The sequence below is a fragment of the Coptis chinensis genome, chromosome 1 (assembly GCF_015680905.1).
Source record: "Coptis chinensis isolate HL-2020 chromosome 1, ASM1568090v1, whole genome shotgun sequence".
Classification (NCBI taxonomy): Eukaryota; Viridiplantae; Streptophyta; class Magnoliopsida; order Ranunculales; family Ranunculaceae; genus Coptis; species Coptis chinensis.
The window spans coordinates 34,907,380-35,195,737 of NC_141456.1; the positions used below are offsets into that span (position 1 = coordinate 34,907,380).

The 288,358-nt window shown below is 38.3% G+C and overlaps 12 protein-coding genes, 4 long non-coding RNA genes, 1 other non-coding gene and 5 pseudogenes across 24 annotated transcripts; 14 read left to right on the top strand and 8 right to left on the bottom strand.

The window, feature by feature from the left end:
- The first annotated feature begins 993 nt into the window (after positions 1-993).
- Positions 994-2,950, top strand: LOC147523663 (tryptophan aminotransferase-related protein 2-like; annotated as a pseudogene). The gene is made up of 4 exons (XR_015196739.1): positions 994-1,137; positions 1,468-1,771; positions 1,856-2,135; positions 2,276-2,950. The product of XR_015196739.1 is annotated as a tryptophan aminotransferase-related protein 2-like (transcript).
- Positions 2,951-20,265: 17,315 nt separating this feature from the next.
- On the top strand, positions 20,266-22,222 carry LOC147523664 (tryptophan aminotransferase-related protein 2-like). The gene is given in 5 exon segments (XM_086562580.1): positions 20,266-20,404; positions 20,735-20,780; positions 20,783-21,040; positions 21,125-21,405; positions 21,546-22,222. Coding segments are annotated over 5 exon segments (1,164 nt in total). The 5' UTR covers positions 20,266-20,297; the 3' UTR covers positions 22,018-22,222.
- Positions 22,223-39,992: 17,770 nt separating this feature from the next.
- Positions 39,993-56,487, top strand: LOC147523665 (uncharacterized). The gene is made up of 3 exons (XR_015197049.1): positions 39,993-40,019; positions 56,213-56,280; positions 56,426-56,487. It is a non-coding gene; the product is annotated as an uncharacterized LOC147523665 (long non-coding RNA).
- A 9,230-nt stretch (positions 56,488-65,717) lies between these two features.
- Positions 65,718-66,573, top strand: LOC147523666 (uncharacterized). Its single transcript, XR_015196741.1, has 3 exons — positions 65,718-65,786; positions 65,854-66,061; positions 66,512-66,573. It is a non-coding gene; the product is annotated as an uncharacterized LOC147523666 (long non-coding RNA).
- A 7,715-nt stretch (positions 66,574-74,288) lies between these two features.
- On the top strand, positions 74,289-79,228 carry LOC147523667 (uncharacterized). Its single transcript, XM_086571884.1, has 7 exons — positions 74,289-75,197; positions 76,137-76,439; positions 76,796-77,149; positions 77,267-77,471; positions 77,642-77,749; positions 77,964-78,014; positions 79,080-79,228. The coding sequence occupies exons 1-7, from the start codon at positions 74,289-74,291 to the stop codon at positions 79,226-79,228; spliced, it is 2,079 nt and encodes a 692-aa protein (XP_086428010.1).
- A 139-nt stretch (positions 79,229-79,367) lies between these two features.
- On the bottom strand, positions 79,368-79,679 carry LOC147523668 (phosphoinositide phospholipase C 6 pseudogene; annotated as a pseudogene).
- Positions 79,680-80,383: 704 nt separating this feature from the next.
- LOC147523669 (tryptophan aminotransferase-related protein 2 pseudogene) lies at positions 80,384-80,872 on the top strand (annotated as a pseudogene).
- A 2,461-nt stretch (positions 80,873-83,333) lies between these two features.
- LOC147523670 (tryptophan aminotransferase-related protein 2-like) lies at positions 83,334-84,300 on the top strand. Its single transcript, XM_086571909.1, has 4 exons — positions 83,334-83,337; positions 83,466-83,749; positions 83,833-84,096; positions 84,208-84,300. Exons 1-4 carry the CDS (start codon positions 83,334-83,336, stop codon positions 84,298-84,300), a joined length of 645 nt encoding a protein of 214 aa, XP_086428035.1.
- Positions 84,301-85,342: 1,042 nt separating this feature from the next.
- Positions 85,343-90,965, bottom strand: LOC147523671 (AP-1 complex subunit mu-2). The gene is made up of 11 exons (XM_086599358.1): positions 90,733-90,965; positions 90,510-90,656; positions 90,369-90,431; positions 90,119-90,295; positions 89,932-90,035; positions 88,798-88,905; positions 88,582-88,678; positions 87,757-87,854; positions 87,480-87,621; positions 87,231-87,353; positions 85,343-85,874 (listed from the first exon to the last, which is right to left on the bottom strand). The coding sequence occupies exons 1-11, from the start codon at positions 90,859-90,861 to the stop codon at positions 85,776-85,778; spliced, it is 1,287 nt and encodes a 428-aa protein (XP_086455484.1). The 5' UTR covers positions 90,862-90,965; the 3' UTR covers positions 85,343-85,775.
- Positions 90,966-97,432: 6,467 nt separating this feature from the next.
- Positions 97,433-99,805, bottom strand: LOC147523672 (LOB domain-containing protein 25-like). Of its 2 annotated transcripts, none has more exons than XM_086599339.1 (2): positions 99,147-99,805; positions 97,433-98,300 (listed from the first exon to the last, which is right to left on the bottom strand). In XM_086599339.1, the coding sequence occupies exon 2, from the start codon at positions 98,288-98,290 to the stop codon at positions 97,724-97,726; it is 567 nt and encodes a 188-aa protein (XP_086455465.1). In that variant the 5' UTR covers positions 98,291-98,300; positions 99,147-99,805; the 3' UTR covers positions 97,433-97,723. The 2 variants fall into 2 exon arrangements, with proteins under 2 accessions (XP_086455465.1, XP_086455463.1); XM_086599337.1 differs by having other exon boundaries at positions 99,206-99,798.
- Positions 99,806-105,381: 5,576 nt separating this feature from the next.
- Positions 105,382-112,430, bottom strand: LOC147523673 (uncharacterized; annotated as a pseudogene). Its single transcript, XR_015201687.1, has 6 exons — positions 112,425-112,430; positions 111,259-111,656; positions 111,005-111,139; positions 110,780-110,931; positions 110,156-110,229; positions 105,382-105,530 (listed from the first exon to the last, which is right to left on the bottom strand). The product of XR_015201687.1 is annotated as an uncharacterized LOC147523673 (transcript).
- Positions 112,431-115,242: 2,812 nt separating this feature from the next.
- On the top strand, positions 115,243-122,569 carry MKK3 (mitogen-activated protein kinase kinase 3). 3 transcript variants are annotated; one of them, XM_086599344.1, is made up of 10 exons: positions 115,243-115,664; positions 115,728-115,985; positions 116,766-116,984; positions 117,073-117,210; positions 117,662-117,829; positions 118,911-119,024; positions 119,660-119,767; positions 120,444-120,535; positions 120,779-121,501; positions 122,326-122,569. In XM_086599344.1, the coding sequence occupies exons 1-9, from the start codon at positions 115,554-115,556 to the stop codon at positions 121,137-121,139; spliced, it is 1,569 nt and encodes a 522-aa protein (XP_086455470.1). In that variant the 5' UTR covers positions 115,243-115,553; the 3' UTR covers positions 121,140-121,501; positions 122,326-122,569. The 3 variants fall into 3 exon arrangements, with proteins under 3 accessions (XP_086455470.1, XP_086455473.1, XP_086455467.1); XM_086599341.1 differs by lacking the exon at positions 122,326-122,569 and adding an exon at positions 121,613-121,974 and having other exon boundaries at positions 115,418-115,664; XM_086599347.1 differs by lacking the exon at positions 115,728-115,985.
- A 252-nt stretch (positions 122,570-122,821) lies between these two features.
- On the bottom strand, positions 122,822-123,018 carry LOC147523675 (U2 spliceosomal RNA). Its single transcript, XR_015206448.1, has one exon. It is a non-coding gene; the product is annotated as a U2 spliceosomal RNA (small nuclear RNA).
- Positions 123,019-138,019: 15,001 nt separating this feature from the next.
- Positions 138,020-142,024, bottom strand: LOC147523676 (poor homologous synapsis 1). 2 transcript variants are annotated; one of them, XM_086599351.1, is made up of 8 exons: positions 141,668-142,024; positions 140,518-140,637; positions 139,595-139,660; positions 139,360-139,463; positions 139,044-139,246; positions 138,919-138,965; positions 138,704-138,731; positions 138,020-138,281 (listed from the first exon to the last, which is right to left on the bottom strand). In XM_086599351.1, exons 1-8 carry the CDS (start codon positions 141,962-141,964, stop codon positions 138,223-138,225), a joined length of 924 nt encoding a protein of 307 aa, XP_086455477.1. In that variant the 5' UTR covers positions 141,965-142,024; the 3' UTR covers positions 138,020-138,222. The 2 variants fall into 2 exon arrangements, with proteins under 2 accessions (XP_086455477.1, XP_086455480.1); XM_086599354.1 differs by lacking the exon at positions 138,020-138,281 and having other exon boundaries at positions 138,712-138,814.
- Positions 142,025-143,676: 1,652 nt separating this feature from the next.
- LOC147523677 (uncharacterized) lies at positions 143,677-144,594 on the bottom strand. The gene has a single exon (XM_086571919.1). It carries the CDS (start codon positions 144,592-144,594, stop codon positions 143,677-143,679), a length of 918 nt encoding a protein of 305 aa, XP_086428045.1.
- Positions 144,595-157,826: 13,232 nt separating this feature from the next.
- LOC147523678 (uncharacterized) lies at positions 157,827-160,209 on the top strand. The gene is made up of 3 exons (XM_086571940.1): positions 157,827-157,853; positions 157,953-159,130; positions 159,288-160,209. Exons 1-3 carry the CDS (start codon positions 157,827-157,829, stop codon positions 160,207-160,209), a joined length of 2,127 nt encoding a protein of 708 aa, XP_086428066.1.
- A 1,907-nt stretch (positions 160,210-162,116) lies between these two features.
- On the top strand, positions 162,117-176,730 carry LOC147523679 (multiple organellar RNA editing factor 5, chloroplastic/mitochondrial-like). 2 transcript variants are annotated; one of them, XR_015196742.1, is made up of 6 exons: positions 162,117-162,738; positions 162,813-162,910; positions 162,983-163,048; positions 164,285-164,374; positions 164,469-164,529; positions 176,657-176,730. XR_015196742.1 is itself a non-coding variant. In XM_086562587.1 (5 exons), the coding sequence occupies exons 1-4, from the start codon at positions 162,790-162,792 to the stop codon at positions 164,501-164,503; spliced, it is 312 nt and encodes a 103-aa protein (XP_086418713.1). In that variant the 5' UTR covers positions 162,759-162,789; the 3' UTR covers positions 164,504-164,529; positions 176,657-176,730. The 2 variants fall into 2 exon arrangements, 1 of the variants encoding a protein (XP_086418713.1); XM_086562587.1 differs by lacking the exon at positions 162,117-162,738 and having other exon boundaries at positions 162,759-162,910.
- Positions 176,731-197,698: 20,968 nt separating this feature from the next.
- Positions 197,699-200,935, top strand: LOC147523680 (uncharacterized). The gene is made up of 5 exons (XR_015196744.1): positions 197,699-198,080; positions 200,125-200,184; positions 200,300-200,383; positions 200,506-200,571; positions 200,667-200,935. It is a non-coding gene; the product is annotated as an uncharacterized LOC147523680 (long non-coding RNA).
- A 6,727-nt stretch (positions 200,936-207,662) lies between these two features.
- Positions 207,663-208,442, top strand: LOC147523681 (uncharacterized). Its single transcript, XR_015196745.1, has 3 exons — positions 207,663-207,924; positions 208,009-208,143; positions 208,267-208,442. It is a non-coding gene; the product is annotated as an uncharacterized LOC147523681 (long non-coding RNA).
- A 51,962-nt stretch (positions 208,443-260,404) lies between these two features.
- On the bottom strand, positions 260,405-263,149 carry LOC147523682 (uncharacterized). Its single transcript, XM_086571962.1, has 7 exons — positions 263,037-263,149; positions 262,412-262,992; positions 262,229-262,332; positions 262,016-262,121; positions 261,647-261,918; positions 261,083-261,388; positions 260,405-261,000 (listed from the first exon to the last, which is right to left on the bottom strand). The coding sequence occupies exons 1-7, from the start codon at positions 263,147-263,149 to the stop codon at positions 260,599-260,601; spliced, it is 1,884 nt and encodes a 627-aa protein (XP_086428088.1). The 3' UTR covers positions 260,405-260,598.
- Positions 263,150-266,264: 3,115 nt separating this feature from the next.
- Positions 266,265-267,770, top strand: LOC147523683 (uncharacterized; annotated as a pseudogene).
- Positions 267,771-283,934: 16,164 nt separating this feature from the next.
- Positions 283,935-284,679, top strand: LOC147523684 (protein NDH-DEPENDENT CYCLIC ELECTRON FLOW 5-like). Its single transcript, XM_086571981.1, has 2 exons — positions 283,935-284,255; positions 284,368-284,679. The coding sequence occupies exons 1-2, from the start codon at positions 283,935-283,937 to the stop codon at positions 284,677-284,679; spliced, it is 633 nt and encodes a 210-aa protein (XP_086428107.1).
- Positions 284,680-288,358: the final 3,679 nt, after the last annotated feature.

A 288,358-nucleotide genomic window follows, 5' to 3' on the forward strand; every position in this document is an offset into this window, starting at 1 on the left:
TCCCAAGATAGAGCGGATTTCCTTCATAGAAAGCTAGCACTTCAATTCTATAGACTCAAATAAACCTGACATAGTATTTGACTAAAAGCGAGGGAGAAGAGAAAGATCGAACTCGTGTGATGCGGTGTATTTTTCTCTCCAAATTCATCCACTATTTATAGGTGAGTGGTGCCTTTTCGAAACAACACAAATGACTCTTGGGAAAAAGTAAGCAACTCTTTGAAAAGTCACATGTTTGAAAGGACACACCATTTCGGCATATAGACCTTTTTTGAACCGGTGCCTATTTGAAAGGTTGCACCTTTTCGGCATGATGACCGCTTGTTTGAAACCGGTGCACATTTCGAAAAGTCGCACCTTTTCTCGCATAATGCACTGTTTCAAACAAATGCATCATTTTGAAAAGGTTTTTCTCACATTACGTCTTGTTTGAAAAACCCATTTCATCTTAAGTGGGGTAACTTGGGGAGACAAACTACTCATTCATATTTAAATGGATTTGAGCAAATCATTTTTCTAACACTACTTGCCACAATGAAAACTATGTAACAGTCGATTAAAATTTGAGATTACCGGTGCCATCCAGTTTCACCCATCGGCGATATCTTGGACAAAGCATGTTTTTGTTCCCATGAAATGAAATCGTACAAATATGATAGTCCCTTCCTTCATCAATTCGATACCTATTCTGTCTGATTCAACTTTTTATTATCTTATTTTTTTTGGGTGGAAATAACAAGCATTTGAAGTATATGTCACCAATTAATCGAAATTAATCAATTTCTGTCCTAAAACGTGCTAGAAATTTTCTTAAATTACCTTTCCAAAATAAGGTTGTCAATAATGAGGTACCTAAACTTAACCAAAAGAACTTAGATTAGGAATTATCCAATTCATTTCTTCTAAAACTATGAATCTAACCAACATTGTTTTCTCTGTTTTGTCTATATATACGAGACACCATCCAAGCATTGTTGTGCAGTGCAACAACAGTTGAATTCTAAAGTTGTAAGTGAGCAAGAAAACAAAGATGTGTGGTTTAAAGCAAGAACATGCCAGTCAACGTTCTTCTTCTTTGGAAGCAAAAGAGAATGTCACAAAGAAACACTCTTCCGATTCTGTTATCAATCTTGACCAGTAGGTGAATTGAAGATACATCTTTTTCATGGTTTCTATCTATTGGTTCTCTGTTATGCGTATCCATGTGCCATGCATAATGTTGATCTATATTACATACACTTTTGATACCATGTCACAAATTTATTTATTTTGATTTTTTTATTTCTTGTATGGAAATTGAGATTTAAAGGGAAAACAATGTTGCTTTTTTGAAGTATGATTATGACTATACATATATACTCGATTAACATACTGAATAGGCCCATACTAGAACTTTTTTTTCTTTATTTCTTTTTGTTTTTTGGATGTTGATTAACATAGTGGAATTGGCCTGGGCTAAATTTACAGTGGAGATCCAACAATGTTCGAAGAGTACTGGCAAAAGATGGGAGACAAGTGCACCATCACGATCAGCGGGTATCAATCTTTAAGCTATTTCTCTGATGTCAAAAACTTCTGCTGGTTTCTAGAGCCAGAGTTTGCTGAAGAGATCAAAAGGTTGCACAAATTGGTTGGCAATGCAGTTACTGATGATCGCTATCTAATTGTGGGAACCGGTTCAACTCAACTTTTTCAAGCGGCACTTTATGCTCACTCATCCCCTGATGCCCATAAGCCCATCAATGTGGTGTCTGCTGTCCCATACTACTCAGTAAGTCTCATTGATTTTAGCCATCGATGAAAAACTTCGCCTAATATCTGTACTGATCGATGGTGCTTTCCTGGTTGATTATAGTGTTATCCAACAGTGGCTGATTACTTGAAATCGGGCCTATATAAATGGGCTGGTGATGCTTCGACATATGATAAGGACGAGCCATACATTGAGGTTGTGACTTCACCAAACAATCCTGATGGCCGTCTTAGAGAACCTGTTGTAAATCGCAGTGACGGATTCGTGGTCCATGATTTGGCGTACTACTGGCCGCAGTACACGGCAATCACTTCACCAACTGATCATGACCTGATGCTTTTACAGTCTCCAAAAGCACCGGTCATGCAGGATCTCGAATAGGGTAAGCACGCCTCATGTACCTAATCAAAATAAAAGTACACAAGGTGTAGTTTATAAATTCAGTGCATACTTGATAGCTTAAAATTTGGTTGGCGACTTGTTCTATTTTCAGGTGGGCTAATGTTGTTTGTTCTATTTCAGGTGGGCTATTGTCAAGGACAAAAATGTGGCTGAAAAGATGAGAAAGTATATTGAAATCAGTACTATTGGAGTGTCTAAGGAATCTCAGCTGCGAGCAGCAAAAATTCTTAGAGCTGTGTCAGATAGTTGCCAAGATTTGTCGGATGAGAGTTTTTCAACTATGGACGCCGTCGCATGACTGAAAGATGGGAGCGCCTTACATCAGTCATCAAACTGAATGGCCTATTTAGCCTTCCAGAGTACTCAACCGAAATTTGTAACTTCTCAGGAGTGCCTACTAAGACACATCCTGCTTTTGCTTGGTTGCAATCCAAAGGAATGATTGAAGACTCTGAAAACTTTCTCAAGGGCCATAAGATCCTTACAAAGGAGTGGAAAACATTGTGGTGTGAGCACCAAATATGTTAGGGTCAGCATGCTGGACCGAGAGGGTACATTTGATCTTCTTTTAGAGAGGCTCTCAAATCTCTAATCAATAGGATCTGGAGATGAATAGTTATCTAGGGAACACACTAGACAGTTGTCTAGCTTGCTAGAAATTTAACTTAGTGTTACTATATATTGCAATCTCCACACAAAGGTTATTTCACTGTGTGCTCTGTGATGGGGCATTGATTAAATTATTCCATAGTACTGATCATTGTTTTTCAATGATAATGAATAACTATCAATTCATCTGTCTGGCTATTTTTATGCATTTGTAGCTTACGAACATGATATTTGTGCAATAGGGTAAGCCCATTATTTCCAATTTGATGAAGAGTTTTGCTTTGGGCATTTTCATCAGCAAAGAGTTTTGATAATCACCACCATTTGCTAAGAGCGATTGGAAAGAAATTAAAGGACACATACAGGGTGATAATATAGAAATAGTAAAGCAAAAATTATATAGGTTCCACGACATCGATCAACAGAATAGCTTGTTGTCAGTTAGTCTAATGTCGAAGAGCAAGTCCAATGGGGGCTATATGGGCTGCTAAAGGCAGATATAGCACCCCAACCACAAAAATGTCATTCTAATGGGGCTGCTAAAAGAGTCTTAAATTTGGAATGAGTCAAAAACCCAGCCAAAGTTAAAACCTTTGCTAGCAGCTGTTCTAATAAGTTCGGGAGACGGACATCATAGTTTCTGCCGTTCGTGTGTTAAATTTTGATGGACGGCAGAAACTATGATGTCCGTCCAAAAAAAATTTAACTTAAATTACAAAATAATAGACGGACGGCAGAAACTATGCCATCCGTATCATTTAGTACTTCGAAACAGAAAACGCGATTGGATTGGTTTTTTGATTTTGGAGTGCCAAATTTGGCTGGGCAAAGCTAAAAGGCCTATGTGGCACCTTTTAGCAGCCCAATTTAGCAGCTCTCCATTGGTCTTGCTCTAATACAAACAATAGTTAGATGTGACTGATCTAATGACCAAAAGTTTTGAGTCAACAGTTTTAGATATACGCTACAATGGATCCTTGCTACGGTCGCCCACAGACCTATTCTAGGTCAAAATCAAGACAGATACAAGCACCAGAGTTGATATTAAAACCAAAGCCCATATTATGTTTGGTTGTGTGATTGCAGGAAACAAGATGCTTCCGTACTTTATGACAACATCACTCTGACGGACTAATATACACAGCCAATATATATTATACATGTGTCCAGCACAATTCATCAACGAATTATACCAATACCTCAGCCAGGTCAATTATACTAAAGTCTCTCATATCAAGACCTCAGCTAGGTCGATTGTACCAAGACCTCAACCAGGTCGTTCATATTAAGACCTCAGCCAGGTTGTTTATACCAAGACCTCAGCCAGGTCTTGTAACGCTCAAAGATGGAAAGGCAGTCGTTACAATAATTCTGTAATAGCAGTCATGCACTTTATTGCATCCGCATTTAAGCTTATTCAAGAGCCACATTGACCAAAGGTCACAAGCTATAAATTAGGTGGGGGATCACCTCCATTCTCCATCTTCTCCACTCTCCAAGAGCAGTGGCGGAGCTAGGGGGACCAGGATACACCCTGGCGCACCCTCACTTTCTCAAAAAAAAATAAAAAACTATTCATCCTATTTTCTTGTAACTAAAACCCAAGCAAATAGGAAAAGAGAAAAACCAAAAAGGAAACCAAACCCACCCAAAAACAGTTACCCACTATTGGCTATTAAATCGTTGAGTATTCACCAAGTAATCGGCGCCGAGTAATCGGTGAGTACTCGCTGCTTAGCCGACTCGACTAACAATTTAATCCCCGATCACAATCGGGCTAGAAAACTCCTCGAGTACTCAGCCGATTAGCCGAGTAATTGTGTTCACGATTTCTACTATATCAATGTTAAACATTGAACTTCGACATTTTGCCGATTCGACCAACTCTCGATTCTCAGTAAAGTTCTACACTTTAATCATATTTATTTCGGTTGATTGAGTGTTTTAATTGTTTATTGATTGATTGGGTTCTTAATTGGTTTCATTATGTTGGTATTTCATAGTTAAATATATTTAATAAGTATTTGTAAAGAAATATAGTGTTATTAAAAATCGCGATTAATGCCGATTAATCCCCAACCGATTACATGACCTACTCGCTACTAAACTCTTCAAACGAGTAGCGACCGAAATAAATTCAATCCAACACTCTTATTCTTCGACGAGTACCTTTAGCGTTGGACTGACCAAATCTAAAGACACAAGATAATGACGATTAATTCGACTTTCCATGTTCTTTAATTATTTGAAATGTGTCGCGTCACTGCAAGGCAAAGCGAACACATGGATCACATCCTTGTTCATTCTCAATATTTTTTTGTTAAATACATGTTGATCCAATTCGACCTGGATTCCTCCAAATCGAAAAAATCACATGGAGACTCTATCTCAAAACCAACCTTATCTCATATAACAACATTAAACAAAGAATTCTCATCATATTTGAAAACCAAGAAATACCAAGCACAAAATAGTTACACTCTAAAAAGCATCCCACCTTTTTTTTTTATTTTTTTTTTTTTTTTTTTTTACATTTATTGCTACCGCTTTATATGAATTTTGATATTTATCTTATACTTGTTTTGTGATTGTGTTTGAAATATTAGTTTAAAAAAAACGAGTTTTTTTTTTTTTTTTTTTTGTATGTGTGGTTGTCTGGGTGGCTCACCCTCACTTAATTTCCTGGCTCCGCCACTGTCCAAGAGTATTATTTCTTCTCCACGATGAATCTCCATTTCCTATTCAAAGTACTGATCAAGAGGAACTATGTCAGACTTGATTCCAGTTCACTGGAGAACTGGATACGTAGGCAGCTCGTACGTAATGCGAGCTCAGTCAAATCAACACTAAACCTCCATCTCCCCCAATTCCCTTGAATTGTAAGGTCATAACTAAAATACACATTTACATTAGCGCCATCTTGGATTGATTTACTTGGAAATTCAACTAATCAAATTTTAGTTTTTTTGATCAAACTTTCTAAGTTCAATTTCCAAGTTCACGAAGCGTGGTAATCAAAGCGAAATACTACCAAATTTCACTCAACTCGAGCATCAATCAGAGTGGAAATCGATTAGGAATAATCTCTCAAATCGTTGAAAGGTAGCCTCAAAAGTCAAAACAGCAACGAACTTGTAGTTTTCAAATTGGATAAGTACACCAACCTTCATCTTTAGTCAATGGTTCCTTGTCATATCAACCTTTGTCTGTGTGTCAATTCTTTTGCTGGTTTTACCACCACAGTTTATTTTGAAAGCAGATCTCCCATAACCTGCGAACAAAGAGATTTTGTTGCACTCTGTATCTTACTTTCGTTGTTTAGTCTTCATTTATGAGTTTGAACTATTCAATGCATGCAATCTGAAAGACAAGCACTGTAGGGGAGCAATATCCCCACTAAGGAACATTGCAGACGAAACACAAGCGACCTCAACGCATCGACCTCCAAGACCGATCTGCGAGCGACTCCTTAGAAGTAGGTGTGTACATTGCAGGAGAAGGCACGAATTCCTCAACGCATCGACCTCCAAGACCGATCTCGCGGCGACTCCTTACAAGTAGGTGGTGGTGCGAACAAAGATACCTCAGTCATTTAACACTTTGCCGAGAGGCGAGCTACGCCCACCGATGTAATCATTGCCAAAATCTTATTTGTATTCCCACCACCGGAAATAGGGACTACCGCGCCAACTCCCAATCGGTATGACTTACACCAAAACCACTCCCAAAGACTCATTCACGATCTCTACCCTACATTTGTACACAAAGGGTACACGTTAATTCGAAGGATCTCCACTCCCAAAATCCTATAAATACCACCTCTTTGGAACTACGCCGACCTGATTCTTCTCTCCCCAAGAAAAGGAAAACGAGGGAGATCGTGGCGGTTAAGCTTCACAAATGACCTCGGTCCCATCCAAAGTCCAAACCCATCTCGTCCTCCTCCATCAGAATCGAGAAAGCTAAAACGCCCTTTACATTGGCGCCGTCGTGGTTCCGATTCGAGAGCCACTTTAGATCGGTTCATCCATCTCTAACTCTCCGACCCACGAAGCATGGTTAGCATAGAAGATCAAGTTCTAACCTTGCCCACCGCTTAGGAATAACGAATGAGAGCATTTCCTTGCTCGGGGAAGAAAATGCTACGTTACGCTCAAAGTGGATAATTACCGCAGAACAACAAGTCGGCAACGGAGCCGAACACAAAGATCAATGGCGTTAATCGCCAGCTTTTAACGAAGTTATCCCAAAGGATTGGCCGGACCTCTGCGAAGAAGGACTCGACACGATCGCGTGCACAAGATGCTTAAGGCGTATCGCGGCGATCTCCGTTCACCGCGGAGGTCCTCGGTAAATCCTCTCCACACGACTTTATCCACCCACGCTTTCCATGTATCGGCAAAGACATGCCCCGGTCGAATGACGTGGCTCGCTATATTCGAGTTTGGCACTCTACATACTCACCCGAAGTTTGATTATCTCCATCTGCAGATTATTTCCAGCCAGCCTCAAGGATGGCTCTCTAGATTGTTCTTTTCAATCGAGTCCGATTCTATAAACACTTTCAACAACACTGATTTGTTCGCCAAACAAGACGCCCACAACAAAGCGGAAGAAGGCGATCTTGATTCTCTGTTTCAATTATCATTCAAGGAGGGCTAAACTATTCGTGAATTCCTAGGACGGTTCAAGTCCGAATCAGCGTGCATGGAAAGTGGCTTGAAAGAATCTTTAAGCCACAATCGCCCTTTTCCAATGCTTGCCGAAAGTGCTTAAACAAATGACCTAGCTAGGTCGTTGATGAAGGAACGCCAGAGACACCGCGAGCTCTATGCTCAAAATTGGACAAGTACATCAAGTTGCAAGAAACTTTAAAACTCCATGGTTTAGCGAGCCACGAGGTCGCCGAAGTCTCGGATCGTTCCCCACGGGGCAAGAAGCGCCAGTCGCTGTTTGCTTGGCGGCTTCGTGCGCGATCGGATAACAGCCGAGAATTCAACGTCCGGACCGTTCCCCAATCACATCTTTGGATAAGATTAGGCGCGCCTCATTTTTCCGGCCAACCATCAGGCAGCCCGCAGATCGACTGGCAAGCCTTTTTGTGCATTTCATAAAGCAAAGTGCCATGAAACTGATGCATGCTGGGGGCTCAAGCATTATCTCCAAGACCTGGTGGAAGCTGGTTATATCAAACACTACATTAGCATTCCTGATGGCGACCTGCGTCACAAGTTGCTGGCTCGTCGTGTACGTAGTCGATCTCCACCTCACCATCACGCCAAAGGATACAGGCTCGTCCTCACGGTGGGGCGCCTCCGCGGATCGTTCGCCACGAGAAGGCAACACTCGTCCGATCGTGACAATGCTCGCCATTATTCATGTGATTACCTTTCCGGACGATTCTCGTGACCTCTTCCCCGAAAAAAGACGCCGGGTTGGCGCGCTTCGTGAAGTCTATCATTTTACTTCATTGTGGCAGCTCCGCCTCGTGGTTCAGTCGCAGTCATGGCGATATCACTTTCCGCGAGAGGCCGACTTAAGCAAAGTCCGCCTTCCGCATAATGACGCATTGGTCGTTCATGTCAAAATCAGCGACCGGATAACAAATGGCGTCTGACGACCGGCAGTTCTGTGACATCTTATTTTACCACACCATGCAAGAGATGAACCTCCCCAAGTCCGTTCTCGTTTAACCCAATTGCCCCCTTTACGGGTTCAATGGCTCCAGAGCCGACCCTATTGGTGACATTATCTTACCGGTGATCGGTGGGCTCTCGAGGAGGATAAGATTACCTCGCAATACTTCGGTTCTCGTTCTCGACAACAAGTCGCCATACAATGCCATCCTCGGACGACGCCGGATTCATCGGATCGCCGAGCCCGTGCCGTCCACACACATCAAGTTCTCCGTTTCCCGGGACCTCGAGGCATGATGGAGCTTAGAAGCAATCAACTTGAAGCGTACCATTGTAACCCGAGGTCAATCAACCGAATCGACGACCGCCGTGAATTGCTTCCACCATCTCAGATCCTCCGGGCTACATTAATGGCACGACTTAGTTAAGCGAAGTCAACCAGAACCGCCAAGCGAACGGGGGGCTCTTACAAAGCGAAGTTCTCTCGATGCCGATACCTGCACTTTTCGCTCCCGAGAGTCCTCAATGCACCCGAAGACCTTAAGCTTTGACCCAACGACGGTTAGCCGTCGATTAAAGTTTCAGAGATCGTCTCAGCCCATGCCGCCCGCCCGCACGGTTGCCAATAGCAGCCGCACCATCAATGTGTTCGCGGCCGGGTCCACTCCCGGTTAGTGGCTACCCTCGGCAGCGTTCACAGCCGAATTCGCTCCACCATCAGCGACCGGTCGGATCGTCCCCGCGCCAGCCGCCGCTTCTGCGGAAGTGAGTAAGCCAAGTAGTGCTTCGCCACCGGTTGTAAAACCCCATGGCGAGAAAAAAGAAAAAGTGAATCTTAGCACGTAAGACGACCGAAGTTTGTATATGTAGGGGCTAACCTCGACCCCCACTTTCGATCCCAACTTGTAAATTTCTTATCAATGAATAGAGATGTTTTGCTTGGTCGTATATCGATGTGCGAATCGATCCTAACCTCGCTTGCCACAAATTAAACGCGTGAACCCCAATGCTAGACCAAGTCCGACAACGACCTGCGTCGACTATCCTGCGCTTTCAAAAAGCCATCAATGACTAGGTCGAAAAACTTCGAGCAAGTTCGGTTTCATCGAGAAAGGTAGACTACCCGAGTGGATTACCAATATTAACGCCCGTCCCAAAAAGAATGGCCGCGGTTAAACATCGTCGATTTCACAAATGTCAATCAGGCACGCCTAAAAGATAGCTTTCCCTTTTCGCGTTGACCAACCCCGTCGACCAAACTTGTGGTCATGAACTCCTCTCCTTTATGGATCGCGTCTGATGGGTACAACCAAATCCCACTCGCCGAGGAAGATCAAGAAGACTTAGTTCATTCACGGGCAAAGGGATCTATTATTCGCGTCCTCCCGTTCGGTCTAAAAAAGAGTTTGGGCGACATACCACGCGCTGGTCGCGGATATGTTCCAAGACATGTTAGAAGCGACACCATGGAGGTCTACATTGGCGACATGGTGGTCAACAAAAAGGTGATCACCTCCCCCCTTTCGAACAAAGCGTTCTCGGAGGACTACGCCCGTGCGGGCATGAAGTTGAACCGAAAAATGCCTCTTTGGGGCCCTCCGGCAAGTTTTAGGGTGTCGGTCCAGTGGCGGATCGAAACAAATCCTGACCCGGATCGGCGTTCTTAGATATGCCGATCCACGCTAAAAGCAGTCGAGAAATTGATTGCCGGGAATGGTGGCGGCTCGGCGGTTCATATCAAAGGGCCTCGGATAAGTGTAGACCGTTCTGCGGCTCCTCAAAAAAGGCGTTTTTCATGGAAGCGATCAATGCCATCATGCATTAAGCTACTCTCAAAAAAGTATCTCCGCCGCCTCCGTCTTAGCGAAACTGATATATGGAGAACCTTGGGGCTCTATCGGCCCGTCTCGATTTAGCCGTCATTTCATTCTCTTTAAAGGGAGAACAATTCAGAGAAGCCGATCTACTTCCGGAAGTAAGACCTCCACGCCATCCGAAAGGAATTATTCCTTCTGGAGCGAGCCATTACTTGCTTTGTTGTATTCCGCCGCGGAAGTTGGGGCCGTACTTTCAAACCCATCAAATCAAAGTTCTTACCGACCTTCCATTGGAAGAAAGTCCTTCACAAACAAGACTACTTTCGAATGGCGAATTTGGGCGAAGAACTTCGGAGAACACCACATAGAGTTAAGTCCCCGCTTCTCGAAGGTCGAGTCGTCGCCCGATTTCCCTGATTTCCGGTCGAGGACCCCAGTGGGAACAAAACCGAGCTCCGGACACAAAGCGGGGAGTCAAATCGCCTTGGTCTCTCTTTGTAGATGGATTCGAGTAATCTTTCGATTAAGCGGCATCGAATCGGGTCTTAGTTTCCCCAGCGAATATGATTGAAGAAATTCGATCGCATTGATTTTGCAACTTCTATCACTAGGTAATTGTGGTCTCGATAAATCAAAACCATTATATCATCATGATTCTGTATTTCATTTCTATTCTCCCCAAGTGAAGAATCAGTGATCTCCGATAAAAAATGTCGGTTCATAGAAAATGGCATCCATTGAGACAAAAAAATTTTTAGAAGATGGATGATAACACTTATAACACCTTTCGAAAGTTGAGCCATACCCAACAAAGACACACTTCAACGCACGGATCAAGTTTGGGCTTTTTTTTTTCGATTTAAGTGAACATACACTACACACCCGAAGATAAAGTGGTGCTAAATGAACAATGGGTGGGAAGCGTACAAAGATCAAAAAGCACATCTAAGGGTCTTCAAATCGACAACACTAGAAGGTGCACGATTCATCAAGTAAACGGTAAAGGTCAAAGCTTTGCCCCATAAGTGAGATGGGACATGACCACTAATTAATAAAGACCAAGTGACCTCTAAAATATGTCTATTTTTTCGTTCAAGAACCCCATTTTGCTTTTGGAATAAGAGCAAGAGGTTTGATGTAATAATACTTAATGCATAAAGCCAGGTCAATTCCTTTTTGAAATACTCACCCCATTATCGAAGGCGAGCAACCTTTATATTCCAAACTGTGTGAGCACCATCCATGGAAAAGGAGTAAAACGTACATACATCATTTTTATGTTTCAAAAAAATATACCCGAGTCATCATCTGCGTAGTCATCGACAAAAAAGTAATAAAACAATTTCATCCGTTATATAAATGCGATGTGGGGCGTGACCCCAAACATCTAAATGAACTAAAGAAAAGGAGCATCAGCTCTATTATCACTTGGAGAAAATAGTACCATGGCTTTTACGCCATTACACCTGGTTCACAAGCAAAATCGGAAGACTACAACCATTAAATAAAGATGGAAATAATCTCCTAAGATAACCAAATGAGGGAAGTCCTAGTCGCCTATGCCAAAGCCAAATCTAAGCCTTTATTTTTATTAACCTTATTGTCACCATAACATGAGCTTGGACTCCTTGATTGGACCATTGAAAACCATCCTCCGTGATAGTACAATCCTCCACTTTGTTTACCACCGCCAATCCTCTCCATGGTAAGGGTGTTCAAAAATACAAATGAGTAGGAAAGAACAATGCAACATAATTAAGAAATTTGGTTAATTGGCAAACGAGAGAAGGTTACAGTTTATTGATAGAACAAATAAAAAATCATGGATAGATAAAGAATGGATGAGGCAAAGCTGCCAACACTAACAACCGGAGATGACACACCATTAGCATTAGTAATGACCCATTTGGAACAACTAGAGAAGAAATGGTTAAATTTATAGCGATCACAAGTCATATAATCAGTAGCACCCGTGTCAATTATCCAATCACTATTTCCAGTAAAAGCAATAAGAGCAGAGTTAGATATACCTGACTGGGCAACAAATTCGACAGCAGTGACTAAGTGACTCTTCGAGTTGGAAGACATGACAAATGAATCGTTATTGGAATGCACAACAACGAATCATTATTGATAGGTAAGTCTGTCATTATGATATAGAACATAAATAATGAACTAGATCAATAGACAAGAACGATAAGGAAGAAGAGGGTAATAAATACAATCTGATATAGTGTAACAGATTGTATTATATGACCAGAAAAAAAAATCAAAACACAAAAAAAAAAAAAAAACTCTGATTCTTATAGTAATGGGGTATGAAAAGGAAATCGGAGTTGGCTCTTGATATCATGTCAAAGATGTTTTACTGAATATTTCTGATAATCTTATTGATATAAAACAGTAGGTATATATACAAGAATACAGAAGATCTCCTAGATCCACATATCTAGGAGAATATAATACTCTTACTAAGATTATAAGATACTTGCTAATCCTAACTAAGATAACAAATATTTCAATAGTTCCAACCTATTACCAAAAAACACGTATCAAGTCCTTGTCTAGACAGTTTTTGTTCACCAGACAAGATTAAAAAAAGGACAAGGTAAAATGTTTGTTTACAACACATCCTTAGTCAAATGAAGTTATTTTGTCAACATTGCTAGGCAATTCTAGTTAATGTTGTAATCAGAAACAACATTATTACATTGGTAGATGTAAGGCGGGGATCGATCGGGTTCGGTCGATATGGCTATATTCAACCCGAACTTCGACATATCCCAAATTTAATATCCAACCCTCGATTGAATCCAACTAACCCGATCGATAACACTAAAAATTCAAAAAAAAACCCAAAAATATATCCAACCCTAACCCAAACCCGACGACTGAATAAGTAAACAGATATAAAATTGACCCGAACTCAAACTATTCGGGTTCGGGTAGGGTCAAATTTGGGGCAAACCCGACCCAATTCCCTGCCCTAGGTAGATGCGAAGCGTAGCAGATGATCGAACTTATGGGTGCTCTTTAGTTTTTATAGCTCTACTACAAGAAATGTGCTGGTTATGCATTAGGGAAGACCACCATGGCTCACAAGTGGGACTATTGTAACCTATTATAAATTTGATTAAGTTCCTTTTTGAGTTGTAAGAGCATGTTTAGGAGAGAAACAAAAAAAACACCAAATTTTTTAACCAAACCAAACACCAAACGAAAAAAACACCAACCAACTTCAGGAGAAACATCAAATATTCGACATCAAATGACGTGATTTTGGATAAATCGCATATATAGCCCACACAGCTTTCTCAAAACCGCGCCACTGAAGCCCATCTTAAAAGCCCAAACCCACGCGGTTTTCTAGAAACTGCGCGATGTGTCTCACATCAACTTTCTTTTTTTTCTCTGTTCAAATCTCTCACGTGGTTTTGCGAAAATCGCGTGATTGAAGCCCACACTCTAGCCCAAGCCCACGTGGTGTTCAAAAAAACGCGCCACAAGGGAGATTTGATACAGCACCAAAGCTGAAACCAAATTTTGGCCGATTTGGTGTTTGGTTTGGTGTTTTTTTTTCGTATTTTCATCAACATGTGTCTCTCCTGAAGATGAAAAAACACCAAATTATTGGAAATTTGGTAAAATTTGGTGTTTGATACTAGGATAGTATCTCACGTAAAGATGCTCTAAAACCACTGGATTCTAAGGCCTGTAATATTGAGCTTAGACAAAAAGAAGAGTAAACATGTTACTGCCCTTCTTATACAACATTGTATGTTCTTCATTCTAATAAATTCCTTGCTTACCTAGCAAAAAGAACAACCAAGTCTCCAATCTAGGACAATAACTAAAAATAAATTAAAAGATCACAAAGATAGGTATCAAAGAAAAATCTAAACCCGAAGTTGCATAAAGAGTTTTGTTGTTCAAACTTCAAACACACGACAATCAAATAGATAACTATGAAATGGTAAGTCATGGAGTTGAAACTATGTTAATTGACTATTTTCTTGCCAAATATAGTTAACAATTTACAAAATTTGCCTAATTGTAGACCGTTCATTTTCACCATTTTTTATATTATATTTGGCAAGTTTAGAAATTTTTTATTTTTTTGATTATTTGTGACAATGTTTAAAATAGTTAGAAAATCATATCTACAAAAAATTAGTCTAATCCAAAACTTAGAAATGCCCTAAGGGCATCTCCAATGGAGGGTGTAAATTGTTTAAAGTGTAAAATTTACACTCTAAATATAAAAAACATGTTTCCAATGGGGGGTGTAAATCCCAGGTGTTAAGCTAATAGTTAATAAAGGTGGTGGGAAATTCCCCATCCGGCTATTAGTTAATAAACATTTCGGGCGTCACTTGAAGTAATGACCCAATTAAAAAGAAATTCGGACGTCACCTAAACTCACGTCTGTTTTATTTTTTTTAGAATTGTAACGTTTGCAACGGGTAAAGACTGTCATTTATTGGTTGGGCCAGTTTTAATAAACTACGGACATTACTCAAAGTGGCGTGCATTTTATTTCTTTTTTAGTTAAACCACTTGCGACGGACTTTGACCGTCATTTTTTCTCAATTTTTTAATTTTACACACTCTTAAACTTTGTTGCATTGGATACCATTTTGGATGTTGAAACCATTAATGTGAAAGAGGGGTCATAAAATCTTAGTGATACCTATGTGGCACTTATGTAGAGGTGTATATATATACTCTCCATTGGAGATGCCCTGACGATTTTGAGTTTGTTTACATAGATAAGATGTCCCTAGAACCCCTCCTACTGTAAATTAGCGTGAGTTTGTTCATGGGCTTTGTAATGCTGGGCCTATGTTTCTAAAACGGGCCTCCATGAAGGTACTTCGGCCCAAAACATTTACAACTTCTGGGCTAGGTAACATGGTCACACGTTGACTCGTAGTAGCAGGACATTTGGAGCATGTGAGGTGGACATGGTTAACCTGATATGTCTCCTTTGCAGGGAATCACAACTGATTCAAACTGTTAGTTGCAGTTTCTGTTTGTGGGTTACATGTATTAACCTTAAATTCGTGTATTTGTTTATCAAACATTGACCATATATATATATTGTTGTCATGTGAGTTGTGATTCAGTTTAGGATAATATTGTAATTTGATTTTAGAGATGTGATCGTATTTTAAGAGTAATGATGTGCAAAAAGGAAGTACGGTTTTATATTTATGTGCTCTAAAATGAATTTCTACTTCGATGTAGTGTTTGTGTCCATCAAAAGCTAGCGTCATACTTTTCCAGTTACTAGTACGTTGAAAAAAATTTGTACTAACCAAATGGATACTTACCATGTATTAATCCAAGAAAAGTTTATAACATCATTTTCTTGAATTCCTATATGATCTATTGCTACTTCATCTATGCGAGATAATTCAATCCATTGCAATTGTATATGTCACTATTCAACTATATAGAAGTATACAATGGTGCTTTCGAAGTCAAATTCATCATGTACATATATATGATAATAACTAACTAGTAAACTAGCTACCTTATCAATTGGATTATTTGTTATATATTAATCATTGAAACCATCATGGCCTTGTCGTTTATTTGTCTTTCTATTCTATTTGATCATCTTAGTTTACTAATGGATTGTTATGTGGAAACAGAAGTCCATCATGAGCAAGCACGTGCTTGCATGAGATTGAGTGATCATAGTAATTTTAGCCCCAACATACGCACTTACTCGCTTCAACTAGGGAAAATGAGATTACAGACTAGCTTATTGGACTAAGCCTAATGCTTATACCTTATCAAAAAACAAAACCAAAAACCAAAAAACAAAAATCGTAATGCTTATGGCTCCAGAACACATACTGAAACAGAGCGTGTTCTATCTTTGGTATTAAGTTATAGCACCAACGCACGATACCAAAAGGTCACACTAAGAAATAGGTTTTGCCTAATAAATCACGATTTCAGTATTTTATCCTAATTATTGTAGGAGACAGACTCGTAGTGTTTTATTTTTACTTAATGATTGTGAGAAAACAATGAAGGCTTGACGAAATACCGCAAATTGTATGCATTTCAGTCTGTTCAACAATTAAAGAACCAAAAGTGGAAAGAAGGAATATGTCATAATGAAAACTATGTATCGATTTGGCGGATTATTCTAACCGATCTGCGACCATAATTTGATCTGAGTGCTACTTGTTAGGAATATACAACTTAATTGTATTTACTCTTTTACCAATTACCAAACTATACAAACCTTTTTGTCTTGTAAGTGTCTTGTACTTCTTAATTAAATCCGAGCCTAGTGTAGATACACTATGTCCTTAAGACAGATTTTCCCCTCACGGTGCTTGAAGGTTGATGGGAAACTATCTCTCAAGATAGAACGGATTTCCTTCTATAGAAAGCTAGCACTTCAATTCTATGACTCGTGAACACAACATAGTATTTGACTAAGAACGAGGGAGAAGAGAAAGATCGAACTCGCAGGTGATCCGGTGTATTTTTCTCTCCAAATTCATCCACTATTTATAGGTGAGTGGTGCCTTTTCAAACAACACAAAGTGACTCTTGGGAAAAAGTAAGCAACTCTTTGAAAAGTCACATGTTTCGAAGGACACACCATTTCGGCATATAGCATCAAGCTTTCAACCGGTGCCTATTTCGAAAGGTTTGCACCTTTTCGGCATGATACACCGTTTCAAACCGGTGCATTTCGAAAAGGTCGCGACCTTTTCGCATAATGCACTCGCTTTCAAACAAATGCATCATTTTGAAAAGGTTTTTCTCACATTACTTAATTTTTTCAGAAAAACCCATTTCATCTTAAGTGGGGTAACTTGGGAGACAAACTACTCATTCATATTTAAATGGATTTGAGCAAATCATTTTTCTAACAATCCCCCACATGAATGAAAATTTGGCTTCTTCTATCATAAACATCCGATTTACGTTTCTTTTACAAATGAAAAGATACCGCGACGTCAAGTAGCATGGGAGGCCTTGAACTTGCCTTTTAGTGAAAAGACGATCGGATTTAATTGGACGATCAAGAGACTTCAATTAATGTCCTTGAACTGTCGGCCGTTTGTATAAACCTAGACAATCATCTTCACGCAGATACGCCTCCTCGAATCTTGTTGGTTCTCACGCTTTGTGTTCATTTTGGCCTTGAACACTTCTTGGTTTCGGATAGTGCTTTTGAGACATTTGTCTTTAAAATTCTCGAAGCGGCCCCACTTCGCACTAACATAGGTGATTTTTATAAAGAATATCCCGCAATACTCCACTTGATAACATAATTTTCCAAGATATAGTAAATCATTAAAAGCTTGACTTATCCCGGTTCTCGCCAGGATATGCACCGCCTTATATAGGAATGGGTTAGAGTATAATATTACTCCCTAGTGCTAACTTCGAAGTCACAAACATAATTCAGTTGGCCCATTGAACCTAGATCTTGGGATCTCCAAATCCAACTAGGTTGGTTTTTCCATTATGATGACTCTTGGTTGATTATCTCAAAAGCTTTAAGCCCATTCCCTTGATAATCTTTCTACTTGCTCTCTTGTTAAACCTTTTGTAAAGCGGATCCATAATGTTATCTTTTGACCTTACATAGTTGATTGAGATAACTCAATTTGAGAGCAATTGTCTAACGGTATTATGTCTCTACGGCGATATGTCGAGACTTCCCGTTATACATGCTACTGCGTGCTCTACCAATAGCAGATTGGTCATCACGGTGTATACACATAATCTTGCACGAGTTTAGCCCGGTTGGAATATCCTCTAAGAAATTTCGAAGCCACTCTTCTTCTCTCGACCTTGTCCAATGCTATGAATTCTCGATTCCATAGTGGACCTTATATGCACGTTTGCTTTGAGGATTTCTAAGAAATTTATGCATCTCTCCTAGAGTAAAACACCACATTTGATGTCTTTTGAGTAATGCTTCAACAAATTTCCAATTTTGAATTAATTAATTCAAGGAGATTCATAATTCCCCATATTTTCCCAATTTCTCATGACAAAGTCAATAAATTGGAAAACCATTTAGATATATGTTTAGCAAGTGAGGTGTCTTGTTAAAGAATGTCACATATCATTCATATAGTGTCGAAACACTTCTAAGACCTCAATTTTGCTTACAAGTATGCTTACAGAACAATATCTTAAACAATCTTCTTTATTGGCACTCTTTGGCGCAATAGTAAAACGCATACATCTTACAAATAATACAATATTTTTAGAACCCTTTTAGCACCAGCCATTCCTAACATCTGGAATGAAGCAAGGATTCTCGGAATCTTGGATCATAATTCCCCCCAAGTGTGGCATTACCACCACCTTGTTTGCTTTCAAGAAGTCCATTCCAAGAATGACTTGAAAATGGTCTAAGTGAGCTACCATCGTCTACCTTTCCTCGCCCGGTTATTGCATCTTAATGTCAACTTCCAAAGCGAAGTCTTTTCACCGGGTTCGGCTTCTTGGTTCAAGCCTCTCATAGAGCCCGTACATTCTGCTAGTTTCAATCCAATAGCCTGCGTATACATACTCGAGATTAACGTATGAGTTGAACCGATATCTACCATTGCTAGTATACACCCGTAGTTATTGAGTTCCACTTCTACGAACATAAGGTCGCGTCATCGGGGACCAAAATGTTCATACCATTCAACGAACTAGTAGGTCTAACAAATGAAATAGGAACGGCATGAATAGGAGAACTCGGTGGTGTTGTCATTTCTATTCTAAAATATAAGCACACCTTTATTTTCCTTAAACCAAAAAAGAAAAGAAAACAAAACAAATTACGTTGGTAAAGAAGAAGAAGAAAAGGAAATGGCCTCTTAAGTTGTTAGGAATATACAACTTAATTGTACTTACTCTTTACCAATTACCAAACTATACAAACCTTTTGTCTTGTAAGTGTCTTGTACTTCTTAATTAAATCCGAGCCTAGTGTAGATACACACTATGTCCTTAAGACAAATTTTCCCCTCACGGTGCTTGAAGGTTGATGGGAAACTATCTCCCAAGATAGAACGGATTTCCTTCTATAGAAAGCTAGCACTTCAATTCTATAGACTCGTGAACACAACATAGTATTTGACTAAAAGCGAGGGGAGAAGAGAAAGAAAGATCGAACTACGTGTGATCCGGTGTATTTTCTCTCCAAATTCATCCACTATTTATAGGTGAGTGGTGCCTTTTTCAAACAACACAAATGACTCTTTTAAAAAAAGTAAGCAACTCTTTGAAAAGTCACATGTTTGAAAGGACACACCATTTCGAGATATAGCAACTTGTTTCGAACCGGTGCCTATTTCGAAGGTTGCACCTTTTTCGCATGATGCACTTGTTTCAAACCAAGTCTTGGCGTTCGAAAAGGTCGCACCTTTTCGGCATAATGCTGTTTTTCAAACAAATCGCATCATTTTGAAAAGGTTTTTCTCACATTACGTACTGTTTCAAGAAAAAACCCATTTCATCTTAAGTGGGGTAACTTGGGAGACAAACTACTCATTCATATTTAAATGGATTTGAGCAAATCATTTTTCTAACACTACTTGCCACAATGAAAACTATGTAACAGTCGATTAAAATTTGAGATTACCGGTGCCATCCAGTTTCACCCATCGGCGATATCTTGGACAAAGCATGTTTTGTTCCCATGAAATGAAATCGTACAAATATGATAGTCCCTTCCTTCATCAATTCGATACCTATTCTGTCTGATTCAACTTTTTATTATCTTATTTTTTTGGGTGGAAATAACAAGCATTTGAAGTATATGTCACCAATTAATCGAAATTAATCAATTTCTGTCCTAAAACGTGCTAGAAATTTTCTTAAATTACCTTTCCAAAATAAGGTTGTCAATAATGAGGTACCTAAACTTAACCAAAAGAACTTAGATTAGGAATTATCCAATTCATTTCTTCTAAAACTATGAATCTAACCAACATTGTTTTCTCTGTTTTGTCTATATATACGAGACACCATCCAAGCATTGTTGTGCAGTGCAACAACAGTTGAATTCTAAAGTTGTAAGTGAGCAAGAAAACAAAGATGTGTGGTTTAAAGCAAGAACATGCCAGTCAACGTTCTTCTTCTTTGGAAGCAAAAGAGAATGTCACAAAGAAACACTCTTCCGATTCTGTTATCAATCTTGACCAGTAGGTGAATTGAAGATACATCTTTTTCATGGTTTCTATCTATTGGTTCTCTGTTATGCGTATCCATGTGCCATGCATAATGTTGATCTATATTACATACACTTTTGATACCATGTCACAAATTTATTTATTTTGATTTTTTTATTTCTTGTATGGAAATTGAGATTTAAAGGGAAAACAATGTTGCTTTTTTGAAGTATGATTATGACTATACATATATACTCGATTAACATACTGAATAGGCCCATACTAGAACTTTTTTTTCTTTATTTCTTTTTGTTTTTTGGATGTTGATTAACATAGTGGAATTGGCCTGGGCTAAATTTACAGTGGAGATCCAACAATGTTCGAAGAGTACTGGCAAAAGATGGGAGACAAAAGTGCACCATCACGATCAGCGGGTATCAATCTTTAAGCTATTTCTCTGATGTCAAAAACTTCTGCTGGTTTCTAGAGCCAGAGTTTGCTGAAGAGATCAAAAGGTTGCACAAATTGGTTGGCAATGCAGTTACTGATGATCGCTATCTAATTGTGGGAACCGGTTCAACTCAACTTTTTCAAGCGGCACTTTATGCTCACTCATCCCCTGATGCCCATAAGCCCATCAATGTGGTGTCTGCTGTCCCATACTACTCAGTAAGTCTCATTGATTTTAGCCATCGATGAAAAACTTCGCCTAATATCTGTACTGATCGATGGTGCTTTCCTGGTTGATTATAGTGTTATCCAACAGTGGCTGATTACTTGAAATCGGGCCTATATAAATGGGCTGGTGATGCTTCGACATATGATAAGGACGAGCCATACATTGAGGTTGTGACTTCACCAAACAATCCTGATGGCCGTCTTAGAGAACCTGTTGTAAATCGCAGTGACGGATTCGTGGTCCATGATTTGGCGTACTACTGGCCGCAGTACACGGCAATCACTTCACCAGCTGATCATGACCTGATGCTTTTTACAGTCTCCAAAAGCACCGGTCATGCAGGATCTCGAATAGGGTAAGCACGCCTCATGTACCTAATCAAAATAAAAGTACACAAGGTGTAGTTTATAAATTCAGTGCATACTTGATAGCTTAAAATTTGGTTGGCGACTTGTTCTATTTTCAGGTGGGCTAATGTTGTTTGTTCTATTTCAGGTGGGCTATTGTCAAGGACAAAAATGTGGCTGAAAAGATGAGAAAGTATATTGAAATCAGTACTATTGGAGTGTCTAAGGAATCTCAGCTGCGAGCAGCAAAAATTCTTAGAGCTGTGTCAGATAGTTGCCAAGATTTGTCGGATGAGAGTTTTTTCAACTATGGACGCCGTCGCATGACTGAAAGATGGGAGCGCCTTACATCAGTCATCAAACTGAATGGCCTATTTAGCCTTCCAGAGTACTCAACCGAAATTTGTAACTTCTCAGGAGTGCCTACTAAGACACATCCTGCTTTTGCTTGGTTGCAATCCAAAGGAATGATTGAAGACTCTGAAAACTTTCTCAAGGGCCATAAGATCCTTACAAGGAGTGGAAAACATTGTGGTGTGAGCACCAAATATGTTAGGGTCAGCATGCTGGACCGAGAGGGTACATTTGATCTTCTTTTAGAGAGGCTCTCAAATCTCTAATCAATAGGATCTGGAGATGAATAGTTATCTAGGGAACACACTAGACAGTTGTCTAGCTTGCTAGAAATTTAACTTAGTGTTACTATATATTGCAATCTCCACACAAAGGTTATTTCACTGTGTGCTCTGTGATGGGGCATTGATTAAATTATTCCATAGTACTGATCATTGTTTTTCAATGATAATGAATAACTATCAATTCATCTGTCTGGCTATTTTTATGCATTTGTAGCTTACGAACATGATATTTGTGCAATAGGGTAAGCCCATTATTTCCAATTTGATGAAGAGTTTTGCTTTGGGCATTTTCATCAGCAAAGAGTTTTGATAATCACCACCATTTGCTAAGAGCGATTGGAAAGAAATTAAAGGACACATACAGGGTGATAATATAGAAATAGTAAAGCAAAAATTATATAGGTTCCACGACATCGATCAACAGAATAGCTTGTTGTCAGTTAGTCTAATGTCGAAGAGCAAGTCCAATGGGGGCTATATGGGCTGCTAAAGGCAGATATAGCACCCCAACCACAAAAATGTCATTCTAATGGGGCTGCTAAAAGAGTCTTAAATTTGGAATGAGTCAAAAACCCAGCCAAAGTTAAAACCTTTGCTAGCAGCTGTTCTAATAAGTTCGGGAGACGGACATCATAGTTTCTGCCGTTCGTGTGTTAAATTTTGATGGACGGCAGAAACTATGATGTCCGTCCAAAAAAAATTTAACTTAAATTACAAAATAATAGACGGACGGCAGAAACTATGCCATCCGTATCATTTAGTACTTCGAAACAGAAAACGCGATTGGATTGGTTTTTTGATTTTGGAGTGCCAAATTTGGCTGGGCAAAGCTAATAGGCCTATGTGGCACCTTTTAGCAGCCCAATTTAGCAGCTCTCCATTGGTTTTGCTCTAATACAAACAATAGTTAGATGTGACTGATCTAATGACCAAAAGTCTTGAGTCAACAGTTTTAGATATACGCTACAATGGATCCTTGCTACGGTCGCCCACAGACCTATTCTAGGTCAAAATCAAGACAGATACAAGCACCAGAGTTGATATTAAAACCAAAGCCCATATTATGTTTGGTTGTGTGATTGCAGGAAACAAGATGCTTCCGTACTTTATGACAACATCACTCTGACGGACTAATATACACAGCCAATATATATTATACATGTGTCCAGCACAATTCATCAACGAATTATACCAATACCTCAGCCAGGTCAATTATACTAAAGTCTCTCATATCAAGACCTCAGCTAGGTCGATTGTACCAAGACCTCAACCAGGTCGTTCATATTAAGACCTCAGCCAGGTTGTTTATACCAAGACCTCAGCCAGGTCTTGTAACGCTCAAAGATGGAAAGGCAAATATTACAATAATTTCAGAATAGCAGTCATGCACTTTATTGCATCCGCATTTTAAGCTTATTCAAGAGCCACATTGACCAAAGGTCACAAGCTATAAATTAGGTGGGGATCACCTCCATTCTCCATCTTCTCCACTCTCCAAGAGCAAGCGAGCTAGGGGACCGGGATACACCCGGCGACTTCCCTCACTTTCTCAAAAAAAAAAAAAACTATTCATCCTATTTTCTTGTAACTAAAACCCAAGCAAATAGGAAAAGAGAAAAACCAAAAAGGAAACCAAACCCACCCAAAAACAGTTACCCACTATTGGCTATTAAATCGTTGAGTATTCACCAAGTAATCGGCGCCGAGTAATCGGTGAGTACTCGCTGCTTAGCCGACTCGACTAACAATTTAATCCCCGATCACAATCGGGCTAGAAAACTCCTCGAGTACTCAGCCGATTAGCCGAGTAATTGTGTTCACGATTTCTACTATATCAATGTTAAACATTGAACTCGACATTTTGCCGATTCGACCAACTCTCGATTCTGTAAAGTTCTACACTTTAATCATATTTATTTCAGTTGATTGAGTGTTTTAATTGTTTATTGATTGATTGGGTTCTTAATTGGTTTCATTATGTTGGTATTTCATAGTTAAATATATTTAATAAGTATTTGTAAAGAAATATAGTGTTATTAAAAATCGCCCGATTAATGCCGATTAATCCCCAACCGATTACATGACCTACTCGCTACTCGCTCTTCAAACGAGTAGCGACCGAGTAAATTCAATCCAACACTCTTATTCTTACGAGTACCTTTAGCGTTGGACTGACCAGCTCTAAAGACACAAGATAATGACGATTCTGGTCGACTTTCCATGTTCTTTAATTATTTGAAATGTGTCGTCACTGCAAGGCAAACGAACACATGGATCACATCCTTGTTCATTCTCAATATTTTTTGTTAAATACATGTTGATCCAATTCCAGAACTGGATTCCTCCAAATCGAAAAAATCACATGGAGACTCTATCTCAAAACCAACCTTATCTCATATAACAACATTAAACAAAGAATTCTCATCATATTTGAAAACCAAGAAATACCAAGCACATAAATAGTTACACTCTACGAAAGCATCCCACCTTTTTTTTTTTTTTTTTTTTTTATATAATACATTTATTGCTACCGTTTTATATGAATTTTGATATTTATCTTATACTTGTTTTGTGATTGTGTTTGAAATATTAGTTTAAAAAAAACGAGTTTTTTTTTTTTTTTTTTTTGTATGTGTGGTTGTCTGGGTGGCTCACCCTCACTTAATTTCCTGGCTCCGCCACTGTCCAAGAGTATTATTTCTTCTCCACGATGAATCTCCATTTCCTATTCAAAGTACTGATCAAGAGGAACTATGTCAGACTTGATTCCAGTTCAACTGAGAACTGATCGTGAGGCGCTTCGTGCACGTAATCTTGAGCTCGACCAAATCAACACTAAACCTCCATCTCCCCCAATTCCCTTGAATTGTAAGGTCATAACTAAAATACACATTTACATTAACGCCATCTTGGATTGATTTACTTGGAAATTCAACTAATCAAATTTTAGTTTTTTTTATCAAACTTTCTAAGTTCAATTTCCAAGTTCACGAAGCGTGGTAATCAAAGCGAAATACTACCAAATTTCACTCAACTCGAGCATCAATCGAGTGGAAATCGATTAGGAATAATCTCTCAAATCGTTGAAAGGTAGCCTCAAAAGTCAAAACAAAGAACGAACTTGTAGTTTTCAAATTGGATAAGTACACCAACCTTCATCTTTAGTCAATGGTTCCTTGTCATATCAACCTTTGTGCAGTGTCAATTCTTTTGGTTTGGTTTTACCACCACGCGTTTATTTTGAAAGCGGATCTCCCATAACCTGCTTAACAAAGAGATTTTGTTGCACTCAGATCTTACTTTCGTTGTTTAGTCTTCATTTATGAGTTTGAACTATTCAATGCATGCAATCGAAAAGACAAGCATCGTAGGGGGAGCAATATCCCCACTAAGGAACATTGCAGACGAAACACAAACCTGGCGACCTCAACGATCGACCTCCAAGACCGATCTGCGGCGACTCCTTAGAAAGTAGGTGTGTACATTGCGGGACGGCTAATAAAGCGACCTCAACGCATCGACCTCCAAGACCGATCTGCGAGCGACTCCTTACAAGTAGGTGGTAATTTAACAAAGATACCTCAATCATTTAACACTTTGCCGAGACGAACAGCCACCGGATGTAATCATTGCCAAAATCTTATTTGTATTCCCCACCACCGGAAATAGGGACTACCGCGCCAACTCCCAATCGAGTATGACTTACACCAAAACCACTCCAAAGACTCATTCACGATCTCTACCCTACATTTGTACACAAAGGGTACACGTGTGCGAAGGATCTCCACTCCCAAAATCCTATAAATACCACCCTCTTTGGAACTTCGCGTCGGACTGATTCTTCTCTCCCCAAGAAAAGGAAAAACGAGAGGAGATCGTGGGCGGTTAAATCCACAAATGAACCTCGGTCCCATCCAAAGTCCAAACCCATCTCGTCCTCCTCTCATGAATCGGAAAGCTAAAACGCCTCCTTTACATTGGCGCCGTCGTGGTTCCGATTCATCGAGAGCCACTTTAGATCGGGCTTCATCCATCTCTAACTCTCCGACCCACGAAGCATGGTTAGCATAGAAGATCAAGTTCGTAACCTTGCCCACCGGTTAGGAATAACGAATGAGAGCATTTCCTTGCTCGGGGAAGAAAATGCTACGTTACGTGCTCAGGTGGATAATTACCAGCAACAACAAGTCGGCAACGGAGCCGAACACAGCATCAATGACGTTAATCAGCAGCTTAACGAGTTATCCCAAAGGATTGGCCAGACCTCTGCGAAGAAGGACTCGACCGCATCGCGTGCACAAGATGCTTAAGGCGTATCGCAAGATCTCCGTTCACCGCAGAGGTCCTCAGTAAATCCTCTCCACACGACTTTATCCAGCCACGCTTTCCCATGTACGACGGCAGCACATGCCCTGGTCAGCACGTGGCTCGCTATATTCAGAGTTTGGCACTCTACAGCTCACCCGAGTTTGATTATCTCCACTGCAGATTATTTCCAGCCAGCCTCAAGGATGGCGCTCTAGATTGGTTCTTTTCACTGGAGTCTGATTCTATAAACACTTTCGAACAGCTCACTGATTTGTTCGCCAGCCAGTACGTCCACAACAGGCGGAAGAAGGCAGATCTTGATTCTCTGTTTCAATTATCATTCAAGGAGGGCGAAACTATTCGTGAATTCCTAGGACGGTTCAAGGCCGAACTGCTGTGCATGGAAAGTGGCTTGAAAGAATCTTTTCGCCACATCGCCTTTTCCAATGCTTGCCGAAGTCGCGAAACAAATGACCTAGCTAGGTCGTTGATGAAGGAACGCCAGAGACACCGGCCCGAGCTCTATGCTCGCGTGGACAAGTACATCAAGTTGCAAGAAACTTTAAAACTCCATGGTTTAGCGAGAGCCACGAGGTCGCCGTCTCGGATCGTTCCCCACGGGGCAAAGAAGCGGCCCCTCGCCCGGCGCTTTCGTGCACGCGATCGGATAACAGCCGAGAATTCACCGTTCCCCGATCACATCTTGGATAAGATTAAGCGCCCTCATTTTTCCGACCAACCATCGCAGCCAGCGGTCGACTGGCAAGCCTTTTTGTGCATTTCATAAAGCAAAGTGCCATGAAACTGATGCATGCTGGGGGCTCAAGCATTATCTCCAAGACCTGGTGGAAGCTGGTTATATCAAACACTACATTAGCATTCCTGATGGCGACCTGCGTCACAAGTTGCTGGCTCGTCGGGTACGTAGTCGATCTCCACCTCACCATCACCGCCAAGGGGTACAGGCTCGTCCTCACAGTAGAGGACGCTCCCGTGATCGTTCTCGTCACGAGAGAAGGCAACACTCGTCCGATCGTGACAATGCTCGCACTATTCATGTGATTACCTTTCCGGACGATTCTGTGACCTCTTCCCGAGAGAAAAGACGTCGGGTTGGCGCTCTTCAGGAAGTCTATCATTTTACTTCACAGGCAGCTCACGCCCCGCGTGGTTCAGGTCGCAGCGCAGGCGATATCACTTTCACAGAGGCCGACTTAAGCAAAGTCGCCTTCCCTTAATAATGACGCATTGGTCGTTCATGTCAAAATCAGCGACTGGACAGTCAAGCGCGTCCTGATCGACCCTGGCAGTTCCTGTGACATCTTATTTTACCACACCATGCAAGAGATGAACCTCCCCAAGTCCGTTCTCGTCGACCCAATCGCCCCCCTTTACGGGTTCAATGGCTCCAGAGCCGACCCCATTGGTGACATTATCTTACCAAGATCGGTGGGCTCGAGGGATAAGATTACCCGCAATACTTTCGGTTAAGCGTTCTCGACGACAAATTAAGCCATACAATGCCATCCTCGGACGACCGGATTCATCGGATCTGGCCGTCATCCGTCCACTTTACATCAAGTTCTCCGTTTCCCGGACCTCGAGGCATGATGGAGCTTAAAGCAATCAACTTGAAGGCGTACCATTGTAACCGAGGTCAATCAACGACGATCGACCGCTCGTGAATTGCTTCCCACCATACAGGATCCCTCCAGCTACACAATGGCACGCGACTTAGTCGCAGAAGTCCAACCCCGAACTGCCAAGCAGCACGCTGGGGGCTCTTACAAGCAGAAGTTCTCTCCAATGCCGATACCTGCACTCGCTCCCCGAGTCCTCAATGCACCGGCGAAGACCTCTAGCTTTGACCCAAATGACGGTGGCCCGTCGATTAAAGTTTCGAGATCGTCTCGCCCCATGCAGCGCCGCCACCCGGTTACCAATAGCGGCCGCGCACCATCAATGTGTTTGCAGCGTCCCACTCCCCGGTTAAGTGGCTACCCACGGCAGCGTTAAACAATTCGCTCCACCATCAGCGACCAGTCAGATCGTCCCACCAGCAGTTCCGCCCTTCTCTGGAAGTGAGTCGCCAAGTAGTGCTTCGCCACCAGTTGTAAAACCCCCAGTGGCAGAAAAAGAAAAAGTGAATCTTGGCACAGAAGACGACCCGAAGTTTGTATATGTAGGGGCTAACCTCGACCCCACACTTAGATCCCAACTTGTAAATTTCTTATCAATGAATAGAGATGTTTTTGCTTGGTCGTATATCGATGTGCCCGGAATCGATCCTAACCTCGCTTGCCACAAATTAAACGTGAACCCCAATGCTAGACCCGGTCCGACAACGACCTGTCGACTATCCTGCGCTTTCAAAAGCCATCAATGACTAGGTCGAAAAACTCAAGCAAGTCGGTTTCATCGAAAGGTAGACTACCCGAGTGGATTGCCAATATTGTCGCCGTCCCCAAAAAGAATGGCACGGTTAAACTTATCGTCGATTTCACAAATGTCAATCGGCCACGCTAAAGATAGCTTTCCGCACCTCGCGATTGACCAACCGGTCGACCAAACTGTGGTCATGAACTCCTCTCCTTTATGGATGCGTCACGATTGGGTACAACCAAATCCCACTCGCCGAGGAAGATCAAGAGAAGACTTCGTTCATTACGAGAAGGGATCTATTGTTACAACGCCCTCCCGATTCGGTCTAAAGAACGCTGGAGGCGACATACCAACGCCTGGTCACGGATATGTTCCAAGACATGTTAAGCGACACCATGGAGGTCTACATTGGCGACATGGTGGTCAAAAAAAAAGCTGGTGATCACCTCACCCACCTAGAACAAAGTTCTCGGACTTCCAGCCCGTGCGGGCATGAAGTTGAACCCGAAAAATGCCTCTTTGGGGCCTCCTCCGGCAAGTTTTTAGGGTATCAGGTGTCGCAGCGAGGGATCGAGGCAAATCCTGACCAGATCCGAGCGTTCTTAGATATGCCCGATCCACGCACAAAGAAAATCTGATACGTAAATTGTTTCGGGGAATGGTCGGCTCCAACCGGTTCATATCAAGGGCCTCAGATAAGTGTAGACCGTTCCTGCAGCTCCTCAAAAAAGGCGAGCCGTTTTCATGGAGCGATCAATGCCATCATGCATTCGCTACTCTCAAAGAGTATCTCACCACGCCTCCCGTCTTAGCCAAACCAATATATGGAGAGACACTGGGGCTCTATCTGGCCATCTCCGATTTCGCCATCAGCTCAGTTCTCTTTAAAGAGGAGAACAATTCAGAGAAGCCGATCTACTTCACGAGTAAGACACTCACGCCATCCGAAAGGAATTATTCCTTCCTGGAACGAGCCGTACTTGCTTTGTTGTATTCCGCACGGAAGTTCAGGCCGTACTTTCAAGCACATCAAATCAAAGTTCTTACCGACCTTCCATTGAAGAAAGTCCTTCACAAAGAAAACAAGACTACTCGAATGGCAATTTGGGCCGAAGAACTCGGAGAACACCACATAGAGTTCGTCCCCCGCACTTCTCAGAAAGGTCAGGTCGTCGCCGATTTCCTAGCAGATTTCCCAGTCGAGGACCCCAACTGGGAACAAGAAACCGAGCTCCCAGACACAAAAACGGGAGTCAAATCGCCTTGGTCTCTCTTTGTAGATGGTTCGAGTAATCTCGGTGGAAGCGGCATCGGAGTCGTCTTAGTTTCCCCCGACGGAAATATGATTGAAAAGTCAGTCCGCATTGATTTTGCAACTTCCAACAATGAAGCCCGAGTACGGCGCTAATTTAGGGGACTAAGGATGGCGCCTGCGGCTACTTCGGGTCGAAAGAGCTCCAAGTCTTTAGTGACTCGCAGAATCGGTCGTTCGCCCGCCAGTTGCAAAAGTACACTACCCACGAAGGTAACCTTTCCAAGTATCTTCGTGTCGTTCATCGGTTATTGCCTTCTTTTAGCGGTACACATACATCATTTCTTGCGTGAGGAGAACCGCCATGCTTGACGGTTTAGCTTATTTGGCTACCCGGACCCGAGTTGCGTTCCCGACAAGTTCTCATAGAAGTCGCCGACCGACCTGCATATCAAATCGACCACACCTTGATGATAAGCGACCTATTTCCTCTCTCCGCCCGGTCGGTTAGCCAAACATGGATGCACCCATCATCGATTATATCCAAAGATGGCACGCCCCACGAGAAGCGTGCCAAGGCCAAAGCAGTCTCTTATCAAGCTCGGCGTTATTGTTTACTCCAAAACAAGCTATTCAGGAAATCCGCTGGTGGCCCACACTTACGATGCATTACCCCAGAACAGGGTCAATTGATTTTTGCCGAAATCCACGAAGGCGAATGTGGAAATCACGCCGGCGGCCGCTCATTAGCTCATAAAGCCATCTCTCAAGGATATTTTTGGCCCCGGATGCAGATCGATGCTAAAGCATACGTCCTCAAATGTCTCAAATGCCAAACGTTTGGCCACAATATCATCCAACCTGCTCGCGAACTGATCAGCATAGCAAGCCCGTGGCCATTTCACATGTGGGGCATGGACATCATGGGACCATTCATTCCACAGAAGAGTACTGGCTTCCGCTTTGTCCTAGCTGCAACCGACTACTTCACCAAGTGGGTCGAGGCCATTCCTCTGCTGCCAAAAGAGTCCCATGTCCAAACTTCATCTGGACTCACATTATCACCAGATTTGGTTTACCACATACACTAGTAATGGACAATGGGCCTCAATTCAAAGGCCGAACAGTTAAAGAGTTCCTAGCCAAGTGGAAGATCATTCATGCGTTCTCTACTCCGCAGTACGCTCAGAGTAACGGCCAAGCAGAAGCCAGTAACAAAGCAATCTTGGAAAATTTGAAGAAAAAGATTGAAAAGAATAAGAGCCAATGGCCAAACCAGTTGGAAAACATTCTATGGGCTCACCGCACCACAGCTCGCTCCAGTACCGGCGAGTCGCCATTCTCCTTATGTTATGGCACAGAAGCCGTAATTCCCACCGAGCTGACCATCACTACCACTCGATCAGAACTTGTTGAATCAGGGCATAACGACTCCGTGTTATCCCGAGACGTCGACCTGTTGGAAGAAAAGCGAGACTTAGCTGCCGTCAGAGTCGCATCTTACCAGCAAACTCTGAAGAACTCCTACAATAAGCGAGTTCATCCTAGGTCTTTTTCAACACGGAGACCTAGTGCTCAAAAAGACGGGGACGATTCCAAGTTAGCACCCACATGGGAAGGCCCCTACATGCGTGGAACGCCGGTCGGCAATGGAGCATACTGGATAAGAACCCAAGAAGGGAAGATGTTGCCTCGACCTTGGAATACTTATCTACTGAAAATTTTTTATCAGTAACGCCATTCATGTTGTAAATCTTTTGTTCACATTAATGTAAGACAAGTTTTTTGCCTGATACTATCTACTCCATTTAATTGTATTGGTACAGCTCACAGGCTACTTAGCCTCTCCAATTCTTGTAACGTCGAGGACCTATATTTCTAGGATCGACTAAAGCGAGAACGCTCTCAGCGAGCATGACAGCTCTCAAGGAGCTCACAGGCTACTTAGCCTCTCCAATTCTTGTAACGTCGAGGACCTATATTTCTAGGATCGACTAAAGCGAACGCCTCGGCGGTGGCGATTCTCTCGAGGAGCTCTCACGGGCTACTTAGCCTCTCCAATTCTTGTAACGCGTCGAGGACCTATATTTCTAGGATCGACTAAAGCGAACGCTCTCACCGAAAGCGGGGGCGACTCCGGGGAGCTCACAAGCTACTTAGCCTCTCCAATTCTTGTAACGCGTCGAGGACCTATATTTCTAGGATCGACTAAAGCGAACGCCTCGGCGAGCGCATACTCGGGGAGCTCACGGCTACTTAGCCTCTCCAATTCTTGTAACGCGTCGAGGACCTATATTTCTAGGATCGACTAAAGCGAGAACGCTCTCAGCGAGCAGACAGCTCTCAGGAGCTCACAGGCTACTTAGCCTCTCCAATTCTTGTAACGTCGAGGACCTATATTTCTAGGATCGACTAAAGCGAGAACGCTCTCAGCGAGCAGACAGCTCTCAGGAGCTCACAAGCTACTTAGCCTCTCCAATTCTTGTAACGTCGAGGACCTATATTTCTAGGATCGACTAAAACGAGAACGCTCTCCACGAGCAAACACTCAGCTATCGCAAGCTACATGCATCATACACAGAACACATAACATGCAATAACAATATTCGATCAAGCATTGCAATAGATATGCCCACCGATCTGCTGGGATTACCCAGAAAATCCAGATCGGCGTCTCATACAAAATAAACAAAGTATAGAACTGGCTTTCGCGGAAACCCGATCTTCGAACAAAAGGCGAATCTTTCGGGCAAGCCTGAAAACACAGCTCTATTGTTTGCTCTCGTATAAGAGAGAGAAATGTAGACTACACTCACAACTTAAGACTGACAGAGTCAGATGACGATCACCTTATCAATTCTCAGTAATGACATGCTTGTCTTCCGGGGCTGCGCTAGTCGAAGCAGTATGCCGAGCTGACCTCAGCACCACACGCATTTCAGGCTTTTCTTCCTCGCCAGCAAATCGTTTTCCTCGGTCATGTCATACTTTTTCGTCCAGGCGGCATAAACGTCAGAGCTTCATATCGCCTTCTTCTTTTCGCCACCACCTTCGACATTTCTTCGCATAAGCGATCCACAACCGCCAATTCCCTTTCCAAAATTCGGTCACATCCGTCACCAAGATAAATCGGCGATCCGTTACGCTTCGGTACTTGGTGGACATCACTTCTAGTTTCTTCTTGTCCACCCCCACGCAGCTTTCGATCAACCCGGCTCCGCGTGCGGGTTCCCCACTAGTCTCGAACGCCGCGCCGCGGCATCTTTCAACTTATCATACCGCAAGAAACTGCATGAACACGCGTTAGACCACCGGACTCCATCGAAAGTCGATTCCGGTATTTTTAAGCTATCGAACTCACCAAACAAGCGGCCATATCCATCGTCCCCGTGGTGTCCCCATGTCCTCGTCTTCAACCTCTCGCTTTATCACCATCTAGCACAATCCCTTTCCGAACGCTTAGTCGCTATGGGGCCGTGGGAAGCTTCATCCGGCGTTTCACCATCGCTTCTTCCCGTCTTCCCGGTAGTAGTAGAATTAAACGCCCCCCACATCCTTACATGGCGGGGCGAACTCTCACTGTAAATCGGGCGACCTTGCCCCAACTTCGTCGCGCTCGGCCCGAGCGACCCGATGGTTTAAGCCCACTTTCGGCGTGGCGACTTGAATACAATGCCGCCCGGCAGGCGACTACCTCTCCTCGATCGTTTATGACCCTTCGCGTTTCTCCCCTCTGCAACCTTTCTCTTCCCCGATCGCCATGAACATGAGGCTCAAACTCCATTTCCTCCATTGATAGTGGGGCGTTTCTCTCACAAACGCGCCACGACATCTAGCCATCCTAACCTAGCAAAAAGTTCGGCGGCTTCGGTTAACGCTTACTCTAGGTGTTTCTCAAACGGAATAACATTTACAAAGAGGAAATCACGTTTTGGTGAAGAAGCAAGAAGAAGCGAGAACGGGCGGCAGTGGTAGAAGCGAAGAAGACAGAAGCGTAGCGGACTCAACGATGGCCAAATACCTTGATGGTATGCAAGAAACCGTTTATATTCCTTAGGAACGTCTTTTCCTAGGCCCTCATAATTGCCTTGAGGCGCCAAACGCCATCTGCCTCGCCATCATTATGTCCCTGAACCCTCGCCTCCCTACACGTGTCGCATCGCGTGAAAAAAACTTCGGTTGGCCGCGATCAATACATCGCGCAATTGAACAACGTCTCGGCGGTATAACCCAACCGCAGGACGCCCATCCAAGCTTACCAGTCATCAGCAGCTAAGTGGTCACCGCAACGCACCTACCATGTTCTGTTATGCGCAGTCTAATCACAATCAGCTATGATCAAGCAACCGAGTCAAGCACACAAAGCAAAACAAATAGCCAGCACCGCATGAAAACAAGGAACGACCTGGTTTACCAGTTTTCTCATACAGATCGTTGTTTAGCCGAGTTGCTGAGACTACTCAGGAAATCCAACCCGGCTACACAAATAGTAACATCACATGGTTACCCCGAATTACCACGGGGTACCAGCTTGCTCAAAAGCATAGTATAACAACACAAGAAAAGCGAACTGCCCAGGTTACCCCGAGAAACCCGGTTATTGTATCCGCGAAGATATAAAAGTGACAAGAAACAAAAATAAATTCACATTTCGCCCTCCATGGGCACCACGATCGATTCGCCGGGCTCAAACGCTTCATCAACCTCGGCACCTTCCCTCCACCCGATCGATATCCCGTCGGTTCTAAACTCATCGGCGCGCGGGTCGCAACGGTTCGACCGGACACCCGCGGTTTTACGGTATGATCAAGGAGGACCCAATCGCCCCACCGGCGTCTCCTCATTACTGTTCCAGCGTAGTGCGGGGCGTCGCGGCGTCGCGTGTTCCTCCTTCAAAGCTTTGTAATCCATTTCCGGATCTCCGTAGTCGGCATCGGATCGTCGTGCGCCTTAGTAGCGTCTGAGCAACTTTTTCTTACGATGGAGGGTATAATCGTTCGACCTCCCATTTCCACGATTCGCGGCACGAAACGTTACCTTCGCTCCTTCTAACTTCCCCGGATCTTCAAATTTCGGTGTCTTTTCGGCATCTTCGACGGCCAGTCGAGCTTCATGTGCCTTCCGGACCCTCGAGCTCATCACGCTCCATCTTGGCGCGTCACGCGTTTTCAGCTCTTCCGTCAACTTCAAAGGACTCCTATCTGTTTTGAGCGAATGCGCAATCTCTTTCAACTTTTGGAACCGGTGACAAAGCCGCCACAATGCACACACGCAAAACGGATCAAAGCAACGAACATAGGTTAACATGCTATACTAACGGACGATAATTCTATTACCCGGACATTGCGCGATTTCCATCCGGCGTATGGTATCCGCCCGATCCCTTCTCATCCATTCCTTGCGGTTCCCATCCAGGCGATCGACCGTTTTCGAAGAAGCGGCGCTACCTTACTTCGACTGAAGGCTGCGATCGGTCGCGCTTTTATTCGGCCGCCGCCCTCCGTGCTTTCGTCGGGTACACAAATTGGGCCTCCGGTTCATCACCACTCCGCGGTCGCTTTTCCACTTTCGCCTTCGGGGGAGCCTTCGGCTTTCACTAAGCGGACTGGTTCCCGTCCTTGTCGAGCGGACTAGATCCCGCGACCGGTGGCCAAGTCCCATGACACTGCTTTCGGGATGGCGCCGATTCCGCCCACCGCCAGCACCACCTCCTCCACTCGAGCCCTCCCCCAAGGCATATCGCACCACTTTAGCCATTCGAGCTCCCTCTGGCTCAGCCACTTCAGCTCTCCTCTTCTCCGACCTACCCCTGGGAGGAGCAGCGAAAGCTACAGTCTCCAACTCCACAGGAGCATCAATGGTCAGTCCTCCGGGATAAAAGCTCGAGCTACCAGCCCCGGCCTCCAACAACGGGGCCTTCGAGGCGCCCGCGCCCGGTCTCGGTCCTCCCGTGTTATCAGATCACTTGTACGCTTCTCCATCACCCTTCGCTTCGTCCGACTTAGAGCTCGCTCCTTTTGCACCTTCCTCTTCTCCCGGATCGCAGCACCTCCTTTTTCCTCAAAGAAATGAGCAAACTCCGGAAGCTTAGCTCGCTTTTGTTCCCGACTCAACCGTGCGAACCTTTCTATCTCCCCACGATCAGTTCGAGTCCGCACAGGAATATCTGCAAACAAAACAAAGAGATGAACCAGTTAAGAGGAGCAGGGCTCACTCCACTAACACAACAAGAGGAAGCCAATCCTACCCACCGGCTAGACTACACATCCTAGTTAAGCGAACCTACATCCACCGCACGATGGTTGCCCACTAGCAACAATGGCCTCCTCGTCCGGCCTCATTGCTTACACCATCAAGCACCGCAATGAGCAGCGTCGGCATGGTTTGCAAGCTAAAGTTCAGATTACCAGACCGCCTCATTACGTAATGCTCTATTATGTCAGACACACCTATGTGGAATTCCCCACTCGCATTTAACATATTGAACACCCTGAATAGTCGCCAGGTGTTGCCAACGAACTGACATGGAGACTTCCCACAATAACTTCAAGAAGTCACAAACCAATTTCAAGAACGGTAGCTGCATGAACGCTCTCAGCTGACCTTCACATATGATTACTCCACCATTCGGAGGCTTGTACCCCTCACTACGGACATTTTCACTCAGCCTAGGTTCGTATATTTCCAGGTCAGGCACATTAATCCCATCATGCTTTCGCGGCTCGGAAACGAATGGCGGCCCGCTGATTTACAGCTCTTAGGGGTGGGTCACCTGCTGGCGTCATCCCTCCTCGACCAGACGTACTAGCCACCTCATCCTCTGACCCAGATCGGCTATTAACCTCCTCTACCCTAACTTCTTCTTCCACTACAGTCCGATCACCACCGTCGCTCAACGAATCCTCATCCTCTTCTTCATACTCTCCACAGCTCAGTGAAATCTCCCGTACCTCTTCCGAACGAGTGTCATCAGAATCCGACATTGTAATATCACCTTATTCTCGAATCACCAAACCCTAAACCCTATAACCTAACACTGACCGATCAACTTAATAAACCCTACTGGAACGAGAAGAAAGCAAAGCGAAAATGAAAAGCAAACAGCAACAGAAGCACTCACCTGCAAAGCCCTCGCTTGCGTTTTTTGCGGAAGAAGAAGCCTGGAAATGCCTTTTCGGTTGCCTCAATTTTGATTTTGCACAACCGCCTGTTCAGTTCCCAAGAAGTTATGATTACGGCCTATGATATAGCCCACACACGTGTCCAAGGAACTGTCTTTTCCTGACTTCCGAATACCGCGGCGACACGATTCCTTTCTAACTGCTATGATTACATCGCGTGCGTGCAACACGCAAAAAAATTTTCTTTCCCCGCCGGTTTCAACTTCGGCGGCATTCCAAACGAACGTTCTCCATAGCTCGCTCGGGCTTCACCCCCCCAAGAGTCTTCTCTCGATCGCTGCATGAACCCAAACCATTCTATCGAGAGGGGTGGTAGGGGAGCAATATCCCCACTAAGGAACATTGCAGACGAAACACAAGCGACCTCAACGCATCGACCTCCAAGACCGATCTGCGAGCGACTCCTTAGAAGTAGGTGTGTACATTGCAGACGAAGCACAAGCGACCTCAACGCATCGACCTCCAAGACCGATCTGCGAGCGACTCCTTACAAGTAGGTGGTACGAACAAAGATACCTCAGTACGAACACTTTGCCAGAGACAGAACGCGCCCCACCAGATGTAATCATTGCCAAAATCTTATTTGTATTCCCCACCACCGGGAAATAGGGACTACCGCGCCAACTCCCAATCAGAGTATGACTTACACCAAAACCACTCCAGCACTCATTCACGATCTCTACCCTACATTTGTACACAAAGGGTACACGTGTCTGAAGGATCTCCACTCCCAAAATCCTATAAATACCACCTACTGGAACTACGTCGGACCTGATTCTTCTCTCCCCAAGAAAAGGAAAAACGAGAGGAGATAATGGCGGTTAAACTCCACCACAACCTGACCTCGGTCCCATCCAAAGTCCAAACCCATCTCGTCCTCCTCTACTGTAATCAGGAGAAAGCTAAAACGCTCCTTTACAAGCACCATTAAACAAGTTTACATGAATGGGATGTTAATTCGAAGTTTAATTACACCATGTGTCACACTAGAAGCAGTGTAAATTTGACATAGGATTTCCATCACAGATCATATTTGTATTCAAGTCGATATTATTGAACCAGGAGATGAGTTTGTGCATGTTCCGAATGATTTTGCTTCAATACAATTTGATCTGATTGAAATCGAGTAGTCGGTTAATTGAGATGTTTTCATTTTTTTATTTTTATTTTTTTATATATTTTTTGAGATCGTCATTAGATAATGGGTTATTTAGAGATTGGTCCTACTTATTTAGGGGTATTTAGGGATAGGTCCTAAAATTATTGATTATTAGGCTTTAGTCCTACTTCTATCGATTGACTTTAAGTCAAGTCAGTTGACCGTGGTCAACTCATTTTATAATAATATATTTTTCAATTTTTATCAAAATGGCCAAACTACCCTTCAGCGTGCTTCGCATGTGACTTTAGAGTCGTTGAAAATGGCCAAACAATGGGCACGTGTCAAAAATTTGACCAAAGATATTTCATCAACTTAAGTTCACCAAAGGTATTTCATGAACTTAAATTCAAACTCTTTAATGGTAGAAAAGTAGGACCAAAACCTAATTAACTCAAATACAGGAAGGGTTAAATCTTAAAAGACTAATTCTATGTTGTATCAAATTCTAACTTTTTTTTAACTTAATTGGTTGATCAGACCAAGGATATGGTTTGCCAATAGGAATTGGGATTTGAGTCCACGACTCATTTTTCACATCGAAACAGGATACAATATTATTCAAAACCAAAAGAATCTTATCCCCATTTGCGAGTGACCTGATGTGGAGGGTTAGGAAGAGGGCAGGATAAGTTTAATTATATATGGGTAGAAAACTTGCCCAAGGTGTTGGTTCAAAAAAATTGTTTCCGAACACATAGATTTTCTAGCGCTGGATTAGATCTCTTGGCAAGCAAGTGAGCAGACTCCTTTCGCCATTGAAAATTGACGCTATTGGTTTTGGTATCAAAGGAGAATATATCCGTAGAACCTTCAAGTTTCTCTTTTTTCGAAGGTTCACCGATAATACCACCCATCATAAAGATCTTGGACCCAAGAGCGACATAACCACTACACTTGCCGATTTCAAGATAAGGAATTATGCAAATAGGAGCCAAAAGAGTTTGAACGTTGTTGATACACTTGCTAGGATCGACCCGGCACCAATAAACACTATCACGAATAGAGAAACGGAAAAACAGTTTATTCGCCTGTTTAGAGTCAGACTTAGAACAGTGACGTAGAGAAGAGGACGAAGACTCACTCACCTTCAAATCAGGAGCTTCTCTCAAGTCTGAGCAACGACGCAGAGATGAGGACGAACACCGCAAAGGGCTCACCTTCAAATCAGACATTTCACTCCTGCCTTTCTCACCATCCATCTTTCTCTTCTTCTTGACGATTTCATAGAGGCTGTTGCAATCATCCCTCTAACTTTTTTTGAACTTAATTGGTTTATCAGACTAATTATGCTTCAGATTTTTGACACGTGTTGATTGTTGGCCATCACTACACCATAACAGCATTTTTGTGACAGGGGCATTTTTGGTTTTGTGACGCCAAAGTGGCGTCAGAAAGGATGTGACGGCATGTAGGCGTCAGTTTGTGGTTTTAGCGTCACTATAATTCAAAAACGTATTTTAGTTTATTTAAAAAATACATAAAAAAATAGTGACGACAAATAGGGGTCTGAGTTATTTTTATAAACCGTCACAACTAAAACACGTGTTAGGCATGTGACATGAGATGAGGGCGTCAAGTTTCACTTCTCAACAGTTTCATCTTTCTTCTCGACCTCATCTCTCTTTCTTCTCAATCTCAAAACCCTAACGCAGAATCAATCTCTTTCTTCTCGACTTCACTCGCTAGCCATTTGTTTGAGGTAAGGTCTTGAACAATCTCTTACCAAAAAACTATAAATAAATAAATTAAAATAAAATAAAACCCTACAATTTCTCCTCACCGCCAACACCCACCACTCCACGTCTCTCTGGTAAAGTCAATTGCTCTCTCCTTTTCTATTACCGTTACTCTCAATAATTCTAGTTCTACCCTAAATTTACTTGATAAAATCACTATTTTTCTGTCCTAATTTTGTCAGATGTGTTGATTATTGATATTTTATTTTGGTTTGATTGTTTGTTGGCTTTTTATAATTTTTGGGATTTTTGCTTTTAATTGTTTGAGTTATTTGTAATATAGTTGGGTCCTCTCTTTCTCAGGTATGCCGTAAATCATGTATCAATTCTAAGCTTTTCTATTGTGTGCGTTTTGAAAGACGATAGCATTGTAAGCTTCAAGGACTGTTACCACCTGTGTGGGAAGTTAGTGAAGGTTGAAGAGAATGGGTACCAAAGCAATAGTCCATGAAGTGAAGTAGCTCGATATCATATAAGGTCAGTTTAAGTCGTTATTGGTGTTGGTTTGTTTCTTCCCTGATGTATATGTGGTCTCTTTAGCAAAAAGAAATTGGTTGACTTAACTTTGACACTTTCTACTTAACAGTTCAAATAATGTATGGAGATGGGCCAACATAAGAAAGCAAGGGAGCATTTGCAATTTTTGATTATCTTCTAAGTGTTGGATTTTTTGTTCCCAATCAACCGTTCCATTATGGTGTGCTTATTGTGATGTAATTGTTTTGTATGAGAAATATATTTGCAATTACTCGTCTTTTCTTTTTGTTTGCTATTGAGTTCTGATTGCAAGTTATACCAACTGTTTAGATCGAGTACCATGAAAATCTAGGTCTACTTCTTAGTTTTGTATGGAATTTGATATTGCAATTATTGGTTAATGAAATTAAAAGAACAAGAAAAACAATTAAAAATGAAAAAAAAAAATTGACGTTGTTGTTAGTTTCTTTATTTGCATAAGGTAGTATGGTGTATCAAAGAGAAACTTCACATAGGATTCATTGCTCATATGATGTATTAAGTTTGATTTGGAGTTATAGTAAGTAAAGTGTAAAATATTCCAACTGTAATTAGCTATCTAAGTTGTCAATCGACAAGCCAAAGGTTAGATTTACTTGCTCTTATTAGATTGGTGTGAAATGTGGATCAGGACCACCATAGATGATCAAGGTAGCTTCTTGACAATTTCGTCTTTTACTGTCATATATTTTACTTTATCATGTATGTTGGTTCCCTTTATCACCTCTCATATATTTTACTTGATCATATATCATCTCACCTCTCTCTATAACCCATGGAAATAAATACCAAAAAACACCACGTTCCCTTCCCTTAATCACCTCCCTCACACCCCCTTCATTAGAGCTTTAATTTGTTCCTAGCCTTTCAACTTATTCTAATCCTTTTATTGATGAACCAAATTGCAAATTTGTATTTTCATGAAACCAGATTTAGAGCCATTGGTTCCTAAGTACCTTTCGACATTCCGTTTCTAATAAGTTTGGTGACCCTGAACAAAGGGCTTTAATGGAGACTTATGCGAGTGTTGTCTTTGATTAATTAGTATGAGGTCGGGAATGATCCATATGTGGATCGGTGTAAGTGGGATGCGGGTATCCCTTCAATGAACACGTTCTTTCTTTCAATGAACAAGTTCTTTTTGCTTCATAGTTTCAATAAGATAGGTGTTAAAGCTTAAAATTTTAAATGGTGTAGGAAATAATTTTGTACTACTACATGTTCAATTTTTCCATTTTCATTATTGTATGATAGGTAAAGATTAATTTTTATCCAATTTGATTTTCACCGGTGCAATTTGGTCTGATTGCTTTTTCAAAAAATCAACATTTGTTGACGATTGTAATGAATTCCATATGAGGGTTTGATAAAAGCCCAAAACTGTAGTTTTAACCCTGTAACAGTCATACTTTTAGACCAATTATGTGAGTAATAATTAAGAGTTAACACTGATTACGTGTTTTTATGCATTTCAGGTTTCAAAGTCCATTATGTGCATAAATGTGCCACTTTAGCGAGATAAAAGAGCAAAGGTCGGTTACTAAGGAGTTCCGTGATTAAAGGCTTAGATTCAAGAAGACAAAGCCTTCCTAAAGCCCGGTCAAAAGCTGAAAAGTCAACACGGGCAGAAACAACACACACGTTAGCAGAACTTTCGATGGCCGTATCTTTGGACTCAGACCTCGGAATGGGACCTACCTTATGTCAAAACAACTGGCTCGGAAAGAGCTTTCCAATGGTCCAAGCCTTGACCCAATCAGAGGAGCAGAAGTGGACGAAAAGTCTGTTGAAGCCAACTGCAGCTGAAGAGGCCTTTTTGGACTGAAAATATTGGGTTTTGGGCCGATTCTTCGGCCCCAAAACATGGCTCCAAGCCCATGCACGATTTTTGGATCTGGACATATAAAAACCAAAGCTTAGCTCTTTGTTAATGGTAGCTAGTTAGACCTAAAACAATATAGATAATTCTAGATCTAGTTTAATTAATTAAATTAAGTTTTAGTTCCATTTTCAATTCTTGTTTTAGATTAAGTTTTTGAAACATTGTTCTTGATTGATTAGATAAATAAAATAGTTATTTTATCAATTTCGAATTGTGTTATTTCAATCTATTAGATCTAGTTTTAATTATTGTTGGTTACCATTTCTTAGTTGTTAATTAGAATTTAATTATCGTTTAGTTTAGATTAGTAAATTTCGAATCTTGATAATATGTTTAGTTTAGATTCATATGGGAATGATTGTGGAATGATTCAAGTTAAACTAAGGGTGTTTCCATCATCCTACTCTCAATCCTATGAGATATAGTGGAGTAGGAAGTTCGTTCCACTCCTAGTGCTCTAGCATGGAATTGTTTTCTAATCTAATTAGTCGTTTTTAAGTCTAATGAGAGCTTTACGAAAAGGCAACTAGACTACGATGCAACTACCCACAAGATGCAACTAGTCGGTTATCAAAATAACTAAGGGAATGCTACGTTGATTCGATGATAAGGAGTCAGAGGGGGATTGATTCCACCATAACTCGACTTAATCCTATTAACGGCATTTAATAAAATTAGTAATCGAATTGAAGCTGCTTAGCCCGAACAATTGGTTCTTCCTAATCCCTAATTACACATGGCATTCCTACCAATTCATAACTAGCATTTGAACGATTAAACCCATTCTCATGGTGAACTAATCGTTTCTAGAGTGGAAAGGAAATTACGACGATTCTACGATAGTCGGAATCAAGCTTTCATCAAGGCTTCTCAACCCCCTCTAATGGAGGTTTAGCCAAGAATCATTACGTAATCATTTCCGATTAAAGTTAAACTAAACATGATATAAAGAATTGAAATTTACTAATCTAAATTAAACAATAATTAAAATCTAATTAATAACTAAGAATTGAATAACAAGTAGTAAATGAATCAGATCTAACACAAATGTAAATGACAAGAATCGAAATTGACAAACTAGCTATTTTATTTATCAAACTAATTAAGAACAATGATTCTAAGAATTTAACCTAAAACAAGAGTTGGATTTGAAATTAAACTTGATTAAAAACAATTAAATAAAAACTAGATCTAGAAGCTATTTTAATGGCTACTTTTTACTCTAACCTATCTACCATTAACTTCCTCTACATCAGGGGACTCCGGGAGTCGATCCCCGGCAGCGGCGCCATTTGATAATGATAAAATTGATAGTTTTACCTACGAAATAAAGCAATGAAACTTACAAACGCAAGTAAAACTAAAACTAGATTATGTTCCTATTTGCTTATCAAAGATTTCTCTACTCTCAATCCTATGAGATATAGTGGAGTAGGAAGTTAGTTCCAATTCCTAGTGCTCTAGCATGGAATTGTTTTCTAATCTAATTAGTGGTTTTTAAGTCTAATGAGAGCTTTTACTTAAGGTGTGTTATACTACGATACCTATATGAAATTGATTATGTTGAATCTAACTACTTAATGCTATGGAAATATGATTGTTTTGAATCTAGATAAAGGATTAGAGGGGAATTGAATCCACCTCGAATCCAACTTAATAGCCTAGCATAGATTCTTGTATCTCGATTCTTACGTTCTTACGGCAAGAAATTCGAGTTCTAATCCCTAGTGTTCATGGCATTTCTACCGAGTACTAACTAGCATGTGAGGTCGTCCACCCATTCTCATGGCGAATCACGACCTTCTAGATTGGAATAGATTCTACAATGCTTCTACACTATACCACTAAGTTTTCATCAAGGCTTCATCAACCCTCTAATGGAGGTTTTAGCCTTGAATCATTCCGCAATCATTCCCATATGAATCTAAACTAAACATATTATCAAGATTCGAAATTTACTAATCTAAACTAAACGATAATTAAATTCTAATTAACAACTAAGAAATGGTAACCAACAATAATTAAAACTAGATCTAATAGATTGAAATAACACAATTCGAAATTGATAAAATAACTATTTTATTTATCTAATCAATCAAGAACAATGTTTCAAAAACTTAATCTAAAACAAGAATTGAAAATGGAACTAAAACTTAATTTAATTAATTAAACTAGATCTAGAATTATCTATATTGTTTTAGGTCTAACTAGCTACCATTAACAAAGAGCTAAGCTTTGGTTTTTATATGTCCAGATCCAAAAATCGTGCATGGGCTTGGAGCCATGTTTTGGACTGAAAACCCAATATTTTCAGTCCAAAAAGGCCTCTTCAGCTGCAGTTGGCTTCAACAGACTTTTCGTCCACTTCTGCTCCTCTGATTGGGTCAAGGCTTGGACCATTGGAAAGCTCTTTCCGAGCCAGTTGTTTTGACATAAGGTAGGTCCCATTCCGAGGTCTGAGTCCAAAGATACGGCCATCGAAAGTTCTGCTAACGTGTGTGCTGTTTCTGCCCGTGTTGACTTTTCAGCTTTTGACCGGGCTTTAGGAAGGCTTTGTCTTCTTGAATCTAGGCCTTTAATCACGGAACTCCTTAGTAACCGACCTTTGCTCTTTTATCTCGCTAAAGTGGCACATTTCTGCACATAATGGACTTTGAAACCTGAAATGCATAAAAACACGTAATCAGTGTTAACTCTTAATTATTACTCACATAATTGGTCTAAAAGTATGATTCTGATAGGTTAAAACTACAGTTTTTGGCTCTTATCAAACCACCTCCAAAAAGCATTTTGCTTTTCCTCAAGCAAAGATGAGAAATTAGAATAAGTGACCAAAAATGGAGTTCTATCTACTCTCGTTTCGCTGAGTGCGATTGCATTGACCATATGCAACAAGACCTTAAACCACTAGGAATTCCCTAGTGGACGAGTTATAGCCTCGTGAGAGTTTTCCAGTGAAGGTACTCACAAACTTCAACTATACTACAACGACTAAGAAATAAAACTATTGTTTCCTCATTCATGTCCCAACTATCTATACATCTCACTAGCAACTGAATAAGAATAACTAAGTCAAAACCCTAAGCTAATACATGCATAATAATCAATCATCTATGATACAAATATAAATACTACGAGTAAATACTATGAAATGCCTAGCGTGTTCGTTTCTCAAACTTCGAATAAGCGTCCTTAAGTAGGTCCTCACATAAATGTCAAGACAAAACCACTCGATTTTTCCGCTCAAGTTTATTTACTCCGATTAATGCGATGGGCACACTTTACCTTACAATCTCAATGACAAACAAGGAAGCCGGAGTCGATCAAACACATCTGCCACTTACTATCACACTAACCTAATCCTAATTAAGCTAGAGGTCTTTATTAGGTGTTGCGGGGATTAGGAAATGGTTTAAGAAGGAAGGAAATGGATATTCAAAAGGACAAGTCTGAGATAATAGAGTCTTCATATTATGTAACTTAGAGAAAACCTTGTTATTTTCTTTTGCTTCTATACTTTGTTTCCATCCTTAGCCACACAAGGTCCTATGAAATGGAGGATCTGTATTGATTACAGACGGTTAAATGCTATGACACGAAAGGATCACTTTCCCTTACCTTTTATAGATCAAATGCTCGAACGCCTAGCTGGTCATGCTTTTTATTGTTTTCTGGATGGCTACTCAGGCTATTTTCAGATTATTATTGATATTGATGATCAAGAAAAGACTACCTTCACATGTCCCTTTGGAACGATGCCTATAAACGAATGCCTTTTGGCCTTTGTAATGCTCCCGAACCTTCCAAATGTATGCTTCATATATTTAGTGACATGGTAGAGCTTTTATGGAAGTTTTCATGGATGATTTTTCTATCTATGGAGACTCCTTCACGATCGTTTGTCTAACCTCGTCTAAGGTTTTGACACGGTGTGAAGAAAAGAGCCTCATTTTAAACTGGGAAAAGTGTCATTTCATGGTGAAAAAGGGCATAGTACTAGGTCACATTGTATCTAGTGATGGCATCGAAGTAGATAAGGCCAAACTAGATAAGATAGCGACTCTACCTAAACCACGGACTGTCCGTGATATTAGAGCCTTTCTAGGCCATGCAGGTTTTTATAGGCGATTTATTAAAGACTTCTCGAAAATAGCTAGGCCTTTAACTAATCTGCTTTTGAAAGATGCAATCTTTGATTTTAATTTTAATTGTAAGAAGGCTTTTGAAACTTTAAAAGCCGCCCTAACCTCTGCACCAATTATACAAACTCCGATTGGTCTAAACCTTCAACTCATGTGTGATGCTAGTGACTATGCAGTTGGTGCGATCTTGGGACAAAAACTAGATAATAAGTCCATCATTTATTTATTATGCTAGTAAAACATTAAACGATGCTCAACGGAATTATTCAACTACCGAAAAGAATTACGAGCCATTTATGCTTTAGATAAGTTTTGTCCTTATTTGGTTGGTTCTAAAACCTTAGTTTACACAGACCATGCAACCCTTAAGTACCTTCTTGCGAAGAAGGATGCTAAGCAGAGATTAATCTGATGGATCCTTCTCCTGCAAGAGTTCACATTAGAAATAAAGGACAAAAGAGGGGTCGAAAACGTAGTTGCCGACCACCTATCTAGACTCACAAACGACGATTAGACTAATTCTGAGTCCATATCGGACTCTTTTCCTGATGAGCATCTATATGCCATTTTTTCAGCACCATGGTATGCTGACATTGTAAATTATTTAGCGGCTGATGTTATGCCTTATAATTGGTCAAGAAATGAATGTAAGAAGTTCTTGGCCAGAGTTAAGTTATACTACTGGGATGAGCCCTATCTTTTTAAGTATTGTGCGGATCAGATTATTCGTCGTTGTATTCCCCAGTGGGGAATACAATGAAGTTCTATCGTTCGCCATGACAAAGAGTGTGGTGGCCATTTTAGTGGGATGAAAACAGCCGCTAAAGTTCTTCAATATGGATTTTATTGGCCTACCCTTTTTAAGGATGCCCAAGTGCATTGCAAGACGTGTATTCGTTGCCAACAACTTGGGCGAATCACAAAGCGTAATATGATGCCATTAAATCCAATCTTGATAGTAGAAATTTTTTACGTTTGGGGCATTGATTTCATGGGTTCTTTCCCTGTTTCCCACGGTTTCATTTATATTCTAGTTGCCGTGGACTACGTGTCTAAATGGATAGAGGCCCTAGCTTGCCGTAGCAATGACCATAAGACCGTTGTATTTTTTATTAAAGAATATATTTTCGTGGGTTTGGCATTCTCAAAGCCATCATTAGTGATGGTGGAACACATTTTGCAACAGAGTTGTTGCATCCCTAGTGAAAAAGTATGGAGTTAAAGTAGCAACTCCTTATCATCCACAAGTATGGAGTTTCTAATAGAAGTTTCTAAATCAAAAAGATTTTAGAAACAATCAGAACCCCGAGGAAAGATCGGTCAAAGCGTCTATCGGATGCCTTATGGGCATATAGAACTGCTTTCAAAACTCCTATAGGTATGTCTCCCTTTAGACTTGTATTTGGGAAACCATGTCATTTGCCTGTTGAATTAGAGCACCGTGCTCTGTGGGCTATAAAAAGCCTTAACTTCAATATTGATGAGGCGGTGTCAAACGCAAGTTGTAATTGAATGAGCTTGAAGAAATCCGTAGCGATTCGTACGATCTCGTGAAGGATTATAAAGCTAACATGAAACGTGTTCATGATAAGCATATCTTGCGCAAAGAGTTTATGGTCGGTCAAAAGGTCTTGCTTTACAACTCCCGTCTACATATTTTCCCAGAAAACTAAAACCCGTTAGTCCGCCCCTTTCTCGTTCTATCAAGTCACCCCTTACGGGCAATCACCTTGGTAAATCCAAATGACAACAGTACCTTTCAAGTTAATGGTCAACGGTTAAAACATTTTCACGAACTTCTGTCCCCTGATGTAGAGGAAGTCCTTTTACAGGACCCTGTCTATGAGGACTGACCTTGTCATTTGGTGTTCTTCCTTTCACTCCCTATAGTGGTAAGTGCACCATTTAGGTAACTGGGCCCTCCCTATGGAGTGTGTGGCTGTAAGTACCGGATCCTAAGTCCACGGTTAACATAATTCACGTTTTCCACTTTTGCATGTTTTCTCGGTTTTTTAGTCATGTTCCTCTATGGGGTGAATTATGTATTTATTGTTTTTCGTGTTTCTTATAATAAACTAATAAAAAAAATAAAAAAGAATAAAAATAAAATAAAAATTCTAAAATCATAGAAATAGCAATCCAACAAGTCTTAGGAATCTAACTTTAAACGATCCACGTTTTAAACAAATTTTGTGTTTAAAAATTTGTTTGGGGGTGGGCAGTCGATCTTTCCATCGGGATTGCTCGAACTTTCCATTGGTGTTGCTTAGGGCCATTACTTGTAGTTCAATTGGGTTGACGTAATCTAAACCTAGAATTCCTTTGTTCGCATAACTTACGTCACACACGCACTTCGAGGCGTTCTTCCACCCTCTTATACGTCACCCATGGTTGGAATTGAGTGTTTTATGGATCATTGGATTGGAAATTCTCTACTGATCATTTTCATAACTCATTCGCCAAAATCAGGCCAGTAACGAAGCGGCAAATTGAATTTGAAATTGCGCGAAAAATCGGAAAATTTCGGAATTCAAATTGGGCTTGGGCCCAAACCGCACGCATGACTGTGCGTCTCCTTCCTTCCCAAACCGCACGCACAGTGTTTCCCTTTCAATCCCGTCGGTTACAAGTTAAATCAAACTTTGAAAACCAAAATAAAAAATATATATATATATATAGAGAGAGAGAGAAAGGAAACCTAACTACACCCACACCAAGATAATCAAAGCCAACTTAAATCTTCTCTAAACCATTACCACCACCACCCCAACTCCGAAAAAACAACCACCAGTTCAAGTAACCACCACCACCACCGTGTTTTTAGTAGTTTTTCTTCACACTCGCCTCCCCCACAGTCTACAAAACCATTACTTGTCTAAGAAACTTCAATGGCGCTACGACGTAGAATTTTGCCGGAGCACGCGTTTGCTTCCGGTTTAGCGCCATTTTACGACGCTGAGATGATTAAGAGGCATTGAACGGATCTGTGGTACTTTCGAGGAGTTCTATCACTATGATTTGGTAGAACAGTTTTATAAAAAGCGAGAATTGGAAGGGGATAGGATTTTCATAAAGTTAGGAGGAACGAGGAGGGAGGTAACGAGACAGTTGTTGGCCGAACTGTTAGGAATTACGCTTGAAAGCAACCTGGTAGCGACAATTCAGGAATCCCAGTATACTGGAGTTCCTGCTTTGATGAAGGATACTGTCCTGGAGGGTGAATACAATCCGACATCTCATTCGTCCCGCCACCACCACGAGAACCAATCAACCGGGTAGAGCTCGCTGGATTGGTAGGAACGCCCCTGGGAAAAGACAAAGTCGGTGATATCGGCCTGCAATGTCCGACGTTCTCTGGATTTTGCAAACAAATAAGTATAATTTCTGCATCCTTGATTTAATGTTTAATGTGATTCGAGGAGGGGGGAAGCTTGGCCTCTTCCGTATTGATCACTAAGATCATGCTCTCCTTTAGAGCCGCCGCCGCAAGATCTGCTCCTATTAAGATCAAATTGCATTCTAATGCAAGTATCTATAATGGATTGCATCCAAGAGACTTGGCCGTTGTCGAAGAAAAATGGTTGAGTCGAGGATGAAAGGGAAGATATGACATGTCCGGATGAAGATGCATTAGATAATTGTAATTCTAATTTAGAACGCATGCAAGTATTGCAAACTGCCTTTGGCGGTGCGTTTATGGTATTTGTGGAAATATCCGAGATAGACAGATTGTAGTTCAAAAGAAGCAAGGGAACCTTCGAGGAGATTTGAAATGCTCGAAGGGGTTACGGACGATATCTTGTCTAACATGGAGACTATCCACCAAAGATCAACAAACCGAAGATCAAGATTACTAATCGAGATGGAAGCCCAGCCCAGCTTGTTCGAATAGAGATGCTACGACGATGCCACCCGTGGAGGACTCTGTTTCAGCCGAGTCCGACGGGCATGAGCGTCGTCGCCAAAGCGACGATGGTTCAAGCCAATCTCCATCCCAGGGCCCATCATCATCACGAACTAGGTGTTCACCATCACTGTGTGTTCACCGTTATTTCATAATTTTGTTTTATTAGTTGGATTTTAATTCAAGAGTTAAATTTAAATAGTAATGTGTTTATTTAATGTTGTTTGGATTTAAATTTTATTTTTAATATAATTGGTTATTTTCGAAGTCGCTTGTTTTATCATTAATCCCACCTTCCCGACTTGTTTGGGGGTGGAAATATTTATACCGAGCATAAGTCGTTATATGATCATCTGGCTTTAAAAGTTGTATTGGAGGAAAGGTTGATAATTTGGTCGATATCGGCATATCTATGATTTGTGTGGTGGTAGCATGAAATCTATGAGAGTTTAGAAGTTACTATTCTAAATCAAGTATGAAAGATACCGGGATTTATAGAAAATCATGGAAATGGTTTGTTTCCGCTTTGGGTTTGGAATTTTTCTATTTCCTCGAAATTGCCTTCAAACAAATTGGGAACTTCCCGATTCGTTTTGGTAGCTCAGAACCTATTTAAACTCCTTTCTTTCTACACTAACAAACCACACTACACCCCACCATCATCCCGCACCTTCCACTCCAAGTTTTTCTTTCTTTTTGCTCTAAACCCCGGTTTCAGCACTTACGAGCGCGCCTGCGCCCTCTACATTTTCACGAAATTTTGTCAGAGCGCGACCCACGCCCAAAACACTGTAAAAGCATTAACACACAAGCGCGACCGCACCCTATGTGAGCGCACCCGCGCCCTGCCTTCTGTTAACGCGGGAAATTCCAATTTTCAGAGGGTCAGTCCAGGATTTTTTTGGAACTGTTCAAAGAGTAGTTAAGATGACATCTCCTATAGTTATACCTGAACAGTCTTTCGAAGATGTGTTGGGCACCGAGACCTATAGACATTGGTTCCGACATAGGATCCTGCAGTTAGGATGGCGTCATCTACTGGTAAGTGATGACGATTCATATTCACCACAGCTTACGGCTTATTTCTACGACCATGTTAAATTCTATTGTAATCAGGATGGAGAACAAGAATTCTCCGTCGTAGTCGAAGACACGGCACATCAATTCGATAAAAATGTGGTCGCTTTAGTTTCAGGATTACCAATACCTAATCCTGTTCACACATGGGCATATATGACCGATAATGCATATCTTTATGATTATACATATTTCCATGAGTATTATGGGGGAGGGGTATTTCGAGTAATGGACCAGGGGCGATATAGCATTGCCCTTGGTAGCCTTTCCCTAAATGTAGGCACCACCATGTTATTCATCCTGATGAATATTTTGGGGGAATGACAGTTCATTTATGCAAATAGTACTGCTGGTGACATTTTCCTCACTTTAGCTGAGGGACGTCGTCGATATGACATTCCCCGAGTATTAGTCGCTAGTCTTAAGAGAGCCCAAACCATGAGGCGTAAGTATCTTCTTATGCCTGTGTTAGTAAGTCGCATCATGCGTAGTTGTTTACCTGTATTCTGTGCACAATTCACAGATTGGAAAAGGGTTGAAGTCATGAGACCCATCAATCGGGTGGTTCGCTCGTTGCGAATAATGACTTGGCCGGGATGGCAGGTGCAGCCTCATTTGGTTGCCCCGTACATCCCATCAGACATGATAACACTTAACAGGTTAGCATTAGTAGATGATAACTGGCGGCAAGCTTGGCAAATTACAATGGATCGCGGGGATCGCGAAGGAACCTCGCCTCACTAACAAGGAAGAGGATGCTTAAAGCGGGAGATAAGGTAAGTTTTTAGTTTTGTTAGTGTCCGCTTATGTCCCAAGCAATTTAATTCGGTTAACCCCATAATGGGTGGAACTCTTATAGAGTAGAGTTCGCGTCGGTTTTATTTCCTATATTAGTACGCTCTAACTTTGTTTTGAAGATATTCCTGAATTTCACACGCTTTCAATGGTATTTTTCCTACCCTTTTATTTATAATACTTTGAGGACAAAGCATGATTCTTGTTTGGGGGCATAGAAACACGGTAATTAAGGCATCCTGTTAGGATATAGATATGTATAATATGCATTTGTTTTCTAGTTAAAGTTTCAAAAATTTCAAAAAATATAAATAAATAAGTTTATGCTATACACTTAGGAATATTGGTATTGTTTTCTTTCTCTATGCTCTTAACAATCTAGAAGTCTCAATGTAGCTTTTGCATCGAATAATTGTTAGAAACTTAGGTTAATATGTAGGTAATAATCTTTGCATCTATCTATAAATATATTACATGAGTATCTATGATTGTTAGCGAAGTAGTTTAGAAATCTAGGCTAGAGTACTTATTCTACAAATCCTGTGAGAATATAGCCTAAAGCCTTATATGAGCCAAACATTTGAGAAATGACACAAAGGAGAAGTAAAATCCGGATAGAGAAATCACACGTCCACTTGCTTGATCACTATGCCATATCCTAAGCGAGAATTTAGGCCCTCTTTGGATCGATATAGCCAGAAATTCAAACCTATGAATTATTTTCCGCTAGTCGCCCCTCTGAGCCTTTCTTTAGCCTTTCATAACCCACAAATCCTTACCCTATTACAAAACAAAACAAAATAAAAAATTCAACTTACCCAATATAGAATAAGTCCGAGAATAGAATGAGTGAAGAAAGAAGAAGAGAAAACCCCTCGTGGTAAAACAGAAATTAGTAGTTGCTTAAAAAAAAAAAGAAGTTTCCATCCAAGGAAAAGAAAAAAAAAAAGAAATAAATAAAAACTTCAAAAATAGAATAAAAGGGAGTCAAAAGCCAAAGAAAAGAAAAAAGAAAAATATGGCTAAGGATGGAAACAAAGTATAGAAGCAAAAGAAAATAACAAGGTTTTCTAAAGTTACATAATATGAAGACTCTATTATCTCGGACTTGTCCTTTTGAATATCCATTTCCTTCCTTCTTAAACCATTTCCTAATCCCAACACCTAATAAAGACCTCTAGCTTAATTAGGATTAGGTTAGTGTGATAGTAAGTGGCGGATGTGTTTGATCGACTCGCTTCCTTGTTTGTCATTGAGATTGTAAGGTAAAGTGTGCCCACCACCATTAATCGGAGTAGCTAAACTTGAGCGGAAAAAATCGAGTGGTTTTGTCTTGACATTTATGTGAGGACCTACTTAAGGACGCTATTCGAAGTTTCAAAAACTAACCTCGCTAGGCATTTCATAGTATTACTCGTAGTATTTATATTTGTATCATAGATGATTGATTATTATGCATGTATTAGCTTAGGGTTTTGACTTAGTTATTCTTATTCAGGTTGCTAGTGAGATGTATAGATAGTTGGGACATGAATGAGGAAATAATAGTTTTATTTCTTAGTCGTTGTAGTATAGTTGAAGTTTGTGAGTACCTTCACTGAAAACTCTCACGAGGTTATAACTCGTCCACTAGGGAATTCCTAGTGGTTTAAGGCCTTGTTGCATATGGTCAATGCAATCGCACTCAAGCTCAAAAAAAGAGTAGATAGAACTCCATTTTTGGTCACTTATTCTAATTTCTCATCTTTGCTTGAGGACAAGCAAAATGCTGTTTGGGGTGGTTTGATAAGAGCCCAAAACTGTAGTTTTAACCCCCAGAATAACATCATACTTTTAGACCAATTATGTGAGTAATAATTAAGAGTTAACACTGATTACGTGTTTTTATACATTTCAGGTTTCAAAGTCCATTATGTGCAGAAATGTGCCACTTTAGCGAGATAAAAGAGCAAAGGTCGGTTACTAAGGAGTTCCGTGATTAAAGGCCTAGATTCAAGAAGACAAAGCCTTCCTAAAGCCCGGTCAAAAGCTGAAAAGTCAACACGGGCAGAAACAGCACACACGTTAGCAGAACTTTCGATGGCCGTATCTTTGGACTCAGACCTCGGAATGGGGCCTACCTTATGTCAAAACAACCAGCTCGGAAAGAGCTTTCCAATGGTCTAAGCCTTGACCCAATCAGAGGAGCAAAAGTGGACGAAAAGTCTGTTGAAGCCAACTGCAGCTGAAGAGGCCTTTTTGGACTGAAAATATTGGGTTTTGGGCCTGATTCTCTGGCCCAAAATATGGCTCCAAGCCCATGCACGATTTTTGGATCTGGACATATAAAAACCAAAGCTTAGCTCTTTGTTAATGGTAGCTAGTTAGACCTAAAACAATATAGATAATTCTAGATCTAGTTTAATTAATTAAATTAAGTTTTAGTTCCATTTTCAATTCTTGTTTTAGATTAAGTTTTTGAAACATTGTTCTTGATTGATTAGATAAATAAAATAGTTATTTTATCAATTTCGAATTGTGTTATTTCAATCTATTAGATCTAGTTTTAATTATTGTTGGTTACCATTTCTTAGTTGTTAATTAGAATTTAATTATCGTTTAGTTTAGATTAGTAAATTTCGAATCTTGATAATATGTTTAGTTTAGATTCATATGGGAATGATTACGGAATGATTCAAGGCTAAAACCTCCATTAGAGGGGTTGATGAAGCCTTGATGAAAACTTAGTGGTATAGTGTAGAAGCATTGTAGAATCTATTCCAATCTAGAAGGTCATGATTCGCCATGAGAATGGGTGGACGACCTCACATGCTAGTTAGTACTCGGTAGAAATGCCATGAACACTAGGGATTAGAACTCGAATTTCTTGCTGTAAGAACGTAAGAATCGAGATACAAGAATCTATGCTAGGCTATTAAGTTGGATTCGAGGTGGATTTAATTCCCCTCTAATCCTTTATATAGATTCAAAACAATCATATTTCCATAGCATTCGTAGTTAGATTTAACATTATCAATTTCATATAGGTATCGTAGTATAACACACCTTCATAAAGCTCTCATTAGACTTAAAAACGACTAATTAGATTAGAAAACAATTCCATGCTAGAGCACCAGGAGTGGAACGAACTTCCTACTCCACTATATCTCATAGGATTGAGAGTAGAGAAATCTTTGATAAGCAAATAGGAGCATAATCTAGTTTTAGTTTTACTTGCGTTTGTAAGTTTCATCGCTTTATTTTGTAGGTAAAACTATCAATTTTATCATTATCAGGGTTGGTGTTGGGTTAATATTTTGAAATAGAGAAATTGGTGATGCCCCAATAACTGAATATGTTGCTGTTGGAGTGTGTTTAGTTTAACTTTTCTCTGTGGGTATATGATTTCTCTGAATATGATTTATAGAAGGAAAACATTGAGTGATTTTAAAGTGGCCCACCCCCTTCGTTAAACAATCGGCATTCAAACAAGCACAACCTTCAAATACGGATTGTTTTTATTATTAGATTTCAGGATAGATTATTACCGCCTTAAAGTGAACTCTTATGCACATTATGTGAAATATGCTTACGCTACGAATGATTGCACTATAAGAATGCAAGTTTTTAGGCTCTCATAAGTTCCTTAAGTGTTAGTAGTAGGTTGTGAGGGTTTCCTCTCGATGGTATTACTGAATAGTTATTAGGTCGTCTCTCAATCAATTATTAGATCTCCTAAAAGTACTTTCTTTCCTTAATATTAATTGAAATTGGTTTGAAGTTTTTTATTTTGTATTTGCATTTTAGTGTTATCACTGTCTCTTATGGCTGCATTTGATACTGATTAATTTCCTTTCTCAGCATCTGTATTGATAAATTGGAATAAATCAGCTAGGGCTCCCAAACTCTCTTTTTGGGCGCGCAATCAGGTAGTCTTCTCTGACCCCAAGCAATATCTGACAAGCTTTTTATTTTATTTTTGCTATTAATTTCATTCTTGACAAATTTCTTCTCGATTATGCTTATTTTTATTGTTAGTAACAATTTTCCCTCCTTTGCTGTAATTGACAAAAGGATTACTGGAGAAGGTTATTGAAGTCTCTCTCTTAGACAGATAACTTTCAGCTATTGGAGGGTATGTTCTTAATGTTTTTTTTAACGAAAGTTTTATGTTTGACAACATCTCTATATCAAGTTAGGCAATGTTTTTGCGTAAATGACATTTGACATAGTTTGATTGTGAATGTGCTTTTGAATGGCTTTGAACTTTGAAATCATTGTCTCCCTAATTTCTATTGGTAGAATGGTAGCTCAAAAAATTGTCAAGTCTCTATATTGAAAATATTTCGAGACTGACAAGTAATTGAGCTTAGTAGTAATAGTGTTAAGACATCTATGATTGTTTCAAATTAACTAACTAACTCGAGAGTTATCTTTCTTTTTTCTTTCTTATCTTTGTATCTACATAATGGTAGAATGTCACGGCTGATTAAGAAAGAGTGGATTCATGAACCAAATCGAGTGAGCACTGTCTATAAGGAAGGGGTAGCTAGTTTTATTGATTTGGCACAAAAAAATTATGAAGGGTTCACAACATGTCCTTGTCCTTGTGTAACATGTTGGAATGGGAAAAGATTGGTGTTTGACGAAGTCCGAAGGCATATAATTCAAAATGGTTTTGATCTAACGTATACTATATGGTCCTTACATGGTGAAAAACAATCGAAGTATCCTGTGGTAGACATAGTTGAAGATGAAAACATTGAAGATAGAGGGCTTGGGTTAGAGAATCTTGTTGATGCTTGTTATGGCGTACATGAAGGTGTGAGGGGTGATGTGTATGGAGGGGATACCGATCAAACTTCTGATTTTGAACAACCTTTTGTTCCCGAACCAGATTTAGGTAAAAAGTATGCTGAATACAAAAGTAAAGCAGAAGAAAAATTATACCCTTCATGTGAGGGTCCAATGACAACTCTATCTGCAGTTGTAGAGCTTCTGACTTAAAGAAACAGTATGGTTGGTCCGGAAATAGTGTGAGTGCACTCTTGTCTATGCTAAGAACTTGGTTGTCAAAAGAAAATACTTTACCTGAAAAATGGCCAGTAATGAAGAAAATGTTGACAAACCTAGGGATGAAAGCAAAGCGCATCGATGCTTGTGAGAATAATTGCATCTTGTATTATGGGACAAAGAAAGATTTGACAATATGTCCTCATTGTGAATCACCTAGATATAAAGTGGAGGGTAAAATAGGGAAGGAATCCAAAGTGCCTAAAAAAGTATTGAGACATTTTCCTTTAGGTCCACGACTCCAACGATTGTATACGATACCATCATTAGCACGGGAAATGACATGGCATGCTCGAGCAACACCTTCATGGGATTATATGCGACATCCTGTTGATTCAGTCCAATGGACAAAATTTAAAGAGAGATGGCCAGAGTTCGCTAATGAGGGGCGTAATGTTTGGCTTGCACTTGCAACTGATGGCTTCAATCCTCGTGGCATTCAATTAACTGGCTACAGTTGTTGGCCTGTCATATTAGTGCCATACAATCTCCCACCTTCATTATGCATGAAATCCGACTTTCAGATGATGTCTTTGATGTTTTTCTTGAACCACTATTTGATGAGTTGGATCAGCTCTGGAGAGAAGGAGTCCCTGCGTTTGACATGCACAAGAGGGAACACTTTACTCTGAGAGCTATGTTGATGTGGGGGATACATGATTTTCCGGCTCTAGGAAACTTATCTGGTTGTGTGACACATGGTTATAAAGCATGTCCTTTTTGTGGTGACAACACTCCCTCGGAGCGTTTACCTTGTAGTAAGAAGATTGTGTACACAAACTACCGTTTGTTTCTTGATCCGGATCACCAATTAGGTATAGTAAGCACTTCAAATATTGTTTTTTTTTAAATAATCAAGTTAGGTATAATAAGCAGTTCTAACACTTTCTATCTTTAGGTATAGTAAGCACTTCAATGGGGAGCAAGAGCTTAACCTTCCTCCATCACGTCTTAAAGGAACGTAAATTGATAAGTTGTTGAGCAAGCGTTAAATATGTACCGGTAAGATCCAAAAGGTTCCAAACGGTCAAGAGTTGATGGGAGTGTAAATGTTGTTGATAGAGATGATGATGATGATAGTGATGATGATGACGACGACGACGACGATGATAGTGTTGAAGTTACAAAGGCTTTTTATAAGAGTTCCATTTTGTTTAAGCTATTATATTAGTCAAGTCATAAAGTTCGACATTGTGTTGATGTGATGCACGATGAGAAGAATGCTTCTGAGCATATATTGTATCTGATCCTAGACCTAAAAAAACAAAGGATACAGTGGCTGCTAGAGAGGATTTGAAGATGAAGGGCATCCGTAGTAGTTTGTGGATGCAAAAGGACTTAAATACCGGTAGGCAGAAAAAACCAAAGGCCTCCTATGTCTTAGATGCAGATGAGAAAAAACATTTTTTCCAAATTTTGAAAAACTTGAAACTTCCTTCGGGCTTTTCGTCTAACCTGAGCAACATTATCGGTTCCAACCCACCTTCTTCGCTCATGATGAAGTCTCATGACCATCATGTTATAATGCAATATATGTTGCCTGTGTTGCTTCAACATGCTTTTCCAAAAAACCGTGACTTGCGAAAAGCCTTTCAACAGATCAGCTTATTCTTTAGAATCTTGTGTTCGAAGGTTTTATGTCGTAAGGATATGGAAGGTGCCAAAATCATGATTGTAGAAGCGTTGTGTGTCCTGGAGAAGCATCTTCCACCATCTTTTTTTGATATTAGTATCCATCTTATGGTGCATCTAGCCGATGAAGCATTGATTTGTGGACCTGTGTGGGCTAGGTGGATGTATCCTTTTGAGCAGTAAGTCAATAGTGTCATATATTTTAGTTCAATTTCTTTTATAAAGATAAGCATTAACAACACACTTATACTTATTGCATTTCTCAATACTAACAGGGCGATGAAAGAGTGTAAAAACATACCTAGCAATAAACGATGTGTTGAAGGGTCAATTGTAGAGTCCTATATAGTTTCTGAATCCGTCCGATATGCCATGGAGTACATGCCACGTGGAGGAAATAAAAAATTGACTCGTAAGCGCTACCTTGATGAAAATGGCGAGATCATTAATGAAGGGCCTTTGCTCGACTTCAAAGTTGTGATGCTAGAAACGACACAATGGATACAAATACGGAGATGGCTTATTTTTCGATTACAAGTTGAAAGACTTGATGAATTCTACAAGTGGGTTGTTCATTCTAGCTTTGAATTTGACTAGTTTTGGTAATTTATGAATAATCACGTATATATGGACTTCCATGAATGAATTACAATCGTAACTTGCAGCCCACTACTCGTGGTAGAGAAAGAGGAATAGCAAAGTCAGAAGTGGAGATTCAGACAGAATTCATTGTCTGGTTATACAATAAGGTATTCTTTTACTTAAAATTTCTAGTAGCTAGGGTGAGCCTTTAGTTTTGTTGGTATTTTGTTAATTTTCTTTTTCTTTGCTGTATAGTTGTTGAAGGCTAAACACACGCAATGCGACTTGTGGCAATTTGTTAAAGGGCCAATGCACAAGGCTAAATCATATAAGAAGTATCGCATTAATGGATTTGTCTTTTCTACCAAGTCTCATGATGATACTGTTGTCACACAAAATAGTGGTGTTTGTATGAAGGCTATTACGTCATTTATGGCAAGTAGGAAAGACAAAAATCCGGTCGACTCAGAAACCATGTGGTATGGGGTTATCAAGCAAATTTTGGAGTTGGACTACACAAGTTTCCATGAAGTGGTATTTTATTGCGATTGGGTGAGGGTTGAGGACAAAACTAATGGTTGTAAACTTTGTCCGGATTCTAATTTGGTGATGGTCAACTTTAATAGGCTCAAGAGTGTCCATCATCAACTTGATGAGCCAGTCATTCTTGCTTCCGAGGCTAGTCAAGTGTTCTATTCAAATGATTTGAAAAATCCTGATTGGTGGATGGTCATACATCCTCCTCCTTGATTGAGTAGTAACGTAGATGATCTAGAAACGCTAACTGAAGTCCAGTCTATTTTTTATGACCAACCTAATTTGCTACCCCTGATGCATAAAGTTCGCAAATGATAGTAGTTGTACTATGCACTTTATTTTTTGTTGTTGGTAATGTACACTTCACGACCTCTATTTTTCTATTTTTTTTTTGTTTTGGTTGATTAATTATATGTTGTGCCAATATCTCTTACCATGTGACAAGTTTGTGTTATATTAGTTTTTGATGAACTTATTTCATTTTCTTCAATTATTAGGTTGTTTTTAATATAATGGCTTCAAGTTCACAACGTCGTGGCGCGGCCCGGTCGTCTCCTTCAAGTTCACAACACCCACAACATTGTACTTTGCCCCAATCATCTCCTTCAGGTTCACAACACCGTGCAATGCCCCAGTCGTCTCCTTTAGGTTCACATCAACCTAATGTGTCCCAACCATATGAATCAGTGGGAGACAATACTTTGCGATCTAATAATGGTAAGCTGCCAATCATAGTGCACTCCGACGGTAGGGTCACAGGAGTTTATAGTGCCAAATGGAGCAGTAGAGTCGGCTATTGGATACGAGATGTTGCCCCAATTTCTTATGCAAGTTGGGATAAAGTAGATGATTCTTTCAAAGCTGAAGTTTGGTTAAAGTTAATGGTAACTATTTATTTTATTTTATTATTATTTTTGTTTCCATAACCATACTAGTCATAGCATACATATAAATGTATATATGTGATTTGTAGGAGGAGTTCCAACTCAATGTGAACCCAACAATGGGGGCGCGGAAGAATATAGAGAAATGGTTTGCTCTTAAGTTTCGATATTGGAAATATGCTTTGCGAGTTAAAATATTGAAGAATTGTGAATCTGAGCAAGAAGCTATTTCATCATGTCCAATGGGGTTTGATCCAATTCATTGGGAAGCATTCGCAATCCATGAGAACAGACAAGAAGTAAAAGATATGTGCGCTAAGAATGCTGAGAATAGAAGTATGAACTTAATTGGCCATACTTGTGGCAGGAAACCTTATGGAAGAATATTGAGGAACTTGTACCTATCATTATCACTACTGCATAACTTCCTTTCATTTGCAATGTTACTACTTAATAACTTTCTACGTATACTTATTTGTGTAGGATGAAGTGAATTCAGAGAAGAAGCATACACGTACGGATAGTTGGAAATATGGTCATAAACATCGAGATGGGACTATTTTGGAGCATGCCCAAGAATACTATGTGAGTTTGTAAAATATTTTGTCTTAATTAAGTCTTGTAGTCCATACTCAAGTATATGCCCCAAAAATTTTAGGATCGAGTTACAAGTGTTGAAGAACAGATGGCTGAAGAAGCAAGTGAACATGGGGGTGAAGCGGTTTACGACATCACATATGATCCACTGGCTCAAGTTTTTGGGAAGGATAAAGGGAGTCGTACTCGTGGATTGAGCTCTTGCATGTCCAACAAACAACTGCAAAAGTTTGCTATCGCAGAGGAGCTAGTTGAACAGGAGAGCTCAAGTAAATCGAAGCTCGAGGATGAATTAGCTGAGGTGAAGTCTACAGTGGGAAACCTCTTAGTTGGCCAAACGAGAATGGAGAATATGATGGTGGTAAGTTATGACGTGTCGTGTGCTATTTCTTGTTTTGCCATAATTGTAACTTCTTTTTATTTATGTAATTGTTGTAGTTCATTGTGTATAGGGTATTCTTGAACATGTGAGACTTAATGGATCGGCAAATGGCCAACCATCTACACCTACAACTGAAGTTGATTCTACTTCTGTCCCTGTCCCTGTCCCTCGTACTCAGCAAGCTCCAAATTTAATTAATCGAAATGGATCTTTGAACCCTCCTTCTAGATTGACTTCTTACCCGAATGTGAAGATATTAGAGAGGAAACGTGAACACGTGGCTAATGGGTATGTTAAGACTGACAGCCAAAAATGTCATTTTAGAGATATTATAGGAGATGAAAAGGTTGTCTATATTACCAATGTCTTGGTTGGTGATGCTCCTGTGTATGATGGTCCCCAGGATGATATTTTGTATCTACGAGATATAGCTGATGGAGGCTTCTTGATTTGGGCTGGAGGCAGGCTGCAATATGAAGATTAATTTCGCTTTGTTTTACGCTTTTTTAATTTGGAACTCAAGTACGAGGGACAGACAGTTTATCTATTGTTAGTTTGCGTCTTGTATGGACCTTTTGTTCATGGATATGTTTAGTAGTGAATGGACTTTTTTTGTTTATATATGTGTGTATGCTCCTTACCATTGATTGTTCATATGTATTGTGGTTACTTTTGCAGGTTTAGAGTTGAGTTTACTAACCCTTTTTAACTCCGCCAATGCAACTCATAAAGAATTTGCATTGCCGGTCTCAAGCCTGGATAAAGGAGGAGAGAGAAAGGTGACTACTGTATATTACTACCGTGGATTGATTGATTTATTATATCATTTCAGGTTCTTGGACAAGGTAGAGGTGGAGAAGTTTGAGGGTTTTGCATTGGGCAGCAAGGTAATTAGCCGAAAACTTTTTTTTTTTCTAATTCATCAATGTTTAAAGTGAGCCATTGAGTATAATAGAATTTCTATAGGTTTGCTGCTCGATTTAGGTGTTGGTGTTGGTGCTGCTGTTGCTGCCGCTGCTCGATTTAGGGGTAGGAAGCTATTTGGAAGAAGAACAACACGAACTTATTTGGAGTTCTTTACAGCTGATTTCTTGCCAAGGCATGTCCTAGACTTAATGAATTTATAGCGTTTCTAGAATACATGGGTTTTACATTTCTTCCTCATCAGTTCAAGTGCAAATGATCTGGATCTTAGAAATGTTTGTTTGATTGATTGTGGACCTGGATTTTAGGTTGCTAATAACCTCGAGGTTTTTCTTGGTTCTGAGTTTCATGTGGCATTTGAAGAAGCAATGAAGTATGCAGTGGCAACGTAATACTGGGTGACCGTCCAGTTTCTCTATAGCATGCTTTTCCAAGCAATGTTTTTACCAAGCCCCGAGGATCTTAATAAAATGGTCAGCATTCTCATCTTCACGTCATTGTGGTAATGTGGTTCAATTATGTGCGTGCGTGTTGCTTAGTGGAAGTTTTTTATTACTTGCTACTTGTCTGAGAAAGAAACTGTGATTTACGTTCCTGATTTCTCATGTCTCGAAAGTACGTCGTGAGAGCAACAATGAACCTATTGAAATTACACATAAATATTTTTGAATGTGTGATCGATGTGTGTAGGTCCGATTGGGTGATACAGAATGGTGTATTCCTTTTGAAATTATGAAAAAGGATACCTTTTTTGTGGTTTTGAGGAAGCAGAATGGAGCTAGGAGATTCCTGAAGACGGAGATCCGAGGCTATGAGGAGGGATCAAGATTTCTAGTTGTATTTTGTTTAAGGTCTGAAGATGGTCCTCTCAGGTATGTCCTTATTATATAAGTACTAATATTGTTTAGCATAAGGTGAGGTCTGTACTGGTGTTAAATTCTACCACCTATACCTGTCCCTATACAATTTCTATGCATAGCCTTCTTTAACTTCTTGCTAGTGGGGTCTATGGCTTTGGTCTATATTATTGTATGCATTTCTATGGCATCAATAAATCTTACTATACAAAACACAGAGTCTGTGCTCCTAATGTATTTATCAAGAATGTTGTCAACCACAAGAAACTATGCAGAAAATGGACATAACTGATTGTATGCCTGATCAACTCAAATTGGATGGTGCCAATTAAGTTATGAAAGTGCCCTTTCAGCCAATAGGTTCTTACATGGTTTCAAAATATCTTCATCATGTGCTCATAATTAACTGTTTTTTTTCCTGGTTTGGGTGCATATTTACATACAAATCAAAGAATGTTTGTATGTTTCACTTTTTTTGAATAATTTTATCTATATGACAGCTGACCATTTGGAGTTTGGTTTGACAGATTTGAGAATATAACAGTTAACAAAAGAATCATCATTAGTTGATGATGCCTGGATCCAGTTAGAGCCTCTTTCTACCACAAATTTCTCGTGGGAGGATCCTTGTGGTAAAAAAATGATTGATACAAAAGTTCAAAGTGGAAGCATTACTGTTGTTCACCAATTTAACTTAACGAGGATGGAGAAATCTTCTTCAGAGGAAAGTGCACTAGAAGTAAAGTTTCACGTTGTAGAAATTGGGGACTTAATAATTGCTAGGTTCACTGAAGATGTACCATCACAATCGGGTTCTCTGAAGGAAGTTTACCAAGATATCTTTGCAAAGACTTCATGTATGCCAAGCAAGATCTTGAAATGATACCGCACCTTCGAGTTTATTATCGAATTAGGAGTTGTTGGTATTTCTGTGATAAACCTCGCACCAAGAGAGCTCTCATACATATACCTGGAAAGGGTCTTTGTTTCATATTCAACTGGCTACAATGGAGGTACCACTAGCAGGTGACTACCTTGATATATTTTAAGTGTGTTTCGTTTCGTTTTTCTATTATTTTTTTTCTTTCTTTCTTTTAAGCAGATAATGGAATTTTGAAACCATGAACTACTTTGTTGTGTTCTGTGGGTAATTTCTTTACGTTTTTATTGTAGTATATTGGGGAATGGGGGATATATATATTTTTTAATCCTTAATCAGTAAAAGATAATTCATATCCAAATAAAAAAATAGTATGATCCAAATGGCTAGGTTTACCTAGTAGGAGCTAAGATTCTACAACCTAACTGACACCTTCCACCACATTGTCTTTTATTACCTTTGTAATAATTACGTTCTATCCTCTCCTAGATTTGTTCCACCAGATGATTTCAACCTGGCCTTGCTAACACTAGAACTGGCGTTTGTTAGTAAAAATGTCAACAAAAGTGAACAGGTGTATATATTTAGATGTTATTTAGTTCAATGAAATCTCTTATCTTTGCTGTTTTATATGGGATTGTTAGGGCTAAAATAAGTCCAATTCTTGCAAATTGATGCCGTTCTTTTAGCGCAGCAACTTCGGAAGAGATTTGTTAACCAGACATTTTGATGTGATCTATTTAGTTTCAATATCGATTTGATTGATTAAAGTTTAGTTAGTCTTCAGATCTGTTGGATCTGAATTATTGAATGTTGAGCTGATTATGTTTTTATGTGATTTGTAGTTGCCTAGTATTGGAATTACACATGTAACGATGGAATCATATAAGTATATATGCGTATGAGAAACATCACTGCAAAACTGTGTTGTTATTATTGATATGAGTATGCCTAATTAGCCGTTGAGAAGGCCTATTACTGCTGATTCCGCTTTGATGAATCCTAATTATTTTCTTGGCAGACAAAGGGCAGAAAGTGACACTAGTGTTGTTGATGCTCCTGCTAAGGCTCAAAAGTTTGCTCAAAGGTACTACTATCAAGTATTGCTTAATATATATGTTGGATTTTTTTCTGATAATTCTGTGTATTATTAGGTATACAGAGTTACTGGAGGACATAAAGAAAGATCCTGAAAGCCATGGCGGGCCTCCTGATTATGTTGTGAGTAAAACTTGGTAGCTTTTAGGAGTATAAGGTTCAGTTGCTAAAGTTGTATTTTCTGGATTTTTGTAGCTTCTCTGCAGAATTCGCGAGCAAGTGCTTAGAGAGTTAGGATTCAGAGATGTATTCAAGAAAGTGAAGGTCAATTGGCCTTTAGCATACTATAGCCCATTTTGTTTAATTCTAGAATTCTTGCTTTGAAAGAAAGGTGAGTAGTTCAAATTGAACTTACTTTTTTAATTACTTATGATCTTGTTGTCTTGGTAACTAGATCACATCATTTATGTTATTCATGGATACATTTTACATATAATCTAATAATTTATATCTTTACTATTGATAAGAGTTGGGTGTTTTTTTTTTTCCTCCTCGGATCAATGGTAATTTCAGAAATTTTAAATTAGCATAATTGTTCTTTATAAGTTGGATAGTGTTGTAGTAAACAAACATTGAAAGGTGCATCTTCTTCGACACAACAATTAATATTTTTTCAAAGGAAGTTGTAGCTGAGTTTAATTTCTCTGTAGGTGAAGGTTAGAGTGCATAGTCTCTTATTAGACAAGAAGTAAACTTGATTCTCTTGTGATGCAGTTGATGACTTGAAGCTTGATTCTCCTGTGGTTGGAAGCCGAGGTTTAGGAGTGCTGAAAAGGTTCTACTCTTAACAGTCTAAATGCTAGTAAACTTCATTTTTTTTGTGAAATCATGCATGTGGAAGAGCATATTATGTTGCGACTGCACGGTTAGTGAAAATTGTGTATATTGACTAATCAATAGCTTGTTTTAGTGGTTCCTTAGCTTGTATTGACTAAGGTCTAGTTGAAATGAATTTTTTTCTTTTTATGAAGGAAAAATACACATCACCGAAGATCTCAGAGTCGGCTTGGTCCAGGTGTGTATGTTTTAGAAGCGAGACCGCCAAGAGAATCGTCAAGGACCCCATGCTCTTGCTTCTTAGGATGTGATATTGAGTTGTTGTATAGGGATTATATTGAAATAGTATGTTGGTAGATTCTGCTATATCCATACATTTATATCTTTTAATCTACATGTTATTCATTATTTAGTGATATATATACTTAGTCAAATTTTGGTGATGGTTATTACTAAGATTTTCTTTGTGTATAATTGCTTGTTTGGGGTTTATGTGGTTGTATTTATGCAGGCGATTTCGGGGAAAAAAAAAATATAAATATAAGTATAAGAATGGAAACCAAAAACAAATATTATTTTTTTTTCAAATAAATAATAATTTATGACGCCTGACAGGCGTCAGTAAGCATTTTAAAAAAAAAAAGACAAATTTATGATAACTGACGGCACTGAGGCGTTAATTTGTTTTGGCGCCAAGTTATAGCGCCAGTTTTTTAGGCGATTCGAAAGTTCAATAGTGATGGCGTAGAGGCGTTAGTAATTCACATTTAGTGACGGCGTACAGGCGTTAGTAATGCACATTTAGTGACGGCATACAGGCGTTAGTAATACACATTTAGTGACGGCGTATAGGCGTCAGTAAATATGTGAATTGTGACGGCATAATGGCGTCACAAAAATTTCTGACACCAACACAGACGCCTAAATTCCAACGCCTTGTAGGCATCACAATAAATATTTCTGACGCCTCCTAGCCGTCACAAAAGTGTTGTTATGTTGTAGTGCATTTTCAACGACTCCCTAAAGTCACATGTGAAGCACGTTGAAGGGTAGTTTGGCCATTTTGATAAAAAATGAAAATTATATTATTATAAAATGGGTTGACTACGGTCAACTGAGTTGACTTAAGGTCAATCGATAGAAATAGGACTAAAGCCTAATAATCGATAATTTTAGAATCTATCTCTAAATACCCCTAAATAAGTAGGACCAATCCCTAAATAACCCTTAGATAATTTGTTCACTATAACACAAGAGCATGCGACCTGGTCTGTGTGTTTGAAATTTAATTAGGCACAATTCCTGTCGCTCGACCTTCAAGCTTAGTTCTGGTCACATATTTCATACCATGCGACCTCATCCCTTGGACCATATGTCAGTAAAGATATAAGCACTTGCATTTTTGAAGTGTGACAATGTTATAGGATCGACCTGAGCTTCTATGCACATGTTAAGCTTATGACTTCGACTTTTGATCTTATTCAGTAGATCATTTAAGGGCACTTAGAGTGCTGCTGGTTCACATTTCACATGATTGGTGGTTCAAGAACCCAAAAGGACGGAAAAGTCATTTTATTTCAACCATTTCATTGTTCATTAGTCTTCCTTTGACATAAACGTTACGATTTATTTAGCTTAAATGAGTATAAATTCAATTCCATTAATTTCTAACAGCCCATGAGCATTCGTTACACTATGCTCTGTATTTCCAATTCTTGATATCCACCACAAGTTGGAGAACAAGTACCAGAAAAAGAAAGCGACTAGATCAGTGACATGCATGCCAAAATCAACAATCTGAACTAACTTATTCAACTGATATTTTTTTTAAATTCCAACTAACTAACATGTCATAACGACGTCCAAAAATCCAGAGCTTGCTATAGATATAGATCCACCTGTTGATCCATGCTGAATTCACTTGGGTTGACTAATATCATGCTTTTTCTATACACATTTGTATACCAAGGTTGTGCATTCTAAAAGGTCATTGATTCTAACTCACGTTTGCATTGTACACTCAACACTTCAGACTCAGCACATCAACTCGGAGCAACGCGGTATAAGTACCACCTTGCAGGTCATCCAACACAGAGTGCCTCCTAATTTCAAGCGTCTAAAGCAATTTTCATGATCAAAGTACGTGGAATTGATCCCAAACTGGGGGCTAGCCACAACCATCTCCGAACCGAGAGTGTTACCTCATTGTCGTTGGAAGTTATACAATAACAAAAAAGTAATCATGAAAGAAGAATGAAAATAGAAGAAGAAAAAAGTTATTTTTATTACTAATAGTTGAGAATTACATTAATGGAGACTAGTCCTCCATTAAAGCTAAAACTAGAACATAATTAAGAAAAATGAGCATTCTCAAATTACTTCTCACACTTAACTTGAAAATAAAGCAAGTGGGGAATCTCTACACATAATTGTCCAACTTGCTTTTTTATTTTCTTCCTTGATTTGTACTCTATATTTTGTGCAATAATTTGCTCCATGTTTCATGGTCCATGTTTTGTGCTCCATGATTTGTGTTAATTTGTCTTCGCCTTGCTTCATGGGCCTTGAGAATTGACAAGCCCAACAAACAAACCCAAAGTCCAATAGGTTTTAGTTGGGCCTTAGTGAGCTTTTAATCGTTCAAGTAGGAAGATTTTATCCCCAAACAATATTTTGACATTATTCCATGCTAAAATACAGATTCTGCTGAAATTTGAACGTTAACTACCGAAATCTGTAAAAACATGAAAATACAATTATTTCACATTGATTAAACACATAATCAATCAAAATACAATATCTCTACGGGGTTTATATTACAGTTTTGGGTGCTTATCAACCACCCCCAAACAACACTTTGTTTGTCCTCAAACAAAGAAGAGACACTAAAACAGATAAGTGACCAAAATGTGTGGTCTAAGGTAATTCTCGTTTCGCAAAGTGCGATTTCATTGACCATATGCAACAAGACCTTAAATTAAAACATAATTGTAGTTTAAATTATTCTATTCAGGAACCTACATTAGTTTACAGTAAATAGAAAATCATAAAAGCAGCAAGTAGTAACACCATCTAAAAGTTATGAAGATGTTAGATCGTAAGTTTACCCTGATAATAACATAGTAGAAAACACCCAAAGTGATTTACAAATATAGAGACCATAATAGGAAAACCTTTTTCATTAAATATAAATGTTATATTACAACTAATATTTGCAACACAACGACTAGTTTTAATTACGTCATATATGTCTCTGTGGCCCTAACAAAAAGGGGCTAATTGAACTAGACATTTCTTACTTCTAGAATCACATAACTAACACAAACATATATAACACGACGTAACAAACATTAAAGCAATTAACAATACGAACATTGGAATCCCAAACAATCACACATGGTTTAACTAAAAAAAACAATCACACACGTGCATAATGACAATAAGCAACTTACATTACTAAGCCATGTACAGCTTCACAAGCATCCACCTCAACAACTGCAAAAGTTCAAGAATAAGTTACATTTAAACAAATAAATTAAGGAACTGGAATTTCAAATAAAATAGTCTCATGGAATAGTCTTACTTACCACATAATTAGGTGGAGGAAAGTATTGAGGGTAATTGTATAATCTATAAACCTCTATATGAAAACATGTACGCTCAATTTCACTGTTGTTTGGACCAATTTCATTAACAGCCATTACTTCAAAATGTCGATAATGTTGATAAGCTCTGTTCACGGAAGCCGAATGCACCGTCGTTGGTCCTCTACTGGCAACATAGCCACCAATATAGATGGATATATGTGTCTTTGAATGTTTGATATATATATATATATATATATATATATATATACATTTATCATTTATCATTTATTTTATTTTGAGTCCAAAACCATTAAAGAGGGACAAATGTGTCTTTGAATATTTGATGGGTTAATGAGACTAAAACAAATAGCCAAAGGCCCAAAGCCCAGCCGATCAATTTGTATAATTCTAATCGCCCATAACAAACCCGTAAGCTCTCCCTCATTTCTTTCAATCTCAATTCTTAAACAAACGTCAGACCTCAACCCAAAAAAAAACAAAAAACAAAAAACAAATTCAGAAATGACTTGCGGCGCAGCTTGTTGCACGCTTGTCCTAATTATATGTAAAATTCGTTATCATTATCAATAAAATTTCTACTTAAAAAAAACACAAAACAAAAACAAAATAAAACAAGGTAATTTTTTACTTTCAACGTTAATCTTTTATAGTTTTCTCCACATGATATTAGGGTTATATAGACTTATATATATATAACATTGGAAGAAGAAAAACAATAGGCTGGCAAGTTATTGTGTTGCAGTTATTATCTCATGATGTAGAAAGAGCATACGAGGACTTGACTCGAGGAAATTATAGGGAATTACGGGTCAATTTGCATCTAGTTGGTGGTGCACAAAATTGTGCAAAAGTTGAATCAATTGTGGTCTAGTATAGTTAGGATAAGTATATTAATCTAAATGTAGTACAAGGTGGAGCACTACGAGATGGGGATGAATGAATGGTTGATAATGAGCATAAGCCATGGTTTTGTGATATCATAAGACTCTCTAAGTTGTTGGAAGGAAGAAGATGGACTTATACTAACCAGCTCTCGAAAGTCGAAACATTATATGTTATACTAACCAGCTCTCAAAAGTCGAAACATTACGTGTTCGAATTAAAATGCGAGTTAATACACGAATGTACGTGTACAACTTATGATATATATGTTTTTAGATTACTTTCAAATATTTTTGAACTTATGACCATTACTTCGATCTTATGATGAGAGGTCAAAGATATTGGTGGCAAGTGTTATTGCCGTACTATAAACCAATTTTTATATCGATTAAAAAAAATCAACAACAACAACAACAAATAACCAAAGAAGAAATACCTCTTGGTTATTTATATTAATGTAAATAATGTAACAAATTTTTGGTATGTGCATGTAAAAAAACATCGAACTTGGGGTTGGAGATTTGATTATTTTTTATATTGAAACTTGAAATTATCACATGAATGGTAAATTTTTTTAACGTGTATGATTGATATATGTTCATGGAGATGCAAGGATGATTGTTGTCACGTCACTAATTATACATAAAATATTATCATATATGAAAAAAAAAATCGAGTTTTAGTGTTTACGTGTTTTTGTGTATTTCAGGTCTTAAAGCTGATTATGTGCTTAAAGACGCCATTTTTGCATGGAAAATGAGTTAAGATGATTGCTGAGAGAGTTCTATATTTAAAGCCCAATAATCAAGAAGAAAAAGTTTTTTCAAGCCCAGTCAAAGCTGGGAAATCAAAGTCAATTCGGGTATAAAAATGACAAAACACCATTAGAACTTCAAAAGGACGTATCTTTGAACTCGGGCCTCGAAATTGGGCCGACTTTATGTTAAAATGGTCGGCTCGGAACAAACTTTCCAATGAATCTAACTTTGACTCAATCAGAGCTGTAAAAGTAGATGAAAAGGGCACTGAAATATTTTCCAGCAACATTGGCCCTTTTAGACTTAACCTAATGGACTTTGGGCTCACATTAGAGGCCTAAAATCTCCCTTCCAAGCCTATGCAAGAAAATGTAACCTAATCCTATTAAGACGAACCTCTCATATACCATACTTTATAATAAGTTAGTTTAGTTTAATATAGTTTTAGTTGAATTAAATTGGGTTTCTTAGTGTAGCCACCATTAAACCATCAATAAAGCTTTAGTTTTTCAATTCAATTCAAGTTCTTTATTATTATGTTTTTCTTTCATTGTTTAAGTAGTTTCAATCCGATGACACAAGGCTAAACCCTCAAATATAGGGGGTTTATGAAGCCACGTGAGAATGATGACTAATTAGTCATAGTTATGGTTTTAGGGTTTAGAACTTCAAGTTCAGTGTTGTGAGATTTTAGAGATAAAACTCATAACATTAAACTAGAGGTTAGAATCCCCACCAAAAAGATTTGTGGGGATGATAATCTCTCATGCTAAAACTATGATTAGAGATAATCATAGGTTTGCTAGGGATCAACAAACTAATTCAATAACTTGATTAATAGAATCCCCACCAAAGAGATTTGTGGGGATGATAATCTCTCATGTTAAAACTATGATTAGAGATAATCATAGGTTTGCTAGGGATCAACAAAATAATTCAATAACTTGATTAATAGTTATTTGAATTACATGCAGTGGTGGATCACCCTTCTTTATTATCTTCATAGCATCGTTTAAATCACTGTTTGAAGTAAGTTAATTTATTGTTTTCCAGCCATAATTATTACTCTCATCTGGTAGAATAATTTAGTTTTCAAGGTTCATTGTTAAGTGCGTGAATAGCAGGAGTGGATCGAACATGATTACTCCCTCTATCCTATGATATTTGAGAGTATAATATGAATATTGATGCATGATATAAGTATTGTTTTTACATATTCCAAATTCTATTTATCAAATGGCGCTGCTGGCCATCTTGTTTCTTCACGTATGGTGAATCTAGATAAAAGAAATATTGTTCACTGTTTTCCAGATTCTTTACTATTTTTACTGTTCGTAATTTCTTGAAAATTTTCTGTTACTGTCTGAGTGCATACGGGTTGACAATTGGTGGTAGATGTTTGGGTCTTGAGGTAGTTTGTGAGTGGGTAGGTTAAGAGTTCGACCCTTCACAAAAGCAACATTTTGATTTAATGTTTTCATTGTTCACTTAAATTTCGCAAAACGGGCTGGGTCCCTTATAATAGTCGGTAGAAATGATGATATCTTTGAAGGATGGTATTTATAGAGGCCCATATTTCTGTATTTTTAAGACAAAGGCCCATATGAAAGGGCTATTGGACATGGTAACGTTTAATCATTCTTTACGAAGAGTCGAAGACTATTGTCACCCTTACTCTACACACTGTTCTCATTCATCAGTTCCTTGGCAAGACGTCTACTTAACGGAATAGCCACCAGTACATAAACGACAATGGTTTATGTTATTGTAATGTAATGTTTATCAAGTAATTGGTAAATGATTTTAACCAGTTCTGAAAGGTTCATGTTTGATGAATTGTTGACATGGTTGTGTGGGAGAAGAAAGAGACAGCGTGTGTGCACTTCAGTTGCACATGATGAAGGCGCATGCGCGCTCCGTCGGTTCATGACAAGTTCGACCGACTTCAGTGTTTCTAAACAAGGGAAGACTCCATTCTTAGAATATACACGATTTTGTGCACTTGTGTTGTGCCTATATATATATATATATAGAACCCTAAGAAATCAATCAAGCAAATAAACCTTTCTTCTCCCATGGACGTAGGTTGCCGCATTGGCATTGAACCACTATAAATTCTAGTGTTTTGTCTCTTTTAATTAGTTGTTTAATTCTACATGGTATTAGAGCATAACGTTTAATCTCTCCTCTAAATCAATCTAGATAAACACAATACACTATGTCAAATCCAAAACCAAATCCAAAGTCTGCTATTACAACAGAGACTGAATCTAATCCTGGCTAGAAGCTGTCATCAATTCTTTTGAATGTAACAAACTATATACCTTGGTCTAGGGCTGTTTCGCTATCTCTGAGTGGCAAGAGGAAATTAGGGTTCATTAATGGTGCAAAGGTGTGTCCTACCATTGATGATGCCGAATTTGGGTTTCCAATGATTAGCTTGTTCGATCTTGGTTACTCAATTCTATGGAGTCAACTATTGCTGGAATTTTTACTTTCTCTGATTCTGCAAAGGAGATGTGGGATTCAATTGGATATTTATACGGAAACCGGAACAATTCTGCCCATATTTTTGAACTTCAACTCGCAATCGGTGCTTTGCAACAAGGTGAGAAGACTTTTACAGAACACCTTGGGAATTTGAAGAAATTGTGGAATGAGTTAAACATATATCGTCCACACACCACAGATGCTAAGACTCTTTTGAAACGGGCTGAAAAGGATAAAATCATCACCGTATTTCGTAGTCTTAAACCAAAATATGAGAATCTAGAAAGCAATATTCTAATAGAAAGCACTCTTCCAACACTTGCTGTTGTTTGTGCAACTATTCAGAGAGAGGAAACAAGGAAGAAAACCATGAACTCCGAGGTGAAGTCCTCAATATCAGAATCTACTGTATTACTTGCAGAAAATGATTTTCGAAAGAAGTCACAGGGATTTGAAAAAGGTAAGGGAAAACGGGAACCGTCTCACTGTGATCATTGTGGAAAGAACTTGCACACCAAGGACCACTGTTGGGAGTTATATCCGCATCTGAAAAAGGAAAAGGAACTGTCTAAGAAAGAGCATGCAACAGTAGCCGAGACATCAATGTCCAACTCAGATATTATTCATCAGTTGAGTCAAATTCTCCAACAACTCACTAAGTCCATGCCATCTAGCAAAGGTCAGTCTGTCTTAACTCATGTGTCAGGTAATTTACATGCCTATTTTACTATGCCAGAAAATAGTAACTCATGGATAATTGATTCGGGGGCTACTGATCATATGGCTAATTGCCCTACCTCTGTCTATAATTTTGTGTCAAAAATCGACAAACATAATATTTCCATAGCCAATGGATCCACCGTTCTCATTTTAGGTAGTGGTCAAGTAAATATTTTTAATCAAAGTCTCAAGAATGACGTTTTAGTCGTTCCTTCTTTCCCTGTCCAACTTCTATCTGTTGGAAAACTTACGAATTCTTTAAATTGTGATGTCATTTTTTCTCCTAACTCTGTCGTCTTTCAGGATTGAAAGTCAAAGAGGACAATTGGTGAAGGAATTTATTCCAATGGGCTCTATTTGTTAAAGTCGAATAAAAGGGCGTGTCAAGCTAGTGGGTTACTTGAGAGTCGCATTTTGCATAAAAGACTTGGGCATCCATCTAGTCATGTCTTGTCAAATTTGTTTCCGCATGTTTCTATAAACTCTGATGATGTTTGTGATGTTTGTCAATTTTCTAAACAAACTCGTTTCCCTTTTCCAATCTCGCATTCTATGTCTAATAATTTATTTGAGTTAATCCACTCTGATTTATGGTGACCTGCTCCCGTTAATTTTTATGATGGCTATAAGTATTTTGTGTTGTTTATTGACAATAAATCTCGTGCTACATGGTTATATTTGTTGAAATCGAAAACTGAAGTTGTGAATGTTTTCAAAGATTTTCATACTATGGTTACTAATCAGTTTGGTGCAAAAATCAAGATGTTTAGATCCGATCGACGCACCGAAGTTTTGCAAAGGTTCATTACACGATTACCTTCGTAACCATGGGATAATTCATCAAAATAGCTGTGTTGGCACACCTCAGCAGAATGGCGTGGCTAAAAGAAAAAACAGACACCTTTTGGAGACCAACATGCTCTTATGTTGGGCATGAATGTTCCTAAGCAATACTGGTCGCATGGCATCTTAACCGCTACTTATTTGATTAATTGTCTTCCCAGTCGGATTCTTGGTTTTAAATCCCCATTGGAAGTGCTCAAATCTAGGCCGTTGTCTCTCTCTCATCTGTGGGTTTTTAGGTGTGTTTGTTATGTGCATCAGCAAGCTCTTCATCAAGATAAATTCGATGCTCGGGCTACTCGATGTGTTTTTGTTGGTTATTCTACCACTCAGAAAGCCTACATATGTTACAATCCGGCAACAAGAAAACTGGTTGTCTCTCGTGATGTCCGATTTGTAGAATCTGAAGCCTTCTTTCAAAATCCAACTATGCCTGGGAATCGGTCCCAGGGAGAGTGTTTGGCAGATTTGGCACCTCTCCCAGCAGTTGGTGAAGATATAGTTCTTATTCCAGCAGTTGGTGAAGATATAGTTCTTACCACAGAAGTTATTGAACCCACTGAAGTTTTGGGTTCTACTGAAGAAAGGGCGCACGCGCTCAGTGACTGAGCTAATAGAGGCGCGGGTGCGCTCTAGTACGTGTTCATGACGTTCTAGTAACTTTAGCACGGGCGCGCTCTAGTGCTCATGACGTTCCAGTAACTTTAGTGCAGGCGCGCTCCTAAAATGAGCTAATAGAGGCACGGGTATGCTCTAGTGCTTCTCCAACTTCTTCAGCTCCTCTAGTTTCTCGACAATCAGAACGAGAGAGACGACCTCCAATAACTCTCAAGGATTACTATAAATCCAATAGAGAACTGCATCCCCCAGTGATTCACAGGAATTTTTATTCTTTGCATGACGTTTCATATCCTCTACAGGAGTATATAACGTATGCCAATATCATTTCATCTCATCATGCTTTCTTGAGTACTGTCGATGATGTGGAAGAACCCAAGAACTTTAGAGAAGCTAACTCTCGTCCGATATGGAGAAAGGCGATGCAAGAAGAACTTTGTGCTCTAGACGAGAATAAAACTTGGGAGATTGTTATGCTACCTTACAGAAAGAAAACAGTTGATTGTCGTTGGATGTTCAGAAACAAGTTCAACAGTGATGGTTCCTTAGAGAGGTCTAAAGCACGACTCGTTGCAAGGGGATTCACCCAAACATATGGTCAGGACTACAAGGAGACTTTTGCACCAGTTGCAAAGATGAACACGTTTAGAGTTCTTGTATCTCTAGTTGTGAATCAAGACTGGAAATTGTTTCAGATGGATGTTAAAAATGCATTCTTACATGGCGATCTTAAAGAAGAAGTGTATATGAGCATCCCACCTGGACATCCGAAGGAGACTAAGGTTGGATTAGTATGCAAGTTAAAAAAGGCTATATATGGACTTAAACAATCTCCACGAGCGTGGTATGCCAAGCTTAGTTCTGTTCTAGCTATGACCGATCTTAAGCGGAGTGATGTTGATCCTTCCTTATTTGTTAAGTCTAGCAGGTCAGACTTGGTGGTTGTTTTTATTTATGTTGATGACATAGTTATCACAGGTAATGACCATATTGAAATCTCTAAGCTTAAGGAGTTACTGCACAAGAAATTTGTCATCAAGGATCTGGGTATTATGAAGTACTTTCTTGGGATCGAAATTGCTTATTCAAAAAAATATATATATTTCTAAATCAAAGAAAGTATGTGTTGGATCTTTTGAGTGAAGCAGGAAAGCTGCTAGCGGCAAAACCATTTGATTCTCCAACTGATAGTGGAGCCAAGTTGGACAACACCGGTGATTTTTTTACTGACATTGGTCAGTATCAGCGATTAGTTGGTAAACTAATATATTTAACTATTACCCGACAAGATATTTCTTATGCAGTAAGCTTGGTTAGTCATTTTATGCATGCTCCAAGGACTCCACATATGAATGCAGTTTCCAGAATACTGCAGTATCTGAAAAGGTCGCCATGCAGAGGTATTTGAATGCGGAAAAATAGGCATACATATATTCTGCTTATACAGTTATACATATGCTGATTGGGCAGGATGTCTAGTTGATCGGCGGTCTACTTCTGGTTATTGTACCTTTGTGGGAGGTAATTTGGTCACTTGGAAGAGCAAGAAACAGAATGTAGTGGCTCGCTTCAAAATTTGAAATCAAAAATAATTATTGAGGGCTATGGCTTCCACCACCAGTGAAATCATATGGCTTCGTGCTCTTATGAAGGATTTATGTTTTGGTTTGCATTTGCCAACTACACTTTACTGTGATAATCAAACTGCTATGCACATTGCTGCAAATCTGGTGTTTCATGAGAGAACTAATCATATTGAAGTTGACTGTCATTTTGTGCGTGAAAAAGTGCAGTCTAACATTGTCACTACCTCCTTTGTTCGAAGTGACCAATAGCTTGCAAACATTTTTACCAAGGGACTTCCAGCTTCCAAGTTCCATGATATACTCTCCAAGTTAGGTTCGTTGGATATCTTCGCACCAACTTGAGGGGGAGTGTGGTAGAAGAAAAAACAAACAAGCGGCGTTGCTTGGACTTGGTAGTTGTATCTCCATGATGATGATGAAAAGATTAAATGTCTCAAGAAATAATCAAAGCAACTTTTCTTTTTCATGATAAGTTCGGCCGACTTCAATGTTTCTAAACAAGGGAAGACTCCATTTTTAAAATATACACGATTTTGTGCACTTGTGTTGTGCCTATATATATATATATATATATATATATATATATATATATATATATATATATATATATATATATATATATATATATCATGACCAGCTCTTAGACGGACGTCCGTTTACGGACTTTACTTAAAAACCGAAATTTCAAATATAATATCGCGAAGGGTTTTCTCAAAACTCTCTCACTCGCTCCCTCTCTCATATTCTCTCTCTAAAGATAGAGTGACCTGTCTCCCCCTTTGTACTCTCTCCCTCTCATGGGGTTCCTCTTTTCTCTATTTCTCATCCTAAAATTCCAATTAAAATTGAGGTTGAAAATTCGTGTGTGAAGAATGATGGATATTTATAATAAATGAGGTACAACCACCGCTCGATATTAGAGAAGCGTTTGCCAAGTTTACAGATGGAGGAACATTGATGACAACTGAACAACTTTTGGATTTCTTGATTCATTTTCAAGGTGAAACTTCTTCTAAAGCTTCTGATGCTGTTGAGATTATTCAGCAAATTATGTCCCGGCGACATCATATTGCGTTTACTAGACACGCTTTGACACCGGAAGATTTTCAGTCTTATCTCTTTTCTGATGATCTTAACTTCGCTATTTGAAACCAGGTTTACCATGATATGATGGCTCCATTGTCCAATTATTTCATCTATACAGGTCACAATTCATATCTAACTGGGAACCAACTAAGTAGTGAATGCAGTGAATCTTCCTCAAACAAATCCTTGTCCACAGGACCAGTCAGGTCCGTCCACGAAGAACATGCACATCATCTTTGGAAGAATTAGGCCATATATCTAGTTCAATTACTCTGACACCTCTTTTCAGTGCCTTTTCAATTGGGACTTCACTGCATTCACTACTTAGTTGGTTCCCAGTTAGATATGAATTGTGACCTGTATAGATGAAATAATTGGATAGTGGAGCCATCATATCATGGTAAACCTGGTTTCGAATAGCGGAGTTAAGATCATCATCAGAAAAGAGATAAGACTGAAAATCTTCCGGTGTCAAAGCATGTATAGTAAACGCAATATGATGTCGCCGGGACATAATTTGCTAAATAATCTCAACAGCATCAGAAGCTTTAGAAGAAGTTTCACCTTGAAAATGAATCAAGAAATCCAAAAGTTGTTCAGCTGTCATCAATGTTCCTCCATCTGTAAACTTGGCAAACGCTTCTCTAATATCGAGCGGTGGTTGTACCTCATTTATCTTAAATATGCTTTACTCTAAATTTATCTTAAATATCCATCATTCTTCACACACGAATTTGCAACCTCAATTTTAATCGGAATTTTAGGATGAGAAATAGAGAAAAGATGAACCCCATGAGAGGGAGAGAGTACAAAGGGGGAGACAGGTCACTCTATCTTTGGAGAGAGAATAGGAGAGAGGGAGCGAGTGAGAGTTTTGAGAAAACCCTTGGCGAGATTATATTTGAAATTTCGGTTTTTAAGTAAAGTCCGTAAACGGACGTCCGTCTAAGAGCGGGGCGGTATATATATATATAATGGAATCCTAAGAAATCAATCAAGCAAATAAACCTTTCTTCTCCCGTGAACGCAGGTTGCCGCATTGACACCGAACTACTATAAATTTTGGTGTTTTGTCTCTTTTAATTAGTTGTTTAATTCTAGAGGTTGTGGTTAAATACAAAAAAAATAGTTCCACATTTGCAAATATATGCTCAACATAGAAGGATCGATTTAATGTCTTTACCAAATATATTTTGTTTAGGACATGCAATAGGACATATGGAGAAAGGAAAGCGTCTGACGAGGTACTTCGGCTACTACACTCTGTTTTTTTCATTTAATTTCTCATCATGTTGTTTGTTCTATTTCAGGTGGGCTATTGTCAAGGACAAAAATGTGGCTGAAAAGATGAGAAAGTATATTGAAATCGGTACTATTGGAGTGTCTGAGGAATCTCAACTACGAGCAGCAAAAATTCTTAGAGCTGCGTCAGATAGTTGCCAAGATTCGTCGGAAGAAGTTGAGAGTTTTTTCAACAATGGACGTCGTTGCATGACTGAAAGATGGGAGCGCCTTACATCAGTCGTCAAACTGAATGGCCTATTTAGCCTTCCAGAGTACTCAACCGAAATTTGTAACTTCTCCGGAGTGCCTACTCCTAAGACGCATCCTGCTTTTGCTTGGTTGCAATCCAAAGGAATGATTGAAGATTGTGAAAACTTTCTCAAGGGCCATAAGATACAAGGAGTGGAAAGCATTGTGGTGTGACTGACCGTGTGAGCACCAAATATTTTAGGGTCAGCATGCTGGACCGAGAGCGTACATTTGATCTTCTTTTAGAGAGGCTCTCAAATCTCTAATCAATACGAACGATCTGCAGATAATAGTTATCTAGGGAGCACACTAGACAGTTGTCTAGCTTGCTAGAAAGTAAACTTGGTGTTGCTAAATATTGCGATCTCCACACACAGGTTATTTCACTATGTCCTCTGTGATGGGGCATTGATTTATATTTATTCCATAGTACTGATCATTGTTTTTCAATGATAATGAATAACTATCAATTCATCTGTCTGGCTATTTTGTATGCACTTGTAGCTTATGAACATGATATTTGTACAATTGTACAATAAGTAAGCCCATTATTTCCAATTTGATGAAGAGTTTTGATCTGGGCATTTTCACCAGCAAAGAGTTTTGATCATCACCACCATTTGCTAAGAACAATTGGAAAGAAATTAAAGGACATATATATAGAGTGATAGAAATAGTAAAGCAAAAAATTATAGGTTCCAGGACATCAACAGAATAGCTTGTTGTCAGTTAGTCTAATGTCTAAATAAACAAACAACAGTTAGATGTGACTGATCTAATGACCAAAAGTTTTGAGTCAACAGTTTTAGATATACGCTACAATGGATCCTTGCTACGGTCGCCCACAGAACTATGCTTGGTCAAAATCACGGCAGATACAAGCACGGGAGTTGATATTAGAACCAAAGCCCATACTATGTTTGGTCGTGTGATTGCAGGAAACAAGATGCTTCCGTACTTTATGACAACAGCACCTACAACAGATCCAGCTCCCAGTTTCCATAAGTACCTCAAATCTTCCGGGGAAGAGAATGCACGTGTGTTGTGGTCTTCTGGTTCGGGGTTTGAGTATTTGGAGAATAGTGGCTTCGTCATCGTCGTCCGCTTAACTTGGCGTTGGCGTTGGCGTTGTAATGGACTTGGAGAATAATGTGAAGAAGAGGAGGTAGTTGGCAGAGGTAGCTTACTCAATGTTAGTGGTGATGCTGCCAGTGCAACCGCCATTTGTGGATTATGTCTACTTCTTACACTGCACTATTCTGATTACAGGCAAGAGTTAAATGATCACACATCCTGACATCCAAACAAGACCACATAAGAAATTGTTCCAAACTCTTATCTATATAATTTTGAGGTGTTAGGTAAAGGGATTGCCACCACCTTATCTTTTTTATAACCACAACAAATAACTTCGATGATAACATAAAAACCAAGACACGTGTATATCGAATAATAAAATAATTTAATCCAATAAAATCAAAATCCTCAATGTAATTTTTCTACTTTTTTCGCGCAAATTATGAATTTTGGGTGTAATGAACTTCAGAGTATGAATAGTGGGCTTATTGCCGCCCACAACATAACAATAAAACCATAATGTGTGATTTTATGTTCTGATTTGTGAACGAATTCTAGAAGCGGTGTAGAAAGAAATGTCATTAAAAGCGTTGGTCCTCCGAGGCTCCCACTTCAATTGAGTTTTTGATAGTTAGTGGTGCTATTGGTCACAAATGCCATGTTTACTATTTGATGTATATTTAACATTTAATTTGTACTGTTGAGATCTCTAGTTTAGATCATACTGGACAGGGACAAAACTAATCACGTCTGAAATTTGTGAGTTGATCAGCTAAGAGTATGGTAGGAATGTAGGATTAGGAACATATACCAGCCCATTGGCTTTCTGTTCACATCTATTTTATGCTGTCCAAATGAACCGTTAGAACAAGTATCAAATTTTTAATCAGCATACACACGAAATGTATGTTCCGTAGCATGCATCTTAATCAGCAGTCAAATGGCTATAATACTCATTGTAATCATAGTGGACGACCTTATACTATATTCCTAGACACCTGTTAAGGGAAAATATTAATTTACCATTTCACAATTTCACATCTCTTATGTGCCATTTTCACCCAGATCTCGGTTTTATACAGAAAAAAGACTTGCATTAATCTGTGTTCGACTAATGAAGAGTAAACTTTAAGCATAAGACTCGTATTTTATAAAATAACTCGTTTAATACGTTTAAATCATGGTCGTCCTTATCCCATACTATACACCTCTTCAGTGAGGTATCAAATTAGCTCACCTCTTATGTGATTAAGGTGTTCTCCGCGTTGAATGCGTTTTTTGTATCAGTGATCTGATGACTCCTAGACCGTCTTGATTCGCATACAAGCGTTTGTGGTGAAACCATGCTCGGTATTTAATGAATTCTGTGTAGTTTATAATAGTTTATATAGTTTACTAATGAGAAACAGTTATCTAAATTTCAAAAAAGCAAAATGAATTCTTTTAAAAGTATTAGTGGCTTCTTATCCTAACAGATCGATAGTTGACAATACAGTTTTCTCTGTAGAGATCTACAAGACACACATATCCAAGAGACTAAGAGATTCAGAAGAGAAAGATGGGTAGCAAAAAACATGTAACTGATAGAAAACAGGACTATTTTTCTCTGGAAACAAAAGAGAAATGCATGAACTCTTCAGACATAGTTATAAACCTTGAACTGTGAGTGCATTAATTTTCTATGGTGAAGCTCAAGAGCAGGCTGCATTGCATCTTAAACCAAGTTTTACTATTATTTTCGCAACTATAACATTTACTGTCCACATAGTATATGTAGGGGTGATCCAACTGTGTTCGAAGAGTTCTGGCGAAAAGTGGGACAATGGTTCGATCACAATCATTGCTAATCAATCTTTGAGCTATTACTCCAATACCAAAAACTTGTGCGGCTTTCTAGAACCAGACCTTTATGCTCTGTCGTCTTCAGATGCAGCTGAGCCCTTCCATGTAGTGTCTGCTGTTACACACTACTCAGTAAGTCTCATTTGTTACAATTATTTACTTCAACGAACTAAATTTTACGTATCCCTTAAATCACGCTGGCTTGTTGGTTGTAGTCGTATCTGAAGTTTGGACTATACAAATGGGCAGGCGATGCACGTACTTTTGAAAAGGAAGAACCTTATATTGAGATTGTAACCTCGCCTAACAACCCAGATGGTCACATAAGGCAACCTATTGTAAACCAAAGAGGAGGTGCTGTGGTCTACGATCTTGCATACTACTGGCCCCAATATACACCAATCACACCAATGGCAGACCATGACCTAAATGTTATTCACAGTTTCCAAATGCACTGGCCATGCAGGATCTCGCATCGGGTAATTAGTTGCACCACCTATGCATTTGTCCGTGGAAATTGTGCATAGAAAACAATAAGTTAAAAAGTACTAACTACTTATGCTATATTACAACTAATATGCTTACTGCAGTCGGTTGTTTTCAGATGGGTTCTTGCTAAAGGACAAAGATGTGGCAAGAAAGATGACCAAATTCATAGACATCAATACCATAGTGGCCTCTAAGGATTCACAACTACGAGCAACTAAGATTCTTCGTGCTGTATCCAAAAGTTGCCAAAATTCTAGCTCACGAGAGGTAGAAAACCTTTTCGAATATGGGTAGACACCGACAGATGGGACCGCCTAAGAATGATCATAACAAATAAGGACATGTTAAGCCTTCCGAAGTACTCCTCAGCATTCTGCAACTTTTTTAGAGACTATACCGAAACACATCCTGCTTTAGCTTGGTTTGAATGTATGGATGAGATGCAGGACTGTGAGAATTATGGAAGATGTTAAGATCCTTTCAAGAATTGGCAGGTGCTTTGGAGAAAATTCAAAATATGTTGGGGTCAGCATGTTGGATCGAGAGGAGATATTCAACTTAGTATTAGAGAGGTTAAGCACTCTCTAATCATAGAGTTCAGGAAAATGGTTTATGAAGATGTTCGTCGTGATACGATCTTTAGACACAAAAAACGATCAAGCAGACAAAAAACAAATGGCCCACACAACAGTAACAAACCCAAGCGTCGAGGAGGCTAAATCAGAAAAACAATTTGAATATTGAATTTGGGAGAAGATTATCTTAACGCCACCAAGATCATCTGACCACTAATCATTTCCTTTCAAAGTTTCTAACCACGCCCAAAAGGATGAAAACTTGGATGAAACAGTTAAAGTCTAACCCAGATGACCTTAGGACACTTGTGGAATCCACTATTTTACTTAGAACTTGGCTTGAAATGTGTCCGTTGGGGGATGCATATGACATTCTAGTCATCTCGTTGTAGTCTTCATGTTTTGTTGTTATTTTCTGGAAATGCTCATCATGGTGTATCTGTAGAATACGACGGGTACTCAAAATATGATCCCTCAGCTGTAATTGCCAATGTGGTTTTACTTCTAGCGTAGTCGGTCAGACTTGTATTGCTCAACATTGATGTATTGAACTGAAGGAGTACATGTCTAATCATACAAGGCATAGTTTTTGGAAAGACCACGTTTGGTGAAATATTTCTACAGTTCAATAAGAGAGATGATAGATATCTAAACAAAAGACTGACTACAAAAACAAAATCGCATTGGTATCACTTTGTTCATCTAACAACAAAATCACTATACTTTGGTTTAATTATCACAAATTGAAAGCAACAATACAAGAAGTCGTACTCCATACCCTACAAACAACTTCTAAAATGTCCAAATAAAAATAAGGCCGCCCTGTTTTGATTCACAACAAACACCATATATCATATTTAATTCTTAGAAAAATGGATTAAGAAACCCTTTCTTGTTTAATCACTGCACCCTTGCATGGCATTGTAACAACAAAAAACAGAGACAAAAGGATAGAGAAGACTGAAGATGAACTACTTTTGCTGACATACCAGGAAGTCCAAAAGAAAACTGTCCATGATGCTCCCTGAATCACTAGCAAGTTCGAGTCCCCAAAAGCTCGGACCATACACCAAGCAGCTATATGGGTTTGATGCTTAAATAAGTCTCAGCTCGTACTCACCAGCCATTGTTATGTATCTCACCCATGGAAGAGCCTGGTAACCACTCTTCTCAATGATCTTGAGGTAACGAACCTAACGAGAACCAACATTCACATTTGATGATGAGTAATTCTGGTTAACAACTTATAAACTATCCACAATAGTAACACTGTAACAAGTCGCATTCACAAAAAACCAAGGTAAAATTTCTTTGTTCTTTTTTTTTCGTCTTTTCTTTTGGCGTAGTGTGGGGGTGGGTGAGGGGGCTAGGCAACCATTACATAACACATACCAGTAAACAAGCAGTGGCATCTTGAAATAAAAACAGCTATACCATATTTAGCAACTTGGAGTAGAACAATGGGAATAGGACTCTAATGCAGTAATGGGTCACTAAAGAAAAGGGTGGGAATATTTTCAATTTTTCATTCAGCAAGCAAATATCTCAAAAAACAAGAATTTTTTTTAAAGGTGATTGTACTAAACTATGAACAAAGAAGAGAAAGGAAAAAATAAAATTTGATAGAGTAGTTAAAGAAAAAGGGCTATTTTCATTTTAAATTGTAAATATCCGTAGGGTGTGATGCAAACCATGAAACAGAGGAACAAAGCAAACAATATCAGTGTATGAGCAGCACTTACGTTCCTCTTTTTTTCTTTCTTTATTATTTTTTATTTTTTATACATAGAGGTATACTTGTTAACAAATTAAAAAAGATAAAGATTTCTAGGGTGAGATTCAAGCAATGGACAGATACTACAACCAAATAAGAACAGGTCAAAAGAAATACACATCAAAACTGAGTGGAAAACCTGAAATGGGAGCAATGCATTTGCTCAATGTGATTAAACACCAAGCTGCTCAACCTATTGCTAGCCTGACAAAGCCTGGTACCTCCCCAGACAAAGGACTAACATATGCGGATGGGGTAATTCAGGGAATTTCTACCAAAGCTACGATTAATACCAGTTTGTCACCCAGCTTCATCGATAATGGGGTTTCAAAGATTATGGTTTCATGAGAAGCATAGGTATAATGTGGTCAACTATTTTCCTTTCCTCTTTTCACAATTGCTATTTCTATAGACTATATCATTCTATGTTTTACTTCTTTTAAATTTGTGCTATGCCATCTCGCTCACCGCTCAAACCATTTTTTTAAAAAAGAAGACGAGACTTGCATTTGACCCTGACACTAGTACAAGGTGTCATATTGGTGTCTCATACAGTCATACTCCAAATTAGACTGCAATCCTATGCACACTCCATGTAAAGTTCATATTGTTTCTGCTATCAGTAGAATACTTTTGACACAGAAGATAGTATAACAATAAATACTTTGAAAATGAAAATCCACAAATTATACAAATGCTGGGTAGCTAAAGGCATTCAGAAAGGTAAACTCGGTACTGAAAAAGAAAATCTGATACTGATGTCATACGAGCATACCTGTATTCCCGAAACAGTAAAGTATGGTATTTCAAACTTCACACGGATTGGAGCCTTTCTCTCGGGAGCAGCCTCTTCATCAGTTATACTGGGAAGACTAAATTCTGCCCGCAACATGTACTCCTAAATAATTCGGTTTAACAAACAGTTTTAATATTGGTTAAACAAACATCAGCCAAACTCATTTACTCAGCTGTGAAACTCAACAAACATTTGTGAGTGTTTCAAGGAGTTACAGCTAACACGTACCTTTCCACCAGAAAATGATTTAATTTTCCATAACAATGCATCCTTTTCAGGTGCATATGTAGCAGATCCCATGGAAGTTCGTAAATTTGGATTGGTAGCATCAGATGGTACAGGCAGTTCAATTTCAACATTTGTTGCAGTGCTGTCGAGTAAAGCAGACTGTTAGTATAATCAACAACTCTCGCAACCAACCTTAAAATGAGAAATGATCTCACAAACTCAATGAGAAAATTGCTTAAAGATGTAATAATTACAACAAGAACAGATGGGAATAGACCTCCGCTCCTTGAACTGGCTGCGTGCTTTTACCATAATTTCCATACGGCTTCTAGAATGCCTTTCAACTTGAGCTTCGACCCAGATCAGTGGTTTAACCTGAAAGGGGGGACAAATGAAACCCATTAGAGCAGGATCAAATCAGTGTTCAAAAAAACGCTAGGCGGTAGTCGGACGGTGGGAGAGCGCCTAGCGCCTAGGCCTTCTAGGCAGTGCCTAGACGGGCTAAGCGCTAGGCGGTTTTTTTTCCTAATATATATAGTAATACACACCTATACTACAAGAAATGAAGAAAATCATTTACCATAACTCAAAAAATAAACATAAACAAAGATACTTATTAAAAAAATGCGTAATGGTTGAAGAATATCGACTTCATATAAAACACACACTTTGTTATAATGGTATATAATTTACATTAGACTTTAGTCTCTTAAACTCATTCAAATCTTAAGCCTACGGGCCTTTAATTTTCGACATTTAATCATTCAAAAAAAATAAAATAAAATAAAAAAATTGACTAGACTGCCTAAAGGCCGCCTAGACCCGCCTAATCAGTCCGCCTAGACCCGCCTAGTCGGTCCACCGATTTTTTTCAATGACTTGGGCCTAGGCGAGTCAGTTGGGCACCACCTAGCGCCTAGAGACCGCCTAGACCAATTTTTAGAACAGTGGGATCAATTACTAATCACCAGAAAGAAAAAGGTGTGGGTGGGGAAAGATAACTAGAATAGAAAGATGAAGAGGGTACACCATCAGTTTTAAAAACAAATGCAGATGGCAAGAGACAAAGTATGCTCAGAATTAACAAGTGGAATAGTAAAACCTGAGTACTGAGTCTGTACGTCATCAAATCAAAAGCACCATCTGGTGGTACGAAAGCAATTGTCCTGTCATTTTCAAATCGGGCCAAACGCACACACCTAAAACACAAGTGAGTAGTCAAAATCTAAAGTTGCAAGCATACACATCAAATCAGGATAACTAGCATTTTCTAACAGTTGTTGTAGGATAAAACTAAAGTATAAATTGGGATACAAACTGATGAAATTTGATATCATCCAGATCAATGGCTTTCCCCTTTGACGATCGACCCTGCGCCTCTAACAATACTCTGTCATTCAGGCCAAGCTTACACTCAGGCATACCACTGTAACATGCAAAATCATCATTTTGATCAGCTCATATTTACTGTGTAGAATACATTAAACCACAAACAATCTGGTGGTAGATTTGCATTTAGTCTTAGTACCGTCATGCTCTCCTTATTTGCTTGCATTTATTCAAAATTTCATTGTTTGCAATCAGGAAATATGATCAAGATCACTGATTCATTGGCTTGACTTTAATTTTAAGATTTTATCTCATTGACCAAGAAAAGATAAGATCGTGGACCACTAAGTAGTATACATACTATTCTTCTTTAATGGGATTGCATTACTTAGCTAGTTAGGTTAGTACATTGCTAAGGAAATAAGATGCGGGATGTGACACATAATTTGTAGGCTAAGAGGTGACAATCCAGTTGGGTGTCTTAGTACAAATACAGATTTCTATCCTCCCTCATCTTGGTTGCAATGCACATCTAATCTTTTTCCAAACTCAAGGGTCTTACTCCAACATCTTCACCATGTAGGATTTACTGCTTTAACATGAACAGTATCACCTATCATAATGCCTCTGTTATGAAAAGTATCCATTAGCAGAATATTTATGGTCAAACAGTAACATCAAAGATATCATTCTCAACCACTGAATTCATTTGCTAGTTTCCATTCGAGGCATGATGTTTTTGATTGATACATCTCTAAAAAAACATTTTCACATTTTTTTAGGTGTTTCATCTCTTGCTATTTGATCCAAGGTGAATATGAGACATATAGAATAGCACAGCATTCCCACTTCCCAGTATTCTGTTGCCTTCATACATGCATCGAGCTCAAATAAGCTGCCCATAGCACAACAGTTTCGCGCGGGAAGAATAATTGTCATCAAATACTTGACACCTAGTTTAGAGTCTAAGAATCTTTCTTTTAGAAATGAGCTAAAAGATAATTTTCTATTTTATATGAGTCTAGAATATTGACCTTTTGATGTTTTTTTAGGTTCGATGTGGTTCACAAATCATTACAACCTCTATTTACAAGAATAGCACTAAGGAGGATAAAAAGTGCACCTTAAATATGTTCTCATTTTTAGTGCTCCGACAACCTCTGAGCGTACTATTTGCCCATTACTGTTGACAAGTATATTTACACTTTCCACCACATCCAAGAACACCTGATAAGAAATAAAAAACAATTTCCTCAGAATGATATCAAACGGCAAGGTATAGTATCAACTCATTGAGAAACTAAACCTACTTCATTTTTCTTGTATTTTATCCCTTCGCTACGCCAAGACACTGCATTTGTTACAGCCATTGGAGGTTTCTGATTGACTTCCATCCTGTAAGCATCCGTCTTGATAAATTCACTAAGAATCTTTGCCTCCGTAAATTGAGGGTAACCAAAGTCCATCATTTCATCAAGTAACTCATACTGCGAAAAACATTACAAAAGAGTTGATAATAGAAACGCTCAATTATGTTAACATGTTGAAAAATGTACATACCACAACCACAAAATTATCTCTAAGCGACTCTTCTTCTAACTCTTCAAAATAATGTTTAAAAACCTGAAGGAAAAAAAAAACATAAAATTCAGGCACAGCAGAGATTAACAATAAACATAAAACTAGAATGTAAAATCTTACGTCAACTACACGATGAAGAAACAGAAGATGGCTAGCAGCATTGCAGTTTTGTCTCGATGCAGTCATCAAGTAAACATTATTATGTTGTATAAACATATAGGAAACTCCATTATCCCATGCTACTGGACTTTGAGTATCCGGATCACCCTAAAAATCAGATCAATTATAAATTTCCAACAATATTATTATTATTATTATTATTATTAAATTGAACAAAACTTACATCCTTTTCAATGAGTTTGGTGAAGAATTTCTCAGCTTGAAGAGCTGAAACATCACCACGGTAATCACGCCAGACTAAAACACGTCCTTTAATATCTAATAGAAACAGCGCCGATGCGGCGCCCGCCATATTTTTCTAGATCAGACAAAATGTTAACCGTTAGATCGAAATCGAATTATATATTTGGAGAGAAGTGATTTCATTCTTCACACTTATATTTATATTTGTTTTTGTTTTCAGGTTTGGTCTGAAATTTTAAGATTTTAATGGGCCAACCCAAGATTAAGCCCAATAACTTGGTGGGTCTCGAGTCTTCTGTTTGCTTTTTTTTGTCTTAATATATTTGTCGGGCTTTTCGGATGTGGAGGCCCTAAGGTTACCTTTCGGCTTGTCTGCCGATTATAGAGAAGATATCAACTAATGTGCAATTCCTCCTGAGTGTGATTGTCCACTTAAAGCATCTTTAGTAGTGCAATCAAAAAAACACCAAACCAAAAAAACACCAAGCAACTTCAGGAGTAACATAAAACCCGCTTTGAAAGCCCAACCGACAGTTCAAGCCCACGCGGTTTTGCCAAACCGCTAGCGGTGTTCGTAACACCGTGCTACTTTATATATAAGCGCCCGCTCCAAAGCCGCTACGGTTCACTATTTTCACCTCTTCTCACAATCATAAAACCCTCTCCTTAGTTAAAAAAACAAAACCTACCTAAACTCTTGAAATTTTATATGGATCCCTTTGAACCTTTCGACGATGATAATTGGCGCAGACACACATGACATTGGTGATGGGGAGAAGACAAATGGGGAGAAGAACCCGAGGATGTCGCGCCGACTGATATACATCCGTACGTACTGGAGTATCAGATAAACGACTTCGATTGGCAATTTACACCTGGAGAAGCACTTGATATGGAAGTTGTGTCTTTTACACGTGATACAAAACACGGTCGAAAGTCGCGATGGGCTAATACTCGGGTAATTAATTAGTTTTGATTAAATATTTTGAATATTAATTAGTTGAGTTGGACCAATTAATTATTTATCTTATACGCATTATTATTTTTTTTTATAATATCAGCATGTTGTTGACTACCGAGTTAGATCGGTTTTACTTGGTGTTAGAGAGTGGTGGAAGGTTATTAGGAGTTTGGATGAGTTTGTACATATTAAAGATAGTATTTTGTATACATCTTTGGGTATTTTGATTGATACGGATTATGAGAAGGCTGATTGGCCAGTGGTCATAGCTTTAGTAAAAAGATGGTGGAGTAGAACTCATACATTTCATTTTTCTTGTGCGGAGTTAGGGTTCACACCACTAGACTTCACTATGATTTTTGGGTTGAGTATTGGTATAGGCCAACCGATACATTTTCATACACATTATGAGAATATGGATAATATACTTATGAGTTTTCCTCGTTTGGGTGCGGATGCTTATGATTCTTCTGGGATTAAGCTATCTCATATTAATACTGCATATATGGAACCCCTCTTGCATCCTGATACACGAGCGGAGTTAGCTTTGACTATTCTACCGGGTAGTGAGGGTGTTGATCAGTATGTTAGGGATTTTTTGATGTTTTTTATTGGGCATGTTTTGTTTCCCAATGGTCATTCTACGATACGACTGGGATATTATGCTTATATATCTGATTCATACTATGAGGGATTATGACCTGGGTAGCTCAGATATGCCACATTGATATCGGCGTTAAATAAAGCTTCAAAGACATTCGGAAGTAGAAGTCCTCAGATTGCAGGATTCATGGGACTTTTAGAGATTTGGTTTTATGAGTACTTTTGATGTCTTTGTCCTAACATAGACATGATTGCTGATACTCGCCCTAGATTTGCTAGTTGGTCAGGGCCTCACTTGACTCGTAACAGAGGGCAGATTAGGAATAATATATGTATGACTTGTGCTCAAATTGATATTAGATCATTGTCATCTATTGAGTGGAGACCTTGGCGTTTGTCACCTTTGACGATCCAAATATCATAAAGATGCTTGTGTGTTGTCACGTCACGAGTTGTTTTGCCGCGACGGATCGGGGTTTGTAATGCTTGTGGCGGCGGATGTTGGAGGCAGATGACTGGATGTTATGGAGTTCCATGTGCTCCCATGCCAAATGTTAGTGATGCAAAGTCGTGGGGTAGAATTCAAGTTCATGAAGTTCATGTCAGTGGTGGTCCTTGGCGGATCGTCTTCTTTTGTTGTTGAAGCGATCTGGCGTCGGTATTATAGATGGTGGAACCGTGTCTCCATGGGTCCGTTGTTGCCTCTTGTTGGTCGGGCTAGCAACTTCGAGTTTGTGGGCCTAGAAGGGATGAGACGTGAGCTACGTATTCCATCATCCGCCCATACGACTGTTTACAACCACAAACCTCGAATGCATATCAACCAAACTCCCGTGGTTCGCTAGTAATCCTCAGATGTTTGCCGTGTGTGGACCTGATGGGGAGCCTACTTATATTTCCATTCATGAGGTGCCTCATGATCGTTTCTCTGAGTTAGAGCCGCATATTGATCAGTATACCATGGTGAGTTTAATTATTTTATTTATCTTCTTCATTATATATATAATATGTACTCACTCTGTATTTTCTTAGATTTTCAGGCTGAGGTTCGGGAAAAATATGAGAACCAGGTTCTCATGTTTGATGGGATGAGGACTGCCCTGTATCATTATAGCCAAGAAAGAGAGGAGGCATATTCTCGGACATATCGGCAATCCCAGCCGTGCATTATGGCGAGACTTCGGAAAACGATGAGGATATCGCGAGCAAGTGTACACGCAAAGAACATTAGGGATATATGAGGAACTTCAGTCAAATAGTTAACCTCCGTCGCGGCATTGAGAAGATCATCGGTCTCGAGATTAGGAACTTAGAGGAGCGGCTTGAACGCGTCAAATAGGGAGAGGAAAGGGATCGAGTGGTAAGGGGCATAAGAAGAGAGCTAAATAAATTTGATGTAATATGATAGGTTTTGGATTATTTTAGATATTATATGATTATATCATAATCATAGATTTTGGACTGCATAATCATAATCATAATCATAATCATAGGTTTTTAATTTCTTTAATTTTTTCGATTTTGAATTACAATTCTTAATTTCTTCAATTGCACAATTGTTAATTTTTTAACTCCTATGCACAACTCATAATTTTTCAAGTTCTATGCACCACAGTTCTAATTTTTAGAAAAAACGCACGCGGTTTTGGCAAAACCGCCTATCAAGCCCCAAGCCACGCGGTTTTGCCAAAACCGCTTCATGTAGAAAAAGCCATTTAGCAGCCCAAGCCCACGCGGTTTTGCCAAAACCGCGCGGTGTTTCTCAAACCGCGCGAGTGATTTGATACATCATCAAACCTGGAACCAAATATTGGTTGATTTGGTGTTTGGTTTGGTGTTTTTTTGGTGTTTTCATCAACATGTAGTACTGCTGAAATTGAAAAAACACCAAATTTGGTGTTTGATGCTAGGTTGATATCACTGCTAAAAATGCTCTTATTACTCTGTTACAATAGGACTTTTATTATACGAATTGCATTGGCTCTACGATTAATAGGGACCTTTTTGAAAATGCTGTATATTAAACTTTGTGCTTTCTAATTTGTTTGAACCACAATCAACTAGGGCCCGTTTTGTATTCAAATTTGTTATACGGTTCATAGTATTTAGTAAGCTATCTTTTGTATAAGTCACATTATTTTTTGTTGATCATCATCATGCTAATGATTGATAAACTACCAAAAGAAGTATTCCTAAGTTTCTTATCTGCAATGGAAGCCATGTGCCGAAAGACAGTGACCATTTGCTTAAAATAAGTAAAAGGTATTCGGCCAATTATAAGGTACGTATGTAGATAGACCTTCTTTATACATAGTCTTCAATTATAAGGTACGTATGTAGATAGACCTTCTTTATACATAGTCTTCCTTGTATTATTATATATGAATATGAAATTGTTAGGGGGTCGATTCACATGTGAGCCAATGATTTCACGAATTCGGGTCACGTCTATATAGTGAGCCATCAACTGCAGAAAACACAAAAAAACAGTTTTCAGAAACACTGCTCAAGCCAAAGGTATGGTTCTAAACTTGTGTGTGGCAATTGGTTGATTTGGACATTTGGTTCATATAATTTTAACTCAATGAATGTATATATGATCCAAATCAGGCAATGTCTCTCCTATTTAAATATCTATTTGACATAAAGATATCTACTTAAATATCTATTTGACATAAAGATATGGGTGTTAGGTTGGATGGCACGGGATTATAGGATTGCTATTAGGCACGAGTTGTTCTGAGTTGCATACATGCATCCTCCTAAAAGCATCAGTTTTTAGTTTGAGATTCTAGTTAGTAATATACATCCTCACAAGACAAATAATTATTGAAAAAAATCTCAGGACAAATCACTAATCACTAGCATGTCTTTTCGTGAGGGGGCAAATATATGCAACTAACAAAGTCTGAAACTGTTGGGTTTTTTTTTTCCGATGGTGATTAGATAGAGGGGTGGAAATGTTTGTGGCCTGCTAGAATTCCTCTGTTTCGCTAAATGCCAGCTTAGATGCTTGGTGTATGTACAATTATACAATGAGGAATGCTAGCGGGCGGGGAAGTGAATTGCATATATGCCCATCTCACAAAAAACACGCAACTTTTGCATTGGGATAACAATTTGAGAGAAACCATGAGAGCAACAGTTAACATCATTTCTCTATGTGCTGGGTTGGTGGGGTATAGAATACCATTACATTGGTTTCATTGGTGCAGGAGAGCCTCTACCAACCAGGTACAACTAGTTGTATGAGAAAAGGGCACATCAACTTCTTACTTTGTGGCAAAATTTTGACTCTGCTACTCTGCTGCAAGGTTTCAACCTCATAACTTGTAGTCTCTCCAACTAGTCTAGTAGACACATGGTAATGGGTCCCTACATATTCTATTTGTCTCATCAACTTGGACCTTTTCACCTGCTTCTTTCACCCTTACACACTCTTTCACAGTGGAATGGAGATTGATGGATTATGAATGATAAACTATTGCACTGACAAATGCCCGGCAATAACTTCAGTAAACCATACTCCTACACTCAACACTGTCTTGCAGTATTAACTTCACAACCCTGTGATAAGGTAGGTAGCAAACTAGGAATAGAACCTTAAGAAATAAATGGACCATGTTGTCAACATATGCTCATCGATCTCCATGGTTGCCGCGTGTCCTTATGGCCTTATGGGAAACCACCATACTTGAATAGTTGATTGCAAAGAGTTACACAACGACGGTGTACATGATCAGAAGTGGTTACCGACACACACACCCCTTGCCTTATCAACTCTTGTTGAAAGTGTGGCCGAGGAGTAGGAGAAAGATGGATGGGACCTTTTAGCAGAGAAAACAGTTAAAACTTTTTGACTTTGGAGTGGCTTAGAAGCCTTGAATCTGTACCATTTGATTTCTTACGAGCGTGGGGTTTCTCGGGATTATCAAATAACTTCTGTTTTTCAGTTGTATTAATATACATGTACGATTACTGTGTGTCTCTCTGTGCATGAGAATTGAGTATTGAATAACTGCTGACAAAAATTAGAGAAAAATGTAGGAATGATCCATTTCAATCAATTCGTCGATCTATATAGATTATATAAACAAGCGTGTGGATATGTGCATATATAATTGTGTATTTGGTTGTTGAAGATGGATCACTGGCTAACTGGTTAGAAGGAAAGAAAACAGAAATAGAGAAAGGGAAATAACGAGCAGAAAGATCAGATAATTCATAAAACAAAAAGAATGATCAGACATATCAAACCAACGAAAAAATTAAGGATATAGTGAGTGACCCCACAAGATAGCTAGACTTAAATGAGTTGATATCTACCTTGTGATGCAAGGAAGAGAAACTAACCGAACATAGAGAAATATAAATATATATACATGAGTTAATAGAAGAGGTTGGAAATGAAGAGAAGTACTTCAAGGGTAAAAATATGTTTGGTGCAAGTATATATCCTCACATGGAAGAACATAGCACCTATACAAGTAGGTTTACTGTATTTTGTTGTTCCAGATAGTGACACTGAAAGGTTTAAATTGGCCGGTGAGAGCTCTATTTCAACCCCCGGGAGGAAAAGAAATTGCACACTAACCTATAAACACAAGTCAACAATTTACAGTACTACTTATCATTATAAAAAACAAGAAGAGAAAAAAATCAAGACTTCTCCTGATAGACACATAGTAATTTCCAGATTTGCATCAGTTTTCATATGTGCATGTTCACTCGATCATAAATCATGGTCAAACTCCAAGTTTTATGCACTCACAAGCCACAACTTACTGCAGTGTAATATTCAAAAGATAGAGATATAGAGGTTTGGTAGAGTACGTATATTTTTAGTTCAGACCTAAACTTGAATTTGATCTATTTTATGAGCTTTGAATCATAGGGTACGGCCCACAGTTACTTATACTGTTATACACATCTGCCCAACCACTAGTAATTCTGAGAAAGTAGTCCCTACTATATATTGTGTCTCAATACATAAACTAAAGCAATTCAAAGAGCTGAAGTTGAAGGCATGGACTTAGATAGAGGAACCTAGATGAAGTCATAATCAAACATTAACAATAAGAAAACACATGTGAACACCACAAACACTAGCTAGATAGGCCATTGAATTCATTTTATATATATGTTATTGTACGTCTTCTGGACTGAGATTTATTTACAGCATAGTCATAAATCTCACTATCTGAGCACTGATATAGCTGGAGTAGAGAAGTCCATGTTAAGTTTCTCAATCAAACAAAACAGATATCCAAAGAAAATCTTTTTTTGAATACCTAAATTGCATTCTTCAACAAACTAGCACACCATACTATATAATTAAGTTCATCAATTGCACAGAAACAAATGAAACCCTATATGGTTTCCTCATTTTGCACCCAGTAATACTCATTCAACTTCCAAGGTTGCCTCCTCCTCCTCCTCTATCATTTACATCTCCTAAACCATTGTGCGACCATGGAGGATGATAAGGAAGAAGCAAACCAGGATTCTGATATGGAGCTCCATCAATACTGTTCCTAGCTCTACTAAACCCGATGGACCTTGGCTGAGACATCATAGGCAAGTTCCCCGCCCCCGGCAGTGCAGGTAATCCTGTACTTGGAATGTCGTTGCAAGCATACCGAATCAGATCTGCATTTGCAGCTTCTAGTTCCTTTTGGAGTCTATGTACCTCTCTCTGGAGGTACGAAATCGCTCCAACACAACCATACACTGGATCCTTCATCCGCGCCTCGGCTTCATAGGCAAGTGAGTTTACTGCATCTTCTCTTTGATGGGGGAGCAGTTCATTGAGAAGCTTTGTTACATTGCTTGCACCAAAGATCTTGTGAACATTTGCAAATTTCTGTGGCTCTTCAGGTGGAAAATAGGGTGCAAAGATGCAACCTGGCATGCATTTCCTCCTCAAGAACTTGCAGGCAGCACAGGGAGAGTTGGAGGAGCTGGATGTAGCCATCTTCAATTCACTGCATCATATTAAAATGACTAGTTTCATTAATCACTTTATTTCCCAAGTTTTCTTCACATTATTTTAAGCTAGTTAAACTAACATTATTCGTGAATTTTCTCTAGAAAAGCTGAGACTGAAAGCTTTCTTTTGTAAGTTTTGGATATTTTAAAGAAATTAGGGTTAGGGTTAGATGCAGGAAAAGATCAAAAACGTTGAAAAGTTATTGCATATATGTTCCCTTGATTTATAGACTACTTCTGTCTATTTTTCTTCATGCTTCCTTTCTTCCTTTTTTGACTTATCTTTTCCTATTTTTCTTTAAACACACATTCCAATCAGAACTTGTGCATGTTCAAATTTCTTTAAATTGAAGGCCTTTATCCCTCTCATAACTTTCTCTTTTTTTTTTGTCTGCAAATCCCAATCATCTATACGGCTATACCTTTCCAAGTTCTTTCTTGATTTGGGATACTCATGAGTTCATTTTTTACACCTCTTGAAAGTCATTCTATCTCTAGGTATACACCTTGATTCAAAAGAAAATAATTAATTACTTTAAACACTTTTTTTTTTTTTTTTTTTTTTTTTTGGTAATTACTTTAAACACTTACTATACACAGTAAGTTGATCATTGTCAAGTTATTAATAATCTCACTCCTCCTTGTACATCTCTTCCATAATTCTAGCAAGATGTTAAATACATGTATGTATTGTACTCTACGTCTCTACCCATGAACAGATCCCTTGGATCAGAGCATGAGCTCATACTAACCTGTGTGGCAGCTTCTTTTACATATCCTACATACAAAACAAAGAACCCAGTACAAAAGAAAGGAGAGAGAAGAAAGGTACACTGATTTACCTGCCTGCTTATGATGATGATGATCAAGACTCTCTGATCAAGAAGTAAAAGAAAGGTACCTTTTTCTCTTGAATGAGCTCTTTCAACAGCTGTTGTTGTGATCTTCAAAGATCAGAAAAAGCTGTAGCCAATTGAAGTACTAGTTTTTGGAGACTTTATTATAGTAAGAGAGAAGTCCTTGGAGAGAAAACCCTAATTGCAGAACATAGATAGAACTGCAAATTCTGTGATCTTGACAAAAGAAAAGTTAATATTGAGGAGAAAGCAAAGAGCATTTACTCATTGAAGAAGGAATTGAAGGGAAAAGACAAGAGTAATAAATGGATGGTACACTAAAAGGATGACCATACTGTAGTTATAATAATATCAGATCTGTAAGATGTCACTCTTTTTTTTTAGCTCCACAAGGCCACAACTTGAGAACTCAAAAATCTCTACTGAATTGTAATTGCGATTACAAAAAATGGAAAGAAAGCAATACTATGATATATAAGAACAAATTAGGATCTACTTAATTTCTTGCAGTTTAAATGAATAAATAATACTAAATACTTAATTCATATCAATTGTATAATGTAAATGAAGTGAAGAAAGTAAGCAGACGTACGCACTAACTACTTAACATAATATTCTTTTAGTGAACATACATAGTTTTGTTACTAATCTTACTTAGTTTTAGTATTTTAAATTCATATATTCGGAACTGGCATTAGTTTCATAATATAGTATGTATTGTACAGTGAGATCTCATTGTACAGTTTAGTGGATGAATTGAAGATGTCCAGTGATTGGTAAGGAATATACACACATATATGGGATAGCATATGTGTATCACCTGTGTATGTCTACATCAAGATATATTCTTGAAGCCTTCATATTCTTGATTTGTATCTACGGTATCTATCCCTTTATATGTTGCTTGTACGTACTTATCCTAAGAATTTTTGCATAGAAACACAAGTAACATCTCATGTGTATCTATCCTTAACATGTTACACCTAAGTGTATAACAATAAGCAGTCAAGCAGTGGCACTTACTTTCTAGTCAGCGTAGAAGAACAGCTAGTTTATGGGGTTAAAGAATAATCTGAGAAAGAATGTCAATGAGCTTTCAACCAAAGATTCCACGCTGACTACCGAATGAATGAAATAGAATTAGACCTTTCACTGGGAAAAAAATGTTCCAAATCATACATTGAAGTAGGTGACTTCTCTTCTTCTCGTTGTTGACATATACGAGTGTCCCCAAGACTCTTCTAATATATTAATAAAATTGACAATATATTCCCATAAGTTCAAGCTTTTAGGATATTACAACATCAAGAGAGAGTACCATGGCAATGTGCCAACATTACAACACCATTGAAAATCTCATTAGGCAGTTTGATAATGTAAAAGTACTGCGTGTGTATAGAGAGGCTAATAGAGTTGTCGATTATCTTGTTTCACTTGCAACTGATCATGAAATTGAGTATTTTGTACCTCCTCTCACTTTAAAACTGGTGTCTATTGTTGAGGAGGACAGAAAGGGGATGATCTATGTAAGAACTTAATTCTGGTTGGGATCTATCTTAGCCTAAAATATATATTTTTTTTAAAAATCGAGTTTATGGAGAAATTTGTAATTTAACACTCATAACATTGAAGTTTAAACTTCCGAATTGAATAATTCCATACAATTTACCAGATTTTATTCATAACTCAGTTTAATTAGTTCACTACAACATTAATCAAGATATTTTACGTATTCAGTTGGACTTACATTTCTTTTGGGTTATATTTTTTCCTTAAAATCAAGATACATGCATCAGTGCGGCTAGCCAATGTATCCAAATAATTTCATCATTACTGCAATCAAAATATACAATCATAGAAACAAAAAGAAAGTATTGTACACTTCTTACATAGACTCTATCACTTAACCGTGTATGTGATATAGAAAGAGAATTAGACAAATAAACAAATAAACCAAATCTAGTTCGCACTCAATACCAAAACTAGTATATGTATTACTCTCATTACTCAATATCAAAAAGCAAGTTTGAGCTACCAAATGTAGCAATCCATTCTTTATTGTGCACTTTATATGCCTCTCGTTAGCTAGCTAGGGCGGGGAGAATGCAATTCTTGCACGCCTGCCTGAATACTCCGCACACTCCATGTGGTTTGATCAGATTGTTGTGGGCCGGACTTGAAGCAATTAGAATAAACCATAAAGCAGATTTAACTAATCAACTAGAAGATTGGCCTCAATGAGTGGGTGACCATACAAGTGAAGATTGGCCTCAATGAGTAGGTGACCATGTAAGTGCTAAGTGCTAACTGCTAACAACCATATTCAAATAGCCAAGCTTGTCAAAGGGCTCAAAGGGTGGTGGATGTTAAGTGTAGTAGAGGGTGTTAATTTCGAAAAACTATTTACTATACAATAAAGTAAGGGAAAAACCATGTAGTTTCTGATCCATGTTTCTATAGGCTCTGTGACAAAAAATCAGATTGAATCTGGACGTAACCAGCCAAAAATGGCCACCTCAATTACTACAGAGATCATTGTTAACTGGGAAAGTAGATTGGTCTCCAGTATTTTAAGGTAGAAAAAGCTAACAAAAGTTAAAATTGCTTCTATCAGCACCCCACAAAGGTTTGCATCCCCTTCAATATGCTTGTTTAATTGGTAACTTCAGAATATATATATATATGAAAGTCCATTTCCTTATTATGGGGCCCATGGACTTCATAGAAGTCCATTATTGCCTTGTTGAAGAAAATAAACTGTTAACACTTAACGCTCTTCACCACAGTGGAAAAGAATGATTTGCATTCACCTGGTTAGCAATTTGCTAAATTATTCGCGAATAATTTGTGAATCGAAAACGTATAATACTTCTAAATGTTTGAAAGATTCGCAATAATTCGTGATTTTTGTCTTGAAACGAATAATACGGATTTTGCCAAATTTTTCAAAATTCGGCTAAAAAAAAAATAACAAAAATGAATGAAAATTCGGTTGCGTTTTTGTTATTTTTTATGTACTTTATATCCTCACTCTTACTTTAAGTCACTCACTTTTATATTTTTAGTGATAAATTAATCCAAAAACTTTGCTTTTATATTTTTTGAACAATATTTAAATTGTTATGTCATAGTGTGTGTGTGTGTATTTTGAAATTTGAACGTTAATTTCAATACAATAACAAATAAATGAAAGTACCTATGTGGGCCATGCAATTGGTTTTAATGTTTTTGTAGCTAAATTGTTTAGATATATGTTTATTATGTTGTAAAAAATAACAACTATTATTAATATTTACTAACATAATATCACGAATTTTTAACTTTCGAATTTTTATAACCAAACATTTAAAACGTGTATTAATTAAACACCGCATAATTATCGTATTGCGAATTTTTTACCATACCGTTTTTTTAATCACCGGATAATTCTCAAATTATTCTCATACCGAATTTTTTCGTATCCCGATTTGTTAATAAGGGTGAATCACAAGATGCAATAACTTGATAATTCTAGGTGAAATGAACGTAAACTTCCCAAGTATATTCAGGCAAATAGATTTTCATGTGGTGCCATCATCAGAACAACTCCACTTGTCATTTATACTCTATCTTTTCACGACCACAACAACTTATAATCTTATCTCAATTAGATTGGGTTTTGTGGGCTTTGTTTATAAAACGCTAAAAATGGACATAGAATACTAAGTAAGGAAAAGGAATGAAGGTAGGCCCTGTTTAGCCTGAATTTTGAGCCGTATCAACAATAATTGTTTGGGTCCTCATTGAGAAGAATGTTATTCTGTGGAGGTTATGCTTTTAGAAATCCTTTTCACCAACAAATGCAAAGGAAACACAAGTACGTTCTTATATATCATAATCTGTTTCGAGGCGGGTATTGATTGTTCAGAACTTGAGGTGAATATCATGTACTCATGATAAATATCATGCATGCATGTAAAGAAAAAAGCGTTGCAAAGTTTCTAATCCTCTGCTCGGAAATTTTGTGCGTACAAAAGTTACTGCTTAAATATGTTATACCTGTGAAGTGTTGTAAAGTGTGCCGGGAGATTCTAACAACATTAACAGCAGGGCTTTTTAGACTTGCTACCATTAGAACATTTCCAATGCAAGTAACAACTTGTTACCTCCACATAGGCGCTATATATGACTATTTTCTTTACTTTTTTAGTGAGAAGCTATTAGAGTTGTTCAATGCAAACGTGACTTTAAAATTCGGACGGAATGTTTTATTCAGTCTAAATGTAAAAAATAAAAAAATATCGAAAAAAAATACGTCGGACACAAAAAAACACTTTGAGGTGGGAGAAGCTGATAAAAGGGCAGTAGTAGAAAAAAATGAAAAAGCATGGAGAAGCTTGTAGGGCTAACCAGTATTGTTTTATTTTATTCAGTTTCGACATTTTTGGATTCTTAGAACAAAAGTCTATTGAGCTCCTTCTGCTTGAGTCATGCTTCCTACCAATAAGATAGTTTTCTGATTGTTCACTCTAAGACTAGACACTTTAGCAAACATATCCAGAGTATTTTGAACAACTAATATAGACTCCTTCTCTCCCTTGAAGAACAAGAGCAAATCATCTGCAAAATACAAGTTTATCACTTCGTCTTTTTGCATTTGGGGTGAGCTTTGATTTTCTTTGACTCTACTCATATATGAGTAAACAATAACTTAACACCTCTATAATCATAACAAATAGGTACGGTGAGATTGGATCTCCCTGCCTCAATCCCTTTAAACCTTGGAAATATCCCTTTGGTGATCCATTCATCAGTATGGAGAAATAAGGTGATGTGTAGCACATTTGAATCCACCCAATCATTCTTTGAGGAAACTTGAACTTCCCCAGCATTGTTTCAATAGTACTCCAACTGACAGTAGTATCGTATGCCTTGCTAATGTCAACTTTAAAAGAGCATCTGGGTGAGACATGTTTTCTGCTATAATTTCTGATCAACTCATGTGACAACAACATATTATCTTGAATGGTTTTTCCTTGTACAAAGACTGATTGATTCAAGGATATCAACAGGGACGAAACCAAGATTCAATGTCTGGGGGTGCAAGAGTACGTATATGCAATATAGTAATTGAATTAAGGGGTGCGGTAGTGGAGCTTCTGTAAAAAAAATTGGGGTGCGAATTCTTATAGTCTAGCCATTTTTCTAACAAATTACTAACACATTATGTGACTTTTACAAATCTTTGGGGGTGTGACCGCCCCCACATGGACCCCCTAGATCCATCTATGGATATCAAGGCTGACATTACTGACTTCAACCTGTTTGCTAGTAGCTTGGAAATACACTTGTAGGTAATATTACAACAAGCTATATGTCTATATTCAGTTACTTTATCAGGATTAGGCACTTTAGGGACTAAACATATAAAAGTGGAGTTGAAACTCCTCGGCATCTCTAAAGTGTTAATCACATGCATCATGGGTTTAACAAAATCATCTTTCACAATAGTCCAACATACCTTAAAGAATTGAAGCATGCACTAAAGCCATCTGATCCAGGTGCTTTGTAATTGTCCATTCCAAATAAAGTTTATTTAATTTCATTCTCCTCAATATCACCAGGCCAACTAGTAACTCAGCATCGACATCATTAAGCTTTCACATGGAGTTGGTCATAGAAACCACTTAGGACATCTATTGCAGCTGTGACACGTACCTAACAATGCTTTATAGTGATTTGTAACCAATTCTACCACTTTACATTGCTCATTGTACTTAATTTCTTGTTCATCTATCACTGACTAAATCTTATTCCTTCCTCTTCTTTCTTTGATAATATTGTGAAAATATGCAGTGCATCTATCACCTTGCAAGTACCAAGTGCAGCCAGACCTCTGTTTGATATCCTCAAACTCCATCTTGAGTAAATCACTATATTGCTTTCTTACTTTATTTTCCTTTTGTAACAATTCCACATCACCAGGTGTAGCTTGTAGAAGTCTCTGTAAGCTAAATAGGTCCATTCTTGCTACTTCAGTCATCTCCTTTAGTTTAGATAAGTTCTTCTTAGACCAGCCCTTCAACACACTCTTCAAGTTTTTAAGTTTATAACTCAACGTGAATACAGGGTTGGGGTTGCCTTGACATGGCTTTTGCTAACTGTTTTTCACTAGTTTTTGGAACTCAGGGTGTAAAGTCCATGCATTACAAAACCTGAAAAGGGTATAGCTTTTTAGTGTCTAAGAACCAAGGGGAGTATGATCAAAGACCCCCTTCAGCACAAAATCTACTTCAGAAGCTGGGAAAGAATTAATCCAAAGATTGTTAACCAAACATCTATCAATCTTAGAGTATTTCCCTGAGTTATTGGCCCAAGTATAGAAACTACCTACATAACGAAGATCAGATAAGCCTGTAGAAGTGACATAATTTACAAATTCTGTTATCTCATTTGGATGTGTAGGTTCACAACAAAGTCTTTATGATGAATGCAGAATACTATTGAAATCCCCACATACTGACCATGGCATAAGAATTGAGGACTGTAGTTGAATAATGTCATCCCATAACACCATTCTTTCATGCATATAATTTTTTGCATACACACTGTTGAATTCTATGTTAGTGGTGATGCTAGGAGAGTTGTGACATTGATATATTAGAGAAACCAAGAAGAAGAACGATGAAAACTAGAGATTGATTATGGTTAAAAAGTTCTTAGGTTTGAGATATTGTTCTCTACCCAGAGTTACATACTTATACTAAACTAAAACATGATAATATAAACTACTAGATATGGGTGTCCACACTTATAGAAATATGAGACTTTTCATATTGGACATATTCTAATACTGACATATTCTAATACTCCCCCTCAAGCTATAATTACACAAACTATGCAAATTACAGCTTGGATTACAAAAAACAAAAGATAAGAATACTGCTCCTCCTTTCGCATAGAATTGTCTTTAGTTGAAGAACTCGAACAACTGTTGAGACGTTTTGGAGGTGAAACTATCGGTGTAGGCAATGACCTAACCTGAATACTGAAGGTGTACCATAGTCACAAACTGAAACCATAACACCGATTTAGTGGCGTGCTGCTTGGCTACTACTCACTCCATTCGTTGTTATGGTTGTCATAATATAAATTGAAAACAATAACACTGATTTGATGTGCGCTTCTTGGCTGTTACTATCAATATCACTGTTAATGTCAACAAAATATTTTTATGGGTACTATTGAATACTGAATACTGGTGCAGTTTAGGCGTGACTGTTACCTGAAACATACATGCAATTTAGGCTTGACTGCTACCTGAAACATACGTACAGTTTAGGTGTGACTGCTACCTGAAACATACTTGCAGTTTAGGCTCGACTGCTACCTGAATACTGAAGACTGAATAGTGGATATGCTTTGTCATGAAGAGTTCGTCAAGGCATGCTGGAATATGGAGACATGAGTACTCTTTCTCATACGTCTCCATATTCTCCTTCCCCCATATACTGCTGAATGTCTTCATATCTCCATATTCTCCCTCTCAAGTTGGAATATACAAGGCTGAGTAGGAACATACAAAGACTTGTCTATTCCGACTTGAACTTGAAACAGAGAAAACCAAATACCAACTTATACAACCAACCAATGCCCACTTCAAAAAACAATACTTCATACTCCAATACACAAAAAAAAATTCTAACAGAACATGCATCGAACAATACTCACTATAGAGGGTGGAGGGTGGGTCGCGCCTTTTTATGACTGCGAACTTCTGAAATAGTGGAAGATGGAAAGAATAATTCCTCGTGAGATAGAAGTCATGTGCCCCTATAATACTTCAAACAAACAACTTGATCATGTTCTAGAAACTGAGACAAAAGACGACATCAATACCAACTGCGCGGAAGCTAGAAACCCAAACATCTATAACGACATACAAACAATACAACCCCTCCAATCCTGGATGAGAGTGCAAACTACCTTCCAAAGGCTTGATACTTCAAAAATCTCGAAAACTGATGTGTGGAGGCATGGGCGCAGGCACGCTCTTGGCAAGCAAATTTAGAGCGCGCGCGCCCTCAATACTGTTGTTTTGTGAAAGTTTTTTTTTCTTCCTTTCACGGCATGGCGTGCGCCCTTTGGGCCTGGCTATACTTGAGCGCGTGTGCGTCCTCTTCACTGGAAAAATGAATCAGTACATAGAAAACTTACTTCTTTTTCACGGCCATGGGCGCGTAGCAGAAGGCTTAGACTTCGCGTGCACGCGTCTTGTCCAATACTAACTTCAGAGACTGCGAGATATAGAGAGGTTGTGCCACTCTTATCAATACTAAGACAGAGAGATTGCGGAAGACGTATATTGCGGAAGCGAAACTATACTAAGAAACCAATACTGAGAAACTTCGGATCTCTCTCCTAGCATTTTTCAAACAAACTTTAAACACCAACGGAATCTTGAAAACTTACTTCGAACCATAGAGAATACACTACACCATAACAGTCTTTTTGTGACGTCAAATTGGCGTCACAAATATTTTTTGTGACGCCATTTTGACGTCACAAATATGGTGTCACAATTTGGTATCATTTTTTTTTGCGACGTCAAAATGGCGTCACAAAAAATAGTGACGCCAAAATGACATCACAAATTTGTGACGGCGTTTTGGCGTTACAAATATTTGTGATGCCAAAATAGCGTCACAAAAAATAGTGATGCCATTTTGACGTCACAAATTTATGACGGCTTTTTGGCGTCACAAATATTTGTGACGTCATTTTGACGTCACTAATCTAATTTTAGATTTAAAAAAAAAAATTATTATTTACTCTCATACATCCACCCTGTAGAACTAGCCCATCTAAAATTCTAAAAACATTTACAAACCAAAACAACACATTTAAAAATCAAATAGCTCCATAAAATGCACAAGTACGCCATCATTTTCATTAAAGAATATAACATTCATTCTATCACTGTTAAAGTTTTCTAGTCACTAGCAAATACAAATACTAAGTATTTACATTTTTCAAAAGAAAAGTACAATGCAAAAAGTGCATTACATTGTGCTTACAACATTCTTCAAGGCAACAAACAAATGTCACGTACGTTGCATGTTTCATTTAACAACAAAGGTTATATAGACTTTAACCTTAAATTGAAACTTAATATTTAGAACAAAGATAAAAATCGGTAGACATGCAAAGGTGGACTCATTCTCCCATCAGAGTTATCAATGACACCATCATGTCTATCCTGCTCATGCCAACTCTCTAACTCAACTTCATCAAGACTAAAAGACTAGAAGTGTGTGGAAATTGATGCAAAAGCACTTCTACCCTCACTGCAAGAAGCCAATTCTTTAAAAAGCAATAAGAGAAGCAAACAACTCCTTCCCAACCTGGAAGGACACGGAAAAAATGATATCCATTCCCAAATCATTATATAAACTCGAATCTATTATGAGGTCAAATAGTAAGAGGAGAAAGGACTAGCCTTAACAAAAACAAAGGAGGGAAATGGTCACTTACATATAGCAAAAATATTAAAGAAGGTGCATGATACATCCAAGAATAAGTATGAAGCACTGAATTACATGAAACAGATGCATTTGAAGAAGAGATGTTCTACACAACATGACAACAGATCCCCTTCATTGAAGAACTTTTGTGTGTTTCATTTATTTTTCTAGTAAGAAAATCTATCATATAATAAATGGATTACCAACCATGAATTTAGAAAGTTGAGCAAGAGAAAGCTGGATAGTTTTAAAGGCAGTTGGGAACAAACTATTGACTTGAGCAGGATGCAATATGTTGTATTCTATCCGACACGGACACGTGGATACATATCTGACATGATTTTTTTTTTTTAATATGGCGTGTCCATGTAACATGGAGTCTAACAAGTATAATTTTATTCTTTGCCTTTCTAAATAATATTTTCCTTCCTCCAATCTAAACTTGTCCCCGTTAAACTTGATCCTTCCTCATGCAAATTGACTACTTCTGTGAAAACCAACCTATGCCTCTACATATAACTAACTCTCAGCTTTCTAAACGCCTCAAGAGCATTAGCATGGCTTTGAAACCAACAAATAAATTGGATCTATTGCACCAGGGGAGAAAAATAAGATGTTGTGTTTGATTTTAGATAACAACTTATGATAGATTGGATACAACACATTGTTTCTTATCTATCCCTTTATTTTGCTTGATGGATTCTACTCATCGTAGTTCTAACAGAATGTTAATAAACTGAGACGCAAGGAAATCTTACATAAAAGGAGAAATAAACAATACAAATAAGAACTCATTATTCATTGTAATGCTCAACGCTAAAAAAAAATATTCATATAACCCTTGTGAGTCATGATCGGACACTAAGTTCAAAAAGGTTACCCGCATAACTTGTAGAAGGTGGTGCGAGAATTGAGGAACAATCTTTAACACTCATCTTTCCACTAATTGCATCGAGATATGAAATAAAAAATAAGGTCACAAAATCAACACACACTTTCCAACAAGATATGGATTGGAAAGAATATAAAACCAATCCACAAAATATACTTACTTATCATATACACCGGTATTTGCAAGGAAGTTTGTGAACCACAAATCGGTTAAATGGACTTGAACACATGAAAACACCAATTCGCGCAGTAAAGCCATAATTATAACTTCTGCTTTCTGTAATTAACTTCCCTTCTGGGCCATATGAACTGTCGAGTGCTTTGATTAGGATTCCAACAACACCACCTCTTAACAACATTTCAAGACATCTGATAATATTCCCTACAAGAAACCAATCCTCAAATTACTTCGCCCTCCAAGTCACAAATAGAAAAATGAGTAAACACATTTAAATTGAAAGCAAACTTGAAAACCTTGCTAGACTTTTCAACCATCGGTCCCATTGCAGATGTAACTCCACCAACAACAACCAAAGTTGCCATAACCAAATTTTTGTTACTGTCATAAAGACGACCTCTAATTACCAAAAAAAAAATTACCTTTTGATTTATTGTTCAAGGCGAGACAAGCCAATGCCACATGCTTTGCCTGTTTCGGATCCACATCGTGTACTCTGCGGAAACAGTTGCCAGAAACAGTAAGGCCATCATGACTTATGTACCAAAGGCTTTTGATACTTAGCCCTTCACAGAAGAACTAAACACCAAGGGCACCAAAGAACATGCACTAGCGAGTCCATGGCGGCGATAGACACCGGCAACGACACTAGTAGCGGCAACAATAACAAACAAATCGGGCACCGGCCGGCCCGACATCAACACCCGCCGAAGCAAAGGCGGGCACCCAACAAAATACACCACCACCACCACCACCACCAAGAACAAACGGGCACCCAAAGAACGACACCACCACCAAAGAGAATGGGCACCAGCCAGGTCCATGGCGGCAAGAAGGACACCCGGCCGGCGGCAAAGGGTTTCCCTCGAGCTACTTTGTTCACTTAATGAAGTTCTATATTCAAAAATGATTATATTAGATTGACTTTATGCAAATAAAAGATCCATATGGAAATTTTGGCAAATTCATCAAAAAGACTTCTACATCGAGTACCTATAAACCAAAGAAACTGAATAAAAATAAATCACAAAAAATATTGCATATACTTGTAAGTGGTTGCATGCCAAATTCGAAACGTCCCATCCTCGATAACTTGAGATAATTATAGGAAGTTCGGGATGGAAACAAACTATTTGAAACATTGTGTGTATGGCCTTCTAGTGTCCCGAACACAACTTTTGGTTTGGTAGTCCCACACCTGTTTTCCATCCAGTTTACCAACAACAAGTTTTAAATTATACGGTTAAATTTAGGCAGATCAGGAGCCAAACCTTTGCAGTATGATCATCAGAACCAGTAATGAGATACGGCCTATCCCTGCCCGTGAAGTAATCACCACAGTTCACCCCTTTCATATGTGCATCTAAAGAAAAAAAATGTGGGTCGGGTGATCCAAGATTCCAAATCTAAACCATAAGAATCCATTAGATAGCCAATAGAGACTCGCATAAATATATATTCCAGACATAACAAGATAAAATGTTACAGCTCAAAACATGCTACTATAATGAAAAGTTTAGAATACCTTGATAGTGCGATCAAGAGACGCACTTGCAAAAGTGTTGGTGTCTTTCGGATTAAAAGTGACATGCATCACATAGTGTGAATGTCCTTCAAAAATATGAGTGCACATCCAACCTTTATCCCAATCCCAGAGCCTAACAAGCATGTCATTAGGCGCGCGGACAATACATATGGAAGTGTCGGATGGACCGCAATACATCTGATGTAGTCCGTGTGTGCTTCAAATACTACTTTATCCATCGTATTGTAATTATACACACGGATAAACATATCATCAGATCCAGCAACAACCCATTGCTTTCTTGCGATAAATTTCGAGGAATGCACTGCAAACCCATCATAAATTCTAAATATCCACAAGCTGTAAAATGTGAAAATGAGACAAATAAAGTGACATACCTAGTAACTCCGTGACCTCAAATTTCACAATTGTCTGGAATAATAACAACAGTTTAAATTTATCAACGCCTAGAATATATCTAAAAATGAAATATTCACTGGATTGGACCTTATATTAAGTAAAAGCTAATATTTTCGATCTTAAGGAGAAAATGTGTATGAGAGAATTCGAACGACTCAAAAGGATGCCAGTATAAGTGTACAACACCGGGTTATCTTGCGGGACTAATGCTTATCAAAAACCAAAAACATAAATAAACAAAGATAATCTCAACCGGTCAAATATCCATTATGAAAGAAACACCGAGCATGTCACGCGAGAGATGGTTTTGGATTTGTACAATTAGAACAACAAACTAAAGAACAAGACGTTAGGATTACCACTAAGAAATAGCTTCCTATGAAATCTCACCGAAAAAGAACAAAAAGACCCAAAAAGAGACTAGAGTGACAATAGAAGACCAAGGGTGAGAAAGCAAATGAAAATAACAAAACAAGCTAAGAATCCAAAAAAAAAAACAATCGCAAAGATTTCAAAGATCATGTGGTCAAACCGTCTTCTTTGCTTAGGCATTTATGCCTAGGGGCGTAAAAATTTTCATTTCACATTCAGCCATGAGGAAAGACCTCAGACTTTCCCACACGCACCATAGGCTTTCTTGTGAAAAGCAAACATCTAGGGCCAACTACTTAAGGGCAGCAAATAACATTCTTCTATCTATTTTACATGTGGCCCTCCATCTAAAAAGATTAAACATTTATCTGCACCTGCATTTACCAGTTTACCGTCCTAGCCACTAAAAAACTTGACTAAAACACATTCACTACCTTTTCTCACTCTGTACTCACACAAAACACTCTATCCATAAGAAGAAAAGGTGCTTTTGTTTCGATAGACAATGGTTTATTTCCTGTATTCGATCTCTCAAACTTGGATGAGAGTCTTTTGCTAGTGACTTGGGCATTTATAATATTGCTAATAAAAAATTGATCTTGGGCTCATGGATTTGAATTTTGAAGGGAAATATGTCTCAATGAACTGATAGACAATCATCTTTTAAAGTAGGAGAGTTTATAAAAGTAGAGATATTATATATGATTAACAAATGGGAACGGAATACATGTGTAGGATAAGATATCCTACAAAACAAACAGAAATAAACATTGGACAGCTCCCATATGAATGTCCACTAGCTTGGAGAGTTTATCAATTGAAAAATGTCCCATAGATCATTCTTGGGTTATTTCAGATCAACGGCTTTCCCTCATTGTTGAGTTATCCTATTTCAACAACAAAGCCTGTTAAGAAAATTCTTTAATAGTTTAATCGAAGTTGCTTGCTAAACTATACTCACAATAGAACATAGTTTTACCTTTTAACACGGTTTCTAGATCCATCACCTTTTTTAGCAATAAAATTTTAATGGGCATGCAAATTATAACCAACCAAGAGAGGAGCCTCTGAGCATATCTGCAGGGACAATAAGACATCCTAACTAGGTTGGAAAACAACAAAATCTACATTGTTATACATTTAAATTGTTTTGTACAATTTTTCAAAGTCGAAAGGAGATGCATGACACCATTGTAAAAACAAACAGAACAAGTTAAATCTGAAAGAATCCATGAAATCAGTCTAGCCATGCTAAAAAAACAACAAAAATGCCATCCAAACAAAGCTACCTGACAAAGTTTTTTTTCGGAGTAGAAAGCAAAAAAAAAGTAGTTAAGTTACAAAATCAGATGGTTTTATTCCCTCATTGCATTTCGACTTGACAAATAAAAGTTGCAAACATACCGGTTAAGTCAAGAAATGCCTCAGCATCAGCCACCTATTCTCTAGGCGTTTGAACTATAAACCAACAACAAAATTCAACATATTAGCAAAAAAAAAATGACATAAGGACGCCACCCCCATCAAACAGAGCCCACACACTTCCTCTTCTCATTCTTTTACAGACATTTTCTGCTAGGATGAGAGTCATTTGTGATTTTCAAATCCTCTCACTTACATATTCATTGAAATGATGTTCTAAATCAGATTTACCTTGCACTTGATGTAGATGACAGAATTCCATTATATATAAACAACGCCAATATGATTAAACATTGCCGCTGATGTTGTGTGAAACTCTGAATCAAGTGAAACCCGAACCGACATGAAATTACAAACCCCAAAATCGCTGAATTACAAACCACAAAATCAATTTGAGAGAACCAACAACTAATAAAAATAATAACCAAATTGAACGACACTTGTTTTAATTTTCGAGAGAAATTAAAGGGGATTTGAAATTAGGGCTTTTAAAATTAGGGATTGTAACCATACAAATTATTCTAGGGCTTCAAAACCTGCAAACATGGGATAAATAAAAGAGATCGAAAAGAGAGATCGAGAGAGAGAGGGGCTTACCAACACTTTTGTGGATGTGAGTGTGACTCCTCGCCAGCGAATGGAGAAAGAAGATGAAGAACACTTTTGTGGGGGTGGGGTTGGTCTGGATTGCTTGTTGCTTGTTCTTCTTCAAGAAAATGGAGTTGACGGAAGAGATGAGATCGATAAAACTTTGTTACAAATTTACGAGAGCTGCCCTTTGAAATTGCGTGACCTAACACGTGCCTTATTTCTGACGCCAACAAGCCGTCAGTATGTTTTAGAATAAATGCCAAAATTAAATCACTTAAATTTCTGTATTTTGCTGACGGTAATTATCAATTTCTGACGCCAAAACACCATCACAAAATTTGGGACGCCATATTGGCGTCACAATTAGAAAATGCCCAGTGTCACAAATATGCTATTATGGTGTAGTGATAATGAGACTCAAATATGTCGATGAACAGTACAATGAACAGTACTGATGAATAGTGTTGGTGAATAGTATCGGTGAACAGTAAATCCTTCAAGAGAATAACTTCAGAGACTGCGAGATATAGAGAGGTTGTGCCACTCTTATCAATACTAAGACAGAGAGATTGCGGAAGACGTATATTGCGAAGCGAAACTATACTAAGAAACCAATACTGAGAAACTTCGGATCTCTCTCCTAGCATTCTTCAAACAAACTTTAAACACCAACGGAATCTTGAAAACTTACTTCGAACCATAGAGAATAATGAGACTCAAATATGTCGATGAACAATTGAACAGTACTGATGAATAGTGTTGGTGAATAGTATCGGTGAACAGTAAATCCTTCAAGAGAAAGATTGAAACTTGAATTGAGATATAAGAACTTCTTCTTGTGAGAAATCTTTCTTCTTCTTGAAGCTTGACTTGAATACTATACTGAAAAACTTAAAGAAACTTGATTTTTTTTTTGGTGAGGATTCCTCTCCTGAGGGATTCCTTGAACCTCGTTCCGATATCATTTGAACCTCGTTAGTGGTGATGTTAGGAGAGTTGTGACATTAATATATTAGAGAAACCAAAAAGAAGAACAATGAAGACTAGTAATTGATTAGGGTTGAGATATTGTTCTCTACTCAGAATTACATACTTACACTAAACTAAAACATGATAATAGAAATTACTAGATATGAATGTCCACACTTATAAAAAGGTGGGACTTTTCATATTGGACATATTCTAATACTGACATATTCTAACACACACCAGTGACTTTACAATGGAGAAGTTGAGAAGTTTCCTTGATGAGCTTTGCTTGCACATGGTTTTTGCATAGTTATAACAAAAAAAGGACAACAAATTTGCCTAATGGTATCAAACTTGTCTTTCTTAACCTTGGTTTCTAACAAAGAAAACATACAGAGTTTAATTTGAAACGGATCGGATTGGATTGGAATCAAGAAAAAAACCATAAAAGCCCAAAGGGCAAACCGTAGGCCCAAACTTGTCTGATTTTCATTAAATGTTAAAAAAAAAATGGTTAATCGATGATTATGGCTGGGTTAGAGGAGCTGAAGAAGAAGCTTGCACCATTATTTGATGCTGAAAAAGGATTTTCTGATGGATCATCATCTATGGACCCTTGTGAATCATACATGGTAATCCAAAATATTTGTACATTTAATTTAAGGCCTTGTTTCTTATTTAATTTACTGCTGTAGGTATCAGATGGTGGGACTGTCAACTTATTAAGTCAGTCATGTGGGATATATAACATTAACGAGCTTGGACTTCAAAAACGGTCTTCATGGATGAGTGATGATAATATTGATGGTAAAGAAAAGACATATCGTTGTGCTTCACATGAAATGCGTATTTTTGGTGCTATAGGTAGTGGTGCAACTAGTGTTGTTCAGAGAGCTATTCATATTCCTTCTCATAGAATTTTAGCTCTGAAGAAGATTAACATTTTTGAAAAGGTATTGCCTTATGTTTTTTCTAATGCTGTGTTGTTGTGTAATGGAATTTTATTATAATTTAGTCGTGGGCGAGTAGCCATTCTATGTCTTTCGACATCTCACCTGTTAGATAACTAGAGAAAGCTATTTAATCTGTATGTTTACCTTCTGTGGAGGAAGGCCAACCATAAGTGCTAAAGTTATAATGTAGATGGTACTTCACAATTTTAGTTGTGAAAAGCTTAAAATTGATAATGTCATTGTTTAGACTACAGTTTTGGAGGACGATATGCAATACTGATCTCCATTGATATAGAATAGCAGCAGAGCTCAATTTATTTATATGGACCAAAGTGTCTTACAGTGTTACTCCCCCATCTGTGGCTACTAGGTTCCTGGGTGATTAGTATTGGTTGTCTAGTTTGATTATGTTTCTTAGGGACATCTATTGTTGAGGCGACAACATATTTATGCAATGTTTTGCTAGTGGTCTCTTTCTACTTTTCTTTCAGGTTTTTACTTACGCTACCAAATCCCATTAAGTCATACATGTGATAAGATGGGTTTCGCTCTATCAATTAGAGGGCCTAAATCTGCGTAACGTTATAGTTCAGCTTAGGTCATGTGTAGAGAAAGTTGATAAATTAAATATATATATAGCCCCATTTGGACCGCGAGGTACAGGATTGAATATGTACTTGGGTAAATGTGTAAGGATGATCCGGAGCTATAATGAGATGTGATATAAGCTTTGGTTTTGAGTATTTTCCACTCTCATATATCTCTATTATGTTATATAAGGAAAAGAGGCAACAACTTCTTAATGAGATTCGGACATTGTGTGAAGCACCATGTTACCAAGGTCTTGTGGAGTTCCATGGAGCATTTTACACACCCGATTCGGGCCAAATAAGCATTGCTTTGGAGTACATGGATGGAGGATCACTTGCAGATGTCCTTAGAGTTCAGAAACGTATACCTGAACCAGTTCTGTCGTATATGGTCAGAAACCTCTTGCATGTAAGTATGCTCTTTATAATAGGTTTTTAAGTATCCCATCTTTTCTCCATAACCCAATTGAATTTACTTCTATTTTTTCACTCTTAAGGGTCTAAGTTACTTGCATGGAGTGAGACATTTAGTTCACAGAGACATAAAGCCTGCTAATTTGCTCGTAAATCTAAAGGGGGAGCCAAAGATCACTGACTTTGGGATTAGTGCTGGTTTAGAGAATTCAATGGCAATGGTAAGTCATTTTTGACAATTTATCTTTTTTTTTTATTGGCAAGCCTGTTTTAAATGAGATCATTAACTCTTTGATGCTGGCGGGGTTCAAGCCCCGGACCTCTGGTATCATCACCCAAAGGTTTTACCAACTTTGCTAGTTGGCACCTGCATTTTTGACAACTTATCAATAAAAGCTTAGATTTTTTTTTGAATATAGACTCTCTGTATTTATAGAATTGCACTGAAAGTGTTATATATAGCAATATGCTGGCTTAGATTTAGTTTTGGCACAATGGATTTGCTAACCAATCAGAAGTTCCTTTGAATACAATGATGGATACTAAGAAATGTGCTTTTGTGGTTTTCATTGCATTTGCATTTGGACATATCTTGCTCTCTTTTCATTTCCCCTCTGTACGTTGAGTTCAATAGGAGTTCTAATAAATGTATCACTTCTTATGGCGTACCAGTGTGCTACTTTTGTTGGCACTGTTACATACATGTCACCTGAGCGAATACGGAACGAGAGTTATTCTTACCCAGCTGATATTTGGAGCCTTGGATTAGCTCTCTTCGAGTGTGGTACTGGGGAATTTCCATATACAGCTAACGATGGCCCTGTTAATCTTATGCTACAGGTCAGTTATTTCATTTTGAGTTTTCATGATCAAACTATTGATTTGTTTTTTCAACTTGCACACTCTTTTGGTTTCAATTTTCCTTTAGAGAGGGACTTGGAAGCAATTACATATAGCCTGCTCCTTCTAGCTAGAAGCAGTTGGGATATATTTGTGGATAAGATTTTGCAGTAGTAATGTGTCAAAATGCAGCCAGGGAGATGACGAAGAGTGAGTTGGCTTGGAGATGAGAATAGATATCAAGTAGAGACGGGGATGCAAGGTGAAGATTCTCTTCTGTTGTGGAGAAACTCATCCCCTTTTGCTTTCCAAATCCAGCTGTATATGGTTGAGCAATTAAAAGCACTTGGAATATCGGTGCAACCTAATCCGGTCATCTGTAACACTTGCTGTGAAACGGGGATGGCATTTCAATTTGACGAACATGAACCCCCCTTTTCTGAAAATATATTAAAGTTGTCCAGCACCATTAATAATTGTTGTAAGGATTCTGCAAGGGTCGCACTTTAGATATGTTGTACGGCTCCAATAGCTGAATAGGCATTTGCCAGTGCCTGAATTGCCTTCGTGCACTTGAGTGATTTCTGTAAAACTCTAAAAACAACTAGCAAGTACCAGCAGATACAACAAGTAGTAAAAACAAACCATGGCGGAGTTGGGAACTTGGGATATATATTCAAACCAACGATCTTTAATATCTAAAATTACACTGTTCACTTTCTTGTATCTACAGGAGCGTTCGTTTTTTTAAAAGAACCAGATTACTTTCATGTGATTTGGGCACTTGTGGTAGACATCACTTCACTTTTTTTTTGGTGTGTGGGGGGGGGGGAGCGTACCTCACTTGGTATAGCTTCCATCCTATATGTGAAGATGAACACTTAAAAGTTAAGTTTATGAGTAAAGCTCCGAGAAGATATATATATGTACTTAATCATAATGTAGGTCATCTGTTGTGCAACTATACAATATTACACTTTTTTTTAGAATATTCATCTGCAGTTGTATTTCTGGTCCATCTGACGCCTTTATCTTTGTTTTACAAATTATAACAGTTGGGTAGTTTATGTCTTTATGACAGATCTTGTATGATCCATCACCTTCACCATCAGATAAATCATTTTCTCCAGAGTTCTGCTCATTCATTGATGCTTGCTTGCTGAAGGATGCCGATGCAAGGCCAACAGCAGAAGAGGTATGATAATGAGTCTATTCATCTACATATCGATATTCTTAGCAGTATTATGCTTTAGCACAAACTGATATCAAATCTTTTCTCCCATAGAAGAGCTTATTAATCTTTGCGAAAGAATGACAGTGCCTTATCTTCAGTATGTTTGTTTTTTTTCTTTTAAATATCTTTATTGCGATAGTTCCAATACCATAGGCTCTTAAGCACTTATTCGGTAATTTATGCCAAGTGCTATGATATATATGCTCTTTTTGACTGATTGTTCCAACTAACTTTTTCAAATCTTAACTGGTATGGACTAATTACTTATTTTTTCTCATGACTGATGACTCTTTGCGTCCAGTCTGTGTCATCCACTTAAAATCAGACCTTATCTTCCGTAGGACATTTAAATGGTCTGTGTACAAGTATAGTGCAAGTTCTGTAATGTCAAAAGGTAGTGAGGATCATGTAGACATTTAGTTAGTCCCTCCCTCTTATGTACTTTTTCTTGCCTTCAATTGAAATTCTGTAGTAACTAGTCATCAGAACATTGTGGAACATCACACCCTGTTTCATGCAGAGACTTAAATCTTATATTTACTTTATTGTTTGTAATATTCTCATCTGATAGAGTCTCCATTTTTTATGATGTGCAGCTTCTTTCACACCCATTTATAAGAAAATACGAGAATGCAAGAGTTGACCTAGCAGCATTTGTCCAAAGTGTTTTCGATCCAATACAAAGGATGAGGGATTTAGCTGATGTAAGCCCCTAATACTTCTTGATTATGCATTTGTGCTGGGTGTACACTTATGTCGCTGCCAGAGCATAAACTTTTATGAATATAGGTTGGTTCAGGATACATCCATATTCAGTCCAAATTGATTGGGTTTTGAATCTTGGTGCATCAAACTATATCCAACTCATGTTATTATTGATAAATTTAGAGCCCATTCATCAGTGCTCATACAGCAAATCTGGTTCACCTTGGTACAGTTTCACTAATATGACCTCATTAATGGTGGGGTGATATGGTTGCCCAATAAGATTTTTTAGTTTGACCAGGTCCGGAGTGGATCCACATCTAATTTCCATATTGTAGATCAAAGTCGTCCTACCATGTGTTACCCTTCTAAATTTGGATGTATCTCAAAGATGCAAAACTCTTATATAAGGGGTTCAGATATAGTTAGTTGTAAGATCAATTGCAAACCTTAACATGCCCGGTTGTCTGACATGATTTTAATTACTAAATATGCTGATAAGTTCTCAAATTACATATAAAGAACAAAATATGTGGTGCTTGCAACTGAAAAGGCAGAAAAAGGATGTCGCATGATATGAAGTTATTTTATAAGCTATAAGTGCTAAGTCGTTAACTTGTTTTGGATGCGTAAGATATATCGTGATTAAAAACTTATCATAGTATTCTTGCCCAGATGCTTACCATACACTACTACTTGCTTTTTGATGGACCCGATGAACTTTGGCGTCATACAAGGACCTTATATAATGAAGATTCGAGTTTCAGGTACTGAATGTTTCTATCTTTACGCACTTGTGCTTTAGCTGCCACAAGTGGTTTAGTTATGGGAACCAGAAAAGTTTTGAGTCCACTACACTGGTAAGATGACAAATACATCTGAAAAATATGTTGATTTTTCAAGGTTGCATTGTATCTTCTATGAAATATTTCTTTCTAAGTGGGAGTTTTATGAAGGTCTTCTTGCACATAGGCGTTTCTCAATTACTAATAAATGCTTGTTTTATCCAGCTTCTCAGACAAAGTCTCCACAGGTCCAAATGAAATCCTTGCTTCTTTGTCAAACATACGAAGGACATTAGCAGGTGACTGGCCTCCTGAAAGACTTGTTCACGTTGTTGAGAAACTTCAGTGCCGGGCACATGGCCAAGATGGAGTTGCCATCCGTGTATCTGGGTCATTTATAGTCGGTAACCAATTCCTTATATGTGGAGATGGGGTACAAGCAGAGGGTATGCCCAATTTTAAAGATCTTTCAATTGATATTGCCAGCAAGAGGATGGGGACCTTCCAAGAGCAGTTCATTATGGAGCCAGGGAGTGTCATTGGCTACTACTTTATATCTAAGCAGGAGTTATACATCATGCAGTAGATGATTATCACATTAGAGGGGGTTATGTTCTGCTCCAGAATCAGTAGGTTTAACATGCTCTTAGGTTTCTTTTTACTAGAAAAATTCAACCTTCTTGCTGCCTGATTAGACAATTAGTCTGCCATAATGAGTGTCAAGAAGTATTTATCTATGAGAGGTTACGACTGAAAATAAAATGGAATTTGGAAGGAGTGATATGACTGAGGATTTGGCTTTGGAAAGAGTTGAAGAGAAAATCGGGTCGCTGTTGTATGTCCCCAATATTTTTGGATGAGTTGTCACGGTTGAGCCTATTTAGTTGTTTGCTAACAGATGGACCTCTCAGTATCAAGGCTTACATGCTCTCCATGGAGATACAATAAGTGAGTATTATTTTGATTAAATCAGTCTGCCTTTTTTTCCCCTTTATTTGTCATTTTTCATTCACGAGACGGATGATTGATAGCTCTAGTTATGCTTGCCCTTCCATCTAGACACGAATGCCTTGGAGGAAGATGTTAATGCGAGTTTTTCGAAGTGGAGAACCAGGGATTTCAAGGGTTTGAGAAATATGACGAGGGTATTATGAGGAAAGGACCTAATCTCTAGCTGTGCTTTAGAAGATTAGTGTCCCTCCACTGCTTGGGTCAGTAGGCCTGGCTAGGAATGTGGATAGTTATCAACATGTCGTTAGTTTTATTCTCCAATACCCAAACATTTACCTCTTTTAAGATGTAATCTCGTAGAGGTGCAATTTTCTCATTTACACAAACTCAAAGACAAAAAACAACTAAACAGCTTGCTCAAGTCCAAGGTTAGATCTTGTTTAGATCCAGCAAAATATTGCTTTTGGACATTTCTTCTCCTTCGCCTTCAGTCTGTGCCTAACAGCATATCAGTAAGACAAAACACATCTGAACTCTCTTTTTACCAATGCTCTACGTGATGGGAACCCCTGAATCTAACCGCAGTTTCCTTTACTCTCCTTTAGATTTAAGGAACTCAGCTTTCTGCTCTCTACTTTTTGATCGCCCAGGGCAAAAGGGTTTTGTAAGTTTAGTGTCCTTGGAAGGCTTCTAAAGTAGAAAACTTTGATCTAGTTTTGGCCGAAAGGTTCAGTTGATTGGCTTTGATTAGTCATCATTTTCCTATCCGAACTCTAAGATTTTCACTTTGCATGCCTGACTGTTTCAAACATGTTTTACAGGTCATCTTTTTGGTTGATTAAGCACATCCTCCCAAAGCTTTTAACCAACTGCCAGTGCTCCACTGAATCTGCCATCTCTTGATATATTTTTGTATTGAGATGGATGGCTGAGTATCATCTGCTGTAATTCTATGTATTTAAGAACTTTAGAAGAGGTGCTTAACCCTTGGATGTAAGAAAAGTTCTTTTTTGTAAAAATATATATTACAACACTTTCATGAAGCAGAGTCATTTATACTAGAAATTGTAGAAATCAGTCAGATCTTATCTGTGCCACTACGTTGAGTCTTGTTTTGTAGAAATTGTAGTAACGCCAATGTAATTAGACTTTTTTCGAATGATAGGAAGTTCTCTCTTTTTTCCTTTGGCAAATCAAGGTTTTCAAGTCGTAAATCACTAGACTCATTTCTGATGAAACTGTTAAATTAGAATTCGTTCTCCGTCTCAATATTCTTTCGTGAAATTTTAATTGAAAAATATTTATAAATTGCTTTGGTAGAGGTATGCCATGCCCATGCAATAGTGCAACGCTTGGGCGACACTCGAGAGCCCCAACAGCAAGCTGTTGTGGTGGACACTCCCCCACTGAAAAATTAATTTAATATCGTGTGAGGCATTGCCTCACATATCAGATATTAAACTGATAAGAACAGATACTACACTTGATCTTAGCCAAAAGGCCGAGAAAGGTATGATTTGAAATGAGAATGAATCCCGTTTTTATAGCTAGCATTTTCTCACCCATTCGTTACTTAGCCAATGTGGGACTAATAGTCAATTCTAAGTTCTAACACTGTTTTTCTATAGGTAGGGATTGAGATTCTTCAATGATGTTTAGACTACTATAGTGTGTAAGAACTCTCAACTGAGTGATCCTTCAATGATGTATAGATCACTTTAGTGTGTAAGAACTCTTAACTGAGTGATCGACATAAAATTTGCACGTAGACAAAGGGAAAATATAGTTAGAAAACCATAAATATCTAATCTTCAAAGTTCATTGTACATTCACAAGTTAAAGTTCCTGCTCTACAGAACGATAGTACAAAACGGAATAGATGGATTTCTGTAGTTTAGAAAAGAAGAAATCATTTTACTTGTATAATTAGCTTGAATAATCAACAATATAGATTACGACGGATCGACTTATATGTATCTACTCATCCATCCTCTGCTATGCCACAATCTACAAATTATCAGTATGAGGTCCCAACATCATTTCAGATTCGAATATGAATTGAATGGCCAGTGTAGGGGAGCAATATCCCCATTAAAGAACATTGCATACGAAGCATAAGCGATCTCAATACATCGACCTCCAGGACCGATCTATGAAGCAGCTCTCTAAGAAACATTGCATATGCGATCTCAATACATCGACTTCCAAGACCGATCTGTGAGTAGCTCCTTTCAGGTAGGTGGTACGAACAAAGATGTCTCGGTACGAACACATGGCCAGAGACAGAACGCCTCGAATAAGGTCACTACTAGGAGTAATCATTACCAAAATCTTACTTGTATTTCCCACCTCCGGGAAATAGGGTCAACCGCGCCAACTCCCAATCAGCACACAACTTATAATATAACCAGCCCAACACTCATTCACGATCTCCACCTTACACGTGTACAAGAGACACACGTGCCTTCCGGATTGACATTTCCTCAAGCCTATAAATACCACCTATTTGAACTACGTCGGACCTGATTCCTCTCTCCCCCAAAAAGGAAAACCAAAAGAGGATACGTAGGCAGCTCGCTCACAAGCAAACTCGGTCCCTCCATAAAATCTCAACTCTCTTCCCTCACCCTTTGCAAACACAAAGGAAAACCAAAACACTCCTTTACATTGGCGCCGTCTGTGGTTTCGATTACTTGAGAACCACCTTAAATCAATTCATCCATCACCAATTCTCAAGCCCACGAAGCATGGTCAGCCTCGAAGCTCAGGTCCAGAACCTTGCCCACCAGTTGGGAATAACGAACGAGAGCATTTCCTTGCTCAGGGAGGAAAATGCTACTTTACGAGCTCAGGTGGATAGTTACCAGCAACAACAAGTGGGTAACGAAGCAGAGAACGGCATCAACGACGTTAATCAACAGATTAACAAGTTATCACAAAGGATTGGTCAGAACGCCGTAAAGAAGGATTCGACACAGATTGTACACAAGATGCTTAAGACATATCGCGTCGTCTCCGTTTCAGTAGAGGTCCTCGATAAACCCTCTCCACAAGACTTTATCCAGCCACGCTTTCCCATGTATGCGATGGCGACGCGTTCCTCGGTCGAAGATGTGGCTCGCTACATTCGAGTTTGGCACTTTTACAAAATTTCACCCGAAGTTTGATCATCTCCACTGCAGATTATTTCCGGCCCGGTCACCGGGATGGTGCTCTTGATTGGTTCTTTTCAATCGAGTCCGATTCTATCAAAACTTTCGAACAACTTATCGATTTGTTTGCCGCCCGATCGTCCACAACAGTGGAAGAAGGCGATCTTGATTCTTTGTTCCAATTATCATTCGGGGAAGAGCGAAAACTATTCGTGAGTTCCTAGGGCGGTTTAAGGGCGAATCAATGCATGAAAAGCGGCTTGAAAGAATCTTTCGCCACACTGGCCTTTTCCAATGCTTGCCTAGTGCGTAACACCGACCTCTCCAGGTCGTTGATGAAGGAACGCCCAGAGACACTGTTCGAGCTCTACGCTCGCGTGGACAAGTACATCAAGTTGCAGGAAACTTTGAAACTCCACGGCTTAGACGAGACCCAAGAGGTGGCAGCAGTTTCGGATCGTACTCCACGGGCCAAGAAGCGCTCTAGGTCACTTGTACCAAAAGCCGATGCCGATCGGACAACAGAGAGAGTTATTTGTCGACCCCCCCCAGTTACGATACGGATAAGATTAAAAGCGAGCCCCATTCTTCCTACCGATGTGAGGCAACCAATAGATCGACCTGACAAGCCATTTTGCGCATTTCACCACGCAAAATGCCATGAAACTGATGCATGCTGGGGGCTTAAACATTATCTCCAGGATCTAGTGGAAGTCGGTCATATAAAACAGTACACTAGCATTCCTGATGGCGACTTGCGGCACAAACTGATGGCTCGCCGAGTACGTACTCGATCCCCACCTCGCCGTCACTACCAAGAGGTTCAAGCTCATCCTCGCAGCAGAGGACGTCCACGGGATCGTTCGCGCCACGAGCGAAGGCAGCACTCATCCGATCGTGACAATGATCGAACTATTCACGTGATTACTTTCCCGGACGATTCCGTAACCTCATCCAGAGAGAAAAGACGTCGTGTTGGCGCTCTTCAGGAAGTCTATCATTTCACTTCACAGGCAGCTCACGCCCCGCGTGGTTCAGGTCGCAGCGCAGGCGATATCACTTTCACGGAGGCCGACTTAAGCAAAGTCTGCCTTCCTCATAATGATGCATTGGTAGTCCATGTCAAAATTAGCGACTAGACAGTCAAGCGCGTCCTGATCGACCCCGGCAGTTCCTGTGACATTTTATTCTACCACACCATGCAAGAGATGAACCTTCCCAAGTCCGTCCTCGTAGACCCGATCGCCCCCCTTTATGGGTTCAATGGCTCCAGGGCCGATCCCATTGGTGATATTATACTTCCAGTATCGGTAGGATCTAGAGAGGACAGTACAAGATCACCTGCAATACACGGTTCTGCGTTCTAGACATCAAGTCGTCATACAATGCCATACTCGGACGACGATGGATCCATCAGATGCAGGCGGTACCGTCAACATTGCATCAAGTTCTCCGTTTCCCAGGACCTAGAGGAATGATGGAACTTAGAAGCAATCAGCTTGAAGCGTACCATTGTAACCAGAACATGTCAACAAGTGAGACTGCGCCGCGTGAACCAACCCCCGCCATACACATGAACCCACCGCCATAATGGCACATGACTTAGTTGCGAAGTCCGACCGAATCGCTAAGTAGAAGCGGGGGGGCTCTAGCAAGCGATTTTTCTCTCAATCGATAATACCCGCGACTCGCTCCCGAGTCCTTACCCCGCCAACAAAATCTCCGGCGATTGATCCAACGTCGGTAACCGTCGATTAAAGTATCGAGGTTATCTCTCTTTCGTGTTAGGCCACCACAAATGATGGCCCGAAAACCCGCACCATCAATGTGCATGCGGCCGGTGCGCCCCCAGTCGTGGATATCCCCGTCGGCGTTATCGCCGCAGTTTGCTCCACCCTCAGCGACCAGTCATGTCGTCCCATAGAGTGTTCAGACCTCCCCCGACAACGAATCGCCAAGCGGCGAATACCATCGATTCTGGAACCTCCAAATGCGAAAAAGAAAAAGTGAACCTAGGCACCGAAGACGACCCCAAGTTTGTATATGTAGGGGCTAACCTCGACCCCACAATCAGGACCCACCTTGTAAATTTCTTATCTATGAATAAAGATGTTTTTGCTTGGTCGTATATCGATGTGCCCGGAATAGATCCCGCAGTCGCATGCCATAAATTAAATGTTAACCCCAATGCTAGACCAGTCCGACAACGACCCCGCCGACTATCCCTGCGTTTTCAAAAGCCATCAACGCGGCGAGGGTCGACAAACTCAAGCAAGTCGGTTTTATCAGAAAAGTAGACTATCCGGAGTGGATCGCTAACATCGTGGCAGTACCCAAAAAGAACGGAACAGTTCGCCTATGCGTCGATTTTACGAATGTAAATCAGGCCACACCAAAAGACAGTTTTCCCCTACCTCGCATTGACCGACTTGTCGACCAGACCTGTGGTCATGAGCTTCTCTCCTTCATGGGCGCCACGATGGGTACAACCAAATCCCTTTCGCAGAGGAGGATCAAGAGAAGACCTCTTTCATTCTGAGCAAAGGGATCTATTGCTACAACGTTCTCCCGTTCGGTCCGAAGAACGCCGAGAACAACGTGATCAACGCTGGTCACCGACATGTTCCAAGACATGTTAGGCGACACCATGGAGGTCCACATCGGCGATATGATGGTCGTCAAAAGCAAAAAAGCCGTGATCACCTCGCCCCGCTTGAACAGCGTTCTCTAGATTACCCGTCATGCGGGCATGAAAATCCGATCGGAGAAATGCCTTTTGGAGCGATCCTCCGGCAAGTTTTTTAGGTATCAAGTATCTTAGCGAGGGATCGGGCGAATCCGGACCAGATCCGAAGCGTTCTTAGACATGCCCGATCCACGCATCGAAGAAACAAATACAGAAATTGTCGTCATGGTCATTTGCACTCAACCGATTCATATCAAAGGCGTCCGATAAGTGTAGACCGTTCTGCAACTCCTTAAAAAGGCGAAGCGGTTCTCATGGAGCGTCGGTGCCATCAAGCATTAAGTCACTCTCAAAGAGTACCTCACCACGCCCGCCTTAGCCAAGCCCGTAGATGGAGAGACTCGGGGGCTCTATCCGGCGATCCGATTTATTTATTATCATTTCGGTTCTCTTCAAAGAGGAAAACAATTAAAAACCGATCTACTTCACAAGCAAGACGCTCCGACGGCGAAAAGATTACTCCTTCTGGAAAGAGCCGTTACTTGCTTTGTTGTATTCGCGACGGAAGTTCAGGGCCTTACTTTCGGTAGCATCAAATCAAAGTTCTTACCGACCTCCCATTGAAGAAAATCCTCCACAAAGAAAACAAGACTACTCGAATGGCGGTTTGGGCGAAGAAACTTCGGCGAACACCACATGGAGTTAAGTACCATGGATTTCTCGAAAGGACGGTCGTCAGCCGATTTTAAGCGGATTTCCCGTCGGCGACCCCAATTGGGAGCAAGAAACCGACCTCCCAGACACGAAAGAGCACATCAAGTCCACTTGGTCTCTCTTTGTAGATGGTTCTAACAATCCTGGCGGCAGTGGCATAAGGGTTGTCTTAGTTTCACCCGATGGAAGTGTGATGGAGAAGTCAGTTCGCATCGACTTCGCAACTTCCAATAACGAGGCGGAGTACGAGGCACTGATCAGGGGGCTTCGTATGACGCTGCAGCTCGGTGTCAAAGAGCTCCAAGTCTTTAGTGACTTCGCGGTACCGTTTGTTCGCCAGTTGCAAAAGAGTACACACTACCCATGAAGGTAATCTTTCAAAATATCTTCGTCGTTCATCAATTATTGCCTTCTTTTAAGCGGGTGCACATACATCATTTCTTGCGGCGAGAACCGTCATGCGCGGACGGTTTAACTTACCTAGCAACCCGGACCGAAGCGCCCCCAAGACAACTACTCATAGAGGTAGTTGATCGACCTGCGTACCAAGTCGAGCACACCCTGACAATAAGCGACATGTTCCCTCTCTCCGCCAGTCAGTTGAGTCAAACATGGATGCGACCTATCATCGACTATATCCAAGACGCGGTCGCGCTCCACGAGGGCGTACCAAAGGCCAAGCGGATCCCCATCAAAACACGACGTTATTGTTTGTTCCATAACAAGTTGTTCAGAAATCGGTGGTGGCCCACACTTGCGGTGCATCACTCCAGAGCAGGGTCAGTTAGTTTTCGCGGAGATCCACGAAGGAGAATGTGGAAATCATGCCGGTGGTCTCTCTTTAGCCCATAAGGCTATTTCACAAGGATATTTTTGGCCCGATATGCGGTCGATGCTAAAGCATACGCCCTCAAATGTGTCAAGTGTCAAACATTTGGCCACATATCATCCAACCTCGCTTGAAGTGATCGAGATAGCAAGCCCATGGCCATTTCACATGTGGGGCATGGACATCATGGGACCATTCATCCCACGTAAGTCGCGGCTTCCGCTTTGTCTTAGCTGCCACCGACTACTTCACCAAGTGGGTCGAGGCTATTCCTTTAGCACCGTCAAAGAGTCACATGTCGGAAAAACTTCATCCGGACTCACATCATCACCAGATTTGGTTTTGCCACATACATTAATAATGGATAATGGGCCTCGGTTCAAAGGCGAACGGTTAAAGAGTTTCTAGCCAAGTGGAAGATCGTTCATGCATTTTCTACTCCACAATGACGCTTCGAGTAATGGCGGTGGAAGCCGATAACAAAGCAATCTTGGAAAATTTGAAGAAAAAGATTGAAAAGAACAAGAGCCAATGGCCAAATCGGTTGGAGAATATTCTATGGGCTCACCGCACCATACCGATCGATCTGGCGGCCGAATTATCATTCTCCTTATGCTATATGGCACGAAGCCGTCATTCCCACCGGTGGCGATCCATACTACAACTTCGCTCGAAACTTGTAGACTTCGGGACCTAACGACTCGTGTTAGCACGAGAAGTCGACTGTTGGAAGAAAAGCGGGACTTAGCCGCCATCGAGTCGCGTCTTATCGACAAACTCAAGAACTCCTACAACAAGCGAGTTCATCCTAGGTCTTTTCAGCCTGGCGACCTAGTGCTGAAAAAGACGCAAGACGATTCCAAGTTAGCACCCACATGGGAAGGCCCCTACATCGTGGAACGCGTCGTCGGCAATGGAGCATACTGGATAAGAACCCAAGAGGGGAAGATGTTGCCTCGACCTTGGAATACCTATCTACTGAATTTTTTTTACCAGTAGCACCATTCATGTTGTATATCATTTTGTTCACATTAATGAAAAATAAGTTTCTTGTGTTGACTAATACAATCTAATCTATTTACTTGTATTGACAAGTCAAACAGTTTACACAGCAAAGATGATCAACACGCGTTTTTGGTCCGCCATCCTCCGGAAGACGTTTGCCAAGAACGAAAAACGCCTCTCCTCGCGAAAGCATACAACTCTCTGGAGCTTACAGGCCCTACAGCCTCTCCAAGTCTTGTTACGTCGAGGACCTATATTTCTAGGATCGACCACACGAGAACGCTTCCCAGCGAGCATCTGACTCTGGAGCTTCACAGGCTCTACACCTCTCCCAGTCTTGTTACGTCGAGGACCTATATTTCTAGGATCGACCACCGCGAACGCTCTCCATGAGCATACAGCTCTCTGGAGCTTACAGGCCCTACAGCCTCTCCAAGTCTTGTTACGTCGAGGACCTATATTTCTAGGATCGACCACACGAGAACGCTCTCCGCGAGCATACATCTCTCTGGAGCTTACAGGCTCTACAGCCTCTCCAAGTCTTGTTACGTCGAGTCCCTATATTTCTAGGATCGACCACGAGCGGCTCTCCGGCGCCCATACACTCTGCGAGCTTACAGGGCTCCACAAGTCTCTTCACTTATCACTCGTCGAAAACCTATGTTCTAGGGTTAGACCACATGAGCACAATACCAATGGGCATTACGGCTTATATATCGCTTAACCATACCTAGGCAAGACATTCCCCTGGCAAAGATTACTTATAAATTAAGAAAGAATACACCTAACAAAGAACTCTTCAACCTCGATTCATATCATCTAAGCAGGCTCCTAGCAGTTCTCTCTTACAAACAAGGTGACAAACGAAGCACAGTAACAGTTACACGAAAAACACTTCTACACATTGAGCATTGAATTACAAACCACGCACATAATAAGCAGGAGAATAGATGCAAACAATCAATAGTAGACATGCATCCTAAATCCAATCCATACTAGTGCTTGGCCATAGCCATTATTAGCTTCGGTCTACCGATCTGGCGAAAGCTACCAGAAAATCCAGATCGGTACCTATTAAACAAAACAACGAACTGCCACTTCCGTGGAAACCAGTTCTCGGTACCAGTATAGCGAACTGCTCAGGCAAGCCTGAAGGTACAGCTCTATTGTTTACTCCCATATAAGAGAGGCAGAATCAACATATCATCACAAATTCCCACAAAGCGAAATACAGTACATCGTCAAACATCAGTTAAGACATGCTTATCTTGTGGGGTCGCACTCCTGCCAGCAACGTGTCGAGCAGACCTCAGCATCACCCACATACCTTGGTCCTGCGCCGCACCATAATCCGCTCTCTTCAGGACATGATATTTCTCGTCCAGCGCGGCATACTCGGCACAAGCCAGGGTGTATGCTTTCTTTGCCTCACGAGCGACCCCTTGGCATTTCTTGGCATAAGCAGTCACTTTAGCCACCTCTTTATCTAGCTTAGTCAGGTCCGTAACCAGTGCAGCGTTCTCTGCAACAGCGTTCTGATATCTCATGGTCATTACTTCCAGCTTCCTTTTCTTAGCTCTCCACGCAGCTCGCATACAGCCTAGCTCCACATGAGAGTTATCATCAGCTTCAATGCCTTGCACAACATTCTTCAGTCTATCATACCCTCGCAAAAACCGCCAACCAAAGTCAATGGACCAAAAGACATTGGCCCGACATAAACGCCCTCTTGCATCATGAGTTTACCAGACAAGCAGCCATATCCATCGTCCCTAGAAGCGTTTCCATGCTTTCATCCTCCACCTCCGCCTTATCACCATTCAAAGACGGCCCCGCCCGGTAGGCTAGTCGCTATGGGGGCGGAGTGGAAACTACAGTCTGAACGTTTCACTGTGCGTTTCTTCCCCGTTTTCCCCATGTAGTAGAACTCGCTCCCCACATCCCCATATCGCGGGGACGAGTTCTCACCAACGACTGGACGACCTTGTCTCCGGATCATCCGCTTACGCATCACCATCGTCTGCGATGCCAGCATGTTGTGGCGACCCGATCACAACACCACCAGCCGGACGACCAGCCCTCCTAGGTCGTTTGTTGCTTCTAGCCCCCACCAAAGCAGCCTTCCGCTTTCCACGGTCTCCATGCGTGAGGGAGAACTCTATCTCCTCCGTGACCCGTGGAGAAGTTTCTCGACGCCCTTTTCCTTTACTCCGTTTTGTCGCGCGATACGCCATAAATACACCTACTGAACAAAGAAGACGCATTGGGAGTTAAAGACCGGGGCAAGATTATGCTTCGACAAGACACGTTCAAAAGAGGAGAGCAACGTTACCTTTCAAAGCGGCGGTAATGGAAATGCCGCGGTCGTAGAAGAAGAGAAGTCTGAAAACAAACAACCGTTCAAACACCTTTAGTATTCCACGCGACGGTTTCACTTATCAAGTAAACGTCTTTTCCAAACCACGCCATAATTACCTTGAGGCGTAAACGTCGGGGCAAAGTCCGCCATCATCATTGCGCCCTCGGCAGCCACATTTGTCTTACCGCGTGGCATTCCCATTAAAGTGATCTGGTATCATCGATACGGAAACGCGCAAAAGAGAAACAAGTGTGCAACATCGCGGAAAAGCAAATAACGACACGCTTTAAATAGCACTTTCATACGGTTCGTTCTTTTAGCGGGTGGAGACTACTCGGAAATCCAACCCGCTACGCCAAAGTTAACTTCATATGGTTACCCCGAACCAATCACGAATACCAACTTCGTTCAACACAACACAATCTGAAATGCAAAAGGCGAACGCCTGGTTACCCGAGAAACCAGTTCTATTGTACCGCAGCATATAAGCTGATAAGAGACATACAACAAATTTACAACTCACCCTCCACGGGCACCACAGTTAGTTCTCTAGGTTCAAAAGCTTCATCGACCTCAGCATCCCTCCCGTCCACTACGATCGATACGCCATCCAGTTCCAAACTTATCGGTAGCGTCGGTGCAAATGGCTCGACGGACACCACGACTTACGGCATGATCAAGGAGGAGCCAATCTCCCCAACGTCTCCTCATTACTGTTCCACTTGCGGGGCACCGACGGCGGCGCGTGTTCCTCCTTCAAAGCCTTGTAATCCGCTTCGAGATCTCCGAAGTCCGCATCCAGATCATCATAGGCCTTAGTAGCGTCCTGAGCAACCTTCTTGCAGTGAAGGGCATAATCGTTCGACCTTCCATTTTCCACGGTTCGCGGCCGCGAACGCCGCCCAACTCGCTTCTAAAGCCGCCTCGGATCTTCGACTTCAATATCTTTCGGCATCTTCGCCCGGATTCGAGTTTCATGAGCCTTCCGCGGATCCTCAAGCTCCTCACGCTCCATCTTAGCGGCGTCACGCACATTCTTTCACTCCTCGGCGGCTTCAACACGGACTCCTATCCGTTTCAAATAATCTGCGCAATCTCTTTCAACTTTTGGAAACCAGCGACAAGCTGCCATAGTGCATATATATAAACAAATCAAAGCAACGAACATAACAAAACCGCTATATCAAGGGACGACAAACCCGCGTTACCCGGACATTGCGCGATTTCCATCCGCCAGTATGTTATCCGCCCGGTCCCTTTTCATCAAGTTCCTTGCGGTTGCCATCCAACGATGATGTTCGAAAAAACAGTAGATACCTTTTTCGACCTGAACTGCGGTCGATTATGCTTTACCGTTATTTCTCGTGTTCATCTAAATACACAAATCGGGCCTCCGGTCGTCGGCACTCAACAACAGCCTTCCCAACTTCGCCTTGGGAGCCTTCGCTTTCGCTAGCGGACTGGGTTCCCGTCCTCGTCGAGACGGACTAGATCCCGCACCGAAGGTGGCCAAGTCCATAACTCCTTTCGGGCAGCCCGACTCCGGCGCCCACCACTAGCACCCCCCCACTAGAGCTCTCGCCCAGGGCGTGTCGCACAACTTTAGCCATTCGAGCCCCTGCGTCCGCCGCCGGCTTCTTCTCTTCTCCGACTGCCTCAGTGGCCGAGCATTGAAGGCCTCACGATCTCGCCCATAGGGCGTCAATTGTTAACCGCCGGGCCCAAAACTTCGAGCTACCGACCCTGCAGAAGACCACCACCAGGAGGACGCCTCGGGACGCCACGCGCCCGGTCTCGGTCCTCCCGTGTTATCAGATCACTGGTACGCTTCTCCATCACCACTCGCTTCGTTCGACCTAGAGCTCGCTCTTTTTGAGCCTTTCTTTTCTCCCGGATCGCAGCACCTCCTTTTTCCTCAAAGAAATGAGCAAATTCCGGAAGCTTAGCTCGTTTTTGTTCTCGACTCAACCGCGCGAACCTCTCTATCTCCCCACGATAGTTCGCGTCCGCACAGGAAACTCTGCAAACAAAACAAAGAGATGAACAAGTTAGAACAACAGTCGCTCACCCATTAAAGTGTCAAAAGGAAGACAAGCCTACCCACCGGCTAGGCTACACATCCTAGTTCGCAACCTACATCCATTAACACAGTAGTTGCCAACTAGCAGCAACGACCTCTTCGTCCAGGCCTCATTGCTTACACCATCAAGCATAGCAGAACGCGTCGCCATGGTTTGCAAGCTAAAATTCAGATTACCAGACCGCCTCATTACGTAATGCTTTATTATGTCGGACACCCCTATGTGGTATTCACCACTCGCATTCAACAGGTCGAACACCTTAAATAGTCGCCAAGTGTTACCAACGAACTGGCATGGAGACTTCCCACAGTGACTCAAGAAGTCACAAACCAATTTTGAGCGGTATCCGCATGCGGCTCTCGGTGACCTTCACGGATGATTATTCCACCATTCGAGGGATTGTACCCCTCACTACTGAACATCTTCACTCGGCTTGGGTTCAGATATTTCCGTCGGGAACATTGATCCCATAAGCTGCTTTCCGCTTTCGGAAACGAAGCTAGCGACCGCGATGCTCTATTGCTCTTAGGGGGTAACTTCACTTCTTTGCGTCATCTCCCCTCGACGACGTACTTAGCCACGTCATCTTCGACCCGGATCGACTATTAACCTCATCTACCCTAACTTCTTCATCCACTTCAACCCCAATTCACCACCACCACCACCACTTTCAACGAAGTCTTCATTTTCTCTCTTCATACTTCCCCGGCATTTCGGTGAAATCTCCCGAACCTCTTCCGAGCGATTGTCGTCAGAATCCGACATTGTAGTATTTTCTTTTTCTCAAATTACCCAACCTTAAACCCTACAACCTAACACTGACCTACCAACTTAACAAACCCTACTGGAACGAGAAGAAAGCAAAGTGAAAATGAAAAGGAAACAACAACAGAAGCACTCACCTGCAGAGCCCTAGCTTGCGTTTTTGCGGAAGAAGAAACCTGGAAATGCCTTTTTGGTTATCCCAAATTTGATTTTGCACAACCGCCTATTCAGTTCCCAAGAAGTTATGATCACGGCCTATGATATAGCCCACACACGTGTCCAAGCACCTGTCTTTTCTTGAGTTTCGAATAATCGCGGCGACACGACTCTTTTCCAACTGCTATGATTCTGTCACGTGCCACCCACACCCTCATTTTTCTTTCCCGCCAAAACCATCATGCTACAAGATTCGAACTCAGCAGCATCTCAGTCAGAACGATCACCATAGCTCGCTCATGCTTCACCCAAGTGTTGATTCTTCTCTCAGCAGATCACTTGCACGAACACAACCAATCTACTGAGAGGGCGCTGTGTAGGGGAGCAATATCCCCATTAAGGAACATTGCATACGAAGCATAAGCGATCTCAATACATCGACCTCGAGGACCGATCTATGAAGCAGCTCTCTAAGAAACATTGCATATCGATCTCAATACATCGACCTCCAAGACCGATCGTGTAGCTCTCAAGGTGGTCCCCAAAGATGTCTCGATGCGAACACATGGCCGATTTTCATACCGAATAAGGTCACCACCGGGAGTAATCATTACCAAAATCTTACTTGTACTTCCCACCAGGAAATAGGGCAACCGTGTTGGGGATTATACCAATACCAATCGGTTCCCCACTACCTGAAACTTGTATGAACACACTTCAACTCGGATAAATCTCAAATATCACAAACTACCTATACTAACATGCCCAACTCGTAAACAACTATTAACAATGGATAATAATGTAAAGCGGTAAAAGCAAACCACAATACAAAGATTTACCGTGGTTCGTGGTGATGCCTACTTCCACAAGAGCAAAGGAAGATTACAATCTCTCCTTACAAACCTTACTAGATCACTCTTATCTCTTTACAGGTTGTATCTCTCAGAAAATGTACTCTCTTTTGTTTTAGTCCGGATTCAATCCTTCGACTTGTTTTTGGTTAGGTTTTCCAAAACCTTGATTTTTGGTTTTATCTCCAAAACCAAATTTCCAAATCTTGTAGCAAGGCCCACAAAATTATGCGGAGGTACTTCCGCACACTCTGAGCGCGAGTCGAAAGCTGGGTCGCCCTATGTTCTTGGAACTTCTGGCGCGCCGGCATCTCGAGCCGACTTCGATGTCGAGTTTGCCCGTTTACGTCGACTCCGGTTCTCTCCTCATGTGAGGGATAACTCCAACAAACCGCGCCAACTCCCAATCAGCACACAACTTATAATATAACCAGCCCAACACTCATTCACGGTCTCCACCTTACACGTGTACAAGAGACACACGTGCCTCTTGGATTGACATTTCTTCAAGCCTATAAATACCACCTATTTGAACTACGTCGGACCTGATTCCTCTCTCCTCCAAAAAGGAAAACCAAAAGAGGATACGTAGGCAGCTCGCTCACAAGCGAACTCGGTCCCTCCAGAAAATCTCAACTCTCTTCCCTCACCCTTCGCAAACACAAAGGAAAACCAAAACACTCCTTTACAGCCAGTGTCAAGTAACATGCACGTTTTTTGTCCACAAAACATCAGGTCTACAATGGTATGCTGTCTTCACTATATAGTTTCGAGTTCAGTGGGAACTAGATTTTCTTTTGTTTTGCCAGATTTCTGATATAAATGAGTCTGTTTCCACCTATAAGGTTATAAATGACATTGTAGATCATTGTTACTTTGAAAGGAACGAAACTAATTGACCTTCTACATCGTATTTATGCAGAATAAAAAAAATTCTGTAGGAATTGGTAGGAATAAACCTCATCCTTGGGAGGAACTAAGATAACATAACCAAAATTACAGACTGCTGAAAGTAATGGCCAGGATATATATTCCAATGTCCAATACCTGAGAAACTCCTCAAGCACAGTGCAGTCTAGCAAACCGTTACCTGTTACCTGATGGTGTCAACTGGCCAGATTACCAGCAGAAGACTTCTTCTCACTGCAGGCTATGGACTAGACTACCACGTTCTGAAAACTAAGGCTAGATTTAAACCAGATACGTTTATAGAGTTTTGAATAAAAAGCATGATCTGGGAAGGACTTGTGTGAGATTGAGCAACTTTCGTATATAGCAGATGCAATCCTTTATCCGCATTGAATGGACCTTTTAACAAGGGTAGTGAAATTTTTTCCAGCAAAAAGGAGCAAGCCTAGCCTGAGCAGGGCACTCCCCTGCAGAGGAAAGGGGGGTAATGGGCTAATGGCGAGGCAGAAACCATCCATGGATTACCTGACAAAACTGTACCATCATGTTTACTGGAAAAATTTATACTGAAGTTGCTTATAGGACTTTTACAATCGCCCTGGGCTTAAAAGTTAATGCATCAGACATTAAAACAACAAAACCTCAACGAGAAATAGCCTGCAACTCTCATTTTCTTTTATTTTTTTCTTCTTTTATTTTAGTGTTCACTACTCTCATCTGATTTATGAAGATCTCCTTGACAAACATTTAGCTGTTACGCAATTCAAAATAGGCCAACATTCAAGGAATGGACTACAAGTGAGTTGCTGCCTTGATGTTGATAGTGTGATGAAAACACACAAAGGATTAATTATTTGCCCATAATACACATTTACACTCAGACGCAGGAAATAAATCAACAATAATAATCCAAGCCATTACTTCAATAATACTCATGCAAATGTAGACAGACAGTGAAGAAAAAAAACACTTTAAAGAAAAACCTTTTTTTCCCTTTTTCCAATTTGCTTTTTGTATTAAAAAAAGTGAGCTGTATAGTATTTCGTATTTGTTTGCAGGAGTAAGGAATCGAAGTTACAAATATATCATGATAAGTGGAAATGAGAATGTACTATACACCAAGCTGGTTACTGGGCAGTTACAGGCTTACAGCAACCAATAACCATAGTCAGGAGAGAATTATAGTACTTTGACCACAGAAAGAGGACCATCTATAGCGCCAGATCACCCCCCATTTCAGTGATAACCTCGTCTATTTTGTCCAGCATATCTGGTGAAAGAAACAATTAAGACTGAAGAGAGCCAAAAGAAAGAAAATAAGCAATCGGATCACAAATTATACTAATACTGGTTTCTATGTTCACAAATGGGTTCATCAGCTCATCCAACGGGGCCAACTAAGAAAAGTACGACCAAAAGACATATTCTCAGTATGTTCATATTCAACTCTACAAACCTGCATGCTGAAGCTGAACATCTTGCTCTCCCCCCTCCCTTTCTACTCTCTTTTCTCAATACCATTTTTTAAAAGTCAAACACAGGTCACTTTTACTTACTTCCACAGTCTAAAATATCCAATGGTTTTCATTTGGGAACCCAAACTGACACCAATACTTAACAGCCTAATAGTATTTACATCTACAAACCAGTAATCTACAATTTAGAACCACTTTACTGGATAGATTCACATACCAAGGAAGGAAGATTCTGATGCGTATCTCTGCAACAAAGTTAAAGAACTGATCAAAATATTATAAGAGCTATTGATACCATAGAGCTAGAAATTGTCCATCGATACTGCACCTATCAGATGTAAACACAAACGAGATGTGTCTCCAACTAATTCAAATTACAGAACAGCTTTAATAGTAACAGAAAATCTGAGTTGGGAAGGAATAGGAAGCTACCATGACTAGGGACTCGAGATCAAGTTCATCAGGTGCCATTACTTTCTCTGCAGAAACAATGGTCTCAGTTAAAAGAAAATTGAGTAGGAGCAGTTTCTAAATTGTGCAATAAGTTATCAGTATACCTTGCTCAACCTCCGTAGAACAGTTGGTTAGTAGTGCTGTGAAGCTCGGGGGCAGGTCCACTTGAGAAACTCTTTCAAAGTTTTGACCCTGTCCAACTAATGATTCCTGGCAACATCTATTCTCATTGCTATTGTAGTTCAAAATTGACCTCATCTGAGGAGAATATGTGGCAACTGGATCCACAAAACTCAACTCTTCAGGTCTGAAATAATCACAGATCTCAAGCAATTGTTCTCTTTTCAAAGATATCAATAACTGAATCTGTTAACAGAACTACATATGCAGTTGCTAAAATATTCTTGATCTCTTTCTGACCTGAACTGGAGTCGATCCGAAGGGACAAACTCTGATTGGGATGAAAGTTCAGATCCAGAATCACTTCTTGTAACCCCCATCTCCATGGCATCCTTCAAGCTATCCTGAGATTTAACAGAAATAGGAAAATTTAGCCATGAACATAGCAAGGGAGGATGGTTTCAAGAAGCAGAACTGAGGCCCTAGATCTCAAGAGTTTGATTTCTATTATCATAAGAAGACTTGAAAACCGCACCTTCAAAGCACCAATAAAAGTCTCAGCGTCACAAGACGATGCAAACCGCAAGGCAAATTTCTGTATCTGTAAACCGTCGGGATCACTGGTTAGTAATAATAATAATAACAATCAAACTGAGAAGGCAAATATCCTGGCATTACAAATTGCTACTTGCACTAGAATGCCCTTAAATTTTGGACTCAAAAGATTATCACCATATTATTCCGTAACGATTTGCATCATATAACTCAGCCATATGAGATAAGTACTTAAGGAGGGATATAAAAATATACTCATGCCAGGAAAAGAGAACCAAACACATTTCTTTCACATCCTTTTCAAAACCATCATTTGCAACCTCAATTGACATGATTCAGTTTGGACTTTGGACACGCCCCGAGTGCAAGCCATATTTAAAAGACAGAAATGTGGATTTGTTGGTCCAAAAAAGCAAGTTATTGAGGAGCAAATAATTGGAAATTGGGCAAAATTACTATATGTTGACGTGGAATACTGGGATTCTATACAATGGCACGAGTCTTTAAAGTTTAAATTGACACACCAAGGGATATAAGACTATCATACGCAATACTCAAAGTGGCATGACCTATGATAATGTCACCCACAAAAAGTGACTGAACCATCTATTCCGTTATATTGTTGCATAGAGTTAGTAGTTAACTCAACAGACAATGCAATGCCAAAATACCGTGTTGGCTCTGAAAAAATCCATTAACAATCCCATTAAGAGCATATAACCAGTATTATTATACTTTTACATTGTCACTTCCTAACAGATTAAAAGTTACATAACGAAGCCAGCAACTATAAACAGTAAAAAAAAAGGTGTGTGATTTGTTTTTTTATGTAGAGTGGAGAATAGGTGAAGTTCAAAACCAAGCAACACTTATAATGGATCCTAAAGAAATGGAGGAGCTTGCCTGGCCATGACAATCCTTGTAGCTTGCAAAGATTACTCTACTACCTCTGGGAGGGCACTGGGTACTGACGCATGACACCTGAGGCCAGGAGAAATGCAGATTACAAGTGAAGTGCTCCTCCTGCATCAAACAAAAAAGACTGCAACAGTTATCCTTCATTCCTTTTTTGTCTCCGGTGTTTATGACTTAAGTCCAGACGTAGATATTATATGAAATTAACTTTTTTGAATCTGCGTAGTCATCAAAAGTGGTTATATGAATATCAGGAATTTGACTAGTAAATTTCCTAAGGGACTTCATCTAAGTATCATTCCAAAGAAACCACGAATCAATATCAACAAAAACATATATTCTAGCAAAATTTATGCGTGGGGAGAGATTGCTAGCTCCCTAAAACATGTACAGAAATGGATATGGAAGCTGAAAGGGAAATCCCATTCGGAAATAAAATCTATAACCTTCTTTTAATACAATGATGTGTAGAGATTCTGATATATGTGATATTGAAATGATAAGTGGACTAGAATATATTCAGCACATCTTAACACTCCAATTATTTACAGTATATAACTTATCATATCAAATGACCACAAAGAAATCTGAAACACAGTAAAATAATTAGGACTAGTCCAAATATAAAGTTAGTGTGTGTAGTACCTGCCGCTAACATAAATGCAAAACAAACTCCAATCTACATACACCTTTCCAATCTAAATCTTAACAAAAACTCAAATCCTTTCTCCAAACAGCAGGCAAACATCCAGAACCACCAAATTGCACTCTAAAAAAAGCAGTCTCTCTTATATATATCAAGCATCTAAAAACCCATAACCACTACATAAATTGCAGTGTAGCCTCTTATATATATATATATATATTCAGCATATCTCAAAAACCATCTAAACCCTTACGAAACAACAACAACAAAAACACCATAAATGGTCAGCAATAAAAGTCACCCACATTTCTAAGGATCCAAGCAATAGATTAAAAACCTAATCCACAAAATAAACTAATCCAGCATTCAAAACCCTACAAGTACAAATAACTCCTAAAGTAAATAACACTTCAATCACAAACACATTTCCACAAATAGAAACCAAAAGTAACAACAACAACAACAATTATAGAAGAGAGAGATACAACTTACAAAGACTTTATCACCGATAGAAACAAGCAGAACAGATTCAGGGTTTAAGAAATCAGTGACAATCTGAAGATAAGCATTTGAAGAAGAAGGAAACCAAGTCCCACCACATTTAAGTTTAGATTTCGGTAAAGATCTCAGATTCGGAAAGGAAGATGATATAAATCTCGGGAAATTGAAAAAACGAGCGTATTCAATTTTCCATTTGTTATTAACAGTAGTTAATGACGTTTCTAAGTTTCTTTGTGCTTCTGCTGCTATTTTTGATAAGTTTTTTAGATGATTCTTTTTTCCCGCCATATATATTTTTTGTTTAGCTGTCCCTCTTCTTTTTTGAGCTGTGGAAAAATAATGATGGTGGAAGTCAAATGGGAGAGAGGTGTTAGGGTATTTATAGGGAAGGAGTTTAAGGGTGTTTTGGTCATTTTGTTTCTCACGTGATGTGACCCCTGTTCTGTTTTTGGGAGTGACTTGACCGTTGATCTGTCGAGAGTTGAGACTACCAATGACTCAATGAGGTCTCTCAAGTCTGATATTATCCGAAATTTTCAGATATCGGATTCAGATAAATTTTCACATCCAAACAGATTTCGAATCCAATTTAATTAATATAAATATACTAGTATACTGCATTGCAGTGATGCGTGAGCGTAGTATATCATTTATTATTATTATTATTTATATTTATATATATATATATATTTTTATTTATTTATTTATTTTCACGACTTGATTAATTTTTTGATAATTAGACAGATAAATTAAGAAAAATAGACTATATCATTGTCTAACAGTCTTTTTGATAATTTATTCAAGTGTAACAATATTGATTCAATCTTTTACTACACGGTTATTTTATTAAATGCTTGAACCAACCGTCGTGTATTAACATGTGTTATGCTTTAACACGTACACAAAATTAACTATCAATAATTACGTGTGCGGTAAATGTGAAGAAGTAGACCATTATCCCAACAATAAAAGAAGCTAGTATTTGTGGGAATTTCTCATGTTAAGTAGTCATGCATTACGATAGGCACCCCTATGGAGCCCTTATATGTTTGGAGATAAGTCACATAATATCCTATCAACATATATTTAATTTTAAAGCAATATTACATTCTCCAAATGAATAAGAAAGGAATTTTCGGTAAAATCTTATTTATATTTTCAACATTAAATCACAAAACCTCATTCCAAAGAAACATGTTTTTATCTTTAGTTATTTGAAGAACAAAAATACATATAGACAACACCATCAAAAACTAAAGTAACATACCGAAGGTTTTAAAACACTATATCATAATAACAAGTTACACAGTTATTTACTTTAAAAGCAAATATTACATTCTCCATTAGAAAAATCATAACACGTATTTTACTTTAATGAAAATTTCACAGAGTCTCCTTTGTATTTTAAATATTAAATCATAAAAACCTCATCATATCTAGAAACATACATTTGAAGAACCAGAATAACCAAAGTAACAACATCCCAAAGGTTCTAAAATACTATACATATAAGAAGTTGCACAATTATTTACTTTACAAACTGCTCAACTCAACTCAACTCAAAAGACATAGAGAGGAGGGTTAGCAAAAGTCCAAACAACTATAATATAAAAGGCAGTAGCTGAAGTGACAAAATCCATCTGCAGCAACCATCAAAAAATGTCCTCCTATACATTACTTGTGGAAGAACCTACATAAATCCAAACAACAAAATTAAGCATGATAACGATATTATATATTCATTTATGAGAAATATATAACATATTGATGAAGTGAATTTGCAAACAACATAAATAGAAATAAAGTTAGAAAGATGAATACTACGTACCGAGATTAAAACAATAAATTAACATTTCAACGATCAGATTTTCCAAGAACATCAAATGGTTGAAGCGCATAAGTCTAACAAACGATTCTCCTCTTGCAATCGGCCTCTAAGACCAATGCATTTTCCAATCTTTTCAAGTCTCTCCAAAGAGAACATAGGGCTAAATGCTAAATCACACAACTTTCTTGTGCGAGACAAAGCAACAAAAGTCAAACCGAGGCTTTCCTTTCACCAATATCCACCACAGCCGATCAAGAGTGAGCCCCGACTTTTGTGAATTGTTATAGCCCAACATAGTACAAGAGGAACTTGAATCTTGCGGTAGAAGCACTGCCTTCCAATGAGATGTTTGTGGAGTAATTGGTATTGTATTAGAATCTGGACGGAATCTAGCACCACGATAGTGGTCAAAGTCTACCATAACAGCAAGAGGTATATCTTCCGGTGATCTGCAACCATCTCCGTAAACAATATCCACAACAGTGCCCATTGCACCATTAACCAGTCCATTTGTTGTGGCAAGGTTTGAACGAAGCATAACACGTGCACCAAGGGATAGACACAGAACTTTCTCCAAACCTTTTGCATCATCTGACGAAGCCTTGGTAGCGGCATCACAATTATTTTTTGAGACAATTCGAGCAATTGGTTTTCCAAGTTCAATTAGTCGGGTGAGATTGTAATCATGTGCAGGCTGTTTTGTTGGAAATAAACGTAAAGCATATTTGAAGGTGTTAATCTCTTCCATATTGAGGGAGGAAATATCTCGAGTTAGAAATAATTGCCAATCACTGACGGTGGAAGTTCCATTACTGAGTCTGAATAGTGCTTCTCGGAATGATGCTTGCTCATCTCCTGCTTGTCGAAATATATGTGATAACCGAACACATTTCTCGAAAGTAGAATACACAATTCCACCATGTTGTTTTTGAATAGACCCACCTTGGACATATAATGCACTGTCACATACAGGAGGTAATTGACGCATATCACCAACGAGGATAATAGATACATTACCAAATGGCTTATTCTTTGCGAAAATATCTCGACAACGCCGGTCAATATTTGCAAGCATACTTCTTCCGACCATGCTGTACTCATCGATAATGATAAGTTTGGTGTCTTTAAAGTCTTCCCCGCATCGTCGACATTGATCACCTTCAATCTTTTGGAAGTTTCTTGAATACCTTTACGTTCTATAGTGATAGCGAAGTTCATGATGGATGGTTGCACCTCCAATATTAAAAGCGGCAACTCCGGTAGGGAGCCATGACACGCGTCTTGCTTTGTTTGTTCTGAAAAATGCGATGAATCGAATACACAATTGCATTTATGAGAGTGGACTTTCCCCGCGGCTCCCCACAAACAATTAAGCGAATAAATGCTCCATCTTGTAGTGCTCTAACAACCATATCATGAGCAACTCTTTGTTCATGAGATAAGTCATTATCCGTACAACGGGTTGAGGTTCATTATTTAGTTCAGTTACCACAACGCGTAGTATGCACAAATTTTCGATCAATTTCAATATTTGGATAACGGTGTAAACCTTCATTGATCGTGTGAAATGTCGAAGTCTCTCCTTCCTAATTCCACATTTTCCCGAGGGACAAACGTGGGCCCCATTCTTCTTTGCCGTCATCCACTCATCCCGAAGTAAGTCTTGATTACCAAGCTCTACCTCAATACCATCTTCAAACTCTTCATCTATCGGTTCTCGAAGAATAATCCCATTAAGCGGCTTCAAAACCCAAGTCATAGTATCTTCGGACCACAATGCAAATTCTCCCTTAGCTTCTTCGAGTTCGATAATGGTGATGAATTAAGACTTGTTGATGACAAAATAATTCCCATTTTTCAGTGCCGGTAGGATGTCACCGCTCTAGCTCCTAACCAAACGCCTGGCAACCGCGCCACCGAGATGTGTGCCAAACCTTTTGCTTAAAGTAATGACTCTTTGCCATATTGAGGAGGGAAGTATTTTCATAGCAAGAAGGTCGTTGCATATATCTTCCTACAAAGGTTGGATCTGTTCCAACAATTTCATCATCGTCGTCCACTCTTCTACGACGTACAATTGATGCTAGCATGCTCTTCTCGCTTACATTTAAGAGTACAAACTTTCTGGATGATCGTGTCAATGGGTACCCCATTAGCAAGTGACATACTTCTTGGGCAGAAATATCTCTTTCAGAGACACTCTTCATAAGTAGGCGCTTGAAAGCAGATCTTGCATTTTGACAGGGTCGACGAAAATCTTCAACAATTTCTTGGAAAGTATCTCTGAAACTTTTTGAGGCTGGTTCAGATTTTACGGCGTATTTAGCAATGTAATTTACAACAGATTGCACTGAAAGGACAGGTGACCAATCAATGTTTGCACGCCAGGTCTGCAAAATCTTTCGATTGTGGGAACACACAAGTTCATCATTCCGGCGCCCTAGAAAATGATACATGTTACTTGTTTGGGAGGCTCTTCTACAATCTTCGACGATCAATTACATCAAATGGGTATCTAAAGCGACATACCATTTGTTTTGTTGCTTTGTGTAAAGCGCCAAACAATGACTTCCACATATAGAGTGTCGCGATGACCCAATTGACCAATGTAACATAGTCATCTTCGTTTGTATCAAGTTGTAAGTCGAGTGGCAAAGTGCGTGCACAAGGATGTTGTTGCATATTTCTAGACATGCTTGGGTCTGGATTCATAGTGCAAACAAGTCTATCAAAATATTCAATGACATTAGCTCTATTTATAGCACTGTATTCAATGTTAGTAACATCTGGAGCATCCGATAGCCAAAGAAATCCATGAACATGACCACTACCACGATTTTGCCATTCAAACCGGTACCAATGATCAACCACAGAGAACTCATCTCGTAAATAATCCCGGAAGAAGAATTCCACCCTTGCCTGAAAGAACCAAGCGACAACATTTGGGTTATCATTAATTAACTTTGCGCGTCCCCTTCTTTTATCTAAAGGAGACATCCTTTCAAGATCATTAGAAGGATCTAAAATACGAAACGATTCAAGCCATTGCATGTCGCCAGCCAGTGTGAAGAAAATGGTTGGTGCACCCAACTGTTTAACCATGGCAGTCAGTTCTTTCAATCTTGTATACCAATAAGATCGAGTACCGCGTATGTTGTTAGCAAAATAAGAGACACGATTAGCTAGTTGCTTGTCGCCGGACGAAACCATATTTCGAATTTCCTCAATTGATAACTCAAAGATCCCCGGATTTTTTCTCGACAAAAACATCACCTAAAGAAAGTGCACGCCACCTTGAAAGAGAGTTCCAAGCAAAGTAGCGGAATCTAGAATCTCTAGCAAAAATCATGATATTTCATCGATATTGGAAGTACGGCAATGGATTGACTTTTATTTGGGCGAGCTTGTCGTAAATCAGCATCTCCGTAAGGAAACAAAGTTGGAAATGCCATAGCAACATATCCAGGGGTTGAGAACTCATCAATGATGTGAGTTGTAAAAGGCATATGAACATTAGTTTGATCTACATTTGGTACTTTGAATGCCCTCTGGAGACGTGTTTGTTGATTGGGTTGTGCTGCAATAGAAATGGTTCCAACAGCATGAAACTCGTCAATGTGCAAATCCTGGTTTTGCAATTCAGGTGGTCCCTCATCTTCATATGCTTCCCCCGGTATGGTAGAAGCTCCATTTTCGATATCTTCCACAGGGTGGCACATCTGTGGTATGTCTTCAGGTTGTCCATCTATAGGTAGTCCTTCTATAGTTCCATTGTCAATAATTATATCATTATAGTACCGATGATAAGTTTTCAACCAAGCTAATGCTGTGCGAACAAATTCTCGCCGAACACGGAATTCCTTGCTTGCATGTGGTCCCCCTCTATTAACCACAAGAATTGCAGACAAATCAGCGGGCTTGAATGGGAGAACAGTGGCAATCAGATTGACATCTTGAGCAAAATTTATGACATTACCACTGTACTTGTATTGTTGACCCCTAACACGATACACAGACATCATGGGGTGCACCCTGGCAATGAGAATTCTTTCTAGATCGGACAAACGAGACAGTTCCAGAGGCATAATGCCCGGATCCATTGAATTGTTAACACTGAACATGCCAGCGTCAGGGTTCGTCCGGTTATCCAACTTGCAAGAGGTACAAATACCTGCAGCATTCTTTGTTATTATAGGTGATGTCCTCACTTAATACAAACATATTCCAACAAAATATACAAAGAAAAGGAAATACCTGAAGAAATCTTTAGATCGGGAAATTTTCTTTTGCATAGAGGACAACTGACCCATGAAATATCATTGCATGATCTCCGGAAGACTTGTGCATTGGAGAGTGGTATGCAGTCGTCCATAGTAGGTGGTAGATTAGGGCTTTCACGGATATTGTCTTCACCCACCATAACTTGAACACCAAGAAGGCTTTGATGAACAACGCTCTGCGAAATAACTCTATGAGGAGCAATAAGCACTGTTTGACGGGCAATTGCTTGACGTGCAACTCTTAAGCCAACAACTCTTCTAACGAACGCGTTGAGGTGTTTTGAACAACCCTTTCAACAGGGGTTTTGCCTTTCAAATGTTGTTCTTCTCACGAGCTCTACATAGAGCTTGTATGGAATGTCGCACTTCATCCATTTTGTAATCCACGAAAAGCTCTACTGAAAGCGTTGTCTCAGGCCATGATGAGTAGCTCTCTGCTTTCGGAGGTTTGGCCAATCGTGCTTTTCTTCTAAAGTATCAACCGATTAATCGATGCACGCTTTCACTTGTTTGTTTTTTTGGCGCGAGCTCTTTTTTTGGCATATTTTTAGCCGATTTTGCTCCAATCGCTTTGCCTTTGGAGGGAGATGTCATCGTGATTAGAAATGCAATGTCTACAGTTAAAAGAATAACGGCTTGAAGGTTACGCATGAAATAGTGGTAGGCAAGTATTATCAATTTGGGCCCCAACCCTCGGATTACGGAGCCACTGAATGAGCGGGCAATTGTCGGCTGAATCAGAATTAGATACAGTATCCAATTGCAAAGATTGATCTTCTTGACTTCCAACCCGGTCATAACCTCTTGAAGTCACCGCTGTCTCGGTAGATTGTCAACCCATCGAATAGACGGTGCATTTTCAACTAAATCGGATACAATCTCCCTTGGCAAATAATTTTCTGCATGGTTACCCACTCTATGAACCCATTCTATGAGTGGGCAATTTTCATCTAGATCATTGACCATTTCCCTTGCTGAAGAGATTCCTTCATAGTTTTTAACCATGTGATTACTTATAGAGGATTACGGCGTCTGATATCCATTTAAAAGATTGATCTTCTTGACTTCCAACCCTCGCCATAACCTCTTGAAGTCATTTGCGACCCTAGTAGATTGTCAACCCAATCAATAGACGATGCATTTTCTGCTTCATCGGATACAATCTCCTTGGCAAAGAATTTTCTGCATGATTACCCAAATCTATGAACCCATTCTATTAGTGGGCAATTTTCATCTAGATCATTGACCCTTTCCCTTCTTTGAAGAGATTCCTTCATAGTTTCTAAACATGTGATTACTTCTAGAGGATTCTCAGGCGATCGTATCCTACTTAATATGCATAGAACTTTGAGGTTGAGATGGTAGCACCCTTAGACGCTGAAAAGAAGTGCGGCCGGAGGCGAATTATGCGCCTCTTCAGTAGTTGGATAGGCAATTTCTGGTATGCAGTTTAACCCGCTGAGGTATGTTGAAATTTGGGCGAAAGAGTTACGTGGCCGACGATTATGAAGGCGAGCCAGTAGTAGTTGGTAGGGGAGCGTGGTAGGGGAGCATGTTGATTCCGGCGACTATAAAATCTACCAAAGAACTTATCAATTTGGTGCGGTTATGCGGGTAAACCTTCCTCTACTACTTCCATTGGGTACTAAAACACCGAGAGTGGAAAAGGAGGGATGAGAGGAACCCTACGTCAGGTGTCAATTGTAATCCCTACATAGTTGGCAAACTGGAACATTAAATAGTTTTAGTTTAAATTTAGGAATTTGTTTGGTTTTGTCTAAGTGGAAGTTAAGGTAGGGAAAATTTAGTAAACGGATGAAAATTATAAAGTGCAACTACTTCAAACTTATTGTTAATGCAGTAATACTAACTAATATATAAGGAGATAGTAAAAAATTAAGTAGAAGAAGAAGGCATGAATCTTAACGAAAAAATACACGACTCATATGACATTGCCTTTAACAATCGCATTAATTGGAGACCATGGAAATAGTAGTTACAAAATCAAAACAAATTAAAACAATGAGCAAAGCAAATTCGAATGAATACATACCATTTGTTTTGTCTTGAGATATTCTTGAAGAAACAGGAAGACTTAGAAGCAAAACAAAACCAGAAGAACTGAGTCTGTAAGGACAAAACAAATAAGGGTTAGCTTTGGGAACATATTGCAATGAAAACGGTTAGTCGGGAATACCACAAATTTGAATGAAAACATACCGCTTCCTTTTCAAATATTTAACATAAAAGCAAAAAGACCCAGAGCCCCAAATGTTGCAGCTGTAAAGATAGAAGAAAATGGTTAGCTATATATATTTGGGTTTTTTGAATATATATATATATATATATAAGAGAATAATTAAACTTTGTTGTACATAGTATACTTATATCAATAAATGAATATATATTGTGAAATAATCAAAGTTACTTCGATGATAAGGCTGACTATGCAAGTACGCATGCATATGAGATTTGGTTTATGCATCTAATAAGGCTTGGTTCCACATCTTCAAACCTCCCCACAAGTGTAAACACTAATGGATCTTTAGTTGGTGATGTGGTTGGGGCTTTCGACACCGGCACTAGCGGTATAACCCACTAGCCGTAAGTCTACTTGCATCCCTTCTATTGGGTTATTGGGACATGACATGGTAGAATATGCATGAATGATATATATATATATATAAAGAAATACGGGTAGAGGAAGTACACATAATAAATGTGATACTGACGGGATTCAACCAAGTTCACAATTCAGCTTTCCATAGAGTATGGACATTCTCTGCAATCCTGCATAATATCACACAGCAACTGTACAAACTTAAGGATCTGATTTTATTAGAGAAAGAAATCAAAAGTAATTGTAAAAATTAAAATAGTACAATGGCGATTACCTTTCAATCACATGAGATCTAGGAAACATATTTATAGTGAAAAGCATATATAGAAATAAAAGAACTTGAGATTTTATTAGATATTTTATATTTGAGGAAGTCACCTCACAATTATCTATCCTGGAGAACTACATATCCAAGAAAATAGTTGTAGGTAATCCTATTTAGTTTTATTAATTGGCCCGTTTATCTCAGAGTTAGCCAAATTATACAAAACCTCTAAAGGAAAGGAAAGGTGCATTACGTGTGATGGATGTCGCTATAGAAGCATAACAGCCTTCTCTAATCTAGACTTATTGCAAAAAATCATAACAGCCAATTGGTGTCACACTTGCAGCAGAGTCTTAGCTCTATTCTAGATTGACTTATGTGCAGGGCACTCCTCTGTTTGCCCACCAAACTTTGACAAACGATGCTTGGAGTGCTCGACTTCAAACTCAGAAGAGAATACCAAGTCTTGCATCCCAAAACCATAGGCGTTAAACCAATGAGCCAAAAAAAAAAATGGGTTAAGACGTAAAAACGAGAATAATAGCTACACCTAAATGAATTTAAGAGAAACATTTACACAAATTAGTTCTTGAAACTCTTGAATTTTGTTTTAAAACTCTTGAATTAGTTCTACGTCTTTTAAAACTCTTGAATTTTGTTTCTCTCCATAAGCGGTAGGAGACAACACAACCTTCTAAATGTCATGGTCGGTTCTCGTGTTATTCATTTATGACAACATTGTTGAGTCAATTACAATCTGTTTCTTGAACCTCCCAAGATACAACAACACCACCCAATTTCTATATCTACCCAATCGTGGACATTGTGTGGGACTCTATCTTTGTATCCATTAGATGGCAATCTTACTACAACTTTTAATGAGGATATTATAGGCAGGTTACATCTCAGATTTCAAATACATCAGGATACCCTTGAAAATACAACTATAGTTCATAGTCACTTTCAAATATCTTACAATTATAGAAATATGAGATACTATGTTAACTCAGTGTTAATGTAGCACCAAAAGAAGTAACTATACTTATGTACTTCATTTTCAAATTGTTAAGTAAATAAACCTATGAATCAATTAAACTTCTTTAGCTAGAAGACATTAACATTGAAATTGAACTCTATGAATATAAAAGTTAGTGAAACTTCTTTAGGTAGAAGACATTAACATTGAAATTGAACTCTACTTAATATAAAAGTTAGTGCATTAGAACCTTATTTGGATGCCAAAAATACGATAATGAGAAACATACCTCAAGGTCCCACTGATTTCCTCAACAAAAACTAAGAGGTTTCACAGAGGTTTGAGGAAGGATCGAGGTAAGTGGTACCTAAGGCAAGATATGACGTAATAAGTAACACAGTCATAGTTAATGTGCATTTATCGAGTTGTATCACGGACACCAAAAGAAGTAACTATACTTATGTACTTCATTTTCAAATTGTTAAGTAAATTAACTTATGAATCAATTAAACTTCTTTAGCTAGAAGACAATGGCATTGAAATTGAACTCTACGAATATAAAAGTTAGTGCATTAGAACCTTATTTGGATGCCAAAATACGATAATGAGAAACATACCTAAAGCTCCCACAAAGACAATTCCAGAGTCATTGCATTGCTCAGACCTTTAAGAAACTTAACGCGGCATACCTAAAGCTCCCACAAAGACAATTCCAGAGTCATTGCATTGCTCAGACCTTTAAGAAACTTAACGCGGCATTCAGCAGATCATTTCCACTTTCGCACTAAGCGGAGAGTCAAGATTCTCTAGCACAAAGTCATTAAGCAAACGACCAGCGTACTCAATTCATCAATAACCCAAACAAGTGAGAACAGCGAGAAACCGAGCGAGAAAATTCGATGGGCGGGAATAGAGTTGGAACCCAATATTTTTCGTAGGCTGGAGATGAGAAATTAGAGAGGAGAAGTGAGATGAGATGAGAGATAAGGAGAGAAAATTTGGAGGGAGGAATCTGTAAGGGGGAAAGGGGTTTTTTTTTTTTTTTAGGTTTATTGGGGGTACAGACAGACACCAACGAAGTGGATTTTAGTGGGACTTTTGAAACCGACCTCAAGAGTTCGCTACGCTCACGGATTATTATATTAAAACTATAAATATAAATGCAAATTTAGTTTAGGGTTTTTTTTTTTGTTTTCAAATACTCAAACGCCGCCACCAGCATCAAATCTCAAATTCTTAAGTTCTCAAATGATCAAATCTCAACGCACCACCACCACGTAATCTCACCATTAAATATTTACACCACTCCTCTCTAATATTCTACGAATCTACGCTAGCAAATTAAATTGGAGCTTAGCAATTGCTGGACAGCAAAAGAAAGAGCAAATCCTAAAACCCAACCGTGGTCAGTCCTCATATTCTAAACTATTACCATTTATGTTATAACTTGAAATTGTTATTCATTTGGGTTTAGACTTTAGATGTTTAGTGTTGAAGTGATATATGTTATTCATTTGGGTTTAGACGTTTAGTGTTGAAATTGTTATTCATTTGGGTTTAGACGTTTAGTATTGAAGGTTACAAGGATGGAACTAGTTGTTAAAATGGTGTTGAAAAATACCTCCAATAGATGAACCAGAGGAGACACTTGGATTGTTTTGTATCTGCTTTTTAAGAACTTGAGAAACTCCACCCTGCTGTAGTTCATATATAACAGTACAACTCTAAGTCCTCCCGGCCAATGCAAGTGTTGAGAAGGCAAAAAAAAAAAAAGAAAAGACTTACAACAGTGTCTACTCTTGCTTCAACCTTTTTTTTTACCCGAGTCACTTGCTTGTCTACTTTTTTTTGGGTAATTACTTGCTTGTCTACTGAAAACTCCAAACATGTTCAAACTTTAATAGCCACTTATTATTGTCCTTAATATTGATTTTATTTATTGTATTATGTAGGTGGAAATGGCTACCCCAACCCCAATCAGTGTTGCATCAGCTCCTTCACCAAGTAGTAGTGTGAGCCATACGCCTATCGACGAGTCTACGCTTTGATGCCGATACTGCTGATGCTAGTAAATTGTTATGAGTGTATTTTATTAAGTTAGAAGTATTTTCTTAATTAAGAGGTTGAACTGTTGAAGTTTGTTTAACAGGTTGATTTTGTGAATGAAGTATGAACTGAGGAACTGCTATGTTAATGTTAATTTAGACACTTTTGACAGGTGATTTGTTTAACAGGTTGATTTTGATGAATGAGGTACTGCCTCAGTAAATTTAGACAGTTTGATGTTGATTAGAACATGATTTAGACTGTACCAGGTGATAAGGTCCATGAAATCACGAAAGCCCATTACGAAATCATGAAAGCCCATGTTTAGTGATCGGATCGGATATTATCCGATATCCGATTCGAGATATTTTGATACGGATTCGGATGTGAATGATAAATTTCGGATTCGGATGTAGGCATATCTGAATCGAAACTATCCGTCTGTAGCCCTATAATAGAGCTTAGTGAGTAATATATTCAGGGAAAAAAAAAGTAATATATTCTGGCTCATGTACATTCTATTATTATTGTTTTATTATTAGGGGGGGGGAAAAAAAAAAAACAAACAAACAAAAAAAACAAAAAAAAAAAACAAAAAAAAAACAAAAAAACTATTGTTTTTTAGTTATTTTAATCGGTTAGATAAATGTTTTTATATTATAAATTATAAAATCGCATTAAACCCCTTCGTTTCCTTCGCATTTTTGCCTTCTCCAATAAATAAACAGGCACGCCTCCATAACTAATTAAACTTCTTCATCACTTCATGAAAAATTATTAAATGCGAGACATTAAAGCCAATACTTCAATCTTATCTCTATCATTTTTTTGTCTTATTTGATTTTTCTATTTTGTTTAATTTGGTATAGAATTATTATTATTATTACTCTCTCTCTCTCTCTCTCTCTCTCTCTCTCTCTCTCTCTCTCTTTATTTGTAAAATAAATCTATTGAAATTTCAAGTTTATGACCTTGTTGTTTGGCTATGATCGGCTACGGTGTTATAGGTGTAAGACATTTTTTATTCTTCCAGTATTCCTCACGTATTTATAGTGTCTTATCTTGGATCTCATTGTTTGTGAGGATCTCCCTCATAACACTCCTATATGTTTCTACTTCACTTTGTATTTTTGTTATTTTTATAAAAATAAATAAATTTTTTTTGTGAGGAGATTATTTAAGAAAAAAAAAATGTTATGATCAATTTTTACAATAATTGTTATCTTCTAAATTTGTTGCAAAATAAACTAAGGGTTTACATTCATATGAAAATAACATAAGCAAATCTATAAGATGTATCAAAGAAGGCGAAGATTGATGTAGAAGAAATGAGGAGGAAAGGCAAAGGAGGAACCCTCATCCCAAGGAATGCTAACATAATTTCTATTTCTAGTGAGTCAACTGGGACAGAAGGAGGTAGGGAAACAAGAATGATCCCATACAAGGGTGAAGGGATGAACTATGATTCAGATGAGACGGTCTCATAGCCAATGCCTTTGGCAGTAGATGATTAAGCAATAAGGAATAATCGGACTGGGAGAAAACAGTACAAAGGTCAGGGTTCTGGTCCAGCACCACCTCCAGAAGACAGTGATGATGAGAGTATCTGGGAACATTATGCTCGGTCAGTGGAGGAGAAGAATATGGATATGGCTTGGTCAAGTGGTTCGGCCAGCACTACCAAAGGAAAGGCTCAGTATGCAGAAGATTCACAAGGGTTCGCGGTGACTGTTCCAACACAGTCACCTTCACCCCAATGACGATCTACGCCTGGAATTGTCGGGGTATTGGTTCCACCACGGCGATTCAGCATATAAAGGACCAAATGAGGGAGCTGGGATTTGATATTTTGTGTTTGTCTGAAATAAAGGCGGATGTGAAATGGGTAGAAGTGGTAAGGAAGATGCTTAAGATGGGGGGATATTTCTGTGTACCGGCTGATGGACTGAGTGGTGGGCTAGCGATCATGTGGAAAGATGGTGTGGACTTGGAAGTTCTGGGAGCTACCATGAACCAGATAACATGTAAAATTTCAAATTACCATAATAAAGTTGTGTTTTATTTTTTTTTGTTTATGGTGACCCTGTACCTTGTAGAAGAAGTAGGGTTTGGGATGAGTTGAGGGACATAGCTCCCCTTGTGCCAGGGCCTTGGTGCCTGTTTGGACACTTTAATGCTATTTCTTGCCTGAGTGAAAAAGTTGGGGGGGTAGCAAGCTGACTAGGTACATGTTGGAGTTCAACAACCTCATCAATGATCTGGGGTTGGTGGATTTGGGCTTCAAGGGGCCCAAATTCACCTGGAACAATCATAGAAACCCTGGAGCACATGTTCTGGAAAGACTTGACCGGGCTATGGCTACCCCCCAATGGCTGACTTGTTTCCCTAATGCTCATGTGAGAACTGTTGCCAATGCTTCCTCTGACCACCTGGCTCTGCATATTTCTCTCACTAATCCTGAAGACAGATGCCTCAAACCTTTTAGATTCTTTAGCATGTGGTTATCTGATCTATCTTGTAAGCCCTATATTGATGAAGCTTGGAAGTCTGTGATGCATGATATGCCTGATGATAATGTTATTAATAAGATGCATGTCACAAAAAATAACCTCAAGTTTTGGAATAAGAATGTATTTGGGAACATTTTCCAGAACATTAGGAAGAATCAACGTAAGCTGGAAAATGTTCTATCAAAGCCTTTTACTAATGAGAACCATAATAAAGCTAAGGCTCTCAAAGCCACTGTTTCAGCAAGATTTGCCAAAACACACCAGTTGAGGGTCGGAAGTAATGTTTTTTTGGAGATGGTGAAGGAGATGGTGGTTGGGAAAAGATGAGACTGGACTTCAGTTTTGAAGTTGCCTACATACCCAAATATATTGCTTGGGATCAAGTTTCGATGCGTAGTTCTGGAAAAATGACGAAGGTTGGATTTTATAGGTATGATTGGTGATAGTTACTTCCTTGTTCTCTAATATTCCAATCGTGGGATGAAGTTAGAGAACTGGGCGGGAGAACTGTCCAACCGTGGGATGAAGTTGGAGAACTGGCGGGAGAACTGTCCAATCGTGGGATGAAGTTAGAGAACTGGCGGGAGAACTGTCCAATCGTGGGATGAAGTTGGTGGAAGTTGTTTGACTCGCAAAATATGTGCGCAATTGATATTGATTTTACGTGTAGGTATGTAGGCTTTGAGCATGGGCTCTGAGCGTGGGCTTTATGGTAGATAAGCTCTGAGCATGGGCTCTGAGCGTGGGCTTTTTTGTAGATAAGTTCTGAGCGTGGGATTTTTTATAGATAAGTTCTGAGTATGGGCTCTGAGCGTGGGCTTGTATTGAATTGGGCTTTTATTGGGCCACATTTGTGGGGGCCGGAACAGCCACCTTGTTAGATTGGTATGTGAAGGAGGAATCCTATTGGAAGCAAAAGTCCTCCAACCACTAGATTAAGGAAAGAGGGAAGAATACTAGATACTTCCATCTGTCTACTATATATAGGAGGAGAAAAAACAGGATTGAGAGCATAAAAGATAATGAGGGTAACTGGCAGGTGGGTAGACCCTAATGTGGGGAAAGCTGTTAATGAATACTTTGAGCACATTTTTACCTCTGATTGCCCTGATGAAAAGAATAATATTTTGAACTTGTTTAAGTTTGTTATTTCTGATAGAGAGAATGAACTACTCACTGGGGTTCCCTATGTTAATGATATCTGGCAAGTGGTGAGGAAGATGGGGAATTTTAAGGCCCCTGGGCCTGATGGTTTCCAAGGTATCTTCTATCATGACTGCTTGGATATCATTGGAGAGAGTATCACTGCTTTTGTCCAAGATATCTTCATTTCTGGTAGTCTGAATCCTAGCTTCAATGAAACTTTTATTGCCTTGGTTCCAAAAGTGTCCAATCCTGATCACATGGCCAAGTTTAGGCCTATTAGCCTGTGCAATTTCAGTTATAAGATCATTGCTAAGATCATGGCTAATAGGCTGAAATGCCACATCAATAAGATTGTTTCTCATTTCCAAGGAGCCTTTATCAAGGGGATGAGTATAGGGGACAACATTGGGCTGGCCTGTGAAGCCTTTCATAACATGAAGCATATGAAATCTAAGACAAAAGGGTGAATGGCTCTTAAAATGGACATGGCTAAAGCTTATGATAGGGTATAGTGGTCTTTCCTTGATGACATTTTTAAAAACCTGGGGTTTAGTGCCCCATGGAGGAATCTGGTTCTGTAATGTCTTACTACTGTTTCCTTCAAGGTTCTGTTAAATGGATCCCCCCTCAAGAAAATTATTCCAGAAAGAGGCCTGAGGCAGGGGGACCCCTTGTCACCATACCTTTTCATTATGGTGTCTAAGGCCTTATCTAGGATGCTTGTACAAGTTGAAAGTAGGGGAGAGATCCAGGGCATAAAAATCAGAAGGAACTCCCCTGCTATTTCTCATCTGTTGTATGTTGATGACCTAATCATCTTCTCTAAAGCTACTCCTAAAGACAGTAGACATCTTAAGACTATCTTACAGGAGTACTGTGAGGCCTCTGGTCAGTTGATTAACTATAATAAATCCATCATTTTTTTCAGTAGAAATGTTAGATTTAAAGGTAAGTTAAAACAAAAAAAGTTATGGGGTATGAAGTTATTTGAACCTAAGGATAAGTATCTGGGTGTCCCCATCATGTTATCCAGGAAAAAAGCAGAGGACTTTGATTACCTTGTGGATAGGATCCATGGCAAGGTGAAGGGGTGGACAGCTAAGGTGCTCTCCCAGGCTGGGAGAGCTACCCTCATACAAGCTGTGGCTCAGGCCACCCCCTTATATGCCATGTCTACCTACCTCCTCCCTATATCTACCTGTGACAAGATTGATAAAGCCTGTAGGGATTTCTTCTGGAATGGCTCTCAGAAGTCCAAGAGTGTCCACACCATTGGGTGGGGGCAGTTGTGTAAACCAAAACAAGTGGGAGGCTTAAGGTTCCGCAAAACTAGGGATATGAATGTTGCTATGCTTGCTAAGCTGCCTTGGAAAACTGCTACTGACTTAGAGTCTCTATGGACTAAAGTCTTTACTAGTGTTTACAACAAAAACTGGAGTGGGGATGCGATCAAACCTCCTGGTTCTGCTTCTTACTTTTGGGAAGGAGTGCATAAGGTGTTCAACCTTATAAGTGGGGGGCTCATTTGGAACATTGGAAATGGGCTAACCACTTTTGTTCTCCAAGACCCCTGGCTCTGTAAAGGTAGCCAACCCATTACCCTACAAGATCTGGGAATTGAGCACCCAGATCTTAAGCTTGCTCATGTGGTTGACTTGTTCCTACCCAGTGGCAGTGGGTGGGATGTGCACAGGCTAAATCAACTGTTTCCACCTCTTGTCAGCAAGCACATACAAGAGGTGGTGGTGAGGCTTATGGGTGCTCAAAAGGATAAGATGGTTTGGTCTGGGGATAAAAAAGGGGCCTTTACTGTGAAGACTGCCTATCAATTCCTAACCTCAACAAGTTGGGAGGGACAGTCTTCCAATTTAAGCCAAAGAACCATCTCTAACATTTGGAGGTCAAGTCTCCCAGCAAACATCCAAATGTTCCTATGGAAGGTCTATAAAAGAGGCCTACCCATGGGGGACTTACTCATGGAAAGAAAGATACATGGGGACTTTTCTTGTCCCTTCTGCTGGAGTATGTACCTTGGAATCAGATACACATCACTTCTTTGGCTGTGAGTGGATCAGGAGTGTCTGGTTTGGCTTGGACATTAGAATTCGATTGGAAAATGATAGGAATAACACTGTCAGAGATTGGGTGGACCAGTTCATGTTATGGAGATTGAGTGGAGAGGAGAATACCAACCAAGCTAGAGTATATTGCTGTGTGATGCTCTATCAGATATGGGAAGCTCGGAATGAGACAAAGTTCAAGCATAAGATCCCCAGCAGAGCAAGGCTGCTTAGGAAGTGCTCAGCTGTCACAGCAAGCTGCTGCAAAGCTTTCAGAGAAGCTCCTCCTAATCCCATTAACCTTCTTGTTCCAAATAATGATTTGAATACTTTATTTCCAGTAATACCTAACAATAGTATTTTGATACGCTTTGATGATGCTTTTCACAGGTCCTCTGGAGCTGCGAGTGCTGGGTGTATGGCATGGAATGATGTTGGTGACATGGTGGGAGCAGCTGCTAGGAGTTTTAGTGCAACAAGTCCTGAGGAGGCTGAGATGGTGGCCAGTGAAGTGGCAGTGCTGCTAGCGTGCCATCTGGGCAGAGACAACTTTGTCATACAAGGAGATTATGAGGAGATAATCCAGTGTTATAATGGTGGAGGCTGTAGGTGGAGTCTGAAGGCCATTCATTTTGCTGTAACTAGACTATGTAGTAATCTAGAATCGGTTAGCTTTGACTGGGCTAGTAGGAACTTTAATAGTGATGCTCACCAACTTGCTCAGTGGGCATTGCATCAGGGCTATGTAACTGTTCTGCCAAAATGTGTGGTGGAGGCAAACATTGTTCCAATGTGGCTGTAAGTTTCTATCTAATATATGGTATGCAAAAAAAAAAAAAAAAAAAAAAAATTTTATTGGAACTTTGCTTAGGCCCCCGATTGCCTTAAGCCACCCCTGCAAATAAACCACCTACAAATAATACAGTGAAGTCTATTTTATTGGAGAAGGCCTAAATTGCGTTGATCGCATCACGTGTTCTCTATTCTCCAACAAAAGCACCATTGGCCCTAGCAACCGCAGCTTGAGAATCTGTTAGAATGATTACTCGAGAAACATTTTCCATTGACAAAGAGTATTGGGCGAGGTCTATCTGCAAAACACTTGCCCCATATTTCTTAAATTGGAATACACACCTCCCCTACCAACCTTTTTGGTCCTCAAATGGAAAGCTGCACCAGACATTGCAATTATGTCCCATTCTCGGATTTCAACACCCTAAGTTTTAGATTAGATTATTAGGTTTACATACAAAAATACCATAAATTAAGTAAGATTTTGTGTGTGGCAAGTGATTTTAACAGATAATATGGTCTCATAGTTTCAAGCATTAAAAATATAAGTTTATTTGGCATTCGTTTTACGTAAAAATTAATTAACTGGTTGAAAAAAAATGACATTTGATTATGGGATAATGGAATGATTATACATTTTTTTTTTTGCTGAAGTGTAACTGATGGGATCCAATAGCTAAACCAAGGCCAAATATTTTGATGTTGGGCGATATATCGGCGGATATATATATCATTTTGTTGACAAGTCAAAATTTTGTTTTGTATGTCGATATATCGGGGAAATAGCATAAATATCACCGATTATATTGGAAATTATTTCCACCAGCCAATCACAGCCGACTTCGGATGTTTTTTTTGTGCTGGACCATGTGGTGTAGTCGCCCTCTATTATTACTAGTATTTCTAAACTTGGAACTCTCTCTATATGTGGTTTTGTCTGCTTATGAAAGATAGGAAGTAATAAGCAAAGCATTGCGATATGGAAGCTTGAAGAAATGGAAATGCTTTCACAAATTGTGCTTCACAAGAAAAATGTTTCTATCTTTCTTGCGAAGGTAATGGGGAAGAATATTTATTATTCTTTCTCGACAAACAAAAATAACTTGAGACAAAAGGATGAAGGGAAAAATTGTCTAAAGAGATAGATACGGACAAAGAACGTAAAGGTGATGAATCTTCAGCTCTTGTAAAACACACATATGCTGGCCTGGACAGACGAATTTCAATTCATCATTGATTATTGGAAGCCATTGATCGTTCATGCCAACCGGTTGAAAGTTAGAAATCTCTTGCTAGCTAGATCGAACTTAGAATAATTTATTGTTCTGCTTTCTTTTTCCCTGATCTTGATTTTTATGTGAAACTCATTGTAGTAATGTACTTGTTTTATTCTTCTTTTGTCTTGAAGCAGATGCTGATCCAAAAAAAATTCTTGAGTTTATGAAGATGTCTGAATTGACTAGTGCTAAAATTCAGGCTTGTTTTTTTTATTCACTGGGCGGGATAATTATGTTTTTATTGTATTAATTACATTTCCCCTGTGTATATTTTTTACTAGCATTGAAGAGAGATCACATAAACAGTTTGCATATGTTTCTTTGATTGAAGTTGTAGGTAATTAAATTGCTCTTTTTCCAGGAGTTGTATTGATATGTAATCTGGATGGCGTTACACCCCCTTACAATGGGAATGTCACCATTGGTATGAGCCTGGTTGTCCAATGTTTATGAGTGCATGTGTGGTTTATTCTTTCAAGTCGCCGTTCAATCGGTGTGCAGTGTTTAGAATGAAGTTGTAGGGCCGACTCCAAGTTAGTTTTTTGGTTTTTGAATTAGGGTTAGTTTTTTTCAGTGAGCGGGAGCGGCAAACAAAGAACCCCCCCTCTCTCTTCTTTATTCTTTACTTGCTCAACACTTTTTCCCAACCAAACCCAACTCTCTCTCTCTTCACCCACAAATCCATTTCTCTTTCTTTCTTCTCCATCCTCCGCTCATGCCCTACTGATTGCAGTTATCTAGTTAGCTAGAGTGGTAGATAGGTGGTTAAGAGACTTTGGAGCGCCAAATTTTTTATCGGAAAGGAAGAGAAAATCTCCGCGGCAATGACTGCTGCAACTGTAGCTACCTGAAGAAGCTCGTTATTAAGTTCAACAATAAAGAAGCAATGTTCTCCCAATATTTCTTCTTCAATCAGAATAAGAGCGACATCGAACTTGTCATCAGCTTCCGATAATAATCCATATTTTTCTTCAAGTCGCCTTCTTCGTCCCTCTGTATTTTACCCTTTTCTCCCTGATACCACCACCCTTTTACTCCGTGAAAGCACCCCTTCAACCCCTCGTCGCCCTACCTCTTACCGTGATTGGAATCCTCAAAGGGTAAATAATTTCGGATCTTTGTTCGACGAGGCAGCAAATGCAAACCCTGAGTTGGGGGATGGGCATCATTGGCTCATTATGACGGGTGGTTCTGGTCTATTTTGTTTCAGAGAGGCAGTTATTTGATTTGTATCTAAAGGCTCTAGCTCATGTGGTTGGGAGGTAAAACTAATAACTTTTTCTTCTTCTTGTTCATTGCCAAGTTTAACTTATATGTTTCTTGATATTTCTTTTAGTAAATCAGAAGCAAAAAAGAAAATTTACCTTGTTTCATGTGAGTACATCTTTGGTTTTGGTGCTGAAATTGATGCGGCTACCCTAAAAAAGCTTAAAGGTTGGTGCTTTCCTAGCTAGGTTCGGGTTATTAATAAACATATCTGTTGAAATAAGTATATTTTCTCTTTAGTTTGGCCAGAAGTTCTTCTTACCCGTCAAGATCACTGCTATGCTGCTCGGAACAAGGACCCCACTGGTAAGTTTTTAGTCTTACTTGAATTTTTGATAATTTTATGGTCTATACTCTATAGTACATGTATAGCTGCCCTTATGCACATCAATGATACATTAAGGCTAATTTTACCCTAATTTGATGAAAAAAACGGATTTTAGTAAACCCTAAAATCAAGACACTTTAAAACAGATTTTAATATGCCATGTTTACCTTGGTTTAACTAGAGTTCCCAAGGACAATTGTACATGAACAAATTTAAGGACGAGTTTGCTTACAAGCCGAGGAGTGTGATGAGAATATGGATAAATATCAATAGTTTGTATTAAACTATTTTGTTTGGTTTCCCATTTCAACATTATTAGAATTTAGGATGGTTTCCTATTTGAAATCCAACTAGAATTAATGGCAGTGTTGTATTTCTTGAACACATGTTAGCCTTCATTGTTGGGAGGTTCATTAGGGCATCTCCAATGGAGAGTGGAAAAATCCACCTCCACATAGGCGCCATTAGGATTATACACTCTAGAGAAATCCCAAATACATAAAGTGTATATTTACTATTTGTGGCTATTCCAATGGTGGGTGGAGGCAAATGTGTAAAAATGGATAGCAACGGACTTAAACTGTCACAGTCCATTCAAAATAATGTAAAATAACGGATTTGGTCCGTCGCAAAAGCTTAAAACAAATAGTGGTCCACTTTCAAACGTCATTCAAAGCAACGTCTGTGTTTTTAAGTTTAATTAATATATCACTGAGCGACGGACTTAGACCGTCGCAAACAGAAAAATAAAGCAACGTGTGTTGAAGTGACGTCCGAGTTTTTAAGTTAAACAGACGTTATTTTAAGTGACGTCCGGGCTTTTTATTAACTAATAGCGAGAGAGGAAATTACACTATTACCTACGGTATAGCACCTCTATTGGAGAGAGTTTTTTGATATTTGGGGTGTAAAATTTCCACTCTATACGGTTTACACCCCCCATTGGAGATGCCCTTATTGAATAAAATTATGTAAGATTTGTTTCCCCTTGTTGAACGTTTGAACCCAATTTTTAGGTGTTTGTTTCTTTTAAATTAGTACTTATCAATTATTGATGTTTCTATTTGGTGTTCGACTTAGAACACTCAAGCAAAGGTTTTTTTTTTTTTTTTTTTTTTTTTTTTTTTTTTTTTTTTTTTATTTATTGCGACTATTGTTATCCTTTAAAACCTCTAATAATATTTCTTTTTTCAAAATTTGGACTTTTTTATCAGTGAAGAAGATGCAAAAAAGAAAATTTACATTGTTTGGTCTACAATTCCGTTTGGATGAAGTTGATGAAAAAACCTCTAAGAGTCTTAAAGGTTGGTATATTCGTGGTTTAGGAATGAGTTAGTGTAAATTTGATATGATGGAACATTATTAATATACTTAGATTGCTTCTCTACAACATTGCAGGAAGTTCTAACAGTGCTTCTAGATTTTTCATTTGATATTAAGAGCAACGATGATAGTCAAGGTAAGGCTCCCACTCCATTGATTTATGTGTTATACTTTGAAATAAATAAATAAATAAAATTATTGTTTAAAGTTTTAATGTGGTTGTGCCCTTTGTTTAACATGTTTTACGTTTGAACACTAGTTATGATGAATAGCTTTTGTTATCTTTACTTGAACAAGGCCGTTGTACTCATATACCATTTGGAATTAGGGCTTGTATAAAAGGTAAGAGTACTCTCTTTCAAGAACAATGGCTTAGTTTGGCATTATAGATGAAGTTTCAACTATACCAGAAAATGGAGATGAAGTTTTAACTACAATGAATGCATCACCTTCTTCAGTGCTTGATGTAGTAGATTTCAAACCCTGAATCTAGTTCCCTCCCTTAAGGAAATTTGCTTTATTCACATAAAAAACAATTCAAGTAAAACTATAGCCCTAAAGCCAAATAAAATACTTCATCTTCCCAAATAACATAACACAAAAAAGAAACAGAATAAATAAAAACAATTTGATACGTGCAGATTTGGTAAGTAATCAATAAAAAACTACGGCATTATCCTCAGTCGTCAGGCATGACTAGAGAGAGCGTGGTTTCTTCTTCATCTTAGCTTTTCGAGAATTCATTTTTGCTGCAATTTTGGTAATACTTAGTTTGCTTCTGGCCCAATCACTAGATGCCACGTGCACAACCAACAAAACAAAAACAAATGAAAAAACTGGTACTGTTTTGTATGAATATTCTCCCCATTTTGCCCTCTCCTCCCCCAACCCACCAATTCACCATCACCTCTTATTCTTCTCCATCTCTCTTTATCTATGTTAAGTGTGTTTCCAAATCAATCAAATTATCGATTTAAACAAAGCGACTTCCGACCTCATTTACACTACTCCATCAGATTGTAGATTGTGAAGAACTCATCCGAATTGTAGCAATAGTAATGTTTAGTCAATGAGTTGTTATATTTAATTAAATAATTGGAAAGAGAGAGGGGTATGAAAAAATGGGTGGTGTTGGATTGGTGGGTTGAGGTGGAGGTAGAAGAAGAGGACATTTTTGCTGGTGGGTTGAAGTGGAGGTAGAAAAAGAGGACATTTTTGCTGGTGGGTTGGATTTGATAATTAGAGAGAGGAAATCGGTGGAGGTGGAAAGAGAGGGCAAAAGAGGAAGAATAATAATTAAGAACAGTAACCCATTTTTGTTTTACTTTTTGTACTATTGAATGCACACATGGCACATACTGATTAGGCCAGAAGCCCAGCTTTTCGAATACAAAAAGGGAACTTTGTCACCGAATTAAGATGGAATTAGTGAAGAAGAAGGAATAGTGGAGAAGTAGAATGATCCTTAAACTAAATTAGGAGACTATCCAATATCCACTACATTTTAGGAGAAAACTGTGGTATTTATTTCGTAATTAAATAGTTCCATATTTATTAGGGCAAACCAAATGTGGACAATTGAAATTGTGCGTGGAATTGGTTTCTTATTATTAGAATTCGTGATATGCTCAAATTGTCCATTACAAAAGTAGTCAGTAATACTTTCACTTTAAGGGTTTATTGGAAAGCAAAAAACTTAAAGGGGTGTTTGGATCCTATTTATTTATTGCCAAAAAGTGTTTATTAGTGAAAAAATATTTTTTGAAAAAATAAATGTGTTTGGTTTCTATTTAAAAAAAAAATACTTTTTATCCCAAAAACTTGTTTTATGATAATTAAGTAAAACTTGTTTTTCAAGTTAAAAACTATTTTTCTTTGAAGGAAACACTTTGGGTGCTAAAGGCAAATGAACTCCCCTTGATGTTTTAGACTTTAGTGATTTATGCCAGGGATATGCCAAAATATATCGAGAAACATAGTGCGAAATCTGTTTTGATAAAATAGCTTTTAAGAAAAATCACAACCAAACATGTTTATTGAAAAACTGTTTTTAGAATAAATACTTTTTCATAAAAATGTTTTTTTAAGAAAAAATGATTTTTTGAAAAAATGAGAACCAAACACCCACTAAGTATTTTGAGAATTGGTAAAATGACTAAAACGTCCTTACCAAAGTGTTTGGTAAATTTCGTTTTGTACAAGACCTAAAACTGTAACTAGAACGTTAAATAGGATGATGAATTTAAAGCTATAGACAAGTTTTGGAGAAAAATATTACTGTATTTTTCCTGAAAATTTGACATCAAAGATGTATATAAATTTGAAGATCGTGAGGTTTCGAACTGGAACGTAGAAAACAAATATGAAGAAGTGACCATCAAAGATTGACATAAACCTGAAGATGTGAGGTTTAGATTGGACGTTGAAGTGAAAATGGGATTGGTGATTTAGGATTTCCATGCCATCTCCTTCATTTTCTACAACTAGTTGTGAGAAGCCTCACTTAACTTTCGAATAAGTGCTAACCATCCTAGATTAGCACAGCTTTTAATTTTGAAGACAAATTCAATGTGTTAGGCAGTTTAAGTTTTTATTCTCTAGTATAGTCTTGTGATTCTGAGTGTGTTTGACCATTTCTATATTACCGGTTTGAATCCCTAATATTGAAGGTGAAACTGTTAATAAATTAAAGCCCTAATATCCCTAACTGTATGTTACAATGTAAACCGATTATCAATTAGAAAGCTTTGCATAGTTACTCTATCGCAATGATCATATCATCCCTGTATTTTAAACCCGCATATGGTACGTTTTAAAACCTTGCATAATGACATGATGTGCTTTTGGTAGGAAAAAGAAAAACATCTAATTTTACAACCGGCATGTCTTTTGGTCTGATACTATTTGTGTGTCCATAAGTTCATAAGTTCTTCCTGCGCTTTCTTAACATTGGAGTCAATGTTACCATAGACTAGTCTGTTCCATGTCTTGAGCTCTTGCTTGAGTCTATGTAGTTTCTTCATAAGCACAACCATAACGCCACCTTTGAGGGTTTGGTTCCATAATGTCTGATGAGATCCATGAAAGTTGAATGTGAGAGCCAGCAAATATTGAATCTGAAGGGGGTGTTTGTTGCTCTTGGTACTACTTTTAGTTCACCAACCAATGGGGAGTAGCCCGAACCACATCTACTCCACACTTTATACTTCCAGCCATTAAATCTATTATTCCAAGTATTGTTATAGAATGCTCTGTCTATTTTGCCTAGTCTTTGGGTATGTACCCTCAACTTGAACTGCTCTTTGGTTCACCAAAGTGTGGGCATTTGGTAGGCCGATCTCTTTGCTTAGCTTAACTGGCGCCGAAAGCCTCTCTCTGCCTGAGCACAAAGAACTCCAATTCTTTTAGCTTCTTCTATCAATTTATCATGCTTAGGAGACTGGGTCACTTGCACCACTGGGCTGGCTTGTGGCTTTTCGTTGGTAGCCACATCATTTGGCGCAATCTCTTCTTTATCTTTATATATATATTATAGCTCTACCCTCTTCAATTGAGAAAGCGTTTCTAGAGTGTCCACGTGTCATGGCTAATTAAGAAAAAATAGGAGATAAAATAGAAAACAAATATTTATCTTTATCTTTAGATATATATTATAGCTATACCCTTATAGAGACTCCAATTTTTCCTAAACTCTATTACTAAATATAAAAAAGTATGATATAAATAAGGAAACAATCCCATCTAGAGTTTCACAGACTCTTCAACTTTTCCTAAACTAATTACGAAAAAACAATCCCATCTAGAGTTTTATAAAATCTCCAACTTTTCCTAAACAATATAGCTAATTACGAAAAAAAAATAGGAGAGAAAAAATTAAATTGCTAAAACAATAATTTCCAATCGAAAATGATTTACCTAAAACCCTTTTCGATTTTATGCCATGTGATTTTGACATTTATTCAGTTAAAGATTCAAAAATCACAATTACAACATATTTCAATTCCTTAGATATATATTATAGTTATACCCTCACCAATCTATTTTTTTTTTTTTGAACACTTTCATGAGCACTCGGGTTTTTTAAACTCTATTATTTCTTATAAAAAAGTATAATATAAATAAGAAAACAATCGCATCTAAAGTTTTAGAGAGTCTCTAGCTTTTCATAAACACTATAACTAATTACAAAAAAATAATCTCATCTAGAGTTTCACAGAGTCTCCAACTTTTCCTAAATAATATAGCTAATTACGAAAAAAAAAAATATGAGACAAAAAACTAAATTGCTAAAAACAATAGTTTCCACCGAAAACGATTTTCCTAAACCCCTTTCGATTTGATGCGCCATCCATAATGGGATTTAAACATTTATTCATAGTTAAGGATTCGAAAAATCACAATTCGCCACAATAATTACTTACATATTCCAATTAAATTTATAAATTTATAAATTTTCAACACTATATAAATTTTCATATATATATAATTCGGCGGAATAACGAGATTAAAGTGGATGTTGGGCTTAAATAAATTATATACCAAACCAAAACAAATTACATGTGGAAAATTAAATTATACAGAAAATAACATCACAAAATATGTAATAGAAAATGAAGAAAAAAAAAATAATGGCAAAGCAATAATGACAAATATTTTAAAACATATATAATACTGAATGAAACTAATGTCAAAGAACAATTAATGGGGAATCGAAAACTAGATGCAAATGCATCGAACTAACCTCAAATAATATTTAACGGAAAATAAAAAACTGGATGCAAATGCAAGCATTAAACTAATCTTAAAAAGTAATTAATAGAAAATTGGAATATGAATACAACTGCATTAAACTAACCTCAAAGAATAATTAACGGAAAATTAAAACTTGAATGCAAATACATCAAACTAATATAAAAAAATAATTGTCAGGAAATCGGAAACTGGATGCAAATGCATTGAACTAACCCTCAAAGATTAAATTAATGGAAAATCGAAAACTGGATGCAACTACATTGAACTAATCTCAAAGAAAAATTAATTATAAATTAAAAACATGATGCAAATGCGTGGAACTAATCTTAAAGAATAATTAACCGGAAATCGGAAACCGGATGCAACTGCTCTGAACTAATCTTAAAAAATAAACGGGATGCAAATGCATTGAACTAACCCCAAGAAATAATTAACGGGAAATTGGAAACTGGATGCAAATTCATTGAATTAACCTCAAACAATAATTAACGAAAAATCGGAAACTAGATGCAAATGCAACCTTATCAAATAATAAATAAGAAATCAGAAACTGTATGCAAATGCATTAAACTAATCTCACCGAATAATTAATGGGAAATCAGAAACTGGATGCAAATGCATTGAGCTGGCCTCAAAGAACAATTAACAGGGAATTGAAAATTGGATAAAAATGTATTGAACTAACTGCAAAGAATAATTAATGAGAAATCGGAAACTAGATGCAACCGCATTGAACTAACCTAAAAAAAAATAATGGGAATCGGAAATTGGATTCAACTGCATTGAACTAACCTCAAAATATAAATAATGAAAAATCGTAAACCGGATGCAAATGCATTGAAGTAATCTCAAAACATAGTTGAATTATATGTTGTGAGAATGTCTCGATAAGTATAGTTTTGCATTTAAAATTGTGTTTATCTTATCTCTTTCCGTATGATTGGTAACTCCTTGCTATTAAAGTAGCTTCAATATATATGAACTTCGCTTTATTAGGCAATCTCACAAAACTTCAATCAAACTTCTATTATTAAACAACAAAATGAAATTGAAGGGTTTTATCAAATGTGAGTTCTTTTTTTAAATGGAAAGTGAGGTTTTTACGTTATAAGAAATTTGGATGAGTGATCAATATAATATTAATATATAATAGTTATGCATATTTAATATAACAATACCCATTCATAGATAATCTTTGCAGATTCCACATAATGAGTCATGCATAATTTAAAGAATAATTAATGGAAAATCGGGAACTAGAAAATCTTTGATGATCCAACATAGTAAATCAAATATAATTTATTTTTTATGTCATGTTTGCAAGGACACTACAGATGGATCAGTAGAAGTTGGTATTACACACCACAATGGATATTTAAAAAGAAATCGAAAACTGAATTCAAATACATAACTAAGCTCAAAGAGTAATTAATAGGAAATCGAAAACTTTATGCAAATACAATAAACTAAACTAAACTCAAAAAGTAATTAACTAGGAATCGGAAACTGGATGCAATTGCATTAAACTAACGACAGAGAATAACTAACGGAAAATTAGAAATTGGATGCAAATCCTTGAAAAATATTTAATGGGAAATCGTAAATGGTATGCAAATACATCAAACAAACCTCAAATAATAATTAATGGGAAACCAGAAACTGGATGCAAATGCATTGAACTAAACTCAAAAAATAATTAACAAAAAATAAAAAACCGAATGCAACTGCATTGAACTAACCTCAGAAAATAATTGGTGGGAAATCAGAAACTAAATGCAAATATGCATTGACATAACCTCAAAGAATAGTTAATGGGAAATCAGAAACCGGATGTAATTGTATCGAACTAACCTCAGCTCAAAGCATAAATAATAAATTGGATACAAATGCATTGAACTAACCTCAAGAAATAATTAACGGGAAATCAGAAACTGGATGCAAATTCTTTGAACTAACCTCAAACAATAATTAACTGGAAATCGGGAACTAGATGCAAATGCAATCTTACCAAATAATAAACGAGAAATCGGAAACTTGATGCAAATGCATTAAACTAATCTCACAGAATAATTAATCGGAAATCAGAAACTGGATGCAAATGCATTAAACTGACCTCAAAGAACAATTAACATGAAATTGAAAATTGGATACAAATGTATTGAACTAACTGCAAATAATAATTAACGAGAAATCGAAAACTAGATGCAACTGCATTGAACTAACCTCAAAAAATAAATAACTGGAATAGGAAATTGGATGCAATTGCATTCAACTAACCTCAAAATATAAATAACAGAAAATTAGAAACTAGATGTAGATGTATTGAACTAATCTCAAAAAGTAATTAACGGGAGATTGAAACTTGGATGCAAATGCATTGAACTAATCTCAAAGACTAATTAATGAAACATCAAAAACTGGATGCAACTATATTGAATTAACCTTAATGAATAACTAACGGGAAATTATAAAATGGATGCAATTGCACTGAACTAATCTCAAATAATAATTAACGGGAAATCGAAAACTTAATGCAACTACATTGAACTAATCTCAAAGAATAATTAATAAAAAATTGGAAACTGAATGTAATGTACTACATTGAACTAACCTCAAAGAATAATTAATGGAAAATCAGAAACTTGATGCAAATGCATTAAACTAATAACCCTAAAACATGTTTGTATTATATGTAGGGGGAATAAATGTCTCGACAAATATAGTTTTGCATTTTAAGTAATGTTTATCATAATTATTTTATTATGATTAAGAATGTCATGCTATTCAAGTAGCTTCAATATTATCTTCGTCACATTAGGCATTCTCATAAAACTTCAATCAAACTTCTATTATTAAACCTAACAACAAAAAGAAGTTGATGTTTCATTTTTATAGAGAGTGGTGCAAGAAATTTGAATGACTGATTCATATAATTTTCATATCTCATAGCTATGTATAGTTGCTAATATTTTTTACAATAATTTAATATAACGGCACCCGTTCGTAGGACGGGTTCGAAAGCTAGTATATATATTATAGCTCTACCCTCTTCAATTGAGGAAGCGTTTCTAAGGTGTCCACGTCTCATGACTAATTAAGAAAAAGTAGGAGATAAAATAGGAAATAAATATTTATCTTTATTTTTAGATATATAGTATAGTTATACCCTCACCAATCTATTTTTTAGAGCACTCGCAGAGACTCCAGTTTTTTCTAAACTGTATTACTAATTATAAAAAAGTAAGATATAAATAAAGAAATAATCCCATCTAGAGTTTCACAGAGTCTCTAACTTTTCCTAAATACTATAGCTAATTACGAAAAAACAATCTCATTTAGAGTTTCACAAAGTCTCCACCTTTTCCTAAACAATATAGTTATTATGAAAAAGAAAAAAAATATGAGACAAAAAAATAAATTGCTAAAAACAATAGTTTCCACCGAAAATGATTTTTCTAAAACCCTTTCAATTTGATGCGTCATCCACTGTGAAATTTAAACATTTATTCATAGTTATGGATTCCAAAAATCACAATTCTTGCCATAATAATTACGACATATTCCAATTAAATTTATGAATTTATAATTTTTCAATACTATAATGTAAACGGAACCTGCTCTTTAACTGAATCTTGTTATTCCGCCGAATATTTAATTGGAATATGTCGTAATAACAAGATTCAGTTAAAGTAGACGTTGGGCTTAAATAAATTATATATCAAACCAAAACAAATTACATGTGGAAAATTAAATTAAACACAAAATAACATCACAAAATATATATAATAGAAAATGAAAAAAATAAATAAAATAACAAAGAAAGCAATAATGATATAATATATATATATATATATATATATATATATATATATATATATATATATATATATATATATATATATATATATATATATATATATATATATATTATTTAATGAAACTAATGTCAAAGAACAATTAATGGGAAACCGAAAACTGGATGCAAATGCATCGAACTAACCTCAAATAATATTTAACGGAAAATCGGAAACAAGATGCAAATGCAAGCATTAAACTAAGCTTAAAAAGTAATTAATAGAAAATCAGAATATGGATACAACTGCATTAAACTAACCTTAATTAAAGAATAATTAACGGGAAATCAAAATTTGGATGCAAATACATCAAAAAATAATTGTCGGGAAATCGGAAACTGGATGCAAATGCATTGAACTAACCCTCAAAGATTAAATTAACGGAAATCGAAAACTGGATGCAACTGTATTGAACTAACCTCGAAGAAAAAATAATTATAAATTGAAAACATGATACAAATGCATTTAACTAATCTTAAAGAATAATTAACGGGAAATCGAAAACCAGATGCAACTGCACTGAACTAATCTTAAAAAATAAACTAGATGCAAATGTATTGAACTAACTTCAAGAAATAGTTAACGGAAAATCGAAAACTGGATGCAAATTCATTGAACTAATCTCAAACAATAATTAACGAGAAATCAGAAACTATATGCAAATACAACCGTATCAAATGATAAATGATAAATTGGAAACTGGATGCAAATGCATTAAACTAATCTCACAGAATAATTAACGGGAAATCATAAACTGAATGCAAATGCATTGAACGGACCTCAAAGAACAATTAACAGGAAATTGGAAATTGGATGCAAATGTATTGAACTAACCGCAAAGAATAATTAATAAGAAATTGAAAACTGGATACAACTGCATTGAACTAACCTCAAAAAATAAATAACGGGAATCAGAAATTGGATGCAACTGCATTGAACTAACCTTAAAATATAAATAATGGAAAATCAGAAACTTGATGCAAATGCATTGAACTAACCTCAAAACATAGTTGGTGGGTTATATGTTATGAAAATATTTCGATAAGTATAGTTTTGCATTTAAAATGGTGTTTATCTTATTTATTTCCGTATGATTGGGAAATCATTGCTATTCAAGTAGCTTCAATATATATGAATTTTGCCTTATTAGGCAATCTTATAAAACTTCAATCAAACAACAAAATGAAGTTGAAGGGTTTTATCAAAGGTGAGTTTTTTTTTAATGGAGAGTGAGGTTTTCACATTATAAGAAATTTGGATGAGTGATCAATATAATATTAATATATAATAGTTTTGCATATTTGCAAATATTTTTCAAAATAATTAATATAACAACTAATACCCGTTCGTAGATAATCTTTGAAGATTCCACATAGTGAGTCCTGTATAATTTAAAGAATAATTAATGAGAAATCGGGAACTAGATAATCTTTGATGATCCCACATAGTAAATCAAGCATAATTTATTTTTTATGTCATGTTTGCAAGGACACTAAAGATGGATCAGTAGAAGTTGGTATTACACACCACATTGGATAATTAAAAAAAAATTGAAAACTGGGTTCAAATACATAACTGAGCTCAAAAAGTAATTAACGCGAAATCGAAAACTTTATGTAAATGTAATAAACTAAACTCAAAAAGTAATTAACTAGAAATCGGAAACTGGATGCAATTGTATTAAACTAACGTCAGAGAATAACTAACGGGAAATTAGAAATTGGATGCAAATCCTTAAAAAATATTTAACGGGAAATAAAAAATGGTATGAAAATATATCAAACAAACCTCAAATAATAATTAATGAGAAACCAAAAATTAAATTGGATGCTAATGCATTGAACTAAACTCAAAAAAATAATTAATAGAAAATCAAAAACCGAATGCAACTGCATTGAACTAACCTCATAGAATAATTGGTGGGAAATCAGAAACTAAATACAAATGCATTGAAATAACCTTAAATAATAGTTTACAGGAAATCAAAAATCGAATGTAATTGCATCGAACTAACCTCAAAACATAAATAATCAGAAACTAGATGCAGATATATTGAACTGACCTTAAAGAGTTATTAATGGGAAATCGGAAACTGGATGCAAATGCAATGAACTAATCTCAAAGACTAATTAATGAAACATTGAAAAATGGATGAAACTGCACTGAACTAACCTAAATGAATAATTAATTTAATAGGAAATTATAAATTTGATGTAACTGCATTGAACTAACCTCAAAAAATAATTAACAAAAAATCGGAAACTTGATGCAAATGCATTGAACTAATCTCAAATAACAATTAACATAAAATCGAAAATTGGATGCAATTACATTGAACTAACCTCAAAGAATAATTAATGGAAAATTAGAAACTGGATGCAACTGCATTAAATTAAAATCAGAGATTAACTAACGGGAAATCAGAAATTGGATGCAAATATATTGAAATAACCTCAAAGAATAGTTAACTGAAAATCGGAAGCCGGATGTCACTACATTGCACTAACCTTAAAGTATAAATAACTAGAAATTGTAAACTATCGAACTAACCTAGAAAAATAATTAACGGAAAATCAGAAACTGGATGCATATGTATTGAACTAATCTCAAAGAGTAATTAACGGGGAGATTGGAACCTGGATGCAAATACAGTAAACTAATCTCAAAGACTAATTAACGAAACATCGAAAACTAGATGCAACTGTACTGGATTAACCTTAATTAATAACTAACAAAAAATCATAAAGTCGATGCAATTGCACTGAACTAACCTCAAATAACAATTAATAGAAAATCAGAAACTTGATGCAACTGCATTGAACTAACCTCAAAGAATAATTAATGAGAAATTGGAAACTGGATGCAACATACTACATTGAACTAACCTCAAAGAATAATTAATGGAAAATCAGAAACTTGATGCAAATGCATTGAACTAATAACCTTAAAACATGTTTGTATTATATGTAGGAGAAATAAATGTCTCGACAAATATAATTTTACATTTTAAGTAATGTTTATCATAATTCTTTTATTATGATTGGGAATGCCTTGCTATTTAAGTAGCTTCAATATTATCTTTGTTACATTGGGGATTCTCACAAAACTTCAATCAAACTTCTATTATTAAACCTAATAACAAAAAGAAGTCAACGAGTTTTATCAAGGTTTGGTGCTTCTTTTTTTATAGAGAGTGGTGCAAGAAATTTGAATGAGTGATTAATATAATTTTCATATCTCATAGCTATGCATGATTGCTAATATTTTTAAAATAATTTAATATAACGGCACCCGTTCGTAGGACGGGTTTGAAAACTAGTGGTATTCCTAGTGTTACTCGTAGATTAAGGAAATCTTATGGATAATCTTTGGTCAAATCCCTAGATCTACGGTTAGATCAATTTTAGAAGAGGATAAGCACTGTTAAACTATATTTTATATTATTTTACATGCCAAACGAAATTCTAAAAGCAATCTGTGTTTGGTTTCTTGATTTCTGACATTTGGTTGAATTTCAGTATCTCAATGGAAATCCTACTGTACGAACTTCAATGACTCAACGTTAGATGCTTAATACTATACAATATATTTGAATTTTTTGTGATATGCTAAACTTTTCACTCCGATTGTAACTCTCTTTAATCTTCTTTTATGCAGGTATTCTTGTTACACCTCCCGTCCCGTCGGTGAGAAATCAATTTCACATGTTAGATGTGGAAGGAACATGTTCGTTAACTTACTAATTCCCCCCCCCCCCCCAGTGTTTTGTAATCAAAATGTGCAGAATTGCCAATTTTATTTAATTAACCTCCTTTGAGGTAATTTTTAGGGGAATTTTGACTTAAAACCCCCTCCCCACCCCCCCAATTATATAGTGTTTTGACTAAATCTCCCATTTTAAAAATCATTTGAGTTTCCTTCCCACTCCGTTAAATTTGTGTGTAAAAGAACAAAACAAATTATGTTTGAGGTTTACTATTAGTTAATATGCTATTTGCATAAACCTCTCAATTTTTTTGTTAACAGTAAACGAAGAAAAATAATAAAAAGAAGAAAAAAATAAGGAAGAAGATGAAACATAAGAATAGAATATGAGATGGTCGTAAGTACCACCTCCCATAAAAAGAATTTAGCGTACGTTGTAGATCTAATAAAATAGTATCAGATTTCAGTGTATGAACCGTTGCATCTGTCATGGTTCTTCATATATGTACGTATCATGCGCTGACGCTATTCGGCATTCGGGGAAGCTCACACTGCCAGCTCTATACTGGCTTAATAGGCTTAGGCCCGTATCCCTAGATTAATTTAGAAATACAATTGTGAGAGCATCATCAACGCATTGTTATAATCCATTTCCAATGTGATAGTTGACAATTTATTTGGCAATTTTCGTCACCAACGCGCTGTCAAATCATCGTTTTTATTTTAACAATTATCAAATCCGAAACCAAATTCGTCAGAAATATAGAAATGACTCACGCTGGACAAGTTGTCTTGTCCAAGAATGGGACGGGACAAGTTTTGTCGTCCAACATTTTTTTCTTTTTTTTTAATAAAAAAATTAAAACTTCTCGATTTTGCATGTGGGGCCCAAGATGTTGGACGGGACAAGTTTTGTCGTCCATAATTCTTTCAATTTTTTTTTAATAAAAATTAAAATTAACAAATTAAAATGAGCTATATATTTTTAGGCCCAAGATGTTGGACGAGACAACTATTCCCGTCCAAAATTAAAAACCAAATTTTGCCCAAAATGCGCTGGTTCTTTCCTTGGTTTTAGAAATTTTGAAGTACAAAAACTGTTGAGGTGTCACAACGAAAAATGGAAATGCGTTGATGATGCTCTGAAGGCCTCATGTGCAAGGCTTGGACATAGTATGTTGTAATGATACCAATCACCAATTCCCAATAACCCAATCAGGCAGTTGCAAATTTTCCTTAATAGACCGGTCATCATTGATGAGTTCTCTATGTAACGTTGATTGGTATCATAGGAGCTTATGGGGGATAATTTGACCCTCAACCCGGTCCGACCTGGCCCTAAAAAATGCGTGTCAAAACCCTCAAAAGTTGGCCCTCACAGATTTGAGGGGCGGGCTGGCCCGCCCACCCCTTATGCTTGTTAGGGGCGGGATAAGGTCTAGGTTCTGGAGCATGGGACCGGGCCACATTTGGCTCTTCCAAGCCCTCACTTGGCCCTCATACGTTTTCTTGTTATTTTACATTATATTTATGTATTATACTATAATTATCTAAATTGTATAAAAAAAAATCATTAAATTAGTTTTCAATAGGGGATAAATTAGAACATAACATAATATATGCGATTTTGTAATTGATTTAATGATAGGTATATAAGTCATACATAAAAGTAAATTCAACCTAACAACATAGTTAAGTATGAAAAATGTAGATATTTTAAGAATATCATCTCTTCCACCATCTCTATCTATTTTTTTTTTTTTTTTTTCCTAAAGACATAAGAATTAGTTTTGTATACTTAGTTAAAATTGATATTCATAATCAAAGTATGATAAAAACAAATAAAAAATCACAAAAAAAAGTCAACTAGTAAAGTATAATTAGACCGGCCCAAACACCCGACCTGGCTCTCATTTGGCCCTCAAAAATGAGGGTTGAGGGGCGGGTTAAGGGCTTGAGTTTTCATGCTTGACCCTACTCGACCCGACCCTCAATACAAAATAGGGGCGGGCTGACTCGGCCCTCAATCATGAGGACTTTTATGGTTTGAGGGGCGGGCTTGCCCGACCCAGCCCTTTTATCACCCCTATAGGAGCTTCCCGTGTATTATAACTGACCTTGCTTTAAGTACTCATGTCGCAACCATAGTTGGAGATTTTGGAATTTTCGGAATTCCAAATTTTTTAAAAACCGAAATCGACTATATTTCGACCCATGTTATAATTTTGATTTCGACAAATTTCGAAACCATTATTATTTCGACCCTATATTGTTTTTTTTTTTTTTTTTGAAAAACTGAAATATCAAGTGGAATTCGACATTCCGTTCGGAATCACGAACACTGGTCGCAACTAGGTTCACCCACATTATATGCAAGTTCCAAAGTTTGCCGAAGTACATCGAATTAAACAAGAAACCCAGTACTGAAATTATCAAATTGTCATTCAACATCAAATAAATCATAATCTGGTACTGATTTTAGATAGCATGGTAGGAGCATTGAGTGGGGTACTTGCGAGGTTAGCAACATAAATCAACCATCTCAGGTTCTATTCTCACGTTTCATCTTCTTCCTTATCTTTTTCTTCTTCTTCGTTTAGTGTTAACTGAAAAATTGGGGGGTTTATGCAAATAGCATATTGATGTTTAGGGGGTTTACACTAACTAATAGTAAACCTCAAACTTAATTTGTTTTATTCTTTTTTTAGAAAGGGCAAAATGCCCAATATATAAAATACTAACGTTTGTTACACACAAATTTAATGGAGGGGGAACTCAAATAATTTTTAAAATGGAGTGTTTAGTCAAAATGCTACATAATTTCAGGGGGTTAAATCAAAATTCCCCTACTTTTTAATCCCTCAATTTCTTCTGAGTACCTTCCCCAAGAGACCACATAGAGTGGGCCAAGCAATTGCAAAAATTCAGCAGCAATGGGCGCTTTATACATTTTTACTCACACCTTTCTACTTGTTTTGGTGATACTCCTACACTATTGTTCACCTGCTACCTCAACAAATGTGTATGTTTAAAATGATTTATATTTGGGTGCGCCCTCCAGTGCTTGTCTGGGACAAAGAGCTTGGTTGGCTTACACTTGATTATTATAAACCAGATTGCAGTTGGTATTTCGAGAGTAATTGGATTAATAACCTCTTCTGGTGCAGGTATTATGCATGGTAAATCATTCCATGCATAAACGGTAGTCCCTTTGAACTATTGTGATTTTTGTCATTGGTCTGTACTCTCTATGTTGTAAACCATATTTTCTTGGGAGTAAAGACAGCAACCAAATTCACGCCCTCCTGATCAACATCGGTTTAAAAGCCCATAACATTCAAGGTCTTAAAATTAGTTAAAGTCTTGCTTCTTTTGAATCTATGGTATTAGTATTAAAGAAATATATGATGAAAGTCAGTCAATGCAATCAAGCCAGACAACAATCAAGGACAACACCTAACTAATCATGCCAACTCAGATGATTTAGTAACTAATTCTTATTAAGCTTTTGTAACTAACTAAGAGTAGTATATAAATGTAAGAAGAACTAACAATTGATTAAGCTTTTGTAACTAACTAAGAGTAGTATATAAATGTAAGAAGAACTAACAATTGATTACGAATGAAATCATTTTCTTTCACAAGTCTTATCATGGTATCAGAGCGGATCACCAACTGGTGCTCGATCCATCAAACCCTAAATTGAAGAAGTTCCTCATTTCTCAAAATTTTCTCAAATCTTCATTTGCTAATTTCAAGGAAGAAAATCATATCATCAATCGATCATGACAAGAACAAATCAAACAACTCAACCTTCAACAATGGGGATCAATCAAGGTAATGATGATGTTCATCTTGAAAACCCAAGTGAGAATCTTGCTGCTACTCAAATTCCTGCAATTCTTACTTCAATTAATGAGGTTCAATCTCCAAATTCAATCTTGAATACCCAATCTTTACCAAATTCGATTCATTCTACAAATTTCAATACTAATTCAGGTCAATTATATACTCAAATACCAAATATTCAAGCGCAAACTCAAAACCAGCATCAGATTCCAATTTTCAATGTTTCTCAACAACCAAATATGTTCTATTCATCATCAAATCAGATGAATTCACCTTTTTTACCTCAAAATCAGGTTTATCAAGGATCTTTTTCACCAAATATGTTACCAATGGAGGTTCCACCATCAAATACCTCATACTCATTTCAAAATATTTGTAACATGGTCACGGTGAAGCTTTCTAGAGAAAATTTTCATCTATGGAGGACGCTTTTCAGATCCGTTCTTATGACTTATGATCTTACAAGACTTATTGAAGGTACTGATTTATGTCCACCTAAATTTCTTGTTGATAACTGTGGTAACATTACTACACAAGTGAATCCTCATTATGTTGCATGGATCAAAAGAGACCAAATGTTATTAATCTGGATTAGTGCTACTTTGTCTCAAGATCTTCTTCTTTATGTTGTTGGTTTAACCACATCCAAAGCTCTATGGGATGCATTAGAATCACGACTTGATACGATATCTAGGTTGTGATTCAACTCAAGGGAAAGTTACAGGATATCAAGAAGGGTGGTTCCACAATGACTGAATATCTTTATAAGATAAAACAAATATTAGATTCTTTAGCTACTTCAGGTGCTCCTGTTGATGAAGGGGATCTTGTTTTTCATGTACTGAAAGGTTTAGGAAATGAATATGCTGCTTTCAAAACTTCTGTTAGAGTTCGATCCAGAAATGATCCTGTTCAAATTGATGAGTTACACAACTTGTTGTTAAGTGAAGAATTACATTTAGAGGATTCAATTGTTAACTCTAATTCTGGACAATCATCCAATTCTGGTGCTAGCTATAACAATGGCTATTATAACAATTTTGGAAATTATGGATATAACAACTCCAACAGTACTCGAGGAAATGGAAGAAATAATTATAGAGGCAATAACAGAGGCAGAGGTTCTAACAACAGAGGTAGAGGTTTCAATGGTTACAATGGCAGAGGTAATAACTCAAGTGGTTACAATGGAAATACTAGCTCTCATGATGGTGCCAGTTCATCAGCTAATGCAAGACCACAATGTCAAATCTGTAATAAATTTGGTCATCTTGCAATAGCCTGCCACAATAGGATGAATCACTCCTATGTGGGTCGAATACCTCCAGCCAAACTAGCTATGTTGGCCAATATGAATGAGGATTGCTCAGATCAAACTGCTTCCTTCTCATCTAATCAAAAGGACTCTCTCTGGTATGCTGACACTAGTGCTACCAATCACCTCACTTCAGACCTCTCAAATCTATCCATGCATACTGATTATAAAGGATCAGACAAGATACTTGTTGGGAATGGGCAACACTCAGGTTCATCCTTATTAACTCTTTTACATTCCAATCATCAGTTTAAAATGCAAAACATACTTCATGTACCTCATATCACACACAATCTTCTAAGTGTAAATAAGTTTGTTCTGATAATCAATCATTGTTCTTCTTTTTTGCTCCCAATGCCTTTTATGTTAAGGACATTGTCTCGGGGAAGATGCTTTTCCAAGGTCAAACTGAAAATGGTTTATATCCTATTCATCTTTATCATCAACCTCAACATCCTACTTCAACTGCTTTCATTTCCACTAAGGCTTCAGCTACAACTTGGCACAACAGGCTTGGCCACCCTGCTCCTACTGTCTTGCATAAACTCATTCAAGCTAAGAGCATTGATATACAAGGCTCTTCAAGCTCTCATTTCTGTTCAGATTGTGCTTTAGGAAAAAGTACTAAACTTCCTTTTGTGCTTTCACCTTGTAAAAGTACTTCTGTTTTTCAATTACTTCATTTGGATTTATGGGGTCCATCTCCAGTTTTATCAATAAATGGAATGAGATTTTATGCAAGCATTGTCGATGACTTCTCCAAATACTGTTGGATTTTTCCACTTACTTTGAAATCTGATTTTTTTTTAGCATTTAAAACTTTCAAATCTGCTATTGAAAACACCTTTACTGTGAAACTCAAATGTATTAGAACTGATGCTGGTGGTGAGTTCACAAGTACTATATTTGAAAATTTCTTAAAAGATCATGGCATTGCTCATCAATTTTCTTGTCCATATACACCAGAACAAAATGGTGTAGTGGAAAGAAAACATAGACACATTTTAGACATGCCTACAACCTTACTATCTCAGTCTCACATTCCTACTAAATATTGGGAAGAACTTTTCTCCACTTCAGTTTATCTTATAAACAGACTTCCCTCTTCATCTCTTCTTCATTTGTCACCTTGGCAAAAGCTTTACACCAATCCACCTCAGTATCTTTCTCTCAAAAGTTTTGGTTGTAGGTGCTACCCTTAGTTAAGACCTTATACATCAAATAAATTAGAACTTCGATCTAAATCATGTGTTTTCATAGGGTATAGCTTACACCACAAAGGCTACAAATGTCTTGATAGTACAACTAGGAGAATTTATCTTTCTAGGCATGTTATCTTCAATGAGGAAGAGTTTCCTTTTAAAACATCAACCATTCCTGCTTCCATTGATACTTTTATAACTTCTTCTTTCTGTACTCCACCTGAAATCTTATCTGATTCACCTTCTACTGATTCTTCTGTATCATTAAATACAAGTTCCTCTCCTGTATCAACTTCTATCAATTCAAACAATACAATAACTCCTTCTCATTCAATGATCACAAGATCCAAGCATGGCATTTTAAAACCTAAATCTTTTTTATCAACTAAACATCTTATTTCTTATGCTCTTCATACATCTCTTTCATCTTTACCTATTACTCCAACATGTTATTCTCAAGCCATCAAAGATCCACACTGGAGAGAAGCCATGGCACAAGAATTCAATGCCTTAATCAAAACTGGAACCTGGATTTTAGTTCCCATTTCACCAAGAATGAACATTGTGGAAAACAAATGGGTTTTCAGGGTTAAACAGAAATAAGATGATTCACTGGATAAGTTTAAGGCTAGGTTAGTAGCCAAAGGGTTTCATCAGAAGAGTGGTTTAGACTACCAAGAGACATTCAGTCTTGTAGCAAAACCTGCTAGCATCAAAATTATATTGTCACTGGCAGTGTATTTCAACTGGGATATTAGGCAATTGGATGTGTCAAATGCCTTCCTTCATGGCCATTTGAAAGAAGAAGTGTATATGTCTCAGCCTAAAGGTTTTGAAGATCCTCAAAAGCCTACGCATGTGTGTAAACTTATGAAATCACTATATGGATTGAAACAAGCTCCTAGAGCTTGGTATGAGGAACTCTATCAAGCTCTACTCAGTTTTGGATTTACTACATCAGATGCTGATCATTCTCTCTTCATACTTAAGGATTCAAAATCTCTGACATATGTCCTAGTATATGTAGATGACATTCTCACTACAGGAAGTTGTCCTACAACTTACAAAAGGATCATCTCTCAACTCAACTCTTTATTTGCTATGAAGGATCTTGGTTCAATACATTATTTTCTTGGTCTTGAAGTTAAAAGACAATCAAATGGATTATTTCTTTCTCAGACCAAGTATGTCTATGATCTTCTCAGCAAAGCCAACATGATTCATGCCAAGCCATGTTCTACTCCCATCTCTAGCAGCTGTAAACTTGATGCTCATACTGGTGAATATCTCTTGGATCCTACAGAGTATAGGTCTCTTGTTGGTGGCTTACAATACCTCACTTGGACTAGGCCAGACATATCATTTGCTGTAAATCTTGTGTGTCAGTTTATACACAATCCAAGGTCACCTCATTTAAGTGCAGTCAAAAGAATATTAAGGTACCATCACTCATGGATTATTGTTTACAAAAGGTTCTTTACATTTAAATGCTTTCCTGAGATCTTGGACCGGGTGGTTGTCCAAATGGATAAAGAAGTATCACCGATTTTTGTTGTGTTCTTAGGATCAAATCCGATCTCTTGGTCAGCAAAGAAGCAACACACTGGGGCAAGATCATCTACAAAAGCAGAATACAGAGCTCTTGCCCATACTGCTGCAGAAATTTATTGGCTCTGCAAGTTATTTAAAGATCTTCATATTTCTTTGCCCAGAAGTCCTCTTCTACACTGTGACAACATCAGTGCAATATCCTTGGCGCATAATCCTGTTTCTCATGCAAGGACCAAACACATAGAAATTGATTACCATTATGTCAGAGAGTTAGTCACTTCAAAATTTCTAGATGTCCAGTATTTATGCACTAAGGATCAACTGGCAGATATCTTCACAAAAGGGTTGTCTACTCAGCGATTTCAGATGCTCCTATCCAAGCTGTCAGTTCAACAATCTCCCTTCAGCTTGAAAGGGGGTATTAAGGAAATATATGAATGAAAGTCAGTCAATGCAGTCAAGCCAGACAATAGTCAAGGACAACAACTAACTAATCATGCCAGCTTAGATGATTTAGTAACTAATTCTTGTTAAGCCTTTGTAACTAACAAAGAGTAGTATATAAATGTAAGAAGAACTAACAATTGATTACGAATGAAATCATTTTCTTTCACAAGTCTTATCAATTAGGTCCAAGGTCCAACACAACCCATCTATTATGTTATGTACTAACAGGCCACGCAACGGCTGTGGGTAGAATCTGTGTTCTAAAAAATGCTAGGCAGTAGTCGGGCGGTCAGAGAGCGCCTAGACCTTCTAGGCAGTGCCTAGACAGGCTAGACACTAGGCGGTTTTTTTTCCTAATATATATAATAATACACACCTATACTACAAGAAATGAAGAAAATCATTTACCATAACTCAAAAAATAAACACAAACAAAGATACTTATTACAAAAATGTTTAATAGTTGAAGAATATCGACTTCATATAAAAACATACTCTTTGTTATAGTGACATATAATTTACATTAGACTTTAGTTTTTTAAACTCATTCAAATCTTAAGCCTACACGGGCCTTTAATTTTCGACATTTAATCATTCAAAAAAAAAACTTGACTGGACCGCCTAGAGGCCACCTAAACCCGCCTAGCCCGCCTAATCTGTCTGCTTAGACCCGCCTAGTCGGTCCACCGATTTTTTAAACGATTTGGGCCTAAGCGAGTCGGTTGGGCACCGCCTAGCGCCTAGACCAATTTTTAGAACAGTGGGTAGAATATAGATAAAAAAGTTAGAGCATCTCTAAGTGGAGGCAAATTTATGGTTTTGCTTCCACCAATTTGTAATTTCCAGTAGATCAAAACTGCCTTTTAAGGAAAAGTTCAAAATGAATCATACCTACAACTCCACCAAAGCAAATGTGCATCAACATTTTCACTTTAAATTGTTGTGGCTTTTCATTTCTAAAAATCCCTCCAAAAATTGGCATATCTTTATGAATCACCTCTTTTCTCTATATTAAAGCAAAGTACATACACATCAGTCTCTTTCCTATGTGGCATTCTACCAAAACAAAGATCACCCAGGTGGATCCAACTACGGATCATTACCCAAAAAGAAAAAGAATTTTAACTTTGTACAAAAAATTTCTACACTATATGATAGCCAAGTTTCCCCAATAGTCAATTCTTGATTTCCCTATTTATCCGATTTAGAAGGACCTCCCTCACTAAAATTAGAACAAACTCTCCCTTTATTAATAATTATATAATTATCCTCCACTTCCCCCCTCCCTCCAAATAAAGAAGCCATGCTACTTATCGATCTCGAGAGATGGGTAACAAAAACTTATGCATAACACGGTTTGCATACTTGTTTACTTAAAATAAAAACCCACGATCGTACCCCTCGCTGAAAAACCTACGATTGATCTTCTCTTCATTAATTTCTTGCTGATCTAAAAGATTATGTGCTCTATATATTACTGATCGAAAATAAGAGATTTGAAGTTAAAATTGAGATTTCTTTTATGAACTCTAAGCTGCAAAATTTCTTCTTACATTGCATTGAGATTCAGTAAGGTTCTAAGCAATATTAAATTTTGAATCTAATATCTATTCTTCTCCAGGTAATTTGTATTCCCTTTATATATATATATATATATATATATATATATATATATATATATATATATATATATATATATATATATATTTTTTTTTAAATTTTTTTATCAATTTTAGTTTTATGAATGTAGTTTTATCTTTGATTTTTATTGATTATTTCCTTTTGGTTCGATTAAATAGTCCATTCAGACGAAACCGATGGCAAGAAATGGGCCTCAGCCCCCTGGTTTAGATCCGGGTTCATGTAAACCCTCTCTCTTCGGCCCATATCATAAAACCTCCCTATTATCCATGCATTATAACTAGGAGTGTAAAAAAAAACCGTTGACCCATCATCCGGTAGGGTACCCGGTCTTCACCCGCCACCCAAACCCGCACCGACCCGAAAGCAGACCCGCCCCGCCCCGCTACCATTTTTACGCGGTCGGGCTATGGGTGTAGGTTCTATGTTCAAACCCGACCCGTCAAGCCGCCCGACCTGCACCGTGTCAAAAGCCGTTGACCCAATCCCGTTGACCCGCACAATTTCAAGACTCTAACTCTAATACTTATATATTATGTTTATATTTTTTTAACTTTTATAGGAATTTGGGAGATCGATATGAACACAAACTTATGAGTTCAACATCAATTTCAAATATTCAAATTTGAACATTGGACATATATCAAAAGTTCAAATTCAACTTTCGAATTTTGGAGAAGATGAATCATTCATCCTTATATTAATTTCGAATTCTTTTAGTTTATATTTTATTGTTTTGTACCATAGATCTTCGCTCCCATCTTCATTTTATTATGTTATGGAAAATAATCAATTTACAAATGGTAAATCACGAGAAATAAGTTTCAAATTTACAGATATGGTTTTGGGTTCAAGTTCATTTTTTTTTTTATTTTTGTTTATTTTTAATTGATTGATTATATTTTTTTCTCTATGTTGCGAATTAGAAATATATTACTTGCAGAATTAGAAAATTGTTTTTGGGTGAAATTGGGTTAAAATGATAATTTCCACCCGACCGGATGACCGCTTAAAACCCGCCCGTGAAAATTTCAAACATCTTCGGTGATAATCTTAAGACATTTAAACCCCACCCGCCACGCACCCATCGGGGACCACTAGATTTGTATCCCTGGACCCGCCCGCCCATTACTATTTGACCCGCGGTTGACCCACCCCGCCCCGTATTACACCTCTACATTATAACATAACCTCCCTGTTTTTTAGATTGGGAAAGAAACAACGTATGTTTCTCATTTTCTGATATTTTTCTCTTTCTCTTTTACCCTTTGAAGAAAACCCCCATTTGCATTCCTTGCCTTTCTCCTTCAACTTGCTTTTTCTGATGGTGAGTGTGTCTTCTCTTTTCCAGGCTGATTAAACTGCTGAATGAACTGATGGATGGGAGCCGAATTTTGATATTTGTGGAAACAAAAAAAGGATGTGATCATGTCACTAGACAGCTGAGAATCTGAGATTGAATGGATGGCCGGCTCTGTCCATACTCGGTGATAAAGACCAGTCTGAAAGGGATTGGGTTCGAGCTGAGTTTAAAAGTGACAGAAGTCTTATAATGATTGCCACTGATGTAGATGCACGTGGTCTCGGTAGGATCACTTAGTATTAGGAGTGTCAAATCATTTCGTTTGTTTCTTTCGTCGCTGAAGATAAGTCAGCGGGCTGCTGCCCAGTTTTCCCAGGATTTAATTCGTAGTTTGGTGGTGCACGGTCGCAGGGAGGTGCTATGACAATAATGGTTGGAACTCTTCAATCTCTTAATAATTTTGTTACAAGAGTGCACCTTTGGCTTTGCAAACAGTTAGGTTGGGAAGCCATCATCGATCTCACCCGTCATTAATAATAATCTTATTGATTGACATCACCCAGTACTCTAAAAATGACGAGAATAAGCATTTAAAGTCCACATTTGAATATGTATTCAATCTTAAGGTACATACAAAATGGATTTGATCTTAAGTTGCTTAGCAAGCCTTTAGGAAAAATTGTCCGAATCCAGAAATTGCATAACTACGCATGTTGTGCGTTAACTACTCACAAGTCACAACAGCACAAAGTACATGAAGAAAAAATATAGCACAGTTGATTCATGCAAACACTGCTCTTTATAATTTCAAAGCAAACTGAACAATTGTAAGCATTTGAGGGAACACTTGCCAAATCAATATATCATCTCAATAAGTTGAATTAATTAATTTACAAATTAGTGAAAACCGCATAAAATTCATTAGTCAACAAGCTGGTAATTTACCGAGATTAAAATTTAAGAAACAACTTGGAAGAAACTCAAAGTCACTGAATCCTCATATTTTTCTGTTGGTAAATGGCCCTTGGCATTTTCAGGAATTCTCTTAGACTTTCGGTGATTCCACCCAGACCAACGCAGGTAAAGAAGTTGATGCAAAATCTGGTTTTCTTGGGGTCATCCTTTGGGAATACTGTAGGATTTTATCGATATCTCATGCATGATTCCTATGATATATACAATTACGTTATACCATGCATAAAATAATCGAATGCCAAGATCGTACCTTGGTCCAGACTTTCAATTTGAAGTTCCAAGTTTGATCTACAGAAGATGTTCTTGACACACTCAAGATCTTCTTCTTCTTAACTTTGGAGTCAAGTTCCAACCACGAGCGGGAAGCAACCTTTTTTCACGAACCAAGAACCAAAACCCGACAATGGCTAGGAAAGATACCACCTATGGAATCTCCACAAATTCTCGGCTTCTACTTTAGAAAATGTTGGAGGTGCCATTAAAGGAGAGAGCTTTTCTTGTTGTTCGATATGATTAATATGTGAGAGGTGGGGGTCTATTTATAGAGGTTCCCACCTCCTCAATATTGGATAGGATAGTCTATACTCATCTAATATCGGATAGGATAGAGTTATATACTCATCTAATATCGATAGGATAGAGTCCTATCTCATCTAATATCGATATGATAGAGTCATATACTCATCTAATATCGATAGGATAGAATCCTCATCTAATATCGATAGGATAGAGTCCTATACTCATCTAATATCGATAGGATAGGATGGGATATCATCTATACTCGATGGTTTATCCTTATCTTGGTGGGCGTCTATCCAACCTTTATTTCCAACATCTCCCACTCGCCCACAACGGCGAAGAAGGTTTCTAAGAGAAGCATTTAAGTAGAATGCTTAGCCATTTGTGTGTCTCACACGCGGCAAATGGTTAGTGTGACCCTAGCTAGCACCGCGTATCATGATATCTGTGAAGTAGCAAATCGCAATGAAAAGCCGCGACCGCGGTGATCTACCATGAAAGTGATCTTAAAGAAGATGAATCCGAAAACCTAATATCCGAGGAGTGTGTGTATACCCCAAGATCTGTTTGTTTCATCACTTTGACAAATAGCACTCATCCCTACAGTCCACACCATAAAGTCAAAAACGTATCACATGATTCACAATTATCATCAATTGTCACGGCGGGTAGAATCCGATGATTGTGTGATAAACCTTCGTTCTTTTACCGCTTTGCATTTCATTGTCGTCGAGTTCTACCAACTTCCCAAAGATGCATCGGTCGACCTTTTAGTAAGAGCTTGTGGGGAGCAAACCAAAGTTCTGAGTAGTCCTCTTATTTTTCTTGACAAGGTCAAAAGTTCAAGGAGGGTACCATTCGATATGTTTTAAACAAAAAATATATCAATAGAGCTCACATAGCAAAATTTTAGGGATATTTCTTTTCTTGCTCTCGGTCATATCAACTATACACATGTTGTGTGAAAACATGTCATGGCAAGAGTATCTAATTTGTTTACTCAACAATAGATATCTGTATGTCCACTCATACCATGCAAGTGTTGTCATCCCTAATGACAATTCCAAGGATACTATGCTCCCACTTGGTAACAACCGTTTGTAGGTTTAGGCGAAATCTTCCCTATGAAGCTGTTTTTCTTCTTATCCAATTATAAGAAGGGGCATGACTCGGCACTAGGTCCACCCTTCCTATAAGGTTTAGTGACTTGTCAAGCTAAACTCCCATTTGTTTAAAATGGAAGTGATTTGTTCATGTGAGTGAACCCGGTCCAACCCTACCGACATACATATGAGATGATAAATGATTATAATGAGAATGCAATCGATCTGGAAAGAATGCACTTTTATTCATTAAACCATCAAAGTGTTCTTAACATAATCACATCCTCTTTAACCCAAGCATTTTTACATGTGCAAGGAAGAGTTCCTTTGGAATAGGTTTGGTCGATCCAAGATCCATGACCATCGATCGGTGGATATATGTTGTAGAACCACTTTCTTTTTTTAATATCATTTGTCGATGCGTGAGTGGTATTTTAACTCTATATGCTTGGTTCTTCCATGGTACTTTGGATCTTTAGCATATGCAAGAGCGACCATCTTTGTCGATCGGATGTGAACCTGGTTCGACTCTTGAGAACACGACAAGTGTTTGATGAATCGTCGAGCCACCGCGACCTCACTTGGCGGCGAACCAACATCTGATATACTTTCGGCTTCCATAGTTGAAAGTGCTATGGAAGTTTGCTTCTTTGGATTGCTCGGGATATAGCACCTCCATTCATTATGTAGGTATATCCCGAAGTTGACTTCCTCTCATCAAGGTCTCGGCCGATCGGCATCGATTACCCAATCAACTTAAGATCTTTCCCTTGGTAGACAAGTGAGTAGTCCACGGTGCCTTTTAGATACCTCATTATCTTCTTGGCGACCTTCCGATTAATGCGACCCGAGTTTGTTTGGAACCTTGATACTAACCCAACTGCATAGCGGATGTCGGCCTTGTACCGCGACATTGCATACATAAGGCTTCCGACTGCGCTTGAGTATGGTACATTTTTTTCATAGCGAGTTTGAGTAGGATTCTTGGGAGACATTTTAGAACTTCAAAGACTCTCCTAGACTTCTTGGGAGATCCACTTGCTTACAATCAGTCATGTTGAATCTTTCCAAAACCTTCTTGATATATGTCTCCCGAGACAAAGATAACAAAGCGTTTGGGCGATCCGCGAGTTATTTTAACTCCTAAGACATAACTTGCTTCACCCATGTCCTTCATTTTGAAGTTTAATGACAACCACTCCTTAGTGGAATTTATCAATGCCTTATTGTTACCTGCTAACAAAATGTCATCCACATATAGAGATAGAATCACAAAACCATTTTTAGATGTCTTGACATATCTTGCAATGGTCCTCATTTACCATTTCCTATTTGTCTTGAAGCATTGCTTCATGGAATCTCAGATTCCACTGTCTAGAAGGCACTGTTTTAAACCATATATGGATCTGCGTTAGGTTTACACACTTTGTGTTCCTTCCCTTGATTGAAAAACCGATTGGGTTGATCCATATAGATTTCCTCTTGTAATTCTCCATTGAGAAAAGCGGTTTTGACATCCATCGGTAAAGCTCTAAATCTAAATGGGCAACCATTGACAAGAGGAGGCGTATGGAGGCAAATCTCACTCTTGGTGAGAAGGTGTCCTCATAGTCTATTCCTTCTTTTTGGGTGTAACCTTTTGCAACAAGCCTAGCTTTGAATTTGTCTATGTTCCTTCCAGCATTTTTCTTGATCTTGAGAACCCACTTGTTCCCAATAGATCTCTGTTTGGAGGTAGATCAACTAAGTCCCATACTTTGTTTTTCTTCATCGACTCCAATTCTTCCTTCATAGCTTCCATCCACTTACTTGTATTGGACCCGAAATAGCCTCCTTGAGCGTTTTAGGTTCATCGGATATTTCTGTAAGTGCGTGGTCATATTTATCTCCCTTCAATCTCAAACCGGCGTTTGGGGATATGGCCTCTAACACTCTTCACGAGGTTGGGATTGATCAATCATTTGACCAATGCCATTGTTACTAGAATCGGGGTTGATGAAAGTTTCATCTTCGCCTTGTTCATCGGCGGTTATAAGGTTATCAACCGTTATTATCAACCTCACCCTCATTGGGTATTGATCCTCTAAGAATCGGCGTTTATGCTTCTATTTACGTGACATGCCCTTGAGTATCCTCCCCTAGGAAGACATACCCTTAGAAGTCTCACTTTGTATCTTATAAAGATACACTTCTTTCGAGGAGCACTCAACTTTCCAAATTCTCGATTTTGAGAAGTGACAAAGGCCGCACACCCCCATGGTCTAAGGTAGTTCAAAGCGGGTTGTCTACCGTCCATAGTTCATAGGGTGTTTTGTCAACAGTTTTGAAGGAACTAGGTTAAGTATGTGCTTGGCCGTTAACAATGCATCACCCCAAAATGAGATAGGCAAGTTAGCCCTCGAGCCATCATAGATCTAACCATGTCCAAAGAGGGTTCTATTCCTTCTCTCCGAGAGACACCATTCTCACCAGGGGTATAAGGAATAGTTAGGCTGTCTAGCTATACCCTTATTTTCCGCGAGTTCCTTAAACTCATCGAAAAGATATTCACGTCAGCGGTCAGTTCTTAAGGCCTTTATTGTCTATCAAGTTGATTCTCAACTAAGTTCTTGTACTTTTAAAATAGTCCAAGGCGTCGATTTGTGAGACATCAATTACCGCGGTCCCATATAACGTGTATAGTCATCTGTGAAGGTAATGAAATACAAAGCCCCATGCCTTCTTTATTTACATTCATTGGTCCACGGATATGCGAGTGAATAAGTTGTAAATGATAAGTTGCCCTTTGGGCTTTCCCAAAAGGTTTCTTGGTGGCTTTTCCAAAGAAGACAACTTTCCGCAGGTTTCCATTTTAACAGGAGGTTAAGTTACCTAATAACCCTCCCTTGCTAAGCGGTCTATCCTATTGTGTCTAATATGTCCTAGTCTAGCATGCCACAATTGGCAACCAACCATTTTAGACATAAAAACTTCAGTTTGTGCTAAGTGTAATGTCATAAAAGAATTCATTAAATAAGCATGACCTATCAAACTGTTATTTAAAGATATCTCAAGCGAGTTCTGGGAAAAAATTAAACACATAGGATTCTTGAAGTAATTTCAAAACTGATAAAAGATTTCTCCTAATTGAGGGTACAAAGAGTACTTCTTCAATAAGGATGGATCTCCCACTTCATGAAATCCAACCTACAAGTGCATGCCCAAAAACATCAACAACACTTTGGTTTCCCATGTGGACTCTCCGAGTTCCTTGTGGAAGTTTCAGGAAATCTTCAAATAGGGACCTATCGGCTTATGTGGTGCATCATTTCTGAATCTACAATCCAATATTGTGATGAATCGGACAAACATGACAAAGATACTTATCACATTGATGATTACTTAAAGTAAAACTCACCTTAGGAGGAAGGACATGCCCTAGCATAGTGTCCCATCGATGACAACGGAAGCATTCAACACTAGTCATGTCTATCGACTTCCTCCTAGGTTTCTTTTTTAACTTTGTGGGTTAGGCTTGGCCTTTTCCTTGCCTTTCCTTTTCCACTTTTCTTGTTCCAAGGAGCCTTCCTCTTTTTGGAGTTGACAACATTTGCTTCGTTTGAACAACGGGCTTTTTCATTGAGAAGCCTTTGTTCCTCAAGCTCACATTTCCTTTGCACATTGCAAAGTTTGTGATCTTGTCGTCATCGTCAAGATAAAGGCGAAATTGTTCCCAAGTTTTAGGTAAAGACCTAATGACGGCTTGAATTTGTTTGTTCATTTGACAGGACTGTCTGCTTGGGCTAACTTCGGCAACCATGTTTCTCATCACCGTGCAATGTTGTGTCATATAGGTATGGGGCAGCTTGATAAATTTGTCAAAGCTCATTTGTAGCCTCCTCAGTATGCGATAGTCGTCGTACCCCAAGGTCCGCTTTTACTTTGCTTCCCATAGCTCTTTTGCCGATCCAAGGCCATCATACCGCATCATGAAGTCATTCCTCATGGTGCCAAGTATGGCAATTCGGGCAACATTATCTTTGCTTGTATACTCATTGTACTTTTTAAGTCAATTATAAGCGACTTGTGTTAATCCTTCAAATGTAGGTTACTTCTTGTCCGGTTATTACATCAATGACCTTCCTATCTGCGAGAATTAGCCTAACTTTCCTAGACCAAAGTTAAGTAATTCTTATCGTTTAACAAGTCCTTTTCGGTGTAGCATAAATGGCGGGGATTTTCCATCGGGTGCCATTCTATCAAGTTTGAATTCCAAAAATAAGATACTACGAATAAGAATCATCTCTTAAATTTAAATCTAAGTAATCCACATTTTCACATATGAGATGATCATGATAATCTACTAGCATGATTCTAGCCATTAAATAAAATCAATGCATTTGACTATCAATAACATAGAATATGCAAAAAATCTACTACTTAAATTTCCAATTCATAAAATTGTTTCTACAAAAAAAAGAGTTTCCTATCTTTCAAAAAACAATGTAGAACTAAACAGAGCTAGTCAACTATGAACATAGAAGCTTCCTGGGTGCCCAGGGGAGTCATCCTCATCCTCACAGTCACTATCAGCCATTCGAAAATTACTAGCCACTTCCTCTGTTTCCCCGTGAGGTGGGAAAATAAACCCTGATGACACATCATATGGATTTGGTTCCTTAGCATCATCCCATAATCGATGTAGGAGAGATTTAAGTGGTCGAGCCTCATTCCTATCTTGAATAGGAAGGGGCTCTTTAGTGTATATTCGGTGATGGTGGCTCTGTCTCTCTATCTTATCGATTTCAAGGCGGTAGGCTTCAAAGTTCTCCTATATTGCTTTGCGATCATGCGTTTCTTGGAAGCCCGTCTCCCCCAGATCCGGTTCAGTTTTTCCTACAAGTTTGGTCTATGTGACTTAGGCATTGTGCCTTAGTTTTCATACGACCGTTGATAGAAAACAAACAATTTTATATTCATGCAATAGTAAAAATTCAGATTCAAATAATTACTCCATGGTAAAAATAAACATCCTAATGTCAATTTTTAATTGTGGAAAAATACATGTGAAAAAAAAATCCTAAAATTTATAGAGAAATAATCTCAGAAATAAATTTCCATGTAAAAATTTCTAAGAAAAAAATTTCCTAGAAAAAAAAATTTCCACTAATTATTTCCCATAAATAATTTATTTTACAAAAAAATTAAGCAATATCTAATTAATTTTAAACAACCTAATTATTTAAAAATTAATTAAAATATTTTGAAAAAAAACGCATTTTTTCAAAAATTGTAGATCACAAGATCAAAACCGCAAACAAAAGCATGCAAACCATGGAAAACTGGCTCGATGCCAATGTAGGATTTTATCGATATCTCATGCATGATTCCTATGATATATACAATTACGTTATACCACATGCATAAAATAGCGCAGCGGAAACAGAAGATCGTACCTTGGTCACAGCTTTCAATTTGAAGTTCCAAGCTTTGATCTACAGGAGAAGATGTTCTTGACACACTCAAGATCTTCTTCTTCTTAACTTTGCTTGAGTCAAGTTCCAACCACGAACGGGAAGCAACCTTTTTTTCACGAACCAAGAACCAAGAACTGACAATGGCTAGGGAGGATACCACCTATGGAATCTCCACAAATTACTGGCTTCTACTTTAGAAAATGTTGGAGGCTGCCATTAAAGGAGAGAGAGCTTTTCTTGTTGTTCAGATGATTAATATGTGAGAGGTGGGGGGTCTATTTATAGAGGTTCCCACCTCCTCAATATTGGATAGGATAGAGTCCTATACTCATCTAATATCAGATAGGATAGAGTTATATACTCATCTAATATCAGATAGGATAGAGTCATATACTCATCTAATATCTGATAGGATAGTTCATATACTCATCTAATATCGATAGGATAGAATCCTATATATCTCATCTAATATCCGATAGGATAGAGTCCTATACTCATCTAATATCAGATAGGATAGAGTCCTATACTCAGTGGTTTATCCTTATCTTGGTGGGCGTCTATCCAACCTTTATTTCCAACAAATACCGATTCAAAATAAGTCTGCATTAGTGGATCTTCAAGTCTTTCATTTAGTAATCGAATGCCAAGATGCTCAGACAGTTCGTTGAACAGAATTTTAATGAAGATGCGGGAAGATGATGTCGTATCTTCCTCCGTCAAACTTACCTAAGAGAACACTTGCCAAGGCAATGCATCGTTGGCAAGGAGCTGAGCGAAGAACTTTGCCACATTACGCAGCTTATAACTTTCAAGCTGATGAATCATTGAATATTGTTTGACAAAGCAATTCTCAAAGTGTTTCTGGTATATCTCACTGATCATGCAGAGGCGATGCCCCAAAAGACCATAATAGTGCTGATAAGTTTGCTCCCGGCTGCACACCTCTCCTGAGCATGATGCATAGCTCCATCTCCTTGAAAATATCGACATGACTCGGGGTCTATGACGTCTTCAAGTGATAACTTCGTGTGTTAATCGGTCGTCGCGATCCACAAGATCCAGTTCAGGGAGGACAGGAGGGTAACCACGAAACTTGGCTTTCGAATAGCGAAAAGGCTCTCAATCAAGAACTGAAGCCTTTTGTCAGTTTCTCCTTCATGAAGTATTCTACGAAAGCCCTCGAAGATACCATGGAGGGCCTTTGGCGAGAGGTCTTGCAGAAGGGAGCCGCAATCAGTGACGAATCCGACAGCTACCTCGACGCTATCTTCATTTTTCCAATAATACGGTAAAAGTAACTCCAGAGCAATTAGCTCATGAGCAACCTCTTGGTTAACAAGGTGCGCGATAAACTTAGTGGCAGCGAGCAATTGGGGCTTATCGTTTCTCTTATACGCTCTCATGAGTTGCAACACAAGTCTCTTTAATAGAAGAAGACCTACCAGGACATCTTTATATATATATAATAGCAGTCCCTTTTGGAGTGCTGTGAGGGTGTCCACGTCGGCTAATTTTAAGTACCCTATTTACTCATGAGAAATCAGGAGTAAAGAGAGAAAAAAAAGGAAATAAAGAGAGAAAAAAGAAATTATATGGTTCAGTAACCACAAATAACCCGAAAACTCTAAAAAATGAAACAATTGAGATGGTTGCACGATTAAACCTTCTCACAGCAGCCTCTCTCACATCTCCACTGTGGTGCTTCTTTTTGATCATCAAACTGAGATGCTTCCACTTCTCCGGTTAATTATAGGGTTATCCTAAGTTTTCTAAAATTGGTCCTTCAATTGTTAGCTGGCAGAGATTAATGGATGAAGAGATAAAGAGCAAGCAGAAGCTACACCGGTTCTCTCGCTCAATACTTGATTCGGTTTGTACCTTGGCACCATCTATTGTCTATAGTGGAACGGCAAGAGAATGGAGAATTGGACCATCTATTGGTCAACTTGACATCGGCATAAGTGATGACGCTTATTTTTTCCGAGTCTCTCTACCTGGGGTGGAGAAGGATGCAGGTTAGTACGATTGTTATCCACTTATTTTTCTCCTCCACTTAATTATGCTTATTTTATTTTTATTTTTTCTAAGGAAGTTTATTCAATTTGTTTCTCCACGCCTTCACATCCCTGAATATATACGATATCATTACTTGATTTATATGTCCATATTATGGTTTCTGTTCACGTCTCTTCAAGATGAAGACTAAGAGTTTAGCCCCTCGCTGGGAATTCACAATTCAAAGATGATGGTTTGTTTGAGGCTTTGGTGTTGAAACATAACTGATCAATAAACATGGAGTTGGCTTATGAATTTTCTTTACAGATTGTACTTGGTCAGAAGTCCTTGAGGCCTAAACTTCTTACTTTCAAGTTTCAAGGGATTGGATGGGCTTTAAATTAATATATATATATAAAAGTGAATGAAATGCATTTCTTTTGATATTTGTCTAGGCAAAACTTTCCATGTTTGATGGTTCCCACATGTACAGAGTACCTTCAAGCAGATTAATGTTTACAGAGTACCTTCAAGCTGATTAACTAATCATATAATCCCGTACTCACAAAAATGATATTAATGCTAATTGAGTAACGATATGGATCACCCTGTGATTTGATAGTTTACAGATTTTAATATAGGTTGGGTATAATACCTATGTGATTAAATTATTTTAATATATTAGTAATTTAATATAATAGCAGTCCCTTTTGCTGCTCTATGAGGGTGTCCACGTAATCAAATTTTAAGTACCCTATTTACTCACGATAAATCAGGAGAGGATTACGATAAATCAGGAGAGGATTACGAAAAAAATGGAGAAAAAAACTGCACTTACGAATTATCTGCAGTTACGTTGGAGTATTGGAGATGTGATTTGACTTGAAATCAGCTACTTTTCTTCTTTGCTCGGCTTTGCTTTCTCATTCTTCCAAATCATTCTCAGCCGATGCTTTAGTCCCCGAGTATAGCCGCACAATCTCGGCTACTCGCACTCAAGATCCCCTTTCATCCACCAATTGATATTTCGATGCTCACTCAAGTTTGGTTTATGTCAACCCAGAAGTATGTTCTATTGTTTTCCTTTATCTAGAATTAGTCGATTTTATCAAGATTTATTCTTCTCATTCTATCTGCTTTTATCTCTGTAGATGGCAAAATCCATTTAGTCCCTCATCTCTGGCAAATCCACCAATTCTTCAAACCCAGAAGAGAGAGGTTTTGAGAGAATTGTATTAAAGAAGCTGAAGAGGCTAAAGACATTGCTGAAAAGTGTTATCAAGTGATTGCAGCTTTGAAGACGAGTATGGAAGCTCATCCTGATTACTATGATCCCATACTTCGAGTAGAGAAAGTCTCGAAAGTCGCAGAACAAGAGGCGATGAAGGAGTTGGAGAAAAAACGCTATTTTCTCTATAATAAAGAGTCTATCTAAGATGGAGGTGGCCTTCCATTTAGTTAGAGGTGAGGTTCCTAGGAAATTTCCATTTAATAGTAAAGTATGCATTTTGTATTTAATGTGACATAATGTTGAGATTGCCGAAATCGGTACTTACTATTTTTGTGCGCATCTTTATCTAGCTCACTAGCTGTGAAGATTGAAATTAGCTCACTAGCTGTGAAGATTGAAATTAGATTTCAGTTTCAGTGAGCACGTACTTCAGTGGTAATTTCATTACTTGACATCCGTTTATTCAGGCAGAAGAGAATAAAGTAGAGAGCATTAAAAGGGACAAGGCCGCAATTGAAAATTTTCTCCAAGAAACTATCGAGAAGCACCAAGTAGAACTTGCTGGGCAAAAGGAGCATTACACAAATGCTTTAAGTGCAGCCAAGGAGGTGAAGCATTGGGTGAGGCGCAGTTAATACTAAAGCCGTAACTGAACTGAAAGTCGTTTGAGAGAAGTTGGTGAACGCCAGCTGCATTAGTTCAAACACTAGATGAGCTGAGGCAAACTTTAACTAGAAACGGAACAACAAGTACTCTTCCGACGTGTATTTTCTGGTGCTCTTTTATTAGTAGTTCTGTTAACAAATTATAAAATTTCTGAATTAATTTTGTAGGCAGTGTTTCGTGAAGAAATGCTTCGTAGAGACATTGGTGATCTTCAAAATCGATATCAAGTATGTAAAGTTCTTTTGACTATACACCGTCTTCATGTTTTTTATTGTGTTGTAGTACGATGGGAAATGACATTTTCCGATAATTCTATATAACATTGTCTTACATTGTTATCAGGCAAGTGAGCGTTGATGTGAAGAGCTAATCACACAAGTTCCAGAATCTACTAGGCCACTTTTAAGGCAAATTGAAGCTATGCAGGTTATATTGATTATTTGAGATAAATTTTCATACACATATTACAGAGTTTGCCTAAATTTTTGTGTTTACATTTTGCGTAAGAGACTGGATTTAAATAGCATTCACTTTCTCAATGGTAACAGGAGACAACAGCCAGGAGGGCAGATGCTTGGGCTGGTGTTGAACGGGCCCTCAATTCTAGCCTTTAGGTTTGAAATTTCTAGAGAATGATGTGGCCATAGTGATTGCTGTGACACTTATCATATGCTTTGGTGTTAAATTTACTTCACATTTGAGTTTGTAGGAGGCAGAAGCCAAATCTGCAACAGAGGAAATTGAGAGAGCCATGAATGAGTGCCTTTCTCAAACTTTATCTCGAGCTGCGGTGCTGGAAGCTCAGGTTATTTTCTGTTAATGTCTTTGTCATAATAATGAATATAACAGTATACACTTAACCTATCGAGATTTCCAGGTATCATGTCTTAGTATATAATGTTGCGTTATAAAATATTATGATAAATATTATGTTAATTTGTTGATAAATGGATTCTTTGTCCAAGTTCATGGTCTTCATTTTGGACGACTATGAAATTAAAAAAAAAAAAAGAATTGGATGATTTGTACGTGTCAAACATAAATGATATGATTCAATTGGGCATGACATGGTCCAGTTTGTAGTTTTATTATTAACCGATTACAATTTGTTTTTGAATTGATTAAGTCACTCTTTCGAAGTGTCTAGCACCCTCAAATATACATGTTAAGGTCATAGTTCTGCTGCACAAAAAGTTTATTTTAACCAAAGGATTTTGGGTTTTCAAGATAAGGTCAAGAAAGTTGTTCAGGGGAGAAAATTTACTAATTCACCGGATAATTGACGGTTCTTTTTAGAAAAAATAAGTGATTGACTGTTCAAAGTACTCCATGGCTTTTAGTTCATGTCGTAACACCTTAGGTTAGTTTTTATGCTTTGGACAGGAGATGCTTTGCTGTAGGCTTATACCTGATGTAAGATCACCCACCCCTCCCCTCATATCCTCTGTTCTCATAAACAACGTAGGACACCAATCTAATTGTAGAAGTTCAGAATAAGGAAAACTAAATAAGAAGTTTGATTCTTAGAATGTATAAGGCTAAGACAAAGTTTAAATTTTGGAAGTTTAGTCTTTTTTACTTACCAAGGTTTACTTACCAAGAGTTGGGGATTCAACCTACTTGGACCCGGTTGGATGTCGCGAGAGAGTAGTGTAACATCACGCCACAAGATCACAACCCAACTTTGAGGTTGAAGTTCCAATCTTTGTAATTAATCATTGGGGTTTGTTTAATCTAATCATTAGTTGATGACCAAGAGTTGGGGATTCAACCTAATTGGACCAGTTGGATGTGCGAGGTGAGTAGTGTAACATTACGCTCGTGCATCTCAACCCAACTTGGAGGTTGAAGTTCTAATGTTTGACGACCAAGAGTTGGGGATTCAACCTACATGGACTGATTGGATGTGCGAGGCGAGTAGTGTAACTTCACGCTCGCGCATCTCAAACCAACTTGGAGGTTGAAGTTCCAATCTTTGACGACCAAGAGTTGGGGAGTCAACCTACTTGGACTGGATTGGATGTCGCGGTAGTAGTGTAACATCACGCCACAAGATCTCAACCCAACTTGGGGGTTGAAGTTCCATTCTTTCTTTGATGAAGACTTTCCAAGCTTATACGTATTTTGTATAATTAATCATTAGATAATTAGTTAAGCGTAGTTAATTTTCTTGTTTACCGCTTTCATAGTTTTAAACTCACCCACCCCTTCCCTCATATCCTCTGTTCTCCTAAACAACGTAGAACACCAATATAATTGTAGAAGTTCAGAATGAGGAAAACTAAATAAAAAGTTCGATTCTTAGAATGTATAAAGCCCATACAAAGTTAAAGTTTTGGAAGTTTAGTCTTTTGGTTTACTTACCAAGAGTTGGGGATTCAACCTACTTGGACCGGTTGGATGTGCGAGGCGAGTAGTGTAACATCACGCTTGTGCATCTCAACCCAACTTGGAGGTCGAAGTTACAATCTTTGACGATTAAGAGTTTGGGATTCAACTTACTTGGACCGGTTGGATGTGCGAGGCGAGTAGTGTAACATCATGCTCGCGCATCTCAACCCAACTTGGAGGTTGAAGTTCCAGTCTTTGACGACCAAGAGTTGGGGAGTCAACCTACTTAGACCGGTTGGATGTGCAAGACAAGTAGTGCAACATCACTCTCACGCATCTCAACCCAACTTGGGGGTTGAAGTTCCAATCTTTGACGACCAAGAGTTGGGGATTCAACCTACTTGGACCGGTTGGATGTGCGAGGCAAGTAGTGTAACATTACGCTCGCGCATCTCAACCCAACTTGGAGGTTGAAATTCCAATCTTTGACGACCAAGAGTTGGGGAGTAAACCTACTTGGACCGGTTGGATGTGCGAGGCGAGTAGTTTAACATCACGCTCGCGCATCTCAACCTATCTTGGGGGTTCAAGTTCCAATCTTTCTTTGACGAACACTTTCCAAGCTTATATGTATTTTGTATAATTAATCATTAGTTAATTAGCTAAACGTAGTTAATTTTCATGTTTATCGCTTTCATAGTTTTAAGGTCACCCACCCCTCCCCTCATATCCTCGGTTATCATAAACAACGTAGGACACCAATCTAATTGTAGAAGTTCAGAATGAGGAAAACTAAATAAGAAGTTTAAGTTCGATTCTTAGAATGTATAAAGCATAGACAAAGTTTAAGTTTTGGAAGTTTAGTCTTTTGGTTTACTTACGAAGAGTTGGGGATTCAACCTTCTTGGACTGGTTTGATGTGCGAGGCGAGTAGTGTAACATCACGCTCGCGCATCTTAACCCAACTTGGAGGTTGAAGTTCCAATCTTTGATGACCAAGAGTTGGGGACTCAACCTACTTGGACCGGTTGGATGTGGGAGGCGAGTAGTGTAACATTATGCTCGCACATCTCAACCCAACTTGGAGGTTGAAGTTCCAATCTTTGACGACGAAGAGTTGGGTAGTCAACCTACTTAGATTGATTGGATGTGCGAGGCGAGTAGTTTAACATCACGCTCGCACATCTCAACCCAACTTGGGGGTTGAAGTTCCAATCTTTCTTTGACGAACACTTTCCAAGCTTATACGTATTAAACAACGTAGGACACTACCAAGCTCTAATCTTTCTTTTACGAACACTTTCCAAGCTTATACGTATTTTGTATAATTAATCATTAGTTAATTAGCTAAACGTAGTTAATTTTCATGTTTACCACTTTCATAGTTTTAAGCTCACCCACCCCTCCTCTCATATCCTTTGTTTTTATAAACAACGTAGGACACCAATATAATTGTAGAATTCTTAGAATGTATAAAGCCCAGACAAAGTTTAAATTTTGGAAGTTTACTCTTTTGGTTTACTTACCAATAGTTGGGGATTCAACCTACTTGGACCGGTTGGATGTGCGAGGAGAGTAGTGCAACATCACGCTCGCGCATCTCAACCCAACTTGGAGGTTGAAGTTCCAATCTTTGACGACCAAGAGTTAGGGAGTCAACCTACTTGGACCGGTTGGATGTGCGAGGCGAGTAGTTTAACATCACGCTCGCGCATCTCAACCCAAATTGAGGGTTCAAGTTCCAATCTTTCTTTGACGAACACTTTCCAAGCTTATACGTATTAAACAACGTAAGACACTAATCTAATTATAGAATTCTTAGAATATATAAAGTGCAGACAAAGTTTAAGTTTTGGAAGTTTAGTCTTTTGGTTTACTTACCGAGAGTTGGGGATTCAACCTACTTAGACCGGTTGGATGTGCGAGGCGAGTAGTGTAACATCACGCTCGCGCATCTCAACCCAACTTGGAGGTTGAAGTTCCAATCTTTGACGACCAAGAGTTGGAGATTCAACTTACTTGGACCGGTTGGATGTGCGAGGCGAGTAGTGTAACATCATGCTCACGCATCTCAACCCAATCTTAAATGATATGATTCAATTGAGCATGACATGGTCCAGTTTGTAGTTTTATTATTAACCGATTACATATTGTTTTTGAATTGATTAAGTCACTCTTTCGAAGTGTCTAGCACCCTCAAATATACATGTTAAGGTCATAGTTCTGCTGCACAAAAAGTTTATTTTAACCAAAGGATTTTGGGTTTTCATGATAAGGTCAGGAAAGTTGTTCAGGGGAGAAAATTTACTAATTCACCGGATAATTGACGGTTCTTTTTAGAAAAAAATTAGTGATGACTCTTCAAAGTACTCCATGGCTTTTAGTTCATGTCGTAACACTTTAGGTTAGTTTTTATGCTTTGGACAGGAGATGCTTTGTTGTAGGCTTATACCTGATGTAAGTTCACCCACCCCTCCCCTCATATCCTCTGTTCTCATAAACAACGTAGGACACCAATCTAATTGTAGAAGTTCAGAATAAGGAAAACTAAATAAGAAGTTTGATTCTTAGAATGTATAAGGCTAAGACAAAGTTTAAATTTTGGAAGTTTAGTCTTTTGGTTTACTTACCAAGAGTTGGGGATTCAACCTACTTGGACCGGTTGGATGTGCGAGGAGAGTAGTGTAACATCACGCTCGCGCATCACAACCCAACTTTGAGGTTGAAGTTCCAATCTTTGACGACCAAGAGTTTGGGATTCAACCTACTCGGACCGGTTGGATGTGCGAGGCGAGTAGTGTAACATCACGCTCGCGCATCTCAACCCAACTTGGGGGTTCCAATCTTTCTTTTACGAACACTTTCCAAGCTTATACGTATTTTGTATAATTAATCATTAGTTAATTAGCTAAACATAGTTAATTTTCATGTTTACCACTTTCATAGTTTTAAGCTCACCCGCCCCTCCTCTCATATCCTCTGTTTTCATAAACAACGTAGGACACCAATCTAATTGTAGAATTCTTAGAATGTATAAAGCCCAGACAAAGTTTAAGTTTTGGAAGTTTAGTCTTTTGGTTTACTTACCAAGAGTTGGGGATTCAACCTACTTGGACCGGTTGGATGTGCGAGGCGAGTAGTGTAACATCACGCTCGCGCATCTCAACCCAACTTGGAGGTTGAAGTTCCAATCTTTGACGACCAAGAGTTGGGGATTCAACCTACTTGGACCGGTTGGATGTGCGAGGCGAGTAGTGTAACATTACGCTCGCGCATCTCAACCCAACTTGGAGGTTGAAGTACTATTGTTTGACGACCAAGAGTTGGGGATTCAACCTACTTGGACCGGTTGAATGTGCGAGGCGAGTAGTGTAACATCATGCTCATGCATCTCAACCCAACTTGGAGGTTGAATTTCCAATCTTTGACGACGAAGAGTTGGGGAGTCAACCTACTTGGACCGGTTGGATGTGGGAGGCGAGTAGTGTAACATCACGCTTGCGCATCTCAACCCAACTTGGGGGTTGATGTTCCAATCTTTCTTTGACGAAGACTTTCCAAGCTTATACGTATTTTGTATAATTAATTATTAGTTAATTAGTTAAGCGTAGTTAATTTTCATGTTTACCACTTTCATAGTTTTAAACTCACCCACCCCTACCTCATATCCTCTGTTCTCATAAACAACGTAGAACACCAATATAATTGTAGAAGTTCAGAATGAGGAAAACTAAATAAGAAGTTCGATTCTTAGAATGTATAAAGCCCAGACAAAGTTGAAGTTTTGGAAGTTTAGTCTCTTGGTTTACCTACCAAGAGTTGGGGATTCATCCTACTTGGACCGGTTGGATGTGCGAGGCGAGTAGTGTAACATCACGCTCGCGCATCTCAACCCAACTTGGAGGTTGAAGGTCCAATCTTTGACTACCAAGAGTTAGGGATTCAACCTACTTAGACCGGTTGGATGTGCGAGGTTGAAGGTAACATCAATCTCAACCCAACTTGGAGGTTGAAGGTCCAATCTTTGACGACCAAGAGTTTGGGATTCAACTTATTTGGACCGGTTGGATGTGCGAGGCGTGTAGTGTAACATTATGCTTGGGCATCTCAACCCAACTTGGAGGTTGAAGTTCCGATCTTTTACGACCAAGAGTTGGGGAGTCAACCTACTTGGACCGGTTGGATGTGCGAGGCGAGTAGTGTAACATCACGCTCGCGCAAGATCTCAACCCAACTTGGAGGTTGAAGTTCCAGTCTTTGACGACCAAGAGTTGGGGAGTTAACCTACTTGGACCGGTTGGATGTGCGAGGCGAGTAGTGTAACATCACACTCACGCATATCAACCCAACTTGGAGGTTGAAGTTCCGATCTTTGACGACCAAGAGTTGGGGAGTCAACCTACTTGGACCGGTTGGATGTGCTAGGCGGAAAACTAAATAAGAAGTTTGATTCTTAGAATTTATAAAGCCCAGACAAAGTTTAAGTTTTGGAAGTTTAGTCTTTTGGTTTACTTACCAAGAGTTGGGGATTCAACCTACTTTGACCGGTTGGATGTGCGGGGCAAGTAGTGTAACATCACGCTCGCGCATCTCAACCCAACTTGGAGGTTGAAGTTCCAATCTTTGATGGCCAAGAGTTGGGGATTCAACCTACTTGGACCAGTTGGATGTGCGAGGTGAGTAGTGTGACATCACGCTCTCACATCTCAACCCAACTTGGAGGTTGAAATTCCAATCTTTAACGACCAAGAGTTGGGGAGTCAACCTACTTGGACCGGTTCGATCTATTAAGGGCTTCAGCAGAATTGATGGGGAAAACAAAGATGGGAATCACATATAAAGTTACAATAGACTCGGGTCCCATTGTCGTAGATAAAAGGTTCAAGGAGATGAGTGACTTGGACAAGAAGGAATTTGTTAAGTATTTTCTGTTTCCTTTTGCTGTGCATTAATTGCTTAATATGTCATTTATGTACTTGGTAATATAATTAATTTATTTTGTGTGGAAGCCTGATTCAAAGTTATTTTGAATTGATGTTATTTGGTTAGGAATTCATGATTTGAAGATACTATGCTAGATGCTTCCCCATAACTTACATATGTGAATAGATATTAGAACTGACTTTGGAAGTAAAACACAATTAAGGTTTGTCCATCATCATTGAAATTGTATCTATGGTTAGTTGATTAAGTCCCATTGTAGATCTCAAGTTGTCATGTTAGGCTTTATGTGGTGATGCTCCTAAATCCCGATGGAGCGGTATATGCTTTTATTTGATTGTAATTGGTTTCTTCTGCTTGATTGATTTTATTCATTGTAATTTGGTGTATGCTAGAACAAATATCAATTACCTCCATTTTGTGATGTACATTCTAGGAACCAAATTGTGTGGGCAAGTAAAGAGCACACCAGGATGTGGCTCATTTTCTAGATGGGGAGTTAGTCACTGATGGTTCGGTGAGGGATCAAATTTTTGTCGGTGATATTAGCACGCAATACAAGAGCTTGTAGTGGTACGACATTGGATGTTAAAGTTGATACCTGTTCTAATGTAGGTTGAGATTTCTCAATAGAATTGCCAAGCTCAATGATTTTTCTTACCAACTTTACACTTCTACCAAAGATGCACCCTTGGGTAAGTAGTTAATTTTACTTTGATACTTAAAATAGTGTTTATGTTTAAAAAGAATACTGAGTAACGTTATTCAACACTTTGCAGAAAGCGACCCTGCAGCTCCAATCGGGTTATAGACCGTCTGATCTGAAGGACTGTGTCCTTGCGATTCATGACTTGCAGTTGTATAGAAAAGGAAGCACACTGGCATCAACAAGAGATAAATACAAGCAGCATAAGGTGTGAATTTCTAGATGCGTTTTTTTTTTTTTTTTTTTTTTTTTTTTTTTTTTTTTTTTTTTTTTTTGCATGAAGCCCAATAAGAACTCAATCCAATTCTAACTGAGTGCTTTCTGAAAACAGTTCAAATGTGTGGCAACAATGACATCTCCTTCAAAAATCCCTCAGGAGTACTTTGAAGATATGAAAAGATGCCTGAGCTATGGTTTTGGGCTTTGCTGTAACTGGAAATCTCTTATTGATTTTTAGGGAAGCAAGAGAACCTAGAAATTAAAGTTATTGGAGTTCCATTCTTCCGTCAATAGATTTTTTTTTATTGTGAAGAAATCTGAGTGAAAAAAAATGAGGTTGAATTTGGAAGGAAAAAGTTTATAAGCTGGATTAAAATGAATGTTGGATACTTGGATGCGAAAGGTTATTTATGCTTTTTATAGATCTCGGGCTTTAAATGGGGACTACTGACTCTTAGGAGGTTAGATGCTATGTGTCAATGAAATGAGATTTGTTGCTACGTGTCAGCAAGTAAATTGACAGATACGTTAACTTTGTGGATGTGTCAGTCCCCTCTATTATATAGTTCCCAACACGTTGCGTTGAGTTAGAGCACAGGGTGCTTGGATTGCTTTTGTCATTGTTAAGGATGTGTACACTGCCAATAAGGCTGGATTTTAGAATGGAGAAGAAGTGACCGATTGGGAAGTTCTTTTCTGTTATCAAGCTCCTGTTAGGGAGAAGGAAATGGAAAGTTAATCGGGCTCTTTCAGCAACTCACATTTATTGGAATCATTTGGGTTCGAGGAGATTATCGTTGAAAGTGTGTAGAGTGTTTCTAAGCTGAACCAAGCGAGGGTATGCCAGGTATACCTTCATGTATAAGTTCTTGATACAGCTCATGTCAAGGCCAAAGCTATTGATCTACAACTTCAGAAGAAAGTAGTTCTTCGTAGAGTCAGACCATTTGGTAACTCTTACATTCTCATGCAACTTGAAGAGCAATTGTTGACATGCCCATGTAAGGAAAACACCTAGCAAGGAAGGAAAATTGAATAGTAGTTATTTGTAATTTATTGCACTCTGACCTTGATTTAAACATGCTCTTTAGAGCTTTGTATGATCTAATGGAAGCCATTCTATCTATGTTGATATTAGTTGCATCCCTTTTGCTGGTGCACATTTTACAGAACCAACAAGTCCTTTTGTATCGTAGTATGCAACAAAGTCTATCAATGTAGTTTCTCTATAGATTGCAGGATTCTCTTGCGATAATAACTCTTTGATTGGCCTATACGTTTGTGTTAATGGACCAAGATTTGTGAAGAAACAAGCCGTAGATACCCTTGGACCTATATGATTCGCCAACACTCTGTGCTCAACACTAACAAACTTATCATTGGATATAAGCTGCAAGATTCAGAGAAACAAGTTTAGAAGACAAGTAAATTAATTTTGTGGAAATGCGCACACCTATAGAAGTTCAATGTGCTATGGTCTTGCCTGCAGAAGGTCTCCGCTTCGACGACACCAAAACAACCTTTCCATTGGGGTTCAAAACAAAGCCAGCGGATGGGTTTGGTAAAGAAGCAGGATGGTAAGATTGGGAATGAGTAATTAAACCACCAGAACTCTCATCATCCTCATCATGGTTAATGTCAATAACCTTTTTGGAAGAGTCCCTTTTCTGAGTAGTGGTACTTTTATGCTTCTTTACTGGACTCTCACTGTGCTGCTGCTTAGGTGCACTGCAACATGAAAAGTAACTAAAGTCTCTACAAGCTTCACTTCTGCTCTCAAGAGAATCCTGCCAAAGACAATGAAACTTCATAACATCAAAGAAAAAAAATTATTCATAAACCAATAGATAGGAAAGTCGGGAAACGACAATAACAACTTCAAAAGAGACAATGGACAACCAGAAACCGCAATCACACCCTCTACAAGACAAAACCTAAATAGAGGAAAAAACAGGTATACACAATTAGGAATTGAAAACACAGCCACGACCACCCACTCCCAAAAGTAGTATCGACTCAACATAACATAGCCAAGCACAATGAAACCACTATTCCACCTAAAGATAAACTGTACCTCTAATCCCACTCTTCCAATTTCACACAACTATACAGTCAGCATAAAAACTTCCACACTAGCATAACAGAGAAACGGAGCAAGGACCATAGTACCACATATGAATACCCCTCAAAGAGAATACTCCCAGGTCCATGAAGCTAAAATAACCTCAAGATATCCCAGCACATTCTACATAAAGATTCAAGGGAGACAAACAACATAGTTTCCAAAAGAATTGATGGGCAAGCAAAGTGTGAAAAACAAAATAGCTTAAGCACGCAAAGATCATTATCAGTTAGATATGCCTCAAGGCAGCACATTCGGGCAAACAAAAGCAATCATTTTAAGACAAAAACAAGATAATAGAGTTCGCATTGTATTAGACTTCTAAGACAAAAACACTTCGTGTGTGTATATATCTCCATATATAATAGAGTTTCCATTATATTAGACTTCTAAGACAAAAACACTTCGTGTGTGGTTATATATACATCACTGTCTCATGCCGATTTTATAAAATATAATTCTTTCCTCACTGTCTTAGCTTGCTTGACAATTTCCCTAATTTAATTTTTCAATGCCTTAATTTGTTAGATGACGACCAAAAAACGTTGGAGTCCTACAATGATGCAGATTCAAATACTGGAGCAGACCTTCAATCATTTCAATCAACCTACTAAGCTGCAAATCCAAGATATCACAAATCAGTTGAAAGAACATAGTGAGGTTACAGAAACAAATGTGAATAAGTGGTTTTATAACAAACGGGAGAGATCCAGAAAGAATGGACCAATGGAAGGTCTTCCATTATAATTTTGTCAACAGATGTTAAGACATTCTGTATTGTTAATTGTTACTTGAGTTATAGTTGTTTACTTAATATGTTTTATTCTTATACAGTGGATGACCGTATTGAAGTTGAAGTTTTTTATGAGAAATGTTGGTCCGCAACAGCGATGCAGCTTCAGATACTTGAAAGTGCATTTAATAAAACAAAATCATATTATACTAAAGAAGAAATCAAACTCTTGACAACTGAACTGTCAATACATGGTCAAATTTCAGAAGATAATATAAAGAATTGGTTCAGGAATCGTCGAGTCAAATACAAAAAAGATAAACACAGTTCCCAGTCGTTTCCTAATGAACCTGGTAAGACATTCTTCATTGCACCTAAGTTTCATGGCAATCAAATAAGTATAAGTCTTTTCTTTAAAAAAATATTTGATTAATTATTAATGGACAAGTAACCAAAAAATCCTATCTTCTTCCATTATAATTACAATGTTGTTTAATTTTGTCAACAGATGCTACATCCACTAAACATCAACTTGATGGTTTTTTTCCTTCACCGTCTTTTCCTAATGAACTTGGTAAGACATTCTTCATTCTTCATTGTTACTTGGCTTTGAGTTGTACTTAACATGTTTTATTCTTATACAGTGGATGGACCGCCATCAAATAATGAAAAAGCAAAAAATATCCGATATAAAAGGAGACGTATATTGAGTAATAGAGAAATCCACCCAGTTGAAACTCATGGTTATGTTAATTGTGATGGTGAAACAAGCGATGACAACCATTATTCCCAAAAAAATCACTTATATCAACCAGACGGTGTTGGAGAAAGTGACGATGACTACGATTCTCAAATCAGTGGGAATGATTTAGAAGTAGAAGATGAAAACGATACAAATGACCATATGGAAGTTGCAGTTTTCAATGAGAAGCAAGTGAAGTTTTGCATGAAAGTAAGTATTATATTAGTTATAGTTTTTAATATTATTTTATTTTTTATACTATTAGTTATAGTTTTTAATATTCATTTTAATTAAGGGCGTTGTTTCCAACCATTGGATTTTGGAGAACCAACATCAGTGTGTCCTTATTGTGATGCCATTGTTTGGTATGAAGAAAGGAATGACCGAACGAAAAATCCTAAAAATCCAAAGTTCTCTATATGTTGTGGTGGAGGGAAAGTTCAGCTACCTTTTTTGAAAGATACACCTGATTTTTTAAATGAGCTTATGGACTGCAATTCTAGCTCCAGATCCAAAAAGTTTATAAAAAATATCAGAGTATATAACAGCATGTTTGCTTTCACATCAACAGGAGGTGATGTTCAAGAATCAATAAACAATGGTCATGGTCCTTACGTCTACAAGATAAAAGGGCAAAACTACCACAAAATTGACACCTTGCTTCCACCTGAAGGTTTACCCCCTAAGTTTTCCCAACTTTACATATATGATACTAATAATGAAGTTGTGAACAGAATGAACTCTCTTAGTAAGAAAATTTTGACAAACAGGTCTGAAGAAGAGTTGGATCCAGATATTGTGAAAGGCCTGATAGATATGTTGAACAATACAAACAAACTTACTGAGACTTATAGAATGGCAAGGGACAGGTTTAAAGAGTCTGAAATAGGCGATTTCAGTATAAAGCTTATTAGTACAAGACAAAAGGATGGGAGACTTTATAACATGCCGACATCATCTGAAGTTGCTGCACTTATTGTTGAGGAAGAGAGTGAATTTAGTAATTACCGTGATATTGTGGTGGACAAAAAAGGATATGGTCTGAAAAGAATAAATGAATTGCACCCAAGTTTCATGGCCATGCAATATCCTCTTTTGTTTCCTCATCTTTGAAACAATACATGATTGATATCCCTTATCGGAATAATGTCAGAGTTGGGAAAAGGACAAACATAAGCATGAGGGAGTTCTACGCTTTCAGATTGCAAATGAGACTAAAAGAAGGAAAAACAATTGTTCTTGGTGGACGCTTGAAACAACAACTTATTGTTGATTCTTATTGTGCTGTAGAACAGATTAGAGTTGATTGGGTTAGAAATAACCAGCAGATTATTCGTGCTGAGCTTTATCAAGGATTAGTTGATGCATCACTTTCTGGAGATTCAAAACCAGGTTTTGTTGGAAGGCGAATAGTTCTACCATCTTCTTTCACCGGAGGTCCACATTATATGCTACAAAACTATCAAGACGCTATTGCGATTTGTCGATAGGCTGGATCTCCTGATCTATTCATAACTTTTACTTGCAATCCTAAATGGCCTGAAGTTCAAAAATGTATTGACAAGATTGCTCCTGGATATACACACATCGATTTCCCTGAAATTGTCGCTAGAGTTTTTGAGATCAAGCTGCATAAACTTATGACGGATTTGCAAAAACGTAAAAGGTTCGGAAAAGCTTGGGCGGGTAAGTAATTTACTAATTTAGTTGTTTTTATAACTTATTCTTTGGTAATTTTTAATCTAATTCATATAATACTCTCAATGTCACAGTAAAACACTATAACCCCCACACAAGTTTGTGACAACCCCGACAAAGACGAAAAAAGATAAAATAATCAAAACAAAAGCTAACGCGACTTTTTCTTTGCATCCGTGGGAGGTTCTACTTCTCCTTGCACCCATCCTATGTCCAGGCTGTGCTGGTCTCTGATGAGGGTATGGAGCTATATAGTTAGGGGCAATCCCAGGTAACAGTTGTTGCTGGAAGCCCTAAGCCGGTGTAGGCAAAAAGCAAAAGTAACAAAATATCACGTGGTAGGAGATAATATCTAGAAATGCACCATCAAGTATAATTACTACTACTGATAGAATGTCTTCAAGATAACTTACATGTGGGGAGCTCACGTACAACTAACTGACCAGATCAAAAATCCAGGGGAAGCAACTAAGACACAACAAGTTTTAGAGTGCCAAGCCAAATGGTTTCTTACTTTTCATCTACACATGGAGAAGCATCATTACTCTGCCCAAATATATCCGGAATATCATCCCATTTCTTTGTTTCTCTTGCTTCCCAGTATCCACCTACATAACGATAGCAATCATTCACATTGTCCTTCCTAAACCATTTTGGCTGCCACCCCCTTTCCTGCATCCTTCTTCCATGTAATTTGCCATAATAAACCAGTTTATTTTATGTGTCTGTAACTTACTAAGAACTGTTATGAAATGTGAACTGAGCGACCAACTTCTTAAATTGATTTTGCCTTAATGGTGGTTGAAGTTTATGGGGACAAGGTAGTAACATAATCCATATTCTTGGGTCAACATTGTGACAGGAGTGTCAGGACACATCATGCATGAACTTAAGTACTGGGAGCATAAACATTAACATGTCCATGGATGAACAATTAATGGGGGACTGAAGTTCTGGTGATTTTTTAACCGGCAAAAGCAGTACGGATGCACAATTGACAAGATAAAATCTGGCATCAAAGCAAAGATCAACATTTCTGCGGGAAAGGAAAGCCCATTTCAAGCCATAAGGATTACTGATTGCCATTAAGGGTCTAACCGCTTGGGAGAATACATTTTGAAGGAGCTAAATCCTGGAAAAGATCCCATTTGTGGCCATTGCTTCCAAGTGGGATTCCATTAGGCATTAATCGAACATGCGGTACCTACACTAGATTGACAGTCTAAAACAAAAGCCAGTTTCTCAGAGCTACCTAATAGGAACCCATGATCAGGCTAGCTTAGAAATTTTGTTTAAAATTCAAAACACATATAGTCTTTGTAAAATACACCACCTGCAGCCTTGCCTTCCTCTCTTCTTTGCGTTAAGTCACAGCCACGTACAAAGGTTTAAATCCAATCACCTTCCCATTCATTTCACTCACCTGAAAAAACATATGCCAACATATACGAAATTATATGATTATGTCTCTACTACTTTTATCATAAAAAACGAGCCTAATTCTCATCAGTAATAGTTTCCTTCCATTTTATCCCTTTCTAAACTCAGTTTGAAAAGTCAATCAAAGAGTGGTGAAGTGGTCCATTTCTAAGTTTATTTCCATTGCTTATGTTAGTTTGCAACTTCTTTACATAACATCTGTAAACAATTTGTTGGAAAGTCTTTATATTTATTGTTAAGTTTTAGTAAATATTATATTATTAAAGTATGAAAATTTGTTACTAACTTCCAATTAATTGCAGCTCTCTACACAATAGAGTTCCAAAAGAGAGGCTTGCCCCATGCTCATATCTTGCTGTTTTTGGAAAACTCAGCAAAGCCTTCCACCCCGCCAAAATCAACGAGTTATATCGCGAATTGCTCGACCTGTGACAAAGTTAAGTATAATGCAGTTGTGGAATTCATGATTCATGGTCCATGTGGCCATCTAAACTAGATTCTCCTTGCATGGTAAAAACTGATGATGGGAATAAAAATGTTCTAGGCACTATCCAAACCATTCTCAGTAGCGAGACAACGATTGATCGAAAATGACTTCCACAAATATATGAGGAGAGACAATGGTCGAACTGCAAAAAGACGGAATAATTCTTGATAACAAATGGGTCATTCCACCTGAATGTGGACTTGATTGTGAAGTTCCAAGCCCACATAAATGTTGAACAACTGCAACAAAGCAAGGTCAATCAAGTACCTATTCAAGTATATTAACAAGGGAAAGGATAGAGCATCTACAATGATTGTTGAGAATGTAGTGACTGACAGTAACAATAAGGAACAAATTGTCAGGGATGTTGATGAAATATCAAACTTCTTAGACTGTCGATTTCTTTCTTCTTCTGAAGGAGTTTGGAGGCTTTTAAATTTTGATATCTGACAGATGAAAAATCCGAAAGTGTCGGCGGTTGCCATTCCATCTTGAAGGTCAGAATATTGTATACTACAGTGAGAAAGATGATCCAAAAGTAGTAGTGCGTCGTGAAAAAGCGTCCAAAACAAAGTTTACAGAATGGTTTAAGGCAAATGAAGAGTATGAATTAGCTAGAACACTTACGTATGTTTATTTCCCAACTAAATTTGTTTGGAAAAAAAAAGTATAATAAGTGGACTCTACAAAAACGAGGAATATCAGTCGGACGAGTTTACTACGCACATCCTACATCAGGTGAAAGGTTCTACTTAAGAATGTTGCTTAATATTGTTAAAGGACCTAGGAGTTATGAAGATATTCGTACAGTTAATGGAACCCCACATCCAACAATTAAAGCAGCGTGTCAGGTAATCTTTCAACTACTTCAATTGTCCATCTACTACTAATAGCTTTTTTGTGATATAGTAAGTAAGATATATAATAAGTAACATATTAAGCAATATCACTCTCGACCATTATTATATTCTAATAAAAGTCTAACATTATTATTAAAGTTATATGTCATTTGACAACAAAATATATATTCTATCGTACTTAATGATATCTCCTATTCTCATAAAACAAAGTATGAATTATGCAACAAAACTGAATCAAGACTACATACCACTCCAAAAATGGCCCATGAAGCACCAACTGTAGGTGCTTTGCAAAACCAATAACTTGCTGCGCAACCTGTACTCTTGAAAATATTGGATCAGAATATGAACTTGATCTTGCTGCTACAGATGTAAACAATCCAGGCACATTTACTTTAATAGGCATGGCCTTACCCTATGAAAGTCCAATCCCATGAGTTGGCCCGTCTACATCCGTAGTCCAAGGTATGGACATTGGTGAACAATGTATATTACATTAGGTATATGAGTTGTTACTTGCAATTGCAGATGTAAAATACACTGTAAGAAATCTTCATACCAGATCATGAGGTGCCCAACATTTGCATGAAGAAAGAGTGAAGTGGCCAACCTCCATAACTGTCCTTTGTCAATGAGGCTGTTAATCTGTAGACATAAATACATAATATACTTATGAATCTTAGTGAGTACATAGAAAGGAAATCATAAATGCAAACCAATTTTCTAATTCAAACCTTAGCTCCCCAGAGCACCAGCTTTCCATGGCTTGCAAGTTGTGCGACATATGCTTTGACCAAAGAAAACCATCAAATAAGGTACTGTTCTTGCCTGTAAAATAAAAGGGTACACCTAAATGATCATTACTTAATAAAAAATTTATATCAATACCACTATCCGGATTAACACATAGGACCTGTTTGATTCAATACATTCCTGTGGATAATATAGGTTTTCCGAGAATACACCATTTATTCATTCATGTGTGGTTGAATGAAAGTAAGGCAGGAAATATTCTCAAATTTTTTTTTTAGACATCCCAAGTTAAAGCCAAGTGCACTTCAATTTTTTTCATAGGAGAAGTACAACAATCCGATTTCAAAATATTTTATACTCACAAGACATTGATTGCAATGAGGACATTAGTCCATAGTCTTCCATTGAAGGGTTTTTTGGCATTTCTGCTAGGTGTCTCCAGAAATGGTTTCCTCTCATCTCCAAAACCACTTATACTTCCGTTCTTGCCAAAGTAGTATAAGCAAGATGAACATGTATTGGACATGGAAACACGTGATTCAAGAAGCTTAACCCCCTTGAATAATAATAGTACTCTTTCATGCCAGGCATCCTTAAATCCATGCACATGAGCAAAATGATATAGTAAGTAACTCTATCATGCACCAAACGTACCCCCAAATACATTTTGGGAAAACACCCAGTTTTCATGCGAAATATTACTTGCTTTCTGCTGCCTGAAATGTGGCATTCCTGAAGAGTCTACTTTAAGTCCTGTTAATTTATTTGTTAATATCAAGTTTTTCATTTTATATTATGTAATCCTTCATTTTTGGATTACAGGCATACGGTTTGCTAGAGGACGACAGTGAATGGAATGATGCTATGCAGCAAGCAAGCAAGCGAGTGGGCAAATCCAAATCTTTAAAGAGAGCTTTTTGTCACTTTAATCTTGCTGTGTGAGGTTACATCTCCAGAAATACTTTTTGAAAATCATCAGAAAAGCCTTGGTGAAGATATTTTGTTTCGTTACAGAAAAACCAACCACAACCAAAGTCTCTAGCTAAGTGATGACCAGATAAAGAATGATACTCTTTGCGAGATTGAGAATATCATGGTTCGTAGGGGGAAAACACTTACAGATATTGAAGGTTTTCCTAAATTCAAAATTTCTTCACAAGCATCTTATGGTAACAAATTGATTACTGAAGAATTGGATTACAACTGCTTAGAGTTGCACAACGAACATATCAAACACTATAACGGTCTCAACAATGAACAGAAAAATGTTTACAACTGTGTAACTGATGCAGTTGAGACGCAATTTGGAAACTTGTGTCCACTCTAACGTTGATCACTTTTTTGCCATTGCTTGCTGCCAATGAGGTATAATGGATGCCTCACGATCACCCTTTTCAGATAGTGGTTTCATGAAAGGATTAATGAACGACTGTAAGAAAGGATCTGAAGTTCAGAGTCAAGGTCTCAAAGGGAGCAAAGCATGCAGGAACTTGATGTTCCCTTACAGTATTTATCCAAACACTTACCCCTGTTATATGATAGGGGGACCAGAAGGATCAGCATCCAGAGGAGCAATACTCAAAGAGTCGGCTGGCATTTCTGATATTTTTGATATGGCAGAGTATCTTTCCCTCCCTTAATACCCCTGTGTTAGAACTGACTGTATACCGGGTGGCACATCAGATGTAGTCTTTGAAGGTACATCAAGCGTAAAAGGAGTCACATCAATCCCATTGCAGTTAAGGCGGTGAGTTTTATCACAAGACTGTGGCAAGCAAGGCACGGTCGGTTCGATACCATCTTTGGGTAAACTCCTACTCCCCGCCTTCCCATACCTCGCCCCATGATGATGATTCAACTATAATTAGCTCAATCTCTTCTGGTGATGCGCCCCTGCATCTCAATCCAGTTTCACTCCTTTCCCTATGGTCAAGCTGTTTAACTCTTTAGCACAAGCACTAAACGATAATAATACCTTTTTGAACTTGACGTGAATCTTATGGCAGTCATCAAACTTCAAGATGGCGGTGCCCAAGTATCTATTTGTGATTTATTACGCAATAATTTCTCAATCAATATATATATTGATAGTTTTTTGTTAAGGAACTAACTCACAATGTTATAATATTGTTTCGTAGGCATTACACTATGGAAAATAAATACACAGGACTTGCCGAGCTCAACCAAAAAACAGACAAGTGTATAGTGAAAGCACGTGTCAGCAGATTGTGGTTCCCTTTTAATCCGTTGAACAGAAAACAAACTTTTGGAATAGACATGCTTCTCATTGATGAAAAGGTCAGAAATATACATTTAATTAATAATCACTTTTTTTTACTTAATAATTTAATTTTGTAATCATAGGGAGATCAAATCCATGCCAAGGTACAGGACAGCCTAAAAGACAAATTTAGAGAAAAACTAGAAGAGGGAAAAATTTATACTTTTGAGAAATTTGAAGTGGACAAAGAAGACAAGAGTTACCGTCCTGTACGATTTAACTGCAAAATTTTGTTTACAAAAGCAACTATAGTAACTCCTATCAATGAAGATGACAAGAGTATTGAAAATTACAAGTTCACTTTTGTTAGATTCGAAAAATTCCTTGCAACAGAAGATGCCTCAGCATGTGACTTGAAAGGTATTTTATAAACTTATTATCTTTTGTATATTTTAATAATGCATATTCGAATGATCTAACAATATTTGTAATACAGATATAATAGCAATTTTGAAAAAAATTGGTAATAAAAAACCACAAGGTTTCAGAGAAATTACTTTGGTAGACGAAAGGTAAACATTAATTCAGAAGTACGCAATTTTTTCTTCTATTATTAAATTGTATTTGACAATTTGGGATAATTTACAGGGGTTATGAGAAGACCGTGGCTTTATGGGGAGAAATGTCCGATACAATTGCTAATATAAGCAATAAGGAAGAAAATGTTATTGTCATTCCGACATCCCTATTTCTCAAAAAAAGATTGGAAGTAAGTTTAAGCTTTAACATCATCTTTGTATTAGTTTCCAAAATAATTCTTATCATACTAAACTATTTCCTATTTAATAGTGCAATTCCAAGTGTGTGTCTCATCAGCAACAAAGCTTTACATAAATTTGGATTTAAAATATGTTCATGAAATGAGAAAAAGGTAATTTATGATCAGTTTTATTTACAAAATTTTCAATTATTCATATTTTCTATAATGATTCTCTTTTTCAATTGTGAAGATTTGAAGACCCTGATAAAAAAATTGGAATAGAAGAAACAAACAACGAAAAACCAATTTCATTAGAGGAAAAAATGAGCAAGGACAGGATAACAATAGAAGAACTCATAAGATATGGGATGGAACCAACAAATCAGGTTAGCCATTTACTATTACATTATCTTTCATATATTTTTAATATCATATGATTTATATAGTTAGTTTTGTAATCTATGACTTTTTACAGGGAAAGGTCTTCACATGCAGAGGAAAATTTGTTAAGTTGTTAGGGACCAACTGGTACTCTGAAAACTTATGCGTTAAATGTACTGTAAAACACGTTGATATTGGTTCAGAACATACATGCACATATTGTGGAGCCAAATATTTAAGACAAAAAAAAAGGTAAGTCTTCCAACAAATGTCTAATAAAAAAGATATTTAGTACAGGTAGGTGCAAAGATCAAGTCAGAGATGAAGACGTATCTACAAATCATGTTGACTGAAGTGCACCGGAACGATGCAACAAAGGTACTTCCGGGCGGGATCGGTATCCAAGTGCAATACACAGTTAAGCACTCGGTGTGGTGCAAATGGTCCAAGCCGCAACCGGGGGATTTCTTGGTCAACACGGATGGGTCGGGTTCAGGTGATCACGAATGGGTATGGTGGTGTTATTCGAGATGAATTCGGTGCCGTCAAACTAGTGTTTACAGGGAACTCGACTAAAAGATCGGTTATCACCCAAGAGTTGCTAGCAATTGAAGCTGGAATGAAGGGAGCAATCCAGATAGGAGCGAGGAGGATTTGTGTATGCTCAGACTCGAAGGGAGCAGTAGGATCTATTACTGGAGCAGAGGAGCCGCCTTGGTACTGCCTCAACATAGTGGCTGCTATTGCTTGTTTGAAGTTACACTTTGAATGGGTGGATTTTAAACATGTGTTCAGGGAATCAAACCGAGTTGCTGGTTACTTCTCAAAGCTAAGCAAGGAACATGAGAATTCTATTTTGTATTTCCTACCTCCTTTAGACTATGAAATATCAGAAATGGTAAAGGAGGACGCACAAGGGAAAATGTATTTGAGAACATGAGTTTCTTTTTCTTTAATGCAGGTCGAGGTCAGCCTAACCTCTAAATGCTTCAAAAAAAAAAAAAAAAAAAAAGATACAAATATTCTAAATGTTTTAATTTACAGATACCTTTTAAAACTACGGGTTGAGGATGAAACTGAAATGACTGCTTTCGTAGCTTTTGGTAACAAAGCAGAAGATATTGTGAAAGTACAAATTGCAAAAGTTCTTGATTTAGAGAAAAAGGCAAGTAAAGCATAAACACGTTTAATTTTATTTCAATATTAAATTATTATTAACTATTTAGTATATAATTTGCAGGGTCAAGATTTCGATGACATTCGAAAAGAACTTGAAAAAAATACTGGTAGTCATTGGTTATTTCAAGTCAAACTCAATAAATATAGTATGCATGAAAAGTTTCCATCATTTACCATAACAAATATGGTATCTGAAGATAATAAAGATGTTGAATCAATGACAGAAAATGCAAAGGTATGTTCAAATTTTATTACAATTCCTCTTCCGAATATTTTATTTACTATTTTTAAGAAAATAAATAACCAATATATTGTTATGTTAAAATGAAGCAGCAGATTTCCAAAGAAATTACTGAAGAAATTCTACCATCAAAGAAAGCTAAAAAAATGAAGAGTAAAGTGATGAGGACAGCAGAGTATCAAGCAAATGAAGAATCTTTTGGAGAGGAATAAATAATTCTCAGTAGTTGAATAATTGTTTTTCTTTTATTAGGATTTTATCTTAATCATCAAGATATTATAATATATTCATCACTTTTTTGATAATAATGTCAGAGTCCAGATCATTATATAGAATGAAGGTAATGCAGTTCAGACTCGGATCCCATTATGATAAGTAGCATACATCTTTGACAATAAAGATGTGTTATCTATCACACATAAACCTTGGAAAATTATGATATAAATATTCCATATCAAATAATCCAAAAAATAACCCAAACAATGCTCAAACAATATTTGCCTGAACTTAATTACTACCTTCTAGAGTTGCATTGCTTGCTGCCAATCGGTAAAATATCAAAGTTCTAATATACAAAGATGCTATTTTAATTAGTTAGTTTAGGAATTTAGGTGAAAAGGAAAGAAGGTAAATTAGGTGAAAAGGAAAGAAGGTCAATAAGTAGCTTTTTTATTGTTAAATCTATCTTTTACCGATTGATAATCTCTAATTTTGATATCTATCTAATTTAGATAAGTATTAATTAATAAGACTTCTAATCAAAGTGAAATATCTAATTTTGATATCTATCTAATTTAGATAAGTATTAATTAATAAAACTTCTAATCAAAGTACAAGTCCAACACAAGTATTGCACTAAGCCAAAAATACGCCGAAGGAAACCTATAAATACAACTCAACCATTCATAAGTACATAATCCTCCATCACAAAACTCAGAGCTACAAAGCAAAGGTACCAAGAAATTATTATTTTTTTTTGTGAATTAATAATTATTATTGTATAATAAATCTAAGAACTTAGTTTGAATTATATTGTTCTATCAATAGCTACTAAGATTATTTAAAATACTGCAGGTACACCACATGGATACCATAGATGTGGACGCAACTAATTGCGGATCAATAAATGCTGGAATGATGATTAGTGAAACATTAACTGATGCGTGGAATACAATTGAGCAAAATAGACTCTGTTACTACAAGAAAAACCATAATACTATTTCTTATGAAGACTACAAGGGATTGACAGATGAGGTAAATTGACGTGTGGTATAAGTATTTCAAATAAAAAATTAAGTTAGTCTATAAATTATGATTAAAATTGGCAAGAAATAATGTAGGTCAATACACCACTACGACATTATTCAATGATACTTGAACAAGAAAAAATCGATATTGACTTCCCAAATCATTATATTTGGAACAAGAAGACAAAGGTATGTCAAATGTTTTTTAAACAATTTTTTTTTTATATAGTTTAATTTTTATATAAGAGATGAGTTACTTGCCGTAGTATTCTAAGGATGGCTTCTTCATCGGGGATAACTCATAAGTGAGTCCCCTATTGGGGTACAGGTCAGCTATGAAAGATAAGAAATTCATTCCTCTCATAGATGCAGTTGCCTCTTATAAACATGCATGTACAATAAAAGTCTTATTCAGTTTAGCAGTAAAACATAATGGCAGAACAAAATTACCGCATTAGCATTATGTTTGTCAATCCCAGGTATGGAAGTGACCACTCTGAGAAATGCATCCATCCTCTCCACTGATTGCTCCCTCTTTTGAAACAACATATCACATTTTTTAGATACTCCTTATATAGTAAGAAAAACGAAAAATTTGGTTAACCCACTGACCTCAACCTTCAATTTAGAGAGAGCATCCCGCCGCTTAAAACTGCAAAGACAAGTTTTCATTTGGGAATTTTTAGGTGAAGAATTAGTAATAAAGATTCATTTAAGAGCCTCCAAATTATATAGTTACCACCACGAGCATGTGCTATCTTTACAATAAAAACATCAAGGGACACCATCTTACATGTATATAATAACTGGAATGAGATAATAATTGAAAGCTAGCAACTTACAATTGGATGCAGAGCAACTAATGCAAAAACAAACACAAAAATCAGAGTCATTGAGATAAAGAAGATGTTGAGTCTCAAGCCCTGCTATACAAGTTTCCTAATAAATTATTTATCAAGCGGAATAAAGTCTCTAATTCCAACATGTTTACATGCTTGGGATTTTGGGAACTACAAACCATGTCCACAGATCTGCACCATTCCTATTATATGGCTTCACAAATGACAAATCCTATAGTTTGTACGAAACTGTTGACTGCATTGTAAGTTTTGATCAGAAACTAGCATTTTTCTAATATTTCCTAATGAATGCATCCTTTTCAGGTTTGATGCTTCCTTAACAATGGGAACTGGATAGGCTGGTGCTGGGAGCATAGTAGGGAACAGTGGAGACAAATGAGTAGGGGCAGCAGTTAGGACGTTTAGAGTTAGGGATGCTGAAGAAGTAGAAACGTAAGCAGCCAGAGTGGTAGTAAAGCTAGCTGGACAGTTCGGAGGAACAAAATTTGCTTTTGAGGGAGTGCATGGAGGTCATTACGGCTTTTAATGAACCAAGATGTAAATGGGCACTGGAAGCCCTTAAAAACTCCATTCAGTATTTAGTTTCAATAATTTTAGTCTTTTTAGATGCGTGAGTAGAGACTTTAATAGGGACGCTACTCTGGTTGGCTGGGCGAACCATCAGCTAGGGAGAGATGATCTTTCAAAGTGTATGCTTGAAGTGAGTATAATTTATAGGGTTAACTATTATTACACCTTGACTAGATGAGCTAATTAGGATTCCCACTAGATGGGAAATTAGAGTCTCTTCCCAAATACACTGAAAAAACCGAATTTGATTTTTAGAAGCAAATGGTTGCAATGTAACACACTAGCGAAACGACGAACAACACGACATACCTGTATTTAGATCAACGTTTATGTAATATTTAGAATAAATACTTAAATCACATTGCAAACATGAAATAGAAGTAAAAACTTGGAATCTGTCCATTTCACTATGCAAATATTAAAGCATAATAACTTAAGAATCAAGCAGAATTAAAACGTTTTATGGTTTACATATCAAGAGTATAAAGAAACTCCACTAACCAGAATTGCTCATCTTTTTTAACCCATGCGTCGTTCCATCCGTGAACGAAATCCAACAAGAGAACAACTTGAACAAGAAGAAACATTCCTGAGCCAAATTTCGATGCCGATTCTGCATTTATAGAAACTAACAATAAGCCACAATCCAAACTCAAATAAGGTAGCATATGAATGAAAATCTATAAGCAATATAACATACTTGAATACATACTCTAACTAAAGTGGTAACAGAAAAGTCAATTTGTAACCAACTGAACTTATCTAAAAGTAAAACAAAAATCTGCACCCGTATCGTATATCGAAATAATAACTCTCTCGGCTAACTAGGATTTGACAAAGTTTAAGCTTTACACAGCTCTAGATAACAAACCAATTAATCGGAAAAAGCGACAATTTTTTCATCAACTAGGTGTTCTATCAAACCAACTAATGGTAAAGCTCAATAAAGCGAAATGTAAGCACCAGCTGATGGGTGTCTAAATCTTAATACTGATGGGGCAAGAACTGCAAGAGAATACGGATATCGTTAAGCAATTAGACACCATTTTAAAAATGTTAGACATTGTTGCTTTGGTGGAGGTATTCAAACGTCAGTTATGTTTCAAGAGCTTAAAACCATTGAGATGTTATTCAGGGGGTGTGCTGAAGGAAATTACAAAAAAAAGCATTGAAATCATTAGAGCATTTGCATGAACTATTGGGAGCACTATTTGTTTTTCCCATGTTTTTACAGACTAATAGTCAGAATCGATAAGTCTTGGATTGAACAAATGTTGGCCCCGCCAATCTCCATGCTATACCTTACCAAACCAACATATCCAAGTTCCTCAAAACAGAATTTTGTCATGTAAAACCAGTTTGATCACGGGTGATTGGCAACTCACTTGAAATAAGAACGAACAAAGGAATCATTTTGCTCAGTGGTCGGGGCGATAATCACATAGAGATTTCGAATTGCCCTTTCAAACTACGTACCACGAGTAACATCATGATGTTAGACCGAGCTCAAGGAAAAAGCGGTTAGAATAAAAGAAATAAACATATTACCTGCTAAAGATGGAGGACATGCGGTCGATCCCAAGATGCGTCACAAAAGCAAATGCTACTGATAGTCCACCACAATTGAATATGAAATCCTATAATCTTAATTTCCACAACTATAAATGAAAAACAAATTTGACATATGTGAAGAGAAAAAAGAAAAAGCACTTACTGGCGATATAGGGACGATGTTAAGTCGGAATGAATTTTCCCTGAGAAAGGAGAATATCATAAAGAAATCCTTTTGGCAACAAAGAATCCTATATGACCTTTAAATACTGTGAGGAATAGCTTACCTTGACATAATGAGCAATCTTAACACAATAAACATGAAATTCAGTGTAAAATTTTAAGGCTCCTCCTGCTTTCCATGTTTTAAGGACAAAGTCCAAAGAGCCTCTGTAAGGGTACTTTCCAGTCGCATTTGACTGCATCTTTTGTATTTGACTTTTAACGTAATCAATGGGCAGACTGCAAGCCGAAGCGAAGAATCCCTAAACAGCACTTGCTCCTAGAGAAGTAAATGAAACAGGAACAGTTCAGCAAACCAAAAAGCACAAATATGATTATTCCTTTGCACAGACATTAGACTACAAGAAACTCTACAAGAGAAATATCTGAAACAGTATGATTATAGTGGGGTGAGCCAACCAATTTCGTTCAAATAACCATAAGCCACATCAATTTTTTACTTTAACAAACTTTTGGAAGGCCAGATGGTAAAACATGCAGCATTCTCAACATGGTTTGCCCTAATGCCATTCCAACAGTCCAAGCCAAGAAAATACAAGGCTATTATGTCTGCAGGAACCAGCATCCCATGTCCCGAATTTTCTCCTGAGCTGTGATATAAACAAACAAGCAATGTGCTTTCCCTTCTGTTAAAATGCAAGTCTACAAGACAGGATGGACAGAACACCCATGTTAGAGCTCAGTGTATGATTTTTTTTTATTTTATCTTTTTTTTCCAGGTAGAAATCAAAGAATGAGTATGATTGCTAGACAAGAAAAGAATGGAGAGGGGTATAAAGTATAAATCGGTGAATCACGTAATAAGTCTCAAGGGGATTTTACTCTATCTCACTTTTATTTGATAAACTAGGCTTAAACGAGAAACTCCCAGTTGCACTGTTTTGTGCAATATGAACGTAGGTATTTTCTGGACACATTGGATAAGTGTGAGTAACTCAACAAATTCAACCAACTCTAAGCAGTGTCCTGGCATTCTTCTCACACTAGACATTGTGGAATCCTTAGATTTCTCATATGAAAGTGACAGAAGGCACTCCAGGGACTAAGACTATACAAAGGTGGGGTAAGCTGAAAAAAAATACCAAATGAGTTTTCGACTATCTGGCTGTTAAACTTTTATTTGTTACTCACTGAAGAAATGTCAAACAAAGCCATAGATAATGGATTTCTCTTCACCGGATAAAACTATACTATGTTGAACACGCCCACAAGAATGTACATACATTCGTTACAACATTTTCACTTTTCAGTATGTTGTTTAGATATATTTGGCACCATTGCTACAAATGCTTTTTTTGCACTAATTGCTTTGCATCACAATAGCTAAATCTAAGTTCAGATGTTCAATCATGCCTGTAATCTAATATTTGTGCTGATACAACATGACAACCTAGGAAACCGACATAAGTCTAATCCCCAACAAAGTAAAAAGGTTAAATAGGTCCGAAAAAACTTGATACCAATGAAATTAAACCATTACAGTAAATTATGATCAACCAGGTGATTACAATTTCAAGATTAAAGCCTATATTTTGTAACCGACTCCGAACTAGAGTATAACAAAATGCATGTTTTTATATCAAAATTATGTAATGCTGGAACCAAGTTTAGTGGTATATATATACTTGCACTTATTCACTATAGCCCACTTTGACACACCTTTGGTATCCTCCCACAAAGCCTACAAAACAGTAAAAGATCCATCAATAAAACAAAACCTAAAATTTACATGTTCTAAAAATACCAAATTACTATATGCCCTGACAATGGTGAGACTGTATATTTCTGGATAATATAAACTAATGTAATTTTTAAAATGCAGCTCATGGAGTATGAAACCAAACACAAAATTTCACTCAAGACAGCATTGAGAGAAATTCTAATCAAGGAAAAAATTCAGGGAGAACCGGTTTACATATCAAAGATTGAAAACAACCGATCACGCTCTGAGATGTCATAATAGATTTGCAGATAATGAGAGAAATCTTCAAAAATCCGAATTATCCTATAAGCCAATTATTTCCGGGGACGTATCAAACTAAGAAAGTGGACTCAGAAAATGCGGCTGCAGGAAATGTTATCCGCTTTCTACAGCAGATATACAAATTTGAGGTTTTAGACGTCAACCACAAAGAAGTCATTACTAAACGTGAAGAGTTGCATGAAGCAAATACTAGAGAAAAACAACTTCATCAAGATATTGAAAACTTGAGAAAAGAAAATGCCTATTTGAAGTTAATAAATGAAGCATTGCTTATAGGAGGACCAAATTGGGATATGAACTATCTAAGCATCCCAAATAATTCATCATATTTGGATGAGGATTAACGTAGTGTTTTTCAAGCTGAATTATATATTGGATGAGGATTAGCACAGTGTTAGATCCATCAAATTTATATTTTTGTTTTTTCAATTTGAATTATCTATAGTTCATCATAACTTAATGAAATATTTATTTTAGGACATATACAGAGTCGTTCAGAATTTTCTTTTGATGACATTAAGAACCTGTTTTGGCTTGAATCCACCTAAGGTCATCTAAAACAAAACCTTTTGCTCATCCCGTGTTAGCCTACCCCCTTATGTATGACACCCTAAGTCGGTCTTTGCAACCATAGATACATAATTGCTAGTTTTATGTATGTATTGGTAGCATGACAGTTTTACAGATAATGGAATTAAAAATGCAAACATTATCCGCATGATAACCCGAAACCTTCGCTTCCAATCCAACCCAACGCATGAACAAGATCGGGAACAGTTAACCTCCCACCTATAATCTCATTCACAGCTACAGCTGCAGAAGAAACTCGCAAAGACTTTCGACCCCAAACCACTCTCCAACCAAAAATCTCATTCACATTTACGGTATGGCAAAGACTAAGCCCACTAGACACCAAACAACTCTTCCACCAAAAATCTCATTAATGGCTACAGCTACAGCAGCAGCACTCGCCACACTCTACCCCAAACCACTCTTCTTCCAAAAACTCTCCCACCAAAAATCTCATTGACTGCTACAGCTGCAACGGCAGCACTCGCAACACTCGAACCCAAACCACTCCCTAACGGCAAACCTTTCTCAACAGAAAGCAAGCACTCTCTTCAAACACGGCTAGGTAAATTTGTAAAGAAACACACTCACTCTCTCAAGTATAGATCGAGAGTAAGACCAAATTGAAAGGAAACCTATAGTTAAGGCATATGCATTTTGTTAAGTGGGTTTCAATTGTCACAAATACATATCCTGCAACCACAGAAGTTTCAGCTGAGGGTTTGGGGAAAGACATTGTTCGAGCTACACAGATCTAACAATACTCAGAGGAATCACAACATAGAAAACGGAAACAGCTCAATATGAAAAGAAATACCATAGTTATATCATCAGCAAAAAAAAAAAAAATAGGTAACATTCGAAACTCACACCTCACAAACGGTTTCATTAGCTTTTTACCACCTCTCAGAAAAACGATGCTTACAGTTCTCATGAAGATAAACAATTCCACGAGCTGAACAACAGCAACTTTAGACGTGGTTCCCCATTCATTAACAGGACTCCCCTAGCCTGAAAAATGTGAATGACAAAATTAAGAGAAAAGCTAAAGATACAATTCTTGAGAACACATCAAAAAGGCGAAGGAAGGAACACATTGAGAGCAAGTGAGTGAGTGAACCAATGTGTTTTCACTGTAGAAATAGAACAACGTTCTTGAAGATTAGCCTTCGACTTTAGCTACAACATCCACTTTCCGTACTTGACTTAGAAACTATTAGGCATAAAACTGTAGGAGTAATGGTATTCTTAGAGAGTCAATTGGAGCAATTTAGTTGAAAGGAAGCTGCGTGGGAAAAAGAAGTAGCAATTCAAATTTGAATTAAATTTGAGATACAATACCCGCAATTTGTTCGGCCCAGGCCCAACAGTAATAGTATACTTACGGGTTTCTAAACCCAAAAGCTTCTACCTAATTAAAAAATAAAAAATCTAATTTAAAATAAGGTGATTTAGCTTTAGGTCGTCCCAATAAAATGGGTATTTGCATTGGACCCAAAGTTTTACGTTTCTTAGGTTTAGGTAACCCTATCGTTAGTTAACGATTCATTTACCAAGTTTGACCGTCTATTGTGGTGTGTCTGGTGTTATACCCTTTCAAAATGCAACAACTACCCCTCACACGTTTTGCACGTGCCCACAACATAAAATTTAAAAACCAAATTTCAAAATACTCGACACATGTCATAATCCATGCTCCTAATAGAGTGGAGGCTGCAAAAAAGGAGAACCTCGCTATTCCAAAATATCAAAATTTAAGAGATATACAAAACTAAAAACCTACGAAAAGTGAACTTCCAATTACTTAGTAAAACATAATTTATTAACCTAAAAAAAAACAATTTAACTACACATCCAAAAAACAGGTAGCTTATTTTCTTCCTCTTCTCTATTATTTACAATTATTTATTGACTTCATTTTATTATGTATATTGCAGATAATGGCGTATGAAAATTACAGCTTATGTAAAAAAAAAAATGCTAAAGGAAATTCTAGAAGCGGGGACTTAACATTCAACAAGATCCAAATCTACAACCACGTAATTAGAGAGCCGGACGATTCAAAAAGCACCGTAACATTAAAGGTACCAAAAGACTTATTCTTTAACAAAGTGAAGACGTCATAGTTAAAAGAAATTGATGGAAGCCCAACATATTCATTTGCAAAGAAGAGGATTCAACAGCTTTTCACGCAATCTGGTTTATAAAGGATGAACATGATATGGAAATTGAAGACTTCAATTTCAAAGAACTTATGAAGAAAAGAATAGAAGTTGAAGAGAAACAGAATCAACTCGATATCCTCAAAAATATTATGCTAGATTGTTTGGTTGATGATAAACACAACAAAGATAAAATATATTATCTCGAAGAAAAAATTAAAGGAATGAAGGGCATGGAGAGTTCCATAATAAAGAAAACAAAACCATGAGGATTAGTACTTTAATACCAAAACTTTATTATGTTGGTCACATAGTATTTTTTTAATGGCCGAGGTTTAACGCTTCTTATTTATGAAAGTTTGTCACTATAGAGTCCGTTAATTTTTAGTTTAAATTTATAATATTAGTGATAAGCACCCAAAACTGTAATATTAAACCCCGAGAGACATAGCATTTTGGTCGATTATGTGTTTAATAATCATGTAATAATTATATTTTCGTTTTTTGCGAGGTTTCCGAATTAAAATGAATATAGTGATAAAACATGCATCAAAGTACAGGAATACGGGAATATTTGGAGTTTCCACTCGACCCGTGAAGCGAAGTTTCAAAAGAAACGAGAACCGGTCGCGGAACGGGCCCACATATGAAGAAGCGACAAATTTTCGATGCTCAAATCGGATAAATCTAGGTGCCGGCGTTGGCTAGTGAAGCCGCCAAGTACAAGAATCTGGAATATTTGGAATTCACACTCAATCCTCGTGAAGCCCAACAAAGCCCTCGGCTAGAGCCGAAGTTCCCAAAAAACGAAACCGGTCGCGAGCGGGCCCACATATAAAGAAGCGGAAACTTCCGATGCTCAAATCGGATAAATCTAGGTGCCGCGTTGGCTAGTGAAGCCGCCAAGTACAAGAATCTGGGAATATTGGAATTCCCCTCAATCCCCCGTAAAAGCCCAACAAAGCCCGACTAGAGCCGGTTTCCAAAAGAACGAAACCGGTCAAGACGGCCCACATATAAAGAGGCGGAAACTTCCGAAGCTCAAATCGGATAAATCTAGGTGCCGTTGGCTAGTGAAGCTACCATAGCGACGAGGCGGACGAACTCTGCTTGCAGGACAAAAAGTCGTTAAAAACCCAATTTTAGCCGCCATCGGACACACTCTGCGGGCCCAGAAGGCATGATGAGTCAGCATAGGCAGGTGGCAAGTTTCTTCTTCAATTTGATACCACCTGGCAAGAGAGAAGACACGTACCAATTCAAACCAGGTGGTTTGAATTGAAATGAGCTACAAGACGAAACTTAAAATCTGCAAAAAGACAAAACTTTAATACGTTTAAAACAAAACTTTGATTCTCAAAGTTTTGAACTTTTCAATTAGCTAAAAACCAAACCTGATTCGATACCAAATGAATTCACGTGAAGGGACATCCGCCTATATATATGGGGGGTTCGCCTTCATTAGAAGGTCTTCAGCATATTAATGCTTTAGCTACGTTTAGTTTTCTTCGATGACTTACCTTACGCCATTTTTATTTTGACTAATACGATGGAGTTATTTTACCCCTTAATAACGATCATTTCTTTTTCTTGTTAATTTCTGTCACGCATTTATTTACTTAATGTATACGACAAAATTTTATTATTCTGCTATGATGATGAGCTAATTCCCCTCGGGGGGGGTTATCTTTGCTTCGTGTGAAAATCGGATTGACTTCGTTAATATTCTAGAATCACTACTTAGGAATTAGGCATAGAATTAACATCCGGTCCCAAAATGATCGAGGCGCACAAAGTTAGAGTCTTGATGCTCGAGAACGGTCTGTAGCGACAAAAATGTCTCGCGGCGACTCTGTGTCGAACGACTCTCCATTAGGCCCGGTGATGTGAACTTGTGCGGGAGCGGAGATAATATACCGTAGATGTGGTATTATTAAAACTCCTTATGCTAGTGAAATCGACCTAGAGATGTGGGCATGCACTAGGGATCAATACTTTCGGCGTCGTCTCGAAAGCAGAGCGAACTAGAGATGTAGTGATTTGGTAATAAAAACTGTTGAAAAATGATTCTTGCATGAGCATGATTAACTCTCTCCCTGTTTCTCTACATTTCGTTTACCTATATTTAATCACCGTAGTAATTTACATTACCGTTAATTTAATTAAAGCCAACTAAAAAGAAACCTAAAATCCTACTCACTTAAAGTTGTAATTCCAGTTGTGAACCTATCCGAGCCCTAAGGTTTGGACGATCCCTTACTCGACCTATCCTACCAATCCCACGTGAGTAAGGTAACTTGACTAAAACGCATTTAACTATCTGGACGTTGGACTTTGGACTTTGGACTTGGACTTTGGACCTCGGACTTTGGACTGTGGACCTCGGACTTAAGAAATAAGTAACTAAAAATCAATAAACGTGAGTAAAATAGCGTTTTATCAAATGGCGCCGCTGCACGCCGAAGGACTCTGGGCTTAACGTAATAACTGGAATACATCCATAAAAACCCCTCCCTTACCTCATCATCTTTTTAATTTTCATTTCTGTTACAATACTAACTCTTTACCGTAATTTTTTTCTACTAACAAATAACTGTGAGCCAAGTTGTTTATTTTCATTAGCACAGTCTAAGTACTCCGTAGGAATTTGAAGTACTAAACAGACAAAAGAGTCTCGGACGAGGCCCGAATTAGTAAACAAAGCGAAACTAACACGGAGTATCAACACTCCGGTTTTCAGTCTGAGCCACTTTCCTTTTCGATTACTCTTTTGGGCTCTTTGGTCCTGTTTTTCTAGTAGCATAAGCTTCGGGAGTAGTCGATCGCTATCACGAGGAATCGCGGGGCCTTGGGTTTTCAAACTCTTAAACTCCTCAAACTTTGTCGAGGATATTATTAAGCTATAACCTTGTTTTACCTCGTGATATTTGTATGTTAACATGAGAACTCTCAGGCATGTAAAGGTGGTTCGTCATCACATATTCCGCGTAAACACAATTAATATGATTAGATATATATTTTGATATATCGTAGCACCAAACCACTTGCTTAGAATATTTTTGTATGTGTATGTTACATCAATTCACATACGCGGTATTCAATTGCATGAGTTCGTTCTTGACATTCCCCTAACTCACGTATAACTTACACATAGTTGCACGTATAGGTAATATAGATTTGCATGGGTAGACTTTCTGCGTAAACTAGTATATGTTAGTTAGTTTCTATTTTGGCATCTATCGTTTTTAATTGCATATTTCGTAATCAAGTCTCCATAATACACTAATCACGTAAATTAAAATAAAAAAAAAAAAAAAAAAAATAAAAAATATTAAAAAAATTAAAAATTAAAAAAATCATAGTAATTAAAAATTTCATCTAAATCATCTTAATAACACCCCGCATAATACACCATCATAAATCATCATCCTATTCCATCAGTGCCTAGGAAACTTGAAAAAAATTGAGGTTGCCTAATTAAGGAACGTGCTAGCACCGAACAACCTCCCTCGATTCTCTCGGGTAACACGGGTCACTGGAATATTCACACGCTATCCTAGCTTCCGTGTGCTTTCGAGTTAGCAATATTTCGGGAAGGCGTGCTTCAACTTCCTCCTTTCTAACTTCTAAAAACTCCGGTCATTATTAGTTCCTTATGAGCACTAAATTAAAATTCATATTTGTATGAGACTACGGTGCGGTAAACATAAGGAATTAGAACTTACATATCATCGTCGAAAATACAAGAAACAACTGTTTATGTTATCTCCTAGGCATAGTTCCTCCTCCGTAAATCAACCTCGTCAAACATCTCCATTTCCATTATCTCCTTTAATTATGGCTGAAGAAAATCTCACAGTCGAGAAACCCCTTTCGGTTCTATATCTTTTCTGGGGAAGGACACGCTTCTGTATTAAACTTCGATCACGATTGTAGGTGATTTTAAATTCCGCCAAACATTTTCGGTTTGTTACCTTTTACCATGGTTTAGACCATGAAAAACCGTCACAATCATCTTCGTCGGATGCAACAAGTAGTCACTACTTTTAGCCATCCGACCGTTACCAACGAACAAGTCTTGCTTAGGTTGTTTCCGCTTCACCTTAGGCGATAAAGCTTCGGTTTGGCTCGCCCGGTCAAAGCGCCGCAATCCATTGACATATGGGCCAAACTTGTTCAAGCATTCATGATAAAGTTCTATACTTTCGAAGAAAACTACGTGAAATGCTTCAAAAGATTCAATTCTTTTCCCGGACACCCCGGGAATCCTTTTCGGGCGTGGAGCAGATTCTTGATCTCTACTTCTCGAATGTCCCCATCATCAACTTCGACACGCTGTATTAGTCCGTTCATTCTTTAATGGTCTCGACCATCAAAAGGAAACATTAGATATCATGAGCGGCGGTTGTTTCATGGACAAAGGCGCTTGAAAGCATACACTTTTCTTGAGAGGCGGGCCTCCGCGAAGCACCCATTGGGGAAACACTGATTCTTCTAGGTCTTCTAAAGACACTCCTACCAAAGTTACGCCTCTATGTTCGAGGTCAAACCCGATCCGAATTAAAACTCTAATCGAGTCCACTAAACAAAAAGGTTGATGCTCTTTCGGTTACAAGTAAATGAACAAAACCCAAACGGGTCATGGCTGCCAACGCTTCCCCATGCCCTCTTTTGCTTGAGTCCCGAAAGCACGCCGATTCTTATTGTCCTTTGGTATCACGAGTGTCCCCCCCAACCTTCTGAAGAGGTTTGTGCTTTCAACATCCCTAACGCACCTTGGCGACAACATCCGAATTTAGCTTGGGCACCCCCTGTCCAACAACAAGCTACTTCAGGTGGCAACAACGTTCCTGTATGACCACCCGCGAACTACAATTCCTATCGTCAAGGAAATCCGCCACAATTTCAGCAAGGGCAAAGTAATTTTCCCAACAACGCAAATATGGGATACCAAAACAACCGCAACCTTGTTCCCGCTAACCAAGGATATGGCTACCAAAATCAACCCGTGAATAATAACCGAGAACTAGTTCCTATGCTTTGCTCCTTAAGCACATCCACGTAGATAAAGCGGCTGAAACTTTCGACATACATGAATCAACGAATCAAATCCTAGCTTCTATCCAGCGGTCTCTTCAAATTGTTAGCTCGGGATAAAAGTCAAAAGGGCGTGTTCCCCGCCAAGCGGTTCCAAACCCTAAGCCTACAAACATTGCGCCTTTGAACTCAACAATGCACCAGACCTAGTAATCCAGCCGGGTGAGGTAAATGCCATTACCACTCTTCGTTACGGCGAACCATCGACAATAATATCGTATGCGGACGAGGAATCGACGGAAGCCAATTTACTAACGCCCTTCCAACTCCTACCCATGACCTATAACGGACGAAGTTGTGCCATCAAAATCTACACCTACGTCCTTAGGAAAAGACACCACTTGATTCTTATACGCGATTCCGTCCAAAAGCTCCGTTCCTACCGTTTGGTAAAGAACAAACATGACGAACATTTTGATGAGATCCGTGAAACCTTCAAAATTTGACCATAAACTTACCTTTCCTAGATCGCTAAAGCATTTGCCCAAGCATGCCAAGTTTCGAAGGACATGTGCACCACCAAACGACGCACGAATGTACCTCAACAAAGCGTTCCTCAGCGGCGGTTTCCTCGATTACCACTACCAATGGTGTGGTAAAATTACAGAGACCGTCGACCAACCAAATTACCGCACGTTGGGGACAAGTATACCGCCATCTGCACTTTTAGACCTAGGTGCCGATTGTCAACCTACTTCCCTACTACTTATTTAAGCAGTTAGGTCTTCATGAACTAAAACCTACCAACATGACTTTTGCCTTTCGCGGATCGTTCCATCAAATACCCAAAAGGCATAGTAGAAAACGTTATAGTAAAGGTCCAAGATTTTACTACCCAATTGGATTTTGTCATTCTAGATAATGAAGTAGCTTTGTGACTCCATCCCTATCATCATCTTGGGGCGTCCTTTCCTTGCAAATCGCCAGCGCTCTCATAAAATTGTCGGGACGGTTCAATGACATTGTCTTTTCGAACCTTTTCGTTTAACTTCAATGTGTTCAAATTAATGAAACAGTTTCCCGATCCTATAATGGAGGGCGAGATTAGCTTGGTTGATAGTCTGGAACATGATTATTTCACAAACTCTTTTCCCCCAGACGAGATACACCAATTTCTTTCTTTTGATAATCCGGAGTTTGACGATGACTCGTACATAAGGGATGTCCATGCATTATTAGAGTCCGTACCACTATTTTGACCCTAATGCTTCGGTCTGAAACTAATTGAAGAACCAGATTCGCTCTTTTCCATTGAAGAGATGATCCCTCACGAATCCTTGATCCCCAATCCTCCAACTCCGGATTTGAAACCTCTACCCCCTGATTTGAAGTACGTACATCTCGATCCCGATGGTAGTCATCCTATAATAATTTCTGCTCACTTAACTACAGACGAAGAGACACGGTTGATCCATGTCATTCGTGAACACCGCTCCGCTATCGGATGGTCCTTGGATGATATCAAGGGAATAGACCCTAGCATATGCACGCATCGTATACATCTTGATGACGGCACAAAGACATCACGAGAACCACAACGCCGCCTTAATCCCGCCATGAAGGAAGTAGTGAGAGAGGAAGTTCTACGTTTACTTGATGCGGGTATCATATACCCTATCTCGGATAGTGACGGGTTAGTCCCGTCCGTTGTTCCCAAAAAGTCCGGCATTCAAGTTGTGCAAAATGAAAATGGTGAATGCATCTCCACTTCGCATTCCTTTGAAATGGAGAATTTGCATTGACTATCGCAAACTTAATGCGGAACCCGTAAAGATCATTTTCCTCTCCCATTCATTGACCAGATGCTAGAACGTTTAGCGGTCATGCTTACTAACTGTTTTCTTGATGGCTATTCGGATACTTCCAAATTGTCATCGATCCCCGATCAAGAAAAGACAACTTTCCGCGTGTCCCTTTGGAACCTTTGCTTACGCATCGAATGCCTTTTGGTCTTTGTAATGCCCTGGCACTTTCCAACGCTGCATGCTTCACATTTTAGTGATATGGTGGAACGTTATATGGAAGTCTTCATGGACGACTTTTCCATTTATGGAAATCCCTTTAACGATTGTTTATCCAACCTTTCCAAAGTCTTAACGTTCGCGAGAAAAAATCTGGTGCTCAATTGGGAGAAGTGTCATTTCATGGTTACCAAAGGACTTGTTCTAGGTCATATTGTTTTCCAAAGACGGGATAGAGGGTTGATAAAGCTAAAATTGTTAAGATTTCTTCGATACCCTTCCCACGCACGATTCGGGATATCCGTGCCTTTTAGGCCACGGGTTTTCTGGGAGATTCATTCGGGATTTCTCTAAAGTTGCTTTCGACCCTTAACCAATCTCCTGCTTAAGGATGCAGTATTCGACTTCAATTTCAATTGCAAAACAAGCTTTTGATACACTAAAACCGCTTTCGACTACCGGCTCCTATTATTCAACCCCCGATTGGTCTCAACCATTCGAATCGGCGATGTGTGGCCAGCTAAGCGACTTTGCTATTGGTGCCGTGCTGGCCAACGACGCGGCACGACGACAAACCCGTTGTCATTTATTACGCTAGTAAAACTCTTAACGACGCCAACGCGTAATTATACCACAACTGAGAAAGAGTTCCTAGCTGTTGTTGTCTATGCTTTGGATAAGTTTAAGCCCTTACCTAGTTGGAACATCGACCATAGTATATACGACCATGCCGCATTCGGTACTTACTTTCGCGAAAAGGGCCATAAAACAACGATTGTTACTGGATCCTTCTCTTAAGAATTCACCCCGGAAATCAAAGACAAGAAAGGAACCGAAAATGTCGTAGCCGACCATTTATCAAGACCCCGGTTGGTGACATCGATAGTGATTCCGAAGCTATCGGTGACTCCTTCCCGACGAATACTTGTACTCTATTTTCTCATCTCCATGGTACGGATATATCGTTAACTACCTGTTTCTTGAGGAAGTCCCCTCCTTTTGGTCACGCCCCGATCATAAAAGTTCTTATCCACCGTAAAATATTATTTCGGGATGAACCCTACCTCTTTAAGTATTGTTCCGACCATTACATTCATTCGTCACTGCATTCCCCGACCGGGAACACACCGACGATTATCCTTTTTCCATGAACAATCTTGCGAGGTCATTTCAGGGAAAGAAAACTGCGGCCAAGGTGTTACAATGTGGTTTTTATCGCCTACCCTTTTTCGCGATGCACCTAAACATTGTGTAGCTTGAATTAAGTTGTCAACACTTAGGTCGAATTACCAAAAACGAAATATGATGCCCCTAAATCCTATATTGATTGTGGAAATTTTTGATGTTTGGGGCATTGATTTTATGGGACCCTTCCCTATTTCTCAAGGTTTTCTATACATTTTAGTCGCTGTAGACTATGTGTCCAAATGGATTGAGGCACTTTCGCATGTCGCTCGAATGACCATAAAGACTGCCGGAGATTTGTAAAGAAAACATTTTCTCGTTTGGTGTTCCCAAAGCTATCATCGGCCGATGGGGTACACATTTTGTAACAAAATTTTTGGGTTTTTAATGAAAAAATATGGAGTTACTCACAAGGTTGCTACTCCATACCACCCACAAACGAGTGGCCAAGTGGAAGTCTCCAACAGAGAGATAAAGTCTATTCTGGAGAAAACTGTCAACCCATCAAGAAAGGATCGGTCTCTCGCTTATCGGATGCCTTGTGGGCATACCGAACAACATTTAAGACACCTATATAGGGATGTCTCCTTACCGCATTGTTTTGGAAAACCTTGTCATCTGCCAGTTGAACTTGAGCATCGTGCCTTTTGGGCCATCAAAGCCTCAATTACAATATCATCGGTGGTGAGAAGCTTAAAACCGATTAAATGAGTGGAGGAGATTCGAGTGATGCTTATGATCTCTCGAAATCCTACAAAGCTAATATGAAAAGAGTGCCGCGACAAGCACATTTTATGCGTAAGGATTTCAAAATTGGCCAAAAAGTTTTCTTTGTCAACTCAGATTACACATCTTTCACGGTAAATTGAAAACACGATGGTCCGGTCCTTTCATTGTGTCACCGTGAAACATTATGGGGCAATCTCTTTGCTGAATCCAAAAGATAACAATGAATTTCAAGTCAATGGACAACGCCTAAAACATTACCACAGTGCACGCTCACCCGGATGTTGAACGGACTCTTCTTGAATCCAAAGATACCTGAGACTAGATGTTTAGTTTGGCGTTACTCAATCTTGTTTCTATAGAGCACGCCATTTTGGTAGGCCAGCCATCTTCTATCCTATGATCTCCAAAGTTCTTTGAAGTGTGTGGTTGCAAAAGCAAGCCGGAACCTTAGTCCACGAAAACTTCTTTTACTGAGCGGAGTATAAATGTATTCCGCAACACGAGCAAACGTGCTTTTCGATTAAACGATGGGTACCTAAAATTTCACCTCCTTCCTTTTTCTTCCCTTTTTCTACTCTCTACCTCGCTAACTTCCAGCTAATCATTTGGTGTAAGTCTCACTCATCACGAATAGGGAATGGTGCGTAGTTCTTTTGCTCGTAAACGACGTCGCGAAGGATGGGCTGGTGTATGCATTGCCAAACACCCTACGTCTAGGCTCGACTTCCTATCCCCGATACTAGCCGGTTTAAGGTATACTTTTGTCTAACACCAGCTGCGGGATAATCTCCGTCGCCGCCGCCGTTTCTCCCACGGTTGGGAATCGCCTTGAGAATCGGCGATAAAAGACTTCGATTCGTCTTGAGAATCGATGTTAAAAGACTTCGATTAGCCTTGAGAATCGGCGTTAAAAAGACTCATTCGTCTTGAGGATCGGCGTTAAAAGACTCACCTTGTAAATATGTTTATTTTGTTACCTTTTTCCCCTTTGCATTAAGTTTTGCACAAGGATGCGTGTCAAACCTCGATGTTGCATACTTGGAACACAAGCGGGCAATGGATTCCACCGGACCAACCCTAGAATTGGTTACTTTGAGTCCCTTTGGGGCGGTTTGAGGATAGCCGTATGTAAAAGGGAAATTTTATTAGATCAGAAGGCAGCGACGGTCCAGGGATGGTACCGATCACGCCCCTAACCCCATAATACATAGAGGTGAAGCCCGCGGTGCGTGGATTGGGTTAAGCTCGAGTTTTACATGACAGTTGTCTATGATTTAAGATGGTGACTCCTGGACATTCCGGTGTTTTCCGCATTATATCTCCCTTGTATGTAAATAAAACCCTTACACTTTCCTTCTAAAAAAAAAAAAAAAAAAATAATTGTGACTTTCAAGAATGACTCATACAATTGGATAGAATTTTTCGGTGCCGATCGTTTCGATATCTCATTCGTCCAATTCGAGCCCAAACGAGTCATGGAGTACGCATTTAGATTTTTAGGTTTAAATCGTGGGCTTTAGGCTTGATTTGGGCTTCGAAATTTTTGGCCCAACCCAAATATCGATTTCGGCCCATTTAAACCCAACCAACCCGATAACACGCTGCGTCACTATTCCACGATTATCGCCTCCCTAAAACCGGATCTTGCCCCTCTCGCATCGGTCTCGCCGCGACACAGGCCCACACTAAAACCGGTCTCGTAGCGAGACCTCCGCAGCTCGATCAAAATTTCCTTCCGTCGGATCATCCCCAATTCTCCCCTCATCAATAATCCATAGCCATCCTCCCTCTTAGATCAGCAATGGCTGGAAACAAACGGATTTGTGTGGAAATTTTTGGAAATTTGTTTGAAAAACGGGATGTTTGCTCCATTCTTTGATCCGCGAAATTCACTCTAGAGGATGGGAGAGTTTGTTATATGCCAATGGAGGGCTTTATTCTAAGGATTTGGTGATGAAATTCTCACGACAATGGAAGCTTTAATGGCGACCATTTTGGATCACCGTCGAGGGTGTCGACCTAAGTCACACCGGTGTTGCTCTCCGGGATCACGGGGCATTCCAATCGGTGCGACCACGGACTTCGGCGGCAGTCCGTGTACCCTGAACTTCGACCTAATGCTCGACCGCTTTATCGAGGGAGAGTACAACATCGACGGAAATGCTGCGTATCGGTCGGTCGCGACGTAACCGGTGCAAAGGACTTCGATGGCTGGGACCGAACGTCATTGGCACCTCGAAGCCTTCCGACATCAACAAGACCTTCCTCCACCTTCTCTCGGATCGCCGGGGAGAAAGGGTAACTTCTGCATCGTTACCTTTCTTTTTGATATTATCACACATGCCACATCTCCATTTCCATTATCTCCTTTAATTATGGTCAAGAAAATCTCACAAATGAGAAACCCCTTCGATTTCTATATCGCCTTTACAGACCGGACCCGCTCAGATAAACCTCGATGACATTGTAGGTGATTTCGTGATTCCGCCAAACATTTTCGGTTTGTTACCTGCTTACCATGGTTTAGACCATGAAAACCGCATAATCATCTTCGCCGGATGCAACAAGTAGTCACTACTTTTCATCCGATCGCTACCAATCCAACAAGTCTTGCTTAGGTTGTTTCCTTCACCTTAGCCGATAAAGCTTCAGCCGTTTCCGCCGGACAAGTTACCGCAATCCATTGACATATGGGCCAAACTTGTTCAAGCATTCATGATAAAGTTCTATACTCGTAAGAAAAACTACGTAAATGCTTCAAAAGATTCAATTCTTTTCAAAGACTTCTGTGAATCCTTTTCGAAAGGGAGCGGATTTTTACCGATCTACTTCTAATGTCCCCATCATCAACTCGACACCGCCAGTATTAGTCCGCTTCATTCTTTAATGGTCTCTCCGACCATCAAAAGGAAAACATTAGATATCATGAACGGGGTTGTTTCATGGACAAGGGCGCCATCGAAGCATACACTTTTCTTGAGAAACAGCCTCACGGCACCCATTGGGGAAACACTCCATTCTTCTAGGTCTTCTAAAGACACTCCTACCAAAGTTACGCTCTATGTTCGAGGTCAAACCCGATCCGAATTAAAAACTCTAATCGAAGTCCCTAAACAAAAAGGTCGATGCTCTTTCGTACAAGTAAATGAACAAAACCCAAACAGTCATGGTCGCCAACGCTTCCCATGCCCCTTTTGCTTAAGTCCCGAAAGCACCGATTCTTATTGTCCTTTGGTATACGAAAGTGTCCCCCCAACCTTCCAAGAGGTTTGTGCTTTCAACATCCCTAACGCACCTTGGCGATAACATCCGGATTTAGCTTGGGCACCCCCGCCCAACAACAAGCTACTTCAGGGCAAATAACGCTCTCAATGTGACCACCCGCCAACTACAATTCCTATCGCCAAGGAAATCCTCCACAATTTCAGCAAAGGGCAAAGTAATTTTCCCAACAACGCAAATATGGGATACCAAAACAACCGCAACCTTTGTTCCCCGCTTAACCAAGGATATGGCTACCAAAATCAACCCGTGAATAATAACCGAGAACTAGTTCCTCGCTCTTCCTTAGTATAATCCACAGCCGATAAAACGGCCAAACTTTCCCCGACATACATGAATCAACGTAATCAAATCCTAGCTTCTATCCAACTCTCTTCACCTGTTAGCTCAAAGATAAAGTCAAAAGCGGCGGGTTCCCCGCCAAGGCTTCCAAACCCTAAGCCTACAAAAACACGCGCTTTGAACTCAACAATGCACCAGACCTAGTAATCCAAGCCAGGTGAGGTAAATGCCATTACCACTCTTCGCTTCCGGCCAACCATCGACAATAATATATACGATGCCGACGAGGAATCGACGGAAGCCAATGACTAACGCCCTTCCAACTCCTACGCAACCTATAACGGATCTAAGTTGTACCATTTAAAATCTACACCCACGCCCCAGGAAAAGATACCATCGATCCTTATACGCCATTCCGTCCCAAAAGCTCCGCTCCCTACCCGCTTGGTAAAGAACAAACATGACGAACATTTTGATGAGATCCGCGGAAACCTTCAAAAAATTTGACCATAAACTTACCTTTCCTAGATGCGCCAAAAGCATTTGCCCAAGCATGCCAAGTTTCAAGGACATGTGCACCACCAAACGACGACGCATGAATGTACCTCAACAAGCGCTCTCATCGAAAGCTTCTCGACACACTACCAATGGTGTGGTAAAGTACAGGACTCCAGTCGCCTAACCGTAACTCCATGCTTTGCACGCCATGCACAAGTATACCGCTACATCGCACTTTTTAGACCTAGGTGCCGCTGTCAAACCTATTTCCCTACTACTTATTTAAGCAGTTAGGGTCTTCATGAACTAAAACCTACCAACATGACTTTGCAACTCATGGATCGCTCCATCAAATACCCAAAAGGCATAGTAGAGAACGCTATAGTAAAGGTCCAAGATTTTACTACCCAAATGGATTTTGTCATTCTAGATACCGGCAGCCCCTGACTCCATCCCTATCATCTTGGGACGCCCTTTCCTTGCAACCGCCAACGCCTCATAAATTGTCGGATTCGCTCAATGACATTGTCTTTCGAACCTTTCATTTAACTCAATGTGTTCAAATTAATGAAACAGCTTCCCCGATCCTATAATGGAGGGCTTAGATTAGCTTGGTTGATAGTCCGAACATGATTATTTCACAAACTCTTTTCCCCGCATTTGAGATACACCAATTTCTTTCTTTTGATAATCCGAGTTTGACGCATTTACTTCGCACATAAGGGATGTCCATGCATTATTAGAGAGTCCGTACCACTATTTGACCCTAATGCTTCGGTGCAAACTAATCTCGTAAGAACCATATTCGCTTTTTCCATTGAAGAGATGATCCCTCACGAAATCCTTGATCCCCAATCCTCCAACTCCGGATTTGAAACCTCTACCCCCCCGATTTGAAGTACATACATCTCGATCCCGATGGTAGTCATCCTATAATAATTTCTGCCACTTAACTACGCATCGAAGAGACACGGTTGATCCATGTCATTCGCGGAACACCGCCCGCTTATCGGATGGTCCTTGGATGATATCAAGGAATAGACCCTAGCATATGCACGATCGTGATACATCTTGATGACGGCACAAAGACATCACGAGAACCACAACGCCTTTAATCCCGCCATGAAGCGAAGTAGAGAGAGGAAGTTCTACGCTTTGATTGATGCGGGTATCATATACCCTATCTCGATAGTGATCGGTTAGTCCCGGCCCACGCGTTGTTCCCAAAAAGTCCGCATTCAAGTTGTGCAAAATGAAAATGGTGAATGCATCTCCACTGCGATTCCTTTGAAATGGAGAATTTGCATCGACTATCGCGAACTTAATGCCGTAACCCGTGAAAGATCATTTTCCTCTCCCATTCATCGACCGATGCTAGAACGCTTAGCCGGGTCATGCTTACTACTGTTTTCTTGATGGCTATTCCGATACTTCCAAATTGTCATCGATCCCTACCATCAAGAAAAGACAACTTTCACGCGTCCCTTTGAACCTTTTGCTTACGCATCGAATGCCTTTTTTGGTCTTTGTAATGCCCCGCACTTTCCAACGCCGCATGCTTCACATTTTAGTGATATGGTGGAACGCTATATGGAAGTCTTCATGGACGACTTTTCCATTTACGGAAATTCCTTTAACGATTGTTTATCCAACCTTTCCAAAGTCTTAACGCTGGCCATGCGAGGAGAAAAAATCTGGTGCTCAATCGGGAGAAGTGTCATTTCATGGTTACCAAAGGACTTGTTCTAGGTCATATTGTTTCAAAAGACGGATAGAGGTTGATAAAGCTAAAATTGTTAAGATTTCTTCGATACCCTTCCCACGCATCGCCGATATCCGCGCCTTTTAGGCCACGCCTGGTTTTACAGAGATTCATTCAGATTTCTAAAGTTGCTCGACCCTTAACCAATCTCCCCGCTTAAGGATGCAGATTCGACTTCAATTTCAATTGCAAACAAGCTTTTGATACACTAAAACCGCCTCGACTACCGCCCTATTATTCAACCCCCCCGATTGGTCTCAACCATTCGAATCGATGTGTGACGCTAGCGACTTTTGCTATTGGTGCCGTATAGGCCAACGACGCCGACGACAAACCCGCTGTCATTTATTACGCTTAGTAAAACTCTTAACGACGCCAACGTAATTATACCACAACCGAAAAGAGTTCCTAGTCGTTGTTTATGCTTTGATAAGTTTCGCCTCTACCTAGTTGAACATCGACCATAGTATATAATCGACCATGCCGCAATTCGGTACTTTACTCGCTAAAAGGACGAAAAACAACGATTGTTACGCTGATCCTTCTCTTACAAGAATTCACCCCGGAAATCAAAGACAAGAAAGGAACCAAAATGTCGTGAGCTTCACCATTTATCAAGACCGGTTGGTGACATCGATAGTGATTCCGGGCTATCGCTGACTCCTTCCCGCATCTAATACTTGTACTCTATTTTCTCATCTCCATGGTACGGATATCGTTAACTACCTAGTTACCGAGGAAGTCCCTCCTTTGGTCACGCCCCGATCATAAAAGTTCTTATCCATCAGAAAATATTATTTCGATGAACCCTACCTCTTTAAGTATTGTTCCGATTATCATTCGTCAGCCGCATTCTCGACCGGGAACACACCGACGATTATCCTTTTCCATGAACAATCTTATGGAGGTCATTTCAAAGGAAAGAAAAACTGCGCCAAGGTGTTACAATGTGGTTTTAATCGGCCTACCCTTTTCGCGATGCACACCTAACATTGTGTAGCTTGCATTCGCTTGTCAACACTTAGGTCGAATTACCAAACGAAATATGATGCCCCTAAATCCTATATTGATTGTGGAAATTTTTGATGTTTGGGGCATTGATTTTATGGGACCCTTCCCTATTTCTCAAGGTTTTCTATACATTTTAGTCGCCAGACTATGTGTCCAAATGGATTGAGGCACTCGTGATGTCGCCGAATGACCATAAGACTGCCGTGAGATTTGTAAAAGAAAACATTTTCTCTCGCTTTTGTGTTCCCAAAGCTATCATCAGCGATGGGGTACACATTTTGTAACAAAATTTTTGGTTTTAATGAAGAAATATGGAGTTACTCACAAGGTTGTTACTCCATACCACCCACAAACGAAAGGGCCAAGTGGAAGTCTCCAACAGAGATAAAGTCTATTCGAGAAAACTGCCAACCCATCAAGAAAGGATCGGTCTTCTTCCGCTTTATCGGATGCCTTGTGGGCATACCGAATAAAGATTTAAGACACCTATAGGGATGTCTCCTTACCGCATTGTTTTTGAAAACCTTTGTCATCTGCCAAATGAACTTGAGCATCGCGGCCTTTTGGGCCATCAAAAGCCTCAATTACAATATCATCGAGGCAGGTGAGAAGCTTAAAACCGCAGCTTAAAACGAGCTGGAGGAGATTCGAGTGATGCTTATGATCTCAAATCCTACAAAGCTAATATGAAAAGAGTGCACGACAAGCACATTTTGGCGTAAGGATTTCAAAATTGGCCAAAAAGTTTTAATCAGATAACCCGCATTACACATCTTTCCCGTAAATTGAAAACACGATGGTCCGGTCCTTTCATCAGGTCACCCGTGAAACATTATGGGCAATCTCTTTGCTTAATCCAAAAGATAACAGTGAATTTCAAGTCAATGGACAACGCCAAAACATTACCACTTAATTACGCCACCGATGTTGAATGTACTCTTCTTCGTAATCCAAAGATACACGCACTAGATGTTTCGCTTACGCATCTAATCTTGTTTCTATAGAGAGTACGCCATTTTGGTAGCCGGCCATCTTCTATCCTATGATCTCCAAAGTTCTTTTGAAGTGTGTGGTTGCAAGCCGAACCTTAGTCCACGAAAACTCTTTTACGTAATCCGGAGTATAAATGTATTCCAACACGAGCAAACGCGGCTTTCGGGTAAACGATGGGTACCCTAAAATTTCACCTCCTTCCTTTTCTTCCCTTTTCTACTCTCTACCTCGCTAACTTCAGCTAATCATTTGGTGTAAGTCTCACTCATCACTTAATAGGGAATGGTCGTAGTTCTTTTGCTCGTGAAACGACGCGGCGCCGGGGATGGGCTGGTGTATGCATTGCCAAACACCCTTCCTCGCCTCCAGGCTCGACTTCCTATCCGATACTAGCCAGCTTTAAGGTATACTTTTGTCTAACACCAACGCGCAGAGATAATCTCCGCCGCCGCTACCGCTTTCTCCCACAGGTCGATTCGCCTTGAGAATCGACGATAAAAGACTCGATTCGCCTTGAGAATCTGATGTTAAAAGACTCGATTCGCCTTGAGAATCGACGTTAAAAGACTCAATTGCCTTGGAGGATCCGACGCGCTAAAAGACTCACCTTGTAAATATGTTTATTTTGTTACCTTTTTCCCTTTGCATTAAGTTTTGCACAAGGGGATGCGGTCAAACCCTCGATGTTGCATACTTGGAACACAAACGGGCAATGGATTCCACCGCACCAACCCTAGAATTGGTTACTTTGAGTCCCTTTGGGCGGCTGAGGATAGCCGTATGTAAAAAGGGCAATTTTATTAGATCAGAATACAAGACGGTCCAGATGGTACCGCCCCCCCCTAACCCCATAATACATAGAGGTGAAGCCACAAATCCGGTGGATTGGGTTCGCCTTCCAGAGCCGATATGACAGCTTGTCTATGATTTAAGATGGTGACTTCCGACATTCAAGTTTTTTCACGATATCTCCCTTTGTATGTAAATAAAACCCTTTACACTTTCCTTCTAAAAAAAAAAAAAAAAAAAAAAAAAAAAAAAAAAAAAAAAAAAAAAAAAAAAAAAAATTGTGACTTTCAAGAATGACTCATACAATTGATAGAATTTTTCGTGGCCGATCGCTTCGATATCTCATTCGGCCCAATTCGAGCCCAAACGAAGTCATGGGTACGCATTTAGATTTTAGGTTTAAATCAGGCTTTTAGGGTTTGATTTGGGCTTCGAGAAAATTTTTGGCCCAACCCAAATATCGATTTCTCGCCCATTTAAACCCAACCAACCCGATAACACGCCGGCCACTATTCCACGATTCGCCTCCCTAAAACCGGATCTTGCCCCCTCTCGCATCGGGCCTCGCACGAGACAGCCCACACTAAAAACCAGTGTCTCGCTACAGACCCCTCACAGCCGCGATCAAAAAATTTCCTTCCGCCGATCATCCCAATTCTCCCCCTCATCAATAATCCATAGCCATCCTCCCTCTTAGATCAGCAATGGCTGGAAACAGACGGATTTGTGTGGAAAAAAATTTTGGAAATTTGTTTGAAAACGGGATGTTTGCTCCATTCTTTGATCACGAAATTCACTCTAGAGGATGGGAGAGTTTGTTATATGCCAATGGAGGGCTTTATTCTAAGGATTTGGTGATGAAATTCTACGACAATGGAAGCTTTAATGGCGACCATTTTGATCACCCGCCGAGGGTGTGCGACACAAGTCACACCGGTGTTGCTCTCCCGATCACGGGCATTCCACCGGGTCGACCACGGATCGACTTCAAAGAGCAGTCCGTGTACCCACGGACTTACGACCTAATGCTCGACACACGCTTTATCGAGGGAGAGTACAACATCGACGGAAATGCGCCAGATCGACAAATCGCGGTGCGACGTGAACCAGCCTAGCAGCGACTCAATGGTCGGACTGAACGCCATTGGCACCTCAAGCCTTCCGACATCAACAAGACCTTCCTCCACCTTCTCCGATCCTTCAGAGCGCAAAGGGTAACTTCGCGCGATCGCTATCTTTCTTTTGATATTATCACACATGCCACTCTTAGGTCAGCCCCCTTGCCGCTCTAGTAACGCAAGTCATGATTAATCTGGGATTTCTCGTCCACACCCCACTACCCCTATACCACAATATGAGAATATGCCGGTCTTTAAGAAATGCATACAAGACCCTTTTGGGAACCCACAGCACCTGTGGCTGCCGAAAGCACGCTTAGCGTAGGGATCCTCTCACCCACCATACTTTGATGAGACTGCCATGAGTAAGATCACCCAACCCATAGAGGCCCTACGCAGCGAATGGGTCCGAGAGACATGTACACTCGCCGTATCGATGAGACGCACTTTGGGCGAAGTTAAGGACCGATATGACCACTCGCCACGAAGTCGATGACAGATAAAGATGGGTGAATTCCAACAGAAAATGAGAGCCTCCATGACTACATTTCAGATTAAGATGCTTACCGCCGTAACCGCCAAATGAATCGTTCATGGCGAGCCAAAGATCGGGCCAGTGCTCGTGATGGATACTTTTGGTGATATCCAGAGCAGTTAGCCTCCACGGAGCTCGCGGTACGCACGACGCCGCAGACTCCCCGGTTCTTCTTCTCAAGAGCCCTCGAGGACTCGCTACAAAGACTGAGAGGATCATCGCGAGCTAGTTTTTTTATTCTGGTCTTGTATAATATTTTTATTAGATACTTTTATTTACGGTTTGAATTTTCTAGCTTAATAGTACATGGTTCCTAAATATTTCTATCTTAACATATTAGCTATATCTAATATTTTAGTATATAGGTAGGAACATATATTGGTAATAATAAATTATATATATAAATATATTTTAAAATGTCATACTTAAACAACAAATTTTAACGTGAAACTAACGCTTTATAAAACGCTCATAAACCGATAATGAAAACGCATCTAAAAAACGGTCAGAAAACGGTCATGAACCACATCTAAAAAAAAAAAAAAAAAAACGGTCAGAAAACGGAAATTTTCTTCCTATAAATAAGTTCAACTCTTCCTCCCTATTCACTCATTTCTTATTCTTCCTCTACACTTTTATTCTAAAAAACGCTTTTAGATCACTCCAAGTTCAAGATTCATGGATGCACTAGAAAAGTTTGAGCAGCCAGCCAGCCTTGAATATGCTACTCAAGTTTTCATGCTCGGTTGTTTTGTTATAGTCATGTTGTTAATGTGGCATATAATTCTATCTAATATTTAGGTTTGTAGTTAAGTCATCGTAACATTATGTTGTGTTTCCATACCATTGTACGTTCTTACATCCTATTGTGATAGTATATCTACATTTTCCTTGTCCTTCTATTTTACCCCTAAAAAAAAAAAAAAAAAAAAAAAAAAAAAAAAAACTAAAAAAACTCCTTGTCACATGCCCCATTCTTCTCATCTACACTTCATCCACTTTTATGCACATCTTAGAAGATACACGGGTCTAACTACCCCCTCGTGACACCTCAAACGTATCTTTTACATTTTCGGATGGGTGGCTATTTATACCAAGGATAGACACCTCAAAAATATTTAACTTTCCTTTTTCCAAAATAATTTTTCACCACTCCATCTTTAATGGCCCTCACTTGGTTTTCAGGCCCGAGCAAAATTTTATGGAAAATTTTCAAAATGGCCTTTTTCATCCTTTTTGACACCAAATATTACGCCGAGGATGGTACCCCTTTTACACCATAAGCAAACATTTTATTCCGTAGAATTGGTCTTGTTATTTTATAAAAGCTGTTATTTCCAAAACGGACAATTCTTTGTCCGTGCTAACGGATGCGAGCATGAATTAACTATGGAAATCATCTCTGAGGTACTTCAAATTCCTATTACAAACCAAGGAGTACACCTTCGATTCACCTTCGATAACATCCGCATCCGATGTTTGCAACTATCCTTCACGGCGAAATACAACCGAAAAAACCGTATTGTTTATCACCGATCTTTACAAAAGAACCAATTATCTGTGATCCAATGGGTAGCCTATAATGTCCTAGGCACATCTAAGACTTCCAAATAACCAAACCACTCTCCATTTACTCGGTGTTGCAGACTAACCGCAAATGATTTTTGCATTATTAAATTTCTCTCGAATGCGATCGCACGCGCGCAGAAAAAGGCAGCCCTTTTACCAACCATTGTAACACTTATCATGATACATTGGGGTTTTTCTAGCAGTTCTCCCTCATACACCTCTTTCAACAGCCTAACATTCTTACCATTCACTCAAGATGTAGAAACGGATTCTCGAACCCCGACGCTGTAAAGAACCATGTCAAGACAGACCAAACGACGATTGTTCCAATCGACAACATTTTTACCGAAAATGCATTATGCAACGTATTTAATCCAATGGAAGGGCTTCGCTTAATTCAACAAGGACTGATGACATTATTCAAACGCCGTAACATTATTATCACCAAATTTCTTGAATTTCAGACTCATGGACAATAAACGAAGAGGAACAAGCACAATTTTGCACAGCCACAACCAGCTCTTGGCAAATCACACTCTCATAATGGAAAACCACGCCAAGATTTACCGCATGTAAAGCAAAATGTTGCAACAGTCATTGCAAGGATTGACGCATAGAAAATCTTATAAACGGATCCCTTCCACAACAGATCCTCGGGCAAGCATTTTTGGGCCAATGAAACCATTTAAAATTTTGCAATTTTATATTATTTTTTAATTTTCGTGATGGTAAATTGTTTTTACGTAATTATTCTCATCATGCTCTAATATTTGTTTATCCTTGTCTAAACAGTCACATTTTTTTTCACACAATGGAAGCTCCAAAGATGATTCCGCAACAATCCTTCCATTCATTGTTGAATTCTCCCAAGATATGGACATCTTTTCGAGACTACATCACTCAAGTCAGTGGAACTCTCTCATTCTACACCCGGGTGGAACTTTGGCTTTATTTTATGATTCTACCACCCCCTGTGGTTTCCCCTTGAATGGGTTTACACTACGATTGGTAACCACCACGCTTTTACGAGCCAACAAAGTGGCTATGGCTCTATTTTTCAGCTGATAGAGAATGACCTTAATGACTACTCTAGCCCGCTATGGCGGCCTTGCCCACGCCAAAGAACGTGTCGGTCGGGCCGATGGCCGAATTCACTATTCCACTAGCCAAGATGACCATGAATGTGGAACCGCCATGTTATTTATTCTTCCTCAACATCATGGAGATTGGCATTTTTCCACGGCATCAAAGGAAGCGTGTAAGACATTCCATGCATTGGCCCAAAGAACGCACTTCACCTTCGGCGATTACGTAACTAATAATTGAGAATCTTAAGAAGGCTCGGTCTTTTCGGGTAAGACTATATCACCCCGCCAGCCATAAAGATGCGATAGTGAGGACGCATTTCCTCGAGTTTTGCAGCCACCTTTCAAGACGGGTAAAGGTCGAATTTATGTGTCCAAAGAACAAGATAATTCGCTCCTTGCGATTTCGACATGGACACGCCCGCAAGGTATCTTAAGAAAGTTCGTTCTTTCCTAATGATGAAAAAAATGATAGCTCATCTAGACAATGCAAAGAAAAGGAAGTGGAGGAAGTCCGAAAGCTATTATAGATTGGCGGGATGCTAAGGAATGGCATTTCTACAGGGACGAGGCAAGGAAGGACTATCCCCCAGCCTTCAAGGTCAGGGCAATGTGAGTCGATGCTTGTACATATTTGTTTTATGTTTTGATGTGAAATAAATAAGTGACCTAACAAAAATAAGCTACTCTAACAAAGGTGCTTCTACTTTTATGATGTATAATATATAGTGTGGTACAATAAATTTCAGGATGATGTCACTTTATTTTTGCCCAAAGACTCTCGTATAATCTTTCTTCCTCTTAACACTTTGAGGACACAAAGGTCCGATCGTTTGGGGTGGTGAGAACCTTTTGCAAAAATTAGGCATGCATAGTTTACATAGTTACTTAATGTCTAAATAAACGATTTAGTGACAAATTCTCGCTTTCTCCTTCTATGATGAAAAATATTTAGAAATCTCACCCTAGCATCAAAATTAAGACTTGTTCTTAGAAACTTAATTTAATAATGTATGCAATAGTTTTACATCTTTTCATGAGCATTCATGCACCGACTATCATTAAATGTACACGCCAGTAAGTTTCTCTGACCCACGGTTAGACAACTTAGTTTCCATATCCCGTAAGAATCTAACCAAAAGCCTCAAAATGTATGATATATGAGTAATGACACACAGAGGAGTAGTTCTTCCTATAGAAAAGTTCACACATCTACTTACTTGATCACTACCCAAATCCTAGGCGAATTTAGGCCTTCTTTGATCGATATAGCCAAAAAATTCGCGACCTGTAAAATTTTTTTACCGCTAGTCGCCCAATCGAACCTTTCATTAATCCTTTCTACTTCACCAATAAAATCATTACCCATCTAGTAAACCACAAATAAATAAGCCTACCTAGATGATGATTTAGTATGAGAAATAGGATGAAGTGCAGAAAAAATGAAGAGAAAACCTTTGTCACAAATCAAAATCAGCCACTTGCTTCGAAGAAAAGAAAAATAAAATAGAAATATGTTTCCAAAAATCAAAAGAAATATCAAGGTTAGAATTCCCCCAAAGATCAAATAAAAAGGGAATACAAAGCTTGAAAAATCCAAGTGTGGAAACCATGTTAGAAGAAAAAGAAAAAAAAAGGATTTCTAGTATAAATATCTCAAGACCTTATTCTCTCATACTTATCATTTTTTTTTTGAATTTTCCATTCCAGCTTTCTTTTACACTACCACCTAAGCCCCATAACACCTAATAAAGACCTCTAGCTCAATTAGGAATATGATAGTGTGATAATAAGTAGTAGTTGTGACTTCTCGACCTCGCCCTCCGACCGTCATCGAGTATGTGAGGAAACGCAGCCCACCGCGACACCGGAGATAGCAAAGCTTGAGTGGAAAAAATAAGAGAGAAATTGTGTTTCGACACATACCGTGAGAACCTACTTAAGGACGCTATCCAAAGGATCTAAAACGGCCCCGCCAGACATTTAATTATTTAGATCACCGCATGCATGCTCATACGTAGATGTTTCGATTATTGTATGTATATTAACTTGAATTTCGAAGAATAAAATCCTTGTTTCCCTTTGCAAGAGTGTCTGTCTAGATATCCGAGATTAATTAAAGAAAAAGCATTTGTTACCGAAGTCGTAGTATAAAATGAAGTTTGTGAGTATCTTCTCCTCGAAAACTCTCACGAGGTTATAACTCGGCCCACTAGGGAATTCCTAGTGGTTCAAGGCCTTGTTGCATACGGTCAATGCAACCGCACTCTACTGCTTAAATGAGATTTAGGTTAGGACAACACATTTTTGATCACTTATCATTTTAATCGTCTCTTCTTTGCTTGAGGACAAGCAAAGTGCTGTTTGGGGGTGGTGTGATAAGCACCCAAAACCGTAATATTAAACCCCGAGAGACATAGCATTTTGGTCGATTATGTGTTTAATAATCATGTAATAATTATATTTTCGCACTTTGCGTTTCCGCAATTAAAATGAATATAGTGATAAAACATGCATCAAAGTACGTGAATACGAATATTTGAGTTTCCCACTCGACCGCGAAGTCGGGTTTCCAAAAGAACGTAACCGGTCGGAACGGCCCACATATGAAGAAGCAAAAAATTTTCGATGCTCAAATCGGATAAATCTAGGTGCCGACGCTCTAGTGAAGCCGCCAAGTACAAGAATACGGAATATTTGAATTCACACTCAATCCTCGTGAAGCCCAAACAAAGCCCGGCTAGAGCCGGTTCCCAAAAGAACGTAACCAGTAACGGGCCCACATATAAAGAAGCAGAAACTTCCGGCTCAAATCGGATAAATCTAGGTGCCGACGCTGGCTAGTGAAGCCGCCAAGTATAAGAATACGGAATATCGAATTCCCGCCAATCCCCAAGTAAAGCCCAAAAAGCCCGACTAGAAACGTTTCCAAAAGAACGTAACCGTCAAGACGGGCCCACATATAAAGAGGACAAACTTCCGCTCAAATCGGATAAATCTAGGTGCCGACGATAGTGAAGCTACCATAGGCACCCGGCGGCTAAATGATGACAAAAGTTTAAAATTGATGACACACTCAATGGGCCCGAAGATGATGAGTCAAAGATAGGCAGGTGGCAAGTTTCTTCTTCAATTTGATACCACCTGGAAATGAAATAAATTCAAACCGGTGGTTTGAATTGAAATGAGCTACAAGAAATAAACTTAAAATCAAAGAAAAAGACAAAACTTTAATATAAAGTAAAACAAAACTTTGATTCTCAAAGTTTTGAACTTTTCAATTAGCTAAAACCAAACCTGATTCGATACCAAATGAATTCATCCTCCGGACATCCGCTATATATATGGGGGTTCGCCTTCATTAGAAGTCTTCAAAGATATTAATGCTTTTAGCTACGCTTAGTTTTCTTCTTCAAGACTTACCTTACGCATTTTTTATTTCAAAGCCTTTAATACAAGAAGTTATTTTACCCTTAATAATAGTCATTTCTTTTCTTGTTAATTTCTCATCCCGCATTTATTTACTTAATGTATACAAAGAAATTTTATTATTCCCCGCTATGATGATGAGCTAATTCCCCTCGGGAGTGGTTATCTTTACCGCTTCGTGAAAATCCGGATTGACTCGTTAATATTCTAGAATCACTACTTAGGAATTAGGCATAGAATTAACATCCGTCCCAAAATGATCGAGATCTGCATAAAATTGAGTGTCGATGCTCGAATGATCTGTGTAATCTAAAATGTCTCGCTCGCGACTTTCTCCTCGTGTCGACAAAATTCTCCAATTCGGCCCAAATTCGATGTGAACTTGTGGCTGAGAGCGAGATAATATACCGTAGATGTGGTATTATTAAAACTCCTTATGCTAGTGAAATGCTACCTAGAGATGTGGGCATGCACTAGGGATCAATATTCTCGACGCCGCTCCTAAACGACCTAACTAGAGATGTAGTGATTTGGTAATAAAACCGTTGAAAAATGATTCTTGCATGAGCATGATTAACTCTCCCTCTTTCTCTACATTTCGCTTACCTATATTTAATCACCGTAGTAATTTACATTACCGCTAATTTAATTAAAGCCAACTAAAAAGAAACCTAAAATCCTACTCACTTAAAGTTGTAATTCCAAATTGAAACCTATCCGAGCCCTAAGGTTTGGGCGATCCCTTTACTCGACCTATCCTACCAATCCCACGTGAGTAAGGTAACTTGACTAAAACGCATTTACTATACGGACGTTGGACTTTGACTTTGACTTTGACCGTAGACCTCGGACTTTGGACTGTGGACCTCGGACTTAAGAAATAAGTAACTAAAAATCAATAAACGTGAGTAAAATAGCGTTTTATCAATTAGCACGCTCACTTTTACAATTCTAATACTTCAAGTTATATTGTGTTCGATATCGAAAAAAATATAAGTCATTTGTCACCTTTGGAGTAGGTATTCGTTTCATAGCATTGTTTCGTTTGCTGACCTTCTAAAAGAAGTGAGTAATTGTAAATAAGTGGATGCACTGAACATTCAACAATGTAAATACTGGACAGTGTCTTCCAAATATTAATGAGATAGAGAGTTCCTCCTTCAGTATTCTAATGCAAAATACCAGATGATCTTTAAAAAAAAAAACAACATTGGTAATGCGAAAGAATTAGGCAGTCAGCAACATTCTTAAATGTCTAGATTTTTTTAGTATTATCTGGGCAGTTTTGCAACTCTATTATATAAACTCTCCTAAATCACCACAAATTACCACAAGACCACAATCGATTAGCAGTTTCTTTACAATCCTAATGGGGATTCCAGCAGTCGTACTAAATAGTCCAAATGATGTCTATAAAAGATCCTCCAGTGCTTCCTTGATCTCTTTTGACTTTGGGTGCGTAATGTCACCAGCAAATAACTCATGTATAATCCCATCCTCTGCTTCCATCAAGCTGCAGCCATGTTTCTTTCTAACTCCTTTTTCTCTAATCAAGATTTCCATGGATCCGACAAGCACCAAACAGTGCTCCACACACGCCTAAATAGGCATCGTCGCTGCAAGGTTTAAGAGCACAAATATGATTATTCCTTTGCACAGACATTAGACTACAAGAAACTCTACAAGAGAAATGTCTGAAATAATATGATTATAGTGGGGAGAGCCAACCAATTTCGTTCAAACAACCATAAGCCACATCAATTTTTTCTTTAACAAACTTTTGGAAGGCCAGATGGTAAAACATGCAAAGATTCTCAACATGGTTAAGCCCTAATGCCATTCCAACAGCCCAAGCCAAGAAAATACAAGGCTATTATGTCTGCAGAACCAAAGATTCCATGTGGATTTTAAAAATACCCATCGCTCAAATCCTCCTAATTTGCTCCCCGAAATGTGATATAAACAAACAAGCAATGTGCTCTCCCTTCTGTTAAAACGCAAGTCTACAAGATTGTCACAAAGTTTGGTGCATCACTCCACCATCTATCAAGAGATCGATACATGTATAACTTCTCGACTGTTTGACCAAAATTCTCTTCAATCTTTCGCACTATACTCGGGCAATCTATGGTGGAAGTTACTCACCAGCGCAGATGATGAGTCAGAACTACTTCACTATTGAATTCGAAGTCTTTAAGCTGAATCACATTCAGTTTGAGTGGGTTAAGCTAAAAAGCTTACAGAGGGCGTACATTCTGTCTTGATGAAATTCCAGTATTCACCAATTAGCTTCAGACTTTCCTATACGAAGCCAACCTGCCACCTGGATCTACTTCCAGACGACTACCACAAAGGAGATCCTTACACCCAGTGACCCAGTATCGAGCCGTACACTATAGTTGCCTATTCCAATGGAATCATCTTTAACAAAAGTAACGCTGTTGTGACCCCCGCAAGTTGGAATTACCAGTAACTCTGGATGTAATTTGATATATGTGTTCTTTTGGAAAGAGCTAGAAATAAAATATTAGTTTCCTCATTTTAATTTTTCCACTAGTGCTCCCCCTTTGTACAGTTTATTTCAAAGATACTACTTTCCTCTTCTTTTTTTTGTTTGTTGGTGCTCCTAATAAATTCAATGGAGGCCATGAAATTTATAAACCGCATTTGCAGGGGTGGGGAACACAAACAAAGTAAAAAAGGTACAAGCACCTTATCTTAAATAGTCAACTCCGCGGCCTACTCCTTCCAAAGAGATACCAATTAACGAACCTACAACAAAACATGCCTTAATCTCAAATTTTTCCGTTTCTTCGTGCATGTTCGAAAGCGTGAAGCAGAAGTGCCTCAAAACAAAACAATTTTTACACAGATGGACGGACAACTGGATAGGAGTTGGATGCATAAAAGAAAACATAAAACTTGGCAACCCTATAAGATCCTTCAAAGGCAAAATAAACAGATACAAGCTGCTGAAAATGTTGCAAGCAATGAAGCCAAAGTAAATTTCATCAAAGAAAAAAAAAACAAAGACTTAAAGCTGGAAAGTGGAAACAACGGTTTCACACTTTCACAACTTCAAAATGGACTAAAAAGATTCGACTCTAAAGTCCAAGCATACATTAGTACATTTCCCCCTTTTTTTGTCGACCTCGATTGCTTGAAGTGTAACTATCAGTACCAATTTTATCAAAGTGACATAGCATGAGGCCGTGAGCTCTTGCCAGATTATTGATCCACCTTTTTCCACACGCAGACGGAGCTAACACTTCCTTGAGTTCTGAGACCACCAATAGAGCACATAACAATGCATCAACACTACCATTTGGTTGGTTGAAGCAGGATACTCAATCCGAAATGGGATTCATGTCGCCTTCGGACTTGGATGGGGATACTTCATACTTTGATATAGCTCAATCAATAAGTATAGTGATCTGTTAGAATTAACAATCGCTGAATGGGAAGGACTAACTCAAAGCTTGAGAGAAAGTAGAGGACTCCCCTTGGGTGTGCCCAAGTAGAGAGTTCTTACCGCTTTTTAGTGCTCCAATTCCTATCAGTCAATATACTATAATAACTATGTAGCAAATAGTCTATCAAGACTTCAGAGAGTCTTAACCAGTATGACATTCACCAAGTGGTTGAAATTTATCCCTTGAACGGTCGATGTTTCTATTTGATACATTCTGTATTTGGCACCATATACTTGAACAATAGAAGAGGTTGGGCAAAGGGAAACTAGCGCAGTTTTGCAGACCGCAAGGTTCCCAGGACAACAAAGTGGTATTTAATATTGTATAATAAAAACCCTTGCCTACAGTTTTGTTCAGTTCCCAGAAAATAAACTAAAAATTGGAGTCTGTTAGAGGATTCTATACGGCAACCAAACACATTAATTGAAGTAGGAATTGAATTCCGATGATTTCTAAACGTTTGCCAAATACACATTTTGTAAGTTGGAATCAAATTCTATTCTAATAGATTCCATTCTAATGGTTTCCTACTCCATTCTATTCCTAATTAGTTTCCAGTCTCAGTTGCCAAACACACTCCAAGTGTCTGTCTAATTAGGAATACTTACTATTTCGTAATTAGAATCCATCCTTTATGAATCTTCGGTATCAAGTAACGCAAGTACGTCCATTTCTATTTTCAGATAATTGAGTTACTATTAGTTGTTAATAATGCTGGCAGAACATCCCCATAAGTGTTGCACACAAACTGATATCTATACATCAGCCATATGTGTTGCACAACAAACAGATGTCTAGTCTAAACTTTTACATCCCCATATCTGGCCCACACAAACAGACATCTAAACCTTCCTCCGGCTCCATCTGGTCTTTTCTTCAGAGCTTCCGGAAGAATCTGATTGCCTCTTTTTAGGGCTTTTTGTGCTGCAATTTCCGCTCTTTTCTTCAGAGCTACCCGAAGAATCTGATTCTGCATCCGGGCCATCAGAGCTGGATGAAGCCGAACTCGAGGAATCATTAACTTCTTCTGTCCTTTTTTGTTGCATAATGAGCTTTGGCATGCTTTTCAGGTATTCTCTGAGGTTTTCTGTGATGCCACCAAGCCCAATAGATGTAAAGAAGTTAATGGAAAATCTGGTGTTCTTGGGGTTATCCTTTGGGAATATCAATTCAAAAGAAGCCTGCATTTCTGGGTCGGAAAGTCGTTCCTTCAGCAATTGGATGCCAACATGCTCATAGAGTTCCTGGCAGATATGTAATATGAATTAGCAGTCATATGATTGTTAAGAGCAATAATACAGTTAGATTTTTAACCTAATTAGATACCTGGAACATAATTTTTATGAAGATATGGGAAGATGATGTCGTATCCTCCTCAGTCACACGTATGTACGACAAAACATGCCAAGGCAGGGCATCGGTGCCGAGCAGGTCTGCGAAAAACTTTGTGACATTACGCAGTTTGTTAGTTTCAAGCTGATGAATCGATGAGTACTGCTGAACAAAGCATGTCTCAAAATTTTCCCGGTGTATTTTACTGAACATGCATAAGCGCTGCCCCAAAAGACCATAATAGCGGAGATATGTCCTTTCCTGACTGCAACACTCCAAGAGCATGATGCATAACTCCATCTGCACGAAACAGAACATACAAGAGATATATCACACTACTTCCTTGTAGACAATTCACCCTAAAATAAAGGCCCAACAGTTCTAACCATCGAAAAACCTATGAGGCACTACAACAGTTACCGAGGTGATAAACTAAATCAGTAACCAAAATATTAAGAGAAAAAGGGGAGGGGGGCAACAAAAGAAAGACAGAAAGAAACAAATTCAGTGAACTGAAAAATATGGTGCACTCAATAAAACCAAATGTTCATTTCTCACCTCTTGTCCTTGCTCCAGCTTAATCTTTAATAGTTTGTGGCCAGCCTCCTCCAAGTCAACACTCGACATGATTGTGAGATAAATCGTGCGGCGGAGGTTCACAATATCAGTCTCAGTTTCATCCTTTATTTTTACGTTTGCCTCTTCCTCTTCATCATAGTCTTGATCAGACCCTGCTTCATCCTCAGACGATTCCTCACCAAGGATGCTTCTCTTTAACTCTCCATAACGCCTCTCATTCTCTAAGAACTGTGAATCCGCCTTGAAGATATCTGCATACCAAAAAGGAGAGAAAGCAAATTAGCTCAAGAATAAAAACGAGCGAGGCGATTTTACATTCGAACGCAAGTCTGGTTCTACAAAAATTACCGAGAGATGTCTCTGGGTCAATAGCATCTTCGAGCAGGCTTAACTCGTGGGTTAACTGATCTTCGGGATCCACAAGATCCAGTTCAGGGCGGACAGCTGGGTAACCCTGTGAAATGGAATACCCCGGTTAGGTTACATAGTTGGCCTCTAGGATGTTATCACAGATAAAACTGAAAGTGTATAATGAGGGTAAAGAATATAAGACAGCAGTACCTGAAACTTGGCTTTTCTGAGTGCGAAAAGGCCCTCGATCAGGAACTGGACCCTTTTGTTGATCTGGCCTTCATGGAGTATTCCACGAAAGCGCTCAAAGATACCTGGAATGGATATGAGCAAGCATCGATAAGATATAAAACTGAAGGAAGAGAGATAGGAATTAAAAAAAAAAAAACTGACCATGGAGGGCCTTGGGGGAGAGGTCTTGCAGAAGGGAGCCGTAGCGGGTGACGAATCGGACAGCTACCTCAACGCTGTCTTCAGAAGGATCGTCCAGTAAAATGGTAAGCAACTCGAGAGCAATGAGCTCATGAGCAACCTCGTGGTTAACGAGCTGGGCGATGAAGTCTGTGACTGCGAGCAATTGGGGCTTATCGTTACGCTTGTAAGCTCTCTTGAGCTGCAAGACAAGTCTCCTCAGAAGAAGTCGACCAAGTTGGGGGAATTTGGTATTGAGAACAGAAACTAATGCAGAAAAGACATGCGTAAAGCGGGGAGACGCGAGTTGGGACTTGATAATAGACCTGCAGAAGAGACCTCTACCTCTAATAAGATTCTCCTGAAGGAGCTCGGGAACAATGTTCTTAATGTTAGTAGCATTCACCTTGTTGACCAGACCATTAATAGTCTTCCTGAGGGCATCCCAGGTCAAGCGCTGATAGGCGAGACTCGATTTATCATCATCTGATACATTATTATCCTGCTTCCTCAGCTTGAATGGAGGAATGTAGACCCCAAGAGAAGCAGTACCCCGCGGCCAACTTCTTTATTATTATTATTATGCTGCTGTTTCCTCCTCACCTGCTTGCCATCTTCTTCTTCCTTATTATTATTGACTTGAATCCGCTTGAGTAGTGCCTCTTCTTCTACTTCTACTTGATGCCTTTTCTTTTTCTTAGCATCAGGATCATATCTCATAACAAACCTGTGATGATGCTCGATCTGCCTTCTCTTGTTCTTCAAACTTGCATCAGATCTAGTTGTAGACGACCACGACTACTACTACTTGCTTGGTGAACTACTTCTTTTGAAACGAGACCCATCGCCATTTGTCTCTTGTCCGCTCTACTCAAATGGAAGAAGACTAGCCCTACTTTAATTTCTTCCCAGACCAAATGCTGTGCAACGCTTTTTCTTTTTTACTCTTATCAAATAAAATTGTCTGTAACGCGGCCCTTTCCCAAGTGGGCCTCCATTATTTTAAGTCGTTGGGTATGGGTATCTCACTTTTATATATATATATATATATATATATATATATATATATATATATATATATACAGTTTTGTTCTAGTCAGGACTTCCCGAATAAAAAATCTTCCGGACTAAATAAATTCACGTGATTTTTTTTCTCTCTCCTTTCTCTCCACTTTTTTCTCCAACCCCACTCTTTCTCTCTCCTCTCTCTCTCTAATTTATTGATTTTCTTTGACCCCACACACTCTCTTTCTCTCTCTCCACTTTATCAAACAATTTCACGTACTTTTTTTCTCTCTCCTTTCTCTCAAATTTTTTCTCCAACCCCACCTTTTCTCTCTCCTCTCTCTTTACTTTATTGATTTTCTTTGACCCCACACATTCTCTTTCTCTCTCTCATCTCTCTCCACTTTATCAAACAATTTCACGTACTTTTTTTTTCTCTCCTTTCTCTCCACTTTTTTCTCCAACCCCACCTTTTCTCTCTCCTCTCTCTTTACTTTATTTGTATACAAGATATCTCTGGCGTCACCTCTGAGTCGGCTATATACAAAAATAGTTGTTCATCCAAGTATCAATTCAAGCAGTGTTGATTGAAAATATACATGGTTAACAAAATATTATATAGGTTTGATCGGTAAAGAAGGAAATATATTTAAAATGAGTAGATATTGAATGAATATCAAGTACTTTGCTATATCAAATTTGCTACACCACTTAAAATAAATGTGATTGCTGAGGCTAGTGAAAACCACTATCATCATGAGAGAGACCCAACTTTTCAATGAGCCAATCTTTTTGAAATCTATAAGGACTATAGTTTCTAGCATATAGCTCTGGTATGTGTATCAGTATCAAACATGGCGGAGTACGAAAAGTTGAGGTATATAAACTTCAATATCTCTCTATGTAGTATTCAACATGGATACATGTCCTTGTATCCGTCTTGGATATTCTTGAAAATATGATCCGTCAATGTTACATAGACTCTGATGTTTGTCATGATGCATTGTTGCCTATGTCCCTTAAGCTACTTTTCTCTTATTTGCATTATTCTCTAACACGACATGCATAAATCATAACTCACTTTCTCTTATTTGCATTATTCTCTAACACGACATGCATAAATCATAACTCACTTGTATGTACAAAATTATGTTCTCTTCAAGGGCTTAGTTAATCACATTTTGGTATTTTTCTATAGGCCCTCGAGGTTATTGAGCTTTATCAGAAAACACGGCTTGTTCAGGAGCTTGATGGCCATGTCATGCAATGTGTACGTGATCAAAATGGAAATCATGTGATACAAAAGTGCATCGAATGTGTTCCTACTGAGAAAATTGGATTTATCATTTCTGCTTTTCATGGTCAAGTTACAGTTCAAACTAAAGAGAGAGGAGAGAGAAAATGTGGGGTTGGAGAAAAAAGTGGAGAGAAAGGAGAGAGAAAAAAAGTACATGAAATTGTTTGATAAAGTGGAGAGGAGAGAGAGGAGAGAGAGAAAGAGAATGTGTGGGGTAAAAAAAATCAATAAAGTAAAGAGAGAGGAGAGAGAAAAGGTGGGGTTGGAGAAAAAAGTGGAGAGAAAGGAGATAGAAAAAACGTACGTGAAATTGTTTGATAAAGTGGAGAGAGATGGGAGAGAGAAAGAGAGTGTGTGGGGTCAAAGAAAATCAATAAAGTAGAGAGAGAGAGAGGAGAGAGAAAGAGTGGGGTTAGAGAAAAAAGTTGAGAAAAAGGAGAAAAAAAAATCACGTGAATTTGTTTAGTCCTAAGATTTTTTTATCCGGAAGTCCCTCGACTAGAAAAAAATCCCATATATATATATATATATATATATATATATATATATATATATATATATATATATATATATATATATTTTTTTTTTTTTTTATCCCGAAGTCCCGACTAGAGCAAAATCAGTATATATATATATATATATAGCCCGGCTCCTAAAAAGACATTAAATAAGGACCTTAAATAAGTACCAAATCTAAAACACCCATAACTTCACCTACAAAATGATTTAAAACCTAATCTTTTGTGCATATGATATACCAACCATAAAGAACATCTCTACAAAAATTCAACCCGTTTGACAATTTTTAACATTGGCAAACGATTATTGCAAAAACTAGACATTTCTGGATCTTTATATATATTTTCAAAAGTGGAAAACAATTTTATCTAAGTTAGAGGATATCAAATGAGTTGAATTTTTTTAGAGATGTTCTTTATGATTAGTAGATCATATGCATAAAAGATTAGGTTTTAAATCATTTTGTAGGTGAAGTTATGAGTGTTTTAGATTTGGTACTTATTTAAGGTCCTTTTAGGAGCCGGGCTATATATATATATATAAGCTTGCGCACATTCTCTATCCTCACCATATCGCTCCATTTTGCACTTCGAGCAATATGATTGGCTTCTAAAAAATCGGATGGAATAATAATTAGTGACACCTCCCCAATTTTTTTTAAATCTCCCTAATCTATTCTTAATTTTCTAAGAACTCCTCAAATTTAAAAAAAAAAAAAAAAACAAAATAACAAATTAAATAAACTCCTAAAACAAATTCTATCGAAAACCTAACTTTTCTCCTGAAACTACCATTTACCATTGTCTCTTATCTTTTTCCCTACCAAGCAAGAGTCACAATAGTCCCACTAACTCCATCGAGCATGCACACTAAAGGCACCAATCATCTCTCGCCCACGTCTGTCCTCATGGCTTCTAATAATATGAATTAAAAGTTATAATCTGATTGTTTCTTACTATTATTTTTCTTTTTTTCTTTTTGGCCATTCAGGAACTTTTTACAAAATTGAACAGAATGGAAAGCATAGCGATAGATATGTTTGTAGGTAGGAAACGATTTGTGACTCTTCTGTTGATGAGGCTTATAGAGACCGTTATCCTATATCTTTCTAATGATCAGAGCTTCTGGGAAGATATTAAGGATGGTCAATGGCCATTGGGCCCTCTTGGACTTCAACAGGTATTTTAAAATTGTTATTCAATTGTTCTTTTCAATTTCCTTTCGCAAATAGTTTGACCTTTCTTCCGAACATGTTGGATTCATGTGCAGTTCTATTTGGATATGAAATTTGTCTATCATTTTTCATCTCAAAGGCGTTACTCATCGCGACACTTGCATCAAGTTATCAATGATATAATATCCAGAGCTATGGCAATATTTTCTTCGACTGGGATGGATCAAGTCTTTGAAGTTTGGTGAGTTTGGTACTATCAGTTTGGCTTCAAAGTGGTGTCCCTCTTTAGATTCTTCTTTCGATAAGGCCACTCTTCTTTGTGAGAGCATTGCAAGAAAAGTCTTTCCACGCGAAACCTATTTGGGATATGAAGGAGTAGAAGATGCACATTATACTTTTACGGGGGTTTGTGATGCACTTCGGAAAAGAAATTCTTGCTCCACTTCGTCAAATCTTTGGAATTACCGTGAGATTTATATGAGTTCTAAGAAGTGGGACTCCCTTCCTTATAATCGAGTTGCCTCAATCGCCATGTCCAATTACAAGAAGCACTTTTTGAAACACGATGAAAACCGCTTCAATGAGTTCTTAGGCAAGGTTAAACGTGTAGAAGCAAAGATTGCGGTTGGAGCACTGTTTCCTCATGACATCATAAAGCACTTAAACGACGGGCATAATGATGGTGGTCGGTTGTTCTTGCTGTAGTGGAAGAGAATGGTAGATGACCTCTCGAAAAAGGTAAATTGCGAACTGTATTCTTTGTTTGTGATGTATCTGGAAGCATGAGTGGTGAGCCAATGGAGGTCTGTGTAGCTCTCGGTCTTTTGCTATCTGAGCTGAGTGAACACCCATGGAATGGATAGGTAATAACCTTTAGTGAGAATCCAAAGCTTCACAAGATTGAAGGAGGCAATCTGCGTTCCAAGACTCAATTTATTCGAAGGATGGAAGCAGGATATAACACAGATTTTCAGAAAGTTTTTGACCTGCTTTTACAAGTCGCAGTTGCTGGAAACTTGGATAAAGATAAGATGATTGAGAAAGTTTTTGTTTTCAGTGATATGGAGTTTGATAATGCCAGACGTCCATATGGTGGCCGTGGTGGGTAACCTGGGTACCTATATGGTGGATTTCCCCCGGGCTACGGATACAATACAGTGGTGCAAGAAACCAATTTGGATACATATTATAATGTGATAAAAAAGAAGTTTGAGGATAAGGGATACACAGTTCCAGAGATGGTATTTTAGAACCTTAGAGACTCAATGGCCATGCCGGTGAGTAGTCATTAGAAGGGATCAAATTGTTCCTCGGTGGGGAAGATATGCCAGACTCGGAGGGTGTGATGGAATTGGCTCTAAGTGGTCTAGAATACCAACAACTTGCCGTGATTGATTGATTGCAATGAAGAACAACGTTGTGTGAGAAGAAAAACTGTATTACCTGATCCGTTTAGTATAATACAACTTTGTAATTAGTTTTGAACTTACGTTTATAAGATTTTTACTTTGCAATTAGCGTTTTATGGTGCAGATGGGTGGTTTTTTTTAATAGATTTGAGGTTTTGGTCGACCTCTACCTGCCATTAAAATCTTAAAAACTTGCCGTACCCAATAAAGAACAATACTTTCAATCAAATAGTATAGGAAAACTGTTCTGCCTCAAAAGGCGATGGAACACACCAATCCAACGCAACCGAAGCCACAACGAATAATAAAAGTGGTAGAAACATGAAGCGGCGTGCATGGCAAATCAACACCGGTTTATTATTGCATTCGCCTTTGACACTTTTGGTTTTCTGCCATTAGAGTCTGTATAACTTCTCACAAGATTACACTAGGTAATGGATAGTAATATTAATTTTTAAAAAGTTGGATGTGATGGTTGTCATGATCTCATGCAACTCATATCTGAGCTTTCCAAATTGTGTATAAAGCTTTTCAATTATAGATCTACTTTAAATCTATATCTGAGCTTTTTAATTTGGTTTATTCCTGATTCTATTCTTTCTTTCTTTAAAAGTGTTGGAAAATCTAGACAGCAATTGTAATATCCCTGTCTCAATTACAAGATGACTTTATGCCTGCCACCAAATAAGTGCACCATTCTAAAAATCTAAACTACAAGGTTATATAATTGCAATAAGGTTACCTAACGATCCCAAGTTAGATTGCGTGATGACCTTCAAGGGTTTCACTAAGCTATCTAACAACAGATCAAGTAGCGGTAACTTAACATAGCCAGCACTGTTGACATTCGCAACTCAGGTAACAATTTATCCTTATTATAAATGTTGGTATTTTTCTTTTCAATCAGTGGTTGCTTTCCTACTAATTTTAATTCTCATAATTAAAAGGTTTTTAATTATGTTTTATCAATTCTCATGTAGGAGGGAGGTGTTGGGGTTTCCTTTTGCGCACATGAGAAATCGGGGGACTTTATTTTCCCAACTTTGCGTTTTTGGTTGTGGGTTTTATCTTCTTTGAAATTTTTTTAGCTGTCATGATTGCATTTGTTGACAAGTTTGAACTTGCATCACTAAATAATTGTGTCATTACTTAATTGCACATTAGTCATCGAAATTTGAACACTTTAACTTAAGCCTCTAAAACTTGCAATATACTACTAGATGGTGAAACGAACCCAAAGTAAGGGGACTTCGACCTTGCTAAATTATGTGATCATGGAGTTGATCCTCAAACTTCTCACCATGCAAGTACTCTCAACTATATTGCACAAGAACTTGCTAGAACTGGCAAAGCAAGTACACATACTGATGTGTATCTATTTGGAGCATTTCTCACTATTGTTCCAAATCAAGGTACGCATCTTCTTCTTTCTCTCTAAAATTTATGTTTTGTAATTAAACCAACATGTTTAATCAGGGTATTCATATTCTCTAGCTTCACTAAAGTGTTTTTTTAATTGGAATTGATTGGATTTTTATAGAATTGAACTTTTAGGATTTATTTGGGTTCTTAGAAATAAATAGAAAATGGAACATTTAGATCTCACATATAAAGAATTGGGATTTAGGTGCTATGTTGATTTTGTTTGGGAGTGTCTAAGTTGTGGGTCACTTAAAGCTAAAGTAATTCCCTCTATTCATAACTACAACCATCAAGTTGTTGGAAATAGAGGAATTGAATTACCCTATCCTTGTCGAATGAATAGAGGAGTGCTATCAAGTTTTGAAATACACTAATGTATATAATGTACATTCAGATTATTATTATTTTTTTCCACTTATCAATGCATCAAGAAGTGGAGAAAAAAATTGGCGAAAGAAAAATAGGTTGTTCCAAGTCTCCAACTCAAAATGGAAAGCTAAAGCGCCCTAAACCCAAAAACCCCACGACTAAACACCAAAATAGTTGCTTGACCACATCCCTCCATGAAGTTTAAGTTGTTAGGAGACAGTAAGAAATAATCCAACCAAAGTTTTTCATTTAATTTTATTTGTGGTTCTCTCTCTTTACTCTGTTCTCTCTTTGTTCATGTAGAAGGTATTTTAATTCTGACAATTAAGGTTTTGATGAATAATCTATAACAACTTAGACGTATTATTATTAATTAATTTTCTCCTCATTTTATTTAGAGCAAGGATAAATAGGACTAACTGTTGCAACTATTGGTTTAACAATGGAAGCTGCTCAACATCTTGAGGTATTTTTGTATTATTATTAATTGCTGGACATTAATCTATACTATACACTCACTCATTTTCTTTGTGATTGCAAAATTAATGGTAGCATCTTCATCTCTTTAATAATAATTACTCTTTAATATTCAGCGTGTCTTATCTCATCTATACATATGTGTTGTTCTTTAAATCACTTTAGACTAGGTAAGGCTGCCTCAGGCCCTAATAGTTTAAGGTAATCCAACTCAATGAGTCTTATTCACCTCAAGGGTTTTATCAATACCTGCACAAAGAACGAAAAAAATCTAAGCTTTTGAGGCACTATAGGTTGAGTTGTTCATTCAACTTTTCTTCTTTAGGGGAATAACTTGATAAGTATACACTTGATTGGCTGATATTAGATTATGACCTTTGTGCTATATGATATGCTTCTCTAATGGATGGTCTCTGTCAAAGTCTCAACATACAGGTTTGGCAAATTGGAGATAAGCTTTGATAGTCTTTAAGCCAACAACAAATTGCGTTAGCTATATTTCAACCTCTTGGTTGAAGACAATAACTATCTAAACGTAAAACCTTAGGAAGGAGTAGGGATCTGAAATAGCATTGCCAATTCTTTTTCCATCTTAAATAGACCACACACTTGGATACAAAATTCAGTAGTTGGGTTGGAGGTGATAATCTGTGTACTTATTGTACGCTCACTACAACAAATATGACATATGACATCACTAATTTTACATCACTTTCAGCGAAGTGACGTTATAAGAAAATTATGACATCATTTTTCTCACCATGTGATATAATAATCACAATTTTTTTTAACATTATTTTAGTTAGTGATGTCGTGATAGTGATGTAGTAACACTTTTTTATGTCACTCGCCGTGTCACTTATAAAATGATGTAATATCTATGTATTTAACATCACTTTAAAAATGACTTTGCCAAGTTTTCGAAATCACTTATAATGTGACTTCCAAAAGTGTTATTATTAATATACCTCTTAATTAAGCTTAATTAATTAGAAAAAGACCATCGAAAAAATTAGGTTAAATAGAAATGAAACAGGGCGCGTGCTGGTTTGCTAGACTATTTTAAGTATTTTGTTGCATTTGTTAAGGATTTTTGGAGTTCCACATTCTACCTAATAATGCAACAAAATCAGTTTCGGAGTTAATGAATGTGAATGATCTAATAATAGCTCATTGAAGGGTCTCTGTCTTCTATAACTGTTCTTTTAGAAAAAAAAAAATAATAATAATAAGTGAAGGAATGTACTACTACATAGTGAATGAACTTATTGTAATTTTTTTTATAAAGTATATGTTCAAGGTAATATATAGATAGATCGTGAATTATAAATAGCAAATAGATGTAGAAACCCTTCAAAGAGCATTACGTTGATATTTAAGTGAAGTGAATGATCTTAACATTTTCACGTTAAGCTATACGAAGTCGATAAATTAAAGGGTCAAATTTTGTTACTATGTTTTTCATATTATTCTTATGTAGCTGACCTATAGAAGAATAACTCTCTTAGATATATTTTTTTAAGACATACTAAGTTGTAAACCTATCAAATTTAGGGAGGACATTCAATGACATACAATAGAGACTTGACAAACTTCTTATCATGCACTACTTATTGCCCGACCTACTATTTTGTCGATATTGTTATTATTGTTTGAACAATTAAACACACTAATAGCTTTTGGGCATAGTCATATCAAGAATGATGACCTTTCTTCTTTGTTCTTATAATTGGGCAACTCTTCACTTTGCCTCTGTCCACTAAGGAAATTAAGATAATCAGATAAATGGCTTAAGAAAAGGCTTCAAACTAAAAGTAGTGCAACTCGCTCTTTGTAGTATTCTTGAATTTATGCAGTTTCACATAACAATATTTTGATACTGAGGTATTTATATTTAGTAGTGATGCACTCATTGAGAATTGGAAAGGTTCTCACTTTTTTTGTGATAATTTGAGGTAGTTCTTTGATGGTATGTTAATTCATTTTAATGCTAGGGTACTACTAAAACTTACTGATAACCTACAAGGAATGTAAACAATGAAGGATTATTTGAATGTCTTAGACTTGCACCGGAAGAACTTTCTAAGAGAAAAGGGAGTTTCTTATTGTAGGGTTTTAAGATGGTTTAGTTGATATTACAATCTAACTATTCATTACCATACTCATCTCATTGAAACTTAACTTGACTTGACTTTTTCTTGACTAAGTGTAGGTTGGTATCTGTCTTGTAGATATTTCGCTCTTCGACTTTGGCTACTGCGAATGAAGGCTAGACATCAACATTGAAACTAAACTTTCAAAGGATGTACGACTCCTTTTACCATCTTAAATTTTGTTTCATGTGCTGGTATGCAAAATTATATCAATTAAGCTAATTTTAATACTGTTCGAGTCTTTTATCACATGCATTCATTAATTAAGTTGCATTGTGTTATCAATTTAATATGGTCACTGAGAAAAAGGACCTCCTTTGTTGTGCAGAATTTGTAAGTGGACCAAGTTTTGATGCCCAGTAATCCTTTAATTTAGATGACTCCCTTCACTGAAATGCAAAAAAAGATTAATAGTTTACAATTAATAATGAATTAACAATAAAACCAAATCCCACTACAAATAAGTATTAACATTGGAAGTCCCTGCATGTTTTAGCACGGAATTTTGTTACAAATATGATAAATAATTAGGCTACTATTAGATTTTAAATGTAATACATGATGGCTAAGTCATGGTTTAACCACATGTTAGTTGGTTTCTTACCGGGCAAGAGTATGTCTAACCTTTATCAATGAAATATTCACTGCTAGGAACACTAGGAGATAGTGGTTGGATTTCGGTTTGTAGGTTTTCTTACAATGTAAAATGCCATGGGTTAAATTAGTTCAATTAGGTTATTGAGCAATGTCATACCAGTTTTTATCCTAAGTATAGAATGCCAAAATATTTTTTATACGCGTGTTGTAAACCTTTTGTACAATCACAATTGAATCTACTACTTTCTGAATAATTTGTTTTATCTTTTGAGGAATTTCAGTGAAGGAGAGAAGAGCAGGCAATAGGTATCCCCATTAACCAATAAGGTGATCGAGATTCGAGTACGAATTCTTTGACTTTGTTAGGTTGAGGGGAATTTGTAATTGGCTTACTACAAGTCAACTGAAACTTATGGTGATCGTAATAGTGGGAATTCTATGGTAGATAAACAACTCTATATAATGATAAAAATAAAACGCTAGTTTTACTAATGAATAAAGCTCGCGAGAACTCTAAATGCTAGTAAAACTAGCATTTTTGCTGGTCTACTTGTTTGAAAGGGGTTGTTTTATCAAAGATTGTCTACTCTCGATCTATTGAACATAGTTGAGTAGGAAGTTCGTTCCACTCCTAGTCCTTCTGCATGCTGTATTTTCTAAGTCTAATTACTATACTCTAAGTCAAGTGAGAGATTTACGAAGGGGAATTATACAACGATGCAACTACCCACAAGATGCAACTAGTGAATTGAATAAACAACTATGGAAATACTACGTCGATTCTATGATAAGGAATTAGGGGGGATTGATTCCACCTTAACTTAACTTAACTTACTAACGACGAATCGTCGTAATCCGAATTGAACTGCTACGCAAAATAATTGGTTCTTCCTAATCCCTAATTACACATGGCATTTCTACCAATTCATAACTAGCATGTGAACGATTAAATCCATTCTCATGGTGAATTAATCGTTTCTAGAGTGGAATAGAAATTACGACGATCCTACGCTAACACAAATCAAGCTTTCATCAAGGTTTCTCAACCCCCTCTAATGGAGGTTTAGCCGAGAATCATTACACAATTATTTCCGATTAAATTAAAACTAAACATAATATAAAGAATTGAAATTTACTAATCTAAATCAAACAATAATTAAAATCTAATTAATAACTAAGAATTTAAAACAAACAATAATTTAAACTAGATCTATAAATGTAAATGACAAATCGAAATTGAATCAAGAACAACTATTTTATTTATCTACTTCAAGGGAGAACAATCATTCAATACTAAATTTAAAACAAGAATAAAAACTAATTACTTTAATCTAAAACTAGATCTAGAACTAAGGTTTAATGGAGGCTAACTACTTTTATTTCTAACCTAACTATCTACCATTAATTCTCTCTCCTTAACAAAGAGCTAAGCTTTTGTTTTTATACTTTTAGATCCAAAAATCATGCATGGGCTTGGAGCCATGTTTTGGGCCGGAAAATCGGGCCCAAAACCCAATTCTTTCGGTCCGAAAAGGGCTCTTCAGCTGGATTTGGCTTCAACAGACTTTTCATCTACTTCTGCTCATCTGATTGGGTCAAGGCTTAGACCATTAGAAAGATCTTTCCGAGCCGGTCGTTTTGACATAAGGTAGGCCCAATTCCGAGGTCTGAGTCCAAAGATATGGTCTTCGGAAGTTCTGCTGACTTTGTGTGCTGTTTCTGCCCGCTTTGACTTTGACTTTTCAACTTTGACCGGGCTTTTAGAAAGGCTTTGTCTCCTTGAATCTTGGCCTTTATTCATAGAACTCCTTAGCAACCGACCTTTGCTCCTTTATCTCACTAAAGTGGCACATTTATGCACATAATGGACTTTGAAGCCTAAAATGCATAAAAACACGTAATCAATATTAACTCTTACTTATTATTCACATAATTGGTCTAAAAGTACGATTGTTAAGGGATTAAAACTATAGTTTTGGGCTCTTATCAAACCACCCCCAAACAGCATTTTGCTTGTCATCAAGCAAATATGAGAAATTAGAATAAGTGACCAAAAATGGAGTTCTAACTACTCTTGTTTTGCTGAGTGCGATTGCATTTACCATATGCAATAAGGCCTTAAACCACTAGAATTCTCTAGTGGACGAGTTATAGCCTCGTGAGAGTTTTCCAGTGAAGGTACTCACAAACTTTATCTATACTACAACGACTAAGAAATAAAACTATTGTTTCCTTATTCATGCTCCCAATTATCTATACATCTCACTAGCAAATGAATAAGAATAACCAAGTCAAAAACCTAAACTAATATATGCATAATAATCAATCATCTACAATAAACATATATACAATGAGTAATACTATGAAATGCTTAGCAGGTCCGTTTCTGAAACTCAGAATAGCGTCCTTAAGTAGGTTCTCACAATAATAGTCAAGATACAACACTCTGATTTTTCCACTCAAGTTTTGCTACTCTAGTGTGCAGTGGGCACACTTTACCTTACAATCTCAATGACACACAAGGGAGCCAGAGTCGATCAAACACATCTGCCACTTACTATCACACTAACCTATTCCCAATTGAGCTAGAGGTCTTTATTAGGTGTTGCGGGGATTAGGAGATGGTTTAAGAATGAAGGAAATGGATATTCAAAAAGGACAAGTCTGAGATAATAGAGTCTTCATATTATGTAACTAGAGAAAACCTTGTCATTTACTTTTACTTCTACACTTTGTTTCCATCCTTAGCCATATTTTTTTTTTTTTTCTTTGGCTTTTGACTCTTTTTATTCTATTTTTTGGAGTTTTTATTTTATTTCTATTTCTATTTCTATTTTTTTTTCTTTTATTTTCTTTGGATGGAAACTTCTTTTATTTATTTTCTGAAACAACTAGCTAATTTTTGTTTAGATAGGTTTTTTTCTTCTTCTTTCTTCCTCATTCTATTATCAGACTTATTCTAAATTGGGTAGGTTTTTTTTTTTAATTTTTTTTTTTTAAAGGATTTGTGGTTTATGAAAGGCTAAAGAAAGGCTCAGGGGGCTTACTAGCGGAAAATAATTCATAGGTTTGAATTTCTGGCTATATCGATCCAAGGAGGGCCTAAATTCTCTCTTAGGATATGGTTTAGTGATCAAGCAAGTGGACGTGTGATTTCTCTATCCGGATTTTACTTCTCCTTTGTATCATTTCTCAAATATTTCACTCATATAAGGCTTTAGGCTATATTCTCACAGGATTTGTAGAATGAGTACTCTAGCCTAGATTTCAGAAACTTACTGCTAACAATCATAGATACTCATGTAATATATTTATAGATAGATGCAAAGATTATTACCTACATATTAACCCAAGTTTCTAAAAATTATTCTAATGCAAAAGCTACGTGAGACTTCTAGATTATTAAGAGCATAGAGAAAGAAAACAATACCAATATTCCTAAGTGTATAACATAACTTATTTATTTATATTTTTGAATTTTTGAAATTTTAACTAGAAAACAAGTGCATATTATATATATCTATATCCTATCAGATGCCTTAATTACGCGTGTTTCTATGCCCACCCCCAAACAAGAAGCATGCTTTGTCCTCAAAACATTTAAATAAAGAGGATAGAAAAATACCATGGAAATGCGTGAAATTCTGGAACATCTACAAAACAAGGTTAAAACATATATACTAATATAAAAACTGACGTAACTCTATAAGAGTTCCACCCATTATGGAGTTAACAAGAATCAAATTGCTTGGGACATAAGCAGACACTAACTGGAATTAAAAACTTACCTTATCTCCCGCTTTTATTCTTAATCCTCCTCATCCTCTTCTTCTATAAAGAAGTGAGGTTCCTTCGTATCCTGCCATGCCATGATAACTTGCCAGGCTTCATGCCATTTATCATCTATGGTTGCTAACCTATTAAGCGCCACTTGGTCTGACGGGGTGTAGGGTGCAACCTAATGAGGTTGTATCCTCCACCCTTGCCAAGTCATTGCACGGAAAGATCGAATAATACTATTGGTAGGTCACACAGTGTCGACCGTAATCCAATCCGTTAAACGTGTACAAAAAATAGGGAAGAAACATAGCATAATACGGAAATTAGAATAGGCATTTCGTCACCGTAAAACGGTGCAAAGTGGTGGCCAATAAAAGTGTGCTCCGGCAAAATTCGACGTTGTTGAGCCATTGGAGTGTTTGGAATGTAGGGGGAAGCAATGAGGGACAACCTCACAAAAAACGATGGTGGTGGTGGTGTGGTGGCGTGGTGGTGGCGCGACAGTTCACAATTTATAAATTTTCGGTGGTTTTTGGTTTTTTAACTTGGTGGAGGTGGTGGTGGAAAGATTTTAGAGAAGATTTGAAGTTGGCTTGGATTGTGGGCGTGGGTGTAGTTAGGTTTTTTTTTTTTTTTTTTTATTTATTTATTTTGGTTGAATCTTTGGTGTTGTTAATGGCGGTTTGAAGATGTAAAACGCCGATTTGTTGGTGAGGGAGAAGAGTCTTGGCTTGCGGCTTGTCTTGTAGCGAGTTGGGCCCAAGCCCAATTTTCGATATTTCGACTTTTGTCGATTTTTAGAACAACTTCAAACTAAATTTGCCGCTTCGTTACCGGTCCGATATTTGCAAATGAGATATAGAAATGATCAGGAGAGAATTTCCAATCCAATGATCCATAAAACACTCTATTCCGACCGTGGATGACATATAAGATAGTGGAAAACGCCTCAAAGTGCGTGCATGATGTAAGTTATGCGAACGAATGAACTCTAAATTCATAGATTATGTCAACCCGAATTGGAATACAATTAAACGGCCTAAGTAACTCTAATGGGATATAAAACATTCTAGGACGGAAACACGAACACCCCACCCCCAAACAAATTTTTTACAACAGAGTTTAGAAAATTTGTTTTTTACAAGTGGGTCTTTTAAAGTCAGATTCCCGAGACTTCCTAGATTACTATATTTATTATTTAATATTTTTTTACTTTTATAAGGAAAAACAATAAGCAATAAAGACATAATTCACCTCATAGAGAAACATGACTCAAAAATTCGAGAAAACATGCAAGAGTGGAAAACGTGAATTATTGTTAAACGTAGACTTAGGATCCGGTACTTACAGCCACACACTCCATAGGGAGGGCCCGGTTACCTTAATGGTGTACTCACCAATATATGGAAATAAAAGGAAATGCACCAAACACAAAAATTGAGTCATTTATAGTCGATACTCGAGACTTTATCTAAACATATGTATGAACATGCAGTTTATCATATATCAACAACCGAAATAGTTGTGGATCATTCCATAAATAAATATCATAGAAAACATATCCAAACACAATCAAGCACCAAGATTTCCTATGACGCAACCTAGTGAAATGAAGGCAAAGTCGGATAGACCTATAATGTAACCTAGCATGCACCTTCTTTTTCATCTTTGAACGAGAGGGTGTCCTAGTGAATAAGTGTGGAAAAGTGAATGGTTGTGGAAGATATGGTGGATTTGGATAAGTTGTAGTAGGAAGGAATGGAAAAAATGAGGATGTGGATTTAGCACAAAACTCATTCATGGTGTAGGTAGGGACTGTCTCAAGTCTGAAAATGAAGGTGTCAAGTGGTTTATCCTTGGAAAGTATTTGTTTGCTAGGAGGATTTAAAAAATTATGAAGCACAGGAGAAACAAAAGGATCGAGTGCAAACTCGAGATTCCTTTGAAAGGGTGGAAGGAGGGGGGTCGAGGCGGATGTTGTGCAAAGTAGTTCTTGATAGGGTGAATCATCACCTGCTCTAAGAAACTCATCGAATTCCTCATCTAGATTAGTCATATCCACATTACTATGGTATTCCTCTATATCTTTGAGAAAGTCATCTATCTCGTCCTCATCCATAATATGTGTATCAACTAGTATAGGGATGAAAATGTTGGAGTCTGAACTTCCAAAGGAAAGAAATTTGGGCATTTGATTATCAGGGAACGTGTTGTTGAAATAATCTCGAGCGAAGCTCTCGATCATGCTAACCTCTCCATCCATAGATGAATCGGGTAATTGTGTCTTTGGTTTAAAAACATTTACTTCAACAGCAAGATGGCCAAAAGACATGGACATCGAACCATCGCGGCAATTTATGAGCGCATTGGCAGTTGTCAGGAAAGGACGCCCTAAGATGATCGGGACAGAGTTGTTAGCGACTTCTGTATCGAGGATGACGAAATCAGCCGGATAGTAGAAATCTTGAACCTTTACCAGCATGTTTTCAACCACTCCCGTAGGATACTTAATAGACCGATCAGCTAATTGCAATGTCATTTTAGTGGGTTGCATTTCGTCTAGACCTATTTGTCTATACAAATAAAACGGGAGTAAGTTAACACTAGCCCCCAGGTCTAATAACGCGGTCGTCGTATAGGAATATCCTAAGGTGCATTGTTCAAGAGGACGACTAGGGTCCTTGTACTTAACAATTCCATTATGTTCAGATAGAGTTGGAAATTGTTCTGTTAAAAAGGCGTCTTTTGGTATATTGGTCTTACGCCTAGTAGTACACAACTCCTTAAGAAACTTAGCATGGTGTGGTAGCTTTTTAATAGCTTCGAGGAAGGGAAGGTTTATAGTTAGATTCTTGAAAACGTCCCTAATCTCCTCATAATTTGTATCCCTAGTTAACATGGCTAATTTTTGTGGAAACGGTGGTTTCACTCAATATTTAGCATATGTATCACCTGGATGTTTAATCTTGGCTTTCTGTTTCTTAGGTTGTGTTGTAACTGGTACCTCTACAGTGGTAGGCTCTTCATTTTCTATTTCGGTATCTAGTAAAGTAGCAGGTGTAGGGGCTACTGGTGGGGTAACTATAGGCATAGTTACTTTGTTATCAACCACTCTGCCAGAACTGAGAGTGGTGATGGCATTTAGCTCACCTACATTTTCATTTTCATTACTAGTATTACCGGTTACCTCAAATGCTGTGTTTGTTGTTTTAGGATTAGGTATCGCGTGACCTAGAAACACACCTTTGGGTTGGGCTTTATCTTGGCCTAACTGTTTGCTTAAATTATTAACGGATTGTAGAAGCTGTTCGTTAGATTGAGCCATGGTTTGGAAAAGTTGTTGGCTCACTTGTATGAAGGTGTCAAGACGATCCGGTTGTGTGGGTGTAGTAGTCACGGGTGGTGTGACTAGAACTATCTCGCGTTGATTATTTATGGGCTGATTTTGATAGTTATTATTTACCGGAACGATTCTTCTATTAGCATTATAATTATTATAACTACCTTGACCTTGTGCTTGACCTTGTCGAGGTTGCGCTTGGTTGTTATAATTATTATAATTACCCTGACCCTGTCCTTGTCGTGGTGGAGCTTGGTTATAACTGTGCGTTGGCCTAACATATTGATTATTATACCCTGGAGGTGTGACTTGTTGGTTATTTCTCCAACCGAAGTTGGGATTTTGTCTCTAAGGGGCGTTAGGCTCACTATTAATGAGACAAGCCTGTTCATAGGCTATAGGACAGTGAGAGTCGGGATGCTCAGGACTCCAACAGAAACTACATGGATTTGAATTTACATTCATGACGGGGATAAGCTTTTGTTGTATAGAAATGGCCTCTACCTTTTTAGTGAGTGATTCGATTAGAGTTTTAAGCTCGGGATCGTGTTTAATCTCAAAGATACCGGCGGCCTTAACTGTATTAGAAGAACTAGCGGAGCGGTGGATATCGTCACTACCCCCCAATTGTTATTTCGCTTAGTTTGATCCTCTAAAAATTTATAAGCCTCCGAGGCTCCTTTACTTAGGAAACTACCCCCATTCATTATGTCAAGGACTTCTTTATGGTGGTGTAGAAGTCCTTTGAAAAAGGCACGAACTAATGTGTCTTTCGCTAGGTTATGATGTGGACACTCTATAAGGAGATCGGTGAAACGATTCCAAGCCTCTGAAAATGATTCATGAGGATTTTGTCGAAAGAAATGAATCTTGGAAAGCATCTTATCCGTCTTTAGGGGGTGGGTAAAAATGTTCCATAAACAAATGAACAAGTTTAGCCCACGAGTCCACACGTAATTAGGCTTGGGTAGTTAACCAAGACGCCTCCTTATCGGCTAAGGTGAAAGGGAATACCCTCAGTTTAATTTGTTCCGCACCAACCGTAGGATGGTAGAATGTTGTTAGGACTTGTTCAATCCTATGCATGTGCTGATAAGATTTTTCATGGTCTAAACCATGAAAAACGGGTAACAAATTAAAAATATTTGGGGGGATTCGGAAATCCCCCACCAGGTCTGCTAGAATGATGCAAGATTTGGGGCTATCGCTCAAGGCTTTGTAGAAGTCAGAGAGAGGAGTCTCTCCTTCTTTAGGCATTATATCAGGTGGTGTGTATGCAATAGTAGCTAGAGGTGTAGTGGGTGGTATACTAGATAGGCTTGTTTGCTGACATTGTCGTGTAATTACGTTAGGTGTTTTTGTTCGACCAGACCTTAATCTCATACAAGGCTAAGACCAAACTTAACTAAACACGTAAACCCTCCAAACAATCCTGATATACTAGTATAAACCTCTAACAGAATATGCGAAGTGAGGAAGAAAGGAATACCTGATTGTGTCCTTGCTTTGCTTATGAATATCGTCTTGTTTACGCGTGTTCAGTGTATATAACAAGTTAGAATACTGAAAAACTTGAAAAATCGAAGTTCGAAACAAACCTGTGGAAATCCGGCAAAATTCAGCTTAGGGCGCGGGTGCCCTCTCCTTGGGCGCAGGTGCGCCTCAGGGTTTTCACAGTTCCAGTGTTTTGAGCGCAGGTGCACTCCATCTATTTTTTTCGAGGAACTTTCAATTGCTGAAACGGACGACCACAGTTAGATTGAAACAAGGGTGGGTAGGTGAAATAGGACTTAAAGAAGAGTTCTTATACTACGAAAACAATGCGAAAGTGAACTAAGATGGCAGCGGCGCCATTTGATAAAGATAAAACGCTAGTTTTACCAATGAGTAAAGCTCGCGAAGAACTCTAAACGCTAGTAAAACTAGCATTTTTGCTGGTCTACTTGTTTGAAAGGGGTTGTTTTATCAAAGATTGTCTACTCTCGATCTATTGAACATAGTTGAGTAGGAAGTTCGTTCCACTCCTAGTCCTTCCGCATGCTGTGTTTTCTAAGTCTAATTACTCTACTCTAAGTCAAGTGAGAGATTTATGAAGGGAAATTATACTACGATGCAACTACCCACAAGATGCAACTAGTGAATTGAATAAACAGCTATGGAAATACTACGTCGATTCTATGATAAGGAATTAGGGGGGATTGATTCCACCTTAACTCAACTTAACTTACTAACGACGAATCGTCGTAATCCGAATTGAACTGCTATGCAGAACAATTGGTTCTTCCTAATTTCTAATTACACATGGCATTTCTACCAATTCATAACTAGCATGTGAAAGATTAAACCCATTCTCATGGTGAATTAATCGTTTCTAGAGTGGAATAGAAATTACGACGATCCTACGCTAACACAAATCAAGCTTTCATTAAGGCTTCTCAACCCCCTCTAATGGAGGTTTAGTCGAGAATCATTATGCAATTATTTCCGATTAAATTAAAACTAAACATAATATAAAGAATTGAAATTTACTAATCTAAATCAAACAATAATTAAAATCTAATTAATAACTAAGAATTTAAAACAAACAATAATTTAAACTAGATCTATAAATGTAAATGACAAATTGAAATTGAATCAAGAACAACTATTTTATTTATCTACTTCAAGGGAGAACAATCATTCAATACTAAATTTAAAACAAGAATAAAAACTAATTACTTTAATCTAAAACTAGATCTAGAACTAAGGTTTAATAGAGGCTAACTACTTTTATTTCTAACCTAACTATCTACCATTAATTTTCTCCCCTTAACAAAGAGCTATGCTTTTGTTTTTATACTTTCAGATCCAAAAATCGTGCATGGGCTTGGAGCCATGTTTTGGGTCGGAAAATCGGGCCCAAAACCCAATTCTTTCAGTCCGAAAAGGGCTCTTCAGCTAGATTTAGCTTCAATAGATTTTTCGTCCACTTTTGCTCCTCTGATTGGGTCAAGGCTTAAACCATTGGAAAGATCTTTCCGAGCCGGTCGTTTTGACATAAGGTAGGCCCAATTCCGAGGTCTGAGTCCAAAGATATGGTCTTTGAAAGTTCTGCTGACTTTGTATGATGTTTCTGCCCGCTTTGACTTTGACTTTTCAACTTTGACCGGGATTTTAAAAAGGCTTTGTCTCCTTGAATCTTGGCCTTTATTCACAGAACTCCTTAGCAACTGACCTTTGCTCCTTTATCTTGCTAAAGTGGCACATTTCTACACATAATGGACTTTGAAGCCTGAAATGCATAAAAACACGTAATCACTATTAACTCTTACTTATTATTCACATAATTGGTCTAAAAATACGATTGTTAAGGAGTTAAAACTATAGTTTTGGGCTCTTATCATATAACAACAAAAGTTATTTCTTGATATGCATGTCTAAAAGTGATCTAGGTAAAGTTGCTAACAAAATAGATAATTAGTTAACCGAATGATTATTATTCTTTGTAGTTGATTACTTGATCTATTTAGTATCCAAAGTTAGGCTGCACAAATAACAGATGACCTTTGAGGATTTCACCAATTTTTCTACATAACAGATCAAGTAGTGGCAACATAGGCAACACCATTAACATCCACAACTTAGGTAACAATTTATCTTTATAAACGTTGGTATTTTTCTTTTCAATCAGTGGTTGTCCTCATGCGGATTTTAATTCGTCTCATATTTGAATGGGTTTTAATTATGTTTTATCGCTTCTCATGTAGTAGGGAGGTGTTTTCTTTGCAATTTAGTGTCATTGCATACTTGCAGCAACAATGTGAGAAATGTTGGTTGTAGTCTTTCTTTGTCATTTGATTCTAATATGATGGAGAACCCATATGGGGAACAACTCAACATATCCCCCAACACCTAATGTTTTTGTGTATTTACTAGGACTTAACCTTTTTGCTTAGAGTACAAAGAGACTTCTTAGTGCTAGCCATGGCTTCAAGCTCTTTTCCACTCAACAATGTGGAGCACTGGGAGAGAGAATTTAAAGACCATGGAGTAAGCTTTACTGAAATTGGTGACAACTGTGTGGTAAGGATGAGGTTGGATAATGGAAGTGTCACCAGCCTGATGCTCCCAAGCGGATTAATCAAGGCTCATATGTGGCATGGAAGCACGCTCGAGGTTCTACACGCAATTGTTTCAGAGAGTGACGGCGGTGCTGTTGTTATACAAGGAGGCATGTTTCTGGATTTCAGGTGTACAAGCCAAGGTGGAGTCCCATGGTCACCCGAAACTTGGGTTCTCCATGATGTGAGAGGAAACGCAGAAGACTTTATCGACGCAGGTCATCTATCAATTCCAATTTTAATTTTGTAGTTGGAAAGCACTTTTCAATAGAAGACAGTGGAACTTCTCAATGCAGGTAGAGTTGGTGAGCAGGAATTTAGACGACATGGTCGAAGTTAAACACATTGTGACCCTGCATCCAGATGTCTTAAGCTCAGAAGTGGTGATCACAAACTATAGATCTTCAGCTCTAGAGGTGACTGGGTCTTTGTTGAGCCATTTAAGCGTGAGCACCGCTGATGCAACTTATGTTGTTGGGCTAGAAGGTTCAAATTACTTTAGCAAACCGCCTTTTGTGTCTGATTACACCATCATTCCTCCAGTATCAGAAAGTATAACAACGGGAGCCTTTCAAGGACTATTTTCTAGCAGGGGAAAGAACGATTAAAACGATGCTGCTGAACTAAATAAAAACACCAAAATAGAAGTAAAAGAATTGAGTCGACCTTAATTGCATAATTATGGACTGCTGACTGAGGAAATGAGCAGGATATACATTAGCGCACCTCGGGAATTCACATTTATTGACAGGGTACTCATCCAATAAATAGGACTTCCCTTGATCAATTCTTATTCAACTTATCTAGGTCATACACAGGACAAAGAAAAAATTAACCTTATGTGTGTTAGCGATAATGTTTAATATAATCAGAGAACGCATTGGAAGCACTTCCCATAGTTTATTACTTTGACCCAATTCTTTAACAGAAAACAATTCAATGAAAAGAAAGTTAACCAATTTACTTTTGGTCTTAGAAGTTCCTTTAATCTGAAAATGTTTCATGACTTTCATCTATTATTTATACGATAAAATTTCAAATCGTTTACTCCCTAAAATGTATGTGGCCTGCTATATTAAGAGTTGTCTTTCTATTGTAATGCAACAAGGTAGAAGAAACTCAGTTGCAGTAGGGAGTAGTGGGTTTGAAGAACTATACATTTTCAGTCCTGGATCAAATTACGAATTGTATGGTAAGTATGCGTACATCTGTACAGATCCATCGGCAGTGCTTTGAAACCAATTGTCTTGAATCCTAAAGGTGTGTGGAGGGGCGAACACTACATAATCCAAACCTCTAAATCGTACAAGGGGAGAAAGTTACTGATCGAGACCAAAAGTACATTATCTGTTTCATTGTTGCAACTCTATCAATTAACCAAAATGTTGATTCTGAGTTATAAATTGCTTCAGAATTAAGAAGGAAACGAAAAGAAGGACCAGCATGTATTTGACACAAAGAACTAAGTCAAGAGAGTCAACAAATAGGTTGTATTAAGAACATGAGAACCGTCACAGAAATTGTTAAGCTACATTTCACACAAAAATTTGTTGTGTGCATTTACAGTTCGGTAACAGTACCCAGTTTATAGACCTGTAAAATTGTTCATGAAACTGGTATAACATCAGCAAGCGAATCAAGTAGGAATGAAATGATGTTCTACTTCCTAAGTGTCCATCCATGTGATTGACAATATGACTGCAACTAAGATTATGAAAAACCAGCAAACGAATTTCAGAACCACCTTCATAAAAGTATTTTGTTTGATACTACGACTTTTGACTCCATCCTTACGTCCAAACTCTACGACACCAGAAACTTGATCATTAACATTCGAAATAGAATTGTCCGACTCACTATGGATTGTAGTAATTCTTTTGCCGTTAAGATCCATCTCTATTTTTTGGGTCTAATGACTCTCAGGTAAGGCCCTTATTTTTAAGCTCATCTCAAAGTGCATTGCCATCTTTACATTTCTATTAGGCCCATATGATTTTTGTATTGGGTTTACATTAATGAAAAATTGTGTACTCCATGACATTATCTTGCTAATTGCATGTAGATGTCATTAGGAAAATATGCTTCTTCAAGTTGTAATAAGAACATGGGTATGCCTGTATAGCCAATCTTGGTGCTACCTAAAACACACGGTTGGAACAAATTCATATCTTTACAGTAGGTTAAGCTTTATATATTTTAGGTTAGAGCCCAACTCTAAAATGGCTTTAGATGCGAATGAAGTGGATCACATTTGGATAAGTTTAGGTATACATGATTCTATATGTTCTCCCAAATAAGTATGCTCAAGACTATTGCTCATAAAATCAAGTCTACTCCTTTAGCCTACCAAGGCGCGCAAGCTGGATTTTACATATGGTGTACCATGCTAGGAAATACTTTCCTCACCAATCTCCTATGCTAAGTCATTGATTATATTTTTCTCTAAGCTTTAAAATAATAAAGGGATTGATTGTATGATACTACTAATTATAGGGTTCCTGTTTTGCCATAGTTCTTTTTTTGTAGTCAGTACATTTATGCTCTATTGATAAAAAAAAACATTCAGGTCATATAGTACTCAAATTCATTGAATTTATCGTTTCAAATTTTAATATATGCAAATGTTTTTGTACGCAGTCATGGCGAAGAAGAGGAAAATGCAACTGAGGTTGTGAGATATGAAATGGTGGATGAAACAAAGGCAAGTTGTGAGATATGGAATGGTGGATGAAATAAAGGCAATTTTCATCACATTTGAGACATAGAGTACGTCATTTTCAACTAGAAAAGTGGGAACCAATTGGTGAAGAGATGAGATAGAGCTAACAAAGATTTGCTTGTACTTCAATTTAATCAAGAAGGTAACATGAATAACTATAGGCATTGATCATTCACTTAGGTTTCTTATTCCCTAATGTCAGGTCAACAGTACGTCGAATCCTCAAATTCAAGCACCGCCAATATGTTCTCTAAGAGGTGTTGTCTTCTACACGACCACATTTTATTCGATCTACAACTTCTTAGTTGTGCATCTTTTTCACGACTCCATAAAGCATTTTCTTTTTTCAAGGTACTGTTCTAGCATGTTGTTCTTGACTGCTTGATGGCTTCTTAGATTTTTGGGGTTCTCAATTGTTTTGTTTGATTGTGTTCTTTATGGTTAATCTTTGGTATTTGGATTAAAATTTTAGTAAAATTTTTAATTTCTTTTACACTCATAGACAATGTTAGTATCCTTTAAATTGGTTTATGAAAAGTAGAAAAAATATATAATATAAAATGAGGAGTTGTGGTGTCTAACAGTGCATTTAGATTGATTGTTTCTTTATGGTTTGAACTTCGTTGAGACCAAATTTGATTTTTTTATAAAAGATTTGATGATTGTATCATAAGTGTGGTGTGACTAATTAGGCACTCTTTTTTGGGAGTGTACTCAACATGTAGAATGAACAACTTATATATTGATATTTAAGCGGCTCTTTTTTCACTTTGTTTATTGTCTTTGGGTTGTTTGAAGTAGTGATTTTATTATGTTTGTATGAAATGGTAACTTAGTGTGTCATGGGCTTAAGGCTCCCAAGTCTGAAGTTCTGAATGTTTTTGTCTTAGTGTGTCAAAGCAAGGGCCCTAACTTAGTTAAACCCTAAATATATGCCAACGACATACCAATAATATAGGTTTATTTACTCATGCATGTAATCCACTATTCTCTTTGTTGTTGTTTCTTTGCATGCCAAGTGAGGATGAGATATTTTATTCTTTAATTGGGATTTTTTCATCTATACAAATATTTCTGTTATTAAGGGATTTTGATTTTTCGTGGTTGTATGTGTGACATTATTTTTTATGCAAGGTGATGCAAGGACCTTATATGCCTAAGTAGTTTTTGAGCCTTAACTATCAAGAAATAGTGTCAATAATAACGTAATGTATCATCACTACGTGGTAGATCATCCAAAAAATCCGGCTAAACATAATTGTCTTGGTCAGGTGAACTACCCCAGTAACTACTTACAAATCGGGCAATATTATTGCTATTAATTTGTAAAAACACGTGTTGCGCCTTGAGCATTTATCTTTTTTCTATTAAAATATTAATTATGCTATCTTCCTGACAATTTTTATGAAAGAAAGCAAGACTAACCGAAAATCATTACAATATCTTGGAGAATTATATTGCCAAAACTCTAGCAATCCTTTATAAACTCCTTCTCATGTTGTTGTTAGGCGCTTTAATATCCTTTTGAAACATGTTTTCTTTTTGTGGAATTGTTATTAGGCATAAAT

Excerpts from the sequence above, each read along its gene's own strand:
- LOC147523667 (XM_086571884.1), top strand. The coding sequence starts at position 74,289 with ATGGAGTCAACTATTGCTGGAATTTTTACTTTCTCTGATTCTGCAAAG. Across the intron at positions 75,198-76,136 it reads TCATTTTAGGTAGTGGTCAA|CAAGCTCTTCATCAAGATAA; the intron begins GTAAATATTTTT and ends TATGTGCATCAG. Across the intron at positions 77,150-77,266 it reads TGAACACGTTTAGAGTTCTT|GAGACTAAGGTTGGATTAGT; the intron begins GTATCTCTAGTT and ends GGACATCCGAAG.
- LOC147523670 (XM_086571909.1), top strand. Across the intron at positions 83,750-83,832 it reads CTGCTGTTACACACTACTCA|TCGTATCTGAAGTTTGGACT; the intron begins GTAAGTCTCATT and ends TGTTGGTTGTAG. Across the intron at positions 84,097-84,207 it reads CATGCAGGATCTCGCATCGG|TCGGTTGTTTTCAGATGGGT; the intron begins GTAATTAGTTGC and ends TGCTTACTGCAG.
- LOC147523671 (XM_086599358.1), bottom strand. The coding sequence starts at position 90,861 with ATGGCGGGCGCCGCATCGGCGCTGTTTCTATTAGATATTAAAGGACGT. Across the intron at positions 87,622-87,756 it reads AGCCAGTTCAAGGAGCGGAG|CACTGCAACAAATGTTGAAA; the intron begins GTCTATTCCCAT and ends TTTACTCGACAG. Across the intron at positions 85,875-87,230 it reads TTACTGTTTCGGGAATACAG|GTTCGTTACCTCAAGATCAT; the intron begins GTATGCTCGTAT and ends GGTTCTCGTTAG.
- LOC147523672 (XM_086599339.1), bottom strand. The coding sequence starts at position 98,290 with ATGGCTACATCCAGCTCCTCCAACTCTCCCTGTGCTGCCTGCAAGTTC.
- MKK3 (XM_086599344.1), top strand. The coding sequence starts at position 115,554 with ATGATTATGGCTGGGTTAGAGGAGCTGAAGAAGAAGCTTGCACCATTA. Across the intron at positions 119,025-119,659 it reads CAAGGCCAACAGCAGAAGAG|CTTCTTTCACACCCATTTAT; the intron begins GTATGATAATGA and ends TATGATGTGCAG. Across the intron at positions 119,768-120,443 it reads GGATGAGGGATTTAGCTGAT|ATGCTTACCATACACTACTA; the intron begins GTAAGCCCCTAA and ends ATTCTTGCCCAG.
- LOC147523676 (XM_086599351.1), bottom strand. The coding sequence starts at position 141,964 with ATGGCGGGAAAAAAGAATCATCTAAAAAACTTATCAAAAATAGCAGCA. Across the intron at positions 139,247-139,359 it reads TCGGATCGACTCCAGTTCAG|ACCTGAAGAGTTGAGTTTTG; the intron begins GTCAGAAAGAGA and ends TGATTATTTCAG. Across the intron at positions 138,966-139,043 it reads TTCTACGGAGGTTGAGCAAG|AGAAAGTAATGGCACCTGAT; the intron begins GTATACTGATAA and ends TTGTTTCTGCAG.
- LOC147523677 (XM_086571919.1), bottom strand. The coding sequence starts at position 144,594 with ATGGTCGGAAGAAGTATGCTTGCAAATATTGACCGGCGTTGTCGAGAT.
- LOC147523678 (XM_086571940.1), top strand. The coding sequence starts at position 157,827 with ATGGACATGGCTAAAGCTTATGATAGG. Across the intron at positions 157,854-157,952 it reads TGGCTAAAGCTTATGATAGG|GTTCTGTTAAATGGATCCCC; the intron begins GTATAGTGGTCT and ends GTTTCCTTCAAG. Across the intron at positions 159,131-159,287 it reads CAAAAGGATAAGATGGTTTG|GTCTATAAAAGAGGCCTACC; the intron begins GTCTGGGGATAA and ends TTCCTATGGAAG.
- LOC147523679 (XM_086562587.1), top strand. The coding sequence starts at position 162,790 with ATGTTTCTTGATATTTCTTTTAGTAAATCAGAAGCAAAAAAGAAAATT. Across the intron at positions 163,049-164,284 it reads TCGGAACAAGGACCCCACTG|TGAAGAAGATGCAAAAAAGA; the intron begins GTAAGTTTTTAG and ends CTTTTTTATCAG. Across the intron at positions 164,375-164,468 it reads AACCTCTAAGAGTCTTAAAG|GAAGTTCTAACAGTGCTTCT; the intron begins GTTGGTATATTC and ends ACAACATTGCAG.
- LOC147523682 (XM_086571962.1), bottom strand. The coding sequence starts at position 263,149 with ATGAGATATGATCCTGATGCTAAGAAAAAGAAAAGGCATCAAGTAGAA. Across the intron at positions 262,333-262,411 it reads CTCCCCCAAGGCCCTCCATG|GTATCTTTGAGCGCTTTCGT; the intron begins GTCAGTTTTTTT and ends TATCCATTCCAG. Across the intron at positions 261,389-261,646 it reads AGCTGGAGCAAGGACAAGAG|ATGGAGTTATGCATCATGCT; the intron begins GTGAGAAATGAA and ends TGTTTCGTGCAG.
- LOC147523684 (XM_086571981.1), top strand. The coding sequence starts at position 283,935 with ATGGCTTCAAGCTCTTTTCCACTCAACAATGTGGAGCACTGGGAGAGA. Across the intron at positions 284,256-284,367 it reads AAACTTGGGTTCTCCATGAT|GTAGAGTTGGTGAGCAGGAA; the intron begins GTGAGAGGAAAC and ends TTCTCAATGCAG.